The sequence below is a fragment of the Amblyomma mixtum genome, chromosome 10 (assembly GCF_055824585.1).
Source record: "Amblyomma mixtum isolate Tamu chromosome 10, ASM5582458v1, whole genome shotgun sequence".
Classification (NCBI taxonomy): Eukaryota; Metazoa; Arthropoda; class Arachnida; order Ixodida; family Ixodidae; genus Amblyomma; species Amblyomma mixtum.
In genome coordinates, this window is record NC_143021.1 from 102880814 (window position 1) to 103169171 (window position 288358).

General features: G+C 48.9%; 1 protein-coding gene, 1 non-coding gene and 4 pseudogenes across 2 annotated transcripts; 3 read left to right on the forward strand and 3 right to left on the reverse strand.

Annotated features, from left to right (window-relative positions):
* Window positions 1–13905: 13905 nt before the first annotated feature.
* On the reverse strand, window positions 13906–159761 carry LOC149326572 (uncharacterized). Its single transcript, XM_089565146.1, has 7 exons — window positions 159618–159761; window positions 151961–152136; window positions 114150–114283; window positions 112417–112460; window positions 90122–90227; window positions 24283–24375; window positions 13906–14033 (listed from the first exon to the last, which is right to left on the reverse strand). The coding sequence occupies exons 1-6, from the start codon at window positions 159670–159672 to the stop codon at window positions 24330–24332; spliced, it is 561 nt and encodes a 186-aa protein (XP_089421272.1). The 5' UTR covers window positions 159673–159761; the 3' UTR covers window positions 13906–14033; window positions 24283–24329.
* TRNAT-AGU (transfer RNA threonine (anticodon AGU)) lies at window positions 148059–148132 on the reverse strand. Its single transcript has one exon. It is a non-coding gene; the product is annotated as a tRNA-Thr (tRNA).
* Window positions 159762–167350: 7589 nt separating the features above from the next.
* Window positions 167351–168835, forward strand: LOC149326574 (uncharacterized; annotated as a pseudogene).
* A 32658-nt stretch (window positions 168836–201493) lies between these two features.
* LOC149326575 (uncharacterized) lies at window positions 201494–202662 on the forward strand (annotated as a pseudogene).
* A 58245-nt stretch (window positions 202663–260907) lies between these two features.
* Window positions 260908–266624, forward strand: LOC149326576 (uncharacterized; annotated as a pseudogene).
* A 9890-nt stretch (window positions 266625–276514) lies between these two features.
* LOC149326577 (cytoglobin-1-like) lies at window positions 276515–286581 on the reverse strand (annotated as a pseudogene).
* Window positions 286582–288358: the final 1777 nt, after the last annotated feature.

A 288358-nucleotide genomic window follows, 5' to 3' on the forward strand; every position in this document is an offset into this window, starting at 1 on the left:
TGAAATGGTCGTTAAAGGTAAGGACTGGGGGTCTTCTTATCTTCCAGCACCTTTTGATCTTAAGGAAAGCCACGAGGGCTCCACTATACAAGCTAGAAGCAAACCATGCAGCCTGGTTACTTTTGACAAAGACGGTACATGCATGCAAGTCTCAAGCATGCGAGTTGCGTGCATGTACACTCGCCGTAAAAAGTAAATGGAAGGCGACTTGCTCAGAAAAATTTAATTTATTTAAACCTAAAGCATAATGGTCCAAGCTTCTTGGTGCACAGTGAAATTCACAAAATCACAATTAGTCTGCACATATGTATTCAAGGGTGCATGAATTGAGGGACCAATGATTAAATTTTTTCGTGAATATTGCCTTCCATTTACTTTTGACAGCACCTGTACACATGCGAGGCGGCCGGATGCTCAAATTACGGCGACTTATGATACGTTTGAGGTCACCGGTTTGGTGATATTTTTTCCTACTTCGCAAATCAGGACGTACCTTCCGGGGAAGTTTTTTCTGGGGACACAGTAATGTACAATCGGAATTAGTTTAACTTTCCTTGTAGTGAATACCTGACATCTAATTTTGATGCGCCTTGTCGCACCCTATCATAAACATATTCCCTGTGACAAGAGGAAATAACTCTGGAGTTTAAGCCAAAAGAACACACTGTTTTCTTTTAATATTAATAAGACGCATCACTTAATTGCGAGCTCTTTTTTTATTTTATTCATGTAAGGTTAAGCCACCCAATGTAGCATATCTCCTCCACCTGGACGTGAAGTCAGAATCTTTTAATGCGTTTTCTGTATCAAGCAAAAAGCACCGCTTTCGGGATTTAGCGAAATACGCTGAACGAGAGGCAGACGGGGGTAGGGAGCGGAGAGACGAGGGGGAGAGGGTGAAGTAGAGCCATTACCTTTGCAGGGGGTGTAGTTGCCCTAAGAGAAAGTTTGCAGCTGAAAGGTGGATAAAGGGAGATGGAGGGAGGTTGCATGAGCAGGGATGCGCATGTCTGAGGGCCACGGAAAACAGATCAAAGAACGCGAGTACAAAAAATGCACAAAGAAAAACTAGCGCTTTGCCTGGTTGGGCTAGCACTCTTCATAGAAAAAGGGCGCAGCCGGGATGAATGGTGGGGTCATATGGGAACTAAAAGAGAGGCAAGGCGAATCCTGTGAAAGCGGTTTGGAATGCTGGGAAAATGCGTCATGGGCAGTTCAGACAAAAAGAAATAAGAAATGTGCAAGCGTCAAAGTGTTATCTCAGTGGAAGAGAAAATGCCTAGAGTTATTTTCCAGCCACATGTCCGTAGCCCGAAACATTTGAAGCGAAAAACTTGCAGCATGCAATCGATTTCGCCAAAACGGCTTGAAATACTATCGCAACGTGAAGGGACGTGCGATGCGGCCCTTATTGGTTGAAAATAGGCCCAAAATTTTGCCATACAAAACAAACGTCATAAAATAATAAATAAACATGCTTCCAAAATACATGCACTTCTTTCAGGGGTCCATATGTAATTCGCGTGGCAAACCACCAAGAGTAACACACGTCCAACTATCTCCAGCCGTGAGTAGGTTCATTCGCTGGTGGAGCAAAGAATACTGTTTTTTTTTTGAGAACTGAGCAGCAGGTCTGCCTGAGCAATCCGGACGTAGTCTGCCCGTGACTGCCGGTGCTAGCTTAAAAGAGCGCGAAAAGTAGTCTGCAATGCATCACTTTCAATCTGTTGGCTTGGAACCGTCGCGGCAAAAAAAAAATCAGAAACAACTAAGACGTCATATTCCAATTGGTAATTATTTCCAATGCTTTTCTACTATACAGGCATTTTTTGAAAGCAAAAAAATAATCTGCATGCAATCAGCTAAAGACTTAAGCAAGAGCCCTGAATACAAATAGCACAAGAGCACAATAAAATGCATGAAAAACAACAATTCGGAGCATTAAGATAGTCAGGAAAGGAAGGAATTCGAAGCACGCAAGAAATTGCTTAATTACAGAGTACGACGCACAAGAGCGTATGAATGTCATAGCAACAGGCCGCGTGCATTTATGATACCGGCCTAAGAATTCGCACATCGGCCACATATAAATCTAAAAGACGAAGCCATTGCTTTCTTTCTGGCCGTTCCTAAAACAGCACACGAAATCGGGTCAGCGATTCAACTCCTACCATGGCGTTACGGTCAAGCTGACGTACTCCAGTTTGCAAAAGTACTGAGATTTTGAAATTCCTCTATTTCATTGCTGGATTTCGTTACGGTAGACAGAAAAAGAGGATGTTCTCATTTTTGCCTCTTACTGCTGGTCGCTGTATTTCATAACAAGGAGTTTAAAAGCGGGCAGCAGCCATTTATACTTTTATTCATGACAGTTCATATTCACAGTCTATACTGAATGCAAGCATCGCACACATTGAACCATGCTGGAATAATATTTTGTGACCTTTTACAAAGCACGTGTATTGTCAAGATGTTGAAGCTCAAAAATGTTTTCCGTAAGGACGATTCATATATCTATTTTAGCAAAATAACCGCTCATCGGGTGTGTTCAAACGAGACCACTTGGGAAGCAAAGCATGCTGAAAACATTCGCAGTCTTAGGCACAGGCTTTTAACGCGAATCTTCTCTACGCTGGAAATTTTACGCAGCACGGAAACACGAGGTGGATTGAAAGAAAATAGGCGCAACAGAATCGGCTGCAGTACCAGTTCTGTAGTCTCGGTGTTTGTTCGTCGTCTTCATTTTATCGCGCTGCTGAGGGTATTCATTGCGAGTAACAGTCTTGGCAGCACTTATTTAAATGACCTTGACTATGTATTCTTTCTCGAGTTTACAGTCTAGAGGGAACATACGCAGGTATATATCACCTTTGAGCGTTCAGCTCGAGCACTGCTCAATAGATAGAAAATGTGATTGCTTTTATGATGTCTGCACATGATGCGTGCTTTTCAAGCTTTCATCAATGGTATATTAACTTATTGCCGTGGCTGTGTAAAACCACATTTGAAAATGCGGTGATAAGCTGAACTTCGTTACAACTTGAAGGAACAACGGAAGTGGGTGACGGTCTGAAACGTCCTATATTTCGTCACTGAATAATCACAGCAACGAACAAAATCCCTTTTACCGTTAGACTGTATCAGAGAAGTAAGAGGCTTTGTAATTGTTTAGCTTTTAACAAGTTCTTTTTGGAGGTAGGACAAAAAACGTGGCAAGGGTCTGCCTTTTGTAAGATAGGAATTGTGTTTAAGGGACCTCAATCCAGCCTTCCTCCCTACGCCTCGCTAAGACTGGCCCATAAAATTCATCCGTAATCTTGAGCTGCCTCCCCTGGTGTCGCTCCAAGAGTCAACGAAAAAATCATCTCTGCCATATTGCCCTCACTGTTGTGTGCTAGGGCTTGGGGCGACTAGGAAGTAGCGGATTCCAGCGATAGGGACACCAGCACAGGAGACATTTAGAATGCAGGATTCCCGCAAGCAGACGCGTCAGGCTTAGGTTCCTGGACTGCTGCACCACTGCAGCCAAAAAAAAAAAATCGCAAAAATAAGAATAAACAATTTATTATGTGTTTGTTTCATATATTTGGGGACTTCTCTGCAGAACTAGAGACGCATAAAACAACCGAAAAAAAATTAACATACAACGGATGCTTTTGACGTCGTCTTTTCTTTGTGCAGCGTCCTCTCGGGCGGAACGCGAAGGGTAACTCTCGCAAATATAATTATTTTCAGTTTCGTTTGCGCACGCATGAACAAAATTTACTGAATAAATAAGAAAGCTGTGTGTTAACGGAATGCCAATTTCTCTCACATTTCATACCAAAATCCGCTAACCTGTTTGAACGTCGTGCGCGTTCTGACATGGAACGACATGAATTTGTACCGGTCTGGAAAATAAACGAATTGAATTGAACTCACTAAGCGTACCAGCTGTGTAAGCACCGCAGTAATCCGCAACAATTGCTCCTTTTAAATTTTGGAGTGCTGGAACCACAAGAACGCTTCCTCCCTTTCACCCCCACCCACCCCTGTCCTGAACAACGAGCAGCCCACACCAGGGGGACAAAAGCTTGGCTCCTCCCTTTGTTGCCTCCCCTCTGCAGCATTTTTAAGTGGAGCGTTCCCGGAATGTGGTAGTTAAAGAGCAGTTCCGGCTTCCACAGAGCATAGGCATATGAGTCAGCTGTGGACACATAATCCGCTCTGCACTTGGCCCGTTTATTCTGTGAAATGGCATAGTTGGAATAACACCTGCAGCGAAGGCGCTCTCCATTTTCATCCGGCATTAAGCGGAAAAAAGTCCGTTGGCATGGAGAACTTTTGTGGGGGCTTTGGAACGCGGAAATTTCGAGGAATGGGCAAACGCCCGGACGCATTTGGTGCGGGGAATCGTATTGGGGGTTGGCGCGACCAATTCAAACGAGAATTATGTCAGGAGTATCACTGAGTGGCCGAAAATACCTTGAAAATAAAATCTATTTCGTCTTATTTAATTGTTCACATGAAGGAAAAAATCTACAAGTGTTTCGAAACGAAGGTTTCTCCAGAGCATCACCTCATTGCACTCTCTAAAGTATATTCTAGTTAATGCGTCTGGGTGTCTGCTAAGCGTCTGGAGCCTTTCACGAAGGGCTGACATTGCATTTGGATGTTTTGAGGGTAATTTCACCAGACGACGAGCAAAAAGTGGCTAAACGTGGCCATTTTATCGGAGAATCGGATGGGGGCGGAGAGTTTGTCGTTGCACGTTGGAAACGGGGACCTTGTCAGGTGTAGCACTGAGTGTCTGAAAAAACTGAAATTTGGAGAAAAAAAAATCACCCTTCTGATTATTTCACTGTTGACAAGAAGAAAAAAACCACAACAGTTCCCAAACGAACTTTTCTCCTGATTATCCTGGGAGTCTGTTAAGCATCTGGAGCCGTCTTCGTGGTGCAAGCAGTGCTGGCGCTCAGCGTTGACAGTTTGGACGTAATTTCACCGGACAACGAGCAAAAAGTAGCCAAATATGCCCATTTTGTTCCAAACTATGCCAAAAAGTTGACACAGAGGACATGTACAGCGATGGCTAGTAATAATGCCTCCCAAAATTTTTGAAACGCCGTAGAATAAGGCATACTCTCGAAAATTTTGCAAGTATATTCACATTCTTTGTACTAGACTCATGGCGGCGTTATAGTGTGCGGCGGAAAATATATTTTATAAAGGGAGTCCCTTTCATAAAATATCTGTATTTGTCACTGCTTCCTCTATTAGAATTTACTTTGTGCGATTATTATTCTCATCAAACACGTTATTCCTTACGTTGGTACCAATTTCTGAAACCAAGCCTACTGTTAAGGAATGCATAGCGGCCACTCCCCACCACATTCCTGCATTCCTGCTTTCGGGGCTGGCGGGAGGTGCGGGAGCGCGCTACCGGAAAAGGCTAATTTTCTTTCTTGTTGTTGAGCCTGCCCACACAAAGAGATAAAAAGGTGATGAGAAAAGAAGTTGGTCATCCCTTTTCCCCACTGGTAAGCCCAGCCCAAGCAGACGACCAACTCGTCCAGTTACACACCTTGACCATCCCTGTATTCATGGAATTGGCATGCGAGCTCCACGTAGGGGGGCGCCGCAGATTTCGCGTGAAAGCCAGTGTGGTGATCAGGGAACCGGAATCCCACATTTTTTTTCCTCCTCTCTTACCAGCTTCATATTCCCATGCGATCCCCTGTCGCATGGAGTCACAAACCAATAGCGACCTGCCAAGACCTGTGCCCTTTCCCCTTCCTTTCAACCCGTTTATTCTCTCTCTCACCCGCACGTGACCTGGGGCACCTTGGCTATATATACAGAGCCCGCAGCATAGAGTACGTACTTTACAAACCGGTGTTTCACTGTGCTTATTGCCAGTTGATTCGAACCGTGCAGTCGGTGTTAATGCTGCGTGGAGACTCATCCCGCAAAATGGCGGCCTTCAACCCATCTGTTCTTGAGGTGAGGGGATCCTGCTGTATGCATTTGTCCATATCGAAATTATCGTTTTGTTCAATAGATCCGTTTGTTGAATCCATGTAGTGCTGCTGTCCTCACGATATTTCATGCACTTCCAAGCTGCTGTTTGCATTGGAGGCTCGTTGATATTTTTCTCAGATTAATATCAATATACATACGTTATTTTAATGACTGCGAACACGACCTAGATGGGGAAAATCTCTGCTCCGTCCTGATCGTGGACGGCGTAATTTTCAGCGAATTCAAATTCAATGTTGGACGAAATTCCGTCTCGTGGACGAAAATTGCATTTATCAGATGAAATGTACACTCGGCGCAAGAGTACAGAGTAGACTTATTAAAGGGTCTTTACGCGTTGGTTGACTTCACCGACTCTCAGAGGTCACTTCAAAAGAAAGGCCGGAGCAGGGACGTTTAGTCCCATCTAATATTGAACTCGGCCGCTCAGGACAGTATTTATAAGATGCTAAGAATGCTCGGAGCGTGTAGGTCGAGTTCCCGTGGTAAAAAGTCGAGCGAAGAAAATACTTTACATCACCTTTATGGTCAACACTGCACAGAAGCCTCATCTCTGTAATAAGCACTAGATATCCGCAAAACGTTTTGCCGGTGCCTACACCTTTGTCCATTGCGAATCTAATATTGTCTAGGAAGCTCATTTTAAAGGAAAACTAAGGTTCAACCCGATTTTCAAGACGCCGCAGGCAGCCACTTTTGCGGTGCACGTGGAAGCCAAACACCGGTTCCGCAAGTAAGCCTCCTTCTAAAGTCACTTCCAGGTTGACCCTTGCAGGTTCGGCCAGCAGTCGCCGAGCGCAATCGCGAAGCAGCGTCCAATTACGTCGCTTAGTAGGGTGAGCTACGCAGACCGCGGCGATCAAGAGACGAGCACAATGCAAAGTTCGCGTGTTAGGTTCTTTTCCATTTCACAATCGATGTTCGCCAGGCGGTCAATGGGCCGCTTTGAACTAGCTTCACTAAAACTGAACCGGTTAGTTCTAGGCGCCTTGATTAAATATAACTACGACCATTACAATTGTCGCCATTTTATTATAATGCTTTTTCTATCCTTGCTCCACCACACAGGGGTCTACTCATGATGGGCATGCGACAGCGACCGGGATGCTGTTCTCGAACGCGAAGGAAGAATTCATGCGCGTGCTAAGCGAAAGGCCCTCTTACAAGAATTGCGTCCCTGACCCATAATCCAGCTCGACTTCCAAAAATCCGGGCAGCGATGATAGCGACGACATATTCTTACAAGAGGTGAGTGCCTTTCATTGATTTAAAAGAGGCTTAACAAATCATCGCACTCGTGTAGAAAAACTAACAGGAACACTTCAAATATGGTGCGGTTAACTCAATATACTTCCAGAACTCCAGAGCCCCAGCTGAGTGAAGTTACTGTCTTATCTCCTTGTTTCCAAACGGTGTGACAAAAAATAACTAGCAAATACATTATGCTAATGATGATCCAACAGTGACCAAAAAGCAGTCAGCTGATAGAATTGCTAGTAAGCGAACGAAACATGCCCACAATAGGTTAAGTGCCCTTCCCCTTAAGTACTTGGATAGAGGGAGGCACTTTATCTTGAAGACGTTGATTCTTCCTTATGCCTGATCCTCTAAATGTACTGGAGACAAGATGAGATTGCTTTTTGGGTATTATGTGTGACATTATTATTCTAAACTTAGTTCTTGGAGCTCGTCTCTTAGAATGTCCTTTTTCATTCCTCTCCATTGCAGAGGAAATGGCCCATCGAACCGGTATTTTTGAGCGGCCAAAAGGTGGTGGATCGCTCAGTACGGGAGCGCAATGTTCACTGGCTCATCGGGACCCGCAAGGTGCTGCAGTTCTCGCCGGAGACGCTTTTTCTGGCCGTCTCCCTGGCGGATCGCTACTTACAGGTGACATCGGACAAACAGGGAGATGCTTAATGACTGCTTACGAGAACATGAACGCTCCTTGGCACCACCCCCAAAATAATCTTTCTTTACATTGGCTTAAGTGCAAATGCACACCAGCATTCAGTAAGACAACCATTTTGTACAAACATAGAGACCAGCGCACCCGGCAAATAGTTGAAGCATTCCTGATTCATCAAGAGCAAGAAAAGTGCGTGAGCAAGCCATCTCTTGCACTCACTCAAAAAGAAATTGATTATCTCAGCGGCTAAATGACTAGTGCTGGTTTTACCTCCTTCTTCCTTTCTTCTTGTTCTGTTGACGTACTAAATCATCGATGCAATGCCACGTGTTGATTGTGCTTAGGTTCTCCTATTGATTGCGCCATCAAAGCAATAAAATTTATCAGTCGTAAGTCACAGCCTGTGTCTTTCCGCTTCTTAAGTCCTGCCTATTTTCGGCTGTACCTTTTTCTGCTAAACCATGATTTTCTCGCACTGCAAGGATCTACCCCCACTATGTGCAGAAACAAAAAAATTTCTTTGCCTAGATATTACGCATTTAAAACAGAGCTTCTGACGGTAGTTAGAAGCGTCGTCCGAAGACCTTTCAGATGACACCGTTTCCCTCATTCAGTGCAAGGAGGCAGCCCTTACGCTCGACGCAACATGACGAGGAAGAGATTGACGTCGCAGCCTACCTGCAGAGCACAGAAGCTGCACGAGCTGACAGGCGAAGAATAAAGGACAAATAAGGCACCGCTGCCCGATCCTGAAATCTACACCAACTCCGGGATGTTGCAAACGATCTGAAGGGCTCTAGATTTAAACAGCCATTAGCCGTCCTGTACTGGGTGAAAAACTCTATGAACGCTACTTGGGCTCGTGGAAGATCATGAGCCTTAATGTACTACACCCCGACCGACGGCAGAAGCTCCCACGCTAGTAGACATCTGCGTCGGTATTATCCCTCTGCCCAGCAGCATTTCTGTATTGACATTTCATTCTGTGGTTTAGCGTGATCAGAATTTTCAAAAAGCGTGATCAAAAAGTGATAAAAGCGGGATCAAAACAAAGGTGTTTAAAGTTGCCTTTTGCAAGTTGGGAAAAATATAAGTTAGGAAAAAAATTTAGTTTAACTAACAGAAGAAAGCCAACCCAAATTGGAATGAAATAACTTTACGGTTCAAGCCCTACTGGGCTCTTTCATCATGTGTGAAAGCGGGCGAGTTGCAGCTTGTCTTTCTATACCTTCGTTTATTCGGCATCCCGGTTACTGAACTTAGACCGTGGATAAAAGAGAGGGAAAGGATTCCGAGCGAGAGGGTCACATTCCCCCGAGTCTGTAGAATGGGCCATGACTGAAGTAAAGCGCTTGCGCAGGCAAGGCTCGGTGTCCAGCACAGTGGTTCCCTCGATGTCAATCTTGAGGTCACATGCTTCGTAGTGTTCGGCCACCACACTAGACAAGTGCTCGTATCTTTGAGAACACTTTGTTCTGCACCATACACGCGGGTAAGTTCTTCGTTTCGTCAATGTGCAATGTGGAGCATTTCTAGCCGAGGGTCTGATGTCCTCCGCCTCGGACCTTCTCTTGCCTGTGACGGTATCTGGGGCGAGGGAGTGAGTAGGGCCTTGAGTAGGACATCGAGAAATGGAAGGCTGCTCTGCTGCTCACGCTCAATGATAAACTATATGACTGTTTCGTGCGTATTTAGGTTAGACTAGAGGTTTTCTATTTGAAAAGTTTTTACCGCACAGCAGCAATGGTCTCGGTAACGCAGGATGAGCATTGGCTGCGGGGTAATTGTGCGGAGCGCCTGTCTTTCAAAATATTTTATAGTAAAATCATCCATTGTGGCTAAAATGGACGCATCCATAGCAGCTGCGGTGATTTACTTCAACAAATTTTCTTCAAAAGCAAAATACGTACTCAGCAAAAACGTAGAAAAAACGTACTGAGTAAACGAAAGATAAAGGAGGCAGCATAGCTCGTCGATGCTCAAGGTGTTCGTTGGTGATATGTTTTGTTGTTGTCTAGTGCTCTACAAACAAAGGAGTCTGCCAGGCACATTGGAACACTGGTCAGTAATGGCAGCAGGTCAAAGAAGGCCCAGCTTTCATCATCCTCAATGGTGAGGTTCGAGACGTGTGGGATGAAATGTGCGGAGTGTACGTGTTGTGCCGGCGATTGGAGCTAGTACCTTGTGAAGACTGCACAAACGACGCCGCAGGGGAGACAGGGCGAAGCCCGCAACACCCCATAGAGGGATGTCAGGCTTGTGAATATGGTGGATAGAAACCTGTAGCGGCTCGATTTCTGCAAAGGATGTGAAGGTAGGGCATTTTTAAATCCGGGAGTCGATTAAGTACCTCTGAAAAATTTTTCTTAAAGTTGCTTTGGGTTCTTGTGGCCGGGTTCCTGCTAAGTTTATGATTTGCCACACTGTTTAGCAGTGCCAAAGTCTCGTCCTCGTCTTCGCGGTCTTTCACAGCCACAGTAGATTTCGCTTTGTCAGCTAAGAAAATAGCGATGGAGGCGTCATCTCGGAGTGCACATCGAGCTTCTCTTTCTTGCAGACACACGTTACTCGGAGCTTTTGAGAGTACCTTAGCGACGAGACCAATCCCTTCCAAACCGACCACTTCTTTAACGTGATGCTCCTGGCACCGTACACAGTCATTGACAGCAGCGACGATTTTTGCAACATAGGGGGCGACGAGATAGCACAAAAGTTGCCATGCCTTTTCGAGTACCAAGGATTCTTACTAGGTTAGTTCACGAGATGAGAGGGCCTTTACGAAGCCCGTGCTTGGTGCGCTTTACTGCTTTGTGTGCAACTTTATTAGAGAATTGAGTTTATTTTCTTGCGACGTGGGATGCTTGTTGGTTTCAGTCGTTGCCGTGTCATTGCGCAAAGTTTTGACGCACGGCAAGTGTCTCGGTATTTTGTGTTCCAGTTGGCGTTGTCCAGCCTTTTTCTGCGTAGAACAGAGTAGCACTCGATTATGCGCGCTTAGATGAAGGCAGTAAGTAGGCTCTGAAACTTAGTATTTTTTCATTTGATTTTGAATGATGTCCGTGTTCCTGATGGAGTGATCCCGCCCCATAATCGCTTTGTGCGACCACAAGAAACGCAGGTCTTGCGTCCAAACCCACATTATGCGCGCTATTATACTCGTACTGTTGGTATAGGCACAGTTTATTTTTTGACACCTTTCCGTTCGTTGTAATGCATCGAGTGTGTGCTTTATTGGGAGGAGCGTAATGGCGCGAAAGGTGTCATAGTTTGTTCTTGTTCAAACCCAGAGACACGCGGTTGTCCCTTTGTTTTTGCCGCGAGAAGAGACCAGGCTCATATACTGTTTTCGCTACCATATGCATGGGTCTATATTGTAACGTGGCGAATTGCGAGATCGACGCTAGATTGACCCGGGCACAAAGCACAGGCCGCGAGCACAGGGTCTACACCGAGAGCACATAGCACAGGGCGCATGGCCCCCAAGCTCTGAACACGCGCACCAGCAAGACATATCGTTCACCTCTTCTTCATTCACAATAACCGCTGCATGGCCCCGGTCGCAAAAACACCGCCTCGGTGTAAACTAGGCATGTCAGGGGATAGCGAAAGGTACGACTTGAGACGGACGACGTGGGATATATCACGCTGAGCTTCACAGGAGGTGGCCTCCGGGAATGCCGGGGCGATCTCGTAGGTGACAGCTTTTTCAGGGCGGAGCACACGGTATGGGCCAACATACCAAGACAGAAGTTTTTCGGAAAGCCTGATGCGGCGAGATGCCGACCAGAGCAAGGCGAGGGCGCCAGGGAAGAAAGTGACCATGCGATGGCGGCGGTCGTAGTAATCCTGCTGTGAGGCTACCGAGGCGAGTAGTCGGGACCGCTCCAGTTGGCGGACGTGGTCAGCCCGGGGAAGTGCGTCGTGTTCCTGTTCAGAATGCTGAGAAATAGGTGTCGAGAGGAGCGTCCGAGGGCGCGCGGGATGGGGATCGCTGATCGTCACAGGAAGATGTCGCAGATTTATTTGGAAGGCGGGCAAACGGCTGCGGAATACGGTGGCTTTTCACTTGCCCAAATCGACGGCACTCCTTAATGATGGAGTTAACACTGGAACCGTCTTTGCAAACAACGAAATGGAAAGCATCGTCAATAATGCCTTTGAGCACGTGGCCCACTTTGTTCGTGTCACTCAAGTCAGCGTCGGCCTTGTGGCAAAGAGTCAAGCTGTCCTGGATTAGGGCACGTAGATTTGTGTGGGAGAGTGGGCTCGAGACGCAAGCTGTTTTTTGGCGAGCTGCCGGCCATCAGGACTACCGGACAGCGTCCTTAGCTCCTTCTTGAAGGTGTTCCAGCTTGATAGGTCGCCTCTTTGGTTTTATACCACATGTGCCGTACCATTGAGGTAAAACATCAAATTGGCAAGCATTAAGGTAGAGTTCAACCTGGTATGAGTGCTGACGCGTTTGTAGTTGCTAAGCCAGTCTTCTAAGGCGGTGCCATCAATTGCGGAAAAGTTGCCGGGGTCGCGAGGGCCCCATATGCGTTGCAACATGTTGTTTGAGACGGTCATAGTTCCTTTGGCACCCTATATTCAAGCCTCTTTGCCTCATTCAAATTCAGCGCTGCTACTCTCAGCGGCAGTACTGTTACGCGGCTTGCGCCGCACACGTTTGTTCGTATCGCCTTCGTCGAGTTGCTCAGTTCTTTGTAGGCAGAAGTGAGCCGAACAACAAGTTCTTTGACGCGGGAGCGTTAGTACCCTCTTGTCGGAAAAGTTTGCCTGGCGTCGGCGTAGGCGTCAGCTTCGGTGACCATTTTAAGCCTCGCAGTTGGAGTGGCCGAAGTAATCGGTCGCTCCAGCACCCTAGGCAACTAAGCCAGGTAACCTTGTGGCGTCGTCACTACCTGCTCAACGGAGGTTGAGCAAACTGATCGCCGTGGCAGTTGGCAGTAAATTTAATGATTGGCCCCGATAGTTGGCTCGGGAAGAGCAACCCAGCTGCGTCTCATAAGCCCCACCGATGGCAGGCCTTGTAATCCCAGGGCCGCGGCACAACATGCCCTGTAACTTTGTGGCGTCATCACCACCTGCCCACCGGATGGAGCGCAAACTGACCACTGTGGCAGTTGGCCGTTACATTAATCATTGGCCGCAAGAGATGGCTCCGTAAAAGCAACCTCGGTTACATAAGCCCCACCGGGGGCAGCACCTGTCACTGCAGGGCTGATACTCAACGCATAACCGCTGCTACACTGCGCCTGCAGTGGTACGAAGACCCCCAGCTATCCATCAATGTAAACTAGAGAATGATCAATTCCGCATATATGGGATTTGCCCCTTAACAGTATCGCTCATAGCCTCAAGGCGAGCGTAATGTGGCCAGCAGTTTCACCAACTGTCTTCAGCACCACGTAACAGTATGGATATTTAACTGCAACACTTCAGCAAAATCTTCGACAGACAATTACACCCAATTAAATTCAACTGAAAAAATTGTTTTAGAAAGCTTATCATTATTTATGAGGCTATTTAGCTTTTTCCAGACAAGATCACTTCAGCCTTCGGTTGGTTCGCAGTCATTCATGAAATATTAATTTTTAGATATGTTCAGTTCCTTATTTAGGCGGTAGCGGTAAGCTTTGAAAACATGTAAGTCGCCAAGCTCTCCTCTGCTGATAAGCTTATGGCATAGTTGATTCTTTTTATATTATTGTGCACCACATTAATATTGTTTGTGATCATTTTTGTAATTATTTGGCATTTTAACTTGATTTTTTTTTATGCGCTGCATGCAAGGGAACGGAGACCGTTTCAAGTGTCTGCTGACATGCTTTTATTCAAAACCAAGCGCCCTGCGTTTCTTTCTGTAGAATGAAGAAATAAATATTTCATTTGATACCTCTCAAAATGCAATGGCTATTAACTGCAAACACTCTCTGAGTCATTCCAACTATTTGAGAGTGCAATGCCGAATTCAGTACAAACATGTATATTGCCTTTACAGGGCACAGAAGGAAGACGACCAGTTTCAGGAACTTTCCATATATTAAATCCTTGGAGAGGCAGACATTTCTTGTTCTTGTAGGTGAATGATTTTTTTGAGCATCTGGAAGCAAACAATATAAATGTGCCATATTACCAAGCAAGCACCGTATTGTATGAACGAGGTTACACAGATTCCACTGTGGAGAAATTGGATAGGACTAATATATATGACGTTTTCCAAATCTTCAGATACATACAAAATAGGCAAGAGAGGTTTGGCATGGGTTTAATAGCACGTGCCACTAAGTTCTGGAAGTCAAACTCCTCCTGTTCTACCCATCGCATTTGTCCCATATTTCTTTAAGCATCTTTGAGAGCATTGGGTAATTCTGAATGCTCGAAGGAGCCAAGCTTTATATAGGAATTTTTCAATTTACCTGCGACTACAAACTGCGCTAGTTCCTCTTAATCGCGCGTAAACCCACTACACGAATTATAAAGGTACAGTACAGCGGTTCATGCAGCCCGAAGAAAAATATACTGACGATTATGATGGTGTATATCGGCAAGAGCCGCTTTGGCCAAAAAGCGCCACGGCACAGGCTATTTTCAGTCTCGTGTGGAGGGGGATCAGACACAGTCATTTTCTGAGCATTGCACCATGTTAAGCTGCGCACCAGGCGAGGGCTCTACAGCGCAGTAAAAATGCGATCGGCTAACGCCCATCATCTGCTCGCATTTCAGGTTCCTCTTCATGTTTTCCTGGCGGCACTATTTACGACTGTGGAGCCAATGTAGACACCGTGGTGCCGACACCCAGTCTGTGCGCTACCCACTCGAACGTGTTTACTGACGTTTCATCATCTGGACCATCGAGCGCAACCAGTTCTCTGCATATTTGCTCTGTGGCGTCACTGGGCACGTTGCAACTGCACTCGACGGCAGCTATTGCTCCCAGACCAGCAACCGCATCAAGACCGACGCCAACCATTACCGATAAGTGCACATCAAGTTCCATCACCCCCTTCAATGTAATCGGCGCCACAGCAACAGTGTGATTGACTTACGCCCGTCGTCTGCTCGCCATGCAAGTAAACAATCGATTCTCTATGGACGTGTGGCGTACCCGTTATCGTGAATTGCTAATGATCCCGAGCCCATGCTACTGTATTGAAATCATTCGTGAGTGCGCACGCATATTTATTTGAGCTGTTAACACTTGCCGGAAACATTGAAGTTATCCCGGCCCTAATATGCGGTCCCATTCGACAGAGAAACCTCACGAAATCATGGAGGCACTTGCCTAAATTCGTGAAGGCCAAATACCTATTCTGAATGAAATGAAAACGATTGGGACCCAACGATACCAAAACGATGTAGTCCTAGGGGATAATAGATTTAGTATTTTGGTTATATTATGGGCATTATACTTTTACTGAGTATTTTATTTTCCGTTATTTGTTGCTTTATTTGTGTACTTTACTAGCTTTATCTCATAGTTCGTTATTACATGCATTATATTTATTTCAATTGCCAGTGTCGTATTCTTATGCAACAATCTACCCCCCCCCCCATGTAATACCCTCGCACAAGGGCCCTTAGGGGTACTGTATATAAATAACTAAGTTGAAAACGTTAAGGCATGTGTCAAAGCGAAAACAAAAGAAATATCTATCACAACATCCAGGATAGACCATTCTGAAGATAGGGCACGCCATTCTAACCTCTTATACTTTGTATTGACCGATGAAGATCACGAAACGTGGTCGGAATTTTAGAATTTAGTAACACAACATTGTGCTTCTAAGCTAGGCGTCAAGGTCTCGTCAAAGGATATCAAGCTGTCACATCGACTGGGAAAATTTACAGAAAGTGAAATAAGGCCTATCATCGTAAAATTCGCTCATTTCAAAGTTAAAGAGTAGCTACTTTCAAGCGCTAACAAACTAAAAAATACAGATTACAACATAGTTCTGGACTGCTCACCCAGCATCTGCGCAACAAAAAAAAAACACCTAGTTGAAAATGGCAAGTCACAGAAGAAAAAATCTAAGCTCCGGCATGATAAGCTCATTATCGATAACAGAGTTTGTGTATACAACCAAGCCAGGCAAAACGTTATGCCGAAGCCATAGCTATAACAGACCACTGTCACAATTCTGAGTGGTAATACTATTTCATTTATCTGCACTAACATCAGAAGTACACTAGCCAATCGTGAGACACTTCGCAGCCTCCTAGACGAAACAAAAGCAAGGTTCTCGTGCTAGCAGATACTGGCTGAATTCATCTGTCTAAGGCTCAGCGGTTCTTTCATTTCTTCCTGGTTTCAATGTTTTTGGCGTGACCGCAAAAACAGACGCAGAGGTGGTGTACTGATAGGTACTGATCGCAACCTTCATTGCGCTGTTACTAACCTCAACGATCTTTTCGAAGCTGTGTGTGTAATGTGCAACGTGTCATACCCACCCATTATTATTGGAGCCAGGTAAAGACCATTACACCCGCTCGAATCCCCTACCCCCTCCCCAGACCCTTCCTTTTGCAATGATTTCCTTGATACGCTTCAAAATTTGACGTCATCCTTCGCATAAGCTTCTATGCTCCCTTTTGGCGACTTTAGCTTCGCTTGTTCACATCATCTGCTATAACTTTAACAGCCGCAAAAAAACCATTCAAAGCGACTTCGTAAATGCATGCCCTACATTCAATTTAGCGCTGCTCGTTTCCATCCCTACTAAGGAAGGTATCAATTCTTCGACCATAGCAGACCTGATACTAGTTTCACACCCTGCAGCTGTCTCGCCTCTTACGTACTTGCCTGGGATCAGCAATCATAAATATTCCATGCTTCATTCGATTCTATACTTAATAACTGCATAACCGAAACTGAGCGACCGGCATCCCCATGGCTTAACACTACTGTATAGCATAAGCACAACAAAAAGAATAGCTGCTTGATAAAGCAGCTAAACGCCTGAAGACCTCATCAGCATGGGAAAAATACGACGCCTTCGAAAAGGTATTTCCAGAAGTCGTTGCCAAGACCAAGCGCGCTTTCTATTCAATAACGTTGTCCAACATGCTGCGCGCCAGTGCCATGGAATTTTAGAAATCTATTAACCACTCCCACTCTATTCCCTTAGCTCTAGTAGGCAACGAAAGTAATCCTATTCCTGATCACGGAATTCCTGGAACACTAAATTTTTTATTTTCGCCCGTATTTAGTCAAGAACCCGATGGAAATCTCCCAGCCACAGTACAATCATCCAGTCATGCCTAGAATATCTCTTCATGCTATCGGCATCGCGAAACTAATAGAATCAATTAAAAGTGTCATCGTCAGCCGGTGTGGATGGTATCAATTCTAAGCTTGTAAGAAACACGAAAACATTAGAAGCATTATTTTTGTACACGTATTTAAGAAGTCATTATCAGACGTAGTGAGGCCACAGGACTGGAAGGAAGGCAAGGTTATTCCAGTACCAAAAACAGGTTCCCTGTCTTCATGCAATAGTTTCATCCCATATCACTTACTAGCATTTGTTTAAAACTTATGGAGCCCATTGTTCACTCACATATTGTAAACTTTCTGATATCGGCAAATTTCTTTCATCCTAACCAACATGGTTTCCTGAAAAGTATCTCAAGTGACACACAACTGGCTCCATTCATTAGGGACATCAGTTCCAATTTAGACCTTGAAATACCAGTGGATACATTATTTCTAGATTTCGAAAAACATTTGACAAAGTTGCCCTCAAGCGGCTTTTCTATAAACTTTCATGTTTAAGTATTTATCCCCTCACTCTTGACCCAATAAAACGCTTTCTTTGTAACCGTCAACAGTTTCTATACGCTAATAGACAGAGCTCTGATTTGACCCCTGTTGCTTCCAGTGTGCGCCAAGGGACAGTACTCGGCCCTTTGCTTTTTTTAATTTACAGAAATGACTTGCCGGCTCGCATCAGAACTAATTTTCGATTATTTGCCGACGACTGCGTTATGCATCGACCTATCACTAACAGCAACGGTACCCTAAAATTACATTGAATCATGGTACAACAACTTGCTGATGACTCTAAATGTTAACAAAACTTCTCTAATTACATTTCACCGGAGGCAGTCCTATCCTTCGACAAAAAGAAATACGTCTCCAGTTCCGAAATTTCTGCAGTAACCCCTTATAAATACATTTGTGCAACTATTTCCCACTATCTAGCTGGATACTCCGCATTTGCAGTATTACTAAGGGTGCCAACCGTACGCTTGGTTTCTTAAGCCATAACTTGTGAATAGCCCCTCCCACTATAAACTTCTGACCTATTTAACGCTCGTTCGTCTCAAGCAGGAATACGCATGCGCAGTTAGAAAACCTCACCAGTCAAATCTTTCTCTCACCCCCGAGTCGGTTCAACGTTGTGCGGCACTCGGATTATTCTTTTATTCACGCTTCACCAAACAGAAATCAGAACCTAATCTTCCATCCCTCTTTTCATGCCGTAAAATTGCCAGATTATGTATCTTTCATAAATTATATCACTTGCTGCTAGGAAGCTCAGTTATAACACCAGCTTACCGCGTTTCTGATCACATTCATCACGAGAGAGTCCTTTAAACACAATGCGCACATAGTACCGCACATCTTAACGCTTTCTGTCCACCGACAGCCATGGACTGGAATCGCCTTCCGACCGACGAAGTTCTCCACATTGATGCAGCTCGCTTCAACGCGTTCACTGAAAAATTATTGACATGCTGTAACGACCCACCCGTCATGTATTAACCCCAACAGGGGCAGTTGAGGTGTCAATGAAGAAGGAAAAAAAGTTTACGCACTATCATTGGTGTGTTAGGTGGGATTTGTTCTGTGGAGCTTCACAACGGGGGCAGGGCTAACAGCAGTCCAAGGTGAAGTGGTCGACAGGAGCGTGCACCAGGCGATGGCAATGCGGCTCGCGCGTATGCCTGTCGTCTTCCTTACAATGGCTTCTGGACAGAAGTGGAGCCATCCTGGCGACTTAAGGGGCGGACAAGAGAGCGGGGTCGTGGTATGTCTTCAGGCGGTTCATATGGACAGTTTCACGGCTGCGGCGTCTGAGATCGGGTGAAGACCTGAGGGGCTCAACAATGTAGTTGACGGGAGATGTTTGCTGCAAGATGCGGTAGGGCTCGTGATACCTAGCGAGCAATTTCCTGGAGAGACCCGGAGTACGGGGAGGTATCCACAGCCAGACAAGAGAGCCGGGCGAGAAATGCTGGGGAGGTTTTCTGAAGGGTGGCGGGTTTTCTGAAGGGTCTGGGTAGCTGTCGTGAGCCACCGGGCGATCTGGCGGCAGTCTTCGGCGTACCTGGTGGCTTCGGAAGCGGTGGTACACTCAGATGCGTCATGGAGGCAGGGGAGAACAGTATCAATGGGAATGGAGGGATATCGGCCGTAAAGGAGAAACAAAGGAGAAAATCCGGTTGTAGACTGCGTAGCAGTATTTTAAGCGAACGTAATATACGGGAGAATGAGGTCCCAGTTCGTGTGGTTCGAACCAACGTACATAGCCAGCATGTCCCACAGAGTTCGGTTAAAGCGTTCAGTGAGGCCGTTTGTCTGAGGGTGGTAAGCGGTGCATGTCCGATGGATGACGTTGCACTCATGGAGAAGAGCTTTGATGGCGTCAGATAGGAAGACGCGGCCTCTGTCGCTGAGGAGTTCACGCGGGGCACCGTGTCGAAGGATGATCGACACAGAAGAAAGGATGTCACATCCTGTGGCGTGGCAGCAGAGAGCGCGGCGGTCTCAGCATACCTCGTGAGGTGATCAACGGCAACAATGACCCTTCGTTTGCCAGAAGCAGTATACGGGAGGGGCCCGTATAAATCAATGCCAACGCGGTCGAAAGGGCGAGGCGGACAAGACAGCGGCTGCTACCCGTCAGCAATACGGTTGGTGGGTTTCTTGCGGCGTTGGCAGTCGAGACAGGAGCGTACGTATTTCAGAACGAAATTGTACATGCCACGCCAGTAGTAGCGGAGGCGGAGGCGCGTGTAAGTCTTGAAAAGGCCCGCGTGACCGCATTGCAAGTCACCGTGAAAGCATGAAAAGATATAGGACCTGAGGTGGCGAGGTATGAGGAGGAGCCATTTTCGTCCATCAGAATGATAATTACGGTGATAAAGCAGGTTATTTCTGACCTCAAAATATGAATCTTGACGGCGCAGTGCGCGGGATGGTACAAACGCCGATGGGTCGGAGAGAAAGTCGAGAAGAGCTCGAATCCAGGGATCCTTGCGCTGCTCAGAAGGCAGGTCACTGATGGTGGGAGACGGAACAGGGGCGTCGATTTCGCAGAGGCTGGCAAGTTCGGCCGGGAGCGCGCAGCGAGACAAGGCGTCGGCGTCCTGATGCTTGCGGCCCGATCGGTACACGACTCGGATGTTGTACTCTTGAAGACGCAGCGCCCATCGCGCCAGGCGACCGGACGGATCCTTTAGTGAAGAAATCCAACAAAGGGCGTGATGATCCGTAACGACGTCGAAAGGACGGCCGTACACGTAAGGACGAAACTTGCCTAAGGCCCACACAATGGCGAGGCACTCTTTTTCAGTCAAAGAGTAGTGTGACTCAGCCTTGGTATGTGTGCGGCTGGCATAGGCAACGACATATTCGTCGAAACCAGATTTGGGCTGGGCGAGCACTGCACCAAGACCAATACCACTGGCATCCGTGTGGACTTCAGTGCGGGCCGCCGGGTCGAAATGTCGCAAGATGGGTGGTGCCGTGAGGAGACGACGCAAGGTGTTGTAGGCGTCGTCGCATGCGGGTGACCAAGCCAAAAAATCAACATTGGTGCCGAGCAGCTGAGTCAAAGGGGCAGTAATTGAGGCAAAGTTGCGAATGAAACGCCTAAAATAAGAGCAGAGCCCTAGGAAGCCGCGAAGTTCATTAGTGGTGGAAGGTTTGGGAAACTCAGACACGGCTCGAAGATTCGCAGGGTCAGGGTGTACTTCATCTTTCGACACAACGTGACCTAAAATTGTCAGTTCGCGGGCAGCAATGGTGCATTTTTTTAAGTTCAGCTGGAGGCCTGCGTTTCAGAGGCATTTCAAGACGTGCTTCAGGCGACATAGATGCGTTTGAAAGTCGGACGAAAGAATAACTATATCGTCCGGGTAGCACAAGCATGTCTTCCACTTCAGACCACGCAAAACGGTATCCATCATTCGCTCGAAAGTAGCAGGAGCGTTACACAGGGGTCACAAACGCGGTTTTAGCATGATCTGCAGCTTCCATTGGGACCTGCCAATAACCACAGCGCAAATAAAAAGAAGAAAACAGCTCCGCGCCTTGTAGACAGTACAAAGCGTCATCAATACGGGGCAAAGGGTAGACGTCTTTGTGTGTGATCTTATTAATGCGGCGTTAATCGACGCAAAATCGATCGGAGCCATCCTTCTTCTTGACGAGGACAACCGGTGAGGACCAGCGGCTGGTGGAAGGCTGAATAACGCCGCTCTGAAGCATGGTGTCTACCTGTTCTTGAATAATTTCTCGTTCAGTGGCGGAAACACGATATGGGCGCTGTCGCAGAGGGGCATGGGCGCCGGTGTCAATGCGATACTCGACAGTCGTCGTGCGGCCCAAAACACATTGGTGGCAATCGAAGGAGGAGAGAAACTCCTTAATAAGCGCAAGAAGCTGGGTTCGCTGAGTTGGCGGAAGACTGGCGTCAATAGAGCAATGGAATAGATCGGTCGACAACGTGGCGGGCGCAGGGGTAGGTGATTTGAGCGCGTCCATGGCGATCGGCGGTAATTCTGAGCCAGCGTTGGGGTGGTTGAAAACGCAATCGAAGAGCTGCACGGTTCCGACGCACTCCCCACGGCGCAATTCGAAGAGGCTGGAAAACGGGTTGAAGACCCACAGTGCTGTGAGGCCGACGGATAAAGCGAACAGGGCATAAGGCAGAGGCAGACAATGTCGGCGTAGAAAAGTAGGAGACGGCGCGAAGATGACACTGGCATCGCGAAGGGAGTCACAGGAGAGAGGCACAATCACGGAAGAGCACGCAGGAGTATCGGTACTGTTGGCGATAAAAGCTTTGGTAGAAACAGGGGTACCACAAATTTCAGTCTCTTGCACGGGATTTGGCATGGTAGAAAGCTCTACTTGAGCCCGAGCACAGTCGATGACCGCGTCGTGGAGCGACAGGAAGTCCCAGCCCAAGATGATCGAATGCGAACATGACGGCAGAACGATGAACTCGACCAATTATAAAATGTCTTCTATGACTACTCGAGCAGTACACGGTGCTAACGGCTGGATGAGTGGCGCACTTGCAGTTCGTAACGACGGGCCAGAAAGGGGCGCCTTCGCTTTCCTCAAAGAGCGGCAAAGCGCTGCATCCATGACAGAAACCGCAGCACCGGGGTCGACAAGCGCCATGACAGATGCGCCCTCTACAAAAACTTCAATTAAATTAGCAGCAGACAAACAAGGCCTTTCAAATTTCGACTACTGCGCAGTTTTCGCCTCAGTAACTGCGGCACCTAGTTTTCCTCTTGAGTCGTCGAGGGATGCCGTCGCATCGGAGTGATGGATCGCCGACGTGAAGAAGGCGAACGGCGTCCATAGAAGGCGGTGCGCTCAGGAGACAGAGAACGGCTTAGGGGCAGCTCAGCAGGAGGCGAATACTGTCGCTGGGACCAGTAACTGGAAACTTGTGGAGGTGGTCGTGAGCCGTTCATGCGTCGACGGCAAAGCCTCACCACATGACCTGGCAGGCCGGAGAAGTAGCAGATCGGGCGGTTGTCAGGCGTGCGCCAGGAGTTGCCCAGTTGAGCTGGCGGTCCAATGTTATCAGGCGTGCGCCACGAGTTGCCCCAGTTGAGCTGGCGGTCCAATGTTATCAGCCGTGCCCCAGGATGTTTGCAGATGAGCAGGTGGTGGAATAAAAGCAGGAGGCTGTCGAAGAGGACTAGGAGGCGGAACGTAGGTGGGTGCTCGAGGTCGCGCAACAACCTCCGCATATGTCAGCGGGGCCGCGAAAGGTGTGGGCTGAGGGGCTTGCGGGAGAGAGAGCTTCAGCGACCTGTTCTTGAATGACGTGCCTCAGATTCGGAGTTATGTTTGGTGGTGGCTCTCGATGGCTTGAAATAAGCGAGAGCTTTCGAGCAACTTCTTCACGGATGAAACTTGATTTGCGGCAGGAGCGATGACTGGTCTCTTGCATCGTTCAGGCCAGCAAGCGAGTCGATGCTCGTGGTGTGTTCGCGTGTCAGAGCCCTCTGCTTGCGTAGTTCGTCGAAGCTCTGACATGCTGTGACGACTTCGGCGACGGTGCGCAGGTCTCGCGCCAACAACATCTGAAAGGCGTCGTCATCAATGCCCTTGAGGATATGCCTGATCTTGTCGGCTTCGGACATCTGTGCGTTCGCCCTCTTGCACAGGTCCACGACATCTTCGATGTAACTCGTGAAGTTCTCGCCTACCTGCTGCGACCACGCGCGCTAGCGTTGTTCGGCACGGAGTTTTCTGACAGCCGGGCGGCAGAATACCTATGAGAAATTTGTTTTGAAAACGGACCATGATGTAATGTCCGCCTCGTGGTTTCGATACCACAGATTCGCCACGCCCGTCAGATAGAAAATCACATTGTTCAGCTTGGTTTCCGCGTCCCACTTATTGTACGCGCTCACCCGCTCATACGATGTGAGCCAATCTTCAACATCATGGTCGTCCGTGCCGCTGAAGATAGCGGGGTCCCGCTGGCGGAGAAAACCAGCACAGACGACGGCGGCCGGGCTCACTTGGACGGCTTGGTGGGTCGAAGGCATCGCGGTAGGGGGTAGCGTTCGGCTGCGGAGTTCAAGGGCGAGAGGACATTACCCCGCACTTCCACCAAATGCAAGGTGGGATTTGTTCAGTGAAGCTTCACAACGGGAGCAGGGCGAACAGCAGCCCGAGGTCAGCTGGTCGACAGGCGCGTGCTCCAGGCGATGGCAATGCGGGTCGCGCGTATGCCCGTCGTCCTCCTTACAGGTGTATAACCGGCGGCATTGGCGATGGAACCGCACCTCCCGCATGCGAGTATGATGCCTAAACCGCTGGTTCAAAAGCGTGGTCCATGAAAAATATATCGCAACCAGTTGTGAGGAAACGTTTCATCGTACACTTACAACGATAAACAAACAAAACTAAAAACCTTAATTGGCCACAATCACTTATAAAAATAGAAAGATTGGCTCCTTTAAGCATCTAACTATACATAAGAGGTGAGAGTAAACACGAAACAGTTAGGTTTCCGAAACCTGACTTGAAAAGTGATAACGAGGCAAGATAAAAATAATTTTACTTAATAAGAAAGTGAACACCGTACCCGGCCACTGTAAAACGGTAGAGAGGTAGAGACAGCAGTAGCAGGGCTCACTGCTGCGTGCCGTCTGACAGCAAACAGAAGGCATTTTTCGAGCTGCAAAAAAGTAAGAATGTTTAGTAAAAACTACAAGGCAGCGGTATTGGCACCAATCTTGTTTTAATTACTATCGTTGATTACTGAACAGGAAATCCCAATAGGGCAAATCTACCGAGCATTAATCACTAGACGTTAAAATGAGCCCAGTCATATGAGGGTGTAGTTGACAACTTTCCAATGCGTGGAGCTTGAATGAAACATAAGAAACTACGAAAAATGCAGCTTAATTCAGAATATTGCATCTTCTGAGACCTCTTTTATGCAGCAAGAAGCACTGCTTATTGATCTCTGCTCAGTAGTAGGGCAAACAAATTTACAGGAAGCAAAATGTACATCTGGCATAAATTGATAGCTGCCACATATGGATGAAGAATGTTCAGTGCACTAACAAGATCATGACGGTGTTTTTTTTGTCTTCATTATGTGTATGCGTTCAGCGGGGAAAGTCTCTCTGGATGTCGAATTCCGGATTATTATGGGAGGTGGTGGTAAAGTTCTACGCATAGCGGAAATCTCCTCGTTTACTGAGGTGTTGTGTTTTGCAATGCCGTGTTGTAATATGTAAATATTGATATATCGTGAATGCAGAAGCTCTTATCTTTCCTGTGCTGAAGCATTATCGAGAAAAAATAAAGCCTTCGACATAAAGTTTATGACATCAATGATAAAAGGACCTCTCATAAGCGTTAGGCGCTTTGCTCGTAGTATGCTGAGCGCAATAGCTTCGGTGGCCAGCAGCATGGAAATAGAATGTAACCATATGGTAAGGCACAACGTACAAAAAAGCAGTTGGAAAAAACAACCCATAGCTTGAAGGGAGTTGTGTTACGCTGCTAACAAATCACCGCAGGAAACAATGCCATGATTTCAACGATTCAGTCTGTTTTATTGTTTAGGTGGATTTAACATCCCAAAGTGGCTCCGGCTATGTGGGCTCAGGAAATATCAACCACTTGGAGTTGTTTAACATGCGCTGACATCACACTGTACACGGATCTCTAGAATTTCGCCCTCATCGAAGTTCGGCCGCCGCGGCCGCGATCGATCCCGCGTCTTTCGGGTAGTCTATAATGTCAGAGAAATCAAAAGCTTTGCTGCGATAGATTTGTCCTGTGTTGTTTTCTTTCCTCATCAAGGAAGGCTATAACAAGTGATTATTTGCTTGTCGCACAGGAAGAGCTTGTGACCGCAATGGCTGGAGGGGGTGGGGAGTTTCAATGCATACCTAATTGTGTTGGAATATAGTAGGCATGTCACATGTTAGCAGTGTAATAGTGGTATATTTAGGGACATCGAGGACGACGGAAGCAGCGTTGAAGCAGTGGCTGTTCGCCGTCGGCCAGGCAGGGTCTCGCTCGGAGCGATGGCAGTGCGGATGGGTTAATGCCCATCTGCTCCTTCACAATGGCGCTGGGAAGAAAAGGAGCGATCCTGGTGACTGATGGTGCCGACAATACAACCGAATCGCAGCATAGATTAAGGCGTTGACTATGCACAGTCTCGCGGCCATGGCAGCGGATATCGGCAGACTGCATGAGTGGCTAAACAGTGTAGTTAACGGGGGAGGTGCACTCCAGGGCGTGGTACGTGCTATAATATTTCAAAATAATTTTCTTGAAGAGGCCGAGGGTACTGAAGGGTATCTAGAGCCACACGGGTCCACCATTTGGGAAGTCCGGTGCAAGCTGATCTTTGTCGTGGTGGTGTTTGAGGCGCCCCTGAGTCTCGGCGAATGACCTTGGGATCTGGGGGCCGTGTTCGGCGCGTTGGGCAGCTTCAGAGACAGTTGTACACCCAGATGCGGCAGGGCGTAGGAGACAACTGTGTCGATGGGAGCGAATAGATGCTGGCCGTTAAGCAGAAAAAACGGAGGGAAGCCTGTAGTGCACTGTGTGGCAGTGTTATAGGCGTACGCTATATGGGGTAGAACGAATTCCCAGTTCGTATGGTTGGCAGCGACGTACTAGATGGTCAGCATGTCACCAAGTGTCCGATTAAAGCGTTCGGTTGGACCATTTGTTTGGGGATGGTAGGCGGTAAAAGTCCTATAAATTATGTGGCACTCGCCAAGGGCAGCGTCAACGACGTCAGACAAGAAGACGCGCCCTCTATCACTGAGCAGTTCACGAGGAGCACCTTGGTGAAGAATGAAACGCTGCAGAATGAGCGGCGGCACATAACGAGCCGTAGCAGCAGGGAGCGCCGAGGTGGCCGCATCAGCTGTTGAATGGAAACGATAACCCACCGGTTTCCAGCGGCGGTGTATGGTGGAGGGCCATTTAAATCAATTCCAACGCGGACGAAGGGGCGGCGCCGACAAGATAGTTTCTGCAACTCGCCAGCGCCGCGATTACGCTGTTGCTTTGGCATTGGCAGGCCGGGCACGAGCGCACCAACCTGAGGATGAAGCTGTACATGCCGTGCCAGTAGTATCGGGCACGGATGCGAGTATACGTGTTGAATACTCCGCCGTGACAGCATTGCGAGTCAGCATGGAAACAGGTGCAGAGCTGGGAGCGTAGATGTCGTGAAATAACAAGAAGCCATTTGTGTCCACCAGGGTTACAGTTACACCTATAAAGCAGGTTATCGCGAATGGCAAAATGGAAAGATAGGCGAAGAAGGGCGCAGGATGCTGGAAACCTAGATGGATTAGATATAAAGTCGAGAAGGGAGGCAATCGATTGCTCTTAATGCTGCTCTGAATTCATGCCGCCGAAAGTGACCGAAGGCGCAGTGACTTCGATGGCGGAGAGCCTGGAAATCTCCGCTGGCAGCAGGGAGCGGAACAAGACATCGACGTCCTGATCCTTGCGGCCCGACCGGTAGACGACGCATATGGTATAATTCTTCTAGGTGGGGAGCCCATGCACCCAGTCGGCCGGATGGATCTTTTAACGAACAAAGCCAAGAAAAGGCATAGTTTTCCTTGACCATGTCAAAAGGATGGCCGCGAGGTAACGTCGAAACTTGCCGACGGCCCAGACAATGGCCAGACGCTCTTTATTCCTGAATGAGTAGTTGGACTCTGGTTTAGTGATCGTGACGCCGGTGTAAGCAAGTACAAATTCTTGGAGTCGAGATTTACGCAGTTCGAGCGCAGCACCGAGTCAAATACCACTGGCGTCCGTGTATACTTCGGTTGGTGTTTGCTGGTCAAAGTGGCGAACGATAAGAGGGGCCATGAGGAGATCACGCAAAGTGTTGTAGGCATCGTCGCAAGCAGGAAAGGAACTCGAGAAATCTACGTTGCTGCCGAGGAGTTGAGTTAAAGGGGCAACAACTGCAGCAAAGTTCCGAAGAAAACCCTGAAAGTAGGAAGAGAGGCCTAGGAAGCTGTGCATTTGCTTGATGGAAGTAGGTTTTGGAAAAGCAGTCAGAGCACAAAGGTTGGCGGTATTGGGACGGACCCCCTCTTTTAACACAACATGACACAGAATCATCAATTCGCGAGCAGCAAAGCAGCACTTTTTAAGTTGAGGTGCAGGCCGGCCTTCGTAAGGCATGTATGTCAAGACGTGCTTTAGCCGGGACAGTTCAGTGTCGAAGTCGGGAAAAAAGACCACGACATTGTTTAAATACCACAGACAGGACATCCACTTCAGGCCACGCAAAATAGTGTCCATCCTACGCTTCAAAGCAGCCGGATCACTACAGAGGCCTCAAGGCAAGACATTAAGTTCATACAACCCGTCAATGGCCACAAAGGCGGTTCTTGGGCGATCGTCGGCAGCCATGGTGACCTGCCCGTACCTAGAGCGCAAATCGAGAGTAGAGGAGTTCCAATTCTTACAGGCAGCGCAAAGCGTCATGAATACGTGGCAGAGGGTAAACGTCTTTCCGTGCTATCCGATTCAAGTGGCTCTAATAAACGCAGAAACAAATAGAGCCATCTTTCTTCTTCTCGAGTACCTCGAGGGTTGTCCATGGACTTTGAGAGGACTGAATCACGCCGCTCTTAAGCATGGGGTTAAACAGTCTTGAATGACATGGCACTCAGTGGCGGAGAAGGGGTAAGGGCGCTGACTCAGAAGGGCGTGGACACCGGTGTCGATTTAATTGACGGCAGTAGATGCGGCCAAACGCGGTTCGGTTTCAAAGCAGCGAAAGAAGTTGTGTTCGTTGAGGGGGGGGGGGGGGGGGGGGGCAAGTTTTGCCTCAGTGGAGTGCAGGAAAACGTGTCCAGGCGAAATGTCGAGCGCGGGAGCCTGACACGGGCTGAGGGAGTCTAAGATGAGGGACGGCGAATTGTCATTCTTATCCTGGCGGAGAATGAAATAAATTTGCTGCATGGTTCCGACACGCTCACTGCGCCGCACAGCGGAAAGATACGCTAAAGTATTGGTGACAAACAACGCGGTAAGGCCAGCTGACAGGGCGAGTGCCACGTAAGGTAGGGGCAGTGACTTGCGGTGGATAAATATGGGGGATAGCGCAAAAAGTACGTTAGCACAAGATGGGCACAAGAAAGCAGAGCATGCAGGTAGGTCAACGGGTACGGCAACGACGGCTTTGTGATAAGCAGCAGAAGGGGTAGCGGCTGACGGGGAATCGCTGAGCGAAAAGAACTCCAGTTCAGCAGGAGCACAATCGATGGCGGCGCTATGGCGTGACAGCAAGCGCCTACCTAGATTATTTCATGAGAACAGGTTGGAAAAACGACCAATTCATTTGTATATAAAACTTCCTCAATAACTACTCGGGCAGTGCACGTCGCTAACGCCTCAATAGGTTGCGCAGTTACCATGCGCAGCGAGAATCCAGAAGGTGGTGCTGCAACCTTTCGCAAGAACGGCGAAAGGTTTCGGCCATCGCAGGAACTACAGCACCGGTATTGACGAGCGCCGGAGCAGGAACTTCCCCTACAAAAGCTTCGATAAGATTGTCGGTAGAGAACTGAGGCGTTTAACATTTCACTGGCGGCGCACTTCTCGCCCCAGGAACTGTGGTATCTGGGTTTCCTTTTGCGAAAGAGTGGGGCGCCGGCGCATTGGAGAGAGGGAGCGGCGACGCGGTGAAGGTGACTGCTGGGTGGAGAAATCTGAGCTGTCAGGTGAAAGAGGACGGCACTGGCGGCTTGCCTGTCACTGAGTATTGAGCTTGAGGAGGCCAGCATTCGGTAATTCGTGGAGGTAGTGGGGGATATACTGGCACACGACGGCGACAAAGCCGGAAAACATGACCAGGCGGTCCACATTAATAACAGATGGAACGATTGTCACCTGTGCGCCAGGGAGTTCTGATTCTTGGAAGCGGTCGGAAAAAAAGGCCTCGTCGCTTGAACGACCTGAGGCACAGGCACTTGAAGCGTAGCAACGCTCGAGCGGTACCTAGGTGGCCGCGGCCGTGCAACGGCTTCAGCGTATGTCAATAGGGCATCGACAGGGGTGGAATGACGTGGTAGCGCAGCCGGCTGGGTCGGTGGAAGGGCTTCAGCCACACGTTCATGATGGTATGACAAAGGTCGGGCGCAAGGCATGGAAACGGCGCAGAGTGCGACGGCAGAAGGGGAAGTTCACGAGAAACTTCCTCACGCATGAAGTCCTTGATCTGTTGCGACAGCGCTGAGTGGATGAGGTGCAGCTGACAGCCCCGCAAGCGACTCGTCCGGAGCGGCGGTCTTGCGAGTGAGAAGCCTTTGCTTGCGCCGCTCGTCATAGTTTTGGCAGATGCTTACCACTTTGGAAAAGGTGCGAAGATCTCGAGGCAGCAGCACTTTAAATACGTCATTCTCGATTCTTTTCAAAATATTATTGATTTTTTCAGCCTCGGAAATCTGGGTGTTGATGCGCGATAACAGGTTGACCACATCTTCAATGTAGCTCGTAAAGGTCTCACCTGACTGCTGTGAACTTTCGCGCAAGCGTTGCTCGGCACACAGCTTAAGGGCTGCAGGGCGACAGAACACTTCGGAAAGGATCTTCTTGAAAGTGGCCGAATTGGAGAGGTCTTCTTCGTGGTTCAGATACCACAGGTTCGCAACTCCGGCCACACAGCATATCAAAACTGTTCTATTTCGTAACGTCGTTCCACTTGTTACACGCCATAACCAGCTCGTAGGATGTAAGCCAGCCTTCAGGAATGTGGTGGTCAGTCCCGCTGAAGAGGGGGAGGTCCCGATGGTGAGGGGAACCGGAGCATAGGACTGCCTGGCCAACATGGACGGCATACCGGGGGTCGGCAGCGTGCGACTGCGGAGTTCGAGGGAGGACGCGGGTGGCAAACCTAACCTCCTACAAATGCAACAGTGGTTTATTTGGTGACGTTGAGGACGATGACAGCAAAGAAGTGGCTGCGATAGTAGCAGTGTAAAGATAGCAGGGTAAATATGTTGCTCTACAACGTGTTAGTACTAACTCATATACAATACTCAGCTTGGTTTGGGGAACAACCGGGGTAACAAATTTTCATAGATTGCATTTGCTGCAGAAAAAAAGCCGTCCGGTCCATAGCAAATGTTCCATTCATTTTCCATGCAAGAAATATCTTTATAAAGTATGATATCCTTCCAATCTTCGCATTATACTTTTACAGGCTTCTATTATGCTATAAATACTCTTCACAACAACGTGATCATCTCTTCACTGTACTTGGACAACTCAGAGAAAATAACAGCTGCCGTAACACTAGATACAAAGAAACTTGGATCACTCCAACACCAAGAACTTACTCTATGAACCAGTCCTTAAGTTACAGCCTTCCCGTCTTGCTAAACAAACTAATCAATGACAATTTCGCTACTACCAGAAATTCAAAACACAACATTTGGGACTACTGCCGTGACTACTGACGGCAGCCCAGCGGTCAGGAAGACACCAACCAATCTTGGAAACAAAGCTCTTTATTTGGGCTGACTTGCGCCCGCAAAAGAACTGAATCACTCGGCGGCGGCGTAGGCAACAAACGTGCTCGTCGGTCGTCGAACTACGAGTGCCCGCCGCTCGCGGCATCGCTCAATGTAAAGCCAGCAAGGAAACTTTGATATAACAGGTCAAGATCGTCTACAGTAATCTAGAAAAACGTAGATGCAGCTGTTCATGGCTCTGATCAATCGAGATTTGTCCGGTCTCTTCTCGCGTCACAAACAAAAATGATAAAAGCCCTTTCCTGCGGCCTTGAGCGCGAACAAACGGACACTACATTGATACGTGGCATTACCCCCCTTCCGAAGAAGCGTCGCCTCGACGCTTCAAAAATGAAAAATAAATAAGGAGAATGTAAACGTAGAGTCCACCAGCGTTCATAGTAAGGTTTAAGGCGTACGACATGTACGACTTCCGGGCGTGTGCATCGTCGCTGAGATGCTGTAGTGCCGTCGGGGATGACTTCATAGTCGAGATCACCGATGCGACGGAGAACCCTGTACGGGCCAAAGTAGCGTCGAAGCAACTTTTCACTCAATCCACGGCGGCGAATTGGCGTCCATATCCAAACACGATCACCTTGCTTATAATGCGTGTCTCGTCGGCGCAGATTGTAGCGTAGGGCGTCGGCGTAATGCTGGTCTTTAATGCGAAGCCGCGCAAGTCTTCGAGCCTCCTCGGCGTGATCAAGGTAGGCGGCGACGTCGTGCTTGTCTTTGTATGAAACGTGCGGGAGCATTGCACCGAGTGTTGTCGTCGGCTTCCTGCCGTGTACAAGCTGGAATGGGGTAAACCTGGTAGTCTCCTGGACGGCAGTGTTATAGGCAAAGATCACGTACGGTAGAATGGTGTCCCACGTCTTGTGTTCGGCGTCGATGTACATGTAGAGCAAGTCTGCGATAGTTTTCTTCAGACGCTCTGTGAGTCCGCTCTGTGTGGTTTGTGGATGATAGGCAGTTGTTCTCCGATGGTTGTCTGACTGTAGTTGAGAATGGCTTGCGTCAGCTCCACTGTAAACGCCGTTCCTCTGTCTGTGATGAGCACTTCGGGGGCGCCGTGTCGCAGGAGAATTTGTTCGACAAAAAATTTAGCGACTTCTGTTGTGGTACCATTAGGCAACCCTTTTGCTTCGGCGTATCGGGTCATGTAGTCGGTGGCCACGATGATCCATTTGTTAACCGATAATGAAATCGGAAAGGGGCCGAGGAGGTCCATTCCAATTTGCTGAAAGGGCTTAGTTGGAGGTGTTATGGGGTTCAGGAGTCCGGCTGGTCCATTCGGAGGCGTTTTGCGTCGCTGACACTCACGGCACGTTTTCACGTTTTTTGAATCATCGGCAGCTAGCCGCGGCCAATAATACTTCTGGATGCGGTGCAACGTGCGAGAAATCCCGAGATGCCCTGCAGTCGGCTCATCATAGCATGCCTGCATAATTTCTTGCCTGAGATTTTTGGGCACGACAAGAAGATGCACTGTCCTGTTGGGCGCGAAGTTCTTCTTCAGGAGTACATTATTGTGAACGACGAAGGACGACAGTTGGCGCTTGAACTCTCGGGGAGGCGATGCGGTCTTTCCTTTTAGATAAGCAACTAGGTTTTGGAACTCAGGATCCGAGCGCTGCTGCTGCGCGAAACTGCTCGCGCTTACCGGCCCTAAGAAGGCATCGTCGTCTTCCTCTTCCGGTGCTGCGTCGACGGTGGCTCGGGACAAGCAGTCTGCGTCGGAATGGTTGCGGCCAGATTTGCAGACTACAGTTATGTCAAATTCTTGAAGACGCAAGCTCCAACGAGCAAGGCGGCCAGAGGGATGCTTCAAATTGGCAAGCCAGCACAGAGCATGGTGGTCGCTCACAACCTTGAATGGTTGTCCGTGCAGGTAGGGTCGAAATTTGGACGTGGCCCAAATAATGGCGAGGCATTCTTTCTCGGTCGTCGAATAGTTGGCTTCGGCTTTGCAGTGAATGAAGCCGATGAGTGGGTACATCGGCTGGCCGTCCGACAACATCGCCATGAACCCATTTCTGCTTTTTACGCAGATATTGACGCTAGGAACTGCTCTGACGGACAGCGCAACGGAAGAAGCAGTGTGCCGAACCTATCAGACTTACCTGATCGGAGCCTGCGCACGCGAAAAGTCTGCCCGTATCGACACCAACGCCTGGACACCGCCCCCTCGCACGTCATCGTCTTCGCCCTACATAAGGGGCGGTCCGATCTGGGATTCCTTTAGTGGGACATCGGCTGGCCGTCCGACAACATTGCCATGAACCCATTTCTGCTTTTTACGCAGGTCAGTAACAAGTATGGCTCTATTCGAACCAGTGATCGTTTCCTCGTCCAGCTGATGTGCCCTCAGAGTGTGTGTACTTTATGTTCGCGCATTCGGAATGTTTTTGTTGATCTTCGCATGCTTTGCGGAGATGTCGAGTGTAACCCTGGGCCTGGTAATACAGCAGAGCTGCTCCAACAGTTACTTGAAGGACAGAAAGCTATTCACAACCGGTTGGATGGCATAGAAGCAAAGTTAAAGCAGCTAGATGAATCCGTGTCAACTATAAAGGAATTGGACAGTAAAATTGCTCACCTGGAAAGCACTATTCAGAGCCTGGAAAAAAACTGGTCGATCTTGAAGACAGGAGTCGCCGCAACAATGTTATCATATATGGCATGACTGAAATGGTCGATGAGACTTCTGAATCACTTTCGGAGGCAGTAGTAAACTTATTTCATGAAAATTTAGGTGTAGAGGTGTCTTCGATGGAGAGAATTCACCGATTAGGGCGCAAACAAACAAACAAATCACGACCAGTAATCATTAAACTACTCGACCACCGTGAAAAAGTAAACATATTCCAAGAATTGCCACAGGTTGAAAGGAAAGAGCATTTCTGTATCTGACGACTTTTCCACTGCCACAAGAACTATTCGAAAGTACCTCTGGGATAGTACAGCTGAGGAGAGAAAAGAAGGCAAAAAAGTAAATCTAGTATACGATAAGATTAAAATAAACGACGAAGTGTTTCAGTGGGACAGCACTCTAAAGAAAAGAGTTCCTATAATCGAAGAACGCCGCAGTTCAAAACGGTCACAATGAATAGATGATTGCTCTAATAAGACCTTCCATTGTATCTACGTCAATGCCCGAAGCATTTTGAATAAAGTAACTGACTTAGAGAGCATTGTCCTGGCACAAGATCCTCACGTTGTAGTCGTGGCAGAAACGTGGCTGCATCCTGATATTTATGATTGTGAAATAACACCCTGTGGTTATAACATTTTCCGGAGCGAGAGAGGTGGCCGCGGTGGTGGCGTTGCCATATTATACAAAGAGTCCCTGCGGGTCACAAGGTTGCCAAACATATAGGGGTTAGAAAGTGTTATACTCAAAGTATTCCTTGAGGGATGTCATGTAATTATAGGAGGATTCTACCAACCCCCGAATTCGAATAACATATTTCTAGAAAAGCTTAATGAATTCCTATGCCGAAATGAAATCCGCTCAGCCAATTTGTTATTGACGGGTGATTTCAACTTTCCGTCAACAAATTGGTTGCCTGATACTCCGGTGGCTCTCACTGGTGCCTCCCAACTATTTCTCGACGTAGTGTTCTTTCATAACTTGACACAACTAGTCACTGAGCCCACCCGTGTACAAAACGACTCTCAATCACTTCTGGACCTGTTTCTTGTTTCTGGCAACCTGCTACGCCGAACACTACGTCTGTCTGTCTTAGAGGGAATATCAGACCATAAAATGTAAAGTTTAACTTTGAAGTTGCGCCCTATATCAAAGCTTCAGAACAGAGAGACAATTATACCGATCTTCTCACGTACAAGGGATGTCGATATCTTAGATGCACTAGACACTTCATTTTCTTCCTTTTCCTCCTTGTACGAAACACATAGTACCTCTATTGAGCACATGTGGTGCTTCTTGAAAAACTTAGTTCACCGATGTATAAGCGATTTTGTGCCAAGAAAACGGAAAATTTTGCGCATTAGCAATCCTTGGATGACAAAAGATATTGCTCGTCTGGGACGTAAGCTTAAGAAAGCGAGACAACAACGCCAAAGCGTCCTTCATCGGCCACTGCAGATAAGATTTACGTGCTACGCCTGTCGTTGCGGAACGCTATCAATACAGCCAAACATCAATTCCACACTGCACGTATGAAAAATTTCCTTGTTTCTTCTCCAAGCAAGTTCTGGCGACATCTCGCGCCGCGCAAGAAATTGATTCTTGGCCTTTCTGCAGATAGTGCGGGTATGCACGACAAGTTAGAAACAGCGCAGGCGCTCAACCAGTACTAGCTCGATATTCACTCACGATGACGGCTGCAAGCCACATTTTTCTTCTTTTGATGCTCTGGTACCAACCAGTGACATTTGCATAACTGAGGAAGGTGTGCTAGCTCTTCTGCTTAACTTGGACACAAAGAAGTCGCCAGAGATTGACGAAATACCTAATGCCTTTCTGGTACGGTACGCTGAATGGTCCACCAAATGTTTAACTTTAATATTTAGGAAATCAGTAAACCGCTCTAAATTGCCAAGTGATTGGAAACACGCGAAAATCACCCCGATTCCCAAAGACCAACAAAAATCAGCACCTTCTTCCTACCGGCCAATTTCTCTTTTGTGCACTTCAGTAAAATTGTTTGAACACATCATCTGTAAACACTTGACTAATTTCCTCGAGGAGAACCACGTCCTTGATAACCTCCACCACGGGTTTCGTCGCGGTCTCTCCAAAGTAAGACACCTTATTGCAACAGTCTACGATTTAGCGGCAGCACTAGATAGGCATAATCAAGTTGATATTGTTTTTCTTGATTTCGAGAAAGCATTCGACCATGTGTGTCATCAAATATTAATCCAGAAGTTAAAACCTATACTGAAACACGAGTGCGTACTCTCATGGATCGAAGCCTATCTTTCGCGTAGACGTCAAAGTGTGGTTGTTGATGGTGTCCTCTCTGATGCTCTCCCAGTAGAATCCGGTATTCCGCAGGGCTCAGTCTTGGGTCCCGTTTTTTTTCCAGTATTTATTAATGACATAGTTCACAACGTACATGCTAAAATACGGCTTTTCGCAGACGATTGCATAATTTATCAAGAAATTTCTAGCCCTGAAGATCAACTCATTTTAAGCGATTCACTGTCTGCAGTAGAAAAATGGTGCTGCACGTGGCAAATGACTTTGAATTCCAACAAGACAGTAGCGATGACTGTGAAACGTAAAAAGAATCCTTTTAGTTTTACATACCGCTTAGCCAATGAGCCCCTCTTAGATGTCAACGCTTTTAAATACTTAGGAATTACGATTGCCTCAGACCTTCGATGGAACGAGCACATATCGTATATTGAAAAAAAGCTCTACGACAACTGCACAACTTCAGAAGAACGCTGGCACAATCCACACAAGAAATAAACCTTTTAGCTTATGAAACATTTGTTCGGCCAATGTTGGAATATGCTGTGGCAGTGCGGGATCCCTGGAACGAAAGTAACAAACTTAAAGTAGAAAATGTCCAATGCGAAGCTGCTAGGTTTATCTTTAATTGTTACAGTTGGAATATTTCCCCAACTGCCCTACTGCAAACCGCAGGACTTGAACACCTTGCCATGCATCGTCATCGTGAAAATTAGTTATTGTACCTGTATTATCTCAATAAACTAACAATAGAGGAAGGAATTTTAGTTGAGCACACATCTCTACACCCTACACGCTCTTACCATACGAAGAAAATGCCGCGTTTTCATGCAAAACTAATGTTTTTAAGCATTCGTTCTTTCCCCATACTATAATTAAGTGGAATAGTTTACCTGCTGATGTTGTCAATTGCGAATCGGTGAATTTATTTTTACAAGCTCTGAAGGATGTATAGGGCTGTTATGTATCCTTGTTGTGGGCCAAATACGATGCCTTCGTTTGCTGCCAGGTTCGATATCATCATATGTTCTATGTCTTTGTAATCGATTTTATGTTGTATGTTCTGGTTTTTGCTCTGTTCGCTATCTGCTTCTTTTGCAATGTACTTGTTATTTTTATCAATATGTTTCCTCCCCCCTCCTGCCTAAGGCCTGTAACACAGGCCGGCAGTATTTCCTAAATTAATAAATAATAAAAAACGACTTGCGTACGCGATAACTTTCTCCTGTTTACCATTTTTCTGAACGAGGACCGCTCCTAAGCCCACACTGCTTGCATCTGTATGAATTTCGGTTTCGGCGTTTTCATCAAAGTGTCCGAGAACAGGAGGGGACTGTGAGCGGCGCTTCAGCTCTTTGAAAGCTTCCACTTGCGGCGTTTCCCATTTAAAAGGCACGTCAGCCTTTGTAAGTTGGGCCAAAGTCTCAGCGATGCCTGAAAAGTTCTTGACGAATCGCCGGTAATAAGCGCAAAGTCCAAGGAATCTACGTGTCGATTTCTTGTCATTAGGTGGTGGAAACTCTGCGATCGCGGCCGTCTCCTGAGGGTCCGGGCGAACTCCATCCTTGCTTACGACGTGACCAAGGAACAGCAGCTCCTCGTAGGCGAAGTGGCACTTCTCTGGTTTCAGTGTTAGTCCTGAAGACTTGATTGTTTCCAGCACTGTCCAAATCCTTCTGACATGGTCTTAAAAGCTTGAGGAGAAGACAACAACGTCATCTAAGTAGACTAGACAAATTTGCCACTTCAAGCCTGCGAGCAGCGTATCCATTACTCGCTGGAACGTCGCTGGGGCAGAGCAGAGGCCGAATGGCATCACCTTGAACTCGAAGAGTCCGTCTGGCGTGATGAACACAGTCTTCTCGCGATCTCTTTCGTCGACTTCAATTTGCAAGTACCCGCTCTTCAGGTCCATCGATGAGAAGTACATAGCGTTGCATAGCCGATCCAATGTGTCGTCGATGCGGGGGAGGGGGTAGACATCCTTCTTCGTAATGCTGTTCAGGCGGCGGTAATCGACGCAAAAGCGAAGGGTGCCGTCTTTATTTTTCACTAGGACGACTGGAGCTGCCCAAGGGCTCCTCGACGGCTGGATGACGTTGTCACGAAGCATTTCCTCAACTTGCTTGCGGATAGCTTTGCGTTCTAGCGGCGATACGCGGTAGGGCTCTGTCGCAAGAGTCGGGCGTGTTCGTCTGTGACAATGCAAGCCGGGTTCGTCCCATATTCGATGCTGATGAGAAGCAATCGCTGTACTTTTGAAGAAGCCTGCTTATTTGGTCTTGTCTGCTCCGTGGTAATGCTGGGTTGATATCAAGCGTTGGTTGATGGCCTTGGTCAGATGGTTCTACGCAGCTGGCTGAGGGCGATAGGGGCTTGGGTCCCGTCGTCGAGGTGCAAGACGGCGCACAGCTGCGGCGTAAGTCATCGCTGGAGGCTGCAGAGGCTGCGTGGTTGTCGGCGTCAAGCCCAAGGCCTGTTGAACCTCGTCCCGGATTACGTCAGTGAGTGATGTAAGCTGCGGCAGCGTTCCCGTTGGCAGCAATCGTCCTAGCTCTTCTCGCACAACTTGGCGTATAACCTCCCGCAGGTAATCATTGTTAGCGGTGCCCAGGCAGCTTGATGAGGAAAGCGCTACTGGCGGTCATACTGGCGGGCTCGGGCATGAAGAGTTTTTTCCATGGTGGATGCCTCTTCGACGAGTTCCGCGACGGTTTTGGGTGGGATCCGTACGAGGCTCGCGAAGAGTTGCTCTTTGACTCCTCGCATAAGAAGCTTTACTTTTTCTTCTTCTTTCATGTCTGCGTCGGCACGCCGGAAGAGACGCTTCATCTCCTCAGTGTACATTGCAACGGTCTCGTTTGGATGTTGTATGCGAGACTGCAGGAGCTGCTGGGCTCTCTTCTTTCGCACGACGTTCGTGAAGATCTTCAGAAGCTGCTGCTCCTTGAAGGTTTCCCAGTTCGTGAGGATAGCTTCCTCATTCTCAAACCAGATTCTTGCTGGTGCCTCCAAGGCGAAGAAGACGTGACCTACCTAAGTTTCGTAGCATCATCCCAGTTGTTGATGACAGCAACACCGTCGAACTGTTCTAGCCATTCTTCGGGGTCGGCGCCAGGCGACGCGTCGAAGGTTGGTGGTACCCTGGGCTGCTGAAGAATGACTGGAGTCGTTCTCTGGGGCAAGCTCCTGGTGGACGTTGCTACTGGCTTTCGCTTCCGAGTAGGGTCTGGCAGAGTCCCGAACTCAGGTGTGTCCCCTAGCAGACGTCGGCTTGCGCGTTGGACTGGAGCCACGTCCTCCGATGAATGGCTCAAAGGGCTGGTGTCACGACTTGCAGGTGGCGTCCAGTACATGGAAGGCTATCCAGCACCTCCACCACATGTCACGTTGTAGTGACGGCAGTCCAGCGGTGAGGAAGACACCAACCAGTCTTGGAAACGAAGCTATTTATTTGGGCTGACTTGCGCCCGCAAAAGAACTGAATCTCTCGGCGGCGGCGTAAAAAGAGAAGTTTATTTTTTTATAATGTCAACAAAAATACAAAGCAAAACTGCTGCACTCAATGCTCTGATCAGTCAAGCACATGCGCAGTGACGCAGCACTGAGCACGTCAGTAAGGCAGTAAGAAAGCCGACACTCGACCGCCGCGCAGGACGATGAAATATGTCGACCATTTACGCAAGAACTGAGCCTCACTCATTGACAGTGCGTCCACGCATGCTTGCTCAAAGAGGCGCGTGCGGAGGCGCTGCAACATTGGAAACATTGCTCTTTGTGGACGCCCATTTAAGGAAGCCGCTCCACGCTGCCGCCACAAAACGAACATACCGACACACAAGAGCATATTTGTACAGTTCGCGTGAACTAGTGCGCGCTTCGAGGCGGGTTAAAAACACCCGTGACACTAGAACCGAAAAGGTGCGCGCCACTACACATTCGAACATAGCGTGCCGCAACGTTTCTAAAAGACCGCATTGCGGGAATCGGACGGAGGGCGCCACGCCGCACGCCGCAAGGCGGTCTCTTGTGGGCAGGACCCGCCAGCCTCGCAGCCAGCCGAAGTCCCTGACATCTGCAGGAAGCGCAGCTGAGGTCAGTTGGCGCCAGCGTGCCCGTCTCGTTTTCTGGAGTTTGCGGGTTAGTGCAGCGACCGTTAGTGCTTCACACATCCTGGAGGGCGGGGTTTCATCAACATCCAGATGGGCACGCTGGCAGTCAACGACGCCAGTGTGCGACGCACATTAACGAAAAATGCGGGCAGCTGCTCGGCTGTGGGGCCAACCACGTGTTGTGTAAAAAACACGTTACGCGCTGTACCCAAAAAGTATGTGAGCAGTGTTCTCCCGGGATAGTCTGGGTTCCGTACAAGATCTCGTACTCCTCGCAAGGCGAGCACATTGCACATGGTGCGAATGCAAGGTATACCAAACCCACCCATGTACGATAGAAGGCGCATAAACACACGTGACACAAGTTCGGTTTTGCCCGCCCAAACGAAAGAGCCACAGGCCGAGGTTAGCCTGCGAGCAAACGTGCGCGGTGGGTTTGCGACGCGGGCGACAAAAAAACATGCGGCTAGGATTTGGACTTAACTACATAGCTGCGCTCTGCCATTGAAAGGCGGAATGTTGACGCCACCGAGAGGCGTTTCTCAGCATTCGTGCGGAGATTAGGCCAGGTTTCGCGGGCTACTTCCCCGCTGGCGAGGAATACTACTCCCAGGACTCTCACTCCCTGCACCCACTCCATCTCGCCCGCAAGGTTCGGTGTGAAGGTGCCAAACCTTAGTGCCTTGCTTTTTCTGTTCAATAGGGCCCCCGATATCTCGCTATACTCGAGGAACAGCCGCGAAAAACCGGCGTAGCTATCCTCGTCCTTGAGGAAAAGCGACACGTCGTCGGCGTAGGCCGAAACCTTGATTTGGCCCTGGCCAGGCAGAGGGAAGCGCGTATGGATGGGCTGTCGTTAATGCGCCGGATGAGTGGATCCAGGCATAACACGAAGAATGTTGGGGAGAGAGGGCATCCTTGCCTTATGCCCCGGGTGACTGAGAAGGGAGCGCTCTGGTGGCCGTTTATGGAGAGACGAGCATTCAGGTCTGCGTAAAGTAAGCGCAGCCTGCTGACAATTTGCGGAGAGAATCCGAAGGCTTCGAGGACTCCGAACAGATACGAGTGTTCCACCCGATCGAATGCTTTCGCGTGATCAAGCGAAACAAAGCACCCGCTGAAGCCCGTCCTGCTGGCAAATCTGAACAGGTCTCTAGTGAGTGCCAATGCATCAAACGCAGAGCGTTTAGGCACGCTGCTGGTTTGAGCCCGGTGGATTAGGTGAGGCAGGATCGTCCGCATTCTTGTGTTCAGTAAAGATGCGACTATTTTGTAGTCTGCGTTTAAGAGGCTTATGGGCCGCCATGCTTGCGGGTCGGAGGGGTCACCGCCCGCTTTCGGAATGAGTATGATGCGACATTCGCGGAAAGAGTTTGGACGTAACCCATCCGCGAGGAAGCCGTTGACCATCTTCAGGAGCGCTCCTTGGATCTCGTAAAAAGCTTTGAATAAAAACTTGTTCGAATGCCGTCTGGACCGGGGGCAGAGGCTGCATTCATACTCTGCAGGATGGCGTGCAGCTCTTGGCTTGTGGCTGGTGCGCAAAGGTTTTCATGCAACTCTTCAGCTACTCGCGGCAAGTTTCCAAAAAAACTTTGTAGAAGCCCGTCATAACCATCTTGAAGATGTAGCCAACTGTCCGTTGAGAACAGGTTCGAAAAGTGGCTTGCGCAGATCGTGCAGATATCGGCCGTGGTTTTGCTTTGGGTGCCGTCTGGGAGTGTCACGAAAGGCACAGTTGCGGGAGCCAATTCCTCTGCCGTGCATCGCGTACGTGTCGTAGCACAGCCGGGTCTGATATCGGCCCCCCGAGCTGGTGTGCACGACTAGCTGCCCGTGATGACTGGCAGAGCAACACGTTGTAACGTGCTTTAAGTAGACTCAGGTAATCGCTCATGGCAAAGGTTAAGGATGCTCCCCTGTGCGCTATACGGATGCGCTTGAGGGTGTCATTGAGTGCATGAGTTACCCGGCGTCTCCGGTCTTGACCGGCCGCCACCAGAGTTGCCTGCCAACGAGCCTTGAGTGTGTCCCATGAATCAGTCGCAACGAAGCTCTTGCACGATGCGGCCAATGCCGTACGCAGTGACGCCATGCTTTCCGGGTCTCCCAGTAGGCTCGTGTCCATACGCCACGTAACAGTACGTGGGGTGTCCTCACCAAAGTCGAGCCTGACTGACAAGGGGTGGTGATCGGAAATCACGGGCGTTCCTGCAGGAAACGCGAGAACTTCACAGCTAACGACAAAAGAAGCGAGCTCTGATGGAAACTAGAATTTGTCTATCCGACTCGCTGACTGTGCTCTCTCCCACGTCGCTCCAAAGGCATCCCCGTGAAGGTGCACCCACGCGTCAGACAAGTGGAACTGAGTCACGATATCGCGGACCGCGGGGGCACCGGAATAACGGCGACCGTGACCCTGTCCGCGGACGTCACGGTCGATGTTAAGTACACAATTGAAGTCACCGAGGATGAAAGTGGGGTAGGGATCAAGGAGGAATGAGTCGAGGCGCTCAAAAAAATCAGAACTACTAGTCTGCCGTGCTGGCGCATATACAACCAACGCACGTACCCGCCGCTGGTTTAGTGTGAAGTCGACCGCAAAAGTGCGGCCGTCCAGCCCGAAAGTGCAATGAGCACCCGCGCGCAGGCAGGGGTTTACAAAAACGACACCAACACCGCACATATGAAAATCAGTCAACGAAAAATAAGCAAAAACAGAAAACCGGGTGGTGAAATTCAGCACATCAAGTGAAGTACGGAAGTTGCATTCCTGTAAAAACAGGATGTCGACGCCCCTGGCCCTGGCAAAGTGCATCACCTCCCTCTGTCTATCTACGGATTGAAATCCCCGAACATTGAGGGAGAGGAGATGCACAACCGCCATGACTGCCAAGAGCACCGACGGCATAACATACAACCTAAAGAGCGCTGCCATGGGCGGCGCTTGACGCGCGCGGCACTTTTTTGCTAGAACGTTCGTTAACAGTCCCTTCGGATTCCGATGATTGGGGGTGGGCACGTTTGAAGTCTGGTCGGGAAAAGTCCATATTTTCGGGGTCGTCGGCGCTTGTGGCCTCGCTCACCGGTTGCTGCGTGGTCTTGGCGACGCTCGCAGCTGAAGCCGATGCCGACGCCAGGGTAGCCGATGGGAGGGTGTGGCTGGCTGGTGACGGGAAGTGCGCGTCGTCCGCACCTCGAGGAGTCGTCGGCCCTGACACCTGCCCGCACGTCAAGTCGCCTGTCAGGCGAAGCGGCGTGACTTTGTCCGGAACGTCCACCAGGTCGCCCGACGCCACGCTCGACTCGTCGCTGCTGCTCACGGTGTCGTAGGTGTCTGTGCCGGGAAGCGGCGGCAAGGGCTCGGCGAAAACTGCAGCGAACGGCTCCACCTTTTTTTAGTTAGTTAGTTATATGGGGTTTTATGGCGCATAAGCAACTATGGCTATCATGAGCCAAACACAAGGTTAGATGATGTTATGTTAAGTGTATAGAAGTTACATTATATTAAATTTAAAACATTGGCTTTCTTTAGAAACTTACAAACAAGTGAAAACTCGACGAGTGTTTGCTCGCCTAAAAGCAATGCGGGATGAAATGGAATGTGTTCATTGTAAAATCCCGTAAAAATTTTTTTTCGAACTTATTCGAGATGCGAACAAGAGATTAAAATGTGATTCACTGTGAGCTCCTCACCACACATTTCACACACAGGTTTGTCTTTTTTTGTTAATAAGACGTTATGGGTGATGTATGTGTGGCCTATGCGTAAACGACATAAAATTACTTCGATAAAACGTTCTTTATGACGGCATGATTTCCATTCTTTCAAAATAGGCTTTACAGTATGCAGCTTGTTGTTTCTTTCATTTTCCCAAGAAGCTTGCCATTTGGCTCTTAGTTTGCTATGCACTAACTTCATGTAATCCGTCGGAGGCAAACCCACATGTTTCACCTCCATGGCTCTGGCTTGTGCAGCACACGTGTCGGCTCTCTCATTATCCCTAATGCCAACGTGACTGGGAACCCAGCAGAATTTTATAACATGTTTTTGTGCTGTGACCTTTACTATATTGTGTATGATGCTTCCAATCAGTGGCTCCGTGTCATTTTTGGAGTTCAATGCTGTAAGGACGCTCAGTGAATCTGTATAAATGATGCTCTTTTTGATGTTTTCATTTGTTATTTTCGGTACCACAACACAAATGGCATAACACTCCGCGGTGAAAACTGTAGCACAAGAGGGCAGTCGTACTGCATTCTCATTTTTTCCTTGTATTACTGCGCTTCCTACATGAGCATGAGTTTTTGACCCGTCAGTATAAAATGACGTGTAATTTCTGTATTTTTCTTGTAGTGCTAGATATTCTTGTATTATATGGTCGTGTGGCGTACAGGTTTTACTGAGGCGTGTTAGTGTGACGTCACACACTGTGGGGAGAGTGTACCACGGTGGTAGCGCTTCGTGTCTTGGGGCAATATTTTTGATTTCCTTTAGTGCGTTCAGAGCTTGACATTTTTCTTCGAAGCGCAAGAGCAACGGCTTAATCGCATGGGGCTTGTTGTTGAAGAGTATTCGGGATGGGCATTTCGTGACAATTGGGTAACAGAGATGTTTGGGCTGAGAAAGGATTTTGAGAATGTATGTACAAGTTAGTGCAGTTCTTCGATCTTCTAAGGAAGGTTCATTAGTTTCCACATACAGACTTGCTATTGGTGAAGTTCTGTAAGCACCAAAAGACAGCCTTAAACCAAGATTGTGGACAGGATCGAGTCGTTTTATGTAGGACGGTCTTGCTGAGCCATATACTATGGACCCATAATCTAACTTAGAGCGAACCAGAGAACGATATATATGTAACAGGGAAGCTCTATCAGACCCCCAGCGTTTTCTTGATAGTATTTTCAGCACATTGAGGGCTTGGGACGCTTTTTTTCTTTAAGCTGTTTATATGTGGCAAGAAAGTGAGTTTTTTATCGAAAGTTATCCCTAGAAATTTGTGCTCTTGTTTGAACGGTAATGGGGTTTGGTTTAAATATAGTGTGGCGTCGGCCTGTAGGCCTCGTCTCAAAGAGAACAGAACCGCTACTGGTTTCTGAGAGTAAAATCTAAATCCGTTTCTATCTGCCCAGATAGCCAGTTTATTTATTGTTATTTGTATTTGCCGCTCACAGGTAGGTATGCTGGAAGACGTGCATGCTATTTGGAGGTCGTCTACGTAAACTGAGTACATGATGGATTTTGGGATTACTTTTCCTATGGAGTTCATTTTGATGACAAATAAGGTCGTGCTGAGGATGCACCCTTGGGGTACACCAGTTTCTTGGAAAAAAGTCTTGGAGAAGGTTGCGCCTAGGCGGACTCTGAACGTGCGATTGGTCAGGAAGTCGCTCAAACAGCTCAGCATCCTGCCGCGGATACCTAGGTCCCCTAGGTCACGGAGGATACCGAACCTCCACGTGGTATCGTAAGCCTTCTCCAGGTCGAAGAAGACCCCGATACAGTGTTGGTTGTGGATGAACGCTTCCCGGACTGTGTTCTCGAAGCGCACAAGGTGATCGGTTGTGGAACATGTCTTTTTAAACCCGCATTGATGTATATCTAAAAGTTGCCGAGACTGAAGTATGAAGGTTAGTCTGATGTTTAGAATGCTTTCGAATGATTTTGCTATGCAGCTAGTGAGTGCTATTGGCCTGTAACTGGTGGGACTAGTTGGTGGTTTGCAAGGTTTTAGGAAGGGTACTATGATGGCTTCTTTCCATGCATGGGGGATTTCTCCACTCATCCATATTTTATTGAAAAATTTTAGGAGAGCCTCTATAGCAGTCTCAGAGAGGTGAGCAAGCATGGCATAATGTATACTGTCTGGGCCTGGTGCTGTCTTTTTACCGGATGTTAGTACTGTGTTTAGTTCCTGCATTGTAATAAGGTGATTGTAGTCTTCATGTATGCATGTTCTGAAGGGAAGTTTTTGTTTTTCTACTATTGTTTTGTGCTTTTGAAATGTGTGTGTGTAGTTGGATGCGCTTGAAACTGTGGAAAAATGCTCACCCAATATGTTGGCCTGATCTTCTAATGTTGTTTGAGTACCGGGTGTTGTTAGCATTGGAAATGTAAAATGAGTAAAATTTCCAGTGAATTTCCGTACCGGCTCCGACATTTTCTTTGATGATATTGAGCTGTTTATGGAGGATATGTGCTGTTGCTATGATGCCCTTTCTGCGTTGCGTCTAATGTATCGTGCTTTGGCTCCAGCCCTTTTGAAGGTGAGCAAGTTCCCTGCAGTGGGATATCTGCGAAGGTTACCCCAAGCCTTGTTTTGCTGCTTTTTAGCCAATGTGCATTCATTTGACCACCAGACTTTATGTGTTTTTCGTGCAATTTGAGACGTTTGTGGGATGGCTTCTATTGCTGCAGATATTAAGCATGTGACAAATTTTTCATTTATTTCTTCTATTGTAAGGGTTTCGGCATATTCTTTTGCTAATGTGGCCTTAGTTCTGAAAAGTGCCCAATCGGCGAGGTGAATTTTCCATCGCCGAGGCTTCGTAGGGAGGATGGATGTCGCTGATGTTAGCTTTAAAACCGTAGGTAAGTGATCACTTCCCCGGGGGTCATCTAAAACATCCCAAATAAAATCATTAAAAACAAATGGTGATGCAAACGCTAAATCTAGGCAGGTCATTTTTCCAGAGCTGGGGCAGCAGTACGTTGCTTTTCCCGTATTCATTAAACGTATGTTATTCGAAAGAATAAAATCTTCGATGAACTGACCCCTGGAATCAGTATGCTCACTTCCCCAGAATGAGGAGTGTGCGTTAAAATCCGCAATTATGACATATGGCTCTGGCAACTGTTCCAGAAGTTCTTCAAGGTCATGCATGGCTATTGTGTTGTGTGGTGGTATGTACACAGAGCATATTGTTATTGTTTTATGGCTAATGATGTTTACTGCGACCGCTTCTAAGTTCGTCTTTAATGATACCTCTCTTGCAGGGACATCGCTTTGCGTGATGATAGCGACGCCTCCTGAGAGTCGGCTAGCTTGTACTCTGTCTTTCCGGAAAATATTATATATTTTTAAGATGTTTGTGTGCTGTGGCCCAAGGTTCGTTTCTTGCAGGCACACAGCTGTAGGTGCCATTGTTTTGAGCATATCGGTTATGTCTGTGTAGTTTCTGTGTAGACCTCTACAGTTCCATTGTATTAGATACGCCATTGTGATAAGTTGGGGATTGGGGAAAGTTATTTATTCTCAGGAGCAGTGATTCGTGGCTTCCCTTTTTTCTCTAGGGAGTCTCGCCGCCGCTGCAGCGGTGGCGAACCAGGAGTTGTATCCATCGCCACTTTCGTGGCGCCGGATTTCCGCGGAGAATCCGCGGATGCGTGCGTTTTAGATGTCAGCGGACTTTCGCTGACATCCATCTCCTACACGGTGGACGTGGAGGATGTTTCTTGTTTGCGATGGCCCGTGGCCTTCGCATTCGTCTTTTTTGTTGGCACCACTGAACCATGCTCTGCTCCAGGGGCAGAGTCTCTTGGGCCAGCAGGCGCCTTCTTAGAGGGGTGGGGCGACAGGTCCAGTTCAGCAGAGCTGTTTTGGGTGTCTGTCGCCGAGGATGCCGCTGCTGAAAGTGGGGCCTGAGGGCCTCCTTCGAGTATCGCGTGGTCTTCTCGCGAAAGTTTCAGCCCTGTGAACTGTACCACCGACTTCTGTGGTGGGGACTTGGGTGTCGACAGAAACTGAAGGCGGCGGCGGTCCCCGCGTCACCGCTTCAGAGTATGTCCCTTTCTGTTGGAAAGAGACGCGTTTTTTTGCCTCAAGGTAGGACAGGTTTTCTGTAGTCTTCAAAGTTATAATTTGTTTTTCTCTTTTCCAGACTGGGCACGACCTGGGGTACGCGCCATGTGCGCCATTGCAGTTGCATTTTGGTGTGCGTTCGCATCTTTCTCCTGTGTGTGCGTCTTCTGCGCATGTGACACAAGTGGGTTTGCCCCGGCAGGCCAACCTGCTCTGTCCAAAGCGCTGGCACTTGAAACATCGTCTCGGATTCGGTATGTATGGGCGGACTTTACAATGGAGGTATGCGGCCTGGATGGAGTCAGGCAGAGTTGTGCTATTGAAAGTTAGTACAATGTGTGTGGTCTTGATTTCAGCATTATTTCTCCAGATGGTTATTCGTCGGGCTGCTATTACTCCCTGTTCGGCTAGTTCTTCCATTTCAGCATCGGTACTCTGTAGGAGTTCATATTCAGATATGACGCCTTTTGAGTGGTTCAGGGTGCGGTGCGGGGTTACCTGTACACTCATGTCTCCAAGATTCTGTAGTGACATTTCATTTCATTTCATTTATTTTACCCTCAGGGCTTTCGCATTACAGAGGGGGTTTTCGCATTACAGAGGTTTGGTGCTCTGTTCTTTTGTGTTTACTTCTACAAGGAGGTCTCCGGTTCGTTGCTTTTTTGCTTTGTAGTCTTTGCCTACACAGCTTTTTAGGGTGTTGGCGATGACAAATGCAGATAGATGGCTACCGGTACATCAGTGTTTGAGTGAAGCATAAAAAACATCGCAAACGCTTCTGGCTTCTGTGGACTTAGTTTCTTCACATCGGTGCGACCCCTTTTCGGGGGCCGATCAGATTTGTTTTCCAGATTTTTCCATACGGCATGTATAAACTAAGGGTTCCTGATAATTTGTCGCCTCTGATTCACCCTTATACACAGAGGAAGGTCCCGGGACTCCCCGCCTGGTAGACAGACGAGGAGCCCATCGGCCGAGGATTGACCACTTCCTCGACCGCCACCGTTCAAGGTTTCTTCCCTCCACCTTTCAACCTATCGCCACGGTACGGATGACAGCTTCGGTATGGGGGCTAAGGGTCCGTGGTGGCGCCAAGCACCAACACCTCGTTACACAAGGTGCCCTTGCGGGGAACGGCTCCACCTCGTTTGAAGGTGACCCCTCGTGGTGCTGCTCCTTCCCGGGCACCTCCGTCGCGGGGGCAGATTCGGGCTCCCTCGGGTGGCTGGTCGTTGGGTGCTCGTCGGCAACCGACGTCCGGACAGCTGGTGTGCTCCGTGTTTCTGCGGCCACGTTGTCCTTACTCAGGTCTCTCCTCGAGGCGGCGGCCGCCGCATTGGACCGTGGCCGCAGGCAGTCCGCTGTGGCGTGGCTTCCACCGCAGCGCCTGAAAGCCGCTCCGCATCCGGCCGTGTCGTGGCCGAACACCTCGCAGCGAGCGTACCGCGGCGTTCGACACGCCGCGCCGATGTGACCGTCCTGCCCACAGCGGGAACACACCTTCCGGACACCTCGGTAGTCAAACATGACGCGGTGGCCCTGGACGGTCAGGAAGTTCAGCACCGCCTGCTTCATCTCGATCCGGACCACGCGCGTACCGTTGCCGACGTGACGACGGCCCTTGAGGACGGGATGGGTGATGTCAAGCACCTTGCCGTAGGAGCTCAGTGCCGCCGCCAGCGCCGCGTCTCCTACGAACAGCGGCACACGAAAAGCCGTCACGTGGACCACGGCAGGACCCACGCAGGCTACTGGGACGGAAGTGCCGTTCACGTTGAAAGCGCCTTCCACTAGCATCTTCTCTGCCGCCGCAGCCGAGGCCATGGCGACGCAGAACTTCATGCCTCCATGGTGCTAGAGGCTCTCTAGCCCTTTCGGGCCGACAACCGACTCGAAGCCGTCGACAATGCCGTCAGCAGTCGCGTCGGAAGTAACTGAAAACTGGAAACAGTGCGCCTTTGGGGGCGGCGCACGGAACACCGGAGCGGCAGCAGGTCCCGGGCCTCCCATGACGTCACGGGCGGCCGACTGGGCTGCTGCTTGAAGGTCTCGAAGTTGCCCGAGCACCGGCAAAGGCACGGCGCCTGGGCTGGGAGGCTGGTTGCGGAACCTCGGGGTCGCAGTGGATCCAAGGCCCGCCTGCACTTGTCAAAACTTCTCAGCAAGCCAGCGCCGAAAAAACTTCGCTGGTTCTGGACGAGCTCGGTCGTAGAAAGAGAAGTTTATTTTTTTCTAATGTGAACAAAAATACAATGCAAAACTGCTGAACTCAATGCTCTGATCAGTCAAGCACATGCGCAGTGACGCAGCACTGAGCACGTCAGTAAGGCAGTAAGAAAGCCGACACTCAACCGCCGCGCAGGACGATGAAATATGTCGACCATTTGCGCAAGAACTCATCCTCACTCATTGATAGTGCGTCCACGCATGCTTTCTCAAAGAGGCGCGTGCGGAGGCGCTGGAACATTGGAAATATTGCTCTTTGCGGACGCCCATTTCAGGAAGCCGCTCCACGCTGCTGCCACAAAATGAACATGCCGACACACAAGAGCATATTTGTAAACAGTTCGCGGGAACTAGTGCGCGCTTCGAGGCGGGTTAAAAACATCCGTGACACTAGTACCCAAAAGGTGCGCGCCACTACACAGTCGAACATAGCGTGCCGCAACGTTTCTAAAAGACCGCATTGCGGTCATCAGGCGGAGGGCGACACGCCCCACGCCGCAAGGCGGTATCTTGTGGGCAGGACCCGCCAGCCTCGCAGCCAGCCGAAGTCCCTGACATCTGCAGGAAGCGCAGCTGAGGTCAGTTGGCGCCAGCGAGCCCGTCTCGTTATCTGGAGTTGTTCGCGGGTCAGCTCAGCGACCGTTAGTGCTTCACACATCCTGGAGGGCTGGGTTTCATCAACATCCAGATCGGGCACGCTGGCAGTCAACGACGCCAGTGTGCGACGCACGTTAACGAAAAATGCCGGCGGCTGCTCGGCTGTAGGGCCAACCACGTGTTGTGTAAAAAACACGTTACACGGTGTACCCAGAAAATATGTGAGGAGTGTTCTCCCGGGAGAGTCTGGGTTGCGTACAAGATCTCGTATTCCTCGCAAGGCGAGCACATTGCACATGGTGCGAATGCAAGGTATACCAAACCCACCCATGTACGATGGAAGGCGCATGAACAATCGTGAGACAAGTTCGGTTTTGCCCGCCCAAACGAAAGAGCCACAGGCCGAGGTAAGCCTGCGAGCAAACGTGCTCGGTGGGTTTGCGACGCGGGCGACAGAAAAAACATGCGGCTAGGATTGTAGACTTAACTATATAGCAGCGCTCTGCCATTGAAAGGCGCAAAGTTGACGCCACCGAGAGGCGTTTCTCAGCGTTCGTGCGGAGGTTAGTCCAGGTTGCGCGGGCTACTTCTCCGCTGGCGAGGAATACTACTCCCAGGACTTTCACTCCCTGCACCCACTCCACCTCGCCCGCAAGGTTCGGTGTGAAGGTGCCAAACCTTAGTGCCTTGCTTTTTCTGTTCAATAGGGCCCCCGATATCTCGCTGTACTCGAGAAACAGCCGCGAAAAAGCGGCGTAGCTATCCTCGTCCTTGAGGAAAAGCGACACGTCGTCGGCATAGGCCGAAACCTTGATTTGGCCCTGGCCACGCAGAGGGAATCCGCGTATGGATGGGCTGTCGTTAATGCGCCGGATGAGTGGATGCAGGCATAACACGAAGAACGTTGGGGAGAGAGGGCATCCGTGCCTTATGCCCCGGGTGACTGAGAAGGGAGCGCTTGGGTGGCCGTTTACGGAGAGACGTGCATTCAGGTCTGCGTAAAGTAAGCGCAGCCTGCTGACAATTTGCGGAGGGAATACGAAGGATTCAAGGACTCCGAACAGATACGAGTGTTCCACCCGATCGAATGCTTTCGCCTGATCCAGCGAAACAAAGCACCCGCTGAAGCCCGTCCTGCTGGCAAATGTGAACAGGTCTCTTGTGAGTGCCAATGCATCAAACACAGAGCGGTCAGGCACGCTGCTGGTTTGAGCCCGGTGGATTAGGTGAGGCAGGATCGTCCGCATTCTTGTGTTCAGTAAAGATGCGACTATTTTGTAGTCTGCGTTTAAGAGGCTTATGGGACGGCATGCTTGCGGGTCAGAGGGGTGACCGCCCGCTTTCGGAATGAGTATGATGCGACATTCGCAGAAAGAGTTTGGACGTAACCCATCCTAGAGGAAGCCGTTGACCATCTTCAGCAGCGCTCCTTGGATCTGGTAAAAAAACGTTGAATAAAAACTTCTTGGAATGCCGTCTGGACCGGAGGCAGAGGCTGCATTCATACTCTGCAGGATGGCGTGCAGCTCTTGGCTTGTGGCTGGTGCGCAAGGGTTTTCATGCAACTCTTCAGCTACTCGTGGCAAGTCTCCAAAAAAACTTTGTAGAAGCCCGTCATAACCACCTTGAAGATGTAGCACACTGTCCGTAGAGAACAGGTTCGAAAAGTGGCTTGCGAAGATCGTGCAGATATCGGCCGTGGTTTTGCTTTGTGTGCCGTCTGGGAGTGTCACGAAAGGCACAGTAGCGGGAGCGAATTCCTCTGCCGTGCCTGCGCGTACGTGTCGTAGCACAGCCGGGTCTGATATCGGCCGCCCGATCTGGTGTGCACGACTAGCTGCCCGTGATGACTGGCAGAGCAACACGTTGTCACAAAATTCGGCGCATTTTAGAAACAAGCAAAGAAAAACCGCCGCGCGCACGGCGTCTAGCCGGCGCGAGCCCAACGGGAGAGAGGGAAAGTTGCGCCGAGCGCGTGCCTCTCTCTCCACCGCCACAGCGTGTGCCGAGGGGATGAGTCATCCACGCCGATTATTCTCGAACATGCGAGTCGGTTCTACGGCTGACGGGGGGGAAAGGGCGTAGCCTTGCGTGCACTAAGACACGTTTCCTCGCCAGTCGGCGTCGGCGCCGCTCAAGAACACGCTCGAAACTTCGAGATGCGACCCCCGACCTCTGACCAATGGGGACGCGCGGCCGGTGAGAAGAGGAAAGGGAGACAGCACTGCCAATGCTGCGTGTATGTGCGCGCCTAGTCGGGCGCGAACAACAAACAGACGGGAGAGCGAGCCTATAAAGAAGGACGTTGACCGCTATCAGTCAGTCCGGACCGCCGTTTAAGCTTCGGAGAAGCGCGCCCGTTCGACTCCCGGGGAAAACACCACTCGGCCAGCCACGGACCAACGAGGCAACGTTCGCCAGTCTGCGGGACGGCATCGTCGTGGAACTCTGGTCGTCGGACTGCCGCAGTGCCCGGTGAACAAATTGTGTTTTGTTTGTTTATCTCTCTCGCTTGTTTTAGTGCACTTTAGGTGTAATATTTCCGTTGAATTGTATTCTCTCTCGAGTTTAACTTTGCACGTGTTGCATTGTTCAATAATCACTGTGTATGTGTCTGTACTAGTGATTGTGTAATCCTCTGTATCGTCTCTGCTGCATAAACTTTGTTTTGTTTTGTGAACCTCTGGCTCCGACCCATTCTCTGGCTTGCGACCAGCGAAAGCTGGGCACCGAACGCCCAAAAACCTCTTGTCACTTGGTAGCTGGTCTCCGCTGAGTTTGCCACGCTGAGTCGAGGGCATCTCCTTCGAGTCCGAGACCGCTACCCCCACACGCTCTAAGGGTGTCTGGGAGCTTCCCACGTAAAAGTGCGTGAAGTCTGGGTGACAATATATTCTGGCGTCCGCGACAGGACGTTTGGTGTTTGTAAGCACAGAGAACGGAGAAAGAGTCGGAAGGAGTTTACGAATCGTAAACGAGTGTTAGCAGCAGAGCGATATTGTGAGGTGCCGCGCCGAAGCGGTTAGTGATGTTCACCGTGTAGAGGTATTCATTGCCTTGAATGTAGAGTTCGGTCTCCAAACATGAGCTTCAAGGAGCTAAAGGAGCTAGTAGAGGCCGGTCTCCAGATGGGGATGACCGGAGCCGAACTGCGAGAATGGGTGGACCAGGAAAGAGACAGAGCTGAGAAAGAAAGAGAGAGGGCTCGAGAAGAAAGAGAGAGAGAGAGACAGCGCGCTAGAGAAGCTGCTGAGAAAGAGAGGCAAAAGAAACGTGAAGAAGCCGAAAGGGCTTTTGAAAGAGAGATGGCAATCATTCAGAGGAAGATTGCTGAAATTCGGCGTTTGAGGAACGTCAGGGATCCAGTGGAGCTTAACCCCGGAGAGGCCGGGTTGAAGACTAACAAGTCCGTTTTGTTGACAACCACGGAAGAGGTTGTAGCCAGCTCCACAGGTCAGAATGAGGTTGTGGAACAGCCTGTTCCTGCAACTGAAACCGCCGAGAGTGAAGAACAGACCGGAGTGTCGCTTGCTCAGGTAGTTGAAAGTATAGCTACTGCTGAGGTAGTAGGCACTGAGGAGAAGGCCAACCTGACGCTACAGTCAGAGTGCACCCTAAGGAAGTCGCCTGATGTCGACGATGAAGCAGTTCGGACCTCCGTCGAGAATTCCGAGTGGAACGCGTCTGAGTCTTGCAGTGCAGACCACGAGAAAGACTGGTTAAGGGGCACTCAGTGTGAAGGCTCAGACGTTGTAATAACGGAGGAGAGCGCACTCAGTGAAGACCCGGAAGCCGCTCTGAGTGAACCCTCGAGTAGCGAGGAGGGCTTTCCCGATGAGGAGGGCGAGGAAATTGATGCCTATAACGAAGGCGATGAAATGTTTGCTTCCGAGGAAAGAGTAGGGGCAGCGGAAGGAAAAGAACAGACTGGGGAAAAGTCTGCTTCCGACTGCACCGAAAATAACCAACTGACGGAAGGAATGGAGGCAGGAGTACTGAAAAGTGAGGAGAATGATTCTCCAATGACTCCTGAGCCATGCTCTGAGCATTGCGCTCAAAGAGTAGTCAGAAAGAAGGAAAGGAAAAAGGACTTGGAAGAAGAAAGCTCAGTGCTCGAAGAACAAGAGAAAGCTGAACGAGTGGCTTCATCACGAGAGAACAGCTCGGATGACGCAACTGGCAGTGAACCGGCCTTGACCCGAAGAAGAATTTGGAAGAAAGAAAAAAGAAAGAGAAATGAGTCGGACACCACCGAAGGAGGTGAAACCGAAAAGCAGAAGCCCTGGAGAAAATTCAGGAAGGAAAAGAACAGAGACAGAGCCAAGCTGAAGACAGCCGAGCCGAATGCAAGCGAGCTGCACGAGCACCGCAGCAAGGTCAGAAAGAAGCTCAGAGGAACGAGCCCAGCCTACAGCAAGGACTCAGTCTGGAGGCGCAAAAGAAGACAGAAGAGCGCGCACCGAAAAAGAGAACACGAGGAGCGGAGCCGTCGTGAGCGAACTGGCGTAAAATTTGTTCGCAACAGACGCGCTAGCCACAGGAAAAGAGGGAGGGTTCGAAGCATGAACCGATGCACAGAGAGCAGTACGAATAGGAAGCTGGGCCAAAACAGCGTTCGGAAGAGAAGCCTCAGCAAAAGGCGGAAAAAGAGTCGAACCAGCGACAGAAAGAAAAGCCGCAGTCGCTTGCGAAAGAGAATTAAAAGCACGACTGAAAGCTTGGGCGAAACATTCCTGTTCAGAACCAACTGTGTAGGCCAAACTTGGAAGTATAGGCGAAAGTGTGCCTTGTATTTGTGTGCTCCATGTGTGTAGCCTTGTGTTAATGTACTGCCCAATCGCGGCGTGTACTTATGTGCATTGGGAACATTGCACTGTGTCGTGTATGTATTTTCACATATAGTTTGTGAGCGCATGCATGTGCGCGCGAATTGAACCGCCAAACTGAGGCGTGCTTTGAAGTGCAACCTGTCTATTGCACTGTGTTATGTATGTGAAAGCATCAAGGTATTGATGTGTGTACTTTGGCATTCGCCATTGACTGAATGAGCGCATGCATGTGCGCGCGAATTTTGTGGTTTGTGAATATTGTTATACAATATTCTTAAAGGAAGGGGCAGTGTCACAAAATTCGGCGCATTTTAGAAACAAGCAAAGAAAAACCGCCGCGCGCACGGCGTCTAGCCGGCGCGAGCCCAACGGGAGAGAGGGAAAGTTCCGCCGAGCGCGTGCCTCTCTCTCCACCGCCACAGCGTGTGCCGAGGGGATGAGTCATCCACGCCGATTATTCTCGAACATGCGAGTCGGTTCTACGGCTGACGGGGGGAAAGGGCGTAGCCTTGCGTGCACTAAGACACGTTTCCTCGCCAGTCGGCGTCGGCGCCGCTCAAGAACACGCTCGAAACTTCGAGATGCGACCCCCGACCTCTGACCAATGGGGACGCGCGGCCGGTGAGAAGAGGAAAGGGAGACAGCACTGCCAATGCTGCGTGTATGTGCGCGCCTAGTCGGGCGCGAACAACAAACAGACGGGAGAGCGAGCCTATAAAGAAGGACGTTGACCGCTATCAGTCAGTCCGGACCGCCGTTTAAGCTTCGGAGAAGCGCGCCCGTTCGACTCCCGGGGAAAACACCACTCGGCCAGCCACGGACCAACGAGGCAACGTTCGCCAGTCTGCGGGACGGCATCGTCGTGGAACTCTGGTCGTCGGACTGCCGCAGTGCCCGGTGAACAAATTGTGTTTTGTTTGTTTATCTCTCTCGCTTGTTTTAGTGCACTTTAGGTGTAATATTTCCGTTGAATTGTATTCTCTCTCGAGTTTAACTTTGCACGTGTTGCATTGTTCAATTAATCACTGTGTATGTGTCTGTACTAGTGATTGTGTAATCCTCTGTATCGTCTCTTTGCTGCATAAACTTTGTTTTGTTTTGTGAACCTCTGGCTCCGACCCATTCTCTGGCTTGCGACCAGCGAAAGCTGGGCACCGAACGCCCAAAAACCTCTTGTCACTTGGTAGCTGGTCTCAGCTGAGTTTGCCACGCTGAGTCGAGGGCATCTCCTTCGAGTCCGAGACCGCTACCCCCACACGCTCTAAGGGTGTCTGGGAGCTTCCCACGTAAAAGTGCGTGAAGTCTGGGTGACACACGTGGTAACGTGCTTTGAGTAGGCTCAGGTAATCGCTCATGGCAAAGGTTAAGGGTGCTCCCCTTTGCACTATACGGATGCGCTTGAGGGTGTCATTCAGTGCATGAGTTACCCGGCGGCTGCGGTTTTGACCGGCTGCCACCAGAGTTGCCTGCCAACGAGCCTTGAGTGTGTCCCATGAATCAGTCGCAACGAAGCTCTTGCACGATGCGGCCAACGCCGTACGCAGCGACGGCATGCTTTCCGGGTCTGCCAGTAGGCTCGTGTCCATGCGCCACGTAACAGTACGTGGGGTGTCCTCACCAAAGTCGAGCCTGACTGACAAGGGGTGGTGATCGGATATCACCGGCGTGCCTGCAGGGAACGCGAGAACTTCGCAGCTAACGACAAAAGAAGCGAGCTCTGGTGGAAAATAGAATTTGTATATCCGACTCGCTCACTGTGGTCTCTCCCACGTCGCTCCAAAGGCATCCCCGTGAAGCTGCACCCACGCGTCAGACAAGCGGAACTGAGTCACGAGATCGCGGAGCGCGGGGGCACCGCAATAACGGCGACCGTGACCCTGTCCGCGGACGTCACGGTCGATTTTAAGTACACAATTGAAGTCACCGACGATGAAAGTGGGGTAGGGATCAAGGAGGAATGAGTCGAAGCGCTCAAAAAAATCAGAACTACTAGTCTGCCGTGCTGGCGCATATACAATCAACGCACGTACCCGCCGCTGGTTTAGTGTGAAGTCGACCGCAAGAGTGCGGCCGTCCAGCCCGGAAGTGCAATGAGCACCCGCGCGCAGGCAGGGGTTTACAAAAACGACACCAACACCACACATATGAAAATCAGTCAACGAAAAATAAGCAAAAACAGAAAACCGGGTGGTGAAATTCAGCACATCAAGTGAAGTACGGAAGTTGCATTCCTGTAAAAACAGGATGTCGACGCCCCTAGCCCTGGCAAAGTGCATCACCTCTCTCTGTCTGTCTACGGATTGAAATCCCCGAACATTCAGGGAGAGGAGATGCACAACCGCCATGACTGCCAAGAGCACCGACGGCATAACATACAACCTAAAGAGCGCTGCCATGGGCGGCGCTTGACGCGCGCGGCACTTTTTTACTACAACGTTCGTTAACTGTCCCTTCAGATTCCGATGATTGGGGGTGGGCACGTTTGAAGTCTCGTCGGGAAAAGTCCATATTTTCGGGGTCGTCGGCGCTTGTGGCCTCGCTGACCGGTTGCTGCGTTGTCTTGGCGACGCTCGCAACTGAAGCCGATGCCGACGCCAGGGTCGCCGATGGGAGGGTGTGGCTGGCTGGTGACGGGAAGCGCGCGTCGTCCGCACCTCCAGGAGTCGTCGGTCCTGACACCTGGCCGCACGTCAAGTCGCCTGTCAGGCGAAGCGGCGTGACTTTGTCCGGTACGTCCACCAGGTCGCCCTACGCCACGCTCGACTCGTCGCTGCTGCTCACGGTGTCGTAGGTGTCTGTGCCGGGAAACGGCGCCAAGGGCTCGGCGAAAACTGCAGCGAACGGTACCACCTCGTTTGAAGGTGATCCTCATGGTGCTGCTCTTTCTCAGGCACCTCCGTCGCGGGGTCGGATTCGGGCTCGCTCGGGCGGCTGGTCTTTGGGCCTTCGTCGGCAACAGGCGTCCTGACGGTTGGAGGGCTCCGCGTTTCTGCGGCCACGTTGTCCTTACTCGGTTCCTTCCTCGAGGCGGCTGCCGCCGCATAGGACCGTGGCCGCAGGCAGTCCGCTGTGGCGTGGCTTCCACCGCAGCGCCTGCAAGCCGCTCCGCATCCGGCCGTATCGTGGCCGAACACCTCGCAGCGAGCGCACCGCGGCGTTCGACACGCCGCGCCGATGTGGCCGTCCTGCCCGCAGCGGGAATACACCTTCCGGACGCCTCGGTAGTCAAACATGACGCGGTGGCCCTGGGCGGTCAGGAAGTTCGGCACCGCCTGCTTCATCTCGATCCGGACCACGTGCGTTCCGTTGCCGACGTGACGACGGCCCTTGAGAACGGGGTGGGTGATGTCCAGCACCTTGCCGCAAGAGCTCAGTGCTGCCGCCAGCGCCGCATCTCCCACGTACAGCGGCACACGAAAAGCCGTCACGTGGACCACGGCGGGACCCACGCAGGCTACTGGGTCGGAAGTGCCGTTCACGTTGAAGGCGCCTTCCACTAGCAACTTCTCCGCCGCCGCAGCCGAGGCCATGGCGACGCAGAACTTCATGCCTCCATGGTGCTGGAGGCTCTCTAGCCCTTTCGGGCCGACAACCGACTCGATGCCGTCGACGATGTCGTCAGCCGTCGCGTCGGAAGTAACTTGAAACTGAAAACAGTGCGCCTTTGGGGGTGGCGTACGGAACACCGGAGGGGCAGCAGGTCCCGGGCCTCCCATGACGACACGGGCGGCCGACTGGGCTGCTGCTTGAAGCTCACGAAGTTGCCCGAGCACCGGAAAAGGCACGGCGCCTGGGCGGGGAGGCTGGTTGCGGAACCTCCGGGTCGCAGTGGATCCGGGGCCCGCCTGCACTTGTCGTTGAAACTTCTCAGGAAGCCAGCGCCGAAAAAAATCTTCGCTGGGTCTGGACGAGCTCGGTCGTAGAAAGTTTATTAAGGCGGAAGCCTTTAATGTCTCATCGTTGTAAGCAGCAGTTGTCGACAGAAAATGTCACGCTTTTCAATTGGTGGAAACGGTCGTGACGTCACAGTGCGCGAATTTCAAACGGGGCCAATTGCACTTTGGCTAGTAACCATACAACCAATTGAAGGGATGGTATAGTGATGCTCCAAGTAAGTGGGACTTAGCTTAGTTAATTGCTTAATTACCCAATTAGCCTAATTAGCTTTACTAGTCAGGCCATATAAATAAATAAAAGCGATTAAGAAATTGGTCGAGCTCAGGAATCGAACCCCGGTCTTCGGCGTGAGAGACGAGCACGCTATCCACTCCGCCATGCCAGCTCGATGGTTTGGAATGAACAAAGGCGCGTCTAGTGAATACGGTGTCTTCACTCACTCTCATCCTCCTCCATTCCCCTCCGGCGAGGTTTAGGTGTCCACCGACAAGTGAGAGACAGATACATTTCCTTTCCTCAAAAACCAATTTACCGACGAGCGAGGCGTAGAACCGAATGGGCGATGGCGTTCTATGGACTCCTTGGCAGCGTTCCAAGACGCTGTCGCGTTCAACTCTTAGGGGCGAAGCTTAACATCTTAACCACACATCAGTGACCACACTTTAGGTAAAAAAAGTGCCCCCCTGAATTTTGACGGGTGTCCACCGAGATATGTGAGACAGTAACTGCGTAATTTCCTTTCCTCAAATACAAGTTTAATTTTCTTCATTACGGCCCCTCTTTATCTATCTTCTTTCACTCCCACCTCCCTTCCTCTACGGTGCGGTTCAGGTGTCAACTGAGATGACAGAGAATTACTGCGCCATTTCCTTTCCTCAAAAAGCGTTGCGTTCAAAGGGCAAGGCATCGCGCCGAACGGGTGGTGGCGTTCCGTGGACTCCCTGGCAGCGCTGCAACGCGCCGTCGCGTTCCACTCCTAAAGGCGAAGCTTAAGCGTCATTAATTAGTAGTTAATTAGTATCCAGGCATTAATTAGTGATTTCCCATCACTTAGTAATTAGTGCTCAATTATATGTGACGCCACCAATGCCACAGAAACAGCGAAGGTGGTGCGGAAAACGCTTCCGCCTCTACCCACTTTAGACAGTCAAAGTGCCCCCTGAATTTTTTTTTTCTAATGTGAACAAAAATACAATGCAAAACTGCTGAACTCAATGCTTTGATCAGTCGAGCACATGCGCAGTGCCGCAGCACTGAGCACGTCAGTAAGGCAGTAAGAAAGCCGACACTCGACCGCCGCGCAGGACGATGAAATATGTCGACAATTTGCGCAAGAACTCATCCTCACTCATTGATAGTGCGTCCACGCATGCTTGCTCAAATTGGCGCGTGCGGAGGCGCTGCAACATTGGCAACATTGCTCTTTGCGGACGCCCATTTCAGGAAGCCGCTCCACGCTGCTGCCACAAAATGAACATGCCGACACACAAGAGCATATTTGTAAACAGTTCGCGGGAACTAGTGCGCGCTTCGAGGCGGGTTAAAAACATCCGTGACACTAGTACCCAAAAGGTGCGCGCCACTACACAGTCGAACATAGCGTGCCGCAACGTTTCTAAAAGACCGCATTGCGGGCATCGGGCGGAGGGCGACACGTCCCACGCCGCAAGGCGGTATCTTGTGGGCAGGACCCGCCAGCCTCGCAGCCAGCCGAAGTCCCTGACATCTGCAGGAAGCGCAGCTGAGGTCAGTGTGCGCCAGCGTGCCCGTCTCGTTATCTGGAGTTGTTCGCGGGTCAGCTCAGCGACCGTTAGTGCTTCACACATCCTGGAGGGCGGGGTTTCATCAACATCCAGATCGGGCAAAGCTGGCAGTCAACGACGCCAGTGTGCGACGCACGTTAACGAAAAATTCCGGCGGCTGCTCGGCTGTAGGGCCAACCACGTGTTGTGTAAAAAACACGTTACACGGTGTACCCAGAAAATATGTGAGGAGTGTTCTCCCGGGAGAGTCTGGCTTGCGTACAAGATCTCGTACTCCTCGCAAGGCGAGCACATTGCACATGGTGCGGATATAAGGTATACCAAACCCACCCATGTACGATGGAAGGCGCATGAACATTCGTGACACAAGTTCGGTTTTGCCTGCCCAAACGAAAGAGCCACAAGCCGAGGTTAGCCTGCGAGCAAACGTGCGCGGTGGGTTTGCGACGCGGGCGCCAAAAAAACATGCGGCTAGGACTGTAGACTTAACTATATAGCAGCGCTCTACCATTGAAAGGCGGAAAGTTGACGCCACCGAGAGGCGTTTCTCAGCCTTCGTGCGGAAGTTAGTCCAGGTTTCGCGGGCTACTTCTCCGCTGGCGAGGAATAGTACTCCCAGGACTTTCACTCCCTGCACCCACTCCACCTCGCCCGCAAGGTTCGGTGTGAAGGTACCAAACCTTAGTGCCTTGCTCTTTATCCTGTTCAATAGGGCCCCCGATATCTCGCTGTACTCGAGAAACAGCCGCAAAAAAGCGGCGTAGCTATCCTCGTCCTTGAGGAAAAGCGGCACGTCGTCGGCGTAGGCCGGAACCATGATTTGGCCCTGGCCAGGCAGAGGGAAGCCGCGTATGGATGGGCTGTTGTTAATGCGCCGGATGAGTGGATCCAGGCATAACACGAAGAACGTTGGGGAGAGAGGGCATCCTTGCCTTATGCCGCGGGTGACTGAGAAGGGAGCGCTCTGGTGGCCGTTTGCGGAGAGACGAGCATTCAGGTCTGCGTAAAGTAAGCGCAGCCTGCTTACAATTTGCGAAGGGAATCCGAAGGCTTCGAGGACTCCGAACAAATACGAGTGTTCCACCCGATCGAATGCTTTCGCGTGATCAAGCGAAACAAAGCACCCGCTGAAGCCCGTCCTGCTGGCAAATCTGAACAGGTCTCTTGTGAGTGTCAGTGCATCAAACACAGAGCGGTCAGGCACGCTGCTGGTTTGAGCCCGATGAATTAGGTCAGGCAGAATCGTCCGCATTCTTTTGTTTAGTAAAGATGCGACGATTTTGTAGTCTGCGTTTAAGAGGCTTATGGGCCGCCATGCTTGCGGGTCGGAGGGGTCACCGCCCGCTTTCGGAATGAGTATGATGCGACATTTGCGGAAAGAGTTTGGACGTAACCCATCCGCGAGAAAGCCGTTGACCATCTTCAGTAGTGCTCCTTGGATCTGGTAAAAAAACGTTGAATAAAAACTTGTTGGAATGCCGTCTGGACCGGGGGCAGTGGCTGCATTCAAACTCTGCAGGATGGCGTGCAGCTCTTGGCTTGTGGCTGGTGCGCAAAGGTTTTCCTGGAGCTCTTCAGCTACTCTTGGCAAGTTTCCAAAAAACCTTTGTAGAAGCCCGTCATACCCATCTTGAAGATGTAGCCAATTGCCCGTCGAGAACAGGTCCGAGAAGTGGCTTGCGAAAATCGCGCTGATGTCGGACGTGATTCTGCTTTGTGTGCCGTCTGGCAGGGTCACGAAAGGCACAGTAGCGGGAGCGAATTCCTCTGCCGTGCCTGCGCGTACGTGTCGCAGCACAGCCGGGTCTGATATAGGCCGCCCGAGCTGGTGTGCGCGACTTGCTGCCCGTGATGACTGGCAGAGCAACACGTGGTAACGTGCTTTAACTAGGCTCAGGTAATCGCTCATGGCAAAGGTTAAGGGTGCTCCCCTTTGCACTATACGGATGCGCTTGAGGGTATCATTCAGTGCATGAGTTACCCGGCGTCTTCGGTCTTGACCGGCCGCCACCAGAGTTGCCTGCCAACGAGTCTTGAGTGTGTCCCAAGAATCAGTCGCAACGAAGCTTTTGCACGATGCGGCCAACGCCGTACGCAGCGACGCCAGACTTTCCGGGTCTGCCAGTAGGCTCGTGACCTTGCGCGAAGTAACAGTACGTGGGGTGCCGTCACCAAAGTCGAGCCTGACTGACAAGGGGTGGTGATCGGAAATCACCGGCGTGCCTGCAGGGAACGCGAGAACTTCGCAGCTAACGACAAAAGAAGCGAAGTCTGGTGGAAAATAGAATTTGTCTCTCCGACTCGCTGACTGTGCTCTCTCAAACGTCGCTCCAAAGGCATCCCCGTGAAGCTGCACCCACGCGTCAGACAAGCGGAACTGAGTCACGAGATCGCGGAGCGCGGGGGAACCGGAATAACGGCGACCGTGACCCTGTCCGCGGACGTCACGGTCGATGTTAAGTACACAATTGAAGTCGCCGATGATGAAAGTGGGGTAGGGATCAAGGAGGAATGAGTCGAGGCGCTCAGAAAAATCGGAACTACTAGTCTGCCGTGCTGGCGCGTATACAACCAACGCACGTACCCGCCGCTGGTTTAGTGTGAAGTCGACCGCAAGAGTGCGGCCGTCCAGCCCGAAAGTGCAATGAGCACCCGCGCGCAGGCAGGGGTTTACAAAAACGACACCAACACCGCACATATGAGAATCAGTCAAAGAAACGTAAGCAAAAACAGAAAACCGGGTGGTGAAATTCAGCACATCAAGTGAAGTACGGAAGTTGCATTCCTGTAAAAACAGGACGTCGCCGCCCCTGGCCCTGGTAAAGTGCATCACCTCTCTCTGTCTGTCTACGGATTGAAATCCCCGAACATTCAGGGAGAGGAGATGCACAACCGCCATGACTACCAAGAGCACCGACGGCATAGCATACAACCTAAAGAGCGCTGCCATTGGCGGCGCTTGACGCGCGCGGCACTTTTTTGCTAGAACGTTCGTTAACAGTCCCTTCGGATTCCGATGATTGGGGGTGGGCACGTTTGTAGTCGGGTCTTGAGAAGTCCATATTTTCGGGGTCGTCGGCACTTGCGGCCTCGCTCACCGGTTTCTGCGTGGTCTTGGCGACGCTCGCAGCTGAAGCCGATGCCGACGCCAGGGTCGCCGATGGGAGGGTGTGGCTGGCTGGTGACGGGAAGCGCGCGTCGTCCGCACCTCGAGGAGTCGTAGGCCCTGACACCTGCCCGCACGTCAAGTCGCCTGTCAGGCGAAGCGGCGTGACTTTGTCCGGTAGGTCCACCAGGTCGCCCGACGCCACGCTCGACTCGTCGCTGCTGCTCACGGTGTCGTAGGTGTCTGTGCCGGGAAGCGGTGGCAAGGGCTCGGCGAAAACTGCAGCGAACGGCTCCACCTCGTTTGAAGGTAACCCCCTCGGGGTGCTGCTCCTTCCCGGGCACCTCCGTCGCGGGGTAGATTGGGGCTCCCTCGGTCAAATGGTCGTTGGGTGCTCGTCGGCAACCGACGTCCGGACGGCTGGTGTGCTCCGTGTTTCTGCGGCCACGTTGTCCTTACTCAGGTCTTTCCTCGAAGTGGCGGCCGCCGCATAGGACCGTGGCCGCAGGCAGTCCGCTGTGGCGTGGCTTCAACCGCAGCGCCTGCAAGCCGCTCCGCATCCGGCCGTGTCGTGGCCGAACACCTCGCAGCGAGCGCACCGCGGTGTTCGACACGCCGCGCCGATGTGACCGTCCTGCCCACAGCGGGAACCCACCTTCCGGACGCCTCGGTAGTCAAACATGACGCGGTGGCCCTGGACGGTCAGGAAGTTCGGCACCGCCTGCTTCATCTCTATCCGGACCACGCGCGTACCGTTGCCTACGTGACGACGGCCCTTGAGGACGGGATGGGTGATGTCAAGCACCTTGCCGTAGGAGCTCACTGCCGCCGCCAGCGCCGCGTCTCCTACGAACTGCGGCACACGAAAAGCCGTCACGTGGACCACGGCAGGACCCACGCAGGCTACTGGGACGGAAGTGCCGTTCACGTTGAAGGCGCCTTCCACTAGCATCTTCTCTGCCGCCGCAGCCGAGGCCATGGCGACGCAGAACTTCATGCCTCCATGGTGCTGGAGGCTCTATAGCCCTTTCGGGCCGACAACCGACTCGATGCCGTCGACGATGTCGTCAGCAGTCGCGTCGGAAGTAACTGAAAACTGGAAACAGTACGCCTTTGGGGGCGGCGCACGCAACACCGGAGGGGCAGCAGGTCCGCGGGCCTCCCTTGACGTCACGGGCAGCCGACTGGGCTGCTGCTTGAAGGTCTCGAATTTGCCCGAGCACCGGCAAAGGCACGGCGCCTGGGCTGGGAGGCTGGTTGCGGAACCTCGGTGTCGCAGTGGATCCGAGGCCCGCCTGCACTTCTCAAAACTTCTCAGCAAGCCAGCGCCGAAAAATCTTCGCTGGGTCTGGACGAGCTCGGGCGTAGAAAGAGAAGTTTATTTTGTTATGTGTTGACATAGAAAATAGAAAACAAAACGGATGAACTTAATGCTCTGATGAGTCAAGCACATGCGCAGTGACGCAGCACTGAGCACATCAGTAATGCAGTAAGAAAGCCGATACTCGACCGCCGCGCAGGACGATAAAGTATGTCGACCATGTGCACAAGAACTCAGCCTCGCTCATTGACAGAGCGTCCACGCATGCTTGTTCAAAGAGGCGCGTGCGGAGGCGCTGCAACATTGGGAACATTGTTCTTTGCGGACGCCCATTTAAGGAAGCCGCTCCACGCTGCCGCCACAAAACGAACACGCCGACACACAAGAGCATATTTTGAAACACTTCGGGAGAACTAGTGCGCGCTTCCAGGCGGGTTAAAAACATGCGTGACACTAATGTCCAAAAGGTGCGCGCAACTACACACTCAAACATTGCGTGCTGCAAAGTTTCAATGAGACCGCACTGCGGGCATCGGGCGAAGCGCGCCACGCCCCACGCCGCAAGGCGGTCTCTTGTGGGCAGGATCCGCCAGCCTCGCAGCCAGCAGAAGTCCCTGACATCTGCAGGAAGCGCAACTGAGGTCAGTTGGCGCCAGCGTGCCCGTCTCATTTTCTGGAGTTGTTCGCGGGTCAGCACAGCGACCGTTAGTGCTACACACATCCTGGAGGGCGGGGTTTCATCAACATCCAGATCGGGCATGCTGGCAGTCAACGACGCCAGTGTGCGACGCATATTAACGAAAAATGTCGGCGGCTGCTCGGCTGTAGGGCCAACCACGTGTTGTGTAAAAAACACGTTACGCGCTGTACCCAGAAAGTATGTGAGGAGTGTTCTCCCGGGATAGTCTGGGTTGCGTACAAGGTCTCGTACTCCTCACAAGCCGAGCACATTGCACATGGTGCGGATACAAGGTATACCAAACCCACCCATGTACGATGGAAGGCGCATGAACATTCGTGACACAAGTTCGGTTTTGCCCGCCCAAACGAAAGAGCTACAGGCCGAGGTTAGCCTGCGAGCAAACGTGCGCGGTGGGTTTGCGACGCGGGCGACAAAAAAACATGCGGCTAGGATTGTGGACCTAACTATATAGCAGCGCTCTGGCATTGAAAGGCGGAAAGTTGACGCCACCGAGAGGCGTTTTTCAGCCTTCGTGCGGAAGTTAGTCCAGGTTTCGCGGGCTACTTCTCCGCTGGCGAGGAATAGTACTCCCAGGACTTTCACTCCCTGCACCCACTCCACCTCGCCCGCAATGTTCGGTGTGAAGGTGCCAAATCTTAGTGCCTTGCTTTTTGCCTGTTCAATAGGGCCCCCGATATCTTGCTGTACTCGAGAAACAGCCGCAAAAAAGCGGCGTAGCTATCCTCGTCCTTGAGGAAAAGTGGCACGTCGTCGGCGTAGGCCGGCACCTTGATTTGGCCCTGGCCAGGCAGAGGGAAGCCGCGTATGGATGGGCTGTTGTTAATGCGCCGGATGAGTGGATCCAGGCATAACACGGAGAACGTTGGGGAGAGAGGGCATCCTTGCCTTATGCCCCGGGTGACTGAGAAGGGAGCTCTCTGGTGGCCGTTTACGGAGAGACGAGCATTCAGGTCTGCGTAAAATAAGCGTAGCCTGCTTACAATTTGCGAAGGGAATCCGAAGGCTTCGAGGACTCCGAACAAATACGAGTGTTCCACCCGATCGAATGCTTTCGCGTGATCAAGCGAAACAAAGCACCCGCTGAAGACCGTCCTGCTGGCAAATGTGAACAGGTCTCTTGTGAGTGTCAGTGCATCAAACACAGAGCGGTCAGGCACGCTGCTGGTTTGAGCCCGGTGAATTAGGTAAGGCAGAATCGTCCGCATTCTTTTGTTTAGTAAAGATGCGACGATTTTGCAGTCTGCGTTTAAGAGGCTTATGGGCCGCCATGCTTGCGGGTCGGAGGGGTCACCGCCCGCTTTCGGAATGAGTATGATGCGACATTCGCGGAAAGAGTTTGGACGTAACCCATCCGCGAGAAAGCCGTTGACCATCTTCAGTAGTGCTCCTTGGATCTGGTAAAAAAACGTTGAATAAAAACTTGTTGGAATGCCGTCTGGACCGGGGGCAGTGGCTGCATTCACACTCTGCAGGATGGCGTGCAGCTCTTGGCTTGCGGCTGGTGCGCAAAGGTTTTCCTGCAGCTCTTCAGCTACTCTTGGCAAGTTTCCAAAGAACCTTTGTAGAAGCCCGCCATACCGATTTCGAAGATGTAGCCAATTGCCCGTCGAGGACAGGTCCGAGAAGTGGCTTGCGAAAATCGCGCAGATGTCGGACGTGATTCTGCTTTGTGTGCCGTCTGGGAGGGTCACGAAAGGCACAGTAGCGGGAGCGAATTCCTCTGCCGTGCCTGCGCGTACGTGTCGCAGCACAGCCGGGTCTGATATATGCCGCCCGAGCTGGTGTGCGCGACTTGCTGCCCGTGATGACTGGCAGAGCAACACGTGGTAACGTGCTTTAAGTAGGCTCAGGTAATCGCTCATGGCAAAGGTTAAGGGTGCTCCCCTTTGCACTATACGGATGCGCTTGAGGGTATCATTCAGTGAATGAGTTACCCGGCGTCTTCGGTCTTGACCGGCCGCCACCAGAGTGGCCTGCCAACGAGTCTTATAATAAGGGAGTAATTACTCATTTGCATCCACCCGAGCGCAGCCATACGGCTACAAAGGAAAGCTATACAGCTTTCTCAGAAACTTCGTAGTTAAAGAAAAATTCGTCCTGGTCCGGGGTTCGAACCCAGGACCACCGCTACACCGGAGCAGTCGCTCTACCAATTGAGCTAACCAGGACGGCAAGCTTATGGTAGGACGAGAGCGAAATGATCAATAACTCGAAATGGGAACTGTGTTGGTCAAATGTTTAGGGGAATCCCCCAAGGTGGAGTAGATTTGTAATAAGGGAGTAATTACTCATTTGCATCCACCCGAGCGCAGCCATACGGCTACAAAGGAAAGCTATACAGCTTTCTCAGAAACTTCGTAGTTAAAGAAAAATTCGTCCTGGTCCGGGGTTCGAACCCAGGACCACCGCTACACCGGAGCAGTCGCTCTACCAATTGAGCTAACCAGGACGGCAAGCTTATGGTAGGACGAGAGCGAATTGATCAATAACTCGAAATGGGAACTGTGTTGGTCAAATGTTTAGGGGAATCCCCCAAGGTGGAGTAGATTTGTAATAAGGGAGTAATTACTCATTTGCATCCACCCGAGCGCAGCCATACGGCTACAAAGGAAAGCTATACAGCTTTCTCAGAAACTTCGTAGTTAAAGAAAAATTCGTCCTGGTCCGGGGTTCGAACCCAGGACCACCGCTACACCGGAGCAGTCGCTCTACCAATTGAGCTAACCAGGACGGCAAGCTTATGGTAGGACGAGAGCGAATTGATCAATAACTCGAAATGGGAACTGTGTTGGTCAAATGTTTAGGGGAATCCCCCAAGGTGGAGTAGATTTGTAATAAGGGAGTAATTACTCATTTGCATCCACCCGAGCGCAGCCATACGGCTACAAAGGAAAGCTATACAGCTTTCTCAGAAACTTCGTAGTTAAAGAAAAATTCGTCCTGGTCCGGGGTTCGAACCCAGGACCACCGCTACACCGGAGCAGTCGCTCTACCAATTGAGCTAACCAGGACGGCAAGCTTATGGTAGGACGAGAGCGAATTGATCAATAACTCGAAATGGGAACTGTGTTGGTCAAATGTTTAGGGGAATCCCCCAAGGTGGAGAAGATTTGTAATAAGGGAGTAATTACTCATTTGCATCCACCCGAGCGCAGCCATACGGCTACAAAGGAAAGCTATACAGCTTTCTCAGAAACTTCGTAGTTAAAGAAAAATTCGTCCTGGTCCGGGGTTCGAACCCAGGACCACCGCTACACCGGAGCAGTCGCTCTACCAATTGAGCTAACCAGGACGGCAAGCTTATGGTAGGACGCTCTCGTCCTACCATAAGCTTGCCGTCCTGGTTAGCTCAATTGGTAGAGCGACTGGTCCGGTGTAGCGGTGGTCCTGGGTTCGAACCCCGGACCAGGACGAATTTTTCTTTAACTACGAAGTTTCTGAGAAAGCTGTATAGCTTTCCTTTGTAGCCGTATGGCTGCGCTCGGGTGGATGCAAATGAGTAATTACTCCCTTATTACAAATCTACTCCACCTTGGGGGATTCCCCTAAACATTTGACCAACGAGTCTTGAGTGTGTCCCAAGAATCAGTCGCAACGAAGCTCTTGCACGATGCGGCCAACGCCGTACGCAGCGACGCCAGACTTTCCGGGTCTGCCAGTAGGCTCGTGTCCTTGCGCGACGTAACAGTACGTGGGGTGCCCTCACCAAAGTCGAGCCTGACTGACAAGGGGTGGTGATCGGAAATCACCGGCGTGCCTGCAGGGAACGCGAGAACCTCGCCGCTGACGACAAAAGAAGCGAGCTCAGGTGGAAAATAGAATTTCTCTATCCGACTCGCTGACTGTCCTCTCTCCCACGTCGCTCCAAAGGCATCCCCGTGAAGCTGCACCCACGCGTCAGACAAGCGGAACTGAGTCACGAGATCGCGGAGCGCGGGGGCACCGCAATAACGGCGACCGTGACCCTGTCCACGGACGTCACCGTCGATGTTAAGTACACAATTGAAGTCACCGACGATGAAAGTGGGGTAGGGATCAAGGAGGAATGAGTCGAGGCGCTCAAAAAAAAACAGAACTACTAGTCTGCCGTGCTGGCACATATACAACCAACGCACGTACCCGCCCTTGGTTTAGTGTGAAGTCGACCGCAAGAGTGCGGCCGTCCAGCCCGAAAGTGATATGAGCACCCGCGCGCAGGCAGGGGTTTACAAAAACGACACCAACACTGCACATATGAGAATCAGTCAAAGAAAAGTAAGCAAAAACAGAAAACCGGGTGGTGAAATTGAGCACATCAAGTGAAGTACGGAAGTTGCATTGCTGTAAAAACAGGATGTCGACGCCCCTAGCCCTGGCAAAGTGCATCACCTCCCTCTGTCTATCTACGGATTGAAATCCCCGAACATTCAGGGAGAGGAGATGCACAACCGCCATGACTGCCAAGAGCACCGACGGCATAGCATACAACCTAATGAGCGCTGCCATGGGCGGCGCTTGACGCACGCGGCACTTTTTTGCTAGAACGTTCGTTAACAGTCCCTTCGGATTCCGATGATTGGGGGTGGGCACGTTTGTAGTCGGGTCTTGAGAAGTCCATATTTTCGGGGTCGTCGGTGCTTGTGGCCTCGCTCACCGGTTGTTGCGTGGTCTTGGCGACGCTCGCAGCTGAGGCCGATGCTGACGCCAAGGTCGCCGATGGGAGGGTGTGGCTGGCTGGTGACGGGAAGCGCGCGTCGTCCGCACCTCGAGTAGTCGTCGGCCCATGACACTTGCCCGCACGTCAAGTAGCCTGTCAGGCTAAGCGGCGTGACTTTGTCCGGTACGTCCACCAGGTCGCCCGACGCCACGCTCGACTCGTCGCTGCTGCTCACGGTGTCGTAGGTGTTTGTGCCGGGAAGCGGCGGCAAGGGTTCCGCGAAAATAGCACCGAACGGCTCCACCTCATTTGAAGGCATAGCCTCGAGCTGCTCCTTCACGGGCACCTCCGTCGCGGGGGTGGGCTCGGGCTCCCTCGGGCTGCTGGCCGTAGGGTCCGCGTCGACAACAGGCGTCCGGACGGTTGGTGTGCTCCGCCTTTCTTGCGCCACGTTGTCCTTGCTGGGTTCCTTTCTCGAGGCGGCGGCCGCCGCATAGGACCGTGGCCGCAGGCAATCCGCTATGGCGTGGCTTCCGCCGCAGCGCCGGCAAGCCGCTCCGCATCCGGCCGTGTCGTGGCCGAACACCTCGCAGCGAGCGCACGGCGGAGTTCGACACGCCGCGCCGATGTGGCCGTTATTAGGATCGGGTGAGCGTGGTCGGTCCGGAGAAGGGACGAGGAAGGCGGGAGACGGGGTTACGATGAGAAAACAAGGAAAAGGAGAACTTTATGCAGGAATATTTACATTATTTACATAAGAGAGCAACTGAGAGGGGCTCTCAGTGAAAGAGAACGTCTTCAGGAGTCAACAGGAGTGCTCTCAAGTCTCACAACAACTTCCCGTTAAATAACGCACGGATTCCCCAGATCCCTGTCTGGGGAATATAGTTCGAAGAATGACGTCCAATCGCATGGGCAGACGTGGACTCCGGGGGTACCACCCACGGCTGGGCGGTGCTGGCTGTCCCGATCCCTCGCAGCTCGGTTGATGGGAGAGGGTAGAGGCTCAGTAATTAAACACTGCTGTCTTTTTCTCAGCACACCACCACTCTGTTCGTTGACCCGAGGGTCGACTCGGCCATGGAACGCCGCCATCGTCGGCGCATCTTCGGCCTTCGGCGGTCTTTGACTTTCGCCGCTGCGACCATGGTCCCACGGTCCTGGAGGGTCGCTGCCTTAATCCACTTAGGCAGGAGGGGAGCGCGAGCTGCCTTAATCCACACAGGCAGAAGGGGGGGGGGCATCCCAAACCCAACAGCACCCCCGCCACCAGACAATGCGTCCGGAAGATGAGCCGCTCCTACGCAGCTCGGCTGACAGGACGTGCAAGAGGGGGCTCTCGTTCCACTCTGCTCCTTCATCGGCTGTCGATGTCCCGCTCTCGGAATTTCTCTGGAAGGTGAGTCAAACGGGACGACAAACGCCAAGCCACACACAACAAAAGCAAGTGCCGTCTGTAGCCCACTCGCCCCGCCAGACCAAAACCAAAGCAAAACTGATTACTCAAACTTCCCTCTAAGTAAAATCTTAAAAAAACAAAATTTTCCTGAACGAACACGAAGTGCGTAAGCCGATGCACGGTTCAGGTGTTGGGACCTCTTCAAAGTGTTGTCATAATGCATGACACTTCAAAAAACGGAGGGAAATTTAGAATTGGTCTAGAATCGGTCGGACAAATTGAGACGATTCTCGAAGTCACCCGGGCAGGGAAGGATGAGCCGAGAAGGCAGACAGAGGCTTTCAATTTTGCCCCAAGCTACATGCTATTCTTAAGTACGACAATTTCCCATGTCGTCTTCCTTTCGTTCTGCATGGCACCAGACACGACATAAATGTGCGAAACTTGCACAACAAACCTCGCAGAAGAAACAGTCTGCGCAACTTCATACGGCTACACAAAGTAGTACCTCGAAGAGCTCATACGAGCTACGCTACAATGTCCAAGAGTGGCTTCGCTCGCGCCTCTGCGTCAGCGGACACTAGCGTGTAACAAATACTGCAGATAACCCTACTGCAAAGCTAAATTCGGCTGAAAAGGTAGCCTCTCTGGGAGCTCATGCCATCTGCCTAATCTACAATGGCCAAGAATGGCCTCGTTCGTGCCTGAGTGTCAGCGGGCACTAGCACGCAATAATCGGACCAGTTTAAGCTCACGTGCCAAACCACGAAACCGACCCAACAAAATTACAGCTCGAAGTAATCTCGCAGCACCCACGCGAGGGACTGCGCCACATTCGCCCATGAGTTACTTCGCTGTACCTTCGTGCCTCAGCGGGCACTCTCACAATTCGCAGCGCAGCTAAACCTATATACAAATCCCTACTGCACGGCAATTCGCATCAAATCAAACCTCAACGAAGTGATGCCGTCAAATAACAAAACATCGATAATAGCGCGGGTGAGATTACAGCTCACAAAGGAAATCGTTCGCGCTACAGTGAACTGCGCATTACAAAGATTACTTAAAGCAAGAGTATTCAAGGTAACATTACAACAATGAAAGCTAACGAAAAGTACAAAATTCACTCAGGTACAAAAGCTCAAAAGTTGGTTTGCTTTCATTTTTTCTTTTTACAGTAGATTAAATGAATTAAAGAAAAAGCAAACAGTAAACACAAAAAGTGCTTAGTGAAATGCACCTGGAAACAGTCTTGTGATTCAAAGAATCCACTGCTTCCTGTTCTTCAGACGCGCCCTGCGCGGTCGCGGTCGGACGGCCGGGCTACCAGTTAAGGTTTCCAAAAATTTGCGGGGCTGATTAGTTCCGCCTGTGCTAGAGCGGCGCTTTCCCCTCTCTTCGTTCCCTGCATGCTGCGTCCCCCTCCGACTTGCTGGTCCTCTGTGGCGCTCTTTTGTGCGGCGACCGTGCACCCTTCTCCCTAGCACGACGCCCGCGTCACATGCCTTGTAATCCCCTCTGCTGTCTCTCGATGGAGCAGGTCGTTTACGCCCTGCATGCGCACGCGTAGTCAGCTGGGCTATATTCACAACGCTTGCGAACTTTTGAGCGCCGCGGTGGCAATTTCGAGGAATTACGCGGCGTCCTCAAATGCAGAAGCTTGACCGCGCTTTTTCCCTTCTCGCAGACGGATTAGCTGCCTTCACGCGTAGCCGTCTCCCGGAAACCTCGCCTGTTGACTTTCGCTGCCTGTCGAAAGTTCTCGCGTGGCCAACAGGTGCTAAGCTGCCGGCCCTCGCCTTAGTCGAGCCATCAATTTTCAGAGGCTCATTGGTTTCGCCATATTTCTCTCGCAGCAAAGCCACTTGTGCCTCTCTCACAGTGCCAGGCGACGGCTCACCTTCACAATCGCTCGCTCCCGTGACCTCTGCTGTTTCCTCTGAGCACAACAGCTCTCTGTCCTGAATTTGGCGTTTTGGAGCGGCTTCATCAACATTCCAGACTCCAGCGACAATCTGACTGGCATCGCTCTTAATATCTAACGCTGCGCTCTTACTTGGCGCTTCAACGTTGATATCTGGTAACTCTCCGTGGCGCTCTTTCCCGGAAAGCTGTCTTTCAGTGCGGCGGCATACAAGCTCAGTACCGTATTTCTTCCGCCGAACCTCCGCCTCATTTGCAATAGCGGCAACTGTCTCAGGGCTAGAACCAGCCATGTCACTGCTCTCTTGAGCGACTCTTTCGTGCGCAGCGGACCAACCGGGGTTCGTTGGCTGGTCGCTGACGCACTGATGGGAGCGCTGCCCGCTGCCATCACTTCGACCTTTGGAGTCGACTTCTACCTTTATGCCGAAGAAGCGAAAGAGGGCACTCTTTGCTATCTCGTAGTGGCCTACTTCCTCGTCGGACAGGCGCGCTAATACGCCGCCAACGTCACCAGGGAGGATGGCCACCAACATCATAGACCATTCGCACTGGTCGAGCTCCTCTTCTGTGCATACCTGCTCAAAATTTTCGAGGAACGTCTTGAAGCTCTCGCCTCTTCGGTAACTCCTCAGACGATCTCGGGCCCTTCGCCATCTGAGAAGCTGAACCTTACGCATGAGCTCCTGCTGCTCTCGCTCACGTAGTGCTTCGAGCTCAGCGCGTCTCTTACGACGCTGCTCCTGCCACTCTCTTTCTTGCTCCTCTTGGAGCTCTCGCTTTTCCTGTTCCTGTCGCTTCTCTCTCTCCTGGAGAAGCCTTCGCGTTTCTTGCTCCGCTTTCCGTTCAACAATCGTCTCCCACGTCTCGTCTGCCTCCTCGACTGTCACCTCCTCCGCCCATATCACATCCAAAATCGCCTCTCTCGTTTTAGTGGGGTTCACTGAAATGCCCAGTTCTTCCAAAATTTCAAGGAGGTCCTCTACCTGGAACTTCTCCATCGCGAAACGCACTTCGTGCCGCTAATCCCCTCTAAAACACAAGCCTCATCTTGAGGTCAACAAAACACAAAATTGCCAAAATCTTCATTTCCCAGAAATCCAAAATCCCACTACTAACATCTGCCTGTGCTAGTGCGGTCTGGCGAAACGAATGGCAAACATCGGGCACTCACCCTGCCGAGATACAGCTGACGCCGTCAGTCCCGTAGCTGCCGGGGTCCGTTGGAGCCGGTGACCTGACGCGTCCATTTCTCGCTCTTCGGAAGCGTAGCTGATGCAGTCAATCACGTAGCTGCCGGGGTCCGTTGGAGCCGGTGACTTGACACGGACATCGCATCGAGCGATCTAGTTGTTGGGTGCAGATTCTATCCCACCGCTGGCAACCAGTTATTAGGATCGGGTGAGCGTGGTCGGGCCGGAGAAGGGACGAGGAAGGACGGGAGACGGGGATACGATGAGAAAAAAAGGAAAAGGAGAACTTTATGCAGGAATATTTACATTATTTACATAAGAGAGCAACTGAGAGGGGCTCTCAGTGAAAGAGAACGTCTTCAGGAGTCAACAGGAGTGCTCTCAAGTCTCAAAACAACTTCCCGTTAAATAACGCACGGATTCCCCAGATCCCTGTCTAGGGAATATAGTTCGAAGAATGACGTCCAATCGCATGGGCAGACGTGGACTCCGGGGGTTACACCCACGGCTGGGCGGTGCTGGCTGTCCCGCTCCCTCGCAGCTCGGTTGATGGGAGAGGGTAGAGGCTCAGTAATTAAACACTGCTGTCTTTTTCTCAGCAGACCACCACTCTGTTCGTTGACCCGAGGGTCGACTCGGCCACGGAACGCCGCCATCGTCTCCGCATCTTCGGCCTTCGGCGGTCTTTGACTTTCGCCGCTGCGACCATGGTCCCACGGTCCTGGAAGGTCGCTGCCTTAATCCACTTAGGCAGGTGGGGAGAGCGAGCTGCCTTAATCCACACAGGCAGAAGGGGGGGGGGGCATCCCAAACACAACACCGTCCTGCCCGCAGCGGGAACACACCTTCCGGACGCCTCGGTAGTCAAACATGACGCGGTGGCCCTGGAGGGTAAAGAAGTTCGGCACCGCCTGCTTCATCTCGATCCGGACCACGCGCGTCCCGTTGCCGACGTGACGACGGCCCTTGAGGACGGGGTGGGTGATGTCCAGCACCTTTCCGTAAGAGGACAGTGCTGCCGCCAGCGCCGCATCTCCCACGCACAGCGGCACACGAAAAGCCGTCACGTGGACCACGGCGGGACCCACGCACGCTACTGGGACGGAAGTGCCGTTCACTTTGAAGGCGCGTTCCACTAGCATCTTCTCCGCCGCCGCAGCAGAGGCCAAGGCGACGCAGAACTTCATGCCTACATGGTGTTGAAGGCTCTCTAGCCCTTTCGGGCCGACAACCGACTCGATGCCGTCGACGATGTCGTCAGCAGTCGCGTCGGAAGTAACTGAAAACTGGAAACTGTGCGCCTTTGGGGGCGGCGCACAGAACACCGGAGGGAGAGCAGGTCCCGGGCCTCCCATGACGTCACGGGCGGCCGACTGGGCTGCTGCTTGAAGCTCACGAAGTTGCCCGAGCACCGGCAAAGGCACGGCGCCTGGGCTGGGAGGCTGGTTGTGGATCCTCCGGGTCGCAGTGGATCCGGGGCCCGCCTGCACTTGTCGAAACTTCTCACGAAACCAGCGCCGAAAAAACTTCGCTGGTTCTGGACGAGCTCGGGCGTAGAAAGAGAAGTTTATTTTTTCTGTTTTAACACAGAAAATACAAAACAAAACAGATGAACTTAATGCTCTGATCAGTCAAGCACATGCTCAGTGACGCAGCACTGAGCACGTCAGTAATGCAGTAAAAATGCCGATACTCGACCGCCGCGCAGGACGATAAAGTATGTCGACCATTTGCGCAAGAACTCAGCCTCGCTCATTGACAGAGCGTCCATGCATGCTTGTTCAAAGAGGCGCGTGCGCAGGCGCTGCAACATTGGGAACATTGTTCTTTGCGGACGCCCATTTAAGGATGCCACTCCACGCTGCCGCCACAAAACGAACATGCCGACACACAAGAGCATATTTTGAAACACTTCGGGAGAACTAGTGCGCGCTTGCAGGCGGGTTAAAAACATGCGTGACACTAATGTCCAAAAGGTGCGCGCAACTACACACTCAAACATTGCGTGCTGCAAAGTTTCAAGCAGACCGCACTGCGGGCATCGGGCGGAGGGCGCCACGCCCCACGCCGCAAGGCGGTCTCTTGTGGGCAGGACCCGCCAGCCTCGTAGCCAGCCGAAGTCCCCGACATCTGCAGGAAGCGTAGCTGAGGTCAGTTGGCGCCAGCGTGCCCGTCTCGTTTTCTGGAGTTGTTCGCGGGTCAGCGCAGCGACCGTTAGTGCTTCACACATCCTGGAGGGCGGGGTTTCATCAACATCCAGATCGGGCACGCTGGCAGTCAACGACGTCAGTGTGCGACGCACATTCACGAAAAATGCCGGCGGCTGCTCGGCGGTAGGGCCAACCACGTGTTGTGAAAAAAAACACGTTACGCGCTGTACCCAGAAAGTATGTGAGGAGTGTTCTCCCGGGATAGTCTGGGTTGCGTACAAGATCTCGTACTCCTCGCAAGGCGAGCACATTGCACATGGTGCTGTTACAAGGTATACCAAACCCACCCATGTACGATGGAAGGCGCATGAACATTCGTGACACAAGTTCGGTTTTGCCCGCCCAAACGAAAGAGCCACAGGCCGAGGTTAGCCTGCGCGCAAACGTGCGCGGTGGGTTTGCGACGCGGGCGACAAAAAAACATGCGGCTAGGATTGTGGACTTAACTGTATAGATGCGCTCTGCCATTGAAAGGCGGAAAGTTGACGCCACCGAGAGGCGTTTCTCAGCGTTCGTGCGGAGGTTAGTCCAGGTTTCGCGGGCTACTTCTCCGCTGGCGAGGAATACTACTCCCAGGGATTTCACTCCCTGCACCCACTCCACCTCGCCCGCAAGCTTCGGTGTGAAGGTGCCAAACCTTAGTGCCGTGCTTTTCCTGTTCAATAGGGCCCCCGATATCTCGCTTTACTCGAGAAACAGCCGCGAAAAAGCGGCGTAGCTATCCTCGTCCTTGAGGAAAAGCGACACGTCGTCGGCATAGGCCGAAACCTTGATTTGGCCCTGGCCACGCAGAGGGAAGCCGCGTATGGATGGGCTGTCGTTAATGCGCCGGATGAGTGGATGCAGGCATAACACGAAGAACGTTGGGGAGAGAGGACATCCGTGCCTTATGCCCCGGGTGACTGAGAAGGGAGCGCTCTGGTGGCCGTTTACGGAGAGACGAGAATTCAGGTCTGCGTAAAGTAAGCGCAGCCTGCTGACAATTTGCGGAGGGAATCCGAAGGCTTCAAGGACTCCGAACAGATACGACTGTTCCACCCGATCGAATGCTTTCGCCTGGTCTAGTGAAACAAAGCACCCGCTGAAGCCCGTCCTGCTGGCAAATGTGAACAGGTCTCTAGTGAGTGCCAATGCATCAAACACAGAGCGGTCAGGCACGCTGCTGGTTTGAGCCCGGTGAATTAGGTAAGGCAGAATCGTCCGCATTCTTTTGTTTAGTAAAGATGCGACGATTTTGCAGTCTGCGTTTAAGAGGCTTATGGGCCGCCATGCTTGCGGGTCGGAGGGGTCACCACCCGCTTTCGGAATGAGTATGATGCGACATTCGCGGAAAGAGTTTGGACGTAACCCATTCGCGAGGAAGCCGTTGACCATCTTCAGGAGCGCTCCTTGGATCTCGTAAAAAAAGTTTGAATAAAAACTTGTTGGAATGCCGTCTGGACCGGGGGCAGAGGCTGGATTCACACTCTGCAGGATGGCGTGCAGCTCTTGGCTTGTGGCTGGTGCGCAAAGGTTTTCATGCAACTCTTCAGCTACTCGTGGCAAGTTTCCAAAAAAAAACTTTGTAGAAGCCCGTCATAACCATCTTGAAGATGTAGCCAACTGTCCGTAGAGAACAGGTTCGAAAAGTGGCTTGCGAAGATCGTGCAGATATCGGCCGTGGTTTTGCTTTGGGTGCCGTCTGGGCGTGTCACGAAAGGCACAGTAGCGGGAGCGAATTCCTCTGCCGTGCCTGCGCGTACGTGTCGTAGCACAGCCGGGTCTGACATCGGCCGCCCGAGCTGGTGTGCACGACTAGCTGCCCGTGATGACTGGCAGAGCAACACGTGGTAACGTGCTTTAAGTAGACTCAGGTAATCGCTCATGGCAAAGGTTAAGGGTGCTCCCTTTTGTACTATACGGATGCGCTTGAGGGTGTCATTCAGTGCATGAGTTACCTGGCGTCTGCGGTCTTGACCGGCCGCCACCAGAGTTGCCTGCCAACGAGCCTTGAGTGTGTCCCATGAATCAGCCGCAACGAAGCTCTTGCACGATGCTGCCAACGCCGTACGCAGCGACGCCACGCTTTCCGGGTCCGCCAGTAGGCTCGTGTCCATGCGCCCCGTAACAGTACGTGGGGTGTCCTCACCAAAGTCGAGCCTGACTGACAAGGGGTGGTGATCGGAAATCACCGGCGTGCCTGCAGGGAACGCGAGAACTTCGCAGCTAACGACAAAAGAAGCGAGCTCTGGTGGAAAATAGAATTTGTCTATCCGACTCGCTGACTGTGCTCTCTCAAACGTCGCTCCAAAGGCATCCCCGTGAAGCTGCACCCACGCGTCAGACAAGCGGAACTGAGTCACGAGATCGCGGAGCGCGGGGGCACCGCAATAACGGCGACCATGATCCGGTCCGCGGACGTCACGGTCGATGTTAAGTACACAATTGAAGTCACCGACGATGAAAGTGGGGTAGGGATCAAGGAGGAATGAGTTGAGGCGCTCAAAATATCAGAACTACTAGTCTGCCGTGCTGGCGCATATACAACCAACGCACGTACCCGCCGCTGGTTTAGTGTGAAGTCGACCGCAAGAGTGCGGCCGTCCAGCCCGAAAGTGCAATGAGCACCCGCGCGCAGGCAGGGGTTTACAAAAACGACACCAACACCGCACATATGAAAATCAGTCAACGAAAAATAAGCAAAAACAGAAAACCGGGTGGTGAAATTCAGCACATCAAGTGAAGTACGGAAGTTGCATTCCTGTAAAAACAGGATGTCGACGCCCCTAGCCCTGGCAAAGTGCATCACCTCTCTCTGTCTGTCTACGGATTGAAATCCCCGAACATTCAGGGAGAGGAGATGCACAACCGCCATGACTGCCAAGAGCACCGACGGCATAGCATACAACCTAAAGAGCGCTGCCATGGGCGGCGCTTGGCGCGCGCGGCACTTTTTTGCTAGAACGTTCGTTAACAATCCCTTCGGATTCCGATGATTGGGGGTGGGCACGTTTGAAGTGTGGTCGGGAAAAGTGCATGTTTTCGGGGCCGTCGGCGCTTGTGGCCTTGCTCACCGGTTGCTGCGTGGTCTTGGCGACGCTCGCAGCTGAAGCCGATGCCGACGCCAGGGTCGCCGATGGGAGGGTGTGGCTGGCTGGTGACGAGAAGCGCGCGTCGTCCGCACCTCCAGGAGTCGTCGGTCGTGACACCTGGCCGCACGTCAAGTCGCCTGTCAGGCGAAGCGGCGTGACTTTGTCCGGTACGTCCACCAGGTCGCCCGACGCCACGCTCGACTCATCGCCGCTGCTGCTCTCGGTGTTGAAGGAAGCTGTGCGGGGTAGCGGCGGCAAGGGTTCCGCGAAAACAGCACCGAACGGCTCCACCTCGTTTGAAGGCATCCCCTCGAGCTGCTCCTTCACGGGCACCTCCGTCGCGGGGGTGGGCTCGGGCTCCCTCGGGCTGCTGGTCGTAGGGACCACGTCGGCAACAGGCGTCCGGAGGGTTGGCGTGCTCCGTGTTTCCGCGGCCACGTTGTCTTTGCTCGGGGCCTTCCTCGAGGCGGCGGCCGCCGCATACGACCGTGGCCGCAGGCAGTCCGCTGTGGCTTGGCTTCCACCGCAGCGCCTGCAAGCCGCTCCGCATCCTGCCGTGTCGTGGCCGAACACCTCGCAGCGAGCGCACCGCGGCGTTCGACACGCCGCGCCGATGTGGCCGTCCTGCCCGCAGCGGGAACACACCTTCCGGACGCCTCGGTAGTCGAACATGACGCGGTGGCCCTGGACGGTCAAGAAGTTCGGCACCGCCCGCTTCATCTCGATCCGGACCACGCGCGTCCCGTTGCCGACGTGACGACGGCCCTTGAGGACGGGGTGGTTGATGTCAAGCACCTTGCCGTAGGAGCTCAGTGCCGCCGCCAGCACCGCGTCTCCCACGAACAGCGGCACACGAAAAGCCGTCACGTGGACCACGGCAGGACCCACGCAGGCTACTGGGACGGAAGTGCCATTCACGTTGAAGGCGCCTTCCACTAGCATCTTCTCTGCCGCCGCAGCAGAGGCCATGGCGACACAGAACTTCATGCCTCCATGGTGTTGGAGGCTCTCTAGCCCTTTCGGGCCGACAACCGACTCGATGCCGTCGACGATGTCGTCAGCCGTCGCGTCGGAAGTAACTTCGATCTGGAAACAGTGCGCCTTTGGGGGCGGCGCATGGAACACCGGGGGGGGGGGGGGGGGGGCAGCAGGTCCCGGGCCTCCCATGACGTCACGGGTGGCCGACTGGGCTGCTGCTTGAAGGTCTCGTAGTTGCCCAAGCGCCGGCAAAGGCACGGCGCCTGGGATGGGAGGCTGGTTGCGGAACCTCGGGGTCGCAGTGGATCCGAGGCCCGCCTGCACTTGTCAAAACTTCTCAGCAAGCCAGCGCCGAAAATACTTCGCTGGGTCTGGACGAGCTCGGGCAGCAACAAGCGTGCTCGGCGGTCGTCGAACCAAGGTAGATATACCATGGTAGCGAAGGCTCCATAGACGCCCATTGGTCCACAGAATGGCGGCTCATGGGGCACCCCAGCGCCCCCATTTAGGGGGGCAACCTACGTAGGAGTGACGTTAAATGACGTCACGCATACGTATGCTTTTGGCGCGAATTATAAAGTGGTCTTTTTATAGAACCAGCATTTTCGAACCGGTATCTCTAGAAGGTTGCCTTTCAGCGCGCACCAACCTTTGCCAGTCAAATGTGCTCGCGTTCCTGCTAGTTATGGCCTTGTTAATGTGCAATTGGGAACCCAATGAAAGTTACTGGCAAAGAAGGCAGCAACTCTTTCAGGCGCTGGCTAAGGATGCATGATTCGTAGTGGAAACCTTGGTGAAAATACTGGTGCCAGTACTATTGAGTACATCAAGGTATGATGCACAAAGCACAGGCTCAAGTGCACAGTTTGCAATACAGTGTACGGCAAGTATGGTTTTCATATTTATGGTTTATTACAGCAACCAAAAAAATACAGTGATAAAGCACGCCAGCAAAAAATGCGCGTCACAGGCAGCTCAAGCAGTAGTTTTTTTAAGCTGGCTATTCATCTCAATGGTCACAGTGCGGATAGGAAAAAGCCCTGACGTTCCACGAACGTTGCCAAGTAGGAAATTGAAAAGTAAAGAAAACAATGCTACGACAGCTTCCATTGAGGCAAAAATGACAGACATAAGTAGGCGCATCAACACATAGACCATGCAGCACACAGGGATTACTCTTCACATTTCGTTTCTTCAACTGAAAGAATATAGCAGTAATGTTTACACCAGCATGAGAATATTAAAAACAAGTTTTAGCATCAACAAATCTGCTCATCGCTAGAGCATTACACCATACAGAGGGCCTGCGCACAACCTCGAGACCCAATTCTTGTCGCTAACCGAAGTAATTTGAAGCAATTCTAATCAAACTAAAATATACATGAAGTGCAGTTTGAAGTGCAAGGACATTCAGTACAGCCGCTCCTTCCTCGAGTAGGCACAGCATCGAGACGCAGCCATCTTGGCCGCCGATACACAAACAGTTCGAAGTGCTTGGAAGAAGCCCTCGGGTCTCGCAGCTGGCACGGCGTCTTCTCCAGGCTGAGGTTGCGGCAGAACTGCACCCACGTTTTGCACCTGTACATGAGGCAGCATCCACGTTATACAACGGCACCCAAATGAATACCATATACTCTAAACGTCAATACGCCAAGACTCCTTTCACCTAAATGCAGTACGTTATAACTATGGTAGAAAATGCTCGCGCCAAGCCTCAGAGTGCGGTTACGCTTGCCTGATACCACGCGGCTAGCTGCTTTTCTATGCTCAAAGAGTGACGAGAGCGATGCAGCGAAATGAGTTTAAAACTACATTGACGGTCATGTATACGTAGAACGGCAGTAACTACTACTGGCCGAATTCAGTTAAGGCACAGTCAATGCGGCGCACATACACATATGGTTGAGTTTCGATGCTGTCAGTTGCGAGGGGATCCTCAAATTGGCTTCACGGTGCTGCAAAACCCATTAATTAATGTCATGCTCAGAGCTGTTAGGCAGCGCAGTTGGTTTTAAATTGACCATGCGGCAAGTAGAGGGAACGTGGTTGCTCGTGAGAGCCCGGTATCAATTTCACGTTGGTGACAGTCGGCTGCACGAAACTAGCTACAAATAAGACAAATGATTTGTGTCTTTTGCACATCTTATGACTGCAAGTGCGTGCCCTGCAATTTACTAAAATATCCCGATAACATGCAGCCAAGTGCGTATGAAACGGTTACAGCTACGATATGCGCGGAAAGCCCGACAAAAGCATATCTAGAGCAGACGACAACGGCCAGAGCTCACCTGCGAAAGTCCAGAGGGAAGCGATGTAGTCTTGGTAAGACACCCACGGTACAACTCACGCTGTCACAATGTGCCACGGAGCAAGGTTTCTTCACATGCCGCAAGCTCATCTTGAAATGCAGAGCTAAGCGCTTGAAGCGATGAGCGCGAAGCCTCGGGAAAAGGTTTCGCACTGGCCGTACACCGAAGGAAACGCTGCAGGGGTGCAGCGGGGTGCAGATCTTGGCAAACGGTGACAGAGAGGCGACGTGCAAGGACGACAAAAAGTTTTTAAAGTGTCATTTCGAGACCGGCGAGCTTAATTTGGACGTTTTCCAAGGCGCGCCATAGCAGGCAGCTGGAGATAAAAAATCGCTTCGTAAGCTCCCGCAGCCACAGCGGCCGGCATGGTGGCCGGGTACCGAAAGAAGGCCTGCAAAGTCGCGCTGCAAATGCACCGCACACTCATCAACAGAGGGCGCAACAAGAGCGTTGAAAAAAATCATAAAATTCGGCGTAATGATTAGCTGAAATAGTTTACCGAACTTATAAAACGTGGCATTAAAATATTCATTTCTTTTTGCTGTTTTAAGCATTTTTATCTGTACTTTTGAATTTCATTATATAAGTGTTTCGGCCGCCCAAAGTGGCTGTGCTGCAGTCGCGCTAAACCGTTTTTGGGCCCAGCCTTCGCCACCATTCTACATCCACCTTGGTCGAACTACGAATGCCCGCCGCTCGCGGCATCGCTCAATTTAAAGCCAACAAGGAAACTTCGTGATGACAGGTCAAGATCATCTAAAGTAATCTAGAAAAACGTAGATGCAGCTCTTCATGGCTGTGATCAATCGAGATTAGTCCGGTCGCTTCTCGCGTCACAAACAAAACTGATAACAGCCCTTTCCTGCGGCCTTGAGCGCGAACAAACGGACGCTACAATGATACGTGGCAATATCAGTCTGTGAAAGAAGCAGACATGAATTTCCTTCTCGAAAGCTTGGGACATCTATCCTGTATATTCTAGCTATTTATAACATTTGCTTTGAGTACATGTGTGTATTGCGATTTTCTTTTCGCATGTGTGTTCGCGCTTAGCGTAAATGTGGATCTGCTTCGCATACCCGTGACATTACGAATTGTGTGAATGATGTGACCCTCGCCTTCCTTCTGTACTGCCACTGTCTCAAGGAGTCGGGACCTTCAGTCAAGCTGTTACCACAGCTTTTAGTCCCGGCTCCTCATTTGTAAGAAAGGAAAATGAACTTGAACTTGACTGGGGCTGCTTGACCGTATCACCACTCATGAGACATTCTCAAGAGCACTTACTTGGAAAAAACAGCGCTAAACGAAAGGACAGCGAAAAAGAGTACAACCGGACCGGCGCTTACTTCTCGACGTTCATTCGTTGCGGGCCAGACTGAGTCGGTTTGCCTGAATACAGGTTGCACACTGGCGAGTGCGCACATTTTTCTTGAGGTAATCGTTCGTTCCCCATCCGAGTCAGTCGATAGACACCGATGTTTCAATACGCAGGAAATGTACTATAAATACTAGGAACGTTACGCGATTTAGAGCGGTGGAATATCTGTATAGGGTCTTTGATATAAATTAAGTTCAATATTTGGAAAAAGTGGTGCAGCGCTGCTGGGCAAAACCGACGACTTATTCTTCGCCAGCATGCGGTTATTCAGAGTACATCTTTATTATTCCGTATATTTAGGTAATGCACTAAGAATATTCAAGCGTCATTTGAAACATTAATTTTATGACCAAGTGCGTTTCATTAGGTGGTATGGCGATTCAAATAGAATCGATACGATCCTTCCAAATGGATTGGGATCCAAACAGAAGATTGCAAAATTGGTATGATAGGCTTCAGCTAATGTTCGAATAAGCGCCAAACAAAAGCACACAGTAGACACCTTTAGAATGACGTGCATCGCGCTACCTTTACTAGACTACCGGGAGCCCCCGCGCCGTCAATGCTGATGTGAAAAATTGCCTCGAGGGTGCCAACTGGTGCCAGGTATCTGGCAGTTGCGCGCGTGCCTGCCGCATTGGTATGAATCAGCGAGGCGGACTTGTGTTGGGCGAGCTCCCGGTGCTCCGGTAACGGTAGCGGTTACACGGTGCATGGTGTGGCTAAAGATTTCCAATATGTCATAGGTGTCACCGGGCGGCGGCCTACCTAATTTCTGAAAATGTTGGCTAAGCTCACATGAAGTACCCTGTATACAGACAGCGCACTCAAAGACCCCTGGACATTTCGCACTCCATCAGGGTGAAGTAGTTGAAACTGTACTCTTCATTACTGTATTTTATGTGATTCCTTTGTTTTTATACATGATTTGTGTGTCTAATGTATTTCTTGAACCGGTTGTTGCAATCTGCATTCGGATTTAGGCTGCGGCCACGGCAGTTAGACAGATAGATTTTTGAAAAGCGGCTTTTACCTGGAGCTCCCTATAGCGGAAATATAAAAGAGCAAAGCCTAGTGCTATTGTTATTCTGACGCAGAAATTATATGACAGAGCGACAAGACGTACCTCAGAAATTTTGCAACAGCTTGCTTACTACATCTTGAGAAGGTAGCTTGCTGCATTCTACTGCCGTGTGGGCTCATGAGATGACCGGTGGCTGGGCAGCTACTTGATGTTCCCTCACCATCGTGAGGGGAACCTAGGCTGGAGAAATTTGTTTGTTGGTTACGAAAGGAAGGGTCAGTAGGAAGAGTTGCACGGAGTGAACCCAGCATGCCTTGATTTTAAAGTGAGTTACTCTCTATCTTGTGCTCACGGTAGAGAGAGGGCTAGTAGATAGGTTTTCGAAAACAGAAAGTCAACAAGGGAGATGGAAGCTTCGGAGTGCTTGCAAACGTTTCGACAAGAGAACTTGTCTTTGTCTGGGCAAAGCGTTCATTATAGGCAGAGTTTAAGTAGGGTCTTCACCCCGAGGAGGAAGGCACTGCGAGGTGGAGGGTAGCGTAAAATGATAATGTTGTTAGGATACGAAGCGTGAGTCTTCTTTCTTCAAGATGGCTACTAAGCGCGACTATGCGGTTCACCTCCAAGACTATGATAAAAAATATGCTACCTCAGCTGAAGGGATGCGGGGTAGGAACGTTGGACAGAAAGCGGACGTGGGCTTAAAAGACGGTGTGTGCACTCGAGGGCAGCAGCGACAGGTGGCATGGTATGACATGAGGCTGATCTGAAGAAATAAAAGAACACAGTTCAGCCCAAAGACCGAGAGAAATACTAGCAAACGAGAAAAAAGAGGGCTGCACAGAAAGAGCGAAAGGAAGGAGGAAGAGAGCGTGGAATCAAAAGTGTCTTATAAATGGTACCAGGTGGTGGCGATTATAAAATAAAAGTTGCTAAGAAAAAACTGATAATAAAAGGCAGAATAGGAGGTGCAGGGAGTGAAAGAAACGATAAAGAGGGGGAATGGAGGGCTGGAGAGACAGTATAATTATATTTTTGTATTTTTTTTGCTATGACAACGCGCAAGGCATTTTTAAAGATGTACTTGAGTGCCGGAACATAACGGAGAGATTTTAAGTTTATTTAGGAGATGATGATCCTTGGTCGTTGCAGTTTTAAATTAGTGGATTAGGAATGCTGCCAGTATTTTGTATTCCTTGCATATTTGAAGCATGATAGAAGAATGAATCGTTGAATGGGGTCTCGTGTATGCTACGGTAACCCTTATGCTTGAGTTGCGTCTTTATATCCACTGTGCTGCATCAGAATATATTTTCTTCAGATGCTCGTCGCTAGTTAAAATAGGGTAGTATTTCTGGAAAATATTTGTGTTGTTATGAACTGCGCTTGAGTATTCCGTTATAAGTGCAGGCAAGCTGATCTGATAGTACTTGATACGAGGCATGGAAGCATTTACCAAGTGACACTACTGATAGCAGCCCGACAATCGATGTCATATTAGATAAAATTGCTACCATTAACCTCCCGTCGTCTATTGTTGTCTGCATGCTTCAGTGCTTCTGTTGTCAGAAACATTATATCTTCGAGACACTGCCAATCATTGAGCGTTCAACTAAATGGTCGCCATGCTGACGCAAAAAAGAACGCCCAATGGAAGTTTGGGAAGATTTGGTTATAAGTACACGCTACGCTCGATAACAAACCCGCTCCTACAGCAAGCTTTTGTGCTAAACATAGATATGAGGCATGGAAGCAATTACAAAGTGACATTACTGTTGGAAGCATGACAAGCGACTTCATCTACAGTAGAAAGACTCCCTTTAACTGCACATGGGCATAAATTTGATGAACTTAAACTATTCATTATCAAAACAGGTTTCAAATCATCTGCAACGGATAGAAAATATAGAGAGGCATTCTTAATTCGCCCATTCAACACCTTTTATCTCCGGACGAAACAGACTCTCTCGGATAATTCTGACACTAAAGCAATTCTTTAAAAATCATCCACATGGTCAGAGGAAAAATAATTCGAAAAATTATTACATCCGTCGGCGCAGTACTCCATGTCACCTCTTTATAGGTTATTTCATCCTACCTCTCCATCTCTATTGATTTGATCTTCTTCTCGTCCTTTTTATTTCTCTTTTGTATTATCGTTTATCATTTTACCTTATGCTTTGCACCACCCGCTACCTTTCCTCAGGAACACTGATCCCACACTCCCACCACGTTCTTTTCGATCAATCTCCTCACCGCTATGACCCTCTCTTTTTTTCTGGCTTCCCGGTATTTCTTTCCGCCTCACTTATGAACTGCGTTTTTCTAGGTTTTGCAAGTCAGCCGCACCAGTCATACCATGCTACCTGTCGCAGCACCCCATGAGTGTTCACACAACCTTAAAAACCAACGCTCCCTATCCCTCCCCTCCCTCCTCAAAGTGTACCGTTCTGCATAGCTAGCATATTTCCTTATCACTTTCGCACATCAACCAGCTAATCCTCTTTAGCAGCAGTCATGCCTACACAATATTCACGTGCCCGATGCAAACACCCTTTCCACTTCACGCCTTTCTTTCCCTCACCTGGCGTTCCTACTTGGATTGAAGGCTCTATTTAAACCCCTCCAATGAAGAAACCTTTAGCCAGACAAGGGCAAGTCCTTTGGTCAAATGTAGGCAAACTTCCTAGGCTGTCTACTGTCTTCTTCACTTTTCATTTTCTTTAAATTGTTCTGTCTTATTGCGAATGAACGCTTTCGTAAGGGAAGCGATTTGAGCGAATATTGACACAAACAGGCGATGTGAAGAAGCGCACCGCCGCTACAAAAGCCGTCTACCTCACAATGGCTGTCGAGTTCACCTCAGTTCTGACGTCTTAGATAGACAGGTCTGCTGATAGGATGGCCGTTGACGGCAGTGACGTATTAAGGCGAAAGCCTCTAATGGTTCATGCTCGCTGTGTCCGTCCGTGCGCTGGAAGCGTGCCAGCTGTGGCCTCTCCTCCGCGCAGCGGTGCAACCTCCTCCTCTTCTTAGCAACCGGTGCGCCGTTGGGGGGCGCAGCTGTGCACAGAAACCGTGACGTCACACGGTAGCGGTAGAACGAGCGCACGCGCGTCGGTGGTGGCAGCTGCACGGCCGCTCCTTCGCCACACGTCTCGATGCACTCGAGTGAGTGAGACGCATGGCTCCGAAGCGGCCCTGTGATTGCGCGCCAAGCGGCTCGGGGAAACGGCAGTGGGTTGACCACAAGGCTTTCGCCAAGCATACTTTATAATTTCCAAAGTGTCTTAGATAATTTCTTTTTTTACCTAACTTAGATTAATGTCACGTTGCCGTATGGGCTCACATCTCGTTTTGAGGCACCATGGGAGAAGCTTCAGAGGCAGTTACGGTTTCCGGAAATTATTTCGTTAAAAGATGATACATTTCTCTTTAAATGTGGTGAACGCAATGTTTGAGGACTCTTACAGATGTGTAATTTCGTGGGCTGCTGTGTTGACTCCAGAGTAATTTCCGTCATCATAGACAACTGCAACGTTCTGCGGGCTGCAGGCTCCTCCTTGAGGGGCGGCTCCTGTTTGCGAAAATTGAATAAAATATATTCATTACAGACATGTCTGCGATCGCCGGACGATGCTACGACAGAAATGAATTATGTGCAGCACTACACATGTGCTAGCCGAAGCGCCATTTCTCCTTCATTAGAGGCCATTTAACAGCTGACACCAGACACTCGACTGCACACGTGCTCTCTGACCTAACCTGTCTACGCTGTGTTGTGTCTTCTCCCTTTTCTACATCGGCTACTTTTAGCTGATATCGCTGCGCACTAAAATGCAAAACACCGATGAATCGATGACCCCGTCTTCGAACTTTACCACAAAAATCTAAAACAACCATGAGGTAAGAAGTCTTCATTGCTATCAGGATACAGCTGTTTTGAGCTCCCATCAGTTTTGCGTATCACTCTTGCGTGACGCAAGCAGTATTGCTTACCGCCTGCGTCCGCAGCTTAAAATTGCTCATGCTTGGTCCTGCAAAGTTAGTGTATTTAGGTTCAGTTCAGTTTTATTCCTTAAAGGCCCCCATTCAAGGGGGTGGGGATACACTGGAGTATGAGAAAACAAACGGCGATGATTATTTAACATTGAACACTATCAGTTACACAATCTTAAAAAAAAAGATGTTGAAGCGATGACGATGATCTCGTAGGGTAGGCCATTCCAGTCTGTAGCTCCTCGAAGGAAGAAAGAAGCAGAAAACATAGTAGTATGTGATTTCTAGCGCGCAACTTGAAGTGGATGACTGGTGCGTTGAGCTATGCGCGCTACGGGTGTGATATATGGTGCTTGATTGAGAGGAGAATAGAAAAACAAAGACAGCGGTGGAAGTCCAGATTTGGCTTTGACAGAAGAAGCACTAACATCGTATGAATATGCGAAATGAATGAATCGGGTGGCACGACTTTGAACAACTTCCAAAGCAGTCATTAGGTACGCCTGATGTTGGTTCCAGATGCCAGATGCATATTACAATTTGGGTCTTACAAGTGATTTATACGCGAGAAAGTTTACATGTGATCGGCAAGACGGAGGTGGCGCTCAAGAAAACCTTGTGTTTTGTTCGATGCTGAAAGGATGTTAGTGATAGGAGCGCGCATGATAAATTGCAGCCGCTGGTGTCGCTCTGGGGTTATAGCACTCGGATGCTGGCCACAAAGGCGCGGAGTCGATCCTGATTGCGAAGTACAAATTTCGATGGAGGCGAACTTCTAGAGGCCCGTGCACTGTGCGTTGTCAGTACACGTTATAACCCCAGGTGGTCTAAATTTCCAGAGGCCTTCATTACGGAGTCCCTCATAGCCTGAGAAGCTTTGGGACGTTACACCCCCACAAACCAAACCATGATGAATTGGAAGACAGGGTGACTCCTGAATACTTACATGACTGTACCAGCTCAACCGGTGGGCTAGAAATGAAATAATGGAAGGGATAGGTATTCTGAAGACGCGTGAAGGGCATGAGTTTACACTTGGTAGGAATGGGGCACATCAGCAAATCATCGCACCAAGTTAGTACGCTGTTAAGATCTGTCTTAAGAGCTTGTTGGTCATGACAATAATGATGCGATAAATGACGCAATCATCGGCGAACGTACGAATTCCACGGGAAACATGCACGGGTAGGTAATTAATATATATCAGAATAGAAGGGGACCGAGGACAGACCCTTGTGGTATTTAAGAAGTGGCCACTAAGACAGACTCAGTAAAAGCAATTAGGAATTCTTCACTCAATTTAAGAATATTGGGTGGGAAGTTCAGCTGTTCAACTTTTAGTAGTAGACGGCGGTGAGGAACCTTCTCAGAAGCTTTCGCATAATCTAGAAAGATAGTGTCGGTCTGAAGTTAGGATCAAAATTTATGTTTAGGTCGTGAAGGAAGTGCGCTAATAGGGTTTCGCAATAGGGGCCCTTACGAAACCCGCGCTCTGAAGAATGAACAAGAATTCATCTGAGTCCGAGAAGTTCATTATTTGTGAGTAGATGACGAGTTCCATGATTTTACAGGGCACGCTTGTTAATGATATAGGCCGGTATTTCAACGGTGAGTTTCTGTTACGTGATTCGTGGACTGGAACGACCTCTCGCGTTTTCCAATCATCTGGAATGATTCCTCAGGAAAGCGACTGTGAAAAAATGACATTCAAATATGCGGCACAGACTGATTCTACATTTTTCTGGAGTTCTGAAGTAATCATTTCCGTGGCAGCTCACGACGAAAGGTTCTTATTATGGATTGTAGATGAAATATCTTCTTCGAAAAAGATGATAGCTGGCATGAAGGTTTCTAAGCTAAACGATGGAAACTCTGCTTCTGCGTTAATTTCAATAGTGAAGACAGATGCGAATGCATTGTTAAATGTTGCACAATCATAATCAGTAAGCCCCTCATGTGTGTCGTTTGTAAGTGTATTATCGGGAGGATGTTGAGGATTAAACTTGCCAGCATTGCTTGGGATTATTGGTTAATAGGTTGGACAAGGCACGGTGATAAAATTAGTATTTCGTGTAATGAACAGAAATCAAGTATTGTTATTCGGCTTCGAAGTATTTTGCCATGCGGTATGCGTGCCGTTGAGTTTGGTCGCACGAAACAAGCGCTTCTTTTTGTTTTCTATTCGTGCAGGCCTTTAGGCGTCGGATAAGTCATGGTTTACTAAGGTTAGTTTTAAAAGTAATACTTGGGGCAAAGGAATTACTGAGATGATTTATTCTGCTCTTGAAGATCAACCAGTTTTCATGAATAGAGCGAGTGTGACTGCTCATTCCTATTCGGGATAAAAGGCGTTAAGATCTTCAGTTATTGCACTATAATTGCCCTTCTCGAGAGACGTATATTTTTTCGTATGTATACATGTTTTTGGGATGAGGTAAACGGGAATAGAGCTCGTATGACTTTGTGATCGCTGATTTCAGGAAGGTAACTGATGAATAATAGCTTTCCAGGGCTGTTGGTTAGTATTAGGCCGAGGATGTTTGCTGATCCTCCTGAGACACGAGTTGGTTGAGGGTCCAATTGACTGACATTAAAATTTACGCAGATGTCAACGAAGTGCTTTGGCTCTACATTACATGTTATTGTGGCACTAGCTACAATCTGCTAATTTATGTCCGCGTAGCTAAGATCACCAACAAGAAAAATGTGGGCATTTGGATAGATGGAAACAAGTTCATGAACAGTACTGTGCAGAGGACAGGAGAAATCTGGATTAGTTTTAGGAGGTGTGTAGCAAACGCCAAGTAGCACTGTTACGTGAGAAGCGCGACAGATGAGCCATAATGATTCGATAACGAATGCAACAACAGGACATGCTATACCTCGACGAAATGCAATACGAACACCCCCCCCCCCCCCCTCCCCTCTTCCCCCCGTTAGCCTTTGTGATCATTTCGATCGACTTCGAAATCAGGTAGATTAGTTGTGATTTCAGCGTCCATTACGTCACTGTTTAGCCAAGTTTCTGTTAGCATGAGTATGTTGCTCTGACACGACGAGGTGATATACGATAATAGCCTACGTTCTGGAAGGAAGCTGCGGATGTTAGTGCATATAGTTGAAAGCGATAGAACATATCATGCCGAAGCAGGTCAGCGGCTTTTTGATGCTTGCGGACGGGGCAGTCGCTATACTATTCCTTTGAAGGTATTGCACGATGTGTCGTATGGATAGCGTTTAGAGCCAATCTGAAGAGTTTTGAAGCGCAAGGAGTAGCGGTGAGAATGTGTTTTGGCAAATGGAAGTAATTGATTCTGTGCGTGTCGAATGGGGCGGGAAAAGTCCCCATCGATACAGTAGTTCGTATTTTTAAGTCTGCGGTCTTTTCATAAAAGTGCGTCTTTGGTTTTATGAGACAGGAATATCACGATTATGGGACGAGTTGTGTAAAGTGAATGCTTACCGAGATGATGTGCTCTTCCTATATCGTTAGGCTGTGCTTCTATTTCAAGATTATTGTGAAAAAATTACTGTTTAGTTTCTCAGACTCAGCCCACGTATCATGGTTAGTAGGGTCACGAATGCCATAGAAAATAAGCTTATTCCAGCGTGATCTATTTTCAGCACCTGTTTAAAGCGCGTGAATCTTTCCAGACATGTTCACTGCGTTTTTCTGCACTCTATCAATGTGGTTTCTGAGGTGAAGGAGTGTTTGGTAATGCGTCTTCAGTTCAGTCATTCGCTTGTTCAAGTCTGTTATCGTTTTGTCCGTTGTGCTTTACTGGGTTTCCAGGCCATGTATTTATTTATTTATTTATTTATTTAGTTATTTATTTATTTATTTATGTATTTATTTATTTATTTATTTATTCAAATACCTCACGGGCTGCGACTGGAGCATTATGTAAGGGGGGTTGCATAACTGGGGTGGGAAAAAGAAGCAAGTAGAACATGGTTATTTTAACATCGTTATACAAGTAACAAACAACCAACCAGAAAATAGAACTAAATTGAAACACTAAATTGAAAAACACACTACAGAACACACTTCAGGAAAAACACACTTCAGAACAAAATGCTACTTAATGTTTCTTTGAAAATAACATCATCTCTTATGTGAACAATGTTGTCAGGAAGACTATTCCAATAAATGATTGCACGGGGCAGGGCTGATGAGTTGAATGCAGTGGTCCTTCCCGAAAGGCGTTTAAAACTGAAGTGATTGTGCAATCGGGGAGATGTGCGGGCCGGGTTTGTAAGGGGTAGCGTGAAGGAACCCATTTCGGTTATTAAATGGGTTTGCCTAGCGCTTCGCTACGGTACTTCAGCCAGTACAGCAGCAATGCTTTCAGGACCAGGGTTAGTACCAACGTCACCCGATAACATGAGCAAGGTTTGGTTTGGTTTGGTTTATTGGGGTTTAACGTCCCAAAGCGACTCAGGCTATGAGAGACGCCGTAGTGAAGGGCTCCGGAAATTTCGACCACCTGGGGTTCTTAACGTGCACTGACATCGCACAGCACACGGGCCTCTAGAATTTCGCCTTCAAAAAATTCAGCCGGCGCGGCCGGGATCGAACCCGCGTCTATCGGGTCAGCAGCCGAGCGCCGTAACCACTGAGCCACCGCGGCGGGGACATGAGCAAGGAATCATTTACATGAGCACACTGAACGGCAATGACAACAAAGCAGTGTGGGCTCTCAAACTGCACCGCGAGGTATTTACTTGATTTTTTAGCGAAGGGGACATATGTTCTACTGTCCTGCATAGCAAAGGAAAACGGATTAGATGGCTGCGCCGCAGTGCTACCACCGAGCCCACGGATTGGTGTCAGTGGGTGAAGCCTTTTTATAGATGACGTTGCTGATGATGTGGCCATTGATGTAGCGATGATATCCTGCGAGCATAGCTCCTATGGCGGCACATGCAGCGGGGACGAGCAGCTAACGAGCGGCAGGTGGCAGAAGCCCAGTCCGTTTCCGGCGGACGGCAGTGCTTACACCGATGTCGCCCCCTCTGACAGGTATGCCAAAGTCAGTAACAGCAGGCTGACTGTCAAAAATTAAGAGAACTTTTGGAAAAAAAAAAATATACGGCGCCGCGCGAAAGCAATCTCGCCAGCGCGCGTCGCTAAAACAGGGGAGAAGGAAACCTCGGAGAGCGCGCAGCCTTGTGTGTTTTCCTGCCGTCTCCACCATCGCTTACGAGAGCGGCTACAAGAGATTACTTCAGCGCATGTCGTCGATTTTGATATAATGTCGGAGTAGTTTCTCCTGTTTGCTGACGGAGAAGGCGTAGCCTTGAGAATGCTAGGTGAGGTCCTCTCCCTCTTCTCTCGCTAGCCAGAAGCGGCACCACACAAGAAAGATCCCGAAGCATCTCGAAGCAGTCTCCGCGCCTGACCAATGGGGACGCGCACAGGGACCCCGAAGGATAAGGAAATAAGACAGTTAATGCTGTGTGTATGCGCGCCTGCCTTGGCGCGAAGAACAAGAAGACGTGGACTGCGCCTATTCATAAAGGGCGTTGACCGCTGTCTATTAGCTCGAGCTGCCGTTCAAGGTGAAAAACGTAGCGCAAAGAGACGAGGACACAGAAAGACGGACAACACACGGCGCTAACTTCCAACAATGGTTTATTTCAGAAAGAAAGGTGGTTTTATAACGACATCACGACCAACACGCCGTCAAACCATGAGCTAGCAAAGCGTATCAGCCAGATATGCGAGCTCTTTCGCCATCAATGATACAGAGGGGGTACTAACACAATCATCTTTCAAAAGTGATATCCATTCCGCTTCTATGATTTCTCGTGTCAACCGGTTATTGTGCACTTTTAAAACCAAGCATTGTTCAAGAAGCGGTATGCAGTGACACGACCGGCAGTGGGCTGGCAATCCTTTTCCACGCATATCATCTACGTCACGCCCATGCTCTCGAAGCCTATCATTCAGGCATCTGCCAGTTTGCCCTACATACTGCTTGCCACAGGAAAGAGGAATTTGATAAATGACATTTTCAATACAATTGACTAACTTTTTCCTATGTTTTTTCGTACAACCAACACCCTTTTTAGATTTTTTGAAATGTTTCGTACACAGATGACTCAACTTCTTAGGCGCCGAAAAAACCACTCTAGCTCCCGAACGTTGCGCTATTTTTTTGAGATTATGGGAAAACTTATGAAAATAAGGAATGACGGCAACTTTTTCTTTCTTACTCATGGCTTCCTGGTTATCCTGGCCTTTTTTATTGCAGACTTTTTTCAAAACACCTTCCGCCACAGACACTAGGACATGGGAAGGGTATCCAGCATTCTCAAGCCTCTTGCACTGCTGAGAAAAACTTTCATGCATGAGGTGCGGACAAGACTTCTTCAGAGAATTAAAAAATGAAAGGCTAGCAATAGATCTTTTTACGAGCTTAGGATGGGCTGAATGAAAAGGTAACAATGGTTTTTCGCCGCGAGGTTTGAACATCCAGCACGTCCGGTCATGATGCATTGCAATGCTGATGTCAAGGAATTGGATAACCCTGTTTTCAGGTAGTTCAAACGTTAGTTCAAGAGGACTAAAATGGTTACGAAAAAGGGTGAGAACATTAAGAACGTCATCTTTAAAGGAACTGTCATTACTGTTAAGAACAATCAGAAAGTCGTCAACGTACCTAAAAATCTTGATTACATTGGTATCTTTTACAATATCAGCAAAAGACCTGTCCAAACGGGCTAAAAACAAATCGCTGAGGATGGGTGCAATGCAGGAACCTATACAGATGCCATCTTTCTGAAGATAAGGTTTTTCATCCCATACTATGAACGTTGACTTGAGATATAATTTCAAAAGTTCTATAAATCCATTCACCGAGATGCCAGAAGCATTTTGAAAAGCAATCGGCCCTTGCTGGTCTATACATTCTTCAATACAGGATAACAAAGCATCATGCGGAATGGAATAATACAGATCTTTTATGTCCACAGAGAAAGCGCATAGGCCTTGTTTCTCATGTGACTTGAAAAAATCTAGAACCTGCTCAGAATTACGGACAAGAAAGGGATCCTGAATAGAAAGCAGCTTTAGTTTTTCTTGTAGGCACATTGCAACCGATTTTTGCCAAGTACCATTCTCGGATACAATAACTCGGAAAGGAACATCAGTTTTATGGGTTTTTGCATTGAAGAAAACGTGAAGAAAGTCCTTATTACAATCCGTAATTCTTTTCAAAACAGAACCAAGGTTTAACTTTTTGCACAGTTTCTTCGCTTCAGTTTTTTCTTTAAAATGTTTACAGTTGGATGGCAGTTAAAAGCAGAGGACAGAGCTTCACACGCTTTTTCATTAAACATACCAGACGGAAACACAGCAAACCCTCCTTCTTTATCCGCAGGAAGGAGGCACAATGAATGCTGCTCGAGATACGACTTAACACGATTTACAGGAAGTCTGGAAGGCTGCCACTTACATCTCACCAAGGTATCAACGCCTGCCGAAACACACCGGTCAGCCTCTTGTTCAGGGACGATTCGGGAAATCTGGTGAACGAACGTGAGCCGCTCCGCTGAAGACGTACTTGGCTCCAGAGCAAACTTAGGACCCAACGATAGAACAGATTTCACATGGTCAGGAAGATCCAGTCCTTGCGGGGTATGGATGACATACCGGGGTGAAGATGGCTTGTTGCCAAGCTGACTTCTGAGATAGCTCAGTTGTCGCTGCCAAACGAAGTCCGTAGTCTGACTGACAAGCCGCTCGCACTCTCGAAGCTTGTTCTTTGCTGTGGATTGGCTCGACCTTTGGTGAACAAGAAGATGCAGAAATTCCTTGTAGAGGCGAACTTGTCGAAACGACTCAGCCTTCAGAATCTTGCACACTCTGACGCCATGTCCTCGTGAAGGGATAAACCCACCGAAGAGACGCTTCACCTCATCTGGTAGCAGATTATTCCGGCAGCAAAACGAGAATGTCCTAGCGCGACTGGTTGCAACAGCAATGATGGCTATGACAGTCGAAGTATCCACAGAACACATAAAAGGGCCCGTTGTACTAGAAATATATTTCAGAAGGGTATATGCTTGGGCTTGTTGGTTCATAACTGCAAGGTGAAAAACGTAGCGCAAAGAAATCTGTTCTATCGTTGGGTCCTAAGTTTGCTCTGGAGCCAAGTACGTCTTCAGCGGAGCGGCTCACGTTCGTTCACCAGATTTCCCGAATCGTCCCTGAACAAGAGGCTGACCGGTGTGTTTCGGCAGGCGTCGATACCTTGGTGAGATGTAAGTGGCAGCCTTCCAGACTTCCTGTAAATCGTGTTCAGTCGTATCTCGAGCAGCATTCATTGTGCCTCCTTCCTGCGGATAAAGAAGGAGGGTTTGCTGTGTTTCCGTCTGGTATGTTTAATGAAAAAGCGTGTGAAGCTCTGTCCTCTGCTTTTAACTGCCATCCAACTGTAAACATTTTAAAGAAAAAAACTGAAGCGAAGAAACTGTGCAAAAAGTTAAACCTTGGTTCTGTTTTGAAAAGAATTACGGATTGTAATAAGGACTTTCTTCACGTTTTCTTCAATGCAAAAACCCATAAAACTGATGTTCCTTTCCGAGTTATTGTATCCGAGAATGGTACTTGGCAAAAATCGGTTGCAATGTGCCTACAAGAAAAACTAAAGCTGCTTTCTATCCAGGATCCCTTTCTTGTCCGTAATTCTGAGCAGGTTCTAGATTTTTTCAAGTCACATGAGAAACAAGGCCTATGCGCTTTCTCTGTGGACATAAAAGATCTGTATTATTCCATTCCGCATGATGCTTTGTTATCCTGTATTGAAGAATGTATAGACCAGCAAGGGCCGATTGCTTTTCAAAATGCTTCTGGCATCTCGGTGAATGGATTTATAGAACTTTTGAAATTATATCTCAAGTCAACGTTCATAGTATGGGATGAAAAACCTTATCTTCAGAAAGATGGCATCTGTATAGGTTCCTGCATTGCACCCATCCTCAGCGATTTGTTTTTAGCCCGTTTGGACAGGTCTTTTGCTGATATTGTAAAAGATACCAATCTAATCAAGATTTTTAGGTACGTTGACGACTTTGATTGTTCTTAACAGTAATGACAGTTCCTTTAAAGATGACGTTCTTAATGTTCTCACCCTTTTTCGTAACCATTTTAGTCCTCTTGAACTAACGTTTGAACTACCTGAAAACAGGGTTATCCAATTCCTTGACATCAGCATTGCAATGCATCATGACCGGACGTGCTGGATGTTCAAACCTCGCGGCGAAAAACCATTGTTACCTTTTCATTCAGCCCATTCTAAGCTCGTAAAAAGATCTATTGCTAGCCTTTCATTTTTTAATTCTCTGAAGAAGTCTTGTCCGCACCTCATGCATGAAAGTTTTTCTCAGCAGTGCAAGAGGCTTGAGAATGCTGGATACCCTTCCCATGTCCTAGTGTCTGTGGCGGAAGGTGTTTTGAAAAAAGTCTGCAATAAAAAAGGCCAGGATAACCAGGAAGCCATGAGTAAGAAAGAAAAAGTTGCCGTCATTCCTTATTTTCATAAGTTTTCCCATAATCTCAAAAAAATAGCGCAACGTTCGGGAGCTAGAGTGGTTTTTTCGGCGCCTAAGAAGTTGAGTCATCTGTGTACGAAACATTTCAAAAAATCTAAAAAGGGTGTTGGTTGTACGAAAAAACATAGGAAAAAGTTGGTCAATTGTATTGAAAATGTCATTTATCAAATTCCTCTTTCCTGTGGCAAGCAGTATGTAGGGCAAACTGGCAGATGCCTGAATGATAGGCTTCGAGAGCATGGGCGTGACGTAGATGATATGCGTGGAAAAGGATTGTCAGCCCACTGCCGGTCGTGTCACTGCATACCGCTTCTTGAACAATGTTTGGTTTTAAAAGTGCACAATAACCGGTTGACACGAGAAATCATAGAAGCGGAATGGATATCACTTTTGAAAGATGATTGTGTTAGTACCCCCTCTGTATCATTGATGGCGAAAGAGCTCGCATATCTGGCTGATACGCTTTGCTAGCTCATGGTTTGACGGCGTGTTGGTCGTGATGTCGTTATAAAACCACCTTTCTTTCTGAAATAAACCATTGTTGGAAGATAGCGCCGTGTGTTGTCCGTCTTTCTGTGTCCTCGTCTCTTTGCGCTACGTTTTTCACCTTGCAGTTATGAACCAACAAGCCCAAGCATATACCCTTCTGCCGTTCAAGCTTCAGAGAAGCGCGCCCGCTTGACTACTGGCACAACACCACGCGCCCAGTCACAGACCAACGAGACAGCGTGCGCCAAACTGCGGGACAGCTGCGTCCTGAACCACTGGTCGTCGCACTGTGGCAGTGCCCGGTGAATAAATTATGTTTTGTTTCTTTGCCTCTCTCTTGTGTTGGTGCAGTTTAGGTGCAATAATTCATTTTTACTGTAATACCTCTTGAGTGTAACTTAGCACTACTTGCATTGTTTGTTAATAACTTGGTGTGGGCTCGTACAAGTGATTGTGAAAGCTTGTGTATCTTGTCTTTGCTGTATAAAGTTTGTTTTGTTTGTGAAACTTTGGCTCTGAGCCATTCCTGGCTTATGACCGGCAAACGCTGGGCACCAAACGATCAAACCGCTTGTCATTTGGTTGCTTGTCTCTGGTTGAGCTTGCCAAGCTGAGTCGAGAGCGCCTCTTTTCTGACCGAGACTCCTGCACCCATATGCTCCAGGGGTATCTCAGAACGCACGTAAAAGTGCGCGAAGTGGTGACACTGGCGAACTCAAGGAAGGTCCGCTGCATCGCGAAGGTAAATGGATTAGGTGGCTGCGCCATGGTGCAGTCACCGAGTCACCATTGAACCTCTACCCCACGCTGCTATGTATATATTTCTAGAATAGTGATGTCTCCTTGCGAGGCACCGTTTTAGTATAATGAACGGTGAATAACGTTCATGCAAGGATTTTCGGCGGCTCAGCCCTTAATTTCGTTAACCTAACTGCTATTCAACCACGGTCGCATAGGGCTCTACTAACTTGCTAGTTATAGTAATAGGGAACAATTGTATGATTAAGCACCACGCGCCAGCCATAAGAAATGATCCATTGAAATCTCATTCACAGCTTGCCTCCATTAAACCGAAAGGAGCCTTGAAATAAACAAACTACATACTTTTATTGAAGGTAGATTCTATGAAATAATAATGCATGAACTACGTTTTCTCGCTTCTATTGAAGCAACATTTCATAACCAAGCTGCTGGACCCGAACTGCTAGTCTTTAGGAAGTCAGTAAATCAACCGATATTGCATTCCGAAGTCGCTTTTCCTGAAATTCGGCTAGAGCATGCTTCCGCACATCCACAAGCAAAAAATAAATAAATAATAAGAAAAAGGCTCTTTTTCGCGCAACGGACCGAGACTAGATAGTTGTGATTAGAAGAAGTGGTATGTCACCCAGACTGCTTACTTGTCTTCTGTTGTCTTCTCTAGCCCAGACGCAAAGCGCTTTGTATTGTACACTAAATTGCCTTTAATAAGTGGACTGACCAGAAAAAAAAAAATTCAGCTACGAGTCCTGAGCTGTCCTATCGGTTAGTGCACAATTGGCGAGATGAAGAAATAATCGCTGATATTGACTTTGCCAACAAGCTACACCTAGCACGTTTGCTCATGTTTTCCTGGGAGGCATGTTAAAGCGGAAGCTTGGGTGAGTTGGTACGACATTTTCCTGAATAGCAGCGCGAACTTGGACAAGGACTAATGTAGCTGATGCCTACATTAGCTTTTGTTTTTTTTTAATAAAAACACCGTATATGCCAGCCACCGCTTCTTCTGTTTGTGGCATTGTTTCTATTCTTCAAAAAACAAACGTTCTTCCGCGGCCAGCAGAAAATAACTACGCGGAGCAATCTCAAAAATAACGGGCAATTTTTGTTTCATAATTTCACAGTTCTTGCCTACAATTTATCTGCTTCACGTTTTGAAAGGAACAAAAATCGCGCTAATCTTTAAAATAGGTAACACATACGACCGCCCTGAAATTGAACCAACCAATTTCACAAATTGGCGTGCCGTAGAAGTACCGCCACAAAAGTTGCAACAGAAAAACATGAACGTTGTTGATTTGGATTACTTACTTGAAGGAATTTGTGAACAATAAAAACCACGGAAAAGGGACGAACACACAGGACGAAGCGCTTTCTAACAACTGTTTAATCTCAAAAGGAACATGACTATATACACACATGTTCCTTTTGAGATTAAACAGTTGTTAGAAAGCGCTTCGTCCTGTGTGTTCGTCCCTTTTCCGTGTTTTTTAGCGCTCACCAATTCCTTCAAGTATGTATTTTCAACTAGCCCCAGTAGTAGCTCTTTTGGATTACTTCTTTCATCATTCAGAACACGAGTTCCTGATTCATCCGAATCCTGGTTGAAAGCTTTTCTTTCGCTCCGCCTTGCAGATTTTGACTGCACCGTCTAAACATGTGCTGTATCCTCAGATTAAGCCTGAAAAAGTTGTCTTAAACATACGCCTTCATATTGCCAGATATGTAAAAGTTTGTTCATCGCTCCTAATCAGGCAGTCAATCAATCACTAATTCAAATCTCTAATCTATCATCCACTCAGCTTACATCAGGCTCCCAATAACTGGGCCCTCTTTTTTGTTGCGAAAGCAACACTACACTAGTCGCCGAGCCATTTCGCGGAGCCGAGGAAAGCCCAAACTGCGCATGCGCTAGGAGCAGTGACGTCACACGGCGCACAGCTGGTGAGCCGCCGCCCTCGCTGCGCGGGTGACTCAGAGATGCCGACGCCGCGCTCGCCACTTGCGCATGTGCAGTAGCGGCGCATAGCTAGAGTGCCGGCGCCGCCGCCGCGCGCTCTCCATCGACTCTCTCTCTCTTCTCTCCGATGCGCAGTAGCGGCGCACACCTAGCGTGCCGGGGCCGCCGCCATTCCAGCTGTGCGTAGTTACGTCACTCGCTCCTCGCGCATTCGCAGTATGGTCGTGCAAGAGCACGCGAAACGGCGGCACTGTGGGCGATGTGGCCCACGCGACACTATATGGCTACGCTCAGATGTTGTTTTCGCAATCCTTTAGTAGTTTTAACCAGAGAAAAATGACAGCCCACTTTTTTGTTACGATCTACCATTTCATGCATGTTTATTGATACGCCCATATTCTGATGAGCTTGCCGTTTATCCTACTGTAGCTTGTACAATTTCATACACAGTATTGTGCCGGGATATGCACAATATTACCGACATCAGTGGTTGATGACTCCAAATCTTAACAAATCCTGACTCACGCGCTCGAGCCAGTATTAAGCTACTCAAACACAACTGAAAATGTTCATGCGGAATCGGTTCACCTATTTATAAAGCAGAGCACCACTTTGTGAGATGAGTTTTTAATGGGCTAACATATCATCATCATCATCATCATCAGCCTGACTACGCCCACTGCAGGACAAAGGCCTCTGCCATGTCTCTCCAATTAACCCTGTCCTTCGCCAGCAGCGGCCACCATATTCCCGCAAATTTCGTAATCTCATCCACCCACCTAATTTTCTGCCGCCCCCTGCTACGCTTGCCTTCTCTTGGAATCCACTCCGTTACCCTTAAGGAGCAGCGGTCATCTTGCCTTCGCATTACATGCCCTGCCCTAGCCCACTTCTTCGTCTTGATTTCAGCTAGGATATCATTAACGAGCGTTTGTTCTCTCACCCACTCCGCCCGCTTCTGATCTCTTAACGTTACACCTATCATTTTTCTTTCCATAGCTCGCTGTGTTGTCCTTAACTCAAGCTGAAACCGCTTTGTTAGCCTCAACGTTTCCGCCCCATAGGTGAGTAGCGGTAAGATACACCTGTTGTTTAATTTTCTTTTGAGGGATATTGGTAAACTGCCATTCATGATCTGAGATAACCTGCCATATGCGGTCCACCCCATTCTTATTCTTCTAGTTATTTCCCTCTCATTATCTGGATCAGCTGTCACTACCTCCCCTAAATAGACATATTCTCTTACTACTTCCAGCACGTGGCTACCAATTGCGAACTGCAGTTCCTTTGGTAGGCTGTTGAACATTACTTTGGTTTTCTGCATGTTAATTTTAGCCCCACCGTTCTGCTCTGCCTGTCTAATTCATTGATCATGCTTTGCAGTTCATTTCCTGAGTGACTTAGCAAGGTAATGTCATCAGCGAATCGCAAATTACTTAGGTTTTCTCCATTAACTCTTATCCCCAACTGTTCCCATTTCAGGCTTCGAAATACCTCCTGTAAACAGGCAGTGAATAGCATAGGCGAGATCGTGTCTCCCTGCCTGACACCTTTTCTTATTGGAATTTTATTACTGACTTTATGGAGCAGTATGGTAGTTGTGCAATCGTTGTAAATATCTTCCAATATTTTCACATCGCACTCTTCTACACCCTGATTCCGCAATGCCTGCATGACTTCTGAGGTTACTACTGAGTCGAATGCTTTCTCGGAATCAATGAACGCTATTACAGGGGCTGGTTATATTCTGCGCATTTCTCTGTCACCTGACTGGTTGCGGAAATATGGTCCATTGTAGAGTATCCTTGACGAAAGCGTGCCTGGTCCCACACTCACTAACACACACTAACATATCACTAACTTTTTTCCTTGGTTAAAAAACTGCCAGGTTTTCTAAAACACAAGCTACTTGTTGCAAAATTTTTACAAGTTGAAACTATGCTTAGATGCTTTATCTGTGAAACTCTTGAGGATTTGATCAATAATAACTGCCATTGCTTCAATGTCATGCAACTAAGTGCATTTAATCTTTATACTCATTTAACGTAGCTGAGTTCCCTTAAAGAAGAAAGTAACTCGTAAGTTCTTGCTTCTCGTCCCAGTAGTTGTACCCTCTATCGGCTTCACAGGTTTGCATATTGGTCGCTATACACGGATTCTTTTATTTAAGGCTACACACGCACACATATACACCTCATTATTCGGCTTCAAGTTTTCTTTACAAACTCCCAGAACGCACAAGCTTCTCAACCCCCTTTATTTTTTCTAGCAGCATCTTACTGTAACGGCCTTCCTCGTCAACCGGCACCTATCATCAGCTTTTCTACAATTTCTCGACCAATGCAAAACTATTTTTATGAAAAAAAGTCATGAACTAACGTACTATTAACGCTATGCATTTGCACTGCGGTCATTCAGAAAGTGAACTAATTTAACCTAAAGTTCCAAAATGTGTAAGCCACTTGCATACCCAGCAATTATTAAGAACTTTTTTTATTGGGAGAGAGTTTAAAACGCAACTTCGTCCTGTAATTACAATTTTACTATAACGAACAATATATCCCCAGATATCGCGTCGGTAGGCCTATACTGTTTTGCTATCCTCAAAAACGTTCCCTATTCGTTTTCTATGGCACACTTAACTGCTTGATTGGCGCTATGGAAAAATTTCGAAAGAAAGATTTTGGAACGCATTGAAAGAAAAAGTCATTACCTTGAAGATTTCTATAACAGGAAATACATTATCATCATCATCACTATCCTGACTACGCCAAATGCAGGGCAAAGCCCTGTCCCATGTCTCTCCAATTAACCCTGTCCTTTGCCAGTTGCGGCCACTGTATCGCTGCAAACTTCTTAATCTCGTCCGCCCACCTAACTTTCTGCCGCCCCCCTGCTACGCTTGCCTTCTCTTGGAATCCACTTCGTTACCCTCAAGGACCTGCTTGCGCATTATCGTTCTTTCGCATTACATGCCCTGCCAAAGCACACTTCTTCCTCTTCATTTCGACTAGGTTGTCACTAACCAGCATTTGTTCCCTCACCCACTCTGCCCGCTTCCGGCCTCTTAACGTTACACTTATTTTTATTTTCATAGCTCACTGTGTTGCCCTTAACATAAGCGGAACCTTTTCGCTTAGACTTCAAGTTTCTGCCCCACAGGTGAGTATCGGTAAGGTACAGCTGTTGTGAACTTTACGTTTGAGGGTAAACTGCCATTCATGATCTGAGAGAACCTGCCATATGCGCTCATCTCTTTTCTTATTCCTTTACGTAGTTAGTTACGCGTCATGATCTGCAAGAGCGGCCACTTCCTGCTCCTCGCTACCAATTGTGAACTGCTGTGGCATTGCGAGGCTGTTGAACATTACTTTGGTTTTCTCGACGTTAATTTTAATACCTAGCGTTCTGCTCTGCCTGTCTAACTCATTGATCATGCTTCGCAGCTCATTCCTAAGTGACTTACAACGGAAATGGCATGAGTGAATCTCAAATTACTTAGGTATTCTTCATTAATTCTTATGCCCAACTGTTTCCAATCCAGGCCTCTGAACACCTCCAGTAAACAGGCGGTGAAAATCATTGTCGAGATCCTATCGCCCTTCCTGACACCCTTCCTTATTGCAATTTTATTCCTGACTATTAATGACTGTGTGTAGCTGTTAACTCATAGATATCTTCCAGTATTTTCAGGAACTCCTCTACAGCCTCATTCCGCAATGCCTGCATGACTGCTGAGGTCTCCACTGAGTCAAATATATCTCAGAAAATCATCTCAGAAATGATATCTCAGAAAATCAGTCCCGAAGGTCAAACCTACTTTTCTTTGGCCACGAAGATAACGAGCAGGAAACATGGGCCCAGTCAGAGGCCACTATTATCGAACACTGCAGCTCAAAATTAAAGACGACTATTCTTCCTGTGGACATTGAAAGAGCCCACAGATTAGGAAAGTTTAGGGCGGACAGGAATAGACCGATCATTGTTAAATTTGCACATTTTAAAGTGAAGGAAAAGGTTCTTTCATGCGCCAAAATGTTGAAAGGTACAGAGTTTAGCATATCTGAGGACTACTGCCCAAACACCGTCAAGGCCAGGAAGCATCTTGTTGAATTCTGCAAAGCACAAGACGAAAAAAAATTCAAACTTCGACAAGACAAGCTAATCATCGGGAAGAAAACATACACGTTCGATCACAGTACTCAGAAGGTAGTGCCGCACGCTTTAAACTCGTAGAAGCCAATCGTCCCCGCTCTAGCCCTTCCAACACTTCCTTTTTATACACTAATATTAGAAGCCTCCTGCCTAAACTTGATGCTCTTCGTAATCTGATTCACACCACAGAGTCTAACCTCATTATTCTCACAGAAACATGGTTAAACTCTTCAATTGCCGACTCGGAGATCCTTTCTCTCTCTTCCGATTTAAATGTTTTTCGCTGTGACAGAACTAACAAAAGGGGAGGTGGCGTTCTAATTGCTGCCAAGAGAAGCCTTCAATGCATCGAAATTAAAACTTCATCCGCACTGGAAATAATATTCGTTCTCAGCAACTCCTGTTATCCCCCCTTAGTAATCGGCGCTTGTTATCGTCCCCCAGACGCTAGTAGTTCTTTTGTCGCTGAATTTCACGAGGTGCTTTTTTCCGTTACCGCAACCTATCATCAATCTCCCATTCTGATTTTCGGTGACTTTAACTTCCCTTCCATTAACTGGTCAAACCCCGCCTCAACCCTATCCAAAAACAATGCTGAAAGCGATTTCGTAAACACATGCCTTAACTTTGGACTAACACAAGTAGTTTCACAGCCGACGCGGTCTGGCATAAATTCATCCAATACGTTAGACCTGATACTTACAACTCAATCTGACAAGCTTTCCCCAATCACATACTTGCCTGGTCTTAGCGATCATTCTGTTGTTCATGGTTCCTTATACTGTAAATTACTGCATCCATCGAAAATAACAAAAACAATAACACTTTATGAGAAAGGCAATTATTCTGCAATTAACACAGCACTCGAAGAATTTTCCATCTGGCTGCTTCGTGACTTTTCGATACGCTCCGTAGAAACTAACTGGTTGCTGTTCAAGACTAAAATACGTGACCTGGTACTATCATACATACCCACTATCACTGTAACAGAAAAACAGTCATCACCATGGTTCAATCATGCGCTCAAACGCCTCAATAATAAAAAGAAAAGACTTTTCCGCTCTGCTAAACGAACTAACACGCAGTGCACCTGGCAAAAGTATTACGCTGCAGAAAAGGAATTCGAATCACAAGCTAACAAAACAAAGCGCCATTTTTATTCTGAAATTCTTCCGAACATGATAAAAACTAATCCTAAAAAATTCTGGAATACGATTAACCCAAAGCGCTCTCAGCCATTAAAACTGTACGACAGCCAGAATTGTCCTATTCCAGACAGTCAAGCAGCCGAAGAACTTAACACCGCATTTTGCTCTGTTTTCACAAAAGAACCTGATCATAATTTACCAGATTTTCCCCAGTGCCACCATTCATTCATGTCCGACATCACTTTTAATGCCTCCGGTATAGCCAAAATAATTGAATCACTAAAGCTAACATCCTCATCCGGAATTGATGGTATCAACACTAAAGTACTAAAGAGCACAAAAACTGTTGTAAGTGTGATCCTATGCAATATTTTTCAGCAGTCATTGTCATCAGGAGTGGTGCCGGAAGACTGGAAAGTGGGCAAAATAGTTCCAGTCCCGAAAAAAGGTCCTTCACATTTATGTTCCAGTTATCGTCCCATTTCACTAACAAGTGTTTGTTCCAAGGTAATGGAACACGTCCTCTACTCTCACATAGTAAAATTTTTAATATCTGTTAATTTTTTCAATCCTAGACAACATGGCTTTCGCAAGGGCCTCTCATGTGATACACAATTAGCTTCATTCATAAATGACATAAGCTCTAACCTAGACCTGAACATACCTGTAGACGCGCTGTTCTTAGATTTCGAAAAGGCCTTCGATAAAGTTCCCCATCAGAGACTACTACTTAAACTCTCAAGATTGTGCATTAACCCCCTTGTATTAGATTGGATTTCTAATTTCCTTACGAACCGAAAGCAATTTGTGTACGCTAACAACTGCTCCTCGTCTTTTTCTCCAGTCCTCTCCGGAGTCCCCCAAGGTACAGTACTCGGACCATTGCTGTTTCTAATTTATATTAATGACCTGCCTAGTAACATATCCTCTAACATCCGCCTTTTCGCAGACGACTGCGTACTTTACCGCCCCATCCACACCACCTCTGACTCTAGAATTTTACAGGATGACCTTAAACGAATTGAAACTTGGTGCGACAAATGGTTAATGTGCCTAAACACTAACAAAACGTCTTTGCTTTCCTTTCACCGTCGGAAAAACTATCAGGCATCAAGTTACACCATTTGTGGCTCGGTAATCTTATCTGTCCACTCTTACAAATACCTTGGCGTCACCCTTTCAGATACACTAACCTGGTCAGAGCATATAATGAAAGTTACTAACGAAGCCAATCGCACTCTTGGTTGCCTCCGTCGAAACTTGCGCCTAGCCTCTGCATCCGTGAAAACACTTACTTATCTTACATTTATCAGACCTAAAATAGAATACGCATGCTCAGTCTGGGATCCCCATCAAGCTAATCTTTCTAACACCCTCGAAGCTCTACAAAATCGCGCTGCAAGGTTTATTTTCTCAGACTACTCCTATCATTCCAGTGTCACTGCACTCAAATCGCGGGCTAATCTTACTAATCTTGAAAAGCGACGCTGCATCTTCAGGCTGTGCCTTTTTCACAAATTCTACCATACGCCACTTAATGTTTCAGCAATCTTACCACTTCATCGACAGTCAAGCCGCACCAGCCATCCTAAAGCCGTCTATCCGCCCCCAGCACAGACCACAGCACATCTTCGTTCGTTTTTTGTTCAGACCGCTCGGGACTGGAACAAACTGCCTGTCGACGCTGTGCGCCACTCCGACCCACATTCCTTCAAGACTGCCATCGAACCACTCTTCACTTGAACATTATGCCCATCCCTCATGTAATACCCCACACCAAGGGGCATTTGAGGTACTAATAATAAATAATAAATAAATAAATAAATACTTTCCCGTAATCCATGAACGCTACGTATACGGGCTGGTTATATTGTTTGCATTTCTCCATTTCTCTATCACCTGAATGACAGCGTGGATATGGTCTATTGTCGACTATCCATTATGAAGCCTGCCTGGTCATATGGTCGATTGAAGTCTAAGGTTGTTCTGTTTCTATTTGCGACTGCCTTAGTAAATAGCTTGTAGGCAACAGACAGTAAGCTGATCGGCCTGTAAATTTTCATGTCCTTGGCATTTCTTTTGTTCTGAATGAAGATAACGTTAGCGTTCTTCCAAGCTTGCGGCATGCTCGAGGGTATAAGGCATTGCATATACAGGGTGGCTAGTTTTTCAAGCACAATCTCGCTTCAAGAGATGTGCTCCTACCTGATCCTAACCAGCTGCTTTCCCCCTTTTCATTCCTCCTAAGGCTGTCTTTAGTTCCTGTTTCGGTAGTGGCGGGATGTCCCATTGCTCTGCACTACTGCCCCTCTCAGTAACGCTCTGAGTACACTGCCTACCGTGCAGATTTGTGTAGAACTCTTCGGTGTTTTCAACTGTCTTATACATACTGGTAATGACATTGCGCTCTTTATCTCCTAGCGCATACATCTGGCTTTCACCTATGCCTAGTTTTCGCTTCACTGTTATTAGGCTACCTGCGTTCTTTAGAGTTTGTTTCATTTTCTTCATGTTAAACTTCCTTATGTCGGCTAACTTGCGCTTATGTATTGAATTTGGTAGCTCTGCCAGTTTGATTCTGTCCGTAAAGTTAGAGGCTTTCATGCTTTGGCGTTTTTAATAAGATTTTTTCTCCCCTGAGATACCTTGACGGCATCCTGCCAAACCATCCTACCGCCTACTTCTACTGCACATTCCGTAATGATAGATGTCTGACTACCGTTCCTTCTTTCAACAAGGTCTCCTTCCCCAGAGCTGAATATCTCTTTTGCAGCGATATCCTGAATTCATATACTTTCTCTCTTACAGCTAACCCTTCAAAGGGCTTCAGATTCAATAATTTCTTTCGTTTCCTTCTCAAGTATAAGCTTAATTCTGAAGTAACAACAGGCACCTTTCCAACGACGTCCATATCCTACACGGTGAGAGCACAGTATGAAGGCTCCTTCATTTTTTGTCTCACCGTTTGGGCTCTTCGATATCCACTTCCTGTTCTTACGTTTACGAAAGAAGGTCACGGTCAGTAAAGTATTTCTCTCTGTGAACTCTACTAATATCTCTCCTTTGCTATTCTTGGAGCCTGTGCCCTAGTCGCCTGTGCCCAGTTGCCTACCTTCACACTGAAGTCCCCCATTAGACGGTGTACTGTAACCTTACTTCAAATATTCAATATTTTTTGTCCAACACAGCTGGACGTGTTTTTCTGCCCACTCTTTGTTCTTATCTTTTGTATTTTTTAAAGAGGAATGAACGGATCTTTCAAAATATTTTTTTAATGAGTCGATGCATGGTTTTTGATGATATTTTGGCCGAAGTTACAAATATTATCTGGAGCGTTGCCGCTACTATGTAGTGTAAGTGTTCAAGTAAATGCATAGAAGGATGTGTAAATAGGAGCAGCCAAGACAGAAGATTTTACTTGAGGCATACTAGCTATTATTGCATTGATTGTCTCTTTGATGGCCCCAAGGCTGCTTCCTCGAAGTGCTAATAGCCAAGCCTGTTCTTTGGGTGTTTCATTCAGTGATATGTTATGCTCTTCGTGTTTTGGTTTGGGGCTAGTTCGTATTTTGAACTATTCAGGCAAGAAGTGTTTCTGGAGAAAATTTGCCGTTTACTAAAGCGCCCAGTGTTTCAACATAGATTATTTTCCTCGCACTTAGTTTGTGTCATGCCTAGAGGATCGAACAGAGTCGTACCGTACTTGCGTTCTGTGGATCCTCTCGCACGAATCATTCTTCGCCTGAAAACAAAGGAAATGCCAAAGGTTCACCGGTGTGAATATAAAGCAATAAAATACTCTTACGATATCCTAAATGAACACTTTGGTTGCCTTAACGCGTTCTGTCGCTGCTGATTTTATTGTTGCTGATTAAAGTTCACTCGTACTTTTGCTCGCATTCGTTTTACATGTCTGTACTTTTCACAACACTGTGTATGGCTTCTTTGGATTACAAACAAACTGATTATTCTTTTTCCGATGACGTCATACTCAGATTGCCAATATCCGATGCTGACCACTGAAGTTCGTTGTATATATGGTGGTAAACTTAGGTGGTACAATTAGGCCTCCATATCCAAATTTTCAAAGAACTCTCGTCAGTGTCCCTAGCGGGCTGAGGAGGTCTATTTACCCTGGCACAATAATGGGGAAATTTCCCAAAGATTGTGTCGTTCCGTAAAATAAGTACGTCATCAATCACGTGACAGTTCAAGCGAGAATTCACGAAAAGAAGTTCTACGCTGGGTGACAGCCGCAAGCCTGCGCCCGTTCCAACATCTACATGTCCTACGTCTTCTCCGCCTCAGCAGCTTTTGTCATCTAGGCGGCGCACCTGGCACAGGCAGGTGGAAGCCCGCGCCTGTGCTTCGACGCGACTCCATTTTCCGCTCCCTTTCCATTGTGTATTTCCATATCCACACAAGGATTCCAGAAAAAGCGAGGCGCGCAAAAGTCAAATGCATATGCGCCTCAAAAATCCGCCGCGGTTGCTAAATGGCTTTGTCCGTCGGCTCTCGAGACCAGCGCCGTGGCATTAAAACTGGGCGGCGGCAGCCGCATTTTGACGAAGACGAATCACAAAACCTCATCCCTGTGCTTTGCGATGTCATCGCCCGGTAACGAATCCTTGGTGGATGAAAATAATCCAGAGTCCTCCTCTACGGTGAACCTGGTGGTCCACTCGCATACTAAGGACGTTACACTCAATACATTATGCTAGAACATAAACGGCGCGACAACCAAACGTGGCGGTATTTTTATAAAAGAAATAGCTTGTGTTCCCGTTTCAGTTTCTTCCGTGTTTGTGCGTCCAGCTAGGCTGGCCCAGGGATTTACACTGTCGCTTGACTGAAATTCATTTTGAAAGCACATGTACAGAGCTCGACGGCTGCGAACAACACATGGATTAACTAGTCACATTTGACATGAAATAACCAAATCAAACTTGGAAGGAAGTTGTGTTAAAATTATTCTTGTTAAACTGCATAATCACAAAGCATTGCCACACGAAATACTGCCAGCTGACGCTGAAACTATCCTCACAGATAGTGAAGGGCGTTTTAAGATTTTTTTAAGTTTGTCCGAGAACCGTGACATGTTGCCGCAGTTGACCAGAGGGCCTAGCCCTAGTGACATACTTTGCCAGTGCCTTTGCACTAGTTCTCTGCCTTTATTTACACCTGAAGCCTACACAGTCTACCGGCGGCCCTCCTACATGGACTAGGTTCATCCTAGCCTCGGCAGCATCTAGATTTAACTATATGGCCGTCAGCTCGACACCCACGCCAGAGGGAGGGCCGTGTCCTCAGAGCGGCTTTAGTCCGACAGCTGCGGCAAAGCATCCTCCAAACAAACACCCACGCTGACAGGGCTGAGGCGGTTGGTTGCAAAGGTGACAAACGTGAAGCAGACCACAACGGTCTCTCTTACCCTGATAGTAGGACGATGATATCAGGTGGGTGCGTTTTGAAGCTTTCCGCTGCATAGCCTATTAATGTGAGCACGGTTTCTCGAATGGCAAGTTGACCATCACCTGTAAGGGTAACATATTCTCCGGCGTGTTCCTGCAACCACAGTTAGTTTTCAGTGCAGTGCAGGGAAGCAGGTAAGAGTTTAAATTTTGCTACTTACAGATAAGGTGGTCTGAACACCTTTTACGAGTATTGAAATTTCCGGTCCCAGCTCTACCAGTACATCTTGAACCTATGTAGAAGCATCGCGAGAAATGTGCTAAAATTCTGTCCGAACACTTTCACACTGGCGCGAAGCTTTCGCTATGCTGATTTCTGTGAGTGTTCGCTACCTAGACACTTATCAATTATCATTAAGCCACGAAAAAGAAAATATAGGTAGCCTGCTAGCTAGGCGCTGCCAGGGCCAATTTTACTCAACATTCTATTGTAATGACACTTTTTTCGCTATTTGATAAAGGATGAAGTGATTGCATGACAAGCGTTCCTTCGAGGTGGTTGGTATTAACCCTGACCAAAATATGACATGCGAGTTACCGTAAGGTATTGGGGAAAAACTGGTGCCTTTAAAGTATATACTGCCACTCGATTGTTTTGCTTCCTCCAGCTTTTGCTTCCTCCAGCTGATGTGTCCAGCTTTTTACTTCAGTTGGTAAACAAAACTGCGTGCTGAAAATCGACTGCGCCGTCACATAACGCAGGTTCTAGTGGTGCCAGGGGAACAAAATTCAAGTTAAAATGAATATTTGCAAAATACAGCCTGAATGTGCCACGCAATTTTGATAATATTGTTACGTGACGGCAAGCGATGAAGAAAGGACTGCATGACCGATGGCGATGATATGATTTAATGTCTGCGAGCCTAGCACGAGCTCTCCTGCCCATGCCACTGCCCGCTTCGTCGTCTTCTAGTCCGTCACATGACTCGGGGCCACGAAGCGATCGTCCCGATCGCGCGAACTAGAAGAATGCCACAGACGATGACAAGCAGGACGTGACGATGGACGTGGCAGAACATATGAACAGAGAAGAGAAGATGAAGGGCTTGCCGTCACGATGAAAGAGATGATGAGCGGGTGAAGCCAGGTCCACGAAGACTGAGGAGCCACCGGTTTCTGGAAGTCAACGTCGAGGCCCGTGGACACACCCAACGGCAGGGACAGGGGTACTTGTTTCTCGTGTGAGTGTCGGTGGTCAATGGGTTCTCTGGTCAGTGGCGGCGGTCTCGGTTCAGTGGGGTCGTAGGTCGTTGGGTCTTCTAGGGCCTCATGTGGGTTCTCATGTGGGCGGTGAGTGGGGTCACAGGACAGTTGCGGCGGTCGTTGTGTCGTCGTGTCTTCTGGTCGGGGCTTGGGGTGGGGCGGTGAAGAGCGGCGGCGTCGGGGCATACCTGGCAGACTGGGAAAGCGCCGGGAGGTGCGAAGCCGTGAGCTCTCCACAGCAGACCTCGGTGTACAGCAGGCTCCTAAGCTCCGGGACCGGGATGAAGAAGGTACCCAGCACCTCGACCAAATGTTACGTGACGGCAAGCGATGAAGAAATGACTGCATGACCGATGGCGATGATATGATTTAATGTCTGCGAGCCTAGCACGAGCGCTCCTGCCCATGCCACTGCCCGCTTCGTCGTCTTCTAGTCCGTCACAATATGGGACAAATTTTTTTCTCTTTCTCAAGTATGCATCTAGAAACACTTCCTGCGCAGGAGCATTTTAATTATGCACTGCTGACATGCTATCATTATTCAAACGCTTTTGAAGAATGGTAAAATCGATTATGGTAAAATCGATGCAGCATTATAAAAAACAGACAAATATGTTAAACCGTTGGTATTGGTAACCTATACAAAGGAAACAAGAAACCATTATTTACCTGACATGTTTACACAACTTATTGAAACACTTGTGGCACGGAACCACGATGTAAAATCATGAAAGAATTGCGAAAAATGACGTTCAACATTGTTGTATAACGTGTTAGTTCTTTTTTCTTCTGCTGAGTGGGACCGTTTTGTTTTTCGTGCATAGAAGTTTTTTGCTTTGAAATAGCAGGAAGATAATGTGTACAATTTACATGGAATAAAATTTGCTTTTATTTTAACATTTATTTGATGTCGTGCGACGTACTCAGAAAAGTGATCCCGACGAGTGCAAAGTACCCGTCACTTTCTCCTCCGGTGAGCTGTTTCTTTTTGCTGAACAGCACATAGTCGCCCAATAGACTCGTATTTTAGAGCCTATCCTCAGTTTGACTACATTAGTGTGAACAGCAGTGCCTCAGTAATTTACCTGGCAGCCTAAAACATGTCTCGTAACGGAAAAATAGGCTGACAAGGATGTTACCAAATGCTATCGTGATCACTGGTATCCTCCACCTTCGGCAGATCTGCGCCACTATCATCTCTCGAGATAAACATCTTAATAGAATTTACTGAAACAAAAGTACACAAAGTATCTATTGCTTTTTAGCGTTTTGCTAAGAAGCTACATCTTCAAAGTCTAACACTGCTGGCAGGAATAGTTAGGGTGTTTTTTCAAGCAGGAGCTGTTTTTTCAAGCAAAACTCACTTCATCCGCTGGAGAGGCAAAGCGGGTGCTATCTAGAGCCTGGAAGCTGTAACAGGAGGGGTCGGGGGGGGGGGGGGGGAGAGAGCGGCGTTAGTACAGCCGGCTTCTCCTAGAACGCTCGGGCGACGGATCGCATGGTAGAAGCTGGGAGGGAAGGGAAATAGCAGCTCCAGCGCAGTCGGCTCTCTTAGTAGGAAGCGGATGAGGGGAAGGCCGTTGGTTGGATGGGTGGAAAATTTTATTACACAAGAGAATTTGGACCCTTCAAAAGTTCAGAGCCACCGCAGAGCCCCCACGTTACGCGTATGTGTCCAGGAAACGTAGGGCCATGAAATCGGCACCCCGGTTAACAAAGCGAAGTTGGGGCTCCCATATTCTGATGGCGGGTTGTCCTTTTTCGGCGAGTATCGGCAGGGCAGCAGAGCTGAATGTGATCTAGAGCGGAAAGCCATTCTCCGCAGAGCGTGCACTCTGGTGACACTGGGCGGAACTAGGATAGAAGCTGAAGGTTGAGAAGAGTTCGCGTCTGGAGTCGTCTCCATATGATTTGTTCGGAGTGGGATTTGGCGGGGCGGAAGCTAGGAGAGGAACATAATGCGCAGCGCACTCGGCTCTCCTTGCAGTGACCAGGTGAACAAAAGCACAATGGAAGCCAGTAAGAAATTTAAACTCGCCGAGTAATCGACAGTTCTAGCATGAAGCTGATAATGAAAAACATCACAGAAGATGGAACGGGGGGGGGGGGGGCGACTCGCAGCGCAAGCGAACTGCATTGAATGGCTGATGGAGAGCACGATAGAAGCTTGAAAGGAGGGGGCAAAAGCATCGCCAGCGCGCCGCTCTGATATCAAGGAGCCGGAGATAGAAAGGATGGACGCCGAGAGGAAAATGAGACCACAGCGTCCGCGCACTTGCACCACGCGCCTCGTACCAGATCCTAGGAACAATTGTTGAAGCTGGCAGAGAGGAGGAAATCACATCGCCAAGCACCCTTGGCTTCAAAGCAGGAAGCGGGTGAGAAAAAAAAGGGCTGAGGCTTAACTTGGTTAAGCCTGGAGAATGCGAAGCATCATCGTGTCGCGTAATTTGGAGGCGCACAACCACAGCGACGGCGTGAGGTGGGCCCCCGTTTCTCAACTGTCGTGACGTCATCGTGTCACGTGGTGTGGCATCATCGTTTCACGTGATTTGGAGGCGCACAACCACAGCGACGGCGCGAGGTGGGCCCCCGTTTCTCCAACTGTCGTGACGCCATGGTGTCACGTGGTGTGACGTCATGTATCACGTGATTTGGAGGCGCACAACCGCAGCGACGGCGCGAGGTGGGCCCCCGTTTCTCCACTGTCGTGACGTCATCGTGTCACGTGGTGTGACGTGATGTATCACGTGATTTGGAGGCGCACAACCACAGCGACGGCGCGAAGTGGGCCCCCGTTTCTCTATTGTCGTGACGTCATCGTGTCACGTGGTGTGACGTCATGTATCACGTGATTTGGAGGCGCATAACCACGGTGAAGGGCTGAAGTGGTAGCTAAAGTACTATGCTTCGCATAAAAAAGTGGACCTAAGCTTACCGGCTTAGCGCCCTAATCAGTTATACGTCTACTTGCACTAGCGGCCGTCAGGTCTGGAGCTACAGGTCTTTTTTAATGTTTAAACGGCGGTTGCCGGGCTGGACGTCGCTGTGTTGACGTGCACACTTGGCCTTCTTTCGTCTACGGTCTCGGTTGGAAAGCGCCGGGGAAGCGTCCCCTGCGCAATTCACGGGCTCAAGGATCCGCTTTCATGAAGCAAACAAAACTGTATAGTTCTCAGTGTAACCTCATTTGCAATCGTGACCGTTCCCTGGATTTAAGTAAAGAAAAGGTGCGTAACTAGGTCATTTTATCGGTGGCAACCTGAACCCCTCTTCGACAAAAAAAAAGACGCGAAGGTTGGAATGTGGCTTCCGTGTCCGGGACCGAAATAGTGTTACATGCGAGTGGAATGAACGACTGGAATAGAAAGTGATGTGAACGACCAGTGACGCATGCTTGATTCAGAGTGTTGTCTTGCATCAGGCACTGACCCTTTAAATCCTGCCTGCAACAGATTGCTTGAAGCAAATTATCGCCTACTTCTTAGGTACAGCCTTATTCGCACTTTTGACCACTTTGCTGGTAGTGGTCTAGAGCATCTGGTGGTTTTCAGAACGGGAAATGCCCACGGGTGGTTCAGTTTCCAGATGGACACCGAAACCGCACCGTGTTAGACTGTTTGGGTCGGAAAAGAGTGTGTTGTAAGTACTAAACCAAATGTTGGGACTATAATAGGTGGCCTCGATCCCATGCCTCTCGGTGACCTTGGGAGCCTACTCAGTTGCTCGGACTTCTGTCAACGGGTCTGAGCTAGCCAGTATAGCCTCCCACCGCCCTGTAGAGGGACTGGTAGTAATTCCGCTAATGCAGGTGCCTGTTTCCAGGTCCACAGAATGTGGTCGTAACAGCTATCACGCCGAACTCTTTGCCAGGTGGATTCTATTGCGTTTCATGCATGAGTACTAGTTTCGACGGGCTAAGGAAGGCTTCCATATGGAGCCGACAACACCTTTCCTGCTGGAAAATGTTGAGCTTCTTGTCTCGTGGCGGATATATCCTGCTTTTCAGTTTAAACTAATTAGTGCAGGTGTGAAATAATATTGCCACGCGCCTAACCCGCCGCGAGAGCCCACCGCAGCTTCGTCGTCGTCTTCGACTCAGCGCGGAGGCCGCGCGGCGGGTTAGGCGCGTGGAAATATGAATGCATCTCTCATGAAATTGGGGGTTCAACCCGGCTCATTATTCGGCTGACATAACCTCAAACTACAGTGTGAGCCATCTCATTTTCCCTGTTAACCTAGTGTGCCAGCACCCATATTAGTTACACCTCTCGTTGGTTCCAGTCTTGATGCTTTAGGATTTGTTTTTTATAGCTACCTTGGAGTCGCTAATAATGGTGATTGCTTTGTTGCAGACCTTTGTCTTGGCGATAGGAGCCTCCTCCGCTGTCCTTGAGTTCTTTTTTTTGACCGAACCGGCCTTTAATGTTTCACTCGAGTGGCCCGCACCCACTACCACAAAGGAGTCACATCCTTCATATTCCGCCACATCTATGTAGGCGGTGTATTCCGAGCCTTTTAGCATGGCTTCAAGGACCTTTGCTCTTGCTCTCCTCCTGCCTTCGTGAAAAGCAGTGTGCATGATTTTTGGAATTCGTTTATTAGTGAGTAATTTCCTCACTTTGGCCTGTAGTTTTGTCAGCGCGTTATTTATGTGATTCTATAATTTAGTCCAAGGTTGCACAGGATCTTCCACCACGCGGGTGTGGTTTGGAGCCTTCATATTTTTGCAAATAAATGTGCCTCGCAAAGTTCCGTGGTATTGGAGTAGACCCCAAGCTGAAGAAGTCTTTTCGTAGAGGTGTAGTGCGGTAGCCTCAAGGCTGCTTTATATGCCTGCCTAATGATCCCCTCTATTTCGTTCTTTTCCGGCCGCCGCAGCTTGCGGTCGGGGATGGCGAATACTACTCTGCTTATGACAAAAGCTGGAACCTTTGGGCGAAGATCCTTCTCTTTGACTCCTCGTCTTTTGATAGCTATTCGCCTTATGTGCCTGGTTGGTACCTTAACAGTCGACTTAAGTCTGTTTATTTTCTCGGTGTTCTTTCTGTTGTCCATGAGTTTTGCGTCCAGGACCCTGATTTTGTCCACTCTGGCAACCGATGTCTCATTTACCTCTACAAGAAAGTCTCCTGTGTTGATATCGCATTTGCTCGCCGCCGGATCCGTAGAAGCTTGTACTTGCTTGGCGACCATTTTAACCCAGCCCATTCATCGTATTCTTGGACAACATCGATTGCTTGTTGAAGACTTTCTTCTATTTGCATATCTTTGCCTGTGTGTATTCATATTGTTATGCCATGCGCATATAGCGTTTCTTTTATCTCTTTGACGGTCTTCAGTAGTGGCAGGTTCTTCAATACTATGCTGAATAAGAAAGGAGGTCAATGAGCCCTGCGCGGTGCCCTTGTCTCCTAGCTTAAAAGTTTAGCACTTGATGTTTCCTTGATTTATTTCTGCTGTTCTTTCAGTTCTGAATTCTCTAACGTGATCGTAGATCCTCCTGCCAGGGGCAATCGCCGCTAGATTAGTTCTATGTCCTCGTGTTTGACGTTATCAAAAGCATTATTGAGGTTCAGGCCCGGTATAGGTTTGGTGGTGGTGGTGGTGGTGAAAAACTTTTATATGCAAAGAGAGTTTGAGGGTCAAAAAACCCTGCTACAAGGTCGGTATCCTTAGTCCGGGACACCGCACGACGAGGCCCCGTCTCGCGCCCGCTTTACTAGAGCCCTTTGAGACTCCAGTGTGGAGCAGTTGAGGAGGGCAGTCTCCCATGCCTCTCGGGTGGGGGTGGGGGAAGGTGAGGATTCTGAGTACACATCCACACCATGTGAAAGATATCGCAGATCTCTCCACAGTGCGGGCAGCGCCCATCTGTGTTCGGATCAAAGTGTTTTGCTATGGCAGGACAGAGAAGAGTTCCTGTCTGCAGGCGCCGCAGAATTCGCTCCTCCGCCTTACTCAGCCCCTTGGCGGGAACTGGGTAGTGACGGTGGCTGTCGCAATAATGAATTAGGATTTCGCGGAACCGCAGAAGCGGTTTATGAACTTATGAGCCAGGAGAGCTAGGATGAGGAGCCCGGTGTGTGAGCGCACGGGCGGCCGCATCAGCGCCCTCATTGCCTCGTAGACCCTGGTGGCCAGGAGCCCAAATCACTTTTGTGCGAGTTGGATCGGCGGGAGCGCGTCTTAGAATTTGGGAGGCAAGAGGGGATATTTCGCCTGCAAGATAATGTTCACAGGCCCGGCGAGAGTCTGTGATAACTCTTCTCGATTTTGGATCGGCGGCAGCGAGAGCTATTGCGACTTCCTCCGCTCGTGTTGAATTTGGGGCCCGAAAAGATAGCCCATCGACATTCATTCCCCGGTGGACTACGGCAGCCGTGAAGAATCCCGTGGGCGACGGCCCTGTGATGTCCACGTAGTAGACGCCCTCTTTATATCCATACTGCCTCTCAAGCGTGCGAACCCGCGCTTGTCGTCTGCCTTCATGTGAAGCCATGCCCATGTTACGAGGGAGCGGAGCGACCAAGAGCATGTGGCGCCATAGCACCGGGCTGTTCTCCGTCCCCTCTGGTATGCATATGTGTTGAATGTGTAAGCGGTTTAGCAGGCGGCGCCCAGGAACCGTCTGCGATAGCCGCGTATATTGGTTCACGAGGTGGGCCTCCCGCAACTCCTGATAGGAGTTTACCACTGCCAACGCCTTCAGTTTGGCGTTGGAGGTAGCCACCGGGAGGTCCAATGCTCGCTTTGTTGCCTTCCTGATGATGGCGTGAATGCGCTCGTCTTGTTGTTTGGTGGTGCGTAGGTACGGCACGGTGTAGAGGATCCGGCTGGTCACGAAGGCATGGGCGAGTCGTAGCGCGTCCCTGCCCCGCAGACCACCCCGCTTGTTGGAAACAGGGTGGATCATGCGCCCTACCTGTTCACCTATGCTCTTGAGTTTCGATATAGTAGAGTCCGCCTTAAGTTTGTTATTGATAAACAGACCCAGGATCCGGAGCTCTGCCACTTCTCTGATGGGACCGCCCGACACAGATATGTGCAGAGACGTGTTGTCCTTGTGGTTTGGCCTGACGTGTAGAAGCTCTGATTTGGCGGGAACACATTGGAGACCACAGTCGGCAGCATATGCATCGACTATGGAGGCGGCCTGCTGAAGGCGGTCCTCCATCTCCCCAAGGCTCCCCTCGGTGGTCCAGATTGTAATATCGTCTGCGTAGAGTGCGTCTTTTATGCCCTCCACCTGAGCCAGTCGGCCAGGCAGGTGCATCATGGCGATGTTGAAAAGGAGCGGTGATAACACCGCCCCCTGTGGTGTACCTCGTGTACCCATAGGGTACGGGCCGTATTCCTCGTCCTCGATCCGGAGGAGTGCCTGACGCGCAGAGAGGAAGTCTCTGACAATGGCGAAGGCCTTCGCCCCGCAGTTAGTGGTGTTCAAGTGAGAGAGTATGGTGCCATGTTTAGCATTGTCAAACGCTCCCTTAAAATCGAGGGCGAGAATGGCCTTGTCGTTTTGTTGCATGGCTGTGGGTCGTATTATGTCCCTGTGTAGTTGGTGTAGGACATCCTGTGCAGACATGTGCGGGCGGAACCCGAACATAGTGTCTGCATAGAGGCCCTTACCCTCCATGTATGGAGAGAGGCGATCCCGAACCATCGTCTCCATGAGTATTCCCACACACGAGGTTAATGAGATGGGTCTCAAGTTGTCCGTAGACACGGCTTTACCTGCTTTGGGGAGGTATAGGTTTGGCGCTCCATTTGTTGGATGCGCCTATGATGTTTTCTTTGAGCTAGAGCATGACGTCCTGCGTGGACAACTTGCTCCTAAAGCCTTGCGTTGTTTCGGAAAGTACCTTCCTTTTCCCTTCGTATTCCTGGAGTATATGTACTATTGCATGCTCCATTAGCTTCCTCGTGCACGAAGTTAGTGATATCGGCTTGAGGTTGCCCACTTCAAGATTCTTCCTGGGTACTGAAATAGAGATCACTTTGCAGTGTTTTCATTATTAATGTAGAATACCTCGTTTCCATCTTTCGTTTAGGTAGTCTGTGACTGCCGTGACCGAGACTTGAACTCAGTTCCTGTGCACTTTGTTGGTTACCACATTTGCCCCCACTGCCCATGTGGTTCTTCGTTGACTCATTGCTGTCGATACATCTACTATCGAGATGTCATCTAGCTCTGCGTTGTCTGCTGCTCAGTGAGCTGAAGATGGTCCCCTTGGTCTGTGTTGAGCTATCTGCTTATCAGATCGTCTATTAGGTCCGCCGCCATTCCCTGGTATTTCTGAACAAATCTTTCCAGCTGCCCTCAGGCCACCGACTTAGTTCGTCCTGTGTCTTGCAAGTGGGGAAGAAGATGTCATGTGTTCTCGCACCCTGGCTTCCAATCCATTTCATTGCAAACCGGTCCGCAGTGTTGATCTGAGCTCGTTCGCGTTCTCTTCTATCTGTATCTCTTGTGTCAATATTCTCTTGTTTAGCCTTCTGCTGCTTTTTTCCAACGCTTCATGAGGCTCTCGTGGATTTACCACATGTGGGCTGGCATCGAGTCTGTGATACCATCATGTCCTGAGGTTTGGGTCCCTGTAATGTGTCATTTTAGCTCTTTTTTGAGAGTCTCAACCCATTAATTTGTAACCGAAATGTCCCTCGGAGCGGTTCTGTACCTGACTTTTTCAGTCTTACAGTTTCATAATGCGCATGGTCCTTTCAACGGCCTTGTTTGTGGTTCAATATCCATGATGTAGTGATCGCTAACCAGGCCTGTTACAAAATTAGAGAAAAATCGAACACTAGCTGGAAACAAGCTTTCAGTCGACGTTCGTTTCTCTTTGTAATGTCATAGTTGAGATGTCCACCAGCAAAGTGAGCGATTTCTGCGTTTTTCATTTCACCAAATACAGTGGAGCTTCCAGACTGCGAATGCAGACAGCGACAAAACTTTACTTGCCACAAGTGTCGGGATATAGGGAATGTGGGTGGTTTGTTGCCTCCAGGTAGGGGCGACACTCTGGGCCCGTGAAGTGAGTGCAAGTTGAGTGATCTTGTGTGAATGGGTGAGCAATTGGTTCCAGCTTTCCGCGGAGGGGCTGGCTCAGAAAGTACGTGGTAGCGGGTTATATCCCCATCCCCAGAAGAAGTGCGCCTGAGTAGCGGGTTCTCCGTGATTGCAATATGGGCGCGTGAGGGGATATTCCTCGTTGGTTATTAGAAATAGCCTTGAGTGGCTAAGAATTGAGTGCATCTGCAATCTGCGAAGTAGGGTGGCTTGGGATCGGTAGATATAGGGGTGGAGAGGGGAGGAGGGAAGCGGTTTTCGTCTCTATCGCAAGATTGGTGATATCGGCAAAAGTCTTTGCGGCGTCAGCGAGGGCGTCTGGATCCGTGGGGCCTGCCGTTAGGATTGTTAATCCTCGGGCAAGTCGGTCGGCCCCTTCGTTTCCAGGGTTGCCCACGTGAGCGGGTATTGCGCGGTCGCGAGTAGAATAAGGCTAGACTGGCAATCTTATTCGCGGTCTAGAAACTCTCTTGGTTACGAGCAAAGCAAAGGCGCATTCCTGGCTCATTTTGTAGGTGGACACGAACCGCGGAGTGAGAAAATGCAAAAGCAACAGGCGTACCATGCTGAGCTACGTGGGCCGTTCTAAGTTTTTTTTTTTTTCAACTTCAAATTTATTCAGTAAATGACAGTATATTAGTGAATATAATAAAAACAGCATAGAAGGAGAAGGTACCCGTTGTATCCCATAAATGGCTTACATCAAAGCTATTTCAGCTTTCGCTGTAAAACGCCGTGGAGGCTAGGAGGAGTAGAGCTCGCCACGCAAGCAAATTTCTGAGGAAGGAACCGGTTATGTAAAGCATGAAAGCAGCTTCGAAAGAAATTGAACTTATAATGCAATGGGCAGTTTTAACGGGAAGAGGCTGATTAAGAGAATGACAGAAGGTGGAATGGAAGCAGAACTCGCAGCTACAAACAGACTTGGCTGTCCTTCCAGGGAGCGGTGGATGGAAAGCACGATAGTAGCTAGGGGGAATGGGACAACTGCATCACCAGCGCAATTGGTTCTCCTAGCAGGCCGTGAGTGAGATGAAACATTGGAGCAGTGGACCTCGCCGTGCAATGAACTCTACTAGCAAGGAGCGCCGGTGATGGAAGACACCATGGAAGCTTGCAGAATACAGACAAGCAGCGTAATAGGCTGTTCTACTGGGAACAGAGAGATCCAAAGCACTCCAGAATCTTGCATGGAACAGCGACACGAAGCGCCGAGCACACTTACCTGTCCTTCCAGTGATCGGGGGGTGGAAATCATGATACATGTTGGGAAGGACGGAGAAACTGCATCGCCAGCGCAATCCGCTCTCCTAGCGTACTGCCGGCTGTAGAAAGCGTGGCAGAAGGCAAAAAGAAGGGAAGAGCAGGGTGTCAACATACTCGCTCCTTGTCCAGAGTGCTAGTTTGGGAACACGTAGCTGGGAGGGAAGAGGAAATCTTATCTCTTTGCACACTTGGCTCTCCTAGCAGAAAGCGAGTCAGCAAGAACAAGATAAAGGCTGGGATGGAAGGGCAAACTACTTTACTAGCTTACTCGGCTCTCCTTGCCGGTTGCAGGTGAGGGAAAGCACGGCAGAAGGTAGGAGGCAAGTGGAACTCGCAACGCAAGCGCTCTCTGGTTTTCTAACAGGTCGTCAGTGATGAGAAGAAAGCTGGAAGCTTCGTGGAACACAGAAATCGTAGCACCAGAGCACTTGGCTCTCTTAGCCTGCTTCGGCCGAGTGAAAGCAAGATGGATGTTTAGTGGATAAGACGAGGTTATATAAGCTTGGTTGTAGCGGGGTATTCGAAATTGCATCTCCTAGTACACTTTGGCTATCCTAACAGGGAGCGGGTAAGCAAATACAACAGAAAAGCTGGGAGGGAAGAGCAAATTATTTCGCCAGATTACTCGGCTCCCGTTCCACGTTGGAGGGGAAGGAAAGCGCCGCGGCCACTGGCCGCAAGCATGCAACGAAGAGACCGTGAGAAGATCACGCAGCCGGTGAACCTTTGGGCGAAAATGCATGAAACATGGTGGACCATGCCGCATTTACGGACATGTCTCACATGAAAAAACCAGCTGTTGGGGTTCCTGTCGTCTTCAGGCATGAAAAAGAAGCAGTAGACTTATCTAAAGCCAACCTCACCTTAACGTCGTGCAACGGAGGTTGTCATGTCGGCCCAAGAAAAGGGGCTTAAACATCGTCTCAACAAGAACGGCAGCTTGATGTTGTATCGGTACCGACTCTGCCCACTGCGAACCATCTGCTTACTGCGACTGAACTGGATGGAGTGACTGTAGACGCCCGCGGCCCATACTCGTAAACGTAAGCTATGCGAAAATTGAGGCCGTGCCCTTTAATTCCTCAAGCGAAAACCCGCATCAAGACCTCCGTGATGAAGGCTTTGTCTCAGCAAGGAGACTCACCGCTTAAATTCTTGAAAAGGGTGGAGAAATCAAAGAGATACGTAGCCGCACCGTAAAATTGGAATTCGCCATGATTCTTCGCTGCCTAAATGGGTTACAATGGGCTTTAGCATTTACCCTGTAACTGAATACTCTAGACCAGCAACGCAATGCTTGAATTGCCAGAGACATGGACACATCTAAAGTCAGTGCACCGAACCCCTTCGCAACGTGACAGGATGACCTCTGAAAAGCAGAAAATTGGCATAGGACAACCAATTTCGGGATAACTGGTACCTATGCTGTTCGCAGCCATCAAGGTTCTTGTTCTGGCAATGAAGCCGTTGGCGTGGACATCTTACGGCCCGCTAGGGCGCATATCAACACAGCAGTAATCACATGCATTCTGCAATAACAACCTCATATCATCTAACCATTCGCGCCTTCCGCAAATGCACCATATTTCAGTGAAACGGTCGTGGCCTACAAATATTCAGACTTTCGACAGCTGTTGCGAGAGCACAACTTTTTTTATTGTCATATCAGAATCGCCTGTTGGAGACCAGTTCCGATTGAACGGCTTTCACCTCCTTCATTCGCAGCGACCAGACGACGACAGCAGGCGTCCCGCAGGGTAGTGTCCTCAGCCCACTTTTGTTCAATAACACCTAATACAAATAGCACAAAACGTACCCCAAGTAGTACTTATCGAGCGTTATGCAGATGATATCTGCATCTGAAGCGAATCTAGATTGCGCCACATAGCACAGCGTCGTCTTCAGAAAGCATTTCTAAACATCTCTCCGTACTTAGGTCCCCGAGTACTTAATCATTGCTTGGAAAAAAAAGTGCCGCCATGGCATTCAGCAGGAAAAAAACTGGCTGTGGTTTAGCTCTGGTTAACCCTTGTTGAATTGCGAAAGCCTCGAGTGTCGAGTCTTCTTCCACGTTCTTCATCTGTTTCCTCGCCACGTCGTCTACGCAGCGTCTCATTCCAACGCTCTCGAGAACTCAAACCGGTCTCTTCCGCATTTGAAGAGTCACTCCGAGACGTGGCACGAATTCTTCTAGCCGCATTTTTGTTACGACGCTTCTCGAGTCGTGCGGCGCGTTCTTCTTCCATCTCTTGAGCGCATTGTCTCTTCCTCGCTTCGTTCTTTCTTTCTTGCCTCTATGTCGCACTCTCCATACGGTTGTCGGCCGATTGAAGCCGACGACCTCTGCCGACTCTTAAAATTCTGCCTCTCCAATACTTACTTCACCTTCAACAGAACCTCTACAGACAGACTATCGGAACAGCCATGGGTGCCTGAGTTTCTGTAGTATGTGCAAACCTTGCCTTAGAATCAATAGAATCCGCATCACTTGCCTCATTCGACCTCCCCACCGCAGTTTTTTTTGTACGCTATGTCGATGACTGCTCTGTGTCATAAACCGGCCAGACGTACACAGGTTTCTATCGCACCTCAACACGTTCCAGCAAAGCATTCAGTTCACCCTAGAGGAGGAGGTGGATGGCCACATCGCTTTCCTCGACGTCCTCGTGGAACGCTCACCGCATTCTCTGCAAACCACCGTTTATCGTAAGCCCACTCACACCAGAAGGTACCAAAACTTTCAGTCATCTCATCCCATCGGGCACAAGCGCTCAGTCAGTTAAACAGGTCAGGCAAGACCTGATACGGAACGGCTACCCAGCCCAAATACTGCGATCCCAGGAACGACGCGCCTCTGCTCCGACTATCCGAACTGACGCATGCGCAAAGAAGCGGGTACCTATTCCGTATGCCCATGGTGTGAGTGAGACCATTGCTCGGATATTTTCAGATTATTTACATTTACATTTACATTTCTGCAGCGCCATGAAGGCATAATTGCAGGGGGGAATACATACAAATATTCAATCGTACAGCATGTGCCTACTTTTTGCACAGGATAGGAAAGAACGGATGGCAGAGGATGAAAAAGAGGTTTAAACAGAGCATTCACATCAGTCAATTGGTCGGGAAAGGACAGGAAGAGGAAAAGCAGGAAAACAGCAGATGAACATGGGTGTACATCACAGTACCGACAACAGCGCCCGGAACTTTTCTTCGGACTGGCTTTGAACAATGGTATGAGGCAGCTTATTCCATTCATTTATGGCGTGCGGAAAGAAAGAGTGTTTGAACACGTTAGTACGGCATTTTATTTCACGTAGTTTCCAGTCGTGGTCGCGCCTTCTGGATATAAAATGAGGGGGCAGCAGATAAGTTTCGGGGTTAATAGAAGTTTTTTTTAAATAAGTGCGGTAAAGGAATTCTAATTTTATTTGTAAACGGCGCTCCTCCAAACAGTCCCAGTTCAGCTCTTGCTTAATACTGTTGCTTCGATAATTAAAAGAATATTTATTGGTAACAAACCGCGCCGCACGATTCTGAACCCGTTCCAACATGCCACAATAGGTTACTACGCGAGGGTCCCGTACTGCGAAGGCGTACTCCATAATTGGCCTGATGTTAGTGAAGTATAAAAGTTCCTTAACCTTCTGAGGAGCGTCCCGAAAATTCCCTTTTAAAAAACTTAGCATTCTAGATGCCTTTGCGATATATATTCAGTCTGCTTTCTCTATGTCAGGTAAGCTGAAAAATAAACACCGAGATATTTAAAATCTGTTATTTTAGATAAAAGCTGGTTGTTTAAAACATAGTCAGACAAAACAGGAGTACGACTGCGCGTAAAAGAAATATAGTAACATTTTTTAGCATTCAAAGCCATGTCCCATTTCTCGCACCAGCGCTGAGTGCGGTCCAGATTTTGCTGTAAATTATTTGTGTCACATGAGGCTTTAATCGAGTGATATAAGACACAGTCATCTGCTACAGGCGTACCTGACGGTTAATATTTTCTACGATGTCATTGATATAGATTAAAAACAGTAGAGGCCCCGGTACTGATCCCTGCGGAACACCAGATGTGACAGAAGCAGTATTTGAAAGCCGGCCGTTGACCAATACGCGCTGCTTGCGCCCTTCAAGATTGTTTTTAATCCATTGAAGCACTTCTCTTGTTAAGCCAAGAAACGATAGCTTGTGAAGTAGCAGGAGGTGGGGAACTGCGTCGAATGCCTTTCTGAAATCTAAAAAAACGCAATCAATCTGCTCATGGCGGTCGAAGGCAGAGCAGAGATCATGGTTCAATTCAGCTAGTTGAGTTTCGCAAGAACGGCCAGCCCTAAAACAGTGCTGTCTGCCGGTGAAAAAATTATTGCATTCTAGATGTTTTATCACAGAACTGTAAATGATGTGTTCTAATAGTCTACAGCATATGCAAGTAAGAGAGATGGGCCTGTAATTAGCTACATTATTCTTGGAACCACCTTTATGAATCGGCACCACGTTCGCTACTTTCCACTCGTCAGGCAGAGAGCTTGTTTAAAGAGACCTATTGAACAAAATAACTAAATAGTGAGCAATCACAACCGGACAGGCGCGTAGGACATGCGAGGAAAGACCGTCTGGTCCACCTGCAGAGTCAGCTTTAATGTTCTGAAGTAGTTTAACAACACCACTGTGAGTAACAACCAGCTCAGGCATAAGAGTGGATAGGCCCTCGGAAACAGGGGGGAGGTGACCTGAATAAGGCTGAGTAAAAACAGATTGGAAATAAACGCTGAATGAGCAGGCCTGTTTATAATCGTTATCTACCACAACACCGTTATCGTCTACTAAGTTCGGGATTCCTACAGGTTCCCTTCCGTGAGATTTTAAGAATTTCCACATTTCCTTAGAATTTGTTTGCAGCTTAGTACCCAAGGCATAAAAGCAGTTATTCTTGGCGATCAGGTTCTTGGTTTTTATTTCTTTACCAAGACGCTTTAACAAGTCATAAACATTACGATCCTTTTTCCTTTTGTATCTGCTTAGGAGGCGGTGTTTTTTGTTGACAAGTAAGCTGGTGTCTCGAGTTACCCATGGCTTGTCAGCTCTACGTTTACGAGAGATGCATTTACTAGGAATGTGCCGGTCAATTAATTTTTGAAGTGTGTTCCTAAACATTATCCACAGCTCATTGCAGCCTAAACTTTGGCTGGACTCAGCAAATTCTGGCAGGAAGGATTCAAGCTCAGCGCAGGTGGATGTGTAGTAGCCCTTTTCATCGAAATAAGCCCTTCTGGATCCCGCATGAGCTACCCTAGAATTAACAGGCGCAAGCTGTGCAACAACGCAGTCGTGGTCACTTATGCCGGCAGTGACTACAACGTCCGTAATGATGGATGGTCTATTAGTAAAAATTAAGTCGAGGACAGAAGCATTCTTACTTCTTCGTCTAGTTGGCTCCGTAACAAATTGATACAGGTCATTAGCTAGTACAAATTCAGAAAATCCTGCGGACAAGGCACTGGAATCAGTCACAATGCATTTGTTATGGGCCCACTGGACATTGGGCATATTAAAATCGCCACCTATGATAGAATTTTGTTTAGTGAAGATAGAAAATTCGACAGAAATTTAAAAACGCCAGGATCTGTCCATGCCGGGGAGCGGTAAAACGAAGCAATAGCTATATGTCGACCATTATCCAACTGAACATTACATCAAACGGATTCACCGCATTCAGAGGGAGAAGCTAACGCAGATGACCGTAGGCATGCATCGACAAGCAGGAACAAGCAGATGACATTCATGTGGCCCACGTTCCGTCGTGCAAACTTCGGCAACGACTCTTGCGAGTCAAGGATCCTCTTGACCTCGATATCTTTCCAGATGTGGTCTACAAGATCCCCTGCCGTGATTGTGACGCCTCCTATGTCGGAGAAACAGGAAAATTCAAGACAAGGCTCAAGCAGCACCAAAATGACGTCGCCAAAGGAAAAATCTAACTCAAACGCTTTAGCGCATCATCATCAGGAAACTGGCCATACCATCGACTGGGACGCATCACGTGTAATGGCAAAGGAAAACTCATTACCAAAACGCCTTCTCACCGAATCATTGTGCATTCAATCCACGCCAAACACGATTAACCGGACCCGTGGCAATCTCCCAGAGATATACCTGCGCACCCTTCAAAAAACCGCCCATATATAGCTCTCCTGCCCGTTCTTCGCTTCTTTGTGATCAAGGCACCCGTACGGGCGCCGAAACGTGAATTCTTTTTATTTTTCTTCGAACCTTAGCGAGTGTATGTTTTTTTCGACAAATAACTATTAATCTTCCTCGCCTGACGGGATTCTGTCGAACCCTAGACATCATTACTCTCCGCGAAAAGTACGGGCCGCCAGCCGTAACGAAGATTCGACAGTTCATTGCACTGAAAACAAGGCTTGCCTCATTCCAGTGCCACCTACGCTTCAACCTCCGATGCAAGAACCATGGGTTGGTCCCGAAGTCCATACGTCTACCAATTCTGGTATGTACCCCATTTGGGAAAAATGTTATCGCTAGAGCCGAAAAATTTCTACTCCAAGCGAGAATTCTGGAGACAAAATCAACGATTAAGCGCCTGTAGAACGACATCTTCTTCGCTCACAAGTCACTAGAACGTACCCTTGCTATGGAGGCCTTTGATGTCCTGCTCTACGCGAACAATTTGGCAGCGAACACTCAGGAACAAAGACAGAAGAGTCAAGAAACGAAGTTCCGGTTGCTCCTAGGGCGGCAGACAAAAGAGACAGCAACATCACGCGTACACAACCTGTCTTCGTACAAGCTAGACCTAGCTGAACTCTCGCTTCTTAACAAGGGGCTCAACTTCAACGCTGGGCCCGTCACCGATGCGAAAAGCATGACATGTGCCGTTGAGCCAGCAGTGCGAAAGATTGACGCCAGCCTACGCGACCAAGCACGTTCTCGTGCCATCGGAGCACTTTCAAAGTTACGCAAAGAAAAAGACAGCGCACTCCCACGCCCTGAACAAGAAGCCCTCAAAAGACTTCAAAAGAATGAGGCCGTCGTGATCCTTCCCACCGACAAGGGGAACGCCACTGTGGTGTTAGATCGGGCTGATTATGTAGAAAAGATGTCGGCACTTTTGGAGGACAAACATACCTATGCAAAGATAAACCGGGACCCGACCAGAAAGATCGAAGCTGAACTTCAGAAGCTTCTCGCTAAGGTATTCAAATACGTCCCCCCGTCCGATGGTCAATATATCTACAACAAGCTTCTGTGTCACAATGGCGCCGCTCCTGCCATCTACGGCGTGCCAAAAGTGCACAAGGAGGGCACACCGCTCCGTCCAATTATGGACTTTACACGGTCCCCGCTGAACAAGCTCTCTGGCTACCTTCACCGGGTGTTGGCCCCTTTAGCGGGAAAAACCGCTACACATGTCCAGAATGCAAGCGACTTCGTCGAGAAGCTGAAGAATGTGCCCATTGACAACACCCAAGTAATGGCTTCTTTCGATGTGAAGTCTATGTTCACATTTGTGCCTGTGGATTTTGCGGTGGAGTGTTCGAAGAAAGCACTGAAAGAAGACGCGACTCTGCCTGAACGAACCCCGATTGAAGCCGACGACCTCTGCTGACTCTTAAAATTCTGCCTCTCCAATACTTCACCTTCAACAAGAACTTCTACAGACAGACTTTCGGAACAGCCATGGGTGCCTCAGTTTCTGTAGTATGTGCAAACGTTGCCTTAGAATCCATAGAATCGCAGCACTTGCCTCATTCCACCCCCCACCGCAGTTTTTTTTTGTACGCTATGTCGATGACTGATCTGTGTCATAAACCGGCCAGACGTACACAGGTTTCTATCGCACCTCAACACGTTCCAGCAAAGCATTCAGTTCACCCTAGAGGAGGAGGTGGATGGCCACATCGCTTTCCTCGATGTCCTCGTGGAACGTTCACCGCATTCTCTGCAAACCACCGTCTATCGTAAGCCCACTCACACCGGAATGTACCTAAACTTTCAGTCATCTCATCCCATCGGGCACAAGCGCTCAGTCGCTGCGGCTCTGTTCAACCGCGCATTTAGGATATGCTCAAGTCCTAAGCGCAGAGCAGCAGAAGTTAAACAGGTCAGGCAAGAACTGATACGGAACGGCTACGCAGCCCAAATACTGCGATCCCAGGAACGACGCTCCTCTGCTCCGACTATCCGAACTGACGCATGCGCAAAGAAGCGGGTACCTATTCCGTATGCCCATGGTGTGATTGAGACTCTTGCTCGGATCTTTTCAGATTATGACATTCATGTGGCCCACGTTCAGTCGTGCAAACTTCGGCAACGACTCTTGCGAGTCAAGGATCCTCTTGACCTCGACATCTTTCCGGGCCTGGTCTACAAGATCCCCTGCCGTGATTGTGACGCCTCCTATATCGGAGAAACAGGAAAATTCAAGACAAGGCTCAAGCAGCACCAAAATGACGTCGCCAAAGGAAATTCTAACTCAAATGCTTTAGCGCAACATCATCAAGAAACTGGCCATACCATCGACTGGGACGCAGCAGGTGTAATCGCAAAGGAAAAATCATTACGATAACGCCTTCTCATAGAATCATTGTGCATTCCATCCACGCCAAACACGATTAACCGGACCCGTGGCAATCTCGCAAAGATATATATACCTGCGCACCCTTCAAAAAACCGCCCATATATAGCTCTCCTGCCCGTTCTTCGCTTCTTTGTGATCAAGGCACCCGTACGGGCGCCGAAACGTCAATTCTCTTTATTTTTCTTTGAACCTTAGCGAGTGTGTTTTCTTCGACAAATAAAAAAGCTGAAGAGAACAAAATCATCAGCAAGCTTCACATGACATTAGATACCTGCACTACTTGGCTGTTGCTGAAGGCCACTTTATAATTTTTTATTGGATTCCAGCTGATTGCGGCATCCTGGCCAACGAGAGAGCAGATGAAGCGGCCCACAGGCCTGCAGCGTCGTGACTATAAGTACATCTTCTTCACAAAATCGGATGCATCCCAAGTGGCCACATGATGTACCCAGACTAAAAAAAAACCGCCTCTGGAACTTGCCAAGTCATCATTACGCCTTTCTCCATTCATTCGACCCACAGCTCAAATTAAAGTTGCCACTCGGCTTTCTGCATCAACTAGAAACAATTTATCATCGCCTTCATCTTAACATTCCATTCACGAACAGCCTACGATACCTTGTCAAGCAAACAGACAGTCCGTATTGTGACAACTGCGGCTGAGTGGACACTGGCGTTCATATTATTTTCGAAAGTCCAGGTATACTAACGAGCTCGGGCACTATGAACAATGCATGCTGTCCGTCAGGCAAGTGCCACTCACAGTGGAGCCTCGATTAGGTCCTTTAGGCTGCTACAGACAGCAGCGACGTGCAACAGCCTTCTCATTTACCTGTTTAGACGCTATTGGTGTTTTAGACTAGCTATAAATTTTCGCAACACTTTCTCACACGTGCTCACCGTGCTGTGCATGCACAGAACTTGACTTTGGTTGCATTCTAAGAAACCATCATGCAGTTAACTACTGCGTTGCAACCCTCTTCAATAGCCGCATTCTTTTCTAGCAACCTTCTTCCATCTTTACTCCCCTATTCCGTCCCCTATTCAGAGTAGCATATCAGAAAATATTCAGAGCTAAAATCTATTTTTCATTAAACAGCTCTTTCTCTCTCCCATTTAGAGCAGTTAGCTTGAAAGCAGGACTCGTAGACAAGGTAGACGCTTGGGCTGAGGACCTGTAGTTCAGTCATTTTCTGCTTTATGCGCTTGTTCTGGCTTGGTTATTAAGCATGAAATGCTTTTAGCTCCCGTTGTAGGCAGTGTGGTGAGGTCACGCCGAGACCGAGAGCCAACATCTGGGCTGTGAATTCCACATATCCGGGAGCTGTAACGAGAGCATCCGGGCACCGTACGAGATTTAACGATACTCTCTAAGAGAGAGGACAGCTTAGAGCTAGAGGGGAGCTCCAGGGCGAGGAAGGTCTTTGGGCGGAAACACTGGTTCCGCGCCGTCCCCAAGGATGGCGCAGCGGTCCCACACTCACGCATGTAAAAGACCGGCCGCTGGGCCTTCACCTCATGACGCTTTCCCCTTTGGCAGGCAGATTTATACACGCTCACGAAGTATTCGAACATCTGCCGCATGGCTCCATCGTTTTCTACGTTGACGCAGGCATCCAGGCTTGCGAAACCACTACTGCAATTTACTGCCCTTGCAAGCCTGCCCTCAACAAAACCTCTAGGTTTCGCTTCCCAGAACCTCCTTCCTCCTTCTGTGTGGAGATGCTTGCCGTTCAAGAGGCACTATGCTCAGTGGCCGCCGTTCCCTTACTACCTACGGCTCGCATTGTCATCCGCACCGACGCTCTTCAAGTCATACGCCTACTACGACGGGTCAGTCGCACCCCAGGCATTTGCCAGGACATCCATCGTCTCGCGGCACGCATCCCGCAGCCAGTCCGAATACAGTGGGTCCCACGAGACCTCCTGAGTTCGCAAAGCCGTGCAGATTCTGCGACCCACCTTGTGACCCCAACTTCGTCTTCGCCTCCAGTCCTAACACTGGATGACACCACCCTCCTTTTAACAAAAAAGGAACACCTCCGGCGCCGCACACGTGCTCTAATCCCTCCGTGTGCGGTAACCCTCCCCCGTGGTCTTACCCGTGCAGAGGAGGTTGCGCTTCGGAGGATCCGGGTCGGGGTTGCCCTAACTCCAGCCGTTACACGAAAGTGGCCGCAATTTGAAGGTGTATTTCCCCGCCCCGGGTGTCCAGTCTGCAAGAACAGAAATCTTGAGGCCGACATTCACCACCTGCTGTGGGTTTGCCCGGCGCTGAAGCCTACAAGAATTCGGCACCTGGCGGCAGCGGGTCTTTCGCCCGAGAACAGTGCTTCATACACTGCTTGGACACAAGGACCTCATCATCGTTCACTGCTCGATTTCATTAGATCAGCGAACCTTTACTCATTTATTTAGGCATCCTCATTTATCATTACATGCCGTTTTATGCCCTGAGGCAATAAACATCGCATTAAAAAAAAAAAAAAAGTATTCGAACGCGCTGCATATACATTCTTGTCAGGCCTCCGTCTCGTCGTGCCCGCGTACGCTTCTGCATCGTCCTGCATTTCAATGCCGCCACCGTTACAGCTGCTTAAGCCGAGCAATGGAGCCTGACAGAAACCGAATACAGCTGACGAGGCAGGGCGTAAGAGATTCCCCAGACACTCGCAGGAAACGATTGCGTCCACATGGACCAGTGCACAGTATGTGTGGTGTGTCGAACACTAGAGCCATTTCAAGCTTTTGGCTAGTATCATCTACAACCAATGTGTTATGCCCGTAAACATTTCATGTTTACTCTACTCTCGGTTACGGGAGAGGCAGAGATGTTTTCAAACGGGCGTTCGCTGCGAACATTATCGTTGTTGCACGGCGGAAATACACTGCGATAAATTTTTCATCAAACCTTTTTTTTTGCATAAGACAGTGTCTCGATAATAGGCGAAGCTAACAGAGAGACACAATAAAACGCGATATCAGTTTATCGCTAGCACACTCCAGAAGATAAAGGTATTTTGCATGTTGACATGTAAAAAAGAATGATGAAAAGGTAGCTGTTTTATACAATTTAGGTGGTACAGATTAGCACCACACACACAGCCACAGAACGGGCACTTAATGGCGTCTACATTGTCCACTTGATGCCAGCGAGGGCTGGTAAGCCGTTCACGGATGATGTTTGGCGTGTAGGCGGCATCGGCGATGATCATGGTAATGAAGATCTGGTCATGCCGATTGAGAGCCACCTAGCTTGGCATTGTTCAGAGTTCCGCAAGGAACGCGACGACCTCGTCTCCAAGCATGGTTTTCCCACCGATTACGGGGAATTTCGTGCATTGACCTGAGCCGGAGAGAACGGAATCTGGGAAGATATTAAGGCGAAAGCCTTTAATGCCTCATCGTTGTAAGCAGCAGTGGTCGACAGAAATGTCACGCTTTTCAATTGGTCGAAACGGTCGGGACGTCACAGTGCGCGAATTTCAAACGGGGCCAATTGTACTTGGCTAGTAACCATGCAACCAATTGAAGGGATCGGATAGTGATGCTCCAAGTAAGTGTGACTGAGCTTAGTTAACTGCTTAATTACCCAATTAGCCTAATTAACTTTCCCAGTCAGGCCATCTAAATAAATAAAACAGAGCAGGAAATTGGTCGAGCTCGGAAATCGAACCCCGGTCTTCGGCATGCGAGACGAGCATGCTATCCACTCCGCCATGCCAGCTCGATGGTTTGGAACGAACAAAGGCGCGTCTAGTGAATACGATGTCTTCGCTCACTCCCATCGTCCTCCCTTCCCTTCCGGCGAGGTTTAGGTTTCCACCGAGATATGAGAGACAGGTACATTTCCTTTCCTCAAAAACCAATTTACTGACGAGCGAGGCGTGAAACCGAATGGGCAATGGCGTTCTATGGACTCCCTGGCAGCGTTGCAAGATGCTGTCGCGTTCCACTCTTAGAGGCGAAGCTTAACATCTTAACCACACATCAGTGACCGCACTTTAGGTAAAAAAAGTGCCCCCCCCTCCCTGAATTTTGACGGGTGTCTACCGGGATATGTGAGATAGTTACTGCGTAATTTCTTTTCCTCAAATACAATTTTCATTTCCTTCATTACGGGCCCTCTGTGTCTTCCTTCACTCCCACTACCTCCCTTCCTCTACGGTGCGGTTCAGGTGTCCACCAAGATGACAGATAATTACTGCGCCATTTCCTTTCCTCAAAAAGCGTTGCGTTCAAATGGCAAAGCATCGCGCCGAAAGGGTGGTGGCGTTCCGTGGACTCCCTGGCAGCGCTACAACACGCTGTCGCGGTCCACTCCTAAAGGCGAAGCTGAAGCGTCATTAATTAGTAGTTAATTAGTATTAAGACATTAATCAGTGATTAACCATTAATTAATGATTTGTCATCACTTAGTATTTAGTATTCAATTATATGTGACGCCACCAGTGCCACAGAAGCAGCCAAAGTGGTGCGGAAAACGCTTCCGGCTCTACGCACTTTAGACAAAGTGCGCCCTGAAGCAGTGTACATCATGGCTAGACCACAGATGCCTTCCTTTCATGTATCACTAGGCCCCTACTTTTCTCATCCTTAACAACTAAATACCCGAACAAACGGCCCCGAGCGTCCCTTTCTAAATAAACAGTTCATTATTCATTCCAGTTTACTACATAACTGCTACCCTGTACAAAGTAGTACGTCGCGGGGTAGCATGTAGAAGGTTACTTGTGAATGCTGGACCAAAATTCCATTCGACCAAACGTAATTGACACAAAAACAAGGGATATCGTTTACGTAATATTTCCCTAATGTCAGATTGTGTTTCAACAAGTACGGTAGCTGGGAACACTTGTGCTCTTTCTATTTTCGGCATCGAAAGGTGCACTGTAAGTTCATGGAATACCGCTGGAACGCGTAGTTAGCTGCGCAGCAGTCTGCACAGAATTGTGCACAGAATGCGCTGCATAGTAGTCTGCAACATCAGTCATTATTAAATGGCCAGGCAACTCAGCTCAAGTTCTCAACAGCGTGAAACTCACTGGGGCTTATGTAGCTATCATCTAATTCGACAATATGGCAAGATTATTGTAGCCCCAATATACTTACTTTCTTCATAAAGGTTGAAACATACAGGAAGCGGGTATATGAAGCCATGTGTCCACATCGAATATCACAAAACACGTATGCCTCTAAGACGTATGCTTTGGAATCAGATCGGCTCTCTGTAAATATCGGAACAATCAAAAGTTGATGCTTTTCAACTAGATTAGTGAGGTTTGACTATCTATATCAACGCCCATCTCGCCAACACGGATTGTTTTAATATAAAAGAATTTAAAAAATAAAAAGGAAGAATATTCAAAGAAGCAGTAATCCTTAGGTATATATGGAACAATGAGTTCTGCCCCCCGTATGTCCCCGCCAGAGCATACGTCCACGCGACCGCTTTACCTTGCCCACAGTACGGACAAGATATGGCAAACAAGTCCGTGCCTTTTATGTACCAGATGTGTTCAACGACCTGCCAGATAATGTTTTATCTTTCAGCACTCGGAAAGATGTGAAATCTGCTATCTTTATTTGTGTGTGTAATTTTGTTTCTTTTCTTTTTTTTTCCATTTTTTCCCTGTTCTTTCTTACTGCCTTTCCTTAGTTTTATTCTGATTCTTGTGCAGTATTTATTGACTGTGCCGTTCTCTGGCTTGCTCCATTCTGCCGAGCACTGCCCCTCAAGCCCATCACTGGCTTGGGCAGGCTCGTATTTGTACAATGTAATTTTTAAAATAAATTATTTTTATTATTATTACAGGGTCATTAAAAGGCGTTCAGGCTACCAGATTTTGCTCATGGCATAGGGGCAGAAGAATAGTACACACATATTCAGATCTAGTCTGACAGCGCTATTCTTATTGTGGTAGCGAAAGAGATTAGTCGAATGCTGTAACTTCAGCACTTTTTCATACACGGCCCGCCCTTTTACGTGCGTAGTTATATTGCCAATTTGGAACTACTTGCCTCGTTTTCCGAATACTTTCTGTATAAATAAGACAGCAAGCCTGGAACTTCAAATGATATACGATGGTTAAAAGACTAACGGGAGAAGAACTCTACGTTTTTTCACTGTTGCAGTATGAAGAGCTTGGAGCGGTAGCTGTGACGTCTCGAAAGTTATAACATTATCACTACAGCTCAATATGACTTTCGTGCAAACAGATCGATTTAGTTAGCTCTCCTTGCTAAGAAAGAATTCATAGTAGAAAATTTTGAGCAAAAGACATGGTACTTGAAGTTTTTTTAGATTTTTCAAAGGCGTTTGACCTTGTTAATCACTTATTGTTGCTTAAAAAAAATCGGATACCTGCGGTATTAGAGTCATAGCCCATATGCTGATTTTCTCATACTTGCGACATAGGTCTGAGTTAGTTAGTATTGCCGGTGAATGCTCCCTATTGAAATCGGTAGCTTCTGGCGTTCCGCAAGGGAGCATTTTGGGTCCGTTTCGTTTTGTTCTTTATGTCAATTATATTGTCCACATTGGTAGCACTGCTAAGTACATAATTTACGCAGATGACGCTAGTCTGCTTTTTTCAGGTACCATAACTGCTCATCTCGCAAATCGAGCTAATGAAACATTAAAAGAAACGAATACTTGAATGGCTGATAATCACTTAAAAGTTAACGTTAGTAAAACTGCAGCAGTCATGTTTCATCCACGTCATAAACACTTTGCACTTCCTCCAACTGAATTAAACAATACCAGAATAGAATTTGTGCAGTCTGCGAAAACCCTGGACGTTTAGTTCGCAGAAGATATGTCGTGGAATGACCATATTAATTACGTAGTTCAGATACTTTCCAGAAGAGTTGGTATCATGCGCCGTAATTGCTTCAATCTTCCTACGTCACTCAACATGTTACTCTACCACTCTTTGTTCTCTTCCCAAGCCAACTACGGATGTATGGTGTGGGCAGCAACCACAGCTGAAAATATTAACAAACTCACTATCCTAGAAAAATGTATTATACGCATTGCATGTAAAGTGCCGCGTTTCTTCTGCACTGCGGGCGTTTTTCATCAACGCAGCGTTATACAAATGAAGTCCATGCATAACTATAGGCTGTCCTATAAATATAAACTCGCCATAATGAAAAATGATGACTCCTCACTTACACTTGCTGGGTTAGAGCAAAGCAGAACTGTGTAACATGCCCGCGCAGCAGAGCCTTGGAATGTTAAGAAATGCCGCACAAATTATGCCAAACAAATGTTGCAGCATACCTTACCGACGCCTCTGAACCAGTTGTACTGCCACAAGAATCTTAATGTATCCAATATATCTCTGACATAACTGCCCCAAATGCTCGTTAAGTAGTTTTTTCTTCCAATTCTCATGTTGAAGCTCTTGTCAGTTTTGCTGTCCTTTATTTTCTCCTGCCCGTCTTTGCCTTTATAGGCTCTTTGATCTAACACAGTTTTTTTTTTCTTTTACAAGCACACTGCACTACATACTAACGTACATGTCTTATTCTCTTTACCGAACATGCCCGATTTTTCTCTACATTTTGTTTGATATGCTCCGCCGCCGTCAGTGCCGCACTCTAAGAGGAAGTCAGGACCTCTCAAGCTGTCTATACAGCTTTTTCTCTGGCTGTCCTCGTAACACCTAGTTGTGGAAATAAACCTTCAACCTTCAACCTTCAAAATACAGGGGCAATGCGACTGAGCAGCTTTAATGACATTCTGTTTCCTTTTATAGCAGCGCTCACTGCAAACGTCATGAATGTTATTGGCACGTTTAACGGTGGAAAACCTGTGTGCATTGAATTTTTTTTTCTCAGGTAGAAAGTGAATGCTGCTTTGCCCTAATTACAGCCAGCAGCGATTATTATTGAGCGTCTTAGATTGGTATACGTAATCAATACTGCATCGGCTTAAGCTTTTTCGTTGTGACAAAAATGTATACCGTGCGATTAAGATAGAAAAGAATCCCAGGAAATTACATCAGCGACTTACTGACTATTTCAAGTTTGCCAGATGCTTCTGCCTCAAAAAATGTTTTCGGCGCCTTGTGAGGAACTTGTTGAGGTGCAGACGAATTGAAGCTTCCGGCGGACGCAATCCGATGCGTTAAATATAGCAGGCTCACCTAAATAAAAATAACGTGATTATATGCACTACCGGTGTTTCCGTGTTCCACGAAGATATAAAAGCATATTGCAACGAATTGTCATATGATACACTTTTCCTCACTGTATCAGGAGTAGTGAAGGTGCTTTTGTGATATTTGTGTTGAGGTATCCCGCGTGATGGGTGACAAATCTTAGCTTAGTTCGACAAATGCGGAGTACGGACGCTAGCACGTTTCGTTTCATTTCACTTTCGGTTCGAGCCTATGGTTTAAATGTCAGAATTCTAGCAAAGATAGGCGAGATCGGGAGCAAACTATTACATTTTGGGGTCGCTTAACGCAACTTAGCGGGGCCTGCGTTAGTGGTATGTTCTGGAGCCACTGCGCACGAATGAAAGTTGCTGAAAACCACGGCATTCAATGCACCGCTCAATAGAGTGGCAGCTAAATACGAGGGGTGATCGGTTGCAGCTATAGCATAATACTCTCGTGCCGTGGCTAGCGAGGCTGATCAGTTCGCGCCACCGCGGCCACAAACCCAGTCGCGGCAATATTTATTTCTGCAGGTCTCACTCGTTTCAAACAGACGATGGGTTTTCCTAAGAATGTAAGCATTAGTGCTCACTCATTAGAAAAAGGATTAGTGCTCACGCATTAGAAGAAATGGACCAAATCAATTATTTCTTTACCTTTACCTGCCGCCGCGGTGGCTCAGTGATTATGGTGCTCGGCTGCTGACCCAAAGGACGCGGGTTCGATCCCGGCCGCGGCGGCTGGAATTTCTTTGGAGGAGAAATTCTAGAGGCCCGTGTACTGTGCGATGTCAGTGCACGTTAAAGAACCCCAGGTGGTCTAAATTTCCGGAGCCCTCCACTACGGCGTCTCTCATAGCCTTAGTCGCTTTGGGACGTTAAACCCCATAAACCAAACCAAACCTTTACCTTTACCGGCTTCAAATGATTAAAGGCCATCCAAAATATTCGCTTGGATTTTAGCCCTCTATCTAATATGCGTTTATTAAAGCAAGAAAAAAAAGATAATAAAGCAGCCCTAACTACATATAAATCATAAATAGAGAAGAGTTAGTCATTGAAAACCAATCGGTGTAGAAAGGAACGCACCCAAGCCGTGAGCGGCTTCTAGCCGCTGTTCTATTTGGCAGCGTATCTGCTCCGCGTCAACCATTTGTTCGACTCTTTTTTTCGGGACATCTCGGAGGCACCTTTGGCCGGCTTGTTATTCTGGACCTACTTTTTCGCGAGTGTACCTCGACACCCTATCTTCTATCAACAGTAGATTCGAGACAATTTCATTTTTTAAAATAAAAAATATTTCTGGTCAAATGTGTGGTGGCTGCGCGCCTACTGATAGCAACACGCGCGCTACCGGGACACGCCCCTTTGATAAGGGCTTATATACCGGGCCACCGAGTGCTGTCGCGGGCACTTCCATGCACTTCTTCCTAGCTTGTCATTGACGTCGGCCCAGATCTGCTGGCGCTCGCCAGTAACTTTGTTAGATGGAATTAAGAAATTCCGTCGACGTACTTAGCTGCAGCTTCGTGGTTCTTGCTTGCACGGAAGAACACCAAATAATGGCGACGAGGATCAACGCATCTACAGCGGGAACCGGGAGCTAAGTTGGTATTCTTTTCCTCACTTCGGAACTGAGACTACTGTGAAATGGCCTTGCAGCTGGGACAGATGGAGCCTTTCGACGACTCGACCAGTGACTGGACGTCGTACGACGAGCGACTTTCCTCGTACCTGAGGGCGAACAAGGTTCCAGCCGACCTTCAAGTCGACGTTTTCGTGAGTCTCATCGGTCCGAAAACCTGCCAACTTTTAAAGTCTTTGACTGCTTCCGATACACCTACTTCGAAGTCGGTAAGCGTGTTAAGAGAAGTTTTGAACACACATCTGTCTCCAAAGCCATCCGTAATTGCCGAGAGAGCGAAGTTTTACCGAGCAACGCAGCGTGAAACGCAAACGATAGCGCCGTTTGTAGAAGAGATACGCAGGCTGGCTCAAACCTGCGATTTCACTTCTTTTCTCGACGATGCGCTTCGTGACAAGTTTATTTGTGGCATGCGGCGAACTGACATTCAAAGACAGCTGTTTGTCGAAGACAAGCATTTAACGTTTCAGAAGGCAGTTGACCGAGCATTGGCCTCGGAAGCCGCAATGAACAATGCAGCGACAGCTCATGCCTTATCATACAGTGCTGAACAAGTTCACCGAATGCAGGGTGGAAAGGAAAAGAACAGGCACGCTAGCAGTCGCGAAAAGCCCCCTTCATGCTATCGTTGTGGTTCTGTCAAGCATGACGCACAAGCATGTCCGCACTTAAGAGCTACTTGCTTCGAATGTAACCGCCGAGGACACATACGCAAGATGTGCAAAATAAGGACAGATTCGAAAGGACAGAAGCAGTGCATGCGCGCTCTTCAGTGCAACGCCCAGCAAGACCTAACAGAGCTGAACAGTGTCGGCATGTCTCGGACACCGCCCATAATGGTAGAAGTTAATGTGGAAGGAACTACCTTAGAAATATAGCTTGACACTGGAGCAGCAGTATCGGCCATGTCTCATCGTCAGGCGAAAGTGTACTTTCCCGGTATACGTTTGCAGCGAACAAAGATGCAACTGAAGACAGGGGAAACTGTGAAACATGTTGGCGTAATAGATGTGCTCGTACGCCACAACAACCAAGAGGCTTTACTGCCGCTGTACATTCTAACGCAAAACCGGACACCACTTTTAGGTCGCAACTGGCTACAGCATATCAGGCTGGATTGGGCAGGCTTCCAACGCCTTTGCAAGGTGTCCTCTACATCAGGCAGTACGCCGGCAGCATTACAAACTCTGCTACGAAAAAACGAAGACCTGTTCAAGGACGAGCTAGGAACCATACAGGGAGAGCAGGCAAGCCTCCGGTTCAAGGATGGCCAAGTGCCCCGTTTCCTGAAGGCACGGAGTGTTCCTTTCGCTCTTGTAGAAGGGGTAGAGGCTGAACTACAAAGCTCGAGAAGTTGAGAATCATTTCTCGCGTCGCCAGTAGCATGTACGCTACGCCAATTGTTCTCGTAGTGAAGCGCGATGGGTCAATTAGAATTGGTGGCGATTACAAACTCACGCTGAACCCGATTTTAGATGTGGAGACTTACCCGCTTCCAAAGTTGGCTGAACTTTTTTCAGCGTTGGCAGGAGGTCAAAAGTTCTCGAAAATCGATCTGAATAGGGCTTATCAGCAAGTAGAGATGGACGAAGAGTCGAAAGCCTACCTGACTTTGAATACGCACAAAGGCTTGTATGTGCTTAATCGTTTGCCTTTCGGCATAGCCTCAGCACCCGCGATCTTTCAGAAGATCATGGACAACGTCCTGAAGGGTCTTGACGGAGTTACTTGCTACATTGATGACATGATGGTCACCGGTAGGACGGAAGAGGAGGATCTGAAGAATTTGGAGGCGGTACTGAAACGGTTGTCAGAGAGAGGCATCAGAATAAAGAAGGAAAAGTGCGAATTTTTCAAACACAAGCTGCAGTACTTGGGCCATGTCATTAGCAGGCACGGAGTAGAACCAGCTACTGACAAGCTAGAAGCTATTGCAAAGGCTCCTCGTCCTACGGATAAGCAACAGTTGCGTTCGTTGTTGGGCTTGATAAACTACTACGGCAAGTTTGTTCCCAACCTATCAAGCGTTGTTTTTCCTTTCAACAGATTGCTGCGGCTTGGTGTTCCCTGGGCCTGGAATTACGAGTGCGAAGCTGCGTTCTCGGACATAAAGAAGCTGATTTTACAACCACCCGTTCTTACGCACTACGACCCCAGTGCACCGCTGCAGTTGTCGTGTGATGCATCGGCATACGGTATAGGAGCTGTCATCTCTCATGTGCAGCCAAACGGTGAATGCCATCCGTACGCATCGCGCACACTATCTTCAGTAGAGGTATATTATAGTAAGTTGGAAAAAGAGGCACTTGCTCTAGTTTTTGGCGTCGAGCATTTCCACTACTACCTTTTTGGGCGTTCGTTTGTTCTTGTTACGGACCACAAGCCCTTGCAGACAATTTTCGGTGCCAAGACGGGAATCCCAACCATTGCCGCAGCTAGAATACAACGGTGGGCTGTACTTCTGTCTGCCTACAATTTTAGCTTGAAGTATAAACCGTCGTCTCAAAACGCCGACGCAGATTGCTTATCTCGTTTGCCTTTGCCGAGTGACAGCGAAGAACGCTCGGATGAGCAGTTTTATCTCCTACGCATGCCGTCCCTGCCAATTGACTATCGTGAGGTGGCACGTGAAACGAGCCGAGGTTCGCTTCTAAGACAAATCAGGCAGCACGTAATGAACGGGTGGCCTGAGCGCGTCGTGAGTGAAGAAATGAAGCCATTCTTTCACAGGCGCTATGAACTTTCCGCGCAACTAGAATGCCTCATTCTTCCAATGCGTGTTGGTATTCCTCAAAAATACCAGCCTCATATGCTCGAAGAATTGCACCAGGGACACCCTCGCATTCTTAGAATGAAAGAACTAGCATGCAGCTACGTGTGGTGTCCAGGAATCGATCGCGACATTGAATCTCATGTGCTGTCGTGCAATCCGTGTCTAACGCAGCGCACAATGCCTTGCCATGCTCCTTTGCACCCGTGGGCATGGCCAACCAGACCATGGGAACGTCTGCACATCAATTTTGCAGGACCTCTCAAGGGTGCCATGTTCCTGGCTGTGGTCGACGCTCGCTCCAAGTGGCCTGAGGTGTGCCAGATGCGCGACACGTCAGCAGAAAGCACTGTAAACCGGCTACACGAAATCTTCTGCAGGTTTGGTTACCCTGAAGTGGTGGTGTCCGACAATGGCCCGCAATTCATTTCGGCTGCTTTTTCAAATTACCTTAAAAGCACTGGCACGCGGCATGTGCGCACATCAGCCTACCATCCCAGCAGTAATGGACAAGCTGAACGATTTGTCCAAACCTTGAAAGCGGCATTACGTAAAAGTACCGCCGCAAACTTAAGCACAACGTTGGGGGAGTTTTTGTCTTACATCAGTGAGTGGAATTCTCTGACATGATAAAATGTAAGCGCATAGTCATCCTGCATGCCTTTTTTATTTTTATTTTTATTTTACTTTTACCCGTGTATCTGTGTTATCTTGTTCTGCTTGGATCTGTAAGATGGTCTGCAGTATGAAATAAATAAATAAAATAAAATAATTACTCATTGGCATCCACCCAAGGGCAGCCATACGGCTACAAAGGGAAGCTATACAACTTTCTCAGAAACTTCATAGTTAAAGAAAAATTCGTCCTGGTCCGGGGTTCGAACCCGGGACCACCGCTTCACCGGAGCAGTCTCTATACCAACTGAGCTAACTGGGACGGCAAGCTTATGGTAGGGCGATAGCGAATTAATAACTCGAAGTGGGAACAGTGTTGGTCAAATGTTTAGGGGAAGCCCCCAGGGTGGAGTAAATTTGTAATAAGGGAGTAATTACTCATTGGCATCCACCCAAGCGCAGCCATACGGCTAAAAAGGGAAGCTATACAGCTTTCTCAGAAACTTCGTAGTTAAAGAAAAATTCCTCCTGGTCCGGGGTTCGAACCCGGGACCACCGCTTCACTGGAGCAGTCGCTCTACCAACTGAGCTAACCGGGACGGCAACCGGGACGGCAAACTTCGAGTTAGTGATCAATTCTCTCTCGCCCTACCATAAGCTTGCCGTCCCGGTTAGCTCAGTTGGTAGGGCGACTGCTCCAGTGAAGCGGTGGTCCCGGGTTCGAACCCCAGACAAAAAAGCATTTTTCTTTAACTACTCAGTTTCTGAGAAAGCTGCATAGCTTTCCTTTGTAGCCGTATGGCTGCGCTTGGGTGGATGCCTATGAGTAATTACTCCCTTATTAAAAGTATATTTCTGTTTCCTTTTTGTCTCAACGTTCATTGGGCACAAAGGGAAGATTGTAGTGCTAAGAAATTTCAAGTAACAAAAACGTACTGTTTCTCGACCCACTGGTTGCGTTGATTAGAAAGTTGAGAGAATAAAAGATAGTGATCACTGGCACGTGTGGACAGAGATGTTCTCTAGCGTTAGAGATTTGCAATAAAAACCTGTCTTCATCGCAGTTTGCTTCGCAAAACTGTTTGGGGCATAAACATCTGCGTTACATCTGGTGGCTTTTATAACTAACGCAATGACAGTTTTCGTTGAAAGTATTCTTTTCTCATTTAATATGAGTAGTCAGTAAACGTTGGTCAAATTCAATTTGTTCTCAATACCGCTTTAAAAACATGTACCATCTGTCTGTGGGCTTGATTTGGGAAGGGATCTCGGTGTCGCTGTCTTGCGAGCGCTCTAAGCCTGTGAATAGTTTATGCAGCAAAATAAACACTACCGCCAGCCATGTGACGCAATGCGCCGGCGCACAAGGTCGATAGCAGACTCTAAAGAGTGAGAAAATAGAGAGCACGATGAAAGCGAGGAGCATGACAGCAGCATGAACAAATGGGCTGACCTTCGTTAGAACAAGCGGGAGTTCTCTATGCTGAAACATTAGCTTCCGTATGCATTGATGCCTAGCTGTTTTCTTGCATGAAAGGACCACCTCCCTGCAGCTAGGCACGGCCCGAACCTAAACCTTCACGTTGGTGAGCAGAGGAACCTTCCAGGGCGCATTCCTGTAGCCCTTCCTATTTATTATTACCGTAATTGTACTAGAACTCAAATTGGCAACAATCTCGGCGCTGCAGCAGTACACCGACGACACCACTATCTGATCTAGCACGGTTGAACACTGTGAAATATAATCATATCTGCAGCAAGCGACCGACACTGTGTCAGCACACAGCCAAAGTATAGGCCTAAACTGTCTGCATCAAAAATTGGAATTTTAATAATAATTCTGAAAAACATCACCCGCCTGCTCTTCCCATCACCTTGCGTGGAGCCCCCCAACAAAATGGTCAAAACCTCTAAGCTCTAGGCACCTACATCTCCAATGATAGCACTGACACCAAAGCCGTGAAAGTTATTCGCGCATCAGTGCAGAACACTGTCGCTGTAATCACACGCATCTCCAAACGCCACCGCAGTGGCGGTCCTAAGGGGGGGGGGGGGGGGGGGGCGGAGGGGGTGGTCGCTCCCCCTCAAAAGCCTTTGCATATCTTCCGCCAGTTTTCTGGGTCTCATACAGCGAGATAAGATTTTTGACGTAGAAATATAAAGCTTTTTCGTCTGTGATGCTTAAAGTAGTCCCCTACTTTGTACGTTCACCGTGTTAGCCGCTGCCTTATTTCACACAATTCTCCGTTCTGCAGGTTTATTTATTTATTTATTTATTTATTTATTTATTTATTTATTTTAGTACCTTAAGTACCCCAAACAAGGCGCATTGCATGAGGGGTGGGTTGACAGAAATATCAACAAAAAACGAACATATTCTGTACAATGCCAACACCACGGTTCAAAATAAAAATGAAACAGGCCAGCATCTCAGAAAAACACTGTGCAGAGCGCTCATATGCTTTCGAATACAACAGAAAAAAAAACAAGACCAATAAAAGACAGGAATGAGCGGTGAACGGTGGGGAAGAATTCAATAACAGATTAGAGAACAGTAAAAATCGCATAGTAAAACATGGTACAATAGGTCAACGTTAGAGGGGAAAGGTACACGAAAACATAAAATGTTCCATAAGGTTTAAGCTTATCTTTGAATGCAAGGGTGTCTTCTAATATGACAGTGGCATTGGGAAGCCAGTTACAACATTTTGCTCTTGGAATCAAGATAGACTGCGCCAATGTTTGTGTTTTTGGGCAAGGCCATGACACCTGTTGTCTGGTTTTGTGCCGAGCTGAAAACAGGGCATGTTTTGTGATGTAGACGCTTAACGAAAAGGAACAGCAGAAATGATGACAAATGGCTAAAGTTGCTAGTTTTCGACGGTTCTTTAATAATGGGAAGCTGGATCGGATCTTCAGATCGGTTACACTTGTGTAGGATGAATAATCGGAATGAACAAATCTAACAGTGTGATTTTGATAGTTTCTATGCTCTCAGAAACGTATTCCTCCTGCGGGTTTCGAAATGGCGGCTGCATAATCTAATTTTCGGCTCATTAATGTGGTGTAGGCTAGTAACTTTACATGTGCTGCGGCAAATTTCATTGAGCGTTCAAGATACCCAGGGGATCGGCTGGATGCTGCAGTGATGTGTTTGATGTACGTTGACCACGTAAGATGGTCTGACAGGTGTAATCAAAGATATTTGTATGCTTTGGTATATATGCCCCATTCGCGACTCGACCGAGTCCATCGAAGCGGAAGTGGCGGCAATAGTTCTAGCAATTACTTCTCTGAAGAGTATATTTCTCCCAGATTCTATCAGCATTTTTGTAAAGCAAAAATTCCATGCCCCTGCCAGTAGCATCCTGCACTCTGCTCCGTCTCCCAATCGCCACATCACAGTCCTCTAGGTTCCAGCTCACTACAGACACCCAGGACAACACGGCTGCCCACGAGCAAGACCGAGACCTCGTCAACCGTACGGTTGGTCGGCTGCGCTTTTTCCGCAGAGCGAGGGACCACCTCGTCACATATCACGACATCACTATGGTTTATAAAAACTCACGCCAAATCTTCCGCCCTCCTTAATGTTCCGTAACTAAAACCGAACAGATGGTATGGTGTAGACTACAAACTGCCACCATGCCATCCCCTTTGCTACTTTCCCTCATACATAGAGCAAAAAATCTCCATCAAGTCAGTTATGCCCAACCACCAGACCGGATTTTAAGCACACTTATCAAGCTTACTCAAACGAACTGAAACATCCCTTTCAAGTGATGGAATCATAGGAGTGATGGGATGCTGCATTGCGCCGCTCACAAACGGAGTTATAGCATCGCATTATTGGCTATGCCTTCCAGGTCGCTGCCGGCCAACCGTGCCCGGTCATCTAGAGTGGCCCCAGAGCCAGTCGCAGTCCTGCTCATCCAGTCTCCCTTCACACTCCGTCACTTAATTCACTGCAGTGGATCCAATATATTTTTTTACAACCAACCTTCCAATACCTTGTCCCTGATAGTCCGTGTGGCGTTTAGGAACGCCAAATCGGTTAATTCAGAAGGCAACTTTTGTTAGGATGCACGTCAGAGTCCCGTTTGCCGAGGAATACTGTAAATGAGGATATCAAAATTTATCTAGTTAACACACTCAACGCTTCTCTTCGACTCATGTAGTACTCTTGGTAAAAACATTACACTGATAGCCATTCCGGACAATGACCTTAGCTCTGCCGCTTTTTATTCGAGAAGAGGAAGCTACACACAGTTCAGCTAGTGCTGTAAAAAAAGAAATCAGGCACATAGGATTGCAGCCTTTGCTATTTCATCCCAACAATACAGTTATATATACTGGTGCTACCAGCAAAAGCCGTCATGTACGGAACCTTTTGGACGATAGTCTTGAGCTTTGTTGTAGATACTTACATTGATGTGCATGGTGTTGTATTCACTTTTGTCTTCATGCAGAACCTTAAGGGCAGCCACTGAAGCTTTCTTTAGGCATAGATGCCATCCGTTTTGAACGATCACAGCCGGCTCGAAGCTGCATGCTGGACGAATTGCTGGGTAACCATTTAGAGTGCTTATTTGAAAGATAATGCCTAGAAGAACAAAAGAAAGCAGAAGTCAACCCCTTTCGCGAGCAGCCTAGCCTTGGGCTCACCAGAGAGGGGGGTAGTAGCGCCTATGGCCAAAATAGTTTGTTCTCGGAGTTAGGTCTTCAATGTAGTTGGTGTTTTTTTTCTCTATTTTGGTATTGGAATCCCCATCGCAAAAAAAACGCGGCGTCCACTGTATGCCGTGAAATTCAGTGGTGTCATGAAGACACCAACCAAAAAATAGTAAATTGAAGAGCGCCTCTGGTATGATTCTAACCCGTGTCGGCGCGAGCACGTCAGCTTCACTCGCCGCGCGTTATACCAATACGCCGTCGGCGCCGTTCTTTCCTTTATTGATCAGAAAAACACCAAAGGAAGAAAAGCACACTCATTCCCATATCACTGGGTGGCGTAATGCTCTCAGAACACACACTTAGATAATCCTGATGATACGCCATGTCGGTCCGTCATATGGCTTTTCCCCAGACTGAATAGCCTCATCAATAACAAGAGGTCACAGGGCACAGCACACTTTCCTGAAGAGGCAAAAATCAAATACTGTACTTTGCTATTTCAAAGTCATTCTAATCATTCGTTATAATATGTTCCGGAGGAAAATATCATCACGGCACACAGACTACTCCTATCATTCCAGTGTCACTGCACTCAAATCACGGGCTAATCTTACTAATCTTGAAAAGCGACGCTGCATCTTCAGGCTGTGCCTTTTTCACAAATTCTACCATACGCCACTTAATGTTTCAGCAATCTTACCACTTCATCGACAGTCAAGCCGCACCAGCCATCCTAAAGCCGTCTATCCGCCCCCAGCACAGACCACAGCACATCTTCGTTCGTTTTTTGTTCAGACCGCTCGGGACTGGAACAAACTGCCTGTCGACGCTGTGCGCCACTCCGACCCACATTCCTTCAAGACTGCCATCGAACCACTCTTCACTTGAACATTATGCCCATCCCTCATGTAATACCCCACACCAAGGGGCATTTGAGGTACTAATAATAAATAAATAAAAATAAATAAAGGATGAGAAATTGACTCTGGTGTGCTGCACAGGCGGCAATTCGTCATTCATAGGGAGAGAGAATAAAGAAATTTTATTATTGGGTGATGCTGAACACATCATAGAGGAGCTCTGAGTCAAGGACCGTTGTGGCCTGAACTTTCAACTGGGCTCAGCTAACAACCATCTGAGTGAAGCCAAGCCTTCACAGGTATGGAATTGTGTGGAATTATAAATGGAACTTTTTTGCAGAAAATTGAATATACATGTACCTAACACGCTTTGAAGAACTGACTTTAAGAAACTCCAGATAAGGCTACCGATATAACGGTATAGGGAACAAATATTTGGTAAGAACACGAGTCATCTGCCTTCTGGACAGGCTTTAAAGGCAATCTAAAGAAAACTACACTGGTGAAATTGAAAGTGCCTGCAAGTTAACCAATCTCCATAGAGTTTCCTCCTTACCTTGTCAGGTAAGCTCCAATAGACAAGGAAAATCAGTATTAAATGCATAACAAGCACTGAAGCTACTAAAAAAAATAGTGGTCTACTGATCTGAAAGAGACTGCGATATAAGCTGTTTGTCAAATGTTTTAGGGGAATCCTTAGGGTGTACCAACACTGTTCCCATTTCGAGTTACTTATCATTTCGCTCTCCCCCTACCACAAGCTAACCATGCTGGTGAGCTCAGCTGGTACAGCGACTACTGCGGTCAGAATGTGGTCTAGAGTACGAAACTTGCAGCAGGATAAATTTTCCTTCAGCTACTAAGATGCTATGGAAGCCCTTTCCTTTCCAGCCATATGGATGCGCTTGGGTGGATGCCAGTGTGAAACAAGCTGCGCGACAAATGAAGAATGCTTACTCCACAACGCTTTAAAGGGAGCGCAAAAATATTTAAATGGGCGTATTCTAGTGCAACAGATCTGTAGAGGAGGTATTTGTGGCTATTCGAGTCAAATTTGAAAGCTCTGTGCGAACCCCATATTAAGAAATACATATTAAAAATCTGCTTTCACTAGCTCGCAACCAATTAGGGTGACAGCTCACCGCCCCGCGTCATCTACTCCGATGAGGTCTTTGGGCAGACGGAGCGAGCTTGAAGGCTGGCCCTTCTGCCCACTGGCATCTGATCAGCTGATAGAGTACTGTACTAGAAAAGCGCATGTAGGGAGGAATCAGACTAAGCAGGGAAGGATAAATATGAAGATCTCGGAGCTGGATTGTTAAAACGACCGCGCCTTTCAAGGAATGGTGGTTATTCAGAATGGAAACAGGTGCTCGTTGAGGCCCAAATAGCTCTCTAAATAGGTGCCAGGTTTTATATTCATGGAAGTCCTTTTACCACAGCCCAGTGCCACTGGGCAAAACATCACCATATATACATGCTCCAATACCATGCACAAGGATATTTACAAGCTTAATCAAACCTCTTCAAGCTACTTGGCTAGTCTCACCAGATAGTCTCCTTCATCGAACGTGCAATTTAGATATTGGTTTGGATACTTACACCGCTCATGCCACAGACCTGATCTGAACATGTGAAGTTGATGAATACGAGCTGAAGACAGCTGAAGAAAAAGTGCATACACTACATTGCATCGCCAAATTTGATGGTATCCGTCATCAGATTTCTTACCAAGCGGTATCTGTTAATGTTATGCCCCAAACAGGAGGGGGGAGGAATCATAACGCAATACTTGCAAACTTCCTATTAAAACAGGCGTAAGGCAAGGCAAAAAACTTCATCGAACCCGGAGTTTCCCGGCCAGAAGTTTTGTTATTCGGCAGGTGTGAAACTGCACCTTTCGTTTCGTCCAAAGGAAATTACTGAGCACTATCGTGCCGAACACCGGCGATACCCAGTTCCTATGAATGGACTGGGTAAAGCTGGCGAACAAATTCTCCTCGGGCTCTTTACAAACACCCTGCTGTGCCCGGCGGTTCTCGAGCACTTTAATCCTTCTTTTGACGGCCGCTGCTCATTCTGTGGGGAGGTGGCCGACACCTTCCACATGGTTTGGGCATGCAGAAAAAATCCTTCTCTCCCCCCAATCACCCCTTCCCCTACCCGAGAGGACTGGGAGGCGGCCCTGCTCAGCTGCCAGGAACTATCGGCCCAACAGGCCCTGGTTCGGCGGACTTGTGTAGCGGTCTCGACGAACGGGATCCCGGGATGAGGGACTCCGCCTAGTATTGTAAGGGGGAGACCCATTAGGGGTCTCTCCTCGAACACCTCTCTGTAAATTACTAAATAAATGCTCTTCACCACCACCACCTCTGCACCTCGGCTTGCTGACACGTCAGCCCTCCGCTCCTCGTGCCTGCCTCGCGCACACCATTCGCACGCGCACACGTGCAACGCGGGGCTGCCACGCAGGGCACTGCGCTGTCTGACGCACCACTGCCGAGACGCAGCGTTCCAAAAATCCCTCGACAGTTAAGTGTGCACATCGATCAGGGCAAGCTTGCCGTCGGTACCTGAAGTCAGAAGCCTCCACAGTGGGCAGAAAGCCAATGACGCCTGAAAAGCTACAAGCCATTGGCCGTAAGTTGCATGTCACAGTGGTCCATGCATTATGCTGTGTGTCAGTGCCCAATTACATGACCAGCTGGGGGATTAAGTACTAGCAATCGTATTTTCTTTTCTGCAGGTTTTTTGACTACTTCATTGGCCAGCACCCTGTAGAGACCCCAGCGTCGGCAGATAGTCGCAAAAAGTTAAATTATTACCTCAGTGAGCTGGTTCAAGACATGCGAAAAAAATAAACATCTTTTGGAGTTTTTGATGCATTATAATACTCACCCAGCTACCAATATTTGGTAAAAGCTGGGAGCAAATAACACAATTGCACATCGGCTGCAATGCGAGTCGCTGATAATCGAGTTCACCCGTGTTGCAATCTGCGATCAATGTTGTATCTTGCGAATTCCATTTTCCATGGTTCCATGGTTCCATTTTTCCATTGTTCCATTTTTAAGAAGAGAGAAGTGTTTTGCATCGCGTATCTGCCAAGCTGCAAACCCCCCTTTTCCCTGTTTGTGTTACGTCGATGGCTCGAGCGATAGCCATTCCACTCTGCTGCTTCCCCGAAGCACCCTTTCCACCTTTCGCTATATATTGCCCTGTGCTGCCAGAATTAAACGGCTCATTCCACGCCAGCGGTGTCCGTGTCTGCTTGCCTCTGGCTGGGCGCTGGCGGTACAACAACCTGTTCCTGAGGCTCTGTATATTGCAGCATTTGGCATGCACTCTTACGGCACTTGTTGGAGAAATGCTCCAGTTTTTGTGCGGATTTAATACAAGTGGGATATATAGAACAGTCCTATATAAAGCAGGATTGTCCTGTTTTATACAGGATATTCCGGTATTCCGGTATCGCAAATTGTGTACAATAACCCCGTATGCGGTTCCGGTTTAAAATTCATACCGGATTTTTCAGTAAGGAAGGTACGCAAAAAAAATTTACAAAGCGGCGCACACAGCACATACTGCGTTCGCTATTACATGCTCGGGGTGCTGCAGCAGGTTTTTAGTGGCGCATTTTAGCGAGTTTGTTTTGTCATCACATGCGAAAATTTTTTCTTCGCATAAGGTGACGCCTCGATTAAAAGGCATTTTTTAGGCAGATAAGCGCGTGGTGGCCGGTTTACGCCCAATCTCGAAACCTCAACCCATAGTCTAGTTCCAAGTTTTACATAAAATTTCAGTGAATTAGTAAAAGACGACTTCAACTCAAGACAATATTTAGCCACACCGCTTTATATGCAGTACCTTAAACATCAACTCATTCCATTGTTCGTCATACAGAAGGAATGCTTTGATTGATAGCTACAGTAATTTTACCCCAAAATATTTCTATGCTAGACAGCTATCCTCACTAATAATTTTTAATATATTTGCTGCTCGTATGTGCTGGAAACATCGGTGTGTTGAAATCAATCAACAGCCCATCAACAACTAAAGCTAATCGTTTGCTGCTGGAACCTTTTTGATCAAACGCAACTGTTTATTTCTTTCAGATATATCTACTTGACAGAACCCGTCCTAATAACACTACAATTTGTCCTCAAATGATGATATCCAAATGTGAACATTCTTATATTCAATAAAGTACCATAACAATTTGTGCTATGCCAAAGGTATATTATCTAGTCAGGAATCTTGACCGAAGGTATTTTTGAAATATAGAGGAGCAATTAATTATGAAGCCAGTTCTCACTCGATCAGCAATGCCGGTGCGCTAGCCGTCGATGAAAAATCAGTGGCGTTGTAGCTGTTCACATGCATAGTTTGCTCACTTCAGATCAAGGTGACAGGTTACCGGAGTGCGTGCTAAGCCGGAGTGCGCAGGCACTGACCCAACGAAAACACACCGCTGCTGCTGCTGCACTCCGCCTATGTCGCCGTCGTTTGCTGCACGTTCGCAACGTTGAGAACGACGGCGCTCCTCGCCGGCCGCGCAGCATCGGCATGCTCTTAATCGCGCACACGGAGCTCACTATGAATGGTTGAGACGCCGATGCTCGCAGATCCAAAACAAGTGTTTTTGAGTAACGTTTTGATTTTGTGACGCGCAAAAACAGTCGCCAGCATCTGAATGCATGTCCTCGAGTGCACCGAAGGTGGCACCTTTATTTTTGCGCTCACTATACAGCGGTAGGGCTACACGGCAGAAGGAGCTTTTCGCTGCTGTTGCAATACTTATACCAATCATTTTAATTTGAAAACGAACAAGTCACGGACGAGAACAAGCATGCAGCTACTTCATGCGCTCCGTGCTCTGGATACAAAGCTTGTTTCCGTGCGCGTCTCTTACGCCGCGCTGGCTTCAGAAAGGCACACAGCAGCGTACCGACATCGCGATTATAGCTTGGAGCACAGAGCCAATGTCAAGGGAGATGGTTAGGACACAGAAACCAGAAAATTGCGCTTGTTGCTTCGCCGGGCGCCGTACTTTCAATCCGACCCGAGCGCAGTCCGGCAGGTGTATGCCCAAGTAATGGCGGAGGCACCGCGGTTCGCGCACCACACCCTAGATGGCGCTGAATTTTCTAAAGGTTCTATTGTGGACAAAAAGGTCATAGTGCTCGATAGGTACAAATGTTACTGCATTTAATTTATCCAAATCATTAGGTAGCGACAGTGGTGTTCACCGCTTTTCTGCCCTTGCTGCTATATTTTTGATTGAGGAGCAGTGATTATTTTTCAGTTCAAGCCTAAACGGCCGCTGCTTTCATGGCCATCCTGTACACTTATTTATTACACGGCGGCTTAGAAATGCTGTATCTACGATGACACATACTCATTATGCAACTCTAGAAGTTTCGGAATAGGCTCCACAATTTGTGCGCATCGTCCGGGCTTGCTAGGCTTCGACGGTGTTGCAAGACGCATGTATTTACACCGATACAACATATGGACAGCCTTTCGTACGTCTGTAAACGTGCCGCGGAGCATAATTTGCAACTTCGAAACCTGCAGACTTACAGGCAAGAAGTGGTATCATGGTGGCTTGTGGCTGAAAGTACTACTGTATACCGCTGATCCATGGGAGTGTTTGTGATTAGCAGATCTTAAACTTCAGTCCTTCCTGCAGGCTGCAGGATGAACTGTGGAAACGATCAATAAGCAAAAAGTAAATAAAAGATATCAACAGATTCCTGCTTTCTGATATCACCACTTCTAGTTTCAACGTCTTTGTTTCAAATATTCTCATCCGAGGAAGGCAGCAGTGACGCAAATAGGGGACAGCCTGTTATTTTCCGCTTTGTCAAAAAACTTGCCGCTGGATGTCGTGAACTAAGATGCTCGCGACGAAACCCGTCCGGAGAAAAAACAACCGGTAATATATTTAAATATGGCTTCCTGCAAAAAGGTGCATATTGCGCATATACTGGTTACAATGGTTATAGTCTGAAATGCTTTTCGGACCTTTCCGAAATTATGAGAGAGCGCAGATCGGTACCTATTAAAAAGCGTAATGCGAGAAAGGTGGAAAGTGTATGACGTTCATGTAAGGGCCGACTGATGTATCTGAATGTGTTATGTCATTTGTTGAACAACTCATTACAGATGAGTAAAGTATTCACTGCATTCTTTACGTTGGGATTACTTGCAGCAGAGTGCTACCTATAGCTGTCCCTTTCTTTTCGGTTCAGATGGAGCAGTACTGAAATCTAAACCTGATAAATTCAGTTCCTGAGAAGAAGGGATGGTACACACACAAACAAAATTAAGGAGGAGTTATGTAACAGGAATATGTTAAAATATATATCTGGTTCGCTCTTGAAAATCTAGAGATCATACAACATTTTGCAATGTTACTTACCCTAACAGAAATAAAGCATTTCGGTATCGAAGGGTTTGCAGGTAGGTTCACGTAAAATGCTTTCTGTACATAAACACTGGAAACTGACAGCTCCGAACGTAGACTATGCAAAAGTACAGTACTCACTCATTAGTATCTTGCAACCAGCGGACTCAAGGCGATTTCTCAGTTGTAGGCACATTCCTCTGCATTAAATTTTTCCGCTACTTTGATTTCAAAGCGGCTGCGTTGTAGGGTAGCGTTCAGAAATATACTTTCCTTACGTTCCAGTTGTCGCCTCGAACCCCCTCAGTCACAAACGCCTTTCAGTTTAATAGCAGCAGAGCAGGAACTCGTGTGCGCCATCTGGAGCCTAAATGTCAGCGAGAAATGTCAGCGGCTTTACAAGAACCAGGCTTTCGCATTTCACGATTTTCTCATTGCAACACAATAGAGTAAGAAACGCTACGGCTATGTGACGTCATAGCGGATTCTTTTCTGGCTGCCCTGGAGTAAGAAAGGTTCAGTTCAACCTAATGCAACGCCGTGTAGATCTGCTCACTGCCAGGGGGCCACAGTTATATAAAAAAGGTCACGATGGCTTGAGCTCTGCGATATTTATTAATGCGAGAGAATTATATTGCCACGTATCATTGTAGTGTTTGTTCGTTCACGATTAAGGCTGCAGGAAAGGGTTGTTATCACTTTTGTTCGTGACGCGAGAACCGACCGGACTAATCTCGATTGTTCACAGCCATGAACAGCTGCATCTTCCTTTTTCATGATTACTCTAGATGATCTCGACCTGTTAAATCGAAGTTTCCTTGCCGGCTTTAAATTCAACGATGCCGCGAGCAGCGGGCATTCGTAGATCGACGATTGACGAGCACGCTTGTTGCTTACGCCGCCACCGAGTGATTCAGTTCTTTTGCAGGCGCAAGTCAGCCCAAATAAAGAGCTTCGTTTCGAATACACCCTCGTTGTTTTCCTGTTCGCCGTACTGCATTCACCACTGGTGTCTTCCTGACCGCTGGACTGCCGTCACTACAACGTGACATCTGGTGGATGTGCGGGGCAGCCTTCCATGTTCCGGACACCCCCGACAACTCGTGACGCCAGCCCTCTGAGTCATCTACCGCAGGACCTGAGTCCTGTCCACCGCGCAAGCCGACGCCTGCAAGGGGACGCACGTGAGTTCGGGATTCTGCCGGACCCTACCCGGAAGCGAAAGCCAGCAGAAACGTCTACCATGAGCTCGCCCCAGACGACGACTCCAGTCATTCTTCAACAGCCCCGAGTGCCATCAACCTTCGACGCTTCGCCTGGCGCCGACCCCGAAGAATGGCTGGAACAGTTCGACCGTGTGGCTGTCTTCAACAACTGGGATGATGCTACGAAACTTAGGTACGTCTTTTTCGCCTTGGAGGGACCAGCAAGAATCTGGTTTGAGAATGAGTAAGCTAGCCTCACGAACTGGGAAACCTTCAAGGAGCAGCTTCAGAAGGTCTTCACGAACGTCGTGCGAAGGGAGAGAGCCCAGCAGCTGCTGCAGTCTCGCATACAGCATCCAAACGACACCGTTGCAATGTACACTGAGGAGATGAAGCGTCTCTTCCGACGTGCCGACGAAGACAGGACAGGAAAGACAGGAAGGCCGGCAAAGGAACTCTTTGCCGGCCTCGTCCGCAATCACCGAAAACCGTCGCGGAATTTGTAGAAGAGGCATCCACGATGGAAAAAACTCTTGATCCCCGAGCCCGCCAGTATGACCACCAGCAGCGCGTTTTCTCAGCAAGCTGCCTGGACACCGTTAACAACAAGGACCTGCGGGAGGTTATACGTCAAGTGGTGCGTGAAGAGCTCCGACGATTGCTGCCAACGGGAACCCAGCCGCAGCTTACTTCGCTCACTGACGTCATCCGGGGCGAAGTTCAGCAGGCCTTGGGTGTGACACCATCATCCACGCAGCCTCTGCAGCCCCCAGTCATGACTTACGCCGCAGCAGTGCGCCGTCCTACACCTTGACGACGGGATCCAAGCCCCTATCGCTGACAGCCAGCTGCGTTGGACCGCCGCCCTCTCGCCCCAACCGGCCCGTCCTACGAGCGCCGCACACTGACGAGGAAATGCGACGAGTGAAGAACTCCCGACCAGCGCCGTCCACTATGCTTCCACTGTGGCGAAGCCGGTCAGGTTCTCCGGCACTGCCCATTCAGAAGACTGGGAATCCGAGGATTCTCTTACGACGCTCCACGACCCCGACCCGGCCAGCGACCAGCTGGAATCGAGGAATTTTTTCGTCGGGAAGGATGCTCATCGCCGAGCCGCCTATCACGTTCCCCGTCGCCATCTTCACTGCGCTTTGTTTCTCCTAACCGAGGTTACGCGGTGCATGGACGCTACCCCAGCCCCCGAAGGTTAAATTGAATAAAGCAGCCTCTAGAGGTGAGGTTGCTGAGGTGAGGACAAAGATCCTCCACCGACGACAATTCCGACGACAACTCCGACGACAACTCCGACGACAACTCCGACGACAACTCCGACGACAACTCCGACGACAACTCCGACGACACCTCTGACGACACCTACGAAGACAACTTCGACGAAAACTTCGATGACAACACCGACGACGACGACGACGCGGCCAGACTTGACGCCTTTACCGCTGCCCATAGAAGTAACGTCGGAGTACGCCCACCGCAGCCTCACTACCCGACGAAGCCGAGATCGTATACCGAAGACCACGTGTAGCACGAAAACGCGAACAAGTGACCTTGAAGTTACGGCCCACGGTCACGCGGTTACTGCCTTGGTCGACACGGGAGCTGACTACTCCGTCATGAGCAGGCCATTCGCTGTCCGACTAAGGAGAGTGACAACAACTTGGGATGGCCCGCTGATCCGCACCGCAGGTGGTAACCTTATTACGCCGTCAAGACGCTGCACCGCGAGAGTTAGAGTAAATGGGCGAACCTATGCTACAACCTTCCTGGTCCTACAGAAATGCTCGCGAGACATGATTTTGGGATTGGAGTTCCTCAATGAATATCGGGCGGTCATCGACCTACGATTCAAGTCGATCAAGCTTTCCACGGGCAAAGCCATATCTGCCGTGACGACAGCGACTCATCGCGTTCCCTTAAACGTCCTCGACGAAGCACTGAGCGTGCCGCCCCGATCAAGTGTCATCGCCTGCATAGGTACAGGAGACATCGAAACTGCCGAATGCCTCGTCGAGGGGAACACCCAGTAACTCCTTGATCGAGGACTGGGCGTCGCAAGGGGAGTCACCCAAATACGAAATGGCCAAGCCCAGGTGCTGCTAACCAACTTCACCGAAGAATACCGGCATATAAACACATTTACGACGATCGCTTTCCTCGACGAGCTGGCAGACATCAGAGACATATTTGCCCTACCCGACCGACCCGTAGAACCATCTGACCAAGGCCATCAACCAACGTTTGATATCGACCCGGGATTACCACGGAGCAGACAAGACCAAATACGCAGTCCTCTTCAAAGGTACAGCGATTGCTTCTCATCAGCATCGAATGTGCGACGAACCCGGCTTGCCAAGCACCGCATTGTCGCAGACAAACACGCCCGACCCTTGCGACAGAGCCCCTACCGCGTATCGCCGCTAGAACGCCAAGCTATTCGCAAGCAAGTTGAGTAAATGCTTCGTGACGACGTCATCCAGCCATCGAGGAGCCCCTGGGCAGCACCAGTCTTCCTAGTGAAAAAGAAAGACGGCACCCTTCGCTTTTGCGTCGATTACCGCCGCCTGAACAGCATTACGAAGAAGGATGTCTACCCCCTCCCCCGCATCGACGACACATTGGATCGGCTATGCAACGCTAAGAACTTCTCAGCGATGGACCTGAAGAGCGGATACTGGCAAATTGAAGTCGACGAAAGAGATCGCGAGAAGACTGCGTTCATCACGCCAGACGGACTCCGAGTTCAAGGTGATGCCCTTCGGCCTCTGCTCTGCCCCAGCGACGTTCCAGCTAGTAATGGATACGGTGCTCGCAGGCTTGAAGTGGCAGATTTGCCTAGTCTACTTAGATGACGTTGTTGTCTTCTCCTCAAGCTTTGAAGACCACCTCAGAAGGCTTTGGATGGTGCTGGAAACGATCAAGTGTTCAGGCCTGCCACTGAAACCAGAGAAGTGCAACTTCGCCTACGAGGAGCTGCTGTTCCTTGGTCACGTCGTAAGCAAGGATAAAGTTCGCCCCGACCCCCAGAGGACGGCTGCGATCGCAGAATTTCTACAGCCTAATGACAAGAAAGCTATACGCAGATTCCTTGGATTGTGCGCTTATTACCAGCGATTCGTCAAGAACTTTTCGAGCATCGCTCAACCTTTGACCCAACTTACCAAGGCTGACGTGCCTTTTAAATGGGAAACGCCGCAAGAGGAAGCTTTCAAAGTGCTGAAGCGCTGCTTACAGTCCCCTCCTGTGCTCGGACACTTTGATGAATACGCCGAAACCGAAATTCATACAGATGCAAGCAGTGCGGGCTTAGGAGCAGTCCACGTTCAGAAAGATGGTAAACAGGAGAAAGTTATCGCGTACGAAAGTCGTTCACTATCGAAAGCCGAAGCCAACTATTCGACGACCGAGAAGAATGTCTCGCCATTATTTGGGCCATGTCCAAATTTCCACCCTACCTGAACGGACGACCATTCAAGGTTGTGAGCGACCACCATGCTCAGTGCTGGCTTGCCAGTTACAAGGATCCCTCTGGCCGCCTTGCTCGTTGGAGCTTGCGTCTTCGAGAATTTGACATAACTGTAGTCTGCAAATCTGGCCGCAAGCATTCCGACGCGGACTGCTTGTCCCGAGCCCCCGTCGACGCAGCACCGGAAGGGGAACACGACGACGCTTTCTTAGGACCGGCAAGCGCGAGCAGTTTCGCGCAGCTGCAGCGCTCGGATCCTGAGTTGCAAAGCCTGGTTGCTTATCTGAAAGGAAAGACCGCATCGCCTCCCCGAGGGTTCAAGCGCCAACTGTCGTCCTTCGTCGTTCACAATTATGTCCTTCTGAAGAAGAACTTCGCGCCCAACTGGACAGTGCATCTCCTTGTCGTGCCCAAAAATCTCAGGCAAGAAATTATGCAGGCATGCCATGATGAGCCGACTGCAGGACATCTCGGTAGTGCTCGCACGTTGCACCGCATCCAGGAGAAGTACTAATGGCCGCGGTTAGCTGCCGATATTTCCCCTTACGTGGAAACGTGCCGTGAGTGTCAGCGACGCAAAACGCCTCCGGCTAGACCAGCCGGACTCCTGAACCCTAGACCACCTCCAACTAAGCCCTTTCAGCAAATTGGGATGGATGTCCTCGGCCCCTTTCCGTCTTCATCATCGGGTAACAAATGCATCATCGTGACCACCGACTACATGAGTCGCTACGACGAAGCAAAAGCGTTGCCTATTGGTACCGCAACACAAGTAGCAAAATTTTTGTCGAACAAATTCTCCTCCGACACGGCGCTCCGGAAGTGCTCATCACAGACAGAGGAACGGCGTTTACAGCGGAGCTGACGCAAGCCATTTTAAACTACAGCCAGACAAGCCATCGGAGGACCACTGCCTATCATCCACAAACCAACCGACTCACAGAGCGTCTGAACAAGACCATCGCAGACATGCTCTCCATGTACATCGACGCCGAACACAAGACGTGGGACTCCATTCTGCCCTACGTGATCTTCGCCTAAAATACTGCCGTCCAGGAGACATCCAGGTTTACCCCATTCCAGCTGGTATACGGCAGGAAGTCCGCGACAATACTCGACGCAATGCTCCCGCACGTTTCCGAAGAAGACAACCTCGACGTCACCGCCTACCTTCATCGCGCCGAGGAAGCCCGAAGACTTGCGCGGCTTCGCATTCAAGACCAGCAGCACACCCACGCCCGACGCTACAATCTGCGCCGACGAGAGACGCATTACAAGCCAGGTGATCGTGTTTGGATATGGACGCTAGTTCGCCGCCGTGGATTGTGTGAAAACTTGCTGCGACGCTACTTTGGCCCGTACAGGGTTCTCCGTCGCATCGCTGACCTCGACTATGAAGTCATCCCCGACGGCACAACAGCATCTCAGCGACGCCGCACACGCCCGGAAGTCGTACATGTCGTACGCCTGAAGCCATATTACGAACGCAAAAGGACTCGAAGTTTTCATTCTCCGTGTTTATTTTGATTTTAAAGCATCGAGACGATGCTTCTTTGGAAGGGGGGTAATGCCACGTATCGTTGTAGTGTTTGTTCTTTCACGCTCAAGGCTGCAGGAAAGCGTTAGTATCACTTTTGTTCGTGACGCGAGAACCGACCGGACTAATCTCGATGGTTCGCAGCCATGAATAGCTGCATCTACTTGTTTCTAGATTACTCTAGATGATCTCGACCTGTTATCTCGAAGTTTCCTTGCCGGCTTTAAATTGAACGATGCCGCGAGCAGCGGGCATTCGTAGATCGACGATTGACGAGCACGCTTGTTGCTTACGCCGCCATCGAGTGATTCCGTTCTTTTGCGGGCGCAAGTCAGCCCAAATAGAGAGCTTCGTTTGCAAGTATTTCTGGTGTCTTCCTGACCGCTGGACTGCCGTCACTACAACGTGACAATATGGCTCTGTCCCGTTATCAAAAGTGTCCGCCAATTTTACGCACTATACTGTCGTACATCTTAAAATAAATACGTGAAAGTAGGATTGTGACAGGTAGTCTGTGATACAATGTTGCCGGGGTAGAAGTTTGTTGATGAGGTGTAATTAGGTAACTGATTGAACACAAAAAACTACAAAATACACTTGTAAGTCAAAAAGCCACAGACGTCACTATAGTACATGGACGTCTGAAGAGCTACGCACGTCGATATAGTGTGTAGACGTTTTCCTGCAGGCCTGCAGATTGACTGTTGTACGGAAGCGGATATTTTTTAGGGAGAGGGGGGGGGGCAGCATGCTTATTAGTGCGGTAATCAACACATACACTATTTTGTTGAAAGGGCTAAGAAAAAGGCTAAGTGTGAGCCGCGCAGTGGCAAAACGTGCAGTTTGTGCATGAAAGACGAGGGCTGCATGAAGGTGAATTGCGGGCAACCGTCATATTGGCTTCCCGTGCAGCACCCTGACAAAGCCAGGGTGGCTGCGTGCGGGCAAACGACTAGTATATATCCGCCAGCAGCCTTCGTAAGTAATGCGCAGATTACTCTGGGCTTCAGAGTGCAAACTGTCATGCGCCATTAGCGAGTGGCCGGGCAACACCTATCGACAGTCCAAAGTACATTAGTTCTACACAGGAAGAGTTGAAATTCTCATATTTAGCCAGCCTGCATATCCTAATTCAAAGGTAAAAGGGTTAAGCGTACCCAAATAGCAAGACCTTGTATGTTTCACTCTGATGAAGGGCTGCTCTTTGAACGTCGTAAAAAAAAGGAACCCGCTTCTGAGATTTGTTCGTGCTTGTTTTGCGTTTATCGCATTTTATTTTTTTCTGGTGTGCTACGGAGAATACCGACAGCATAAGGTTTCTTGCTTGTTTCAATGCACTTGAATTACGCCAGCACTGCAAGCGTTTTCGTCGTCTGCATGCAACATGTGGCGCATGGACTTCACGACTGGTTGATGAACATGGCGAGCCTCCGGCGACAGCGCCATAGGCTGCAAAATGTTTGTTACTGTCGCGTTCATTGCACCAGCTTTCTTCATATCCGCTAGCAGCAGTCTGTAGCGACGCATCGATGAAGACAGAAAATTCTTGGTTTTCATGCAGGAGTTCTTTGCGCTTCTTCGTGGGCTCGGCAGCTGGGCAGGTGGGCTCGGCAGCTGTGCCACTGCGCGGACGAGTAACGCTCTTGTCTTCGCCATGCAGGTGCTCCTTCCTGTGTTCACACATATGCTGTTGCCTGTTCTGGCTGCTTCCTGTGTCGACGTGCGGCCACATTATCGTCATCGCTACGGAAGTCATGAAGCTGATACCAATTCCATAAGAGCGGCTGACGTCACGTTTACCTGGATTTCGCCACCACCTGGCTCTGGGACCCTCCGTTCGTCGTGGGAAATACAATCGCCGCAGACATCATGTTTTTCGCCACATATAAGAGATCGCCCGTGGACCGCGGCACCTTGTGGGCTCTGCAGCTGTGCCACTGCGCGGACGAGTAACCCTCTTGTCTTCGCCATGCAGGTGCTCCTTCCTGTGTCCACACATGTGCTGTTGCCTGTTCTGGCTGCTGCCTGCGTCGACGTGCGGCCACGTTATCGTCATCACTACGGCAGTCATGGAGCTGATACCTATTCCTTAAGAGCGGCTGACGTCACGTTTACCTGGATTTCGCCACCACCTGGCTCTGGGACCATCCGTTCGTCGTGGGAAATACAATCGCCGCAGACATCATGTTTTTCGCCACCTATAAAGAGATCGCCCATGGACCGCGGCGCCTTGTGGGCTCGGCAGCTGTGCCACTGCGCGGACGAGTAACCCTCTTGTCTTCGCCATGCAGGTTAGAAAATCATACTCTCTTTTTGCAAGAAATCGAGCAACTACTTCTTAATTCAGCTGCCGAGCCCGCAGTGCTGTACTTGTATTGTCGTTGAATGCTTTGCTGTTGTCCATTCGTTGCTTATGCAATCCGGTGACATAGAAACTAACCCTGGTCCTGACACTGCCGCCATACTTGCAGAACTACAGAAACTAACATCGGGCCAAAGCACGTTAATCAGCGAAGCAAAAGACCTCAGTAGTAGGTTAGTAGCGACAGACAAATCGATCACCGAATTAAGTAAGCGCATTACCGAATTAGAAACCCACTATCAGGACCTCGCATCACTTAAAACAGAAGTTTAATCCATTAAGACTGATGCCGCCACGTCGGCGAGCCAAATCAGTAACCTCGAATCCAGAGTAGACGATGCCGAAAACTGGTCGCGCCGCAACAACCTGCTATTTTATGGCTTACCTGATATTAGCTCAAAGGAAACGTCCTCTGAGTCTGAAGAACTGGTCACCCGCCTTTGCAGTGAAAACTTGGACATCACCATAGACCCAAAAGAAATAGAGAGAGCACATCGTCTTGGCCGTCACTCAAATGAACGATGTCGACCCATTATCGTTAAATTCACTTTCCATAAGACAAAAGAATCCATCCTAAAAAACGCCCGGAAACTAAAAGACACCGACTACAGCATAGGAGAAGACTTTTCACATTCTGTCCGTAAGGTACCCAAACACCTACTACGTTTCGCGAAAGAAACATCTGATAAGTACGCACTGCGCTTTAAAACACTGTACATAGGCCCGAAGCAGTACATATTCGACGACTTGACGGAAACAGTAAAAGAAGTGTCATAGCAATCACACTCTACTCGCTCGAAAGCAACTCCCCGACAGCACACCCCCCGAAATAATCTTACATTATCTGCAGTATTTACTAACATGCGAAGCTTTTTACCGAAACAGGAGATCGTATCTAGTCTTGTCTTATCAACCAAGAGCACCCTTCTCATTCTTACGGAAACGTGGCTAACAGACAATATCAGTGACACCGAAATTTTAGCCGCGCTGCCCAACTTTAAAGTTTACCGTAAAGACCGGGAGAGAGCCCGTGGCGGTCGCGTACTCATAGCCGCACATCAGCAGTCTTCAGCATCCTTAATCAATGTAGATTCTAGCTTAGAACTGCTATGGCTGCTCTGCCACGCTGCCCCCCGAACTGTGCTGATAGGAGTCTGTTACAGGCCACCGCAAAATGATCCGGACTTTTCCTACAAACTAAACAATGTGTTGAGTGAACTGACATCATCGTATCCTAACGCAGATATTGTTGTTTTTGGTGATTTCAATTTTCCCACTATTGACTGGCGTAACCACACCTCCATGACAAATTCTTCAGAAGCAAAAAATTTTGTCGATGTCTGTCTTAACTTCAACCTTACTCAGCTAATATTAGAGCCAACGCGCATTGCGCAGAATGCCGCCAACACTAGATCTGATATTAACCAACAGCCCTGATAGCGCAGCAAGTATTACATACCTAAGGGAAATAAGTGATCATAAAGTCATTCATGCTACCTTCAGTTTTACACCCATGCTTCGTCAAGTTTCCAGGAAAACAATTCGTCTTTATGAAAGAGGTGATTTTCAAGCAATAAATGAAGAACTAACTGCTTTTTTCCAACTTATAAAACCGATTTCCACAGAAAGTCTCTTCACAAAAAGTGTACAATTTTCTGGGCCAAAGTTCACGAACTAACAAACAATACATTCCGGTGGCTAGTTTCCGTGGTAACCAGCAAAAACCGTGGTTTACTACGGCCCTGAAACGCCTGGAAAACAAGAAAAAGCGTCACTATCGGGCAGCAAAGCGGAACCCAAGCCAAGCATCATGGGAAAAGTACTACACTGCCGAAGCTGATTACCTTGCTGCTATCCGCAACGCAAAACACACCTTTTTCCACTCTGACTTGCCAAATATGCTAATACACAATCGTAAAAAATTCTGGCACGTAGTAAACCCGCAGGATACACGTACAATCGTTCTTACTAACGATATGGGCCAAACCATCAGCGAATGTGAATGTGCTGACATTTTCAATAGAGCCTTTTCAGCTGTTTTTGCGAAATAGTGTGATTTACTTGCTACCGCCTTCATAAGTTCCTTCACAGCGTCAACCATGGATCCAGTTTCTTTCTTCGCAGATGGTATATCATCTCGTATCGAAAATATCAAGCTAACGTCATCAGCCGGGATCGATGAAATTAACTCGAAATTTCTGAAAAATACTAAGCACATTTCCGCGGCCTACTTATCACTATTGTACTCTCAGTCTCTCTCTTCAGGTAACATACCGGATGACTGGAAAGTGGGAAAGGTCGTCCCAATCTTCAAGTCTGGTAACAAAAACTCGCCCTTAAATTATCGACCCATTTCCCTAACAAGCATTCCTTGCATAATCATGGAGCGTGTAATTTATTCTCAAGTCATGAACTTTCTTGATTCCAACAATTTCTTTCATTCATCACAACATGGCTTCCGTAAAAACCCTTCCTGTGAGACACAACTGGCTACATTTGTCCATGACTTACATGCTAACATTGATTGCAACCAACAGATTGATGCTATTTTTTTAGATTAGGCAAAAGCCTTTGACAAAGTACCACACCACAGATTACAACTTAAGCTCTCTTACCTAAATATTCACCCTAGCATTCTAAACTGGATTAAGGAATTTTTAACAAATCGAATCCAATTTGTCATAGTTAATAACGAATTTTCTGATTACATTCCAGTAACCTCGGGCGTCCCCCAAGGATCAGTGCTCGGACCGTTATTATTCTTAATATACATTAACGACTTGCCCCTTAACGTATCATGTCACATTCGTATGTTCGCAGATGATTGCGTCATTTATCGTACTATTAATAACTCTTCCGACCAAGAAACCCTCCAGACTGACCTAACTAACGTTCAGAAATGGAGCGACCTCTGGATAATGACACTTAACCTTCAGAAATGCAAGATTGTATCCTTCACTCGTCGCACTAAACCATTTATCTTTTCGTAATATATAGCTCAAATCCCAATAGGAGCAGTTAACTCATTTAAGTACTTAGGAGTCACGCTATCTTATGATTTATCTTGGCGCACACATATTTCTAATGTAATATCATCCGCGAATAAAACACTAGGCTTTTTGAAACGCCACTTACGTCACGCTCCCCAACAAGTTAAACTCCTGGCTTACCAATCGCTAATCAGACCGAAACTAGAATATGCATCCCCCATATGGAATCCACATCAAATATACCTCATAAATGCCCTCGAATCCGTACAGAACCGTGCTACTAGATTCATCTACAATACCAATTCATACCAAGTCAGCGTGTCGTCTTTAAAAGCAGAATCCGCCTTATCAACCCTTGTTATTCGTCGCCGCATTGCCAGCCTAAACCTGTTTCATTAGTTCTTTTACAGCACCCACGGTTACGCAGGCTATATCACATCCCCAGCTCCCATATCGCATCGCACTGGCCATATTCTTCAAGTTGCCCGGCCTCGGACCCATACGACCACGTTCGCTGCCTCCTTCTTCCCCCGAGCAGCATTAGATTGGAACGGCCTTTCCCACAGCATCGCCGCTATCACCTGCCCATCCAACTTTTCCAAAGCACTAACAGATCATATTGTATCTTGAACCCACATGGCAACCATTGTACTTATTTTTCTGTATAATCCACGCCTTATGTAATACCCCTACGGGGGTCTTTAAGGTAATAAACTGAACTGAACTGAAGTGATTGTCCATTGATAACGCAACTTGTCCACGCGCCATCGCGAGCGGCCCCACCCTTCACTCTATCAGGAAGAGATACTAATCACAAATCGCCCAGAACATTTCTATCGACTAACATGAAAAGGTTAATTCAACGGAGCCGGCCGGTATCTTGGGTTGTTCCCTAAAGGTCGACGCTTCGGGCTAGCGAAAATGTATGTACAGCGCTCGAGAGAACAACAGTTTTTTCTTTCCTCTCACCACCGCATTCTCTGTTTTTCGTGGGTCCGGCCGCAACAAAAAACCTGCTCATCCCTGGTTTTACTGCCGTCTTTTGTTCCTTCCCCGAAGGTTCCTCTCTGTCTGTCCTGTTCCTACCAGCCCCCTAACCCAGAAATGGCGCGGAGGGGACTCAACAACCCACTGCCAAGCATTTTAAGCCGCCCTCCCCACCACGCCTCCCCTCGACGCTTCCATAAGTGACGATGAGTTCCGATTCTACTTGTTCACTGTGCCCGGTCACTGTGCGGTGCTCCCCGGTTTTTCCTGCGTTGCTTCGGAACAGGTTTTTCTTGTCTCCTGCGGTTGGGTTGAGTGTAAGGCAATGAAGGGAGCTTCAAAAACACGCTTCCACTCGCTCGTCCTCGTTGAATTTGTGTTACACAGTTGTTTGCGGCTTTCCTCGTGTTGGCTTGATCGATCCACGATCGACGATGACATCGGCTTCCATGCGTACGTCCAGTGCAAGTATGGTGGAACCCTATCGTCCTTCTCTCAGTGATAAATGACTTCGCTCCGAAAGACGTGAGTGGTGAACAGTAATATTTACTGACATTTGAGCGGTGGAGGCCACAGCGGTGAAGGCGCATTTTATGACGGCGACGTCGTGCTACTAGGACGAGTGTATGTTTTATTTTACCACTATGCCTCTCACTCGCTAGACGGGATTCTGTCGAACCCTTTACTATGCTGCTACGACGTAAGTACGCATTTCAAATCACTCTGTTCTCTGAGTACTGCCTCTGTCTCGGTTACATGCTCGGCGTGAAAAGAAACGTTCTAACTGATCAGTGTGTTTTTAACTAGCAATTTGTATATTGCACAGCGTAGAGAGACGAAATACCGCAAAATTTTCTTTCAGTTACATACTGAACTTGCTTGTCCTTCGTGATAACACGACTGAAATTAGTTTTATGGTTTGTATTCTTTCTTTAGAGAGGCATATGGCGTGTACGTCCGAGAGCAATCAGCGATAAGCGTTCTGAGGGGGGAGCGGCTGAAGGCCTTGAACAAGCATCACGCATCGCATCGATGCTGCGGAAAGTGCCGTAAATAAAGGAGGATGACCACGCAAGCATTGGAATCGTCCGAGCAACCTGTCTACACACCGACAATGTTACGACGCTAATTTTTAAAATAATATTGATTCAAATACGTAAGGTGTGAGTTGGATTCACGCTACGGGGCATTGCCAATGCTCAGGGCAAGGCGTCATGAGACGCCTGGTTTGTCTGGGCCCACGACGTCCCGCAATTCAGAGCCCGGCCGTTTGTGCCACTGGGGTATGTATTTGTGATTATTGCATACAGGTCCACCTCGGGAATGGAATTTTTATTTCTTCGGCAAAGTGGGCAGCAGTTATGCGGGCACCGGAACATTCGCGTTTCTGCAAGTCCGAACCGCAGCCCTCGGACGACTCCACAACTCCTGGAAAGGAGCGTGACAGGGTGTCGCGAATTGGGGGACGCGTCCTCGACGGCTGGAGTGGAACGCTTTCGCGAGCAGGTTCGAAGAAGAAAACAAACGAACCAAACAAAACAACACGAAGCCGTGTTTATACGTTAAAGGAATGGAGGGAATAAGAGAAACATAACACCAAGGAAAACACGCCTAGGCATGCGTACAACACTACAGATAAAAAGGAGTGAGTTCACCGGATGCAAAGCGTCCCAGGTGGAGCGGAAATGGCTTGCAGGTAGCACAGACGCGGGTTGTCGACTTGCGATGCGTCCAAAGAAGAGGTGGTAGAGAGCCAGGAGGTGAGGAACGGAGATGCACACGGTTGACGCTGACGAACTCCTGTCAGCCGCCCCCAAGAACTGGGCAGCTGCAGCAGGAAAACCGTAGCCAGGTCCTGCCGGCGGCGTTCCAAACCTCCGTAGGCTTGTGCAGCCTATCCAAGGAAGCCTTGGAAGCAAGGACCCTCGATCCTTCTTCTGCCTCTTGTGACCTCAAAAGGGACGCAGTAGGCCTGCGTCGATGATTCAAGGGAAGTCCACGGCAGCACAGACCCGAGGTCTGACGGCTGCCACCTCCGCGCTTGAATGGGGCTCAATGGTCTTGCGTCGATGATTCAAGGGAAGTCACTGGCAGCTCGAACCCAACGTCCGCCAGCTGCCACTTTCACGCTTAATGGCCAGACTTGTGGTGCGCTGTCTTCCTCCAAGTCCCCCCCATCAACAGGCCAAAAGTAGTCATGTGATCCAGGGGCACCCGTATTCCAGAACGGGGATTTTCCGCCTCTCGAGGGCCGTCCGCTTGGCTCACCAAAGAAGACATTACAGCCAAAGGTAGGCAGCCGAGACGGGCCTCCTCCGTCCCCCCGCATTCCCCTACCTTCTTCCCCACCAACCCTTCCTCCTCCTCCCCCCTTAACTCTGTGGTTGCGGACCTCCGCCGTGAGCTCGAAAATCTCCGGGCTCAAAATGCTAAACTCCTGGCCAAAATTCATGCGCTAGAAACGGTTCGGTCCTCCTCGCCTATTGCCCAGGTAGCTCCGGAACCGATGCAACAAGTGCCGGTGGACCCGACACCATCTAGCTCTGACACGCGTTTCACCGCCCTCGAAAACGCCCTTGCCGCATTAGCGACTCAGATGTCAAATTTCGGCCAAATTCAAGAAAACCTGTTCAAGTCAGTCACGGCACGGTTACGGCCACCGTGACGGCCAATATTAAGACGTGGCTGGAGTCAAACTCCAGGCTTCTACGCCGAATGGGGCCCCTCAAAGACGCAAACCGCCCATCAATATTCAACCGCCCCATCGATCTAACCGAACTCAAGGAAGAGCCGGAACCGATCCTGCCGCAGGTGACGGAACCCGTGCCGGCTCTCCAAGGCAGTCTCCCTTCAAATCAACATGGCTGCGTCCCCTCCCAACCAACACCCTAAAGGGCGCCGCCCCCCGCAAAGACAGCAAGTTTTTTCCCTTGTGCAATGGAATTGTCGGGGTTTCAAAAACAGGACCAAACGCGCCCACGTAAGGGCGTACATTGACAACCTCGAACACCCCGCCGCAGTCCTTGCGTTGCAAGAAACCGGAGATGCGGTTAGGCTCACGGGCTATAACACTTTTCAACGAGACCCGTTCACCTGCATCCTAGTTCATAAGGGTTACACAGCGCAGGAGGTTGATCTCGACCTAGATCTGGAATATTCGTACGTGATGGTCTCTGTCCTCCCCCTGCGGCGAACAGATAGCCCCGCACACATACTTAATATCTACTGCCCCCCGAAACTCAAAAACATAACTTTTTCTAACATCTTTAGCGCAGCGCTAAGGATCGCGGGTCGCGACCCCCTCATGATAGTGGGCGATTTTAACGCGCCCTGTCTCATGTGGGGTTATTACAAGGAAGAGACGCGTGGTCGGAAGTTGGCGGAACTTATATCTACGCTGGGAATCACTCTTCTAACCGACCCGGTCCACCCAACACGTGTAGGGAACTCCGTCACTCGGGACACCTGCCCCGACTTTACCCTCGTGAAACACATCCAACACGCAGAGTGGATCAACACCGAGGACACCCTCGGTAGCGACCACTGCATATTGAACACTGTCATTTACACTCGGCCCTTACGTCGGCCCCTTGCGCAAGCCAAACTTCCCGACTGGAATGCTTTCCGCCAGGCCCTCCCAGTAACTTCTCTCGTGGAACAGGACTACTCCACTTGGGCACACGGACTCATGCAAACACTCCGTTCACAAGAAAAGCATATCCAGCTTACGGAGCGTGCACCTGACGTGGATAACCACCTAAGGCACCTCTGGGAAGCTCGCCGCAGCCTCACTAAGCGATGGCGGCGGCAGAAACACAACCGTAAACTCCGCGCTCGCATCTCTGACCTCACGCAGCAGGCTGCCGAGTATGCTGCCCAGCTCGCAGACACTAACGGGGTAGATCGATGCAACAGCGCAGCAAAGTAGATGTCCAGCCGCAACACTTGGCGGCTCTTCAGGAGTCTCATAGACCCCACACAAACACGCTCGGAAACCCAGAAACACATCAATCGAGCGAAACACAACTTTCAAGGAAACACGAAGCAGCTAGCGAACACCTTGCGCTCACAATACCTCAATCAGGATCAAGACCCGCGCGGGCAGGATTATTCGTATGCAGGCTGCGATAATCCGGAACTGGATCAACTTTTCCAGCTTCACGACCTTCGCGCGGCTCTTGCCAAAATGCGCAGGGGGACGGCGCCCGGGAGGGATAAGGTGACAGTCAAGTTATTGACGAACCTTCCTGATCGGGCATACGAAACCCTACTCATTTCATTTCATTTCATTTATTTCATGTACTGAAAGGACATGAGGGGGCGAGAGAAAAAAGCTGCCTTACGGGCAGCTTGACAAGCTCGCACCCCCTATTACATATGGACAAGGGCAGACACAGTACATGCGCGAAACATCAGGAATTACATATTTTGTAAAGCCATTAGAGTAATTAGATAACAATTATTACCAAAACACATGACAACTCTATAAATACTGTAATAACATGCAAATTTGACAAACCAGAGAGTGGCAATTTTCCATTGCCGTGTAAAAAAAAATGTCGACATAATACACACCACTTTCACACACACATATACATATTAGCTGCATTCATCATAATTCATATACCATAAATAAAATCAACTGTACAAGACGTCAAGGTTTCTAATATGTTCATGCATTGTATGGCCGTTATTAAGATTATTTAACAGTCTTGGAATTACATTACCCAACATTTGCATTCCATAGTTTGTTCGGGATAAGGGAACTTCCCAGAGTTCTGTGTGCCTTGTGTGATATGGGTGAATGTTGTGACCTATGTTTGCTAACTGCAAGAGGAAGTTACTTTGTTTCTTATCTTTCACTAGGGCCTTGCATAAACAGAAATCATAATAGTGTTCCATGTTTACTAAGTTAGGTTCTTTAAGAAGGGCAATAGATGAACATATTGGAGGTGAGTTTGTTATAATTCTTACAATTTTCTTTTGAACGCGACCAAGTTTAGCAATATTTTTACATGTACTATTTCCCCACACGAGAAAACAGTAACGTACAGTGGACATGAAAAGTGTGTGGTATAGCAAAAGTCTGACGTTAAATGGAAGTACGTCGCGATGGCGATAAAGCAAAGCTGTGGTGCGAGCTAGTTTAGTTGTTATGAAGTCGAATTGCAAGTCCCACAGCATGTGCTCGGAAAATATAATTCCTAGAGTTTTGAAGTTAACTCACGATATCTATGGGTTTTCCATTTAAGGAGAGATAACGGCCTTGTTCCAGTTTCTTACCTTTTGATCTGAAAACTACAGCTTTTGTTTTCTTAAATTTAATGGTTAGTCCATTACTAAAAGACCAATCAGTTAACTTAGATAAAACTTGGTTGCCACAGTGGAAAAGAGAGTCAATATCACTATCTGCAATAAATACGCTGGTATCATCAGCGTAGATTATATACCTTACAGACTGATCAATTTGTGTGATATCATTTATGAAAATGTTAAAAAGAAAAGGCCCCAAAATACTGCCTTGTGGTACACCGAATGATGTTGTTTTAGTCGATGAAACCCAGATATTTAGAGATACATACTGTTTACGGTTCTCAAAGTAAGACTCCATCATATTAAGTGCGACACCACGTACACCATACAATTCTAACTTTTTCAAAAGTAAGTTGCGATTTAAGGAATCAAAGGCCTTACTGAAATCCACAAATATTCCTAACACAAAGTTATTTTGTTGAAAATTTTCTAGAATGTATTCTTTTTGATTTAATAGGGCAAGTTCAGTTGAGCGATGTTTTCTAAATGGCTCAGCGGTTATGGTGCTCGGCTGCTGACCCGAAAGACGCGGGTTCGATCCCGGCCGCGGCGGCTGGAATTTCTTTGGAGGAGAAATTCTAGAGGCCCGTGTACTGTGCGATGTCAGTGCACGTTAAAGATCCCCAGGTGGTCGAAATTTCCGGAGCCCTCCACTACGGCGTCTCTCATAGCCTTAGTCGCTTTGGGACGTGAAACCCCATAAACCAAACCAAACCAATATTGAAATAGGCCGGTAGTTGTCTAGGTTGTTCTTATCACCTTTCTTATAAAGGATATTGACTCTAGAAATCTGTAGTTCACGAGGAAAAATGCCAGCATTAAAACAAAGATTAAAGATATAAGTTAAAGGTCTGGCAATAATGTCCGCGACAAATTTCACTGGTCGAACTTGGATATCAAAAACATCAAGAGAAGTAGTGTTTTTTAGTTTCAAAATTACTGTTTGAACCTCAGATTCTATTACAGGGTTTAAGAAAATTGATTGCGCACACTTATTAGTCACGTAGTGTGCATTGTCATCAACGACTAATGAAAAAGGCAGATTGACTAAGTAGTCATTGAAAGTGCTTGCCAGTTCCCTTCCAGTTACAATTTTTCCATCAATATTTAGCTCAGTGACTGGAATTTGGGACTTTCCGGTTCCGAAGAGTGTATTTATCTTTTTTCATGTTGCTGCTGAGTCCGAACCTGTCATAAATAGATTATTAAAGTATTCTGTCCTGGCACGCTTAATTTCCTTGTTAAGTCGATTACGGTACTGTTTGAATTCTTTTAATAGCTCAGGATCACGCTCTGTAAGAAATTTAGCGTACATAGAGTACTTATTTTTAATTTTCTTCAGAAGATCTTCATTAATCCACGGCTTTCTAATTTTTCGTGACTTTTTGTATGCTTTCTTCGGAAAATGCTTTGCGTATATTGCTGTGAATAGTGAAAGAAATCTGTCAAAGGAATCATTAGGATCATCCGTGCTAAATACGTTACTCCAGGACAAGTTTAATATTTCCACCCGAAAACTTTCGAGCTTTTGAGGTGAAATACTTTGCACGAACATTGGAGAATGAGATTCATCACAGCGATCCAGAATAGCCATGAATATTGGAAGGTGGTCACTGAGACCACAGGACGATACTCCAGCTTTCGTATTTGCGATGGTTGAGCTAGTAAGAAAGATATCAATTATTGTTGCAGATTCAGCAGTTACCCTCGTAGGTATACTAATAGCGTTCATTAGGCCGAAACTTTCGAAAAGCCATTTTGTTTCATTTGTCATTGCTGAATCTACGAGCATATCTATATTAATATCACCGCCACAGACTACTTTTAATTTATTACTTCTGCTGTACTCAAAAATATACTCCAGGTGCTTGAGGAACTTAGGAATACTAGAGCTTGGAGGACGGTAAACTACCGAGACAAGATAACCGTTCAGATAAACAGAGAGTACTTCACAGTCGGTGTCACTACGGGTGAGGGCTTCGATAATGTCGCATCTGTATGTGTTTTTCACTAATAATGATACACCGCCTCCACGCCGCGTTGGACGATTCAGGTAGAAAACGTTGTAGCCTGGCAGAGTAAAAACATCTTCGTCTGTATACCATGTTTCGCTGAGCATGATCACATCAAAACGAAAGCCGAGCTGGCCAAAAAGTACTTGTAATGGTACATGCTTATTTTTTGCTGATTGTGCATTTATATGAATAAATTTGATTCCAGATAAATATTCTTTTCCGAGGTGCTTACTTAAGTCGCTAGGACGAGTATACATGAAAGAAAGACCGCAGTCTGCCGAAGTTTTTGTCTCCTAAGCAATAGCTGTCAAATCGTCCTTTGACCTCAAAACCAGAGCCGAGTCTCCTTCGATACGCCTGACAAGAATTTTGCCGCTGCTGTGCCAAAAAAATTTGAAGTTTTTTCTTTCGCCCATTGCTTCGTCAGCCACAGTAGTGAACGTGTTTGTTTGGTTAGGTTTGCCTGAATGTACGTCGATGAATTCTCATCCTTTAGTTGCTTGCGTTTTTCAAACCACTGTTCCCTCAGAGATTGCTGGGCGAAGCGAACAATTACCCCTGGGGTTTTATCCGCTTTTGAGGGCAGACGATGCATTGCAACGATATCACTGTCTTTCAGTTCGGGAAGGCCAAGCGAGGCAGCAAGTGTGTTAACTTTAAGACGAAGATCTTCGTGTTCTGTCTTCTGTATGCCATGAATCTCGAGATTCAGCTTTCTGTTTTGCCATTCCAGTTCATCGACCTCTTTCTTTATACTTTTTATTTCTTCACTGGTCTCGTTCTTTTCAAGTGTTTCAACTCGCTCTTGGACTACCTTCATGTCTTTTTCTTGTTGTAATATATTAACGCCATTTGGACCGGGGACACTTCGTTGCCACCGGATTGGAAGACATCATTGGTAACCTTTATCCCAAAGGCGGGGAAACCGGTAAACAAAGACAACCTCCGGCCCATCTCCCTCACTTCATGCGTAGGAAAACTGATGGAAACGATGGTCCGTGACCGCCTCTCAGAATATCTCGAGAGCAAAAGCTCCTTTGCCGACACCATGTTCGGTTTCCGACCCAGTAAGTCCGCACAAGACATCCTCTTACAGCTTCATCACGAGGTTCTCGAACCCATAGAAAACCCACACAACGACAAAATAGTCCTAGCACTCGATCTCAAGGGTGCGTTTGACAATTTAAAACACGGCGTCATACTAAAGCACCTTAGCGAGACCAACTGTGGTCCTCGTACATTCAATTACATCAGAGATTTCTTAACAGACCGCTTGGCCTATATACGTATACAAGAGACCGAGTACGGCCCGTTTGAGATGGGAACGCGGGGCACACCACAAGACGTTGTGTTGTCCTCGCTTCTCTTTAACATTGCTATGATGTACCTCCCGGCACAGCTGGCGGCTGCCGGCGGTGTTCAGCATGCGCTGTACGCCGATGACATCACCATCTGGGCCACTACGGGAAACAGGAGAGATGGAGGAATGCCTGCAAGCAGCGGCGAGCATAGTTGACCACTATGCCACGTACTGCGGCCTCCAGTGCTCCCCGTCCAAGTCTGAATTTGTGCATATTCGATCTTCTCCGAAATGCAAAATCTCCGTTCAGCTTTCTCTCGCAAGCGGCCCCATCCGTGAAGCGAAGGAGCTAAGAATACTCGGTCTCTTCATTAATCAACATAGTAAGGCAGACACAACTCTTGCCAAACTCCGCAAAGTCGGCGACCAGGTGGGCCGAATGGTTCGCCGCGTTTCCAACAAGCGAGGAGGGTTGCGAAGTAAGGATGCGATGCGGCTCGCACATGCCTTCGTAACTAGTCGAGTATTGTACTCGACTCCTTACCTCCGCTTACGGAAACATGACGAAGATCACTGGGAGATTGTACTCCGCAAAATATTCAAGAGAGCCCTCGACCTCCCGATATCCACTTCCAACGCGCGTCTCCTCGCGTTGGGGGTGGTGAACACCTATCCAGAACTCCGCGAGGCGCATCTCGTTAACCAATACACGCGCCTCGCCCAGACCGCGTCCGGTCGCCGCCTCTTGGACCGGTTACATATCAGACATGATCACCATACCATGGAACGGGTTCGAGTGCCAGAACTGCGGAGAAGCGCCCTCTACGTTCGACCCCTTCCGACTAAGATGAACAAGGAGGACCATAATGGCCGGCGCCAGGCGCGGGCGAATGCCCTGCACCGCCACTATGGCTCAAAAAAACACGTCTTTTACGTCGACATTGCAGGACCCTACCGCTCCAGGGGGGAATGGTACACGGCTGCAGTCATACACGAGGGAAAACAGGTGGACGGCCTCTCGTTCAGAGCACCCAACTCAGCGCATGCGGAGGAGGTGGCGATCGCCCTCGCAGCCTCCCATCCCGACTCTAAATTCATCCTCACAGACTCTCGCGGAGCCTGTCGTAACTTTGAGTTCGGTTGGATCACTCCACTCGCTCAAGAAATCTTACACCGCAGTACTCGCGACGGCGATCCAACTCATCGCTCAATCATATGGGTCCCCGGCCACCAAGGCATGCCAGGTAACGAAGCCGCCCATGAGGCAGCCCGCGCACTCACTCACCGGGCACCAGGCGTCCTTTGGGAGGAGCTTAACCCAGGTCACAGCCCTCTCCTTTCTTTTAAAGAAATTACTGAGCACTATCGTGCCGAACACCGGCGATACCCAGTTCCTATGAATGGACTGGGTAAAGCTGGCGAACAAATTCTCCTCAGGCTCTTTACAAACACCCTGCTGTGCCCGGCGGTTCTCGAGCACTTTAATCCTTCTTTTGACGGCCGCTGCTCATTCTGTGGGGAGGTGGCCGACACCTTCCACATGGTTTGGGCATGCAGAAAACATCCTTCTCTCCCCCCAATCACCCCTTCCTCTACCCGAGAGGACTGGAAGGCGGCCCTGCTCAGCTGCCAGGAACTATTGACCCAACAGGCCCTGGTTCGGCTGACTTGTGTAGCGGTCTCGACCAACGGGATCCCGGAATGAGGGACTCCGCCTAGTATTGTAAGGGGGAGACCCACTAGGGGCCTCTCCCCGAGCACCTCTCTGTAAATTACTAAATAAATGCTCTTCACCACCACAACCTCTGCACCTCGGCTCGCTGACACGTCAGCCCTCCGCTCCTCGTGCCTGCCTCGCGCACACCATTCGCACGCGCACACGTGCAACGCGGGGCTGCCACGCAGGGCACTGCGCTGTCTGACGCACCACTGCCGAGACGCCGCGTTCCAAAAATCCCTCGACAGTTAAGTGTGCACATCGCACAGGGCAAGCTTGACGTCGGTACCTGAAGTCAGAAGCCTCCACAGTGGGCAGAAAGCCAATGACGCCTGAAAAGCTACAAGCCATTGGCTGTAAGTTGCATGTCACAGTGGTCCATGCATTATGCTGTGTGTCAGTGCCCAATTACATGATCAGCTGGGGGATTAAGTACTAGCAATCATATTTTCTTTTCTGCAGGTTTTTTGACTACTTCATTGGCCAGCACCCTGTAGAGACCCCAGCGTCGGCAGATAGTCGCAAAAAGTTAAATTATTACCTCAGTGAGCTGGTTCAAGACATGCGAAAAAAAATAAACATCTTTTGGAGTTTTTGATGCATTATAATACTCACCCAGCCACCAATACTTGGTAAAAGCTGGGAGCAAATAACACAATTGCAAATCGACTGCAATGCGAGTCGCTGATAATCGAGTTTACCCGTGTTGCAATCTGCGATCAATGTTGTATCTCGCGAATTCCATTTTCCATGGTTCCATGGTTCCATTTTTCCATGGTTCCATTTTTCCATGGTTCCATTTTTAAGAAGAGAGAAGTGTTTTGCATCGCGTATCTGCCAAGCTGCAAACCCCCCTTTTCCCTGTTTGTGTTACGTCGATGGCTCGAGCGATAGCCATTCCACTCTGTTGCTTCCCCGAAGCACCCTTTCCACCTTTCGCTATATATTGCCCTGTGCTGCCAGAATTAAACGGTTCATTCCACGCCAGCGGTGTCCGTGTCTGCTTGCCTCTGGCTGGGCGCTGGCGGTACAACAACCAGTTCCTGAGGCTCTGTATATTGCAGCATTTGGCATGCACTCTTATGGCACTTGTTGGAGAAATGCTCCAGTTTTTGTGCGCATTTAATACAAGTGGGATATATAGAACAGTCCTATATAAAGCAGGATTGTCCTGTTTTATACAGGATATTCCGGTATTCCGGTATCGCAAATCGTGTACAATAACCCGGTATGCGGTTCCGGTTTAAAATTCATACCGGATTTTTCAGTAAGGAAGGTACGCAAAAAAAATTTACAAAGCGGCGCACACAGCACATACTGCGTTCGCTATTACATGCTCGGGGTGCTGCAGCAGGTTTTTAGTGGCGCATTTTAGCGAGTTTGTTTTGTCATCACATGCGAAAATTTTTTCTTCGCATAAGGCGACGCCTCGATTAAAACGCATTTTTTAGGCAGATAAGCGCGTGGTGGCCGGTTTACGCCCAATCTCGAAACCTCAAACCATAGTCTAGTTCCAAGTTTTACATAAAATTTCAGTGAATTAGTAAAAGACGACTCCAACTCAAGACAATATTTAGCCACACCGCTTTATATGCAGTACCTTAAACATCAACTCATTCCATTGTTCGTCATACAGAAGGAATGCTTTGATTGATAGCTACAGTAATTTTACCCCAAAATATTTCTATGCTAGACAGCTATCCTCACTAATAATTTTTAATATATTTGCTGCTCGTATGTGCTAGAAACATCGGTGTGTTGAAATCAATCATCAGCCGATCAACAACTAAAGCTAATCGTTTGCTGCTGGAACCTTTTTGATCAAACGCAACTGTTTAATTCTTTCATATATATCTACTTGACAGAACCCGTCCTAATCAACACTACAATTTGTCCTCAAATGATGATATCCAAATGTGAACATTCTTATATTCAATAAAGTACCAGAACAATTTGTGCTATGCCAAAGGTATATTATCTAGTCAGGAATCTTGACCGAAGGTATTTTTGAAATATAGAGGAGCAATTAATAATGAAGCCAGTTCTCACTCGATCAGCAATGCCGGTGCGCTAGCCGTCGATGAAAAATCAGTCGCGTTGTAGTTGTTCCCATGCATAGTTTGCTCACTTCAGATCAAGGTGACAGATTACCGGAGTGCGTGCTAAGCCGGAGTGCGCAGGCACTGACCCAACGAAAACACACCGCTGCTGCTGCTGCACTCCGCCTATGTCGCCGTCGTTTGCTGCACATTCGCAACGTTGAGAACGACGGCGCTCCTCGCCGGCCGCGCAGCATCGTCATGCTCTTAATCGCGCACAGGGAGCTCACTATGAATGGTTGAGACGCGGATGCTCGCAGATCCAAAACAAGTGCTTTTGAGTAACGTTTTGATTTTGTGACGCGCAAAAACAGTCGCCAACATCTGAATGCATGTCCTCGAGTGCACCGAAGGTGGCACCTTTATTTTTGCGCTCACTATACAGCGGTAGGGCTGCACGGCAGAAGGATTTTTTCGCTGCTGTTGCAATACTTATACCAATCATTTTAATTTGAAAACGAACAGGTCACGGACGAGAACAAGCATGCAGCTACTTCATGCGCTCCGTGCTCTGGATACAAAGCTTGTTTCCGTGCGCGTCTCTTACGCCGCGCTGGCTTCAGAAAGGCACACAGCAGCGTACCGACATCGCGATTATAGCTTGGAGCACAGAGCCAATGTCAAGGGAGATGGTTAGGACACAGAAACCAGAAAATTGCGCTTGTTGCTTCGCCGGGCGCCGTACTTTCAACCCGACCCGAGCGCAGTCCGGCAGGCGTATGCCCAAGTAATGGCGGAGGCACCGCGGTTCGCGCACCACACCCTAGATGGCGCTGAATTTTCTAAAGGTTCTATTGTGGACAAAAAGGTCATAGTGCTCGATAGGTACAAATGTTACTGCATTTAATTTATCCAAATCATTAGGCAGCGACAGTGGTGTTCACCGCTTTTCTGCCCTTGAATGAAAGGAATCAATAAATTTGTCTTTCTCTGGCTTCTTTCCGCTTATATTGTGACGAAGACGAAGCTGGCAGTGGCGCGGGACGGAGCGCTCGCGCTAGGTCAGCGGCCATTAAAATCATCTCTTTTTCATAGTTCACCACGCCTCATTCATCGGCTGGCCGCCACGTTACATTTGGTGTGAGGTGCTGGGGTCTCTTCATCGCCATCCTGGTCACGGAGCTTCGGCATCCTGGGCCTGCCGTGGACGTCGGCCGTGAGTACCTGGTCAGCGCCGCACGGCCGCGCCCCAGCCCGCCCGACCTGAACCGACCTCGACGCTCACCCCAGCCCCGTCCACCGCCCGGACCACACGACACGACGACCCAAGACCCGACGGACCCAAGACCCCACCGACCCAAGACCCCACTGACCCAAGAACCAAACGTGAAGACACCGCCCCCCTGCTCCTGCCGTTCGGTGCGTCCAGAGACCTCGGCCGTCAGCTCCTGGCACCCTACGGCCCGGATGCTTCGTGGACCGGGGCTCATTCTCTCATCTTTCTCATCGTGGAGGCCAGCACTGCACCATCTTCTACATACTGTTCAACCCTCAACTCAGAACCATCGCATTTCACGCGTCTGTTCGTCATCGATCGGGACGATCGCTCGGAGGCCCCGGGTAGTGTGACGAAGACGAAGCTGGCAGTGGCGCGGGACGGAGCGCTCGCGCTAGGTCAGCGGCCATTAAAATCATCTCTTTATCATAGTTCACCACGCCTCATTCTTCGGCTGGCCGCCACGTTACAATATGTACATAGTTAGCTGCTATATTTTTGATTGAGGAGCAGTGATTATTTTTCAGTTTAAACCTAAACGGCCCCTGCTTTCATGGCCATCCTGTACACATATTTATTACACGACGGCTTAGAAATGCTGTATCTGCGATGACACATACTCATTATGCAACTCTAGAAGTTTCGGAATAGGCTCCACAATTTGTGCGCATCGTCCGGGCTTGCTAGGCTTCGATGGTGTTGCAAGACGCATGTATTTACACCGATACAACATATGGACAGCCTTTCGTACGTCTGTAAACGCGCCGCGGAGCATAATTTGCAACTTCGAAACCTGCAGACTTACAGGCAAGAAGTGGTATCATGGTGGCTTGTGGCTGAAAGTACTACTGTATACCGCTGATCCATGGGAGTGTTTGTGATTAGCAGATCTTAAACTTCAGCCCTTCCTGCAGGCTGCAGGATGAACTGTGGAAACGATCAATAAGCAAAAAGTAAATAAAAGATATCAACAGATTCCTGCTTTCTGATATCACCACTTCTAGTTTCAACGTCTTTGTTTCAAATATTCTCATCCGAGGAAGGCAGCAGTGGCGCAAATAGGGGACAGCCTGTTATTTTCCGCTTTGTCAAATAACTTGCCGCTGGATGTCATGAACTAAGATGCTCGCGACGAAACCCGTCCGGAGAGAAAACAACCGGTAATATATTTAAAGGGAGTGGCTATTCTCCCGGCAGCCGTGAGAATTCCTCTCCCACAATTCTCACGGCACTCGCCTCTGATTGGCTGTACACGGTCACATGATAACTGCCGGTAGAATAAGATTTTGTTATTCTCCCGGCAGCCGTGAAAATTTCGGCAACGCAATTTTTACGGCTGTGCGTGATCAAATGATAATTTAAGGCTTTGTTGCTCTCTCCCGGCAGCCATGAACCCTGAAGATCTTTTCCTACCTTTTTTTATTATTTGAATAAAACTACTACCACCGGTTGAGCGTTCCTAGACTTCTGCGGGCAGGCGCCTCTAATTATCATTCATGGTTTCAGCGTTTCAGTAGTTTATGTGGTTGGAGGAGCAATTGCAGCATTGGTGCAGAAGTCGACCCCGTCAGCGGAACGCTGCGGGCTTTTCACCTCTGGGTCCAGCGATACATGTTGCCTCACGTACTTTTCTTTTTGCTACGTAAGTGCTAATAAATAGTATTATTATTATTAGCACTTTTAGGCGTTGCGCGAAGTTTTCATCTAACCAAGAACCTGAAGAACACGTTTCAGCGGCCTTGGGCGCATCGCGCTGCAAATTATCGTCACAGGTGGTAGTGCTTCCCGTTTAGTCTTTATAGGTCGACTGTTTAGTACTCGGTTCACAGAAAAAAACAATGACCTTGAGTGATTACGTGATATCCTGACAGAAGTACCGACACTCCAGTGAAACAAACATCCTCGATGGCACAGAATTTTATTCCAAGTAAATTACGTCGCCGTGTGCCTTGTTTAGGCAGCCTGCGTAGAAAAGAAGTCTTTTGACGACCAAGAGAAGCGAGTCAGCTACTGAAAGTATTGACATTACAAGGGAGCATTACATTGATGAGGGCAGTTTTGATGTGCATTGGCAATGCACAGCCAGTGAGGTCGGGCAGTGGTCACGTGACAATGCACAGCCAATGAGAAGCGAGTGCCGTGAGAAATTCGCAAACACATTTCTCACGTCTGCCGGGCAGTGGTCACGTGACAATGCACAGCCAATGAGAAGCGAGTGCCGTGAGAAATTCGCAAACACATTTCTCACGTCTGCCGGGCAGTGGTCACGTGACAATGCACAGCCAATGAGAAGCGTGTGCCGTGAGAAATTTGCAAACACAATTCTCACGGCTGCCGGGTCAGGACCTCTGTCAGGATATCACGTAATTACTCAAGGTCATTGTTTTTTTCTGTGAACCGAGTTCTAAACAGTCGACCTATAAATAGCAAACGGGAAGCACTATCGCGTGTGACGATGATTTGCAGCGCGATGCGCCCAAGGCCGCTGAAACGCGTTCTTCAGGTTCTTGGTTAGATGAAAACTTCGCGCAACGCCTAAAAGTGATGATAATAATAATAATACTGTTTATTAGCACTTACGTAGCAAAAAGAAAAGTACGTGAGGCAACATGTATGGCTGGACCGAGAGGTGAAAAGCCCGCAGCGTTCCGCTGACGGGGTCGACTTCTGCATCAACGCTGCAATTGCTCCTCCAACCACATAAACTACTGAAACGCTGAAACCATGAATGATAATTAGAAGCGCCTGCCCGCAGAAGTCTAGGAACGCTCAACCGGTGGTAGTAGTTTTATTAAAATAATAAAAAGGTAGGAAAAGATGTTCAGGGTTCACGGCTGCCGGGAGAGAGCAACAAAATCTTAAATTAGCATTTGATCACGCACAGCCGTAAAAATTGCGTTGCCGAAATTTTCACGGCTGCCGGGAGAATAGCCACTCCCATATTTAAATATGCCTTCCTGCAAAAAGGTGCATATTGCGCATATACTGGTTACAAAGGTTATAGTCTGAAATGTTTTTCGGACCTTTCCGAAATTATGAGAGAGCGCAGATCGGTACCTATTAAAAAACGTAATGCGAGAAAGGTGTAAAGTGTATGACGTTCATGTAAGGGCCGACTGATGTATCCGAATGTGTTATGTCATTTCTTGAACAACTCTTTACAGATGAGTAAAGTATTCACTGCATTCTTTACGTTGGGATTACTTGCAGCAGAGTGCTACCTATAGCTTTCCCTTTCTTTCCGGTTCAGATGGAGCAGTACTGAAATCTAAACCTGACAAATTCAGTTCCTGAGAAGAAGGGATGGTACACACACAAACAAAGTTAAGGACGAGTTATGTAAACGGTAATATGTTAAAATATATATCTGGTTCGCTCTTGAAAATCTAGAGATCATACAACATTTTGCAATGTTACTTAGCCTAACAGAAATAAAGCATTTCGGTATCGAAGGGTTTGCAGGTAGGTTCACGTAAAATGCTTTGTGTACATAAACACTGGAAACTGACAGCTCCGAACGTAGACTATGCAAAAGTAAAGTACTCACTCATTAGTGTCTTGCAACCAGCGGACTCAAGGCGATTTCTCAGTTGTAGGCACATTCCTCTGCATTAAATTTTTCCGCTACTTTGATTTCAAAGCGGCTGCGTTGTAGGGTAGCGTTCAGAAATATACTTTCCTTACGTTCCAGTTGTCGCCTCGAACCCCCTCAGTCACAAACGCCTTTCAGTTTAATAGCAGCAGAGCAGGAACTCGTGTGCGCCATCTGGAGCCTAAATGTCAGCGAGAAATGTCAGCGGCTTTACAAGAACCAGGCTTTCGCATTTCACGATTTTCTCATTGCAACACAATAGAGTAAGAAACGCTACGGCTATGTGACGTCATAGCGGAGGCTTTTCTGGCGGCCCTGGAGTAAGAAAGGTTCGGTTCAACGTAATGCAACGCCGTGTAGATCTGCTCACTGCCGAGGGGCCACAGTTATATAAAAAAGCTCACGATGGCTTGAGCTCTGCGATATTTATCAATGCGAGAGAATTATATTGCCACGTATCATTGTAGTGTTTGTTCGTTCACGATCAAGGCTGCAGGAAAGGGTTGTTATCACTTTTGTTCGTGACGCGAGAACCGACCGGACTAATCTCGATTGTTCACAGCCATGAACAGCTGCATCTACTTGTTTCTAGATTACTCTAGATGATCTCGACCTGTTAACTCGAAGTTTCCTTGCCGGCTTTAAATTCAACGAAGCCGCGAGCAGCGGGCATTCGTAGATCGACGATTGACGAGCACGCTTGTTGCTTACGCCGCCACCGAGTCATTCAGTTCTTTTGCGGGCGCAAGTCAGCCCAAATAAAGAGCTTCGCTTCGAATACACCCTTGTTGTTTTCCTGTTCGCCGTACTGCATTCACCACTGGTGTCTTCCTGACCGCTGGACTGCTGTCACTACAACGTGACATCTGGTGGATGTGCGGGGCAGCGTTCCATGTTCCGGACACCCCCGACAACTCGTGACGCCAGCCCTCTGAGTCATCTACCGCAGGACCTGAGTCCAGTCCACCGCGCAAGCCGACGCCTGCAAGTGGACGCACGTGAGTTCGGGATTCTGCCGGACCCTACCCGGAAGCGAAAGCCAGCAGAAACGTCTACCATGAGCTCGCCCCAGACGACGACTCCAGTCATTCTTCAACAGCCCCGAGTGCCATCAACCTTCGACGCTTCGCCTGGCGCCGACCCCGAAGAATGGCTGGAACAGTTCTACCGTGTGGCTGTCTTCAACAACTGGGATGATGCTACGAAACTTAGGTACGTCTTTTTCGCCTTGGAGGGACCAGCAAGAATCTGGTTTGAGAATGAGGAAGCTAGCCTCACGAACTGGGAAACCTTCAAGGAGCAGCTTCAGAAGGTCTTCACGAACGTCGTGCGAAGGGAGAGAGCCCAGCAGCTGCTACAGTGTCGCATACAGCATCCAAACGACACCGTTGCAATGTACACTGAGGAGATGAAGCGTCTCTTCCGGCGTGCCGACGCAGACAGGAAAGAAGAAGAAAAAGTAAAGCTTCTCATGCGAGGAGTCAAAGAGGAACTCTTTGCCGGCCTCGTCCGCAACCGACCGAAAACCGTCGCGGAATATGTAGAAGAGGCATCCACGATGGAAAAAACTCTTGATCCCCGAGCCCGCCAGTATGACCACCAGCAGCGCGTTTTCTCAGTAAGCTGCCTGGACACCGTTAACAACAAGGACCTGCGGGAGTTTATACGTCAAGTTGTGCGTGAAGAGCTCCGACGATTGCTGCCAACGGGAACCCATCCGCAGCTTATTTCGCTCACTGACGTCGTCCGGGGCCAAGTTCAGCAGGCCTTGGGTGTGACACCATCATCCACGCAGCCTCTGCAGCCCCCAGTCATGACTTACGCCGCAGCAGTGCGCCGTCCTGCACCTTGACGACGGGATCCAAGCCCTATCGCTCACAGCCAGCTGCGTTGGACCACCGCCCTCTCGCCCCAACCGGCCCGTCCTACGAGCGCCGCACACCGACGAGGAAATGCGACGAGTGAAGAACTCCCGACCAGCGCCGTCCACTATGCTTCCACTGTGGCGAAGCCGGTCAGGTTCTCCGGCACTGCCCATACAGAAGACTGGGAATCCGATGGTTCTCTTACGACGCTCCACGACCCCGACCCGGCCAGCGACCAGCTGGAATCGAGGAATTTTTTCGTCGGGAAGGATGCTCATCGCCGAGCCGCCTATCACGTTCCCCGTCGCCATCTTCACCGCGCTTTGTTTCTCCTAACAGAGGTTACGCGGTGCATGGACGCTACCCTAGCCCCCGAAGGTTAAACTGAATAAAGCAGCCTCTAGAGGTGAGGTTGCTTCTAAGTGCAAGGACAAAGATCCTACACCGACGACAACTCCGACGACAACTCCGACGACACCTCCGACGACACCTCCGACGACACCTACGCACACAACTTGGACGAAAACTTCGACGAAAACTTCGACGAAAACTTCGACGAAAACTTCGACGACAACACCGACGACGACGCGGCCAGACTTGACGCCTTTACTGCTGCCCATGGAAGTAACGTCGGAGTACGCCCACCGCAGCCTCACTACCCGACGAAGCCGAGATCGTACACCGAAGACAACGTGTAGCACGAAAACGCGAACAAGTGACCTTGAAGTTACGGCCCACGGTCACGCGGTTACTGCCTTGGTCGACACGGGAGCTGACTACTCCGTCATGAGCAGGCCATTCGCTGTCCGACTCAGGAAAGTGACAACTTGGGATGGCCCGCTGATCCGCACCGCAGGTGGTAACCTTATTACGCCGTCAAGACGCTGCACCGCGAGAGTTAGAGTAAATGGGCGAACCTACGCTACAACCCTCCTGGTCCTACAGAAATGCTCGCGAGACGTGATTTTGGGAATGGAGTTCCTGAATGAATATCGGGCAGTCATCGACCTACGATTCAAGTCGATCAAGCTTTCCACGGGCAAAGCCATATCTGCAGTGACGACAGCGACTCATCGCGTTCCCTTAAACGTCCTCGACGAAGCACTGAGCGTGCCGCCCCGATCAAGTGTCGTCGCCTGCATAGGTACAGGAGTCATCGAAACTGCCGAAGGCCTCGTCGAGGGGAACACCGAGTAACTCCTTGATCGAGGACTGGGCGTCGCAAGGGGAGTCACCCAAATACGAAATGGCCAAGCCCAGGTGCTGCTAACCAACTTCACCGAAGAATACCGGCATATAAACACATTTACGACGATCGCTTTCCTCGACGAGCTGGCAGACATCAGAGACTTATTTGCCCTACCCGACCGACCCGTAGAACCATCTGACCAAGGCCATCAACCAACGTTTGATATCGACCCGGGATTACCACGGAGCAGACAAGACCAAATACGCAGTCCTCTTCAAAGGTACAGCGATTGCTTCTCATCAGCATCGAATGTGCGACGAACCCGGCTTGCCAAGCACCGCATTGTCGCAGACAAACACGCCCGACCCTTGCGACAGAGCCCCTACCGCGTATCGCCGCTAGAACGCCAAGCTATTCGCAAGCAAGTTGAGTAAATGCTTCGTGACAACGTCATGCAGCCATCGAGGAGCCCTTGGGCAGCTCCAGTCGTCGTAGTGAAAAAGAAAGACGGCACCCTTCGCTTTTGCGTCGATTACCGCCGCCTGAACAGCATTACGAAGAAGGATGTCTACCCCCTCCCCCGCATCGACGACACATTGGATCGGCTATGCAACGCTAAGAACATTCTCAGCGATGGACCTGAAGAGCGGATACTGGCAAATTGAAGTCGACGAAAGAGATCGCGAGAAGACTGCGTTCATCACGCCAGACGGACTCCGAGTTCAAGGTGATGCCCTTCGGCCTCTGCTCTGCCCCAGCGACGTTCCAGCAAGTAATGGATACGGTGCTCGCAGGCTTGAAGTGGCAGATTTGCCTAGCCTACTTAGATGACGTTGTTGTCTTCTCCTCAAGCTTTGAAGACCACCTCAGAAGGCTTTGGATGGTGCTGGAAACGATCAAGTCTTCAGGCCTGCCACTGAAACCAGAGAAGTGCAACTTCGCCTACGAGGAGCTGCTGTTCCTTGGTCACGTCGTAAGCAAGGATGGAGTTCGCCCCGACCCCCAGAGGACGGCTGCGATCGCAGAGTTTCTACAGCCTAATGACAAGAAAGCTATACGCAGATTCCTTGGATTGTGCGCTTACTACCAGCGATTCGTCAAGAACTTTTCGAGCATCGCTCAACCTTTGACCCAACTTACCAAGGCTGACGTGCCTTTTAAATGGGAAACGCCGCAAGAGGAAGCTTTCAAAGTGCTGAAGCGTTGCTTACAGTCCCCTCCTGTGCTCGGACACTTTGATGAATACGCCGAAACCGAAATTCATACAGATGCAAGCAGTGTGAGCTTAGGAGCAGTCCTCGTTCAGAAAGATGGTAAACAGGAGAAAGTTATCGCGTACGAAAGTCGTTCACTGTCGAAAGCCGAAGCCAACTATTCGACGACCGAGAAGAATGTCTCACCATTATTTGGGCCACGTCCAAATTTCGACCCTACCTGTACGGACGACCATTCAAGGTTGTGAGCGACCACCATGCTCAGTGCTGGCTCGCCAATTTGAAGGATCCCTCTGGCCGCCTTGCTCGTTGGAGCTTGCGTCTTCGAGAATTTGACATAACTGTAGTCTGTAAATCTGGCCGCAAGCATTCCGACGCGGATCTTGTCCCGAGCCCCCGTCGACGCAGCACCGGAAGGGGAACACGACGACGCTTTCTTAGGACCGGTAAGCGCGAGCAGTTTCGCGCAGCAGCAGCGCTCGGATCCTGAGTTGCAAAGCCTAGTTGCTTATCTGAAAGGAAAGACCGCATCGCCTCCACGAGGGTTCAAGCGCCAACTGTCTTCACTTCACTTCACTTTAACACCTTAAAGACCCTCGTTAGAGGGTATTACATAAGGGGTGGGGCACACAGAAATGAAAAACAGAATGACTAACAGATAAGTTGAAAGTTATACAAATATAAGATTATCACTGAGCAAGTACACGCGTGACTTCTTCGATGAACAATGATTGGCATGTGATAGCAGCAAGCTCTCGGGGAAGGCCGTTCCAGTCGTTCGCGGTCCGAGGGAAGAATGATGAAGAAAATGTAGTGGTGCGGGCGCGAGGTCGTGACACTTGCTGCTGATGGCCGGTGCGGAGGGAGATGCGTGGTGGTGGTGCGCAGATGTAGGGTTCCTGTCGTAGCTCAGAGTAAAAAAACTTGTGGAACAAACATAAACTTGCAATGTAGCGGCGATGAGCAAGGGTAGGTAGGCTGGACTGTGATTTTAGGCATGATATGCTGATATCAAAAGAATACGATGAATGAATGAATGAATCTAGTTGCTCGGTTTTGAACTGCTTCAATTGAATTACTGAGATATGCTTGCTTTGGAGACCAGATGGGAGATGCGTATTCTAATTTTGATCTGACTAATGATTTGTATGCGAGGAGCTTGACATGGTGAGGTGCAGAGCGTAGGTGACGCTTTAAGAATCCTAGTGTTCTGTTGGCGGATGATATGATGTTTGAAATATGCGTATTCCATGTAAGATCATGACAAATATGAACACCAAGGTATTTGTATGATTGGACAAGATCGAGAGGAACGTTACATATGCTGTATTGGAACAGAAGAGGGTTACGGCGACGATGGAACGACATATATTTGCATTTACTTGTGTTAAGTGTCATTAGCCATTCACTGCACCAGTCTTGCACATGAGTTAAATTAATTTGAAGGGATTGTTGGTCGAAGGTGTTAGTGACTGTTCTGTAAATAACACAATCATCAGCAAACATCCGAATATGGCAATCTAATTTCTCAGGTAGGTCGTTAATATAAATTAGAAACAAGAGTGGCCCAAGGACGGATCCTTGGGGCACGCCTGAGGAGACTGGTAGGAGGTCAGACATTTGGTTATTGACAACGACTGATTGGAAGCGGTCAGTTAAGAATTCTTTTATCCATGCTAGTATGTCGGGATGCAAGTTTAGGCGAGAGAGTTTCAGAAATAAGTGGCTATGAGGTACCTTGTCAAATGCTTTAGCGAAGTCGAGAAAAATTGCGTCAGTTTGGAGGTTAGCATCAAGGTTGGCATGCAAGTCATGAACGAAAAGTGCTAGTTGACTTTCACATGAGTATCCTTTGCGAAATCCGTGCTGTGATGAGTGAAAAAAATTATTTGAATCCAGAAAGTGCATTGTTAAAGAATAAATGACGTGTTCCATGAGTTTACATGGTATGCTGGTGAGTGATATGGGTCGGTAATTAAGTGGTGAATCTTTGTTACCCGACTTGTGGACCGGAACGACCTTCCCCACTTTCCAGTCATGGGGTATGACACCTGTAGAAAGAGACTGTGAGAACAGCAGGCATAAAAATTTGGCAGAAGTATGGTTAACGTTTTTTAGTACCTTGGTGTTGATTTCGTCAAAGCCGGCAGATGATGGCAGTTTTAGTTTATCTATGAGACATGATATGCCGGCCTCAGAGAAAGTAACGGCTGGCATTAAACTTCTTTCGTCATTTGCTGTCTTGAAGAGGGGTGGTTCCTGTTCATGAGTGAATACTGATGCGAAAGCAGAATTAAATATGTTAGCACACTCGACATCGGAAACAGCACGCCCGGAATCATCAGTTAAGGTAATAGCGCGTATAGATTGCGGATTTAAAAGCTGCCAGAATTTAGTCGTGTTATCTTTAAGTATGTTGGGAAGGTCAGTATGATAAAATGAGCGTTTAGCGTTTTTTACTGTGACCAGGTATGTCTTTTCGGTAGCGTAATATTTTTCCCATGCGTAGTCATTTCCAGTCTGTTTAGCACTGCGGAACAAGCGTTTCTTTTTGTTTTCTAGTCTTCCTAGAGCCTTGGTAAACCATGGTTTCTGTTTGGTTGCGCGGAAGCTGCATTTGGGAACATATTTGTTAGTAAGTTCGTTGATTTTATGGATAAACATCGACCAATTTTCGTGGATGGTTTGTTCCGGGAAAGAGTGCTGAAAAGATGGGAAATAAGCTTCCAACGCCCTGTTTATAGCCTCATAGTTACCTTTGTTATAAAGGGTGATTGTTTTTTTGGAAGTTTCTTTTATTGTTGGAGTGAAGGTAAAAGACGCATGGATGACTTTGTGATCACTAATTTCCCGGAGATAAGTAATGGAGTTGAGGCATTCGGGGTGGCTAGATAGTATAAGGTCAAGAATGTTTGCGGTGTCTCCGGCGATGCGTGTAGGCTGGGTTACTAATTGAGTAAGATTAAAATTTAAGCACACATCTACAAACTCCTGTGATTCATGCTGTCTAAAAATAGGCTGATAAGGGTTATTCCAATCTATGTCAGGATAGTTAAAATCTCCAAAAAGGAGCACGTGTGCATTAGGGTGTTTTGTTGTAAGTTGGTTCAGAATGTTGTGCAGCTTTCGAGGAAATTCGGGGTTATTGTGGGGGGGCCTATAGCAAACACCAATTAGTATAGACACTGGCGTGGCGCGACAAAGCAGCCATAATATTTCGAGGTCAGATTGGATGTTAATGTGGGAACACTGTAGTTGATTGCTGCTAGCGATAAGAACGCCTCCTCCTCGGGGGCCTTTGCGATCGGCACGGAAAATGTTAAAATTAGGTAAGTTGCACAGAACTTCAGTGTCGCCCACATTTTCGGTCAGCCAAGTCTCCGTCAGCACAAGCAGGTTAGAGCCTGTTGAAGATACAAGGCTGGATACACTATCGCACTTTGAAAGAAGACTGCGTATATTAGTATAGATAACCGAAAAAGAAATATTCTGTCGAGGGGAGGTATGGCGAGGATTAGATAAGTGACGACTGTGCGGTGAGCGCTATGCTATTTCTTTCACCATTTCGGTGTCAGCATCAAAAGTGTAGCGTTTTTTGCCGAGAAATAGGGTCTCGTACCGCAAAGAAAATGGTCCGGTTTCTGCTCTTGCAAATGCGACAAGATGTTTGCGGGCTTTTTGAACAGAGCGGGTAAAATCTTCTCCAATGCTATAGTTCGTGTCTTTCAGCATAGGACCTTTGGAAAGGATAGTTTCTTTGGTTTTGAAGGAGACGAATTTTGCTATAATTGGCCGTTGGCGGTCCTCGTTATGGCGTTCCAAGCGATGGGCACGCTCTATCTGACTGGGCTCTAAGGTTAACTTTAACTTATCCTTACAGTGCTTAATTATTATTTCTTCAGATTCGATGAATTATTCGCGGGGATTGGAATCTGGAAGGCCATAGAATATCAGGTTGTTGCGGCGTGATCTGTGTTCTGTGTCGTCTATTCGGGCCTCAAGGGTAGTAACAAGAGCTGCTGTCCCGGCGGCAATGGAATTGACGGATTCTAGATCAGATTTTAGGGTAGCAATGTCCTGAAAGAGGCTTTCCAGGTCTGCTAGGCGTTTGCTCAGGTCGGAAATGGTTTGGTCGACAGAACGCATCTGACCTTTAAGGTCCTGTACATCCGCGATTATTTGGCCTTGACCGGCTGACAACTTCTTGAGTTCAGCAAGAACACTATCAAGTTTGTCCGGACCAGGGTTCATCTCAACATCTCCGGACAAAAGAAGAAGAGATTTCACAACAGAAAAGCATTCACCAGCAATAGAAATGCAACACTGCAGGCTCGGAAAATGTACCAGGCAACGGTCACTACATTTTTTAGAAAAAAGGCAGTATGATGGACTAACCTGCGTAGCGAAAACCAATGGATGAGGAGGCTGCGACATGGCACAGCTACCGAGCCCACAGAGTGCGGGCGGAAGGCGGTGCTCTTTATATGTTGGCAGGGTCGATGTTGTCGCTGGCGGTTGCGCTTGCCATCCGATGTCGAGGGTCCAGGAAGGGAGTGCTCTTTTCACCGACGCATCTGCGCTGCTTAAACCGAATGGTCCGTTGTACCCGGCGCAGAACGGCTGCTCTGGGTCTGGTAGAACAAGCCACGAGGTGTCGAAGATGGCTGGGAAGATGTAGGCAAAGGCAGGCGCGAGCACCTGCGTAGCGAAAACCAATGGATGAGGAGGCTGCGACATGGCACAGCTACCGAGCCCACACTGTCGTCCTTCGTTGTTCACAATTATGTCCTTCTGAAGAACTTCGCGCCCAACAGGACAGTGCATCTTCTTGTCGTGCCCAAAAATCTCAGGCAAGAAATTATGCAGGCATGCCATGATGAGCCGACTGTAGGACATCTCGGTAGTGCTCGCACGTTGCACCGCATCCAGGAGAAGTACTAATGGCCGCGGTTAGCTGCCGATATTTCCCATTACGAGAAAACGTGCCGTGAGTGTCAGCGACGCAAAACGCCTCCGACTAGACCAGCCGGACTCCTGAACCCTAGACCACCTCCAACTAAGCCCTTTCAGCAAATTGGGATGGACGTCCTAGGCCCCTTTCCGACTTCATCATCGGGTAACAAATGCATCATCGTGACCACCGACTACATGAGTCGCTACGACGAAGCAAAAGCGTTGCCTATTGGTACCGCAACAGAAGTCGCAAAATTTTTGTCGAACAAATTCTCCTCCGACACGGCGCCCCGGAAGTGCTCATCACAGACAGAGGAACGGCGTTTACAGCGGAGCTGACGCAAGCCATTTTAAACTACAGCCAGACAAGCCATCGGAGGACCACTGCCTATCATCCACAAACCAACCGACTCACAGAGCGTCTGAACAAGACTATCGCAGACATGCTCTCCATGTACATCGACGCCGAACACAAGACGTGGGACTCCATTCTGCCCTACGTGATCTTCGCCTAAAATACTGCCGTCCAGGAGACATCCAGGTTTACCCCATTCCAGCTGGTATACGGCAGGAAGTCCGCGACAATACTCGACGCAATGCTCCCGCACGTTTCCGAAGAAGACAACCTCGACGTCACCGCCTACCTTCATCGCGCCGAGGAAGCCCGAAGACTTGCGCGGCTTCGCATTCAAGACCAGCAGCACACCCACGCCCGACGCTACAATCTGCGCCGACGAGAGACGCATTACAAGCCAGGTGATCGTGTTTGGATATGGACGCTAGTTCGCCGCCGTGGATTGTGTGAAAAGTTGCTGCGACGCTACTTTGGTCCGTACAGGGTTCTCCGTCGCATCGCTGACCTCCACTATGAAGTCATCCCCGACGGCACGACATCATCTCTGCGACGCCGCACACGCCCGGAAGTCGTACATGTCGTACGCCTGAAGCCATATTATGAACGCAAAAGGACTCGAAGTTTTCATTCTCCGTGTTTATTTTGATTTTAAAGCATCGAGACGATGCTTCTTTGGAAGGGGGGTAATGCCACGTATCGTTGTAGTGTTTGTTCTTTCACGCTCAAGGCTGCAGGAAAGGGTTAGTATCACTTTTGTTCGTGACGCGAGAACCGACCGGACTAATCTCGATGGTTCGCAGCCATGAATAGCTGCATCTACTTGTTTCTAGATTACTCTAGATGATCTCGACCTGTTATCTCGAAGTTTCCTTGCCGGCTTTAAATTGAACGATGCCGCGAGCAGCGGGCATTCGTAGATCGACGATTGACGAGCACGCTTGTTGCTTACGCCGCCACCGAGTGATTCAGGTCTTTTGCGGGCGCAAGTCAGCCCAAATAAAGAGCTTCGTTTGCAAGTATTTCTGTTGTCTTCCTGACCGCTGGACTGCCGTCACTACAACGTGACAATATGGCTCTGTCCCGTTATCAAAAAGTGTCCGCCAATTTTACGCACTATATTGTCGTACATCTTAAAGTAAATACGTGAAAGTAGGATTGTGACAGGTAGTCTGTGATACAATGTTGCCAGGGTAGAAGTTTGTTGATGAGGTGTAAATAGGTAACTGATTGAACACAAAAAAAACTACAAAATACACTCGTAAGTCAAAAAAGCCACAGACGTCACTATGGTACATGGACGTCTGAACAGCTACGCACGTCGATATAGTGTGTAGACGTTTTCCTGCAGGCCTGCAGATTGACTGTTGTACGGCAGCGGATATTTTTTAGGGAGAGGGGGGGGGCAGCATGCTTATTAGTGCGGTAATCAACACATACACTGTTTTGTTGAAAGGGCTAAGAAAAAGGCTAAGTGTGCGCAGCGCAGTGGCAAAACGTGCAGTTTGTGCATGAAAGACGAGGGCTGCATGAAGGTGAATTGCGGGCAACCGTCATATTGGCTTCCCGTGGAGCACCCTGACAAAGCCAGGGTGGCTGCGTGCGGGCAAACGACTAGTATATATCCGCCAGCAGCCTTCTTAAGTAATGCGCAGATTACTCTGGGCTTCAGAGTGCAAAACTGTCATGCGCCATTAGCGAGTGGCCGAGCAACACCTATCGACAGCCCAAAGTACATTAGTTCTCCACAGGAAGAGTTGAAATTCTCACATTTAGCCAGCCTGCATATCCTAATTCAAAGGTGAAAGGGTTAAGCGTACCCAAATAGCAAGACCTTGTATATTTCACTCTGATGAAGGGCTGCTCTTTGAACGTCGTAAAAAAAAAGGAACCCGCTTCTGAGATTTGTTCGTGCTTCTTTTGCGTTTATCGCATTTTATTTTTTTCTGGTGTGCTACGGAGAATGCCGACAGCATAAGGTTTCTTGCTTGTTTCAATGCACTTGAATTACGCCAGCACTGCAAGCGTTTTCGTCGTCTGCATGCAACATGTGGCGCATGGACTTCACGACTGGTTGATGAACATGGCGAGCCTCCGGCGACAGCGCCATAGGCTGCAAAAGGTTTGTTACTGTCGCGTTCATTGCACCAGCTTTCTTCATATCCGCTAGCAGCAGTCTGTAGCGACGCATCGATGAAGACAGAAAATTCTTTGTTTTCATGCAGGAGTTCTTTGCGCTTCTTCGTGGGCTCGGCAGCTGGGCAGGTGGGCTCGGCAGCTGTGCCACTGCGCGGACGAGTAACCCTCTTGTCTTCGCCATGCAGGTGCTCCTTCCTGTGTTCACACATGTGCTGTTGCCTCTTCTGGCTGCTTCCTGCGTCGACGTGCGGCCACATTATCGTCATCGCTACGGAAGTCATGAAGCTGATACCAATTCCATAAGAGCGGCTGACGTCACGTTTATCTGGATTTCGCCACCACCTGGCTCTGGGACCATCCGTTCGTCGTGGGAAATACAATCGCCGCAGACATCATGTTTTTCGCCACCTATAAGAGATCGCCCGTGGACCGCGGCACCTTGTGGGCTCGGCAGCTGTGCCACTGCGCGGACGAGTAACCCTCTTGTCTTCGCCATGCAGGTGCTCCTTCCTGTGTCCACACATGTGCTGTTGCCTGTTCTGGCTGCTGCCAGCGTCGACGTGCGGCCACGTTATCGTCATCACTACGGCAGTCATGAAGCTGATACCTATTCCATAAGAGCGGCTGACGTCACGTTTACCTGGATTTCGCCACCACCTGGCTCTGGGACCATCCTTTCGTCGTGGGAAATACAATCGCCGCAGACATCATGTTTTTCTCCACCTATAAGAGATCGCCCGTGGACCGCGGCGCCTTGTGGGCTCGGCAGCTGTGCCACTGCGCGGACGAGTAACCCTCTTGTCTTCGCAATGCAGGTTAGAAAATCATACTCTCTTTTTGCAAAGAAATCGAGCAACTACTTCTTAATTCAGCTGCCGAGCCCGCAGTGCTGTACTTGTATTGTCGTTGAATGCTTTGCTGTTGTCCATTCGTTGCTTATGCAATCTGGTGACATAGAAACTAACCCTGGTCCTGACACTGCCGCCATACTTGCAGAACTACAGAAACTAACATCGGGCCAAAGCACGTTAATCAGCGAAGCAAAAGACCTCAGTAGCAGGTTAGTGGCGACAGACAAATCGATCACCGAATTAAGTAAGCGCATTACCGAATTAGAAACCCACTATCAGGACCTCGCATCACTTAAAACAGAAGTTGAATCCATTAAGACTGATGCCGCCACGTCGGCGAGCCAAATCAGTAACCTCGAATCCAGAGTAAACGATGCCGAAAACTGGTCGCGCCGCAACAACCTGCTATTTTATGGCTTACCTGATATTAGCTCAAAGGAAACGTCCTCTGAGTCTGAAGAACTGGTCACCCGCTTTTGCAGTGAAAATTTGGACATCACCATAGACCCAAAAGAAATAGAGAGAGCACATCGTCTTGACCGTCACTCAAATGAACGATGTCGACCCATTATCGTTAAATTCACTTTCCATAAGACAAAAGAATCCATCCTAAAAAACGCCCGGAAACAAAAAGACACGACTACAGCATAGGAGAAGACTTTTCACATTCTATCCGTAAGGCACGCAAACGCCTACTACGTTTCGCGAAAGAAACATCTGTTAAGTACGCACTGCGCTTTAAAACACTGTATATAAGCCCGAAGCAGTACATATTCGACGACTTGACGGAAACGGTAAAAGAAGTGTCATAGCAATCACACTCTACTCGCTCTACAGCAACTCCCGGACAGCACACCCCCCGAAATAATCTTACATTATCTGCAGTATTTACTAACATACGAACCTTTTTACCGAAACAGGGGATCGTATCTAGTCTTGTCTTATCAACCAACAGCACCCTTCTCATTCTTACGGAAGCGTGGCTAACAGACAATATCAGTGACACCGAAATTTTAGCCGCGCTGCCCAACTTTTCAGTTTAACGTAAAGACCGGGAGAGAGCCCGTGGCGGTGGCGTACTCATAGCCGCACATCAGCAGTTTTCAGCATCCTTAATCAATATAGATTCTAACTTAGAACTGCTATGGCTGCTCTGCCACGCTGCCCCCCGGACTATGCTGATAGGAGTCTGTTACAGGCCCCCGCAAAATGATCCGGACTTTTCCTACAAACTAAACAATGTGTTCAGTGAACTGACATCATCGTATCCTAACGCAGATATTGTTGTTTTTGGTGATTTCAATTTTCTCACTATTGACTGGCGTAACCACACCTCCATGACAAATTCTTCAGAAGCAAAAAATTTTGTCGATGTCTGTCTTAACTTAAACCTTACTCAGCTAATATTAGAGCCAACGCGCATTGCTCAGAATTCCGCCAACACTCTAGATCTGATATTAACCAACAGCCCTGATAGCGCAACAAGTATTACATACCTAAGGGAAATAAGTGATCATAAAGTCATTCATGCTACCTTCAGTTTTACAAACATGCTTCGTCAAGTTTCCAGGAAAACAATTCGTCTTTATGATTCGATTCTGATTTTATGGGGTTTAACGTCCCAAAGCGACTAAGGCTATGAGAGACGCCGTAGTGGAGGGCTCCGGAAATTTCGACCACCTGGGGTTCTTTAACGTGCACTGACATCGCACAGTACACGGGCCTCTAGAATTTCTCCTCCAAAGAAATTCCAGCCGCCGCGGCCGGGATCGAACTCGCGTCTTTCGGGCCAGCAGCCGAGCACCATAACCACTTAGCCACCGCGGCGGCAATTCGTCTTTATGAAAGAGGTGATTTTCAAGCAATAAATGAAGAACAAACTGCTTTTTTTCCAACTTATAAAACCGATTTCCACAAAAAGTCTCTTCACGAAAAGTGGACAATTTTCAGGGCCAAAGTTCACGAACTAACAAACAATACATTCCGGTGGCTAGTTTCCGTGGTAACCAGCAAAAACCGTGGTTTACTACGGCCCTGAAACGCCTGGAAAACAAGAAAAAGCGTCACTATTGGGCAGCAAAGCGGAACCCAAGCCAAGCATCATGGGAAAAATACTACACTGCCGAAGCTGATTACCTTGCTGCTATCCGCAACGCAAAACACACCTTTTTCCACTCTGACTTGCCAAATATGCTAATACACAATCCTAAAAAATTCTGGCACGTAGTAAACCCGCAGGATACACGTACAATCGTTCTTACTAACGATATGGGCCAAACCATCAGCGAATGTGAATGTGCTGACATTTTCAATAGAGCCTTTTCAACTGTTTTTGCGAAAGAGTGTGATTTACTTGTTAACGCCTTCATAAGTTCCTTCACAGCGTCAACCATGGATCCAGTTTCTTTCTTCGCAGATGGTATATCATCTCGTATCGAAAATATCAAGCTAACGTCATCAGCCGGGATCGATGAAATTAACTCGAAATTTCTGAAAAATACTATGCACATTTCCGCGGCCTACTTATCCCTATTGTACTCTCAGTCTCTCTCTTCAGGTAACATACCGGATGACTGGAAAGTGGGAAAGGTCGTCCCAATCTTCAAGTCTGGTAACAAAAACTCGCACTTAAATTATCGACCCATTTCCCTAACAAGCATTCCTTGCATAATCATGGAGCGTGTAATTTATTCTCAAGTCATGAACTTTCTTGATTCCAACAATTTCTTTCATTCATCACAACATGGCTTCCGTAAAAACCTTTCCTGTGAGACACAACTGGCTACATTTGTCCATGACTTACATGCTAACCTTGAGTGCAACCAACAGATTGATGCTATTTTTTTAGATTACGCAAAAGCCTTTGACAAAGTACCACACCACAGATTACTACTTAAGCTCTCTTACCTAAATATTCACCCTAGCATTCTAAACTGTATTAAGGAATTTTTAACAAATCGAACCCAATTTGTCATAGTTAATAACGAATTTTCTGATTACATTCCAGTAACCTCGGGCGTCCCCCAAGGATCAGTGCTCGGACCGTTATTATTCTTAATATACATTAACGACTTGCCCCTTCACGTATCATGTCACATTCGTATGTTCGCAGATGATTGCGTCATTTATCGTACTATTAATAACTCTTCCGACCACGAAACCCTCCAGACTGACCTAACTAACGTTCAGAAATGGAGCGACCTCTGGATAATGACACTTAACCCTCAGAAATGCAAGATTGTATCCTTCACTCGTCGCACTAAACCTTTTATCTTTTCGTACAATATAGCTCAAATCCCAATAGAAGCAGTTAACTCATTTAAGTACTTAGGAGTCACGCTATCTTATGATTTATCTTGGCGCACACATATTTCTAATGTAATATCATCCGCGAATAAAACACTAGGCTTTTTGAAACGCCACTTACGTCACGCTCCCCAACAAGTTAAACTCCTGGCTTACCAATCGCTAATCAGACCGAAACTAGAATATGCATCCCCCATATAGAATCCACATCAAATATACCTCATAAATGCCCTCGAATCCGTCCAGAACCGTGCTACTAGATTCATCCACAACACCAATTCATACCAAGTCAGCGTGTCGTCTTTAAAAGCAGAATCCGCCTTATCAACCCTTGTTACTCGTCGCCCCATTGCCAGCCTAAACCTGTTTCATTAGTTCTTTTACAGCACCAACGGTTACGCAGGCTATATCAAATCCCCAGCTCCCATATCGCATCGCACTGGCCATATTCTTCAAGTTGCCCGGCCTCGGACCCATACGACCACGTTCGCTGCCTCCTTCTTCCCCCGAGCAGCATTATATTGGAACGGCCTTTCCCACAGCATCGCCGCTATCACCTGCCCATCCAACTTTTCCAAAGCACTAACAGATCATATTGTATGTTGAACCCACATGGCAACCATTGTACTTATTTTTTTGTATAATCCACGCCTTATGTAATACCCCTACGGGGGTCTCTAAGGTAATAAACTGAACTGAACTGAAGTGATCGTCCATTGATAACGCAACTTGTCCACGCGCCATCGCGAGCGGCCCCACCCTTCACTATCAGGAAGAGATACTAATCACAAATCGCCCAGAACATTTCTATCGACGAACATGAAAAGGTTAATTCAACGGAGCCGGCCGGTATCTTGGGTTGTTCCCTAAAGGGCAACGCTTCGGGTTAGCGAAAAAGTATGTACAGCGCTCGAGAGAACAAAAGTTTTTTCTTTCCTCTCACCACCGCATTCTCTGTTTTTCGTGGGTCCGGCCGCACCAAAAAACCTGCTCATCCCTGTTTTTACTGCCGGCTTTTGTTCCTTCCCCGAGGGTTCCTCTGTGTCTGTCCTGTTCCTACCAGCCCCCCAACCCAGAAATGGCGCGGAGGGGACTCAACAACCCACTACCAAGCATTTTAGGCCGCCCTCCCCACCACGCCTCCCCTCGACGCTTCCATAAGTGACGAGGAGTTCCGATTCTACTTGTTCACTGTGCCCGGTCACTGTGCGGTGCTCCCCGGTTTTTCCTGCGTTGCTTCGGAACAGGTTTTTCTTGTCTCCTGCGGTTGGGTTGAGTGTAAGGCAATGAAGGGAGCTTGAAAAACATGCTTCCACTCGCTCGTCCTCGTTGAATTTGTGTTACACAGTTGTTTGCGGCTTTCCTCGTGTTGGCTTGATCGATCCACGATCGGCGATGACATCGGCTTCCATGCGTACGTCCAGTGCAAGTATGGTGGAACCCTACCGTCCTTCTCTCAGTGATAAATGACTTCGCTCCGAAAGACGTGAGTGGTGAACAGTAATATTTACTGACATTTGAGCGGTGGAGGCCACAGCGGTGAAGGCGCATTTTATGACGGCGACTTCGTGCTACTAGGACGAGTGTATGTTTTATTTTACCACTATGCCTCTCAGTCGCCAGACGGGATTCTGTCGAACCCTTGACTATGCTGCTACGACGTAAGTACGCATTTCAAATCACTCTGTTCTCTGAGTACTGCCTCTGTCTCGGTTACATGCTCGGCGTGAAAAGAAACGTTCTAACTGATCAGTGTGTTTTTAACTAGCAATTTGTATATTGCACAGCGTAGAGAGACGAAATACCGCAAAATTTTCTTTCAGTTACATACTGAACTTGCTTGTCCTTCATGATAACACGACTGAAATTAGTTTTATGGTTTGTATTCTTTCTTTAGAGAGGCATATGGCGTATACGTCCGAGAGCAATCAGCGATAAGCGTTCTGAGGGGGGAGCGGCTGAAGGCCTTGAACAAGCATCACTCATCGCATCGATGCTGCGGAAAGTGCCGTAAATAAAGGAGGATGACCACGCAAGCATTGGAATCGTCCGAGCAACCTGTCTACACACCGACAATGTTACGACGCTAATTTGTAAAACAATATTGATTCAAATACGTAAGGTGTGAGGTGGATTCACGCTACGGGGCATTGCCAATGCTCAGGGCAAGGCGTCATGAGACGCCTGGTTTGTCTGGGCCCACGACGTCCCGCAATTCAGAGCCCGGCCGTTTGTGCTACTGGGGTATGTATTTGTGATTATTGCATACAGGTCCACCTCGGGAATGGAATTTTTATTCCTTCGGCAAAGTGGGCAGCAGTTATGCGGGCACCGGAACATTCGCGTTTCTGCAAGTCCGAACCGCAGCCCTCGGACGACTCCACAACTCCTGGAAAGGAGCGTGACAGGGTGTCGCGAATTGGGGGACGCGTCCTCGACGGCTGGAGTGGAACGCTTTCGCGAGCAGGTTCGAAGAAGAAAACAAATGAACCAAACAAAACAACACGAAGCCGTGTTTATACGTTAAAGGAATGGAGGGAATAAGAGAAACGAAAACACCAAGGAAAACACGCCTAGGCACGCGTACAACACTACAGATAAAAAGGAGTGAGTTCACCGGATACAAAGCGTCCCAGGTGGAGCGGAAATGCCTTGCAGGTAGCACGGACGCGGGTTGGCGACTTGCGATGCGTCCAAGGAAGTGGTGGTAGAGAGCCAGGAGGTGAGGAACGGAGATGCACACGGGAGACGCTGACGAACTCCTGTCAGCCGCCCCCAAGAACTGGGCAGCTGCAGCAGGAAAACCGTAGCCAGGTCCTGTCGGCGGCGTTCCAAACCTCCGTAGGCTTGTGCAGCCTATCCAAGGAAGCCTTGGAAGCAAGGACCCTCGATCCTTCTGCTGCCTCTTGCGACCTCAAAAGGGACGCAGTAGGCCTGCGTCGGTGATTCAAGGGAAGTCCACGGCAGCACAGACCCGAGGTCTGACGGCTGCCACCTCCGCGCTTGAATGGGGCTCAATGGTCTTGCGTCGATGATTCAAGGGAAGTCACTGGCAGCTCGAACCCAACGTCCGCCAGCTGCCACTTCCACGCTTAATGGCCAGACTTGTGGTGCGCTGTCTTCCTCCAAGTCCCCTTCATCAACAGGCCAAAAGTAGTCATGTGATCCAGGCGCACCCGTATTCCAGAACGGGGATTTTCCGCCTCTCGAGGGCCGTCCGCTTGGCTCACCAAAGAAGACATCTCAGCCAAAGGTAGGCAGCCGAGACGGGCCTCCTCCGTCCCCCCGCATTCCCCTGCCTTCTTCCCCACCAACCCTTCCTCCTCCTCCCACCCTTAACTCTGAGGTTGCGGACCTCCGCCGTGAGCTCGAAAATCTCCGGGCTCAAAATTCTAAACTCGTGGCCAAAATTTGTGCGCTAGAAACGGTTCGGTCCTCCTCGCCTATTGCCCAGGTAGCTCCGGAACCGATGCAACAAGTGCCGGTGGACCCGACACCATCTAGCTCTGACACGCGTTTCACCGCCCTCGAAAACGCCCTTGCCGCATTAGCGACTCAGATGTCAAATTTCGGCCAAATTCAAGAAAACCTGTTCAAGTCAGTCACGGCCACGGTTACGGCCACCGTGACGGCCAATATTAAGATGTGGCTGGAGTCAAAGCCCAGGCTCCTACGCCGGATGGGGCCCCTCAAAGACGCAAACCGCCCATCAATATTCAACCGCCCCATCGATCTAACCGAACTCAAGGAAGAGCCGGAACAGATCCAGCCGCAGGTGACGGAACCTGTGCCGGCTCTCCAAGGCAGTCTCCCTTCAGATCAACATGGCTGCGTCCCCTCCCAACCAACACCCTAAAGGGCGCCGCCCCCCGCAAAGACAGCAAGTTTTTTCCCTTGTGCAATGGAATTGTCGGGGTTTCAAAAACAGGACCAAACGCGCCCACTTAAGGGCGTACATTGACAACCTCGAACACCCCGCCGCAGTCCTTGCGTTGCAAGAAACCGGAGATGCGGTTAAGCTCACGGGCTATAACACTTTTCAACGAGACCCGTTCACCTGTATCCTAGTTCATAAGGGTTACACAGCGCTGGAGGTTGGTCTCGACCTAAATCTAGAATATTCGTACGTGATGGTCTCTGTCCTCCTCCTGCGGCGAACAGATAACCCCGCACACATACTTAATATCTACTGCCCCCCGAAACTCAAAAACAACTTTTTCTAACACCTTTAGCGCAGCGCTAAGGATCGCGGGTCGCGACCCCCTCATGATAGTGGGCGATTTTAACGCGCCCTGTCTCATTTGGGGTTATTACAAGGAAGAGACGCGTGGTCGGAAGTTGGCGGAACTTATATCTACGCTGGGCATCACTCTTCTAAACGACCCGGTCCACCCAAAACGTGTAGGGAACTCCGTCACTCGGGACACCTGCCCCGACTTTACCCTCGTGAAACACATCCAACACGCAGAGTGGATCAACACCGAGGACACCCTCGGTAGCGACCACTGCATATTGAACACTGTCATTTACACTCGGTCCTTACGTCGGCCCCTTGCGCAAGCCAAACTTCCCGACTGGAACGCTTTCCACCCGGTCCTTCCAGTAACTTCTCTCATGGAACAGGACTACTACACTTGGGCACACGGACTCATGCAAACACTCCGTTCACAAGAAAAGCATATCCAGCTTACGGAGCGTGCACCTGACGTGGATAACCACCTAAGGCACCTCTGGGAAGCTCGTCGCAGCCTCACTAAGCGATGGCGGCGGCAGAAACACAACCGTAAACTCCGCGCTCTAATCTCTGACCTCACCCATCAGGCTGCCGAGTATGCTGCGCAGCTCGCAGACACTAACTGGGTAGATCGATGCAACAGCGCAGCAAGGTAGATGTCCAGCCGCAACACTTGGCGGCTCTTCAGGAGTCTCATAGACCTTACACAAACACGCTCGGAAACCCAAAAACACATCAATCGCGCGATACACAACTTTCAAGGAAACACGAAGCAGCTAACGAACACCTTGCGCTCACAATACCTCAATCAGGATCAAGACCCGCGCGGGCAGGATTGTTCGTATGCAGGCTGCGATAATCCGGAACTGGATCAACTTTTCCAGCTTCACGACCTTCGCGCGGCTCTTGCCAAAATGCGCAGGGGGACGGCGCCCGGGAGGGATAAGGTGACAGTAAAGTTATTGGCGAAATTTCCTGATCGGGCATACGAAACCCTACTCGAATATATTAACGCCATTTGGACGGGGGACACTTCGTTGCCACCGGATTGGAAGACATCATTGGTAACCTTTATCCCAAAGGCGGGGAAACCGGTAAACAAAGACAACCTCCGGCCCATCTCCCTCACTTCATGCGTAGGAAAACTGGTGGAAACGATGGTCCGTGACCGCCTCTCAGAATATCTCGAGAGCAAGAGCTCCTTTGCCGACACCATGTTCGGTTTCCGACCCAGTAAGTCCGCACAAGACATCCTCTTACAGCTTCATCACGAGGTTCTCGAACCCATAGAAAACCCACACAACGACAAAATAGTCCTAGCACTCGATCTCAAGGGTGCGTTTGACAATGTAAAACACGGCGTCATACTAAAGCACCTTAGCGAGACCAACTGTGGTCCTCGTACATTCAATTACATCAGAGATTTCTTAACAGACCGCTTGGCCTATATACGTATACAAGAGACCGAGTACGGCCCGTTTGAGATGGGAACGCGGGGCACACCACAAGACGTTGTGTTGTCCTCGCTTCTCTTTAACATTGCTATGATGTACCTCCCGGCACAGCTGGCGGCTGCCGGCGGTGTTCAGCATGCGCTGTACGCCGATGACATCACCATATGGGCCACTACGGGAAACATAGGAGAGATGGAGGAATGCCTGCAAGCAGCGGCGAGCATAGTTGACCACTATGCCACGTACTGCGGCCTCAAGTGTTCCCCGTCCAACTCTGAATTTGTGCATATTCGATCTTCTCCGAAATGCAAAATCTCCGTTCAGGTTTCTCTCGCAAGCGGCCCCATCCGTGAAGCGAAGGAGCTACGAATACTCGGTCTCTTCATTAATCAACATCGTAAGGCAGACACAACTCTTGCCAAACTCCGCAAAGTCGGCGACCAGGTGGGCCGAATGGTTCGCCGCGTTTCCAAAAAGCGAGGAGGGTTGCGAAGTAAGGATGCGATGCGGCTCGCACATGCCTTCGTAACTAGTCTAGTATTGTACTCGACTCCTGACCTCCGCTTACGGAAACATGACGAAGATCACTTGGAGATTGTACTCCGCAAAATATTCAAGAGAGCCCTCGACCTCCCGATATCTACTTCCAACGCGCGACTCCTCGCGTTGGGGGTGGTGAACACCTATCGAGAACTCCGCGAGGCGCATCTCGTTAACCAATACACGCGTCTCGCCCAGACCGCGTCCGGTCGCCGCCTCTTGGACCGGTTACATATCAGGCATGATCACCATACCATGGAACGGGTTCGAGTGCCAGAACTGTGGAGAAGCGCCCTCTACGTTCGACCCCTTCCGACTAAGATGAACAAGGAGGACCACAATGGCCGGCGCCAGGCGCGGGCGAATGCCCTGCTCCGCCACTATGGCTCAAAAAAACACGTCTTTTACGTCGACATTGTAGGACCCTACCGCTCCAGGGGGGAATGGTACACGGCTGCAGTCATACACGTCGGAAAACAGGTGGACGGCCTCTCGTACAGAGCACCCAACTCAACGCATGCGGAGGAGGTGGCGATCGCCCTCGCAGCCTCCCATCCCGACTCTAAATTCATCCTCACAGACTCTCGCGGAGCCTGTCGTAACTTTGAGTTCGGTTGGATCACTCCACTCGCTCAAGAAATCTTACACCGCAGTACTCGCGACGGCGATCCAACTCATCGCTCAATCATATGGGTCCCCGGCCACCAATACATGCCAGGTAACGAAGCCGCCCATGAGGCAGCCCGCGCACTCACTCACTGGGCACCAGGCGTCCCTTGGGAGGAGCTTAACCCAGATCACAGCCCTCTCCTTTCTTTTAAAGAAATTACTGAGCACTATCGTGCCGAGCACCGGCGATACCCAGTTCCTATGAATGGACTGGGTAAAGCTGGCGAACAAATTTTCCTCAGGCTCTTTACAAACACCCTGCTGTGCCGGGCGGTTCTCAAGCACTTTAATCCTTCTTTTGACGGCCGCTGCTCATTCTGTGGGGAGGTGGCCGACACCTTCCACATGGTTTGGGCATGCAGAAAAAACCCTTCTCTCCCCCCAATCACCCCTTCCCCTACCCGAGAGGACTGGGAGGCGGCCCTGCTCAGCTGCCAGGAACTATCGGCCCAACAGGCCCTGGTTCGGCGGACTTGTGTAGCGGTCTCGACCAACGGGATCCCTGAATGAGGGACTCCGCCTAGTATTGTAAGGGGTAGACCCATTAGGGGCCTCTACCCGAGCACCTCTCTGTAAATTACTAAATAAATGCTGTTCACCACCACCACCTCTGCACCTCGGCTTGCTGACACGTCAGCCCTCCGCTCCTCGTGCCTGCCTCGCGCACACCATTCGCACGCGCACACGTGCAACGCGGGGCTGCCACGCAGGGCACTGCACTGTCTGACGCACCACTGACGAGACGCCGCGTTCCAAAAATCCCTCGACAGTTAAGTGTGCACATCGCACAGGGCAAGCTTGCCGTCGGTACCTGAAGTCAGAAGCCTCCACAGTGGGCAGAAAGCCAATGACGCCTGAAAAGCTACAAGCAATTGGCCGTAAGTTGCATGTCACAGTGGTCCATGCAATATGCTGTGTGTCAGTTCCCAATTACATGATCAGCTGGGGGATTAAGTACTAGCAATCATATTTTCTTTTCTGCAGGTTTTTTGACTACTTCATTGGCGAGCACCCTGTAGAGACCCCAGCGTCGGCAGATAGTCGCAAAAAGTTAAATTATTACCTCAGTGAGCTGGTTCAAGACATGCGAAAAAAATAAACATCTTTTGGAGTTTTTGATGCATTATAATACTCACCCAGCTACCAATACTTGGTAAAAGCTGGGAGCAAATAACACAATTGCACATCGACTGCAATGCGAGTCGGTGATAATCGAGTTTACCCGTGTTGCAATCTGCGATCAATGTTGTATCTTGCGAATTCCATTTTCAATGGTTCCATGGTTCCATTTTTTCATGGTTCCATTTTTCCATGGTTCCATTTTTAAGAAGAGAGAAGTGTTTTGCATCGCGTATCTGCCAAGCTGCAAACCCCCCTTTTCCCTGTTTGTGTTACGTCGATGGCTCGAGCGATAGCCATTCCACTCTACTGCTTCCCCGAAGCACCCTTTCCACCTTTCGCTATATATTGCCCTGTGCTGCCAGAATTAAAAGGTTCATTCCACGCCAGCGGTGGCCGTGTCTGCTTGCCTCTGGCTGGGCGCTGGCGGTACAACAACCAGTTCCTGAGGCTTTGTATATTGCAGCATTTGGCATGCACTCTTATGGCACTTGTTGGAGAAATGCTCCAGTTTTTGTGCGGATTTAATACAAGTGGGATATATAGAACAGTCCTATATAAAGCAGGATTGTCCTGTTTTATACAGGATATTCCGGTATCGCAAATTGTGTACAATAACCCGGTATGCGGTTCCGGTTTAAAATTAATACCGGATTTTTCAGTAAGGAAGGTACGCAAAAAAAATTTACAAAGCGGCGCACACAGCACATACTGCGTTCGCTATTACATGCTCGGGGTGCTGCAGCAGGTTTTTAGTGGCGCATTTTAGCGAGTTTGTTTTGTCATCACATGCGAAAATTTTTCCTTCGCATAAGGCGACGCCTCGATTAAAAGGCATTTTTTAGGCAGATAAGCGCGTGGTGGCCGGTTTACGCCCAATCTCGAAACCTCAACCCATAGTCTAGTTCCAAGTTTTACATAAAATTTCATTGAATTAGTAAAAGACGACTTCAACTCAAGACAATATTTACCCACACCGCTTTATATGCAGTACCTTAAACATCAACTCATTCCATTGTTCGTCATACAGAAGGAATGCTTTGATTGATAGCTACAGTAATTTTACCCCAAAATATTTCTATGCTAGACAGCTATCCTCACTAATAATTTTTAATATATTTGCTGCTCGTATGTGCTGGAAACATCGGTGTGTTGAAATCAATCAACAGCCCATCGACAACTAACGCTTTAACCTAACAGTTTCTTTATGTGATAACAGATGAAAGAATAACCAACGTTGTTGAATGTACGTTGAAAAGAATCTAGCGTGCACGGTGCCTTCGAGTAGGGCATGTAGGTGTTGTCCTCTAACAGCTTCATCGGAAATAATGATTTCATTGCAAGGCAAAACTCGGTACTCAAAGCAATGACAAAATACAAAAAAAGTTTTGCTTTGCGAGGGAAATAAGTTCCCCTGCATAAATAGGGACGGCACCAGTGCAAAACGTACCCAGTAGTGGCGAAAAAAGAAGCACCTCAAATGTTAACCTTTTCCTTGTTGCTTACTGCATATTATTACTTTAATTTCTCTATCTGATCAGGTTCATTATGTAATATAATGTTTCTGTGAGGACAAGGCGCATACCTTACATGTACATTGCTTTGCTAACTATCGCTTTCTTAGGTTCGAAACCTGTAACCTTTGCTTGAAAACCAAAGAATGTGAACGCAGCCGTGTGGTTATTTCAAGCAGTATAATATGCGTTCGTGACATATTTGCAGGTTACTACACACACGACGTGAACTTCGGCGTACTTTTCAATGCAAAGTCATTGTAAGTGCAGTCTTGGCGTCACCAGAAAATAGTTGAAAAAGAGGCACTGCGCGACATGTGTTATGGACACTATCTAAAGAGGAAATACGCTTCTGTAGTATGGGAACGATAAATGTTTCTATGCGAAATTGATAAACAGTGGTCCGTAAATATGGTGCCTTGTTCCTGTGAAAAATAAAAGATTAAATATCTAAGGAAAGAGGAAACTGATTATTCTTCACTTTTCTGTTTCGGTGAGGAGGCGATGCAACGATTCTCGGCATGAAGATTTTGATAGGAGCTCTCCAGCCAGAGCTGCAGCCGATAATGCGCAGCCGAGCAAATACAATACAAAGTAGAAGAGAAACAGTTCACGCTCATCCCTGTTGCCTGCGTCCTGTGGCACGGACGTGATGCGATGAGCAACAGCTAGTCCATGTTCAGCGATAGCAAGCAATAGGTAGCGGTGTTGCTCGCTGTAAGGAAAATGACGACAAATATTGATAGGAGCAAAGAATATAGAAATTATTTCAACTCCCAGTAATAGAAAGCGTGGTAACAAACGATTCACGCAGTTTATGGTCTGAATTCCTATGCTGAGTACAGAACGCTTCTTTCGTTGCTTCTAAACTAGGCAGAGCTTTACAATTTTGTTTCCTGCACTGTGCAGCACCTCGTCTCGCTAGGACTTGCTGCCAATCATAGGGAGAAAACAGTTGACTTTGTATGTGTGGGCTGCGTCGAGCCCTTCATAGGCTGATGTATGTTGACGGGCGAGTTGTATGCGGCGGAGTACGATTTTCTAAGCAATAATGTTTTTTTTAAACGTCTTTATTTCTGCATTTGGTAGGCCGATACCTTGCGGCAGAACTAAGATGCTTCAAGGAGGTTGGGGTGGGGGAGTGGTTAAGGGTGGGAATGAGAATGGGGGTGGAGGTGAAGGTCGGAATGCGGGTGGAAGACCGGTGTCCGCTTCTTCCTCGAGGTAGTGTCGTCCCGAGGTCGGCTCCGCGAGGTGATGGCTTTTCCCTTCATCTTCATTGAAGTAGGAAAGAAAAGTTCGCCACAGCCGGAGTGCGTTTGATGGCCCGATGTGCGATGGCGGATCGACCCAATCCTGCAGGGTTCCATGGCGAAGCCCGCCCAGGGACTTGAGTGTTCTCTCCCGTACTGCGTCAAAAGTAGGGCAGCTCCACAGGAGATGTTCGGCCGTGCCTCTGGCAGGGTACGTCGGGCACTGAGGAGTCGGGTATGAGCGCGGGTTTATGAGGTGCAACTTCGCTGGTGATAGAGGCTGGCCGGTCTGGGCTCGGTGAAGGAGCACTGCCTCTACTCTCCGGAATGCGCTATGTGGACGGCGATATAGTTGCTCAGGGTTGCCCAAGTTCTGGAGTATGCTGCGACGGTAGCGTTGTGCGCGATGCCATGTCTCCGCCCTATCCATATGGGGCAACCGGGTGCGCAACGTCATCAGGGGGCCAAGAAGCGGAAACGAATGTGGATCCAGGGAAAGGTGCGGAAAGAGCTGCTGCGCGCGCTGCCTGGTGTGCTTTTTCGTTTCCAGTGATTCCTTCGTGTGCAGGAATCCATTTGATAATTAAAGTGCAAACTTCCTCTCGCAAGCGAGGGGCTCATGTTCGAATAGTGTTGAGAACGGCATAGTCAGCTCCCCCTGCGCGGCAGGCGGTGTACACTGCTTGTGAATCTGTGTAAACATGGTAGGTGCAAGGAGCCGGATCTTGTCTTTCTGCTATTCGAGTAATGGCAAGTCTTATGGCAACGAGTTCGAGATTGGTGACGGTGTATTCCTCGGAAAGCCGTTGAACTACAGAGGTATCTGACACAGAATCGTGACAAGCTATAGCGGCGCAGTGTTGAAACTGAGCGGCGTCTGTGTATAGTTGGATGGCTCCTTCCTGGGCTAACTTGTATGATGTCTTTTCGTGCCGTTTGGCGGCAGCTTTGCGCCTTTGAGGATTAGCCGAACTCATATTCTTTGGTAATGGCATACCATCTACTAAGTCGATCAGTTCCCATGCCGGGTCAGCGGACGAAAGTGGCTCTAAGTTGTCAACGTTGTAGCCTAATGCCCGCAGGATCTGTCGGCCAGCCGCCGTTGTGGAGAGACGGACTCGCTGAGCTAGCGATTGCTGCTCTGCCAGATCCTGCAGGGCATTAATTTTGCTGCATGCGTGTAGGTTTACTGGGGCAGCACTGCGGCAGATCAGTAACCAGGCGCATCGCTTTGCGATTGATTCGCTCAAGCTGAAGGCGTTGGGTAGCGTTAAGCCGCATGTACGAGTATGCGTACAGGATTTTTGATGTTATGAGTGCCAGGGTAATCTGACGGAGCCCCACCTCCTTGATTCCCCATCCACGCGCAGACACGCGGTGCATAAGATGTAATGCCTGATGACAGCTATGCATCGTGTTATGAAGCCAGCTTTTGGCTCCTCCATCCTCGTCAATAAGCATGCCAAGTATACGGATTGTTTGTTTCCGGCAGATAACTGAGTGCCCTAAATGAAGATAGATAAGTTTGCGTTCGGCCTCGGCTCGTGCCCGCGAACCATTTAAAACAACCACATACTCGGTTTTTTCGGGAGAGGTTTCCATGCCACACTTCTTGATGTACTGATGGACGGCATTAAGGCCTGTTTGTAGGGCTAGTTCTTGCTCTGCAGAGGACCCTGAATTAGTCCACAACGTTATATCGTCCGCATACACGGCAAAATTAAGACCGGGTATCGAGGACAGCATTGGCGGGAGACCTTGCATAGCAATGTTAAAAAGAGCCAGTAATATGACAGCGCCTTGGGGGACACCTATTTGGTTATGTTGCCATTCACCCTGACTATCACCAACCATTACTGAAAAAGTTCTTTCTGCAAGAAAGGCTTTCACGAAGTGGTAGAGGTTGCCGCCTATTCCCACTTCCTGTAGCCGGCGAAGTATGGTCGAGTGGGGCACGGAATCAAACGCCTTTTTGACGTCTACCCCAACAACCACTAGGAGCTGTGCGCTGCTAGGGTATGCTAGAACGTCGTTATAAAGCCTTCTGAGCATGTCTTGGGCACAGAGCCCTCGACGAAAACCTACTTGCATAGGAGACAGGACGTTGTACTTGTCTAAGTACCATTCAAGTCTTCTTAGAGCCATACGTTTCATGACCTTACAAAGATTGGACGTCAGCGGTATTGGCCTGAGGTCTTGTAATGTTCGACTTGGCTTGCCAGGTATTGGAATTGGTATTAACCACTGACTTCTTCCAGGCAAGAGGAAGATCACCGTTGGCCCAGTACTTGTTCGTGTCTTTCAAGAGGGCAAATTTATATGACTTGGGAAGGTTCAGAAGTGTTGAGTAGCGTATATCATCCGGCCCTGGGGCGCTATTGTGATTGGAGTCATACAGAGCTGCCTCCAGTTCGTCTAATGCGAAGGAAACGTCGTAATCGTTTGATGTACCTAATACGGGGTCCGCACGCAAGGCATCTGCATTTTCAGGTTGGGGAAAAAATACCTTCCCTGCTTGTATAGCTAACTTCGCCGGGGAGACATTCAATTTCAAGGCCATGCATTGGGCAGGGGAAATCGGCTTCTTGCGTCCAAGGATAGCTCGAAATATGTGCCAGGCCTTCGATAAGTTAGCTGCTGCATTGAGTGCACAGCATATGCACAGCATCTGCCAGTCTTGGAGAGCGAGCTGCAGAGTATACTTCACAACTTCTTGACTGATGCGAGTGAGAGTACGCCTCCGATGGAGTGTCTGGCCTGATCGGCGATACGCCTTGAGAGCACGAAGCGAACGATTCCACAGACTCAAAAGGTGGGAGTCCGGTTTTGGGGCATCGAACTTGACTGAAAGCTTCGTTGTAGATTTCTTCTTCGCATCGCTGATCTGAGTAATGAGCTCGTCTAACCCTGTGGGAACGTTCACCGTACCGAGCATTCTACGAAAATCGTCCCATGAGACGTGCTCCTCTATTCGATGGCGCTGTTGCCGCTGTAATGACTTTCGCCCTCGAGGAGCCCATGAGACCACCACGGGATAATGATCACTGCCCATGACATCATCAGCCCTTGACCATAGGATCTCACCGGGATGAGACACTAGTGTCAAGTCTGGGGAAGTGTCTTGTTGACCTTTGTGCTGGCCAAGCCGAGTAGGTAGCGTGAGGTCGCTGGCTATGGTCAGTTTCGCTCTGACAATTTGCTGCCAAAGGTGCCTTCCCCTAGCATCTGAGTGATGATGTCCCCAGCTGCTGTGCATGGCGTTAAAATCACCCCCAACTACAACGCGATCCTGGTGATATATCCTTAAGAAGTGTTCTACAAAAGACATATCCACTAGATATGTCGTAGTACCGAATGATCGCACATAAATTGAAAAAACTAAGGCTTGTTGGTCGCCATCTAAGCTAAGGCGTACTCTCGCTACCTCCTGCGTCTGCGTGCACCGCGCGAAAGTATCTACTTCAGTGTGCGCCGTGCTCGACAGAACAAGAACGCATGCCTGCCCATTGGCCATTGGAGGCGCAGATCGCGATGCTGGCCCGGGGCACCGGTGCTCTATGGAAGGGGTGCAGTAAGGTTTGTACCCTATTAGATTGGGCTTATTAATGCCAGTCTCCTGAAGCAGGACAGCTAGAGGAGGCGTTGGCGTGATGGACAGTCTCCTCTGAAGTTCCGCTAGTTTGCGACGGACTCCCCTGCAATTCCATTGCAAGAACCGTACAGGAGAGTCCGAAGCAAAAATGTCATGTGGTTTCGCGCTAATTCCTGCCATTATTAAACTGAAAGGTACGCGGAAGTGAAGATGATGTGTGCCCAATTTCGGGCTCTTGATTCGGAGAAACCTGTGACATTCCCAAGAGTGGGAGCATACGCTTGGTCACGTCGGCAGTGACCAGTTCGATAATGCGCTTGAGCTGGTTTCCATCTAAGTGTAGCGTACGCGAACTATATTGTGCAATATTCGTTTGCGCGCCGCGTTGCGTATCACGGAGTGTTTCAGCGTAAACCCGATGAATGCACGCTTGCTTTGGTGCCGTCGCGGTATGCTCAAAAACTGCGGTTAGAGATGAGGTGGCATTCCTTTGACTATTGCTCTCAGATTGTGTGGTGGGCTTGTGCGCGCCTTGCCGTTTAGTTTTATGTTCGCTGTCTCGTGTCTTCTGCAACGGCTGACATTGTAGTTGAGGGAAGTCCTGATTAACAAGCACAATTGACTCCGAGGCTGATTGCTGTGTACTGGCAGGGCACTTGTGCGCCGTCGTCGACACCGTTTGGTTAACACGTAGAATCTCGGCTTGTTGTTTGCGTTCTTTTCGTAGCGATACTCGGATACGACGGAAAATGCCATTCCTCAAGAGTTTGTAGCCTGCCGCCGAACAGGGCACTTTGTGTCCGTGGCTACGTGGGGACCTCTGCAATTGCGGCATAGTGGTTCCGTCGGACAAACCTCGAGGTTTCCATGTGCAAGGCGACCGCAGTACGAGCATCGACGTTGGTCGACTAGTGGACACGAAATTGCCCTGTGTCCGATTTTGTGACAGGTCTCACATATGATAGATTTCGGGTGATAAGGTGTCACCGGAAGGAGTATGCTGTACAGATGAATTTTTCGGGGAAGTCTGGAGACCTCAACCGTGATTAGAGCTGCTACGTTATTGCCCATAGGCCTGGCGTTTATTATCCTGCACGAGTAGCACGTGAGGTTTGCCATGAGCTGTTCGTTTGTTAACGCGTTGGCACGATAAATGACCCCGCGGATCTGGCCGGGGCGTATGGTTTCATAAGCTTGGATAGGTGTCTCCTTTCCAGAAATTAGGAGAGACTGCATTCACATCAGATGGTCTCTGGCATGCATGTGCGATATGTCGACAGCAAACTCATCGCTTCGTTCAAGAGGCCGTACTTGAAAGCCAGAGTGAATATGAATTTTTCGAAGCTCATTAGCAACAGCTTCGTGCAGCCAGTGTGCGGGGAGAGTCCCTAGTTGTCCAGGTGAGGTTAGCTTAAATTTCACAGTGTATTTAAGACTGATTGGATCGGCGGCTGCGGCCTTGTTTTTTCGCATAACGGGTTGCCAATCATCTTCAGTATGTTCATTATCAGCCAAGTGATCGATTCTGCCCATTGGGGTGACTATGGACGCTGAGGCACAGCCTAGCGATCGATAATGCGCATCCGTGAAGCGAGCATTTATAGCTATCTGCGAGTGGGCATGTTTTACGCCGTGTCGTTTGTTCTCAAAGCGAGTGCTTTCTTGAGCCATCCGCAAGGTGCCTGACCCCATCTTAGGTTGCTTGGCAAATTTCGAAAACGGAAAAGTGCAAGATCCGACCTCGGAAGGGGCGCTTCCCGGCTTGTTGTCCGTGGAAAGAACAGAGAATGGGTTGGAGACAGGTATCGTCGCAGCCACTTGAATGGCTCCGTCATCCGCCATGCTTTCGTCGGCGCCGAGCACGGCGTCAGGTTGGGCCGCGTTATCCGTGCCGCTGCAAAGCGATGTTACCGCGGCGTCTTGCCGAGGCTGCTGCGAAGCCATGTTGGTGCCTTCGGCGGTAGGCGTATCCGATGCATCCGGATGGTTTCCTGGGGTAGTCGTTGATGCGGAAGCGTTGAAACTGTCGTCCACAGGTGGCGAGGAACACGATGGGGGTGGCCCATTCATTTTTGGGAGCCTAGCCCAAAAATGTCCGGCCCAAAAAGCTTCAAAAAGTCAGAGCGATGCGAACGTGCATCTGTTCGAGACGGCTGCTTGCAGCGCCACCCCCTCACGTATTGCGTATCTGTCATCAGCAATAATGTTTGTGCTAGGCGATAAGTCACGGCTGCGAAAAGGCACGTGGTGTGTAAATGTGGGCGTTGCATGAGGCGATAAATGTATGTGTTTTTTCGAGCAATAAACAGATGGAAGTAGGCGCCTGTCCGTTGTCTCCTCGTCTGTTTTTGTCCCTGTGAAATTATTTGCGCCTAGGTTTTTTTTTTTTCAAAGTTTCAAGAACCTTCATAGGCTGCTAAATGAATTTGGAAAAATAGACAAGCTCCACTGACAGTAAACCCTGCCTCTTGCTAGAGTAGCTGATCTGACGGCGCAACTGCAAAAGAAGAAGTACTTACCACAGTGGGTTCAAAACATGCATAGCTGGTACTTGATGCACTGTGGTGAAATGCTCGCCAGGAGCCAAATTCCACTGTGAAGCCGCGTACACTTCGTCCTCGTTACACGTCGAAAATGCAACATATGAACTCTCCCATACCTTCTTGTAACAGATGGGCATATCGTCTTCATAGTTGCAACTTCTAATGCACTGTTTCACAGCATTCCGAATGACTTGAACGAAATCCTTCAGACGACTATCTTCTAATTCGTCTTCATTGAACCCAATCCAGTCCATGCTCAAGCAAGGCCAAGCGTGGCCTGCCTGAATTCGAGACTGAATATCCCGGAAGGAATTCACACTGCCTGAAACAATCGGAACGCTTCGGGTGGCTGTAATGCTGGGCTGTATGTAATTGTTGAGAACGAACATGCCTAGGGCCCAGAAAGCAGTTGCTAGGTGTCGATGTATTAAAGAGTCAGCCGCAGACATCGGAGGACTCCTTCCGAGAAGTGCGCATGAAAGCAGAAAAAAAAAACCTTCCAGCGTGCAACATTCGTTGCGATCCAAAAAGAAGGTGAAAGCGGGTAAATGTAAAGACGACTGTTATACACGCGGCTCCAACTAAAGCGAAGCTTAAGTAGGCGCAGGATATCCAGGTATCCATGAAGGTGATTCTGTTCCTTACCCTACGCCGCCTGAAGAAGCACAGCGGAACAGGGGAATATCGCGCGTATGGGTAAACGTCTCCACTTGATAAAATGCTGCTACCAGTAGGAAGGAGGACTTAATCGATAACCTTGTATTTGAAATCTCGCCAAAGCCCCATTTTCTCTATGTGCAACGTGTTCTTCAGGCTTTGGTATCCATCAATCAAAGCCAAAGCTTTAGATATTTTTTTAACGTCTTCATGCACCTTGCCATAAATGGCCAATACAGCTTGAACCGTCTCTCCTTTTGGGAACCTGGGTAAGCTTGCCGAATCGCGATAAAAGACCTCAGACGCACTTACTGTCCGGTAAATCTTACACCGTTGGTAGCGGTCTTCAGTAACGTTAATGTCGCTTGCACTGACGCTGATGAATTGGCAAAGGAGAGAATCAAAATATTCTTATAGCATGCTGTTAAGGTCAATGTCGATCACCCACCGATGTCTCACTTCCGTGAATATTAGGCTATAAAGGTCCATGTTAGTCATATCTGGTGTAGCGTTGAAAAACGGTATAAATATTATCCTTTCCTGAATTCTAAGCAGTGGACGCGTTTTTCGTCGACCACCACACCTGCTATGAATCCCTTCGTACTGATCTTTAAATTCACAATATACCTGTGAGGTTGCAGCTTTCACAAACTTGACCGCGACGGGAAGCTGCTTCGCTTTTTGGTAAAGCCTCTCTGTATCTGACGAGATATAAAGGAGGACCGGTCTAACCGGGAATCCACGCGAAGCTTCCATGATATGAATCATGGGAGGGCATAGCTCAGACGAGGTCCAGTCAAACAGGAGGGAGTGCGGAATAAATATATATATCCACAGAAATTTCCTCCGACAAAAATTAGCCATCTCTTTCCAAATCTTCCGCAGGAATTCCTAGCGTATACAGCAAACACTTCAAAGAAATTCTGCACCTAACTCCTGTGCTAGGTGTACATCAATATATGTTATCCATGACGTCAAAGTAGAGAGGAAACTTAGATCAAATAGGAGAAAAAGTGTCTCCAGTAGAGTGCATCATGCTGTGACAACGTGGCGACCTGCGCGCGCGTATGGTAGGCGAAACATTTTTGGCTGCCCCACGCACACTCCGGAGTGATGCACATTTGGCTGAACAATGAAGTGCAGATATACAACATTGGTTAGCAGAACCATTGGTGTTCATCAATTCACTTCTTAAACAGAGGTCAATTCTGCTCTCGCAACCAATTCACGCAAACCTATAACTGATTTCAGCAACAGCAAAGCTTATGCGCGAGTTAAGTGTTGAATTTCATGGGAGGCAGTTTATGCGCGATAAACAGCAGCAAAGGAGACAGTTCAACAAAGAATCCATGGGCACAAGTCATGTCCCACAAGAATTTGTTGCTATGCGACCACTGAGAAACAAAACAATCTATCTTTGCCGTTTCTGCAGTGGCGTGGTACCACCGTAGCTTACAAAATGGTAATTGACTTGAATTATTCCATGATCGAAGGTGTGGTTATTGACTGACAGAGACTGTAGGCGCGCAAAAATAAAAACAATGCGAATGTTGAACTGCATGCCGTGCACTTCTGCCAGTGTTGCCTCCTATTGCACCACCTCCAGTTCTAGAAGAATTTTTGTTTTCAATTTAAAGACTGACTAAGGTGTTTCAAGAATTCCTTAGTAGCCCGCTCCTGATTGACACCGACCCTAAGGCGTACACGAAGAACCTCAAATACTCTAGCGCACGGCACTTTTCTCATTCAACCCGATCGAAATCCGGCCCTCATGTCGTAGGTCAAAGTGAGGAAAACTTTTATTCATGTCTGCCTGCATGCGCTATCTGCTCTAAAAATTGAAATGTATTCAAATTCGAATAAAGTGAGCTGTTTGTTTGCGGACGCGACCAGTAAAATTTTTGTACCTGAAAAAAAAGTGGTGTTTATGATCTTTTATTTATACTTTTTAAGTCTTAGGGAGCAGACATCTCCCTTGTGTCAGAAGAATTAAGAGAACAATCGTTTTGTTTAAAGGTATTTGTAAAGAAATCTCTGGGAATGGTTTCCTCTATGAAGCACATCTGTTCATTAATGATTTCAGCTATTGCTGCCAAAACAGGGCACAATTCACAATTATCTGAATAGTGCATTTTGTGCGTTAAAAATACATTCCATTAAAAATTCTCTTATCCCAGCTTATTCAAAATCATTTGTACGAATTTGTATTGGTGGTGGATTCAGAGGCCCGGAAACAACTGTTTACGAAAACAAACTTGCGAGCCGGACCAAGAGAACGGATAATGAAGGAAGACGGTATTTTTGGCGGAGCTATTATATTGTGCGAAAGCATTATTCCAAAGTGTAAACCTTAGGGTCTTGCGAGGCAGCAGTGTCTTGCGATGTAGCACCTGGGAGGACTGGGAGACACTACTGCGCTCAGAGGACCCGGCCATGCAGACCATCGCCACCGGCCAGGCTTCCAGTGTTATGGACCTTAGGAACTAAACCCTTGAGTGCAGTGCCGTCGTGCCGGGAGTCGCGGGCGTGCCTCTAATTCCTTCAGTTTTAAGGCGGAAGCCTTTAATGCCTCATCGTTGTAAGCAGGAGCTGTCGACAGAAATGTCACGCTTTTCAATTGGTCGAAACGGTCGTGACGTCACAGTGCGCGAATTTCAAACGGGGCCAATTGTACCTTGGCTAGTAACCATGCAACCAATTAAGGGATCGTATAGTGATGCTCCAAATAAGTGGGACTGAGTTTAGTTAATTGCTCACTTAACCAATTAGCCTAATTAACCTTTATAGTCAGACCAGATAAATAAAACCGAGTAGGAAACCGGCCGAGCTTGGGAATCGAAACCCGGTCTCCGGAGTGCGAGTCGAGCACGCTACCACTCCGCCATGCCAGCTGGATGGATCGGAATGAACAAAGATGCGTCTGTCTAGTGAATACAGTGTCTTCGTACGCTCCCATCTTCCTCCCTTCCCGTTACGGCGAGGTTTAGGTGTCCACCGAGGTATGAGGGAAAGATACATTTCCTTTCCTCAAAAACGAATTTACCGACGAGCAAGGCGTATTTGTCCCCGTTTCAGATTGGTCAAAATTGTCGTGACGTCACGGGGCGCGAATTTTGACGGGTGTCCACCGAAATATGTGAGGCCGTTACTGCGCAACTTCCTTTCCTCAAATACAATTTTCGACTAGTGTCTACTGAGATATGTGGGACAGTTACTGCGTGATTTCCTCTCCTCAAATACAATTTTCATTTTCTTCATTACGGCCCCTCTTTCTTCTTTCACTCAAACTTCCTCCCTTCCTGTACAGTACGGCTCAGGTGTCCACTGAGATGACAGAGAATTACAGACCCATTTCCTTTCCTCAAAAAGCGTTGCGTTCAAAGGGCAACGCATGGCGCAGAACGGGTGGTGGCGTTCCTTGGACTCCGTGGCAGCGCTACAACACGCTGTGGCGTTCCACTCCTAAAGGCGAAGCTTAACCGTCATTAATTGGCAGTTAATTAATGCACCAACAAAATGTACAGTAAACAATCGCGTAGCAGAATGCAGCACTGAGGCTTTCGCCTTTCACCACTTTAGCCGCTAAAGTTCGTCGTAATTTTTTTTTCTCTATGTGTGTGCTTTCCTGTCTGTGTGTGTGTTCGAGATGTTTCTGGATTTGCGCCAAGTGAAATAAATAAACAATAAATGACGGGCAGTTCAGCTTTGCCAGGCACAAAAAATTCTGCGGAAGCGCAGTTTTTGCAAGTGGACACTGCCGCCACGTACTTGAAAGCTGAACTGAGTTGCCCACTGACCCAGAGAGACAGTCTGCACGTCTTCAAGATTTTCGTCGGCAATTCCACCTTAACTAATGTACCACGGCAGCCTATACCAGAGTGCTGCGTTTTTTATTTATTTATTTGAACATACTGCAGGCCCTTTTCGGGCCCATGCAGGAGTGCTTACAATGAATCATTGATCAAACAGTTTAAGAACAAAAATTCAAAAATACAGAGATGTTCTCTGACCCAAACACAAAAAGACTGGGAGAGAATTAAACAGAAAAGTCAATTTTTTCGATATAATTAAGAAATAGTTCCACGGGCGTACACTTCATCGCATCTTCAGGCAATTTATTGCAATATGATATAGCATCTGGAAACAGGGAGTACATGTGGATATTTACACGGCTGACTGGTTGACGAAGTGTTTTACTATGGTTTGTTCTAGACGAGTGTTTGAATGGCGGGTGTAAGTATTGTGAATTGGCTATTTTGAAGTGACCGTGAAAAAGTTGGAACAAAAACTTTAATCTTCAAATGATTCTTCTCTGTGACAGGCTTTGTAAATTTGACGGAACTATTAGACTGGTAGCGCTAGTTTGGCGTGAATACTTTGAATAGACAAACCTCACTGCTAGTTTTTGGATGCGCTCTAATTTGTTGATTAAACTTTTTTGATGGGGGCTCCAGACTATATCCGCATATTCTAGGGTAGGTCTTATAAGAGTTTTATAGGCACTGAGTTTATAATGGGCCGGCGTGTTACGGAGCTTTCTCCTTAAATAATGTAATTTACCTTCAGCTTTAGAACAAATGGATTTGATGTAGGGCTCCCAACGCAGGTTAGATGTTAGGATGAGCCCCAGATACTTCACCTGATCATACTTTTTAACCTGTGTGTCACCAAGTGTGTATGTAAAACTTAGAGGATGCTTCTTATTAGGGAATGTGATACTTTTGGTCTTATCTGCGTCAAGTTTCATTCCCCAGGTCATACACCAAGCGTGGATTGATTCTAGAGAATTGTTAAGGAGAATTTGATCGTGAGATTTTTTTACAGCTATATATACGACACAATCGTCTGCAAAAAGGCGAAGCTGGATCGATGAACTAACACAGGAATGAATATCATTTATATAAATGAGGAACAAAAGAGGCGCAATTACTGATCCCTGGGGTACACCCGTATACACATCCATGTTTTGCGAAACGTATTCATCCAATTTTAACACATTGTTTTCTGTTCGGCAAATAGCAAAAAATCCATGACCAAATGTTGCGATCAATTCCAAAAGATAGTAATTTTGTTACAAGGTCATCGTGAGGAACAACATCAAACGCTTTAGAGAAGTCTAAGAATATAGCATCTATCTGGTAGCCTTCATTAATTGTGTTAGCGATGTCGTGAGTAATTTCAGCAAGCTGCGTTACTGTTGAAAGCCCTGTTCTGAAACCATGTTGTTTTTCATAAATGAGGTTATTATTTTCTATATATGATATTATGGCTTTAAAAATAATGTGTTCCATCATTTTACAACTAGTGCTTGTTAACGATATCGGACGATAATTATTCAGTTCACTTTTAGGACCCGATTTTGTATAGGGATTATTTTGGCACAGCGGCAGTCATCTGGAATTACGAGTGTTTGTAAAGATGTTGTGTAAATTTTATGCAGGTATTTAGACACCCAGTCAGCGTATCGGACTAAAAATGTGTTTGAGATGGAATCAGGACCCGGAGATTTTTTTGTGTCAGATGTTTGTAAAAGAGAAAGGATTCCATCTTCACTAATGATTAGTTCTGTCATGGGTTCCTTGATTGTGTATGCGGGTAGAGAAGCGTGAGAGGCTGTTCTGGTGAAAACGGACTGGAAAAACTTATTGAATTCATTTGCTATGTCATCAGGTTTACTTATGGTGTCGCTGAAATCTGTAGTGATGGAACCAGTTGACTGTTCTTCAGATAAGCAGCGCCAAAACTTATGAGGGTTGTGAGCCATGAAGAAAGGCAGCGTCAAATCAAAGAAGCGAGTTTTTGCATCTCGGATTTTGCTCTGTAAGCAGTTAACAAGACTTGCAATGTCATTCTTGTTTCCTTTTTACGCCGTCGTTTTCTTTTTCTTTTAAGTTGAATTACCTCGCGCGTTATCCACGGGTACTCCCTGTTTATGCGTTTTTTTCGAAGCGGAACGTATCTCTTTTCGCAAGCATTTACAATGTTTTTGAAACAGGACCATAGTTCACGCACATCGGTGAGTGCGCTGAATTGGGCAAAGCTGTTTTCAAGTGTATTTAGAATTGCAGGGTCATCTGCACGCTCACAGTCCGTGACAAAGGTTGGCAGTGTTTTCTTCTTTTTGCAAGTGACTGATATGGGGCATGATAATACTAGCAGTTTGTGGTCAGATATGCCATCTTCGATACGCACTGAACACCCTGGAAGTGTGCTGCTAACAAAAATTAAATCAATAAGTGAAGAAGAAGACGACAGAACTCGGGTGTTATCGGTAACCAGCTGATCTAAGGATAAACTAAATGCTGTAAATAAAAGCGTTTCCGCGCTTTGGGCATCTTTTCCGTCGTGTGAAAAGTCCGCCCAATTTATCCCTGGCAAGTTAAAGTCCCCCGATAAAATCAACTTAGATCTTGAGTTAGTGTGCTGGGACAGATAATCGTTCATTTTTTCAAGATAATCTGGCGGGGCGTTTGGGGGTCGATACACGCCTCCTAGTAATATACATTTACCTGAATATGTTATTTTGCACCACACACTTTCGTGGTCACCAATACCCCTCAGGACTGAATATTTTATGTTGTTTGTAATAGCTATAGCTACACCATCCCCTCGTGAACCCCTATCTTTACGTAGCAATTTATATGTTGATGGGACAACTTCAGAATCACGTACCCCTGCTTGTAGCCATGTTTCTGTTATAATTATGATGTGAGGATGGTGTCCCAGAATTAGCTGCTCGAGATGACCTAACTTGTTTACTATACTTCTAGCATTTAATGAGAGGATTCTTAGCGTTTTGGTTTTGGCCGGTCAGATATGATTGCTGCTCGAGCTTGCTGCTCCTTGAGTTGAGTTAGGCTGGGTGTGCCTTGCATCATCGGCCCTTCTTGTTATTTCGACCCTGGATTGTTGTGTTTCATCCCAAATGAAAACCTTGCCATTGACCTTTAGCTTATCAAAGGAAAGCGAAACCTTCGCCCCAGCCGCCCTCTCTCGCTCCGATGAGCGCCATAGCTTAGTGCGTAAGTCTCGTACCCTTTTTGAAAAATCTTCAGATATGGAAATGTTAGAGCCCTTTAGTTTGAAACAACTTGACATAATATCTGTTTTCTCTGCGGAATTGAAGAACCCAACTATGACTGGTTCGTGGTGTTTTGCCTTTAGGATTACCTATCCTGTGAATTCTTTCGGCCGATTTCACTTCCATGCCCAGCTTGTCTCTGAAGATTTCTTGCTTAACGTGTTCCTCAAGTGATTTAGCGTCTTCCTCCGGTTTCTCGATCACACCGTAAATCACTAAGTTGTTGCGTCGACTTCGGTTTTCCAAGTCATCTATTTTTGCTGCTATACCGTGAATGTGTTTCTCCAGCAATGTTGTCAACGCCAACGCGTTTTGCTCTTGGACATCTTTTTTCGGAACGTTGTCCATGCCAACGCAGGCAGCACACACCTCACGCTGAATACCACCACATAGCTGAAAGCGGGCTTATCAGTTTGATACTGTTGTTACCTGACGAAGAATAAAATGTGCAATGCAAAGCGCGAGAGTCTCTTGCAATTTAACAAGTGGAGTGTTCCACTGCTGCGTTTGCCTAGCGCTGTCAAGCGCTGGCCAACGTGGCAGATGTGCTCATAATGTCGCGGGTTCGAATCCAGTTGAAGGACACTCGGTTTATTTTTACTCTTTCTTTCAATTGGAACAAACCCAAAAACATCGCAAGGTCATGCTCGTGGTTAGTATTTCTTTCACACTAAAATAAATGAAAAAAATATCCATGACTGGGTTACGAACCCGCGGCGGCGCGCACAGATAAGCTTCGCTGGTCACTGTGCGAGCGCACCAGGATATCGTCGCAACCGGGCACGCGTGAGGTTGAGCTGCAACACACTTTCGCGCTGTGCACTGCATATAGACTTTGACAATAACTAATACTGCTCTCAAACTAATTATCACGATTTGAGTCATGTCGTGGTAGCGACAAGAGATGTGCGCTGCTTCCATGGGCGGAAAGCGCTGTGACAGAAACACGACACTTGAGCAATATGCGTTGGCGGCGACAATACTGCTGCAGAAACGCGCGGCATTGATGCACAGTCGTGAGGAAAAGAAGATCAACACTATGGAGTGCCAAGGGAGCCGCACACGCGAACGCTCGGCGCTGCGAATAGGAACATGCCGATAACAAAAGTACAAGTCGTGTTCGCGCAGCTCAGCTTTGTGCCAGCCGAATGGCGAGATTTTCCTCACTGCGGTGACGTCATTGTGCTAATCTTTATGGTCCCTGTACATTGGCACTGACGATGAAAAGTTTGAAGACGCGCATAACTGGCTTTCTCGTTCTGTGGTTTTCAATCCCGATTTCAGGTACGCGTAGGTCCTGTCCGACTCCAAAAAACAGCGCTTCCGTGTAATATTTCGTGCTTGTAGGTGATAAATCGGCAGCCACTTTTTTTTCGTGCACAGTATTCGTCAGTAGGACAGTTTGACTTCGCCTTTCCCAACTTTTGTTCGAATGACGCAGTATAGTTATATTTCGCGCATTAGATGCGGTTTTACTGATAGGCTGAGAATGCCGGACATAGCATAATTGCTGGTTATTCCCTCAAATTTTCTTATTCTGAGCTTTTCTTGTTCTGTGAAGTACATTTTGCTGAGTACTTACATTAATTCTCTGTTCGCACATTTTAGTTGTGAACTCTAACTGAAATATTTTTCTTTTTCTTAACTTAATTTGCAGTACCTGTCATTTCCATCCATTTTCGCTTGTATTTTTACGGATACAACTTCTGTCACTGCAATTCCAATTTTAGTTTGGAAATAAGATAAATTAAGAAATGAAACTGCAGCTTCTGTTCTTGAAAAAAATGTACGCAAAGGAATTCAGTTTTCAATTCAATTCATTTTATTGATTTCCCCCGTACACATGGAGAGGGTCGAGGAAAAAAAAGTCAGAAATTGTAGCTTCACATCTCCTACATTGCAGAGCAGCAAGTAACGTGCAAATTACCTACACAAGCAGCATTGCAAAAATCCAAGCAATTGTTTTGAAAAATGGTTTTTGGATCATTACAAAAATAAGAAGAATGAATCAAGCGCACAGAAAAAATGATGACGAAAAAAGAAAACAGAAAAAATACACTTCATAGAAAAACAGCTTTTGGTTATTTAAATCAGGTCGATACTTTATGGAACGAAACAGATAAAGAAGTAGTGAAAGCATGGTGAAATCTAAAAAGTAACACGTACATCCTGTATATCTTTGCGGCATGCTCGTGATACATCACCTTTTTGCAGCATGAAAATTATTTAAAAGATATGGCAACGTTTTTGCTAGGCTATATGTACCATATATTGTGCGGCTTGTTGGAATATGCCACAGTGCGCTGTGTCTGCTATGGTAAACTTGCACATTTAGCGAAAGGTGTGCCATGTCAGGCAATTCACATTCTGATTTATGTCCGTCTTATATGTTTCAGCTAGCCTAACTATATACATTTCAGAAACTTTTACGGCACTGAACTGACCGAATAAATCGCGCGTGTTTATGTCAGAACCGACGTTTAGTATTGCACGTGGAGCCTTCTTCTATAAAACGTAAATCTTATTTTTACTGGTACCTGTAGTTATTCCCCAAACTAAGTACGCATAGTTTACTTGGGACATGAAGACCGAATCTGTTCAATTTTGCATGGAAGTTAGCGATCATGCCGGTTAATGATACCTGTGACACGAGAAAGCTTACTGGCTTACTGATTTACTGTGACAGCGTTAACATGATTGTCCCAGCTTAGCTAGCTTTTGAAATGCGCCCCTAATATCTCCATATTGTCTACAACCTCTATCGCTTCCAAACCTAGCTTAAGATCGCATGGCAGAACAATGTTTTTATTTTTTGGTTTGAATATTGTCACGCAGTGGTGACTGCAGTCCGGCGAACAGGAACACAGCGAGAATGTCTTCGAAACAAAACTCTTTAATCGGGCTGACCTGCGCCCGCAAAGAATTGAATCACTCAGCGGCGGCGTGGAAAGAGAAGTTTATTTTTTTTCGATGGCAACAAAAATACAAAACAAAACGCCTGAACTCAAAGGTCTGATCATACAAGCACATGCGCAGTGCCGCTGCACTGAGCACATCAGTAGGGCAGTAATGAGGCCGACACTCGACCGCCGCGCAGGACGATTAAGTATGTCGGCCATTTGCGCAAAAACTCAGCCTGGCTCATTGACAGAGCGTCCGCGCATGCTTGCGCAAAGAGGCGCGTGCGGAGGCGCTGCAACATTGGAAACATTGTTCTTTGCGGACGCCCATTTAAGGTAGCCACTCCACCCTGCCGTCACAAAACGAACATGTCGACACACAAGAGCATATTTTTAAACACTTCGGGTGAACTAGTGCGCGCTTCCAAGCATGTTAAAAACATGCTTGACACTAGTATCCAAAAGGTGCGCGCAACTACACACTCAAACATTGCGGCTGCAAAGTTTCAAGGAGAGCGCACTGCGGGCATCGGACGGAGGAAGCCACGCCCCACGCCGCAAGGCGGTCTCTTGTGGGCAGGACCCGCCAGCTTCGCAGCCAGCCGAAGTCCCTGACATCTGCAGGAAGCGCAGCTGAGGGCAGTTGGCGCCAGCGCGCCCGTCTCGTCTTCTGGAGTTGTTCGCGGCTCAGATCAGCGACCGTTAGTGCTTCACGCATCCTGGAGGGCGGGGTTTCATCAATATCCAGATCGGGCGCACTGGCATTCAACGACGCCAGTGTGCGACGCACGTTAACGAAAAATGCCTGTGACTACTCGGCTGCAGGGCCAACCACGTGTTGTGTAAAAAACACGTTACGCGCTGTACCCAGAAAGTATGCGAGGAGTGTTCTCCCGGGATAGTCTGGGTTGCGTACAAGATCTAGTACTCCTCGCAAGGCGAGCACATTACACAAGGTGCGGATGCAAGGTATACTGAACCTACCCATGAACGATGGAAGGCCATGAACAACCGTGACACAAGTTCGGTTTTCCCCGCCCAAACGGAAAAGCCACAGGCCGTGGTTAGCCTGCGAGCAAACGTACGCGGCGGATTTGCAACGCGGGCGACAAAAAAAATTCGCTGTGGCTTAGCTTGGTTAAGCCCGGTAATTGCGAAAGCAATATTCGTACGTACGCAATGGTACAGCTGCTAGTGCAGCTGGTGGTGGTGCTTGTGGTTAGATTTGTGGTGATGCATCGGTTATATAATCCAATCCAATCCTATCCCATGCAATCCAACCCAATCTATTGCAATCCAATGCAATCAACTCCACTCTAATGTAATCCAATGTAATCTAATCTATTCTAATGTAATCCAATGCAATGCAATCCAATCCAATTCAATCCACTGCACTTCAATCCTATCCACTCAGATCCAATCCACTCCTATTCAATCCAATGCAATCCAGTGTAATCTAATCTAATCCAATCCAATCCAGTCCAGTCCTATTCAGTCCAATCCAATTTAATGTAATCCAATCTAATCCAATCTAATGCAATCAAGGTGGAAGGTCAATGGTGGTCACCGGCCGCGGCACGATGGTGGTCACCGGCCGCGGCACGGCAACAGCGTGAAAGTGCAAGTAGTATTGCTTCCGCAATAAAAATATGCGGCTAGGTCTGTGGATTTCACTATATACCTACGCTCTGCTATTGAAAGGCGGACAGTTGATGCCACCGAGAGGAGTTTCTCAGCATTTGTGCGGAGGTTAGTCCAGGTTTCGTGGGCTACTTCTCCGATGGCGAGGGATACTACTCCCAGGACTTTCACTACCTGCACCCACTCCACCTCGCCCGCAAGGTTCGGTGTTAAGGTGCCAAACCTTAGCGCCTTGCTTTTCTCCCTGTTCAATAGGGCCCCGGATATCTTGCTGTTCTCGTGAAACAGCCTCGAAAAAGCGGCATAGCTATCCTCGTCCTTGAGGAAAAGCGACACGTCGTCGGCGTAGGCCGAAAATTTGATTTGGCCCTGGCCAGGCAGAGGGATGCCGCGAATGAATGTGCTGTCCTTAATACGCCGGATGAGTGGCTCCAGGCATAACAAGGATAACGTTGGGGAGAGAGGGCATCCTTGCCTTATGCCCCGGGTGACTGAGAAGGCAGCGGTCTGGTGGCCGTTTACGGAGAGACGAGCGTTCAGGTCCGCGTAAAGTAAGCGCAGCCTGATGACAATTTGAGGTGGGAATCCGAAGGCTTCGACGACCCCGAACAGATACCAGTGTTCCACCCGATCGAATGCTTTCGCCTGATCGAGCGAAACAAAGCACCCGGTGAAGCACGCCCTGCAGGCAAATGTGAACAGGTATCTTGTGAGTGCCAATGCAGAAAACACCGAGCGGTCAGGCACGCTGCTGGTTTGAGACTGCTGAATTAGGTAAGCCAGAACCGTCCGCATGCTCCTGTTGATTAAAGATGCGACGATTTTGTAGTCTGCGTTTAAGAGACTTATGGGTCGCCATGCTTGCGGGTCGGAGGGGTCACCGGCCGCTTTCGGAATGAGTATGATGCGGCATTCGCGGAAAGTGTTTGGCCGTAATCCATCCGCGAGGAAGCCATTGACCAACCTCAGCAGCGCTCCTTAGATCCCGGAAAAAAAATGTTGAATAAAAACATGTTCGAATGCCGTCTGGACCGCGAGCCGAGGCTGCATTCATACTTTACACGATGGCGTGCAGTTCTTGGCTTGTGGCTGGTGCGCAGAGCGTTTCATACAGCTCTTCAGCTACTCGTGGCAAGTTTCCAAAAAACCTTTCTAGAAGTCCGTCATAGCCTTCTTGAAGATGCAGCCAACTGCCCGTTGAGAACAGGTCCGAGAAGTGGCTTGCGAAGATCGTGCAGATGTCTGACGTGGTTCTGCTTTGTGGGCCGTCTGGGAGGGTCAAAAAAGGCAAAGTAGCGGGAGCGAATTCCTCTGCTGTGCCTGCGCGTACGTGTCGCAGCCCAGCCGGTTCTCATGTAGGCCGCCTGAGCTGGTGTGCGCGACTAGCTGCCCGTGATGACTGGCAGAGTAACACGTGGTAGCGTGCTTTAAGTAGGCGCAGGAAATCGCTCATGGCACAGGTTAAGGGTGCTCCCCTCTGCACTATACGGATGCGCTTGAGGGTGTCATCCAGTGCATGAGTTACCCGGTGTCTGCGGTCTTGACCGGCCGCCACCAGAGTTGCCTGCCAACGAGTCTTGAGTGTGTCTCATAAATCAGTTCCAACGAAACTCTTGCACGATGCGGCCAACGCCGTACGCAGCGACGCCACGCTTTCCGTGTCTGCCAGTAGGCTCGTGTCCATACGCCACGTAACAGTACGTGGGGTGTCCTCACCAACGTCGAGCCTCACTTACAATGGTTGGTGATCGGAAATCACCGGCGTGCCGGCAGGGAACGCGGGAACCTCGCCGCTGACGATAAAAGAAGCGAGCTCTGGTGGAAAATAGAATTTTTTTATCCGACTGGCTGACTGCGCTCTCTCCCACGTCGCTCCAAAGGCATCCCCGTGAAGCTGCACCCACGCGCCAGACAAACGGAACTGAGTCACGAGCTCGCGGAGCGCGAGGGCACAGGAATAACGGGTACCGCGACCCTTTCCGCCGACGTCACGGCGATGTTAAGAACACAATTGCAGTCACCGACGATGAAAGTGGGGTAAGGATCAAGGAGGAATGAGTCGAGGGGCTCAAAAAAATTGGAACTACTAGTATGCCGTGCTCGCGCGTATATAATCAACGCACGTACCCGCCTCTGGTTTAGTGTGAAATCGACCGCAAGAGTGCGGCCATCCAGTCCGAAAATGCAATGAGCACCCGGGCGCAGGCAGGGTTTACAAAAACGACACCAACACCGCACATATGAGAATCAGTCAACGAAAAATAAGCAAAAACAGAAAACCGGGTGGCGAAATTCAGCACCTCAAGTGAAGTACGAAAATTGCATTCCTGTAAAAACAGGATGTCGACGCCCCTAGCCCTGGCAAAGTGAATCACCTCTCTCTATCTGTCTACGGATTGAAGTCCCCGAACATTCAGGGAGAGGAGATGCACAACCGCCATGACTGCCAAGAGCACCAACAACATAACGTACAACCTAAAGAGCGCTGCCATGCGCGGCGCTTATTTATTTACAGGTACTGCCAACCTTATGCAAGGTCTTGGGCAGGAGTGGGTGGCCGTGACCGTACAGAATATATGCACATGACAAGAAAGCGCACTTCAAGATAACAGATGGTCAACAGCGACAAATTCGCACGGTTCTTTGTACAGAGTTTGATTGTGGCCGGGGAAAAAGAAAAAAAAGAAAAAGCAAGGAAAATGTGTCGAGAGCGTAAGAGGTGAACACGGGGCACAAGAACAGGTTCAGAGCAGGTTACCATACATTTCGATGTTTACTCTGGAGTGCGTCTGTGAACGCATCAAGAGTGGGGCATTCAACAGTTTGGGCATCCAGCACATTCCTGATACGTGTCGTCCTTGGGAAAAAAAGAGTTCTTGAACACATTGGTTTTGCACGTGACATCCTTAGCCATTCTGTTGTGGAATGATCGGGTCGCACGCGCATTTGCGGGTTGAATATATCGGTTTTTGTCTATTCGTGTTTTTTCGTTGTACAGTAAATAATAAAACTTTAATCTCTCACGATACCGCCGTGATTCCAGTGCTTCTAAGTTAGCAGTCCGTAAGAGACAGGTGGGGCTACAACGTTCGTTAACGGGCCCTTCGGATTCCGATGATTGAGGGTGGACACGTTTCTAGCCGGGTCTTGAAAAGTCATGTTAGAAGAACAGCGCGAAAAGACAAGGACCACAGGAAGATACACAAAGACAAGGGCTGACTTTCAACTAAAGATTTATAGCTTGGAACGTGGAAATAAATACATCAGGCTCTCCATAAAGCATGAAAATCAGTTTGTTGCATGCCAAGAAGGTGTCATTTACTCTATTCCACTTTCGTGCGGGAAACAGTATGTTGGCCAGACGGGCAGATGCCTGAACGAGCGCCTGAGAGAACATAACATCACTGTTTATAATACTGTTCAGGGCACCTCGGCATCCACTGCCGAGATTGCCAAAGCAAAACGTGCCAACCATTCTTCCAACCAACAAAAGTGTTAAGTAGACACCCCAATACGCTGACTCGAGAAACCATTGAAGCCGCTGAAATCGCCCGGCTAAATGACGCATGTATCAGTAGTCCCTCCTTATCGTTGTCAAAGAAAGAATTAGAATTTCTATTTGCAAGGAAGTAATGCTGCTGTATCTGTTTGGTATTTTTTGTGTGCGTGGCAAGTGTGTATCGCCCCTATGTGTTCTTTTTGTTGCTTAGAGCCTGATGTATTTATTTCCACGTTCCGAGCAATAAATCTTTAGTTGAAAGTCAGCGCTTGTCTTTGTGTATCTTCCTGTGGTCCTTGTCTTTCCGCGCTGTTCTTCTTGAACATGGCATACCAACTCGCCCAAGCATCAGTCCTAACTGGAAAAGTCCATTGTTTCGGGGTCGCCGCCACTTGTGGCCTTGTTCAACGGTTCCTGCGTGGTCTTGGCGACGCTCGCAGCTGAAACCGATGCCGACGCCAGAGTCACCGACGGGAGGGAGTGGCTGGCTGGTGACGGGAAGCGCGCGGTGTCCGTACCTCCAGGAGTGGCCGGCTCTGCCGCCTCGCTACACGTCAAGTCGCCTGTCGGGCGAAGCAGCGCGCCTTTGTCCAGTACCTCCTGCAGGACGTTCGACGCCACACTCGACTCGTCGCCGCTGCTCTCGGAGTCGTAGGAAACTGTGGCGGGTGGCGGCGGCAAAAGTTCCGCGAAAACAGCACCGAACGGCTCCACCTCGTTTGACGGCGTTCCCTCGTGCTGCTCCTTCACGGGAGCCTCCGTCGCGGGGGCGGGCTCGGGTTCCCTCGCGGGGCTGCTCGTAGGGTCCGCATCGGCAATAGACGTCCGGACGGCTGGTGTGCTCCGCATTTCTGTGGCCACGTTGTCCTTGCTCGGTTCCCTCCTCGAGGCGGCGGCCGCTGCATAGGACCGTGGTCGCAGGCAGTCCGCTGTGGCGTGGCTTCCGCCGCAGCGCCTGCAAGCCGCTCCGCATCCGGCCGTGTCGTGGCCGAACAACTCGCAGCGAGCGCACCGCGGCGTTCGACACGCCGCATCGATGTGGCCGTCCTGCCCGCAGCGGGAACACACCTTCAGGACGCCTCGGTAGTCAAACATGACGCGGTGGCCCTGGATGGTTAGGAAGTTTGGCACCGCCTGCTTCATCTCGATCCGGACCACGCGCGTCCCGTTGCCTACGTGACGACGGCCCTTGAGAACGGGATGGGTGATGTCCAGCACCTTGCCGTAAGAGCTCACTGCCGCCGCCAGCGCCGCGTCTCAAACGAACAGCGGCACACGAAAAGCCGTCACGTGGACCACGGCGAGACCCACGCAGGCTATTGGGACGGATGTGCCTTTCAGGTTGAAGGCGCCTTCCACGAGCATCTTGTCCGACGCCGCAGCCGAGGCCATGGCGACGCAGAACTTCATGCCTCCATTATGCTGGAGGCTCTCTAGACCTTTCGGGCCGACAACCGACTCGATGCCGTCGATGATGTCGTCAGCTGTCGCATCGGAAGTAACTGTGAACAAAAAAACCGTGCGCCTTTGGCGGCGGCGCACGGAACACCGCAGGGGCAGCAGGTCCCGGGCCTCCCAAGACGTCACGGGTGGCCTACTGGGCTGCTGCTTGCACGAAGGTCACGAAGTTGCCCGAGCACCGGCAAAGGCACGGAGCCTGGGCTGGGAGGCTGGTTGCGAAACCTCCGGGTCGCAGTGGATTCGAGGCCCGCCTGCACTTGTCGAAACTTCTCAGCAAGCCAGCGCCAAAAAAACTTCGCTGGGTCTGGACGAGCTCGGACGCGGAAAGAGAAGTTTATTTTTTTTCCATGGCAACAAAAATACAAAACAAAACGGCTGAACTCAAAAGTCTGATCATACAAGCACATGCGTAGTGCCGCTGCACTGAGCACGTCAGTAAGGCAGTAATGAGCGCGACACCCGACCGTCGCGCAGGACGATGAAGTATCTCGACCATTTGCGCAAAAACTCAGCCTCGCTCATTCACAGAGCGTCCACGCACGCTTGCTCAAAGAGACGCGTGCGGAGGCGCAGCAACATTGGAAACATTTTTCTTTGCGGACGCCCATTTAAGGAAGCCACGCCACGCTGCCGCCACAAAGCGAACATGCCGACACACAAGAGCATATTTTTAAACACTTCGGGTGAACTAGTGCGCGTTTCCAGGCATGTTAAAACATGCGTAACACTAGTATCCAAAAGGTGCGCGCAACTACACACTCAAACATTGCGTGCTGCAAAGTTTCAACGAGAGCGCACAGCGAGCATCGGGCGGAGGGCGCCACGCCCCACGCCGCAAGGCGCTCTCTTGTGGGCAGGACCCGCCAGCCTCGCAGCCAGCCGAAGTCCCTGACATCTGCAGAAATCGCAGCTGAGGTCAGTTGGCGCCAGCGCGCCCGTCTCGTTTTCTGGAGTTGTTCGCGGCTCAGATCAGCGACCGTTAGTGCTTCACACATCCTGGAGGGCGGGGTTTCATCAATATCCAGATCGGGCACACTGGCAGTCAACGACGCCAATGTGCGACGCACGTAAACGAAATATGCCGGCGGCTGCTCGGCTGCAGGGCCAACCACGTGTTGTGTAAAAACACGTTAGGCGCTGCACCCAGAAAGTATGCGAGGAGTGTTCTCCCGGGATATTGTTGGTTGCGTACAAGATCTCGTACTCCTCGCAAGGCGAGCACAATACACATTGTGCGGATGCAAGGTATACTGAACCCACCCATGTACAATGGAAGGCGCATGCACAACCCTGACACAAGTTCGGTTTTCCCCGCGCAAACGAAAGAGCCACAGGCCGTGGTTACCCTGCGAGCAAACGTACGCGGCGGATTTGCGACGCGGGCGACAAATAAACATGCGGCTAGGACTGTTGACATCACTATATAGCTGCGCTCTGCTATTGAAAGGCGGATAGTTGACGTCACCGAGAGGCGTTTCTCAGCATTCGTGCAGAGGTTAGCACGGGTTTCGTGGGCTACTTCTCCGCTGGAGAGGAACACTACTCCCATTACTTTCACTCCATGCACCCACTCCACCTCGCCCGCAAGGTTCGGTGTGAAATTGCCAAACCTTAGCGCCTTGCTTTTTCCCCTGATCAATAGGCCCCCGGATATCTTGCTGTACTCGTGAAACAGCCGCGAAAAAGCGGCATAGCAATCCTCGTCCTTGAGGAAAAGCGACACGTCATCGGCGTAGGCCGAAACTTTGATTTGGCCCTGGCCAGGCAGAGGGAACCCGCGTATGGATGTGCTGTCGTTAATACGCCGGATGAGTGGATCCAGGCCTAGCACGAAGAACGTTGGGGAGAGAGGGCATCCTTGCCTTATGCCCCGGGTGACTGAGAAGGAAGCATCTGGTGGCGGTTTACGGAGAGACGACCGTTCAGGTCCGCGTAAAGTAAGCGCAGCCTGTTGACAATTTGCGGTGGGAATCCGAAGGCTTCGAGGACCCCGAAAAGATACGAGTATTCCACCTGATCGAATGCTTTCGCCTGATCGAGCGAAACAAAGCACCTGGTGAAGCCCGTCCTGCTGGCAAATGTGCACAGGTCTCTTGTGAGCGCCAATGAAGGAAACCCAGAGCGGTCAGGTACACTGCTGGTTGGAGACTAGTGAATTAGGTAAGGCAGAACCGTCCGCATTCTTCTGTTGATTAAATATGCGACGATTTTGTAGGCTGCGTTTAAGAGACTTATGGGCCGCCATGCTTGCGGGTCGGAGGGGCCACCGCCCGCTTTCGGAATGAGTCTGATGCGGCATTTGCGGAAAGAGTTTGGCCGTAATCCATCCGCGAGGAAGCCATTGACCATCCTCAGCAGCGCTCCTTTGATCCTGTAAAATAAGGTGAATAAAAACATGTTCGAATGCCGTCTGGACCGGGGACCGAGGCTGCATTCATACTTTGCAGGATGGCGTGCAGCTCTTGGCTTCCGGCTGGTGCGAAAAGGGTTTTATGCAGCTCTTTAGTTACTCGTGGCAAGTTCCCAAAAAACCTTTCTAGAAATCCGTCATAGCCTTCTTGAAGATGCAGCAAACTGCCCGTTGAGAACAGGTCCGAGAAGTGGCTTGCGAAGATCGTGCGGATGTCTGACGTGGTTCTGCTTTGTGGGCCGTCTGGGAGGGTCAAAAAAGGCAAAGTATCGGGAGCGAATTCCTCTGCTGTGCCTGCGCGTACGTGTCGCAGCCCAGCCGGTTCTCATATAGGCCGCCTGAGCTGGTGTGCGCGACTAGCTGCCCGTGATGACTGGCAGAGTAACACGTGGTAGCGTGCTTTAAGTAGGCGCAGGAAATCGCTCATGGCAAAGGTTAAGGGTGCTCCCCTCTGCACTATACGGATGCGCTTGAGGGTGTCATCCAGTGCATGAGTTACCCGGTGTCTGCGGTCTTGACCGGCCGCCACCACAGTTGCCTGCCAACGAGTCTTGAGTGTGTCTCATAAATCAGTTCCAACGAAACTCTTGCACGATGCGGCCAACGCCGTACGCAGCGACGCCACGCTTTCCGTGTCTGGCAGTAGGCTCGTGTCCATACGCCACGTAACAGTACCTGGGGTGTTCCTCACCAAAGTCGAGCCTTACTGAAAAGGGTTGGTGATCGGAAATCACCGGCGTGCCGGCAGGGAACGCGAGAACCTCGCCGCTGACGATAAAAGAAGCGAGCTCTGGTGGAAAATAGAATCTTTCTATCTGACTGGCTGACTGCGCTCTCTCCCAAGCTGCTCCAAAGGCATCCCTGTGAAGCTGCACCCACGCGTCAGACAAACGGAACTGAGTCATGAGATCGTGGAGGGCACCGGAATAACGCGAGGGCAACGGAATAACGGTGAGCGTGACCCTGTCCACGGACGTCACGCTCGATGTTAAGAACACAATTGAAGTCACCGACGATGAAAGTGGGGTAAGGATCAAGGAGGAATGAGTCCAGGCGCTCAAATAATTGGAACTACTAGTCTGCTGTGCTGGCACGTGTACAACCAACGCATGTACCCGCCGCAGGTTTAGTGTGAAGTCGACAGCAAGAGTGCGGCCGTCCAGGCCGAAAGTGCCATTAGCAACCTCGCGCAGGAAAGGGTTTACAAAAACGACACCAACACCGCACATATGAGAATCAGTCAACGAAAAATAATCAAAAACAGAAAACCGGGTGGTGAAATTCAGCACATCAAGTGAAGTACGGAAGTTGCATTCCTGTAAAAACTGGATGTTGACGCCCCTAGCCCTGGCAAAGTGCATACCCCCTCAGTGTCTGTCTACGGATTGAAATCCCCGAACATTCAGGGAGAGGAGATGCACAACCGCCGTAACTACCAAGAGCACCGACGGCATAATATACAACCGAAAGACCGCTGCCATGTGCGGCGCTTGATGCGCGCGGCACTTTTTTGCTACAACGTTCGTTAACGGTCTCTTCGGACTCCGGTGATTGAGGGTGGTCACGTTTGTAGTCGCGTCTGGAAAAGTCCATTGCTTCGGGGTCCTCGGCGCTTGCGGCCTCGCTCACCGGTTGCTCCTTTACAAAAATTGCTTTTGCGATTCTTTAGAAAGTCTTTCAAATTTACTCATTAAAATGTAATGAGTTTCTTTTAGATCTGTATGGAATTTTTGCCCAGAGTTTCAATAACTAATTGGCCACCGCATTGTTATAGGAACACGGCTAACGTCCTCTAAAAGAAAAACTGTAATGAGTTGCTTTAGAAACTCCTTGAGGAGTCTCTTTAGAAACCCTTTTGAGCGCACTCATTTCATTGTAATGTGCTGCTTTTTAATCTGTATAGAATTTGGCTACAGTGTTTCAATAACTAATTGGCCACCGCATTGCTATAAAATGTGGCTAATGTCCTTTAAAAGAAATTCTGTAATGACTTGCTTTAAAAACTACTTGAGAAATTGTTTAGAAATTCTGTTGAGTGTACTCATTTCATTGTAATGTGCTGCTTTTGAATTTGTATAGAATTTGGGTACAGTGTTTCAATAACTAATTGGCCACCGCATTGTTATAGGAACACGGCTAACATCCTTTAAAAGAAATACTGTAACAACTTTCTTTTGAAACTAGTTATATGAATTTTACGTATATCCATTGGAATGCATTTATTTCATTGCAATGTGATGCTTTTGACACTGTATAAGATCTGAGTAATGAGTTCCAATAACTAATTGGCCACCACATTCCTATAGAAGCCCAGCATGTACAATGTAACATATATGATGTAACCACTGATTGCTGTAAGCATGCAGGAAATCATACAGAACAAGCACACGACATACAATCAACTAACTTTATTTCACTTAGCAACTTTTACAGCAGCTTATGGAATTGAACGTTTGCAGCTCCTGGCGAGCCTTAGTAATTAGCAGCATTTATGATGAAACTGATAGGAGACATGGCACACGAACAGTACGAGCACATTTTATTTTGAGACAATCAAGTAATTTTAGATTCATTTTCTGCGCCACATGTGCAACGAAGATCACACCTCAAAGAGAGTATGTTTTCCCGAAAAAACAGTGGAGTAGCGACTCAAACAAATACTGCCTAGCCTTCTGCCTTCAACAGCTCTGAGTATATGCCTGCCTTAATTTTATTCACTTATGCCCTACATAAGGTACACAATGCTAATCGGAGCCACAGCAAAAGGCTAGCTGCATGTTCATTCTGTGAGAATTAAAAGTTAGAAAGCACTGTATACCTTTATGTAGTATTCTGAAAGGATATCATTTACAGCTGTCCCAAGGATTGCGTGCACAGCAGAGTGAACATGATGAAGGAGTCACAATTGTTTTGAAGAGGACACGTGAGATCTACTTTCCAGAATTAAACTGCCTCTTGTAGAGAGAGGGTGCGGTAGATGGTCCTTGGCGATCACAAAATGAACAAGGGAGGGGAAAACCTCAGGTTGCTAGAGCCAACGTTTCGACAAGGGGACTTGTCTTCGTCTGGGCAAAGCGTTCATCATCGGCAGGGATTAAATAGGGCCTTCGCTCCGAGGAGGAAGGCCCCGGGGGTGGGGAAGGAAAGTGGTGTGGGAGGGGATGCGTGTCAGGAAGGGGAGGGAGGTGAATCATGATTCCTTAGGCTGCAATAGTGGAACAACTTATATCCAGGGGGTGTATAATGAACAAAAGGCTTTGAAGGGGCTGCGACGGGGGAAGGGGATGAGGCGCTGGGTGAACCTGCAAAACTCAGATAAAAGGATTAGTCAGCATGGTACAGGGAAATGAGAACAAGGAAAAAAAAAATAGGCTGGCACTGGAAGGAGAAAGGAAGGGGGGCATTTCCAAGGAAGGACAAGGCAGGGGGGGGGAATGGCTCGTGTTCAGAGAAAGCCAAAAAGTGGGGGCGGAGGGGGTAACAGGAGTGTCATGGTTTCCGAGAACTGGTAGCAGGTGATTAGGAGAAAAAAAAAGGTGAACAAAGAGAGAGGGTGACAAGGCCGGAAATGGGGTGGAAGATATGACGTGGGAAGGGTGCAAGGAGCGACAGTATACTTATGTGAGGTTCTAGGAAATAGTCTGACCACGTGCAAGACATTTGTTAATTTAAAATTATGGTGACCCTGGAATGTACCTGAGAGATTCCAGGTTTCCTCTGGACATGTTGATCCCTGTTGGTTGCAGTGTTTTAAATTTGTGGGTTAGGAATGCTTCTCTGTATTTTCTGTCCCTAGTCGATTTGAAGCCTGACTGAAGAATGAACAATTTGAGTTGTTCGTCGAATTTGTGATGGCGTTGATTAAAATGGGTCGACACTGCCTTCTGTTCATTCCGTGTTGTGTCAGCCCGGTGCCCGTTTAATCTGGCACTCATTGTTTGTCCGGTTTCTCCGATATATTGTTTCTGGCAGTAGGAGCACTGGAGCATGTAGATAATATTGGACGATGTGCAGTCAAAACTGGTCTTTATATCGAAACTGAAATCGCTTGCCGTACTTTTAACCGTAGTGTCCCTTTGTAAATGTTTGCATGTCTTGCATCTAGGTCGAGAGCATGAAGTTACTGTCGGTGGTGGTTTCTTACCGAGCCTAGCATGCACCAGGATGTCCCTCAGGTTTGTGTTGCGTCTGTATGTCTGTATGTTACCCTTGGTGCGTCGGGAAATATTTTCTTGAGACGGTCGTTACCAGTTAAAATGGGGTGGTATTTCCGCAGGATATTGTTTATGTTTGGAAGCGCGTTTGAGTATTTCGTTATAAGTGCAGGAGGTCGTTGACTGTTAGCTTTTGTTCGTTTTTTAAGAACTACATCTCGTTTCAAAGTGGTTGCTCGTTGGAACGCATTATTAAGGGTTGTCTGTGGATGGTTTCTGGTGATTAGTGTGTTTTTTAGCGAGTGGAGGTGTTTCAGGTAGTCATCGTCGTCGCTACATATTCTTCTTAGTCTCGTTGCCTGTCCTACGAATATACCTTGTTTGCAGTGTCTTGGATGATGGCTAGTGAAATCTAAGTATTGTTGTCGGTCAGTAGGCTTCCTGTAAAGTGTGGTTTTGAGCTTGCTATTTTCTAAATGGACAGTGGTGTCAAGGAAATTGACTTGCGTTTTCGAGGAGTTGAAGGTGAATTTAATGGTGGAGTGGAATGAATTGAAATGTGTGACGAATGCCTTCAGGGTCTCAGCCCCATGCTCCCATATCATGAAAATATCGTCTATGTACCGCAGGTATATCAGTGGTTTTTTTAGAAATCAATTTAGAAGTTTAGATTCTAGTAGTCCCATAAAAATGTTCGCGTAGGTGGGTGCAAAGGGAGTGCCCATGCTTGTTCCAAATACTTGAAGGTAGTAAGAAGAATTGAATTCAAAGTAGTTGAGTGTTAGTACCAATTCAAGTAGCGTGAGGTACACTTCAGTTTCGTGCGGGTGAGGACTTTGAGTTAGAATTTTTAAGAGTGCGTCGATACCTTCATTAATGGGAATATTTGTGTACAAAGCGGCGACGTCAAGTGTGACAAGTATGCTATCTGCTGGGATAATGGAAGCGTCATTCAGAGACTCTATTATGCGGAGAAAGTGCGGTGTATCCTCGACAAAGGAAGGGAGGTGGGTGGGAATATCTGCAAGATAGTTGTTCAGGAAAATTGATAAGTTCTCTGTGGGCGTGTTATTGTTTGAAACGATAGGTCTGCCGGGGATATCTGCGGTAAACAAGTCTTATGCGGAAACCTTATGGATTTTGGGAAGTAGGTAAAAGCGTCCTGCCTGTTTGTTTCGCGGATTTAAGAAGTGGTAATCGGACTGCGTGATTAGTTCTCTTGATAGTAAGTTTGCCAGTTTGTTCAGAATCAATTTGCAGAACTCTGAAGTGGGATCTGAATCTAATTTCTTATAATGACAAGGGTTGTTAACTTGCCTAAAAGCTTCTTTTTTGTATTTTTCGGCTGGCAGGATAACTATGCTACCTCCTTTGTCTGCAGGTTTGATGACTATATCGGTTCTAGAAGCTAAGTGTTTCAGAGTAGCCTGTTCCGTTGGGGTAACGTTTCTGCGTTTTCGAGCTTGCTTTGTTTGGTCTATAATTTCTTTCGAGACAGATTTAATGTACAAGTCTAATTCTGGACTCTGCTGCGCTTCCGGCGTCCACGTGCTTTCGGCTTTGAGAGGGATGGGATTAAGGCTGGTTACTGCAGTAGGGTGAGCACGTGTTGACCACGTGTTACAGGAAAGAGCTAGGTTAGTAATTGGGGTGTTTGCTTTTTCGGCAAAGAATTCCTTAATTCGCAATCTTCGCGCAAATTCTGTGAGGTCTCTGTGAAGTTCATACTCGTTAAAATTATTGTTAGTTGGACAAAATGTAAGGCCATGCTTTACTGCTTGACAGTAAAACATGTGGGCGATTCCTCTGCGCGGGGGCGCACAGGCAGTCACTCGAGGCAGGACTTTGTACAAAGGGTTTATTCTCACATCAGGGGGGCCGGTCGTCGTCGTGGCAGCTGGGTCAGGTGGTCCTTTGGCAGCGCTGGTCCAAGAGCGAGAGAGCGCGAGCCTCTCCGGTCTCGCCTTATAAAGGCTTTCTCCCAGCCTCGCTCCCCCCGCCCCCCCCACTCGGGAAGAAGGGGTCCGAGGCTACCCGCGGTGAGCGGCGCGAGATTTGACTTGCCCGCGAGCAGACCCTACATCTCCCCCCCCCCTCAAACGTCCGTCCCGGGGTCCGCCAGCAGGCGTTCGATGACCTCCGGGTCCGGGTCCATAGAGTCGTCGCAGGGGGGAGGGGTGCTCGCCGGGGGGCCGCTCACCGCTGGCTGGACGGGCTCCTCACGAGCCGCCTGGGGGAGCGAGGCGCCTGGCTCCGCTGGGGGCCCTGCCGGCAGCGCCTTCCAAAGCTCCTCGGCCGCCGGGGAGAGCAGGTCTGGGCGGCTGGACTGGAGGATGCGGAGGGCCGCCTCCTCCGGGCTGCCCCTCTGCAGTGGCGCAGCGGGGGAAGGCGCTGCAGCCGCCAAGCGCTTTTCCGCCGCGAATGGGCTGCGCCTGCTCCCGCCACCTGGACCGCGCGCAGTAAGATATGGCCGCTCCGTTGGCGACCGTGGTCCAGGTGGCCACGTGCCGCAGGACCCTGGGCCGCTTGGGTTGCGGCTGCTCGGCGGCCGAAGCGCCGGCTGGGTGCTGAGGGGGGCCCTGCGCCTGGTCGTCACTGGCCCTCCAGCGTTGTCCTGCACCACTGGGAGGTTCTCTCCAGTGGTCAGGCGCGCGGTTAGACTGGCGGTGGGGGCCACCGCGGCCGTGGAACCTGCGCTACTCGCGCGGCTCCTGCCGCCAGCCGGGTGGCGCGCCTTGATGGCGGCCACCGTTCGACGGTGGTCTGCCTTGCCTTCTGGAGTCCGAGCCACGGGCGTCGGTCCGCTGGGGCTTCCTAGAAGACATACTGAGAGGGCGAGAGCACTGCGAGTGATAATTGATCGAGAGACACGGGTGCTACCTGGTCCTCAGGTTGTAGCGTCGGTTGCGAACCGCACATCTACCTGCTCGTCCTCCCGGGGCTGAGATCGCCGCATCGCGCTGATTTTCCACCGCTTCGCAGTCATCGTCCTTGCGAAGGTGGAAAGCCTTCAAATCAGCGACATGCACCGGACCGGCGATTTCGCCGTTTGTCAACAACCGCAGCTGGTAGGTGAGCGGCGTAGTCCGTGCCGTAACTTCGTACGGCCCAGCCCTCTTGTGCGCTAGCGACGCGGCGAAACCGCGCGCTGCGTTACTAAGTGGGTGCGTTCTCTTGAGTACTAAGTCGCCCGTGTTGAAAACGACGTGACGGCGACCTTTGTTGTACTGATCCGCCTGCTCCATGCGCGCCACATCGAGGTTTTCGCGGGCTGCTCGCTGCGCTGCCTCCAGGCGCTCCCGGAGCCTTGCCGCGTACTGCGAAAGCGGAGGGGGCGCAGGCCCCGCCGCGTCGAGTAGGGCATTCTCTAGCGGAAAAGCGATCTCTCTCCCAAAATTCAAGTAAGCGGGTGTAATACCCACTGACCTGTTCACGGTTGTCCTTGTAGCGAACGCCAGTTCGGACAGCCGCGCGTCCCAATCTCTGTGCTGCTCGGTCGTCGCGACCAGCATGCTCTTCAGATTTCGATTCACCCGCTCGGTTATGTTGCTCTGAGCGTGGTAGGGACTCGTTCTCCTGTGGCGGATTTGAAGCGCCCGACAAGAGTCTACAAAGACTTTGCTTGTGAAATACGAAGCATTGTCTGTAATCAGGTCGGAAGGGAAACCGAAACGAGTGAAAGTCTCCAACAGTTTTTCCCAAATTCGTTCCGACACAAGCTTTCTAAGGGGGAAAACCTCAACCCACTTGGAATAGTGGTCCGTTATTACCAGGATGAATTGGTTTCCGCGCGCGGACCGAGGGAGGGGTCCCATGATATCGCTCGCGACCACTTGCCACGGGTAGTTGCTAACTACCGCCTTGATCATGCCAGCGGGCTTGCCCGCCCGAGGCTTGGCTACCTGGCATACCGGGCAGGTACGGGCGTATCCCAGCACATCCTTTCTCATGCCCGGCCAGGTCGCGACACGGCATAACTTGTCGCAAGTCTTACTGCCGCTGCCATAGCCTGCCAGCGCTGAGTCATGGAAGTACTGCAGGAACCGTTTCCGCAACCTTCTCGGGACCACGACTCGGAAAGTGGATGCTATCGCCGCTTCCTCGTCAAGTTGGGGAATATAGCGGAGCAGCAAGCCATCATCGCCCAGCAGATACGCGTCGTACTTGCCCTCAGCGTTCCCGGTGCAAGCTGCGCTGCTCGCAAGCTCCTTCAGCACCCGCTGGCAAAGACCGTCTGCTTTCTTGGCCTCGATCAGCTCTTCTCTACTGACCGCTACTCCCCAAGACAGATTTCTTTCTGCCTCGCTCCTAGGCAGGCGAGCGGTCGCCGCCACGAGCTGCTGTGTTTCCCTTCCGTCACAGCACCGTGCGGGACCTTTGTCCGTCTCCTCTTTCTCCAAACCGGGCGCGACACTCCCGTCCGCCCTCTCCTCTCCAACAGCGGTGACGCCGCTTTTTACAAAGCTGGGCTGCGCCTCTGAAGCGCTTCCGCCAGCATTCCATGGTGCGCGCGATAAAGCATCGGCCACCTTGTTCAAGCTGCCCCGGCGGTACTCGATGGCGTACGCGTAACGTTGCAACGTCAGCGCCCATCTCGCGAGTCTGCCTGCGGGGTTATTGAGCCTCTTTAACCAAGACAATGCCTGATGATCTGTTTGCACGGTGAAGACCGCTCCGCCTAGGTACATGTCGAACTTTGACAATGCGAACATGATCGCCAGGCATTCCTTTTCGGTCACGGAGTAATTCCTCTCCGCCGATGTGAGCGTGCGACTAGCGAACGCGACAGGGCGCAGTTTGCCCTCGTGTTCCTACAACAAAAAAGCTCCAACACCGTAGTCACTAGCGTCTGTCTGCAAGACAAACTGCTTGTTCAGGTCGGGGAGGCGCAGACTAGCGGTATTCGCTATCGCGCGAGCCAAGGCAACAAATGCGTCACTCTGTTCCTTCCCCAGACCCACTTCGAGCCTTTACGCAACAGCAGGTTCAGCGGCCTTGCAAGCTCCGAACAGCGCGGGATGAATTGCCTGTAGAACGCAACCATCCCCAAAAACCTCTGCAAGCTTTTCACATCCGTGGGGCAGGGGTAGTTCAGAATTGCCTTCAGTTTGTCATCATTCGGTCTCAGTGTGCCATCATCCACGACAAAGCCCAAGAGGTTCACTCTCTTCGATGCCAACTGCACTTTCTTTGGATTGATGGTTAGACCGGCACGTCTCATTCTATCGAGAACGGAATTCAGGTGAATGAGGTGCTCCTCGAACGACTGTGAGAATATCACAACGTCGTCGAGGTACGCCATGGCGTAGTTGAACCTTGCATCGCCCAGCACGATGTCCATCAGTCGCATGAACGTGCTCGGGGCGTTAGACAAACCAAACGGGAGTCGAGTAAATTCGAAGAGCCCGCGGTGGCAGGTGAATGCGGTTTTCTCAATGTCACCTTCGGCCACCTCAATCTGCAGGTACCCTCTGCTTGCATCTAGGACTGTGAAGAACCTCGCGTTCCCTAACGCGTACATCACAGCCTAGATCGACTGAAAAGGGTACGCAACCGTAGGCGTCAGTGAGTTGAGCTTACGATAATCAACACACAGCCTGACCGATCCATCTTTCTTCGGCGCTAGAACCACTGGTGACGCCCAGGGACTTTGTGAGTGTCTCACCGCACCGGTATCAATCATCTCGTCAAGGGCACAGTCGAGAAGCTGCCTCTTATGCGCACTTAACGGCCTCGGGTTACACCTGAAAGGGCGCGTATCACCCGTCTGAATCTCGTGCTGAAGCAGGTCGGTTCTGCCCGGTTTCTCCGTGAAGCAATCCGAAAACGGGAGTAAAGTTTCCGCGAGCCTTCGGCGCTGACTACTGGGTCCTGAGAAAGACGCAATAATCGCTTCTAACGGGCCACCGTCTCTCAGCATCTCGAGGGAGCTCACCTGCCTTTCTGTCGCACAGGTGTGGACAACCACCTTTTGTGCAGGACAGCCGGGCAAGGATGCGCTTTCGAAGGGAATGAGGGGGGCGAGCTGGCTGTAACGGTAGCCATTCTCCCCCATGTCGAGCACAATGCCTTCGCTCGAGAGAAAATCCCTTCCCAGAATTACTGGTATCGACAAGCCAGGCAGATACACGAAGCGATGTCTCCGCTTTCTGCCGTCAAAGCGCATCGTAAGACGCACCGCTCCCTTTGCCTTTGCCGCCCCAGCTGCTAAGCTTAACGGGGTTTCGGCCGGTCTGACACGGATGTTACCTATCCGGCAGGCCTCGTACACCTCGTCACCGACCAGTGATAGCGTTGAGCCCGTGTCTACGAGTGCAGAGTAGCATCGACCCGCTAACTGCACTAGCATAAAAGGGCTTGAGCGCGGAACGACTCCCTGAGCTCTACAGGCGAGCGGGACAAAGGCCTCCCCGTCGCCGGCGCGGGAGTTCTTTTCCTGACTAGCGCCTTGACAACCATGAAATTCTACCCGCTGACGGTCAAAGGTCGGTGCCACCAGACATCACCGCCAGCGCCTGGCGTTTCCCTGCATACGCCTAGCTTGGCATTCGCGTGCCACGTGGCCAGGCTGGTTGCAATTCCAGCAAAGCCGGTCGTTCACCCGCCGCGTGGACGGAGGAGCCCTCGTTCCACGAAGCGGTTGGGGACGACTCTCCCCTTTCTCCGCGCATTCCTGACGCTCGCTCGGCGCGTGGCCTGTGAGGCCGGCACGACGCCGCTGCTCGAATGCGTACGGGTCAAGCGCGCGAGGGACAACAGGGGGTTCCGCCTGCCTTTCCACGGCCATTACCTCGGCGCGCCGAGCCCTCATCGCGCATTCTCGGCCTCCATCCCATGCGCATCCCGGTTCTAGCGATTCGGCCGGCCTGGGGGGCGGCTGGTAGCGCAGTTCGGCGAGTAAATCCGCCTGCACGGTCTTGGCCTCCTGCGCTAGGGCCTCGAGGTTTGTAAAACTGCGGCCCCGCAGATACGGCTTGAAGCGTGGATGGCACTGCCTGATCACACGCGCAATTTGATGTCGGTCGGTTGCCGTCGGATCTGCCATCTTGTACAGCTCTTGCATTGCGCGTACGTACTCGAGGAGGCTTTCCTCTGGGTGTTGGGTGCGCAACGCGAGCTCCTTCAGCATCCGGCGCTCATAATCAGGCGGCAAGAACTCGGCGCGGAAACGGTCTTTGAAGTCCGCCATCGACTGGAAAGTCGGCTGGCAGCGCCTCCATCGCGCCGCGCTCTCGACGAGTGCTACAGGCAGGACCTGCCCTAGCATTACGTCATCTGGGGCGCCCAGAGCCGTCTGGTAGTCCTCGAGTTGTTGTAGAAACTTGTGGACTGATTTCGCGTCCGTGTACCCGGAAAAGGAGGGGACCTCCATATTTATCCGCGGGCGCGATGCTGTCGCCGATGCTACCGATGCTGCGGCCTGGTTGGCGCCAGCCACCGAACCGAGCTGACGGGCTAATGCGGCAAACATCTCAGTCACCTGCCCCATTACGGCCGCCGCGTCGGCCGTCTCACTACCGGCTGCCCCGCCATCCAAAGCCGTGGCTGAAACATCCTTTCTGGGAGGCATAGTTCGCGCTAACTGTCCGGCCGCACCGGCTAACTGCTCATGGCAACAAGAACATTCACATACACAACAATCTATCTACAAACACGCGGAAATACACAACAGAAAACGCCCGAAAACTACATAAATAACACAAAACCCCTAACAAATTTACAACTCTACACAAGTCGCTACCCCGCGAACATTCCGCCTGACCCGCTCCTTAACCCTATCGGTCCGGCGTGGCCCCGAACAAAGAGGGCCTGCCACGAGTCTGGCGGCACATCCCAAAATCGGCAGAGAAATCGTCCACAAGGTGTTAATTAAAGCCGCACACTGGGCGCCATTATTTGTGGGCGATTCCTCTGCGCGGGGGCGCACAGGCAGTCACTCGAGGCAGGACTTTGTACAAAGGGTTTATTCTCACATCAGGGGGGCCGGTCGTCGTCGTGGCAGCTGGGTCAGGTGGTCCTTTGGCAGCGCTGGTCCAAGAGCGAGAGAGCGCGAGCCTCTCCGGTCTCGCCTTATAAAGGCTTTCTCCCAGCCTCGCTCCCCCCGCCCCCCCACTCGGGAAGAAGGGGTCCGAGGCTACCCGCGGTGAGCGGCGCGAGATTTGACTTGCCCGCGAGCAGACCCTACAAACAGTACACGCACCTAATTTTGGTGGCATGCTTTCTTCTCCACAGTAATGTGGAAGACACTACTACGCATGGATCACCGGGTGGTATTCAGCTGCAAACTATAAATAATTTATAATTGAATTTTTCTCTCATGCTGTTACGGTTTCAACATCCGAACAACGAATGTAACGTTAACGTGCCCTTATAGGTCACATCAGGCATGAAGAAACAGCAAATTGCTGCTTCTTCATTTGTTGTCATTCCGGCTGTTGAGGCTGCTTGGCTTTAGCATTGTAGCAAATTAAAAGGACAAAGCAGTGATTATATCAGTTTCTTCATGTCTCCTAGACCTGTAAGCACGCTTTGATGTCACAGTGATCGTTCGGCTGTTGAAACCGAAACAGCATGAGAAAGAAATTGAACTGTAAATTATTTAGCAGGCATACCAGAATACCACATAATAATCCATGCCTTACGAATCATTACAAAGCAGAAAACATGCACCCAAAAGTTAGGTGTCTGTACTCCTTTGAGCAGGAATAAATTCTTAATTCAAGCAAGACGCAAAGTACAAGAATGACAAAACAAAGTACATTATTCATTTCTACTCTACATGACTAAAAATCGTCCCATGAGGATGCAAATTTCAAGGAGTACTTTATGTCTGATACTGAGCAATAATGAACCAGATAGCCATCCTGCATATTACCGTTTGCTACAAGGACGCGCCTTTGTTGGCATTTTAATTCAGACTGGTTTGCACTACTCGCTATTAACCACAAAAAAGCTGTACATCAAATCTCTGACTGTGCCAAGAAAAGAACTGGTTTCTTTCATTACATATATGTAACTTGTGTTTTCCTACATTGCTTCACATGTACAAATTGATCCAACGATAGGGAATACAGGGCGGCCAGAATAGGATGCTTGACAGTTGGCTGCTCAATAATCCTTGTTAGGTGACAACATAAGCTGTGAATGTCATCTGTTACAGCCCCCTTTCTTCACTCAACTGCTGCTGTCCACAGGCAACTAATACTATACCTATGCATATGCTTTCCTGAGCTGAGTTTAAGTGTTGCCGGGATTCACAATGATCAGCTTGCCCAACAATCTAAGAGAGCATCATAAGTAGGCTGCAAAATTCACTGCTAAAGAAAGCTATGATATGCTGCAGTAATCAAGTGAACTGAACAAAAAGAAAAATGAGAAGAAAAGCTATATTCGGTTTAGAGGAGAAACAAAACAAATATTTCGAAAACCAATCTATTTCATTCCTTTGTAGTAAATATAAAGGAGGATAAATGTGCTGGGATATTAACAACCAACTCAAAGCACACATTTAAAATATGCAAATGCTTGATACAAGATCTGACTTCCTAACTATGCTGGTATAGACATATTTAGTTTAGAATTCATATCTTTTAATTGAGTGCATTATTCTGAAAATAAAAATTGGTCAAAAGGAAGCACTGTTGGTTCATATCGGCACTTCCATCTATTCTTTGGATGTGATCGTCATTGTGCATATCCCACAGTACAATAATTCAATTGCATAGATACCAGCATTTCCATTCATAAACTGTGCTGATCACTTGCAGTAAGCCAATGATGTGACATGGCCGGTAGATTATTAGGTGCATCATTCTTGTCTGCGCAGAGACGAGGAGGTGTCAGGTAGGCACCATCCATGCTTGCCAGTCTGAAGTACCCAGATGTCTGCGTATAGGCCAAAGAAAAAAAATCAGTCAGTGAGACCTAGCACACAACTGCTTTCACACTAATGCAAACAAATGCATCAATCAGATCAGAATCTACAAGCAGTAGTACTCTAGTGATCTAGCTTTGAAGAGTACTAACAGCACAATACAGAAAGTATATGATTTCAAAATAAATGGCATGTACACTTCGAAAAGAACTATAAACACCACCCAGCTGTGACTGATACTGCTGCCAGACTAGAACATTTCATAAGAATGAATAACTATTACATTAGCCTGTAACAGTATTCATCTAATACATATTTATTGCCACTATAATGCAGTGACAATCACTTTTTTTAGAGAACTAATTCACCTGTGTTCTGTGTTTTACAAGTGACTGATTAATTGCAGTAAGTAAATTAGGTGCAGTGAAAACTGAGAACAGCTGTCACTCAACCTCAGTAGCTCACAGGCAGCACAAAGCGTATACATCTGAGTCTCTGGGAATGGCTACTCAAACACAGTAATTGCACTCACTAAACATCTGACAAGGTGGTGATGCCGACGACCCCCTCGTTAAGCAAAGGGATGGATTCTGATCCTGCTGCATTTAGAAAACTTTTCACTTCCCTGCTCCACTAATGCTGGATTAACACTGCTGGAATAGTTGTAGAAAGATATTAAGTGCGTTAACAATGTCACATAACTATTTTAAACTGCTAGCCAGTATAATCCATTGCATCCATATAAATGACTCCATTCAGTTACATAAATTAAAAACTCACGATATCTCTAGCACTCTGGTAGCGAGATCAATAAAGCTATATTCCAGTTGCTGCAGAAAAGCAGTGAGATTACAGCCAGGCAAATGAATCAGCACCAATACCACAGACATAACAAAACACAATATAAAATAATAAGCTTTTTACGGCATGACACTACAGTGCAAGTGGGAACATCTCGGCCAAATCCAAGTCTCAGTGCTTCTCTCTTTGATAAACTCTGGAGAAACCGCATACGTCACCATAAATTCCTTCGAAATAAAATTATTTCAAAGCATAGTCGAAAACATCATGCGCAGTTTGCGATGGTACAGCCATAAGTGTGCAATTCATTTTTGCACCAGTACGAAGTATGCTTGAAATGCCAAAAAAAAAAACCAAAGCCAGTGCCCACAAACACTCTCTATGAGCGAATAACGCCGGAAAGAGATTACCAAAAGTTATTTTCGCGGCGAAACTCATCGGCAACATTCCTCTTGCATTTGACGTGCGCAACTCTAGTCGGTTGTAGCTACATCGTCATTCCACTTCTAGGCACTGAACGGCCTGAGTACTGTGAGCATTTGTAACGTGGACTCGGCAGACCATGTTTTGTTCAGCTTGGAATTATACCCTGTACACACGCACACATACAAGCACGAAAAAACTAAACGCCGGGAACTACAGCCACTGAGAAGCATACGTCGTTCCAACACAGTGCTTTCCGCTCGTTGGTCCCAATCATCGCAATAAAGCACAACGATATCATGAGAGTAAAAACATGCAACTGTACTCCATGTCACAACTTCGTCGCTGCGGAGAGGAAGTTATAGGCGCGAAGCGACGGTTTCCGTGGCTGTGTGACAGGTTCGCGGTCACGTGCAAACAGCGCACTTGCGGAAGCCGTTGCATCGAACTCAAAATTCTACTGCACTCCAAAGAAGTTGTCAGACAACACCCAGCAGCATTTACAGCACTTCACGCACCCCAGTACAACATTTTGGCAGATAATTTCAAGAACTGTACTCACATTCGTAAGCAATCACACAAGGTCGTTCGTTCTTCCACGTTGATGCCGGCAATGTCACGGCGTGGTGCAGGGCGCAATACGACGTCCAATATCTTGAGAAGAACTTCAGGTGCTTCAGAAGGTCTTTCGAAGCGCGCAGGTCACGCACCAGTTTTGTAGCAGATTCGAAAACCACAGAACGAAAACAAAACACAAAGCGCAACAGCAACAAAAAAATAAACTACGCCCGAAACGCCACCCGGCCGGCCGGCAACAAAAAGGACATGGCGCGGCTGCTGACGACTTTGGGATTGGACTGGATTGGCTTCGGTGTGACTTTTTTTTATTTTTTGCCGCTCCTCGTGGACGGAGTTTCGGTTTCTGTTTCCTTGGGAGAGCCGGTAACTCTGTGGTGCGAAATTCATTCTGTGTGGCAGGACTCATAATTAGAAGTGCTGGCATTTCTACCAACGTGGTTCTAGACACATCTCCCTCCCTTGAGAAGGCAACGCCTGGTTCAGCGTCCTTGAGTCGAGGATCGACTATCAGACTGCGCGGTAGGCGTCCGCATGAAGCGCGCGCACATCTGCTCGGACTAGAAAAGCCGGCATTGCACCTAACATAGAGTTAATACGCACCTAACGACTAAATACTCAAGGTGGGGCCATGCCAGCATGGTAAAGGAATTTTCGTCACACCGTGAAGTTGAATTGTAGGCCTGATAGCTGGTCTGTTGCAAAATGTGGGAAGCGCTTAAAACAAACAAATATTTATTAATTTATGTCTACAGATACTAGCGAAGATAAAAAAAAGCACGTTAGGAACATAATCTTAATAATGGGCCTGTTTACTGTAGCGGCTGCCCGTCTCAACTACAGGTTTACTCTTTTGCAAAACTCACGAAGTCAGCCTCTCTTTACAGCGGAAGGGGTCTTTACCATTGAGGTCATTTTTTTAAGAGGGGGGGGGGGGGGGGGTGGCAGAAATCGGGTGCAGCGCTGGAGAAATATATTGTCCGAAAAATGTCGCGCGCCTCTTGTGCACGCTTCTGCCTTGTGTTGTTGCGGCGATAAAGGAATTAGGCGCAACTCTGTCAAGCCGTCAAATGAACCGTCACAACGCTGCAGTCGTGACGGAACGGTGAAACGCAGCTTTGCCAGGCCTCAGTGCTGCACCAAACTCCCGACCCTCGTGAGCCGCAACGCCATGGTAAAAGTGTTTTTGCGATGCTGGAAAGGTGACTTACGAAGTTTTGGAGAGGTTCTGCTAATACTGCACCGAATTACTGTCGCACAGTGCGTCGTGTGCTTGGTCGGCAAATATTGCTCGTGGTAGAGCACGTGCGCAGCGTTTATGCTATAGACAGGACGCTATGGGAAGAAGGCCCATTTTTTCGCCAAAAAGAAGGAAACAATTGGTGGAGACACAAATCAACAAGAACTCGAAAAAAGGCGAATGCAATGACAACGATGTACAAGGCTACTCCTATTCATGCTCATTAGTCAGTAGTGAGAGCTGATCATATTTTGTCTTTCAATGAGGAAAAAAATATTCGTTACAGGTATTTGTACGCTTTGTTGATCCAGTTTCTGGAGATTTCAAGTGATCGTAACGGCGGTGAGGTTGTTTTTTTACTCAAGAAAGCAAACGAATACATTGCCGCTGTGTTCTGACGAATTTTTCTTGAGATCGGTCGTCGATTCAGAGGTGCCTTTCGAAAATTTAATGTTATATGCTTGCGTTGAATTATTTCTAGCTTGCTGAAATTTATTATTTCTAGCTTGCTGCGGAGGAAATTCTATTTAATTTGTTTTGACTGCGAAAGGAGCGAGTTCATATAGCGAAGGCACAAAACAAGATCTATAAAATTCGACTCCTTATAAAGTCTTACGGAGGAAATTCTATTTAATTTGTTTTGACTGCGAAAGGAGCGAGTTCATATAGCGAAGGCACAAAACAAGATCTATAAAATTCGACTCATTATAAAGTCTTACGGAGGAAATTCTATTGAATTTGTTTTGAACGCGAACGGTGCGACTTCATATAGTGAAGGCACGAAAGAAGTTCTATAAAAGTTGGCTCATTATGATGTCTTACTGAGGAAATTCTATTGAATTTGTTTTGACTGAACGGAGCGAGTTCATATAGCGAAGGCACAAAACACGATCTATAAAATTCGACTCATTATAAAGTCTTACGGAGGAAATTCTATTGAATTTGTTTTGACTGCTAACGGAGCGAGTTCATATAGTGAAGGCACGAAAGAAATTCTATAAAATTTGACTCATTATAAAGTCTTACGGAGGAAATTGTATTGAATTTGTTTTGACTGCGAACGGAGCGAGTTCATATAGTGAAGGCATGAAAGAAATTCTATAAAATTTGACTCATTATGAACTCTTATAGAACCAATTCTAAAGAATCTCTGTTGACTGGGTACAGAGCAAAATTTTATAGTTAGGTCTCGTTAAAGAGTAAATAGACTACTTAATGAGCTGACTCGATAGACAGCGAGTTTCTATAGAGATCCTTTAGAATCATTAGGCTCTCCATACATGTTCAAAAGAAACTCGACATCCATTTTTGTAAGGGCTGCGTGGTCTTGGCGGCCCTCGGAGCTGAAGCCGCTGCCGACTCCAGGGTCGCCGATGGGAGGGTGTGGCTGGCTGGTGACGGGAAGCGCGCGTCGTCCGCACCTCGAGGAGTCGTCGGCCCTGACACCTGCCTGACCGTCATGTCGCCTGTCGGGCGAAGCGGCGTGCCTTTGTCCGGTACCTCCGCCAGGTCGGCCGACGTCACGCTGGAATCGTCGCCGCTGCTGCTTTCGTTGTGGTAGGCGTCTGTGCCGGGAAGCGCCGGGAAGGGTTCGGCGAAGACTGCAGCGAACGGCTCCACCTCGTTTGAAGGTGACCCCTTGTGGTGCTGCTGCTTCCCGGGGACCTCCGTCGCGGGGGCGGATTCGGCCTCTCTCGGGCGGCTGGTCGTAGGGTCCTCGTCGGCAACCGACGTCCGGACGGCTGGTGTGCTCCGTGTTTCTGAGGCCACGTTGTCTTTGCTCGGGACGTGCCTCGAGGCGGCGGCCGCCGCATAGGACCGTGGTCGCAGGCAGTCCGCTGTGGCGTGGCTTCCGCGGCAGCGCCTGCAAGCCGCTCCGCATCCGGCCGTGTCTTGGCCGAACACCTCGCAGCGAGCGCACCGCGGCGTTCGACACGCCGCGCCGATGTGGCCGTCCTGCCCACAGTGGGAACACACCGTCCGGACGCCTCGATAGTGAAACATGACGCGGGGGCCCTGGACGGTCAGGAAGTTCGGCACCGCCTGCTTCATCTCGATCCGGAACAGGCGCGTCCCGTTACCGACGTGACGACGGCCCTTGAAGACGGGAAGGGTGATGTCCAGCACCTTGCCGTAAGAGCTCTGTGCCGCCGCCAGCGCCGCGTCTCCCACGAACAGCGGCACACGAAAAGCCGTGACGTGGACCACGGCGGGACCCACGCAGGCTACTGTGACGGAAGTGCCGTTCAGGTTGAAGGCGCCTTCCACAAGCATCTTCTCCGCCGCCGCAGCCGAGGCCAAGGGGACGCAGATCTTCATGCCTCCATGGCGCTGGAGGCTTTCTAGCCCTTCCGGGCCGACAACCGACTCGATGCCGTCGACGAGGTCGTCAGCCGTCGCGTCGCAAGTAACTGTAAACTGGAAACAGTGCGCCTTTGGAGGCGGAGCACGGAACACCGGAGGGGCAGCAGGTACCGGGCCTCCCATGACGTCACGGGCGGCCAACTCGGCTGCTAATTGCACAAAGGTCCCGAAGATTGCGCGAGCACGGGCAAAGGCACGGCGCCTAGGCTGGGAGGCTGGTTACGGAACCTCCGGGTCGCAGTTGATCCGGGGCTTCGGAGCTTTCGGTTGTCGGAACTTCTCAGCAAGCCAGCGCCGAAATAAACTTCGCTGGGTCTGGACGAGCTTGGGCGTGGAAAGAGAAGTTTATTTTTTTTCGAAAGCAACAAAAATACGAAGCAAAACAGTTGAACCTAAACGTCTGATCATTGAAGCACATGCGCAGTGCCGGTACACTGAGCACGTCAGTACGGCAGTAATGAGGCCGACACTCGACCGCCGCGCAGGACGATGAAGTATCTCGACGATTCGCGCAAAAACTCAGCCTCGCTCATTGCCAGAGCGTCCACGCATGCTTGCTCAAAGAGGCGCGTGCGGAGGCGCTGCAACATTGGAAACATTGTTCGTTGCGGACGCCCATTTAAGGAAGCCACTCCATGCTGCCGCCACAAAACTAACATGCCGTCATACAACAGCATATTTTTAAACACTTCGGACGAACTAGTGCGCGCTTGCAGGCGGGTTACAAACATGCGCGGCAATAAAATCCAAAAGGTGCGCACCACTACACAGTCGAACATTGCGTGCTTTATGTTTCTAAGAGACCGCATTGCGGGCATCGTGCGGAGGGCGCCACGCCCCACGCCGCAAAGCGGTCTCTTGTGGGCAGGACCCGCCAGCCTCGCAACCAGCCGAAGTCCCTGACATCTGCAGGAAGCGCAGCTGAGGTCAGTTGGCGCCAGCGCGCCCGTCTCGTTTTCTGCAGTTGTTCGCGGGTCAACTCAGCGCCCGTTAGTGCTCAACACACCGTGGACGGCGGGGTTTCATCAACGTCCAGATCAGGCCCACTGGCAGTCAACGACGCATGTGTGCGACGCACGTTAACGAAATATTCCGGCGGCTGCTCGGCTACAGGGCCAACCACGTGTTGTGTAAAATGCACGTTACGCGCTGCACCCAGAAAGTATGCGAGGAGTGTTGTCCCGAGATATTGTGGGTTGCGTACAAGATCTCGTACTCCTCGCAAGGTGAGCACAATACACATGGTGCGGATGGAAGGTATACTGAACCCAACCCATGTACGATGGAAGGCGCATGAACAACCGTGACACAAGTTCGGTTTTCCCCGCCCAAACGAAACAGCCACGTGACGTGGTTAGCCTGCGAGCAAACGTAAGCAGCGGATTTCCGACGCGAGCGACAAAAAAACATGCGGCTAGGACGGTGTTCTTCGCTATATAGCTGCGCTCTGCTATTGAAAGGCGAAAAGTTGACGCCACCGAGATGCGTTTCTCAGCATTCGTGCCGAGGTTACTGCAGGTTTCGTGGGATACTTCTCCGCTGGCGAGGAACACTACTCCCAGGACTTTCACTCCCTGCACCCACTCCACCTCGCCCGCAAGGTTCGGTGTGAAGGTGCCAAACCTTAGCGCCTTGCTTTTTCTCCTGTTCAATAGGGCCCCGGATATCTTGCTGTACTCGTGAAACAGCCGCGAAAAAGCGGCATAGCTACCCTCGTCCTCGAGGAAAAGCGACACGTCGTCGGCGTAGGCCGAAACTTTAATTTGGCCCTGACCAGGCAGAGGGAAGCCGCGTATGGATGTGCTGTCGTTAATGCGCCGGATGAGTGGATCCAGGCATAACCCGAAGAACGTTGGGGAGAGGGCATCCTTGCCTTATGCCCCGGGTGACTGAGAAGGGAGCGCTCTGGTGGCCGTTTACGGAGAGACGAGCGTTCAGGTCCGTGTAAAGTAAGCGCAGCCTGTTGACGACTAGCGGTGGGAATCCGAAGGCTTTGAGGACGCCGAACAGATACGAGTCTTCCACCCGATCGAATGCTTTCGCCTGGTCGAGCGAAAGAAAGCACCCGGTGAAGCCCGTCCTGCTGGCAAATGTGAACAGGTCTCTTGTGGGTGCCACTGCAGCAAACACCGAGCGGTCAGGCAGGCTGCTGGTTTGAGACTGGTGAATTAGGTGAGGCAGAACCGTCCGCATTCTTTTGTTGATTAAAGATGCGACGATTTTGTAGTCTGGGTTTAAGAGACTTAAGGGCCGCCATGTTTGCGGGTCGGAAGGGTCACCGCCCGCTTTCGGAATGAGTATGATGCGGCATTCGCGGAAAGAGTTTGGCCGTAATCCATCCGCGAGGAAGCCGTCGACCATCCTCAGCAGCGCTCCTTGGATCTCGTAAAGAAACGTTGAATGAAAACATGTTGGAATGCCGTCTGGACCGGAGGCCGAGGCTGCATTCATACTTTGCAGGATGGCGTGCAGCTCTTGGCTTGTGGCCGGTACGCATAGGTTTTTATGCAGCTGTGCTGCTACACGTGCCAAGTTTCCAAAAAACCTTTCTAGAAGTTCGTTATAGCCTTCTTGAAGATGCAGCCAACTGCCCGTCGAGAACAGGTCCGAGAAGTGGCTTGCGAAGATCGTGCAGATGTCGGACGTGGTTCTGCTTTGTGTGCCGTCTGGGAGTGTCACGAATGGCACAGTAGCGGGAGCGAATTCCTCTGCCGTGCCTGCGCGTACGTGTCGCAGCAGAGCCGGGACTCATATAGGCCGCCCGAGCTGGTGTGCGCGACTAGCTGCCCTTGATAACTGGCAGAGTAACACGTGGTAGCGTGCTTTAAGTAGGCACAGGTAATCGCTCATGGCAAAGGTTAAGGGGGCTCCCCTTTGCATTATACGGATGCGCTTGAAGGTGCCATTCAGTGCATGCGTTACACGGCGTCTGCAGCCTTGACCGGCCGCCACCAGAGTTGCCTGCCAACGAGTCTTGAGTGTGTCCCATGAATCAGTTGCAACGAAGCTCTTGCACGATGCGGCCAACGCCGTACGCAGCGACGCCACGCTTTCGGGTCTGCCAGTAGGCTCGTGTCCTTACGCCACGTAACAGTACGTGGGGTGTACTCACCAAAGTCGAGCCTGACTGACAAGGGGTGGTGATCGGAAATCACCGGCGTGCCTGCAGGGAACGTGAGAACCTCGGAGCTGACGACAAAAGAAGCGAAGTCTGGTGGAAAATAGAATTTGTCTATCCGACTGGCTGACTGTGCTCGCTTCCACGTCGCTCCAAAGGCATCCCCGTGAAGCTGCACCCACGCATCAGACAAGTGGAACTGAGTCACGAGATCGCGGAGCGCGGGGGCACCCGAATAACGGCGGCCGGCGCTCGGGCGTGGAAATATAAGTTTATTTTTTCTAATGTGAACAAAAATACAAAGCAAAACTGCTGAAATCAAAGTTCTGATCTTTCAAGCACATGCGCAATGACGCAGCACTGGGCGTAGCATTAAGCGTGCTCGGCGGTCGTCGAACTACGATTGCGGAGCGCTCGCGGCATCGCTCAAGTTAAAGCCGGCAAGGAAACTTCCAGATAACAGGTCAAGATCATCTACAGTAGTCTGGAAAAACGTAGACACAGCTCTTTATGGTTGTGATCAATCGAGATTAGTCCGGTTGCTTCTCGCGTCAAGAACAAAAATGATGGAGGGCACTTCGTTGACCTAAAGTGCAGTGAGGCGAAAGCCTTAGGCGCCGTGTTGCTGCTTGTGCCACTGAAGTGCTGTTAAGCTTCGCCTCTAAAAGTGAAACGAGACAGCGTCTTGCAACGTTGCCAGGGAGTCCACAGAACGCCATCGCCCGTTCGGTTCTACGCCTTGCTAGTCGGTAAATTGGTTTTTGAGGAAAGGAAATGTACCTGTCGCGCTACCGCGGTGGACACTTGAACCTCGCCGTAACGGAAGGGAGGAAGATGGGAGTGAACTAAGACATCGTATTCACTAGACGTGCCTTTGTTCCTTCCAAGCCATCGAGCTGGCGTGGCGAGCCACTTTGCATAAGTGAAGACACTTGAAGCCACTTTGCATAAGTGTTATAAACAGTAGAGCTGTCAATGGTTTTCGAATAATGGGCCACGAGCTGAAGGTATTGGCTTATGCAGATGACCTTGCATTTTTTTGTACTGATAAGCAAAGCATCGATGAGGTTATTCGTTTAACGGAGGACTTTGGTTCGGTGTCAGGAAGTCGGATTAATCGCTCTAAGAGTTGCGGTCTTTAGTTTGGTAGCTGGGGTTCGACACCTGCCTAATATGCTGGTATAACATGGACATGCAGGCCACCAAAGTACATTGGCGTCCCTTTGAGGGCCTATAAGCATAGCGCACATTATAGGAAAGACCGCGTGTCAACTCTTCAGCGCTGTGCTCAAACGTTGTGCTCAAAACGCTGTGCCCCATGGCTTCTCAACTTTTGGCAGGGCGGCTGCCTGTAATCTCTTTCGCGCCACTGAAATATATTATGTACTGCAAATTATTCATTGCGCAATACTTCCTATCCAGGGTTTTCACAGGTTTTTCGCTACTTTTGTGTGGGATTCGTCTTTTGAATCCATGAGGCGTGATAACCTTTTTCGGCCTGTAAGCGCTGGCGGCCTTGGTCTAGTTCACCTCTATGTCCGACAGATAGTGTCACGTTTCATGTTTTTCCGTGACACTACACACCCAATAGTACGTTCATTCTTGCAAACAAATTTAGTTCATGTTTTAACCAACCTCATTGTGTCTTCCAATGCTTGTGACCGTCCGTGTTTGTGGGGCATAATGCAAGAGGTGTATTTGGCTGTCCGTTTCCTACTTGTTCGTTTTTCTCCTGAGTTACTTTTTTTAGTGTCGAGGAAAAAGTTGTATAAGGATTTGATTAGTATGCTCTTCCCTCTGCCAATGTACCGCTCTCTGTATTTTGGTTTACCGGGGCATGACGTACTCAAACGAGTACGTAAGATGCCAGTCTCGCCGTGTACAAAGACCTTTTTCTTTAAGTTACACACCGGTACGTTGCCCGCTAGAACATGGTTAGAGAAAAAGGGCATTTTTGTGTCTACCGCTAATTGCCGCCTTTGTGATGAACCAGAAACAATTGAGCAATGTTTCATCAGTTGCGAAGATGCAGTACTCTTCTGGTATATCCTGCAACGCACATTTAAAAAAAGAATTCATCTGACTCCACATTCTGTTCGCTATCTCACTGCGCTGCCATTTGTTGATGAACCCCTGGACATGTTCTTTCTGATTGGACTGCACAGCCTCTGGAAAACCCGCATGATGGACAGACACTGTGAACCTGTTGTGTCTACAAAGGATCACTTCAGTCGAATGGTTGTTCATCTAAGAGACGTGTATGCCCAGACTGAGTACGAACCGGAGTGGCACTCACTATTAGTGATGTGCTCTGCATTGCCCCTTTCCTAGTGCATGGTCTTTTCAATATGTATTGTTTAACACTTTTTTCATAATGGCTTGTATATAGTTCATGTACATGGAACATTACATCACTGTAATAAATACCATGTTGAAGGAAAAAAAAAGCTGGCGTGGCGGTGTGGTTAGCATGCCCGTCTCGCACTGCGGAGACCGGGGTTCGATTCCTAAACTGAACCAATTTCCTACTCGGTTTTATTTATCTATCTGGCCTGATTAGAAATGCTAATTAGGCTAATTCAGTGATTCGGCAATTAACTAACTCATTCCCACTTACTTGGAGCATCACTATACGATCCCTTTAATTGGTTGCATGGTTACTAGCCAAAGTACAATTGCCCCCGTTTGAAATTCGCGCTCTGTGACGTGTCACGACCGTTTCGACCAACTGAAAAGCGTGACATTTCTGTCGACAACTCCTGCTTACAACGATGAGGCATTAAAGGCTTCCGCCTTAAAATGATAACAACCCTTTCCTGCGGCCTTGAGCGGGAACGAACGGACACTTCAATGATACGTGGCAATATTATCACGTAGTGGTGGTTGCAGTCCGGCAAGCCTGAAAAAGATGAGAATTGCTTCCAAATCAACCTCTCTGTTTGGGCTGGCTTGCCCCCGCAAAGAACTGAATGACTCAACGGTGGTGTAGCAACAGGCATGCTCGGTGGTCGTCGAACAGAATACCCGCCGCTCTCATGCCTGCTCAATTTCAAACTGATACCGAACTTTCGAGAGCTAAGTTAAAAGGTACTAACACATTGGGGAACAACGTGTAATTTGTCTTGTGCCCCACCCCATTCTTATCCTTCTAGTTATTTTGCTTTCATGACCCGTATCAGCGGTGACTAAGTGGACATATTCCCTCACTATTTCCAGCCCCTCGCTGCCAAGTGCGAATTACTGTTCCTTTGCTAGACTGCCATTACTTTGGTTTTCTGCAAGTCATACTTTAGACCCTCCGCCCTCATCTGCCTGTCTAACTCATTGATCATGTTTTCAAGTTCATGTAGTGAGTGACTTAGCAAGACAATGACATCAGCGAATTGCAGATTTCTTAGTTATCCTCCATTCACTCTTATCCCCAACTTTTCCCAATTCAGACCTCAGAATACCTCCTGTAAACCGGAGAGAATAGAATTAGCGAGATCGCGTCTCCCTGCCGAACGCCATTCTTTATTGGATTTTTATTGTTTATTTATGGAGCATTATGGTAGCTGGTTTCAGATATCTGGAAATCTTCTAATATTTGCACATAACACTCTTTCTACACCCTGATTCCGCAGTGCCTCCAGGGCAGCTGAGCTTTCAACTGAGTCAAAGGCTCGCTCGTAATCAATGAATGCTATATTTAGGGGCTGGTTATATTCTTCTCTCTGATTGCCCTCCGCTATTTCTTTCCATTGCTAAACGGCTGCGCTCCTCTCTCCCTTAAGAACTGCACGATATACCAACAGCCGTACACCTTGGTGTCTCCCGCGTTTATGCTCAGATCCGGCGCCGTTTCCTTTGGCCAGGTCTGTGTTGTTTCGCCATGCATTACGTCACAGCGTATGCATATGTCAACACAGAACAAGGCTTCCCATATTGCCTGCTGGTATTCTAAAACCCACTGATGTGCAACTCAACATTTTCACCGTGTTGGCCTCGACATTCTCGGACCTTTTCCTATTTCCCTCTCCAGCAACAAGTGAATCGCTGTCGCAACGGACTATGCGACTCGGTACGCTGTCACACGTGCCTTGCCTACGAGCTGCGCTACAGATGTCGCGAACTTTATCTTGAAAAATGTCATTCTGCGCCATGGCGCTCATTGGCCACTACTCACCGATCGCGGCCGTACTTTTTGGTCCATACCCATCGACGACATCTTGCTTTCATGTTCCATGCAGAACAAACTCGCTCCAGCGTATCACTCACTAACCAGCGTATCACTCACTAGCTTACTGAGCGGCTTAACCGAGCTTTGACCGACATCTTAGGTATGTACGTCTCTCCCGACCACCATGGCTGAGACAGCGCTCCTTGCCTTACGTGACCTTCGCATAGAATTCTTCACGGCATGGCACCACGCGCTATTTCCCTTTCTATATTTTGTTTGGTAGGCACCCCACCTTGCCCTTGGACACTGTCATGCCACCTTCTCCAGTTTTCCCCGCAACCTTCGCCCGTGATGCGATCGATCAAGCCACCCAGGCGCGCCAAATAGCCCGCCATTGGGTCCAAGCATTTTATGAGTCCCAGAAGTCCGCCTAGGACCGTCGACACCATGAAGTCAACTGCGAACCTGGATCACTCCTCCTTCTGTGGTCGCCTTCGCGTCACGTTGGTATCTCCGAGAAACTTCTTTCCCAAACAGTGGCCCTCACCGTGTGGTGCGCAAAGTGACTGACGTCAACTATAAAGAAGCTGCCCATGCGTCCTCACCATCGTACTCTCGCCCTGTTGCCGGCATCATTAATGTCCGCCGCCTTAAACCCTACTACGCCGCTGACACTTGGGCCCTCAAACGCCGGGACGGCGGTTCTGCAGCCAGGGATATTGTAGCGGGCTGACGACGACGATGAAAAGCTGCACTATGCCACGAGTTGACGAGGGAAGAAAACGAAAAAGATCTCCGGCTCGGTCCACTCGGCCTGCTCGCAGCTATCGCGGCTGCTGCTATATGTCTCCCTGTAAATGCCTGCAAATATATTCTTCCGTGCTTCAATACTGTTCTGCAACGCCATCTCGGCAGCATAGAATGTCGTGTCCTTGGCGATAGACACACGCCGCGTACATTAGAAATAATCGGAAATTAGTAAGAAAAAGAAAAACAACACCATGGTAGCGAATCAGTTGCTTTTAATAAATGAATGCCCCGAAGTTCCATCGCGTTGCCGCATTATAAGAAACACGTTTGCAACATGCCAGCCCCATATACGAATAGTTACTTTTATTTCTCAACTTCAATTAATACTGGCAATGTGATTCTTGGCGCACTTCTCCGTCGAGCGGCGTTCATCGGAAGTAGCTAACCATAGTGGCTGCGCTATGAAAGTGGGACGTGAGCACTGACCTTTGCCGCCATCAGGTGCCCAGTTAAAATCATGGATTCTTGCCCCTGAAGTGCCCGTCCTGAGCACAAGTGGCTTGCTTACACACTGATCGCCTCGAGAGAGAAGCAAAAGCTAGAGCGTTTGATTAATGAATAGGTTATTTCCGTGCCGGACAAAAAATGTTGCCTCGTGGCACAGCACGTTCTCGCCGGTAGTGTAACTTGCACATGGCAGCAACACGCAAAGAACCACTTTTCAGATGTGATATGCTTTCGACAAATAGACTAGCCCTGTTCATCATGCTTGATAACTTTACCGTCCGTTTTTATTTTCTTGTATTTTGCCCCTTCGCAAACGCTTTTTCTGCGATAAGTGCTTCGGTATAGTTAAAGAGACAATACTTGAGAACCGCACACTGCTAAAAGATCGAGTGCCGCTGCATAATTTCGCTAGAATACTGTGAAGTGCAAAAGTTCTCTAGCCTTTCATTGAAACATGCCAATGCTAAATACGCTACAATTAAAATAGCATGTTCTGGAGCAGCGTTGTGACCTATATTACTTCTGAAGCTACCGAAGCCTCTCGCTTAGTGGTCTGAAACAGAAACAACGGTGCTAGTGAACGCCTCATCAACAGGCTGCGCATTTCCACGCATCGTCGCAATGTCATTTCAGCAACGCCGCTTGTCAATGAACCCTACAGCGGTTCACAGACAACTTTTAAATCTGCACTTTTTGCTGATCGGTTTCAGTCCAGCGCAATTGAACTGTCTGGACGACGAGAAAGCGTTGTGGCTACCGCGGCTTCGGGAACTTCCGCCGTCCGACGTCCGCGGTGCCATCTGTCAGGCTGCTCTATCGGCTGTGGACGACGATTACTGTCTCCGGCGCATAGCATGGCTGCACTGCTGCCTGCTACCACAGCAGTGCCTTGAGATATGGCGGCACTACATCTTCACGGATGCGCCGTCTAGGGCGGAGGGTCTAGGACTCATCAAGCGTATTTTAGCCGCCCTGCAGTGTGGTAACCAAGGTGCAACGGTCGCTTGGAAAGTGTGCAAGGGTGCAGTTATCGTTTGTTTCTTGGTGGAAGAGCCGGAGACCCTCTCCTTGGAGCACAGTGTCGTGTACATGGTCCTCAGACCAGGGCATCGTTTGCTGGCTGTTCATTGCCTGGGGATCGCCATTCAGCAGCGAGTGATGGGCGCTCTGCGCACGGCACTGGGTTACGACCCTTGGAGTCTACGCAGCGTGCTTGACGACGATATCGACGAGGCCTTCCGCGCCGCATACCGTGTCCTATGGGAGCCGTTGGCGCAGCTAAACCTCGGCTGTCGATTACGAGGGCCCCCACATTTTTTGATGGATGCCAGCGTTTGCGTGCCTTCTTCGGTCGAAGGAGGTAAGTATACCCTTGTCACTGAGATTTCGTTCACCTGGAGCATCTTTCAGCCTTCTAAACTATTTTAGAAAGTAGGCGTTTAAATATATTGCCCTTATTGCTAGAAGTGCAATGAAATTATAATTTTTCTGTCAATTAATATTGCCGTGATAGTCCATAAACCGCTTATTAACTGTCTGGGAACTGTTTGATGAAACCTTTAAGCCATAAAAGGAACATGCACGTCCAGATCTTAATTGCGGACACAGAAGCAGATTTCAAGCTCGTCCCTTCTGCAAACACATAAAAGCTTTATATCTGGGTGCGTTCAGAAACTTGAAGCACAGACAGCCTTACAGTAATTTCTATGAAGCTGAATTTTTTTCTAACCTTGATAACCATTTGAAAATTCGCACATCCTGTAGCTCGTTTTCGGTATGCAGATTGATGCTCGTCGACGGAGAAAATCAGGATTTTGAAGCTGCCATTGTAAATTGCGGTGCCGTTTCTTCAACCCATGAACTGACCGCTTCCAACGAATTCCATACTGGACAGCATGCATAGGATAATTCGAGAAATGGTTCTGATCACAGAATTTCACCATCATAATTTGTTCAGAAATTTAAAAAAATAACTTGGTGTGACCTTCTGGACTTTTATATTCGTCTCTGCTTTGCGCCTCGCTAACTTCGCGAAGTGGTCCGCAGTCTAAAAAAACGTCAGATATCTGTCAAAAATGTAACAGAATGTTTGGGAATTTTCTCGTGATAAGATATTTCTGTTGTTTTCCATTTTGCTGTGGTAGTGTTGATTTTTTTGTAGTTCCTTTCTGTGTCTGCCGCTCTGTAGTATCGTTTTGTAGTCAGTAAACAAATTTCTGTTGTTACTACAAGTTCACACTCGAAAGCATTCAAGAAAATCTGTTGTAATGACAGAAACTTTACGGTTGTGTTTATCGACCAGGCGTCAGGTAAGTTACAGTGCTAGAAAAGAGCTTAGCGACAATGATGAACAGCAGCAGGAGCAGCAAAACACCCACAAATGGTGCCGTGGTGTGTGTGTCCCGAGTACACCGATGGGGGGGTGGGGGGGGGGGGGGGTTGTCTCATCCGTTTCAGCATTTAAATAAGAGAACGGGGCGCAGGATAAGAGCGCGATACTGGACAGCCTCACAGCTTTTGCGAAAATGCTTTGACGAACAGCAGACTTCGCCCAGGATGAGTTATCCTGCGAGGCTAAGGTTTCTTATTTTGTGAATGCTCAGTATCCCTGGGTTTGAGTGTGTACTGTCTGCTCGTATTACGTTTGTTATACAAAAATGCTTAGCAGGCGAAGCAGGTGAAGCATGTGCTTTTGGTCAGCACAGATTTCTTAGATCTGGTATCACTCTTCTCGCTGGCTTAAGCATGGTTACTAGCATTGAGTTGATGCCAAGTGTTTTGCCGTCTATACCTTTTTTCTGTCCCTTCCCTTGTCTTACCCCTAGTAACAATGTTTCAGCCAGTGAATCCAAAGCACCAACTATCCTATCTTTCTTTAATCATGCACTTTTCTCGGTTTGGCGGGTCGTATTCTTGGCGTTACTGTGACACACCGAATATACAAGTAAGCAAGATATGAATCTGGGTGCACACTTGACGTGGCCAGCGGGATAAAAATTGAGCCAAAGTACGTACAGTACGAGCGCTTCTCGAAAGAATGACATCTATCAACCTCCACTTTGGATTGAGGGTGGGATTCCTCGCTAGTCTCGCCGCCAGTAATCATTATTTGGATTAAAGTCTCGTGTCGTCCTTTATCTGCGCTGGTATGGTGTCAGTTGTCCTAATTATTTTCTTGCGCACTGTACTTTGAGCAGTAGCGGGACAGTGCGAGTGAGTCCATGCCGTAGTTGAAGAAACTGTCGCGTAAACGGCGTGCGTAGCACAAAAAGTTTACATTCGTGCCGAGAAGTCTAGAGCGCTAACACGATGCACAGCCAGAAAATTTTGTGAATATCTCGAGAAAGTGAATCAGCTGGTGCGTCAGCGCTTTGTAACGCAACAGAGCGGATCAGCATACGATAATAGGGGCGTTTAAAGAGGGATCCGCGCTTTCAGGGTCATCTTAAAGGAACCAACCACTTACCAAAACTTGTCATGAGATTACGTCGGTGATGAAAAGACCATGTCTTGTATTAAAAGTGTATTGTAAGAATGAAGCCGCCTCTTCATTCGGCTGCCCTGTTATTAGACGAACGCAGGGCCAACGTTTGAGCCGAGTTGTCAGTTGCTCCCATGCATTCACCATTAAAACATGAAGATAAAAAAAGTAACGATCATTCGGATAATTTCGAACGAACATATATTTCTGTATCCAATTGACCTGCAGAGGAAGCCACAGCGTGCTCACCTGTCATCTGTGAAAACTGCGCCATGGCCTTTTCGTCGCCGCAACAGCTGGACTGGCACCGGTGGACGAAGCACCCTGAGGAAAATTTACTGGATCGGTGCCATAGTGCTGAGAACGAGCAGTCCTAGTTGAACTGTACTGAGGCGAAATAAGTGCAAAGGGTTTCTCGACACCTGTATTCAAACTCACTTTATTATGCCACCAGTCTCTTTCCCGAATGTCAAGATTATGTTTGTCTAATAACGCTATTTTATTACCGCAACAAACAAGGCCGACGTGTACTCATACTTCGACATTGTACCAGCCTGCAAATAAAAGTTACACTTGACGAGGCTGACAATTTTTTGCTTTCACTGCTAAATGTAAGATACGTTGGATATCTTCGTTCCTTTTTTTTAGCATTAAAGGGCACCAGAAGCCTTATAAAGATTATTTTTAATTTTACGGCCCATTTAGCTTGGTAACGGCGATTTAAAACTGAAGCATTTTCAATATTGCCCAAGAATTTTATGTTCATTTGAAACGAATCATTTCTTTCATAAGGTTGGATCATGGCGATCTTGAAGAAATAAAATGCCTCCGAGAAAAACTTTCACATTTCTGCAGAGTCCGTGTTGAACTTCGACTACGACCGGAGTGGCGACGAAACATCCATTGGCTTCGAAGAGCTCGGTAGCAGCAACGTTGTTGGGTCTAGAAGGCAGCAGTGGTAAGGGATTGTTATTTGGTTACGGAAGTTAAGATCCAAAAAAAAGACTTCAGTTCGTACAATGCGCTCCACCGTTGTTCTCTTTCGTAGTCAAATGTGTCCGTGTAAGTCAAATATGTGTCTCGCTTGACCAATGCTATTCCACGCAAATCATGCTATAGTAAGCGTTCTAACGAACAGTTTGTAGTAAACGTATAAATCCAACCTCTGTTGTCTTCGCACCTTTCCTCGCCATACAAACACAAATGTATCTATAACAGGCAGCCACTGAGGAACTTCTCGTCTTCCAAGACGTCTCTCATACTATTTGTGCTGACTAAATATTCTAATTAAATAAGTGTCAAAGATTTGTTATGGGTAAAAAAAACGCGAGTGACTATCTCACTTGGTGGACCTGCGAACCGCGATACTAGGCAAAACGATGAAAGCAGGTAGTGTAAGGAGGTGGAAAAAATGCAGGCAATGTAGTGTGGGAGGCGCTCTGGATTATTATCGAACAGGTGGATCCTTTCTAGTGCGCTGACGTCACACGGCAACCCCCATCGGAGGTATTCGTTCTGTGCTGTCAATTAACGTTCCACCGTAGGCTTACTTTACCGAAGAAACCCTGATGGAAACGGAGCTGTTCAGAGTGTTTCTGCCCTACCACGCCTTACCTGTTTAAGTTCCTGGCCAGTGTTTTTTGAATGGCGCCAGTCCATATCTATTCTTCGTGAGAAGTGATGGACAGAGCGAATCACCAACTTTCGAAAAGTCACAAACGGCAGGAGAGCTACAATGAAAGCCACGGTCAACCTTTATTCACTTGGCGGTTTATCTTTCGAAGAATACGAAAAAAAGAAAAACAAACACAACTGCCTGCACAATGACCTTTGATGGTTTGAAGGACACGTGCTTAGCCATGCTATTGGGAAAGCATGATTAGCGCTATATTATTTAATGTCCATTAATCTGAGGGAAAAATAATTTTTCATAAAAGAAACATCAAGAATGCATTCCACAATAGCGTGTTAACAACTAATATCATCCCTAATTAATAAATGCCGCCGCGGTGGCTCAGCGGCTATGGTGCTAGGCTGCTGACCCGAAAGACGCGGGTTCGATCCCGGACGCGGCGGCTGGAATTTCTTTGGAGGAGAAATTCTAGAGGCCCGTATACTGTGCGATGTCAGTGCACGTTAAAGAACCCCAGGTGGTCGAAATTTCCGGAGCCCTTCACTACGGCGTCTCTCATAGCCTCAGTCGCTTTGGGACGTTAAACCCCATAAACTAAACTAAACTAATTAATAAATGGAGACGTTTGCTAACCTTCATAAAAATACGCCGCAAGGAAAGCGATTAGAGAGAAAGCAAGTTTGGCCAGCAGCTTGACATGTAAAAGCGCAAAACGTTTTTGCGCCATTATTGTAACAAACTTCTCAGGTTTTGAATGGCGGTGCAGACACCGAGTTCTGCCGACTCTGCTGTCGCTACCTTGGCCAGCTGGCTGTTTACTGTCGGCAGCAGAAATTTACGGTTCGCGCGTTCCTGGAGAACGGCTTACTGTCGCGTTGCGTCGGGACCAACTGACCTGGAATTCTTTGCGGTCGGATAGGGAATACAAGTAGCATTTCGCCTTCAGCCATTTCAAGCCATCGACTTTCATGACTAACCTATATATCTTTTTCTCTACGCCCGCGTCCAAGTAAATATTTGATGCCGGTTGTACGAGTGCAGGCACTAAGCAGTCGTGAGCCAGTGCTTCACGGCTTGAAGCTGGCCGTCGCACGAAGCCGTACCACGCAAAGTCAACGAGGTACCTCCACACTCGCTGTTGCTCCCAAGCAGGTAGCAGCAAAATTTATCCTGACATCCTCCCTGACCTCTTACAATCGAAGCGTGGCACTGAGCAGCACTGCGGGATTCGATAAGGTTTCATAAGGTGCCTCTTGGGCAGCTCTGAATTTTGAGCGCAACCGGTCACGTGGTAAGAGCCTCGGATAGTGAAGAGATTTTTGCATGTGCAGGAAAGGTTGACAGTTCTGTTCTATAATTCCGTCACTGTCACTGAAGGCGTTGAATAGATTTAAAAAGCCCAAAATGCTGCAACCACGGATGATTTATACCACACATCCGATGCACGCGTGCATTTGCGAAAAAATCCGTCCGAGAAAAAGATAACTGTACATTTAGGGTATCAAGGCGCAATGTGTAATACAACATGCACGCTACGCGATCTGCAAACATATTCTGCGCAACAAACTTAAGCACGAATCTACGCTGGTGCCTAATAGCGTTAGCAAGACGAGATCATTGCATATCGTAGGTGTGCGTCGAGAGTTTACGAGCGCCGCTGTAGCGATAACCACCCTGATATGCAGCCCTGATGTTCCGTGCCCTTTTTTTTTCATGGCTTTTGTTTCCTAAGGATGCTCTTCTCCTTTCGCGGGGCCTTCCCTGTGGAGCTTTTGTCCTCGGCTGCGCTCCTGTCCTGCAGCAACACAGCGTCGGCGTCCACACCTCGCTCCTCGGTTCCCGACCTGTCCACTGTAGGGGCGGCGCTCTGCTTGCGAATAATGCGCGGCGGTCTCCTTGCAGCCTTCTGGGTGTCAGCCGCAGGCTTGCAGCTGTCTGCCGCAGGCTTTGTCAGTGACGTCAGCATCACCTCGTCCAACACCGTCGTGGTGCGGCTGTAACTCTCCGATGCCGCCGTAGAGGCAAGCGAGGCCTTTTCGGCGCGTTCCGCGGCCGCCTTCTCGTACACGTCCGTGATGATCGCCACCATGCACTTCACGCAAGTCGGCAAAAGAAAACAATGCGTGAACCGGTGCAAAATGGTCGGGTATGTAGCGTTTCAGTTTGTGAAGTTGACACCGGCTATGAGAGACGTCGTACTGCAAAGCTCGAGTTTAACTTATGGCACCTGGAGTTCTTCAACAAGCACTCAAAACGCTCAGGGCCGCGGACGCTCATTGTGTTTCGCCTCAAGACGAATTTAAAAGCGGCATCGATATATTCAAACAAGGCACCTGAGAGGTACTTGTATTTGGGCGTGTTGGTTCATAACTTTTCAGGAGGACACAGGGGCGCAATAAAAGACACGGACAGAGAAGTAGACAGGGACGAGCGCTTACTATCAACAGGCTTTATTCCACGTAGACCGTTAATATACCTTCGCTTTACCCAAGCGCCACTAAGCGAATCACAAGCACGTGAGTTCCAGAGAACACCAAAAGAATTCCGAAGGCAGGCGATTAGAGAAATCTATCTAAGAAAACCATTTCACATCGGCGAAGTATCACAGATGAATCACTGATGCAGTTATCTCCTTTTTTTTCTAATGTAATAGGCTTCCACCAGTTCCCATTCAATCTGATCGCGGCTTATCAACACTACTTTGCAGTCCGATAAGCGGGGAAAACAGGAGACATTAGTCTTTTTAGTGCATTCTTGGCAATGTTCCGGGAGATGGGAGCCTGTTTTCTTTAATGAGTTATTGTGCTCCAGAAGGCGCTGGTTGAGGCAACGTCCAGTTTTCCCGACGTAAACCTTCCCGCAAGTGAGCGGGAACTCATATACAACTCCTTTTTTGCAGGTTACGTGGGGTTTACGGTGTTTTACGCCACACTCTTGCCGTTATTCTTTTCTTCTTACCCGTGCACATAGACCGGACAACTTTCGCGGAGCAGAAAAAACCACTTCTACTCCGTACTTCTTGGCTACCTTCTTGATGTTGTGGGAAGTTTTGTGTACGTATGGTACCACCTCCAGCCTTGAACACTTCGTTGGGTCTTTCGCATTGCTCCGCTTGCTGCCCTTCAAGTTTTTTACCAAGGACTGCGTCACAGCAAGAATGAGGGAATCAGGGAAGCCTGCCTTTTCCAGCCTTGGGACCTGTGACATGAAGCCAGCGTAGGAGGGCTTAGAGAGTCTCGTTAAATCACGTGCGGTGCCCGGATGCTGTCGTTTCAGCTCCCGGATGTGTGGAATTCATTCAATAAAACTTGGGTTGGGCCTAGTTGGTACATGATGTTGTGAAGGTGTATTCATTGCCCGGATGTTGGCTCTCGGTCTCGGCGGGAGCTAAAAGCATTTCATGCATAAAAAGCCCCACGGCCCCTTTCCTTGGTGTCACGTTGCCACATCAGTAAAATTCGTCCCACATGTTTGTGGGCAGGATTTTCCTAGAGTTTACTTTTTTTGCCTCGTTTTGATGACAGATGCAGGGATGAGAGTTTGTCTGTCCTGCTGACTCGTCCATGTCTTTCGGCGCGCTTTACGTCGAACGCGGCTTTCCAGCTAGCCTAGACCCATACCCTAATGAGTGATCTATTGCCTGGCCCGACTACTACTGATTGAGACCACAAGCCTGCGTCTTTTGGAAACTGGAGCAGGCAGTGCCGCGGAAGCGAGGAAGGCGGCCCGCGTTGCTCTGACTCCGTTTTTTAGTTTAGCTTGGCAGGGATAATAGCATTCAAACGAAGTGGTTATCATATTTGAATCGGTCGCTATTGATAATTGTTTTCTTGAAGTTCTGAAAAGCAAAATAATACATAAGTTAAAGTTGTCCTGGAATTGGGCTACTTAGTCATTAAGAATCAGCAAAACGTCTCCTCATCGCTTCAACAATCTACATGCAGTCAACACCGTTCAGAAAAAAAAATTCAACTCAACCTTTTGCATGATTTTTTCGCGGAACAAGTAGCTGTGATAATATTACCAATAGGTTTCAGACATGTCACAGCTGTACAGCTCAGAACAGTGTGGCGACGCACCGCTTGGGAGAGAAATTTGCCATTACTGCGTGCAATTTTCCGCATATAGAATAAGATGAAGATATCGGAAAGAATGTAGAAAAATGGGTTGTGAACTACGCAGAAATAGTTATATTTGGTAGGTCATCCTCCGCGCTGCTGGCCTACCCGAGCAAATTAGCGCCCTGTGAACAGGCCTTACGCAAGCACAACAAATGCAGCATAATTCTACTGAATTCGGCGACCATGACACTTTAAATTGCAAAGACTGATGAACACCAAATAACAGCGCTCCTTTTTCATGAGGGTAGTTGATTGGGCAAGTTGGCTGTTCATTATGGAGCCTGCAGCGCCTGCTAGTTGCGCCTGCGTAGGATGGTTGGGTGTGTACACCCCGCTCTGTTTCACGCGCACCTCGGTGTGCTAGTTTAATGAATTACTGGGCTCCCTCAAACAGCTTCTCCGGTTGTTCGCTCTGCGGTTCCGCGCTCTGCGTGGCGGCGGCAGCCTGTGCTTCTGGTGGTTGCCGCCGCATCCAGATGTCGCCACAGGGATGGTCTTTAGCTCCGGGGTGGGAAGCGAATGCTGTGTGTGCCGAGACAGCAGTGTGTGTGCAGTCATGCCCACTAGCCGGACGCTGCGGGTCCCCAAGCTGCTGTCGCTTCCGCTGCCATGTAATGGAGAATACCTGCGCCACAACTTGTTCTCGCCGGGTCGTTCTGGCCATAGCGAGTAGTGTCCCCGTCCTGCGCGGACTAACCGTCCTGAACTACGCCCCTTCATGCTTTATGTGACATCTATATCCTCGTTTTATTCTTCTTCCATACCCCTAAGTGTGCAAATGTGTTACTACATTGTATTACACCAAAGCGTGCTCGAGCTGTAGAGAATGATATACTGGGCAACATTCCGCAGAGTCGATAAACGACCAGAATCGACGACACCAAAGCATGCGCAGTTTGTGCGGAAGGTCGAGCCAGCTATGCGTTGTCTACTGTGACGTCATCCTGGCGCTTGGCTTGCGGAGGTAGAAAACGTTGAATGCAAAGGCTGTACTCAAATATAAAGCAATGTTTCTCGCAGCTACAAAGCAGCGCGGTATTTCTGCGATATATAATTCTCTAATTTGAAATTCCGCTTAAAAATTCTTTTTTCTGGGATGCAAAAGTAATGCAGGGGAGACGTCTCTTCTAGTTCTGTCCACATTCTAATCTAAACCTTTAGCCCTCTTCACCTAGACAATTGTATTTTTCTGAATTTCAATAAATTTCAAATTTCGAACCCATGGAAACCCGCGGGCGATTATTCAGCGAAAGTATGAGGAACTTGTCGAACCGTTTCTCCGGCTTGGAGCGTTTTTGTATTGCTGTCACACTCGCCCGATGCTGGGTGTGTTTGTATAGAAATCAAACCATGCGTTATCACATTCGCATGCCCTGTGATTCATGGTCGTCGATGGTCATGTCCAGACATGATCGTCGTCTTGATATGAGGCATCACGTTTATATTTGCTGGGGATTGTTTTGTATGGCAGCCGTTGCCGTGTATAGCGACGAGTACGTGCATGAGCATGATGAAGTGTGCTAATCATGACACATGATGTGTGATCACGACAAGCATGGAATGTCATGACTAATAACATAGAGAGCATGACATCACATACAGGTGACGCTACCAAGCTGGAACTGACGTTACCAAACGGCATAAGACGTCCGGAAGTTAGCCTTCGAGCCATGAGTAGCAACAGGAAATGTCACCGCCAAGCCTGAAGTGACTTCAACAAACCATTAGTAGCCCAGAGAAGACGTCACCGAACAGGAACTGTTGCGAGAACAGTTCGACTACTACCTTCTGGTATCGAAAGCAAGCCTGCGCGTTATCCGACGTCCTTAAGTTTATCCAGATAGCAGGACGAACCGGTACAGGCGTTGCCAGACTTAATCTGGTCGCGAGACGTATCTTCCGGTCACATTTCTAATTTAGTTAGGCCACTTCCGGGTTGGCGGCAGCATTATGCGACTTCACGCTCGCTCAGCATGACAAGTTATGACACGCTTGTTACGGCCTGGCATCACGTGTCATGCTTAGTACTCCATGAAAGACGCACATATCTCTTCCCTACACAAATACAATGGTTTCCATACACACAGGTTAACTGCACTAAATGAGTGATTTTGACTGATGCTTTTACGTGATGTCTCTCCCAGACGACTTTTGCACTGTGGAAAAATGTCTCTAAAAGATTAAGAAATAAAGTGAATACATTTTTCAGAAATATTCGTTTTTATGTAACTGCCGGAAAAAATTCCAGAGGATTATGTCACTTCCTAATGCAAATTTGAGCACAGCCCATCACCTCTTTCAGCTTTCCGATAGATTAAGGCAAAAGAATTCGAACAAGACATATATGTACAATTGCAGGCTTGTTATTTTTCCCACATATTCCTTCTTCACGAAACACTTCACTAACAGTTCTCCATTGTCATGAAGGAAGCTTTGTGGACGGAGAAATAGATGGATATATGCTCGACTTGCTGCACCAATGCCTGGTTCTCAAAGGCGAGGTCAGCGCAAGTATTTCGCGAAGTTGTCACAGCTGTGGGAGCCGTTACGAGCGAGAGGAACGGGATGTTCTGACGGCCTCTTTTCCTCCTCCTCCTCCTGCTCCTCCCAAGGCTTCCTCTCCATCGACACCCAACCCCGGTAGAAACCGAGTTACGAAACCAGATAGCAGCCCTAAAAGCGCAGATCGAGGTGCCAACGAGGAAACTAGAAATTTCGCCAGCTAAACCCCAGCCACCTCAGCAAGAGGAGGCGATGGAAAGCGATGCGAAACCTTGTCTGGAAACCAAACTAGAAGCTTTGATGAGAAGGGTGCAGGAATCCATTCCCACCACAGCCTCACCACAGAAAGCGAAAGCGATGACGGTTCGCAAGTACGCTAACACGAGGAGACTCCAGCATCCCCGAGACTACAGGATGCGTAGGGTGATGAGCGAGGACGAGGAGGAAGAGCAGCAGCAGCAATTTCCCCTTCAGAATAACAACAATCTCCACATACAACATGGCGAGACAAACTAAACTAAAGAGAATCCCATAATATTAACTCAGTGGAATAGTCGAGGCTTGAAATCCAGGACTAAGAGAGCGCATCTAAGGGTGCACCTGTGTACGTACGGGCGTACTCCAGCATTGGTGGCCGTGCAGGAATCTGGCGGGAAGTGCGTCTCACCAACTACAAAACGTTTCTACTGGACCCTCTAACGTGCATCTTCGTGCACAAAAATTTCACTGCAAATTTCGTAGATCTGCAATCACAAACCAGCTTTTCGCACGTGATGGTGACTCCTCTGGCAATCAAGGAGGAGGATTCGCCGCTCCACATCCTGAACGTGTACTGGCCACCTAAAGGAAAAAACGTAACCTTCTCCACACTCCTTCTCCACACTCCTATCAGAGAAGCGGGACGAGACCCGCTACTCGTAATGGGATAGAGAGGACATACGAGGACGGAAGCTAGCGGAGGCGGCGTCCACGTTAGGCCTAACGCTACACACCCACCCGACGTGCCCCACGCGGATGGGGAACTCAGCTCAGAGGGACACGTGTCCCGACTTAACCTTCACGAAAAACGCGAGCCGAGTGCAGTGGACGAATCCGGAGGAAACCCTCGGTAGTGACCACACTCTGATCAACATAGCGATCAGTACGAAACCCCTTACCAGACCGACGGGGCACACCGCTGCCCGACTGGACGAAATTCAGAATGGAATACGACGTCAGCTCCATCCAAAAGCAGAACTATTAATCTTGGACCAAACAGCGGCTGGCCAACCTGCGTTCGACGGAGACGCAAGTAAAGCTCTCAGAGACGGCGACCGACGTGGACACCCACCTCCTCCACCTCTCGGCAGCCAGACGCAGCAAGCTCAAAAGATCGCGCAGACAGAAGCATATCTGAAGGCTGAAAGCTCGGAAAGCGGCGATCACTAAAGAGGTGGCGGAATACGCGGCGGAACTCGCGGCCGCGAACTGGGTACCCGATTTTAATCCGGTCTATACATTCAAAGATATTACAACATATTATCAAAATTGTCATCGCCTTTACCCTAGCCCATGTAAAGGCCTGAAGAAGGCGGATGCCTTCATATAACTGCCTTCATACTGCAGCGCATAAATTGCGCTGCAGTATGTATAAAATAAATGAGCGGCTCCTTCTCCGCCTTCTCACCAATACATTGCTGTGCCCGGCAGCGCTAAAACATTTTGACCCCTCCTTTAGCGGCAGCTGCCCACAATGTAGTGCAGTGTCTTCTGACACCTATCACATGGTGTGAGCCTGCCCCTCCAACCCCGCTATTCCCCCCATCCCCAACCCAACCCGGGAGGACTGGGAGGCGACCCTGCTCGGCTGCCACAACTTACAGGCCCAACAAGCCTTAGTCGGGCGCGCCCGGGCGGCGGCCACCGCCACTGGGGTCCCATACTAGGGACCTCCACCTACTGTTTGTAAGGATCGGTCCCTTACGGGCTGATCCAAACATACCTCCTGTTCATTATTTAATAAATGTTTTCACCACCAACTGGGTAGATAGGTACAGCGGGGCCGCTAGTCAGATGTCTAGCAAAAACACATGGCGTTTCTTCCGGGCACTCACAGATCCAAACCAGACGCGCACCGAGACGCAGAAGCACCTGCACAGAGCGATACACACAATTCAAGGAAATGCGGCCCACTTCGCCGTTATGTGCTTTCCGTCTGGTCCAGGTGTCAACCGAGATGTTTGAGACAGATACCGCGCATTTCCTTTCCTCAAAAACCAATTTAAAAATTTTACCCTCTGCTTTCCAAGCCTCCGCTCTATTGGTTTCGCAGCTGTGGGAGACAGATGCTGAGCATTTCTTTTCCTCAAAAAAATACCGAATACACTTCGGAAATTCTAAAGTGTGCTTGGCGAAAGCCTTGTGGTCAACCCACTGTCGCTTCGGTGAACTGCTTGGCGGCGAATCCCTGGGCCGCTTCGGAGCCATGCGTCTCACTCACCCGACTACAAGGAAACGTCTGGCGAAGGAGCGGCGGTGCAGTTGTCACCGCCGATGTGTGCGCGCTCGTTCTACCGCTACTGTGTGGCGTCACGGTTGCTATGCATAGATGCGCCCCCAGTGGCGCGCCGGTTGCTAAGGAGGGCAGGAGGTTGCGCTTTTACTTTCTCCTTTCCAAGTTCCCGCTCATTGCTTCCACTGCTGGCTAAAAAGGACAACGGTGACTGCTACACCGCGAAACACTGAAACGGGGCCTAATAGCTGCGCTCTAAAATCTGCTTCCTATATTTAGGCAGGTAGGTAAACAATACTATTGATTCTTGAAAGAATCAGGCACTTTTACGCTTTGGGGACGTCTCGGCAATTCCAAAAGGTTTAGTACCGACTTCGCATTCCAAATAGTCTACCTCAGCAAGCCAAGCGCCAGGAAAGTACCGTAGCAAAAGACGCGAGGCTGACTCTATCGTTCAACCTATGCGCCTAGTGAGGCCGATTCTCACAGTTATGGGCGGGGGCTTTGCAGAGCGTGACTCCCACGCTGCAGCATGTTCCCCTTAATAGCCGACCGTACTGTGCAATGCATCATATGCACTACAATAAAATTTTTGATTAGTATCGCCTTGGGTCTTGGGCTTGGGCAGGGCATGCAATGCGAAGCTACGATAACGGCTGGTTCTTAAGGGTAACGGAGAGGATTCGAAGAGAGGGCAAGCGGAAAAGGAAGCGGCAGGAAGTTAATTGGGCAGATGAGAGTAAGAAGTTCAGGTGTGCGATGGCCGCCGCTGGCAAAGGTCAGGGTTAATTCGAGAGACATTGCACTAGCCCTTGCCTTGCAGTAGGCTTGGTCAGGGCGACGATGATGAGGCTTCCAGACTGAAGCAGTCTGAAGAAAACCTCCAACGAGACGAGAAGTACCAAATATGTATGTTTCTTAATAAGTAAAAACATTTCAACCGTGCTCATAAAAGCACCTAAACGGCTTAAATTAATTCGCAGAGGCTACCTTGAAATCCTTCCTGTGTGCACGAAAAACATTCCCTCAGCGCATCGTACCACATCAATTAAGGAGGTAATAAATATTTTCATTGAACCAGGGAAAAAATAATTTTCGGGTAAAAATTATACCCCACTGAAGGAATAAAGCAAATTTCCAAAATGAAATGCTCTAAAGGACAACCGAGTTGATCCACATAAGTGCATGTTTAGTGTGTAAGTGGTTGTTATCCGCCGGAACCAGATAACCTCGTTGATCTTGCAAGGTGCCGACTCGAATGTCATACCGCTAGTGTGCTCAGTTGGCGCTCTTAGTCATGCACAGTGCATGTTCATGGGCTCAAGATTTTCCAGGTATGCTAGGGCTACCTTTGCGAAGCCTGTTGCACGGACGTATGTTTTGTGTACATTTTTTGCAGTGTATATGCCATATAGGCCGTTAATGGTAGAAGGACACAGCTTACAAGATCAGCGAAATGGCGTGTAAGATATTGCGATTATTATCCTAGGCTAGGCGTCGCCTCTCAAGAAATGCGGTTGGTACATCCGAGTGATATGGAAGCCGATATGGGGAGGGGGAGGGGGGGGAGGGGCGATGTGAAGGGGGCACACCGGCATTTTATTTGATGATTCGCAGGTGGTAGAAATCTCGCTGGGTTGTCCTCTAAAAAGAAAATTCATTCCATACAGTACGAAACGTCACGCATTTTTGTAAAGGTATTAACGCACACGCGTCCTTATCACTGATATTTCTAAGAAGCACCCAGGCGAACTTTGCGGAATAAAGTTTTGAGACTATCAACGGGTTCGAGACCTCAAGAAAAATTCAGAATTCGCGAAATGAAACAGCGGCACGAGAATCCCAGTTGCCTTTGCGTCCTACAGCATAGTAGAATGGTTGCCTGCAACCGCGAGTTACAATTCAAAGGGGTTTGGTGGACCTATGGTCGCCATACTCTCAGCGCTTATGAACGAGATAATATTAAATAACCAAAGCAAAAAAATTGCTTCAGCGTTCAAATTTAGTTCCAGTGCCTTCATCAACACCATGTCCTAACTGTGCGGCTCCTCTCTGGCATTGTGTTGCTGGCCGGAACTTCTTGTTCTAATGTGTTGCTTTTCTATTCTATGCTACCCGTGGTCGCGTAAGAACTGTCCAGCTCCACATAGCAGTGTACGATGCGCAGGCTAGCAGTGTAACTGGAGCCAATGTATTGCTCACCGTGAGGAATTTTCCCCAGGCCTCGACAGCAGCTGGCGTCATGTGCCGTTCATCTGTGGACTGCAGCGTATCGACCAGACACTGGCCCATCACCTCGAAGTGGAGCGGCTTGACCCCCTTGCGGCGCACGTGCTCGGTCGCGTTGCGCCGCACCAGTATCTCGAAGGTGGCCGGGTCGCGCTAGCTCTCCACCATGGAGGTGATGTGGTATCTGATGGAGCCCCCGTGCGCCCTGAACGTTGGGTCTTCCTTGAGCGCCGCCACTGTCTTGCCGCGGAAGGGCTTGAACAGTTGAATGTACTCGGGGTGTTTGAGGAACATGGAGAGGAAAAGGAGCACGCCGTACTGGGGGTTCTCGCTGGTGAATTTGCGCCATGTCTGCTGGACGAGCTGCACCTCGCTTTCCGTCAAGCCTGTGAGCTCGTCCGGCAACTCGCCAGTCTTGCGGTGAATGTTGCCCATATGCGCTCCACGACGTCTTTACGTGAAGAAAATGTACAGCCTCTGAGCTTGCTGGCATGGACTGTGCGGAGCGACAAGAAGAGCGTGGTTGGGAACACCGATTAGGGCTTCTTCTTCTTCTACTACTTCTGGCTAAAGCGCACCGCTAGGGATTGATGCTCGCACCAGAAACGTTAAGGATTCTTTGATCTGCCTCAGAAAGAAGGCACTCTATGTTCATTATAGGAGCACATTATGTGGTTCTGTACTCACTGTGAATATCATACATGAGGCAGCCTGACAGCACGTTTCACAGGAATGATATGAAATAGATATGAGTAGTTTCCTTTTTGTAATTGCCGAAAACGAGCAGCTGAAACTACGTTAGAATTATTTGTAATGCAAGAAAATTTGGATACTTCAATTTCTGAAGACAAACCCAAGTCTTTAGTACATGGTCCAGTACAAGTATATACTTTACATACGAACACAACATGTTATAAGCAGCAGTTATGATACCACTAAGTCTTATTCGAATAAGAAATTTGCGAGTTTTTCCTATTTCCTCCTTAGGCAGATTTGGTTCATATCGAAAAGAAGCTGCTCAATCTTTTTCTACACTAACTGCAAGTATACGTGTTTATGCGAGTTATGATGTTATCCACATGCAACCTGAGCAGAAGGAAAAGAAGAAATTAGGCTGGGCGATCGCCATCCAAAAGTACTTTAAAATGTTTGCTAATACTTCCGTGATATAATTTTTAGTGACGCCTTAGGCCTATGTCCTGCAGTTGGCTTTTTATTTTTGAAATCTTTTTACGTCATTTCAGGTTTCTTCACCAAAAAAAATTCTCTGTCCTTGAAATCCGTATAATACATTTGGCGCGCAGCACAAAATGCCAATGCACTAGAAGGGTCTAGAATGCTAGAAGAGTCCAAAAGAACATGCTACGCCGGCTCTCTATGTGCAGGCAGCGGAAAGGCTCACTTTTAATTTTTCATGCACGGCACTTTTTCTTCTACCCGACAATCATCATAGGCATCATGCCACATACAGCGAAGTCGTGAGTCTCCTAATCACGTCGAAAGAAAAAACTGGTAATAGCGCAAGAAACGAGGACACGGAAGGCACATAAAAGACAGGACTAACGCCGGTCCTTTTTTTCTTTCCACACGAGCCAACTTGCCCAAACTAAAGTTTTACTTCTAATCACGTATGTTAAATTGGTTGATATTCGTTTACTGCATTAAGGCGTTCGTTTTTCTGCTCTCTGGCAAGTGGTCATAGAATGAACAAGAAGGATTTTCTGCAAGAGGTGCACTGCAAATCATTTCTAACCCTTAAGGGCAGAATGTGATCTATAAACCCTTAAAACACCCACGATTTTCGTGAAAAGGGTGTCGCAATAAGGTACCACCAAGGGTGTAAAGTTTGTAGTTTTTTTTTTGCGTATATACACCACTTGAGATCGTTGAGGTGCAAAATATGTGTTTAGTTTACTCACAAAAACAATAAATATTATAGACAATTACCCACAGGGTACGACCAGTGATCAGTTCGCGCCAAGCATCGCTGCTACTTAAGTGGGCTCCACCGTATGCACTGGACTGCCTGTGAACAAACAGAAAAAGAAGTCTGCACTGCGCACAGTGCATTTTCTCGGTTCCGGCCTCTGATCTGCGTTCGGTCGCCCAAGTTGGCCTTCGCTCGAGAGCGGAGAGCAGGTTATGGAGGTGATTCCCCGATCCGGCAGCTCAGTAGATCAGTAGGTCAGCGGGCACCCTAGCACCCGTGAGT

Excerpts from the sequence above, each read along its gene's own strand:
- LOC149326572 (XM_089565146.1), bottom strand. The coding sequence starts at position 159,672 with ATGTGCCTACAACTGAGAAATCGCCTTGAGTCCGCTGGTTGCAAGATA. Across the intron at positions 112,461-114,149 it reads ATCATCGTCCTACTATCAGG|GCGAAGAATGATTCGTGCGA; the intron begins GTAAGAGAGACC and ends CTTTGTTTTCAG. Across the intron at positions 90,228-112,416 it reads ATCCACAGAACGCAAGTACG|GAGCCGCCCCTCAAGGAGGA; the intron begins GTACGACTCTGT and ends TTTCGCAAACAG.